The sequence below is a fragment of the Xenopus laevis genome, chromosome 1S (assembly GCF_017654675.1).
Source record: "Xenopus laevis strain J_2021 chromosome 1S, Xenopus_laevis_v10.1, whole genome shotgun sequence".
NCBI classification, from domain to species: domain Eukaryota; kingdom Metazoa; phylum Chordata; class Amphibia; order Anura; family Pipidae; genus Xenopus; species Xenopus laevis.
The window spans coordinates 51374954-51663311 of record NC_054372.1 but is presented as its reverse complement, the minus strand read 5'-3'; the positions used below and the strand labels follow the sequence as shown (position 1 = coordinate 51663311).

The following is a 288358-nucleotide window of genomic DNA, read 5'->3' as shown; positions in this document are numbered from 1 at the left end:
TGTTATGAAATGAAAAAAAAAATGTAAATTAAAGAATTTTGTGCGTTTTTTGCTTTACTTGCTTCTGCTTCTTATTTGGACAAGGGAGGGACAAAAATATCTGTAAACTTTCATTCCATTTTGTTAATAATATATTCTTTATTCATTTTATAATGTAATTATTGATATTCTCTCTTAGCTGTTTAATACCTCTCCTTCAACATTTTGTTTCAGTGATCAGTATCAATCCATTTGGCATACGTGGAAAATGACATTTCTCCCCTGTCATCCCCATCTGATGTATTCATTGACCTTATCAAATATCTGCTAGCAAAAATGTGCTACTGTGGTTCTTATGTCCATTTGCGATCTGTGCTAATGTCAAAAGGATCAAACTACCCAAACCTTTGTTCCTCTAAATCCTGTTGTTGCCAATTTGTGCAATACAGCATGTGCCACAGAGGCCACTGGACAAACAAGCAAGTGGTGTATGCTGCAGACAAAGGGAATCTGAAATGTGCATGATATTGAACTGCTGTATGTTTTATTTTTACTGTAATTAAAACAATTATTATTTACTGACTTGTAAATGTTAATGAAAATGGTATTTCCTGTTATTGCTCTAATATCCACATTGATCAGATGATATAAGATACAGTATTTAATAGTAGCAATTTGTTAGACAGTGTATTTAATACAGTATTTAATTTGTTAGACAGTGACACTGCACACTATAGGTGCTAATTTGCACTACTTTTTACTTTTTTCTCCCCTTTATTTGCTTTCTTTTTTTCTCATTTTGTTCCTATTTTGAGACATTTATTGGCCAAATAGCATAGGAATTAGAAGCATGGCAAGCTGAATACGCAAAAAAAGATGTTATGTCATGCGCATGCAGAGAACCTCTCTCGAAGCCACCAAAACTGCAACGCACATAATGTGTAGGGGAGCTGTTGTCATTCTGTTCTGTGCAAGGAGAGGGGGGAGTCCCCACCCCTGTGCAATGACATCTGTGAGCTGAAAAAGTGCTGGGAGAGGGAAGCAGCAGCATGAAAGCAAGGTGCTGCAAGGCCCCACATATTACTGTGTGTGTGAAAAGTTATTAGGGGACCCCAGTGGCAGAAAGACTTACTAGGGTGCGAAAGGAAAGTGGGCCCTTGTTAGGGTAGAGCACAGAAAGCCAAAGGGAGCCCCTCCACAGAAGCTCATGGATAAAACCTTCTGAAATATTATGTAAAGCTGCTCTTGGCTGGCAAGCTGTATGTTTTACATTGATTTAAATGTTCATTGTCAGTGTCCTGCAAATAAACCCACCAACCTTTCCTCTGTGTGTGTGATTGTGGTTTAGGGAAGTTCCCAGCGTGGTGTATTACAGCCCAAACTGTTCCGACCCTGGGTGGAGCATTCCAAATCATATTGTAACTGCTTCCCTGTAGATGAGACACGGGACACTTGTAGCACCAAAAAGAAAGGAAATCAGTGCCAGATTTTATGCATTAGCAAGACAGGACCAGTGACGGATTTGAAGAAGTGGCCCCCAAAGCCACGTGTCCCAGGGCCGGATGCTTTGTGCACCCTCCCCACTTTGGCTACTCAAGGGCTTTGAGTCCCCAGTGCTCCTTAGGATGCAGCTGGGCAGCATACCACTAAAATGTTGCCACCTTAGGCAAGGCCTTTAATAATAATGTACTATATATGTACTTCCGGATGCTTAGACACTGATTATTCATATCTGCTGGCTATTGGTTCTCTCCCCTGTCCATATTGTGCCTATCTCTTCCATTGGTTGCCTTGACCTTAAATAGCCTCTTCCTTCCCTCGTACCTTGCCCAAGCTGGCGTCTGTTTATTCATTAACTGCCTAAGCCTTGTGAGTGTTGGTTGTTCTGGTTTTGACTCCTGACTGCCTTCTGACTCCGATCCTTGCTGTCTGTCCAGAAACTAGCCTGGCCTTGAATTCGATTCTGCTTCCTCCTCATCTGTAGTGATGGGCGAATTTATTTGCCAGGTGCAAATTCACAGCGAATTCCCACGATTCACCACCAGTGAATAAATTCGTGAAACCGCCGAAAAAATTTCCAGAGAAAATTTGCCGGCGTCAAAAACGAGACGCCGTTTCGCTAATTTTTCTCCCCCATATTCGCCCATCACTACTCATCTGTACTGCGAGTATCCTAGATGTGTTCAGGTTCCCTGTCTATTCTACAGCAGAAAGCCCGGGGGCCCCGAAAGGGCGTCAGTGAAGACCTGGGTTATCAGGGGTTCCTTGTTAACTAGCATTACAGCCTATTTGCAGCTGTTATTACGCTAAAATTGTGGGCAAAACAGCTGCATTGTAGGAAAAAAACATGCAACTTGTAACTGAGCCCTAGTGAAAACAATGACTATATATTCTCATATATTAAAACAGGGGGTTCATTATTTTTTTTTTTTAAACACCCGTGTTTCAGTGAGTCATGTACTAATTATAACTGATATCACAAAGCACCTTTAAAATCATATATTATACAGGATATTCTTGTCTCTCATGTATTTTATTATACAAATATAAATAAAGAGCATCAAAGTAGCTGGCAATACATAGAGGAAAGTATAGGAGTAATGGCAGGATATTGGTCTATATGAACTTGTGAACTTAGCATTGGCAACACAGATTTAATTTAATGGCGATATAAACAGCAGGACTAATCTCATTTAAAAATCACAACAGCGTTCACCACACAAATCTTATTTGTTGAAAATCTTCATTGTGATTCCTCTCTAACAAAAAAAGAAATACCTGCGTGTGAGTGTATATATATATATATATATATATATATATATATATATATATATATATATATATATATATATATACACATTATCGTTTAATTAATTTGTAAACAAACGTTCCATCTCCTGTACAGCTGGATGTCAGAGATATTCCATTAGAATACCTCACAAATCAACATTGCATTTGCTTTGTATCTCTGGCTTTTATTAAGTGCAGCATTAATGAGTCGTAGACAAAAGTTTTAGCAAGTCTTAATTATTTTTAAATAGCTTTTTTATTGCTTTTTCATAATATATCCATTCATTTTAGCTGTATTCAAAACTTTAGGGGGGCTGCCTCTAAGTATTGATTGAGGCACATTGTAACTGTAACAAATGTTAATGTTTAAGAAAATCAATTCTAAAAAGAAAAAATATATATACAAATATATATATATGTATGTATAAGCCCTAACATTGTCTTCTATTTAATGGAACTGGAAGAAAATAAAAGAACACAGAAGATTCTGACAAAAACGTATTCTTTTAACAAGGCCATGCAACAAGCATAAAGAGTTGGTTAAAATGTTCTACTCTCCTGCTGTGAGGCTCATTACTTTTTCACTGTTGTACATTTATTTTTTGCAGACTTTTGCTAAATAACAAAAAAAAACCATTCATGTTGGTGTTTTTTTGTGTCAAAAGTACATTTAGGATAAATGGTCTGTTTGATTTTTCTTTTGCGCATGCTGGAGCACAGGGAAAAAATATCCAAATAAGGAATTAAATGTGTTTAAAATTGGAATTTAAAATAATGCACCTGAAAAAAAAAAAAAGATCAGAAAAGCATAACCTGTTAATCATTAAATAATATGAAAAAGAAAAGTCAGCTTTCACAGTGCTTTAAAAACAGAGCTTTAAAAAGTATTTCATTCTTTTGGGGTCAAAACTCACAATTTTGAATTTAAAACCAGCAACTCAAATGTAAATTCAAATGTGAGATTTATGACACCTCGACCCTGGAAACAGTTCTAATTAGATACTTTGCCACCTAAAACCTGCCGAGTTCATGTAGAAGTCAATGGCAGAGGTCCGCTGAACCATCTGAAGATGTTAATAGCCTTCCTGACATTCGATGCTTCTATGTTCTAAGCTTGGAAGAAGGACATCACTGTATTTTAAAGGAGAAATAAAGTCGTTTCACACTTGGGGGTGCCAAATGTTGGGCATCCCCAAGTGAATGCATTTACTTACCTGAAACCCTGGGCCGGAGCTCCTATCAGCAGAAAACTGCATCGGCCCGGGGTTATTCCAGCGAGCACCACGGAGCATTTCTCTTCCGGCTTCTTCTTTCTTGAAATTTCCCAGGGCAGACGCATGTGCAGTAGAATGAAATAGATGGTTTTTAGTTAAAGTTTGGCTTTTCACTCTAATGCGGATGCGCAGCTGCGAGAAGAAAGAAGAAGCCGGAAGAGGATTTCTCTGTGGTGCTCACTGGAATAACTCAGAGCCGGTGCAGCTGATAGGAGCACCGGCCCGTAAGGTAAATAAATACATTTACTTGGGGTGCCTAACATTTGCATTTGGCAAGTGTGAAATGACTTTCCTTCTCCATTAAAACCCAAAATTGACAAAATTGAATTGTACAAAGTTTCACTGTATATTGAGACCACAATATTGGTTCATTAAAAATAACTATAATTTTCCTTTATTAAATTGTGTTGTTTGCTTGTTTTGTTTGACTAACGCTGTCCTTGTGAATTCCTATGCCCAAGTAATATGACAAACCACAAAAGCAGGTCTGTACTGAGAGTCAAAATAGGCCCTGGTATTTCAGGTACACAGAGGCCCAAGCAGCCCCACCGGCCCACTAAATAGTGACTTTCTATGGCACCTTATAGCAGCCCCTCTGGCATTTGCCAGAACCCACAGATTGCCAATCCGGGCTTGCACAAAAGATTCTATTTTTTTTATCTATTACATTTGTTGTATGCAGTGATGGTCAAATCTGTCCCGTTTTGCTTTGCCTACAGACTTGCGAAACCCCAGAAAAATTCTCGAAACGCATTGAGGTCAATGGGTGTCAATGGGAGGCGCAACAATTTTGACAGAGCAACAATTTTTATATGTGCAACTATTTTTCCCAAATGCATTAACTCAATGGGCGTCCGAATAATTTTGACACGTAACAATTTTTTTTGTCTCGCCAAATTTTTCACTGCAGTTTCGTAAAAACTTTTGCGCCCAGCAAAATGCAGAAATTCACCGCAAATCCATGCCTGGTGAATAAATTCACCCATCACTAGTTATATGTAAAGGAAACTAGACTGTCTGGAGACTCTGTTAATGGGGTTAGGGGGCATTGTGCTATGATAAAATATGCTTTCCTGTTCCCAAGCTATTGTTTACAGTTTATTGAAACTGGAGTCTGCAAGAGCAGGGGAGGATCCAGATTGTAAAAGCACTCTTAACTAGTGATGGGCGAATCCCTCCCGTTTCGTTGAAATATTCACGAATTTCCCGCAAAATGCGCGAAACGGCGAAAAATTGTGAAATCTGAAAATTCGGACGTTTTCAAGAAAAAATCTTGAAATTCGGATGATTTTAAGAAAAACTAGAGCAATTTGAACGTTTTCAGTAAATAACCGAGCAATTCGAACCTATTCACGAAAAAATCGAGCAATTCGAACGTTTTCATGAAAAAATTGTGAAAATCAGAAGTTGACGCCGGTGACTTTTCACAGGTGATTAGCAAATTTATTTGCCAGTGGCGAAACGCGGGAGTTCGCCGCAAATTTGTGCCAGAATTTATTCGCCCATCACTAGGGATGTAGCGAACTGTTCGCCGGCGAACTTGTTCGCGCGAACTTCGACCGTTCGCGTCCGCCGAATGTTCGCGAACGTCGCGCGACGTTCGCATTTTGAGTTTGCGTTCGATTCGAATACAAATCGTTCGACCATTCGACCATTCGAATTCCTTCGACCGCTAAAAATCGAACGATTTCCATTTGTTCGAACGATTGTAAGCATTCGATCAAATGAAAAGCATTCGATCGAATGCTTCGATCGTTCGATTCGAATGAAAATCGAATTAAAATCGATTAAAATCCTTCGATCGTTCGAATCGAACGATTTTAGCGGGTGTTCGAAGTTCGCGAACGTTCGCATTTTTTGCCGGTGTTCGCGAACGGCGTTCGCGAACACCAAATCGGCAGTTCGCTACATCCCTACCCATCACTACTCTTAACCCTCCCAGATCTGTTATTGGTGACAGGAGGAGGCAATGGCAATTGTAAATGTTAGCACTCATGCTAGTAAGTATAAATGAGCCATGATTGTTGTTGAGGATTGTTGATTAAACCACAACATTGATCCGTATCTGGAATGGAAGTTGAAGTCTGCATAAACCTTTGTTATCTTTTGCCTGAATTGCATATTTCTACTACCAGTCTGTTTTTATTTCCAGCCTTCTATCAATGCTCACGTTGCTAGTCTTTCCCCTTCTGCCTGATATCAGTGTCAACCATGCTTGTTACGTCAGTTTTTAGCAACAGCCCTTTTAAATAATCATTTATTATGTTCTTTTCATGTTTATTGCTATGCAGCACTGCCTTCATTAGAGGGAGCACTTCTGGAACAATCCAAAAAGTATCCTAGGCACAATCGTTTGAGACAGCCATGTGGATCAGAGTTTGAGATCTACAGCAAAAAAGACTTCTATGTGTGTGTCAAGAATTTATAGTTACTAGTATCATCTTCGCCTGTCTTGTCTGTTCTGCCTGTACTGAATACCATTCTTGCCCTTCTGTCTGTGCTCCAGTTCCTACTTAATCCTAATCCCTTACTTACCTATCCTAAAGACCTTTGATTCTTTCTGTATAAACTTTCTCTAAATTTAAAATATTATTTATTGCTAAAATAGGAACATGAAGACTAAATCATTTCTATTTTATGGTCTAAAAAGGTGTTGCCTCAAAGTGTTATAGATTTATCAGACAATGACATGAAGAAAATCTATTTTATGGCAAGAGGCCTTTGTGTATAGACATCTGTTTGCTGAAAACTCAAAAGAAAGTTTCTTTTTTGCCTTATTTCTTCTTTTAAAAGTATCATTTTTATGCACAGTAGATGAAACAATTCAGTACAGAAAAGTTAGTGTGTTGAAATTGGAGAGGAAAAAAGTCAATGAATGACCTCTGTGACTGCACAAGTGTATTATATGTTGGGTTGATGTTCCTAATCCCAGACTTGTCAATGTAGATGAGAGAATCAGTCATGAATTGAATGGCAAATTGATGCAAATAAAAAAGCCTCCAAAAGATTAGTTTGAGAATCCTGAAAATCAATTCAGCTCAATTGGATAATAACGCCAATGATTGTTCTCACTAATTAGAATTATTAGATAGCAATGTTAATCATGGGGCACACATTTCCAAAATGGATCCTAAATGGCAACACATTCTTGCTACTATTTGAAATATGAATATTATTCAGTTCTGTCATTTATAATTACAAATTAGATAAGTACTTGCTAGAGATGATCAGCTCCAAAAATTCAGGCAACATAAATGCAGGCAGGTTAAACTGGAGATTATAGACCTCGGCCATTTTGATGTACAGGTAAATTAAATCTTAAACCCTTGAACATGTTCTTAAACTTGTTTTAGATTACTTTATGTTATTCATCCATTAAGTCAACATTTGCTGGTTTCTTTATAATTATAAGTAGGGAAAGGGTCTTACTTCTTCTTTTTTGATCTCTGTGGGTCCCCCTTAAAAGTACTGCAGCCCCCAATAAGTTTTGCAAATACAGTTCAATATTATGTAGTTCAGATTTAATATGCTTGACTTAAAGCTTGATTTACCCTCATTTGTCCTACTTTACCCCTATTTTGGAGCTCAGTGTGGAATATGAAGCCAATTGACAAATCTATTCAGACACTTGAAAATTCAGATCATTTTAATCGTTTTTTTCGATATACCGGTACATTGTTTGTTAATCAATACAGACTAGAAGTCTCCAAAGAAATGGAAAGGTGCTCCTGGAAGTCATTTGATTCATCTTTGTGCAGCATTTCAGTATACTGGATACAATCTGTTATTTGATAAGATGTCAATTTATTTTACATTCCGTGAGTTTCTGCTGTAGTTATGCTCATTACAATAAATAGAAAAAAGATCATTAAAACAAGTTCCTATAACCATGTGTCTATGTTTCAGAAATGACATTGTTATTCTAAATAAACCCAGAAATTCTTGCCAAATGAAATCATCACCATACTTGCATTTAATAATGTTTTTCATAGATTCAACCCATTCATAACCACAAGGATGCTCAATATATTGAGACAAATAATAAATGAGCCATCCAAAAATACTCCCACCATTAATTAAATACGATACTGCAGTGTGTCTGTGGTTATCTGGGGTTGCACTGTATAAATATGCACACAATGTTCCCAAAATGGCATAACGTGAAATGTGTGCATGAGCATGATCATAAACAGCTGTATACTTTACCCAAATAGCTCCCCTTAAATCATCCAATTGCAATAAGATTATCTTATTTACCTATCTCATCTATCTATCTACCTATCATCTAACAATGAAAAATATAATTTAGGCCTATGTACATGACACACAATAGCTTATGACATCACTGATTATATTCTACACGTACTGACACATTGAGCCCTCCCTCACTTTTTTTTTTAGGGTTGTTCCTAAACCACTGTCCATTGAATACAATTCACATTGACAGGTTTTAATATTGTATTATTTCTGTGTATCTATAATGAGTGAATGACACTCATCAATCAGCTGCATCATCTGTTAGGCCAGGGGTGCCCAAGACATTGATTGAAGTCTACCAGCCGTTCACTCCTGGTAGACCGTGGAGAAAATTGTTGTGTTAAAAATAAATTGTCATGCAGAAAAAAAAATGTGTTAAAAATAAATTGTTGCACGTAAAAGTCGTCCATAGACTTCAATGTGTTTCAGCGACTTGGGGTATTGGGGGTATTTATACATAGAATTGCCTCTGTGCCATCCTGCTATAAGTTGTTAAGGTAGATCTCATGATGGCGTCAGGTGGCAAGAATAGATTGCAAGATGACAAAGTCTGGGCACCCCTGCGTTAGGCCATTACTTCCAGGATATGATCACTACGTTGCTATGTTTTTGCTTATTTCTGTAAAAACAAAAGAAAAAAATATACAACACTTGTCCTGTCTTTGCTGCTAAAATGTACTTTTCTTGGATGCCTTTCTACAAAATGTTGAAAGATTGTTTCATATGGAATTGGTTGGGCACTGATATAGGGAACTTGAGTCTGGCAACTGCACAGGCTCCACTGTCAGTTTTATATTAATTGAAATTATACATACATACAATAATGCAAAGTTCCATTCAGCAGTTATTCAGTTAGTGAGTATATATGATATTCGAGATAGGGACGTGCGTCTTGAAACGTCACAATTTTGCGTATTTACGTAGTTCTGGTGACTTTTGTTTTCTATGTGGGGTATACAGTATATATAAATATATATTCAGTATAAATTAAGGCTAATTCAAATAAATATAAGGGTAAATATTAGTTGTACCTAAAGAAAATTAAAGTCATACAAGCTGAAGAGAAAATGTGTAATTATCAGTTTGTCCATCTTTTCTTTTATCGTTCAGTGTAATTGTTGTAAACTGTCAACCTTTATCTCCATGCAGTGTATATTAAGATGACCAACTGCCTCAAAGTCAATCCTCATCTGTCAAGTCTGTACACTTATTTCTATTGATTGATGCAAGTCAAACACAATTATTGCTATACTTTTCATTAAGAGGCTGAGATTTATTGCATCACTCACAGACACACACTAACCATAGCAAAACATTCTTTCCTATCTGGTCTCTCTTCCTCACATATATACTGCTACTGTTTAGTTTACTACCATTGTAGCCAAACCAAAGAGAATAAAGCTGGCCATACACGGAGAGATCGCCAAAGAGCGGATCTCCCTTCAATATGCCCACCTTGAGGTGGGCAATATCGGGCTGATCTGATCGTGGGCCCTGGAGCCCAACGATCGGATCCTATGAATGGGAACGGGCGGTCGGATCGTGGGACCGCATCAACGGACAGATGCGGCCGCGATCCAACGGGATTTTTAGTCCCATCTGATCAAGATCTGGCCGACTTTCGGCCAGATCTCGATCAGGGAAGCACCTTGGGGGGCCCCATACACCTTGAGGTGGGCAATATCGGGCTGATCCGATCGTGGGCCCTGGGGCCCAACGATCGGATCCTACGAATGGGAACGGGCGGTCGGATCGCGGGACTGCATCAACGAACAGATGCGGCAGCAATCCGACGGGATTTTTAGTCCCATCCCATCAAGATCTGGCCCAACAATCCCTCTTGTAGTTTCCTACAAGAAACTAAACTGGCAAGGGCAGGGAGGGCTATTGGAGCACAGGAAGCTCTTATTAGGTGGCCATCTTAAAACAAGAGAAGAGAGAATGAGATGGATAAGACAATAGAGGAGAGAGTGAAGGCAAAACAAAAGAGAATGGAATAGGAGAAATAATATGAAGAAAAAGCATGGCAGAGGAAGGCATGGAAGAAAAGAATAAAAAAAGAGAGAAGAGCAAGAGATTAAATAGAATAGAGTGGGAGATGGTTAAAATCAAATTACGAAAGGGAAGAAATAGAAAGATGTCTTTCTGCACCTTTATCTTATACTATTAACTACTTTAAGCCTAACTACTTTCGCCTCGCACCCCAGACAAAAATGCATGAGCACTAAGTCGTGCCAGAGCATGCCCCTTAGTTTTCATGCAGGGGGCACATAGGTCCATGGTCTGGCTGTGCTCTGAACCTCATGCAGGATAAAAAAATTCAAGCATGGGGGCAGAGAAAAATTTTGTTGGGTGCAGGCCAGTCCTGTCCTTATCACTTGCCACAGTGCAGATGAGTGCAATATAAAGGAAGCAGACCCTGAGGGACAGATGGAAAGAACAGGGCATTGCAGCACCTTACATCTGCAGTTACTCCTTAACTTGTATGTCCAAATGATATACAAATAAGGGTACTGGAGTGAGGATGTCTATGTGCCTCTTCCACCCTCCCCTCATGGTTACAGATCTGCTGAAGGCAGGCAGCTGCATATTCATGGGAGTCGCTGCCAGACTCTGTTGTGCAATTTATCTCGGCTGGAGGCCAGGGTACAAAGTGTGAAAAATGTCAGAGGGCTACAGTTTTTTTTGCACCCTGCCTTCTAGATCATAAATTAACTTTATATACTGTGTGTGGTATATCTGTTGCTAGTAATGCAGGGAGATAAATCTATAAATCACAGTTTTTATTAACCTAAAAGAAAGAAATTTGGTTCTTCAAATAAAGACACTGTGTAATTCGAACTGAAAGGAGACAAGTCCATGCTGGGAAGAGTTGTTTTAACAGAAAAGTTAGTGGAAGTGTAGAAATCAGAGTTCCTGCTGGGAACCTTTTGTTAAAGGCCAAAGCTCTATATAATATATGCAGAACAAGGCCACTAATGCGTTCACATAATCAATATAATCAGTACCCATGCTGTGTGCAATAAGTAGAGTACAAGAAAACACTAAGCAGATTCTTACAACCCACTGCAAACATTAATGTACAGTTTATTAAAAATTCAATACATCTGAAGTTTTCAGCAGGCATTTTCCACATGTTCTTTTATTTTATTTATAGTTTTCATATTCTTATTGCTGAAATGAGGATATATATATATATATATATATATATATATATATATATATATATATATATATATATATATATATAGTCAAATACATATATATATCTATATATATATATATATATACATATATATATATATATATATATATATATATATATATATATATATATATATATATATATATATATATATATATTTCCTTTGGTTGGAAATAACTTTGAATATAACTAGGTAGAGCTTAGAAAGGCATGAGAAAATGGTAAATGAAATAGAAGATACTTGAAGTGGAGTGGAAGTATCAATTGCCTTTTAATATTGTTGAGGGCCCCACAAGTTTCACTGACAAAATGACAAAGTTTGTACACATTTTGCACATGAAGGCAAACAGCACATGATTTCCCAACATGGGTTCTTATTTGTACCTAAATTAGTAAATCAAATAACTTTTGATTATTTGTACAAATGTAAAATGATTGGCAGCTAATGAAATATTGAAAGCATAACCCTACAACAAATATTTTGGGAGTCATTGACTGCATTGATCTAAGATATTAATATTTATGAACATTAAGCATTATATGTATATATAAATATATATATATATATATATATATATATATATATATATATATATATACTGTATATATATATATATCTCTTTGGAAGGCACACCAGGATTTTTTAACCATTAAAAATTAATAACTTTATTTAATACATTTAAAAGATAGTTCAAGCCTGCATTAAAACACTAATCAAAAAACATTGCCTATAAATGCAGGGATTTGCTCTGTTAGCCAATTGGCCTTGCAAAAATGCTTTTATATTACAGGCACTACATAATCATAATGATAACAACCATAATAGCAAAGGTAGTGCCTGTTGGGCAATCATGGAACATGGGACATTTGTTTATATTTGTGTTTTGCTCCATCCTCCCCTACGTCAAAAAATGATGTGTCTTTTTGCCTTATATCAAGCACCTGGTTCCCCCAGAAATCACCCACAATAGAATTATAAAAAAATGATGCTCCCCCAGGTGCAGGGTGTGACCAGGAGACATGATGCATTTGATGCATTTGGTGAGCTAGGGCTCAGCAGTTGAGCACAAAAACTAGGCACTGGCAACCCCACAAATCATTATCTGTCATGAACAAATGCCCCTTTGCCTATTACACAAGGCCACTGGTGTATATAGAAATGTCTAGTGGATTCCTTTGTATTTCGGAAGGTAAGACTGAAACTGCTATGTTATTTAATGTGTCTGCATAGAGAGATGCTTACATGAAATAGTGCTAAAGATGTTGCGTAACAGTGCAGAACTTCCTCTCTCAAACAACTTTTCCCCAATGTGTGTTTTTCTCACTATGGGCAAATTCACTAAAGCGCAAAGCGGCTAACGCTAGCACAAATTCGCCAGTGGGACGTCATTCCGTTACTTCGCAGATTTACTGACGGGCGCTGGCGTGAATTCACTAGCGAAGTGGACCTACTCTAGCGCTACTTCACACCCTTACGCCAGGCGAAGTTGCGCTATGGCGAAGGGACGTAACTACGCTAATTCACAAACTTGCGCACTTTACTGAATGTTACCTCTTGCGCCAGACTTGCCTTAGTCACCTCAGACCAGGCGAAGTGCAATAGAGTAGATATGGCTTGCTTCAAAAAAAAGTCCCAAAAAACACTGGGGTCTTTTACTTTTTTAAGGGTGATAGGCTGAAAAAGATCGTAAATTTTTTTGGGGGTACCCTCCTTCCCCCTACATTTGCTAACATATGGCACCTAAAGTATACGCTGGGCACATGTATAGGGCAAAATAACAACTCTATTTTATTTTATGAAGGTTTACCAGGCTTGTGTAGTGTAATATATTTGCTGCTACATATACGTCCATTGTACTTTAACTTGCAAATTAGGCATCGCTAGCGTAACTTCGCTTTGCTTGACGAAGTAACACTAGCACAACTTCCCTACCTTTCGCCTCCCTGAGCGCAACTTCAGATTTTAGTGAATTAGCGGCGCCCTGGCAAAGTGCGGCGAAGTGCGGCGAAGTGCGGCGAAGTGCGGCGAAGTGCGGCGAAGTGTGGCGAAGGCGTCGCTAGCATATTTTCGTTGCTTAGTGAATTTGCCCCTATGATGGTACAGTGCACAACACAAGTACAATATTTTCCGTGCGACCAAATATCTGTGTAAATCTGCTAAGAGAAACAGTATAATATAATCGGTCTCACGTTGTTGAGCAGCGTGTACTCGGCTTTGTGGGCGTAATTAGTTACAGTACATAGAGAGGGATACATATCTGCTCAATAAATCCAGCCCAAGTAGTTTATTTTGTTCTAAGAAGTGCTTGTACCTGAGCTGCTTTTGGTCTTTTGTATAATCTACTACTAAAATACTTCATAAAGTATTTGGGGTGGCTGAATACCTTTCTTTTTATAGGCAGCAGGGAGCTGTACTGATAAGAGAAGGCCTAAACACACACAGAAATGTGATATGACAGCAGACTAAATTTATAACTCAACACAAATGTCTTTCATTTAGCTGTACTACTGTATAGCAACACTGTATCACTTCACACTATGCATCTTCAAATCTATCAATGTTTCTAACCCACATGGCTGTAATATTCTTGCAGTCGAAACCCCACCTAGGTGCCATATTCCTCCAGTGTATCCCCGACATATGCCATATTCCTCCAGTTTGGCCCATTTTTTTTCTATTCATCTTAAATGTTTTCCCTTGTTTCTACTCTCTCACATACATGTATGGGACCTGTTATCCAGAATGCAGGACCTGAAGAAAAAACAGGACTTTGTACTGAAGATAAAAAGGCTTGATGCAACTTTAAACAGTTAAGGGATTTTCCCGTAATTTGGATCACCATACCTTAAGTCTGCTAAAATATAACTTAAACTTTAATACATCCAATAGTAATAGTTATATCTTAGTTGGGATAAAGTACAAAATACTGCTTTTTTATTACAGAAAAAAAAAACACAAATGTGAATTATTTGATTGGACTTCTCATAATTTGAAGCTTTCTGGATAATGGATTTCCAGATAATGGATCCCATACCTGTACCTTCCTTCTCATTCAGTTCATCTGGAGTAGGGCTCACGCATGCTGTGCTGCCCAGAGATAGTGGTATGTGGTGCAAATTGAGGCCCCACTACAAGAGAAACCTGAAAAGAAATACAGGTATGGGACCTGCTATACAGAGTACTTGTGACCTTGGGTTTTTCAGATCAGGGATCTTTCTGCAGTTATTTAAACATGAATTAAACCCTTAAGATGGGGCTGCCTCCAATAAGGATTCAATTATATCTTAGTTGGGATAAAACACAAGGTACTGTTTTATAGTGATGGGCGAATCTATTCTCCAGGCGTGAATTTGCAAAACTGTTTTTTGGATGCTGGTGCATTTTTGCTGGCGTCAAAAAAAAAAAACCCCAAATTCGCCCATCACTACTGTTTTATTATTACAGAAATTTTTTTTAATTATTTGATTAAAACTGAGTTGATGGGAGATGGCCTACCCATACTTTGGAGGTTTTTGGACAACGGATCCCATACCTTTATATTAATTATCTTACTTAATATGTATTTTATATTATAGTATATATATATATATATATATATATATATATATATATATATATATATATATATATATATATATATATATATATATATATATATATATATAGAAAGATAACAGGTATAGCACGCACTCCAAGTAGAATAAGTATTTATTGATTAGAAAGTATCATTATAAAAGCAATGCTTTTATATTGATACTTTTTAATCAATAAATACTTATTCTACTTGGAGTGCGTGCTATACCTGTTATCTTTCTACATTTCCAAAATGAGCACAGCACCCAGCTTGAGACAATTGTAATTTAAGACTGAAAGTGTGTGCAGATTCATTCGGTGGTGTGTATATATATATATATATATATATATATATATATATATATATATATATATATATACATATATATATATATATATATATATATATATATATATATATATATATATATATATATATATATACATATATATATATATATATATATATATATATATATATATAATGATTGTTTTAGGCCTTTGCATTCCTCCTTCTATACTGCACTACCCCTGTTGATCAAAGGCAAAAAAAATACTAGTTGCGCAAATATTAATTAAAAATTTTGTATAAAGTCAGGTTAAAGACAGTGTCGGACTGGCCCACCAGGATACCAGGAAAACTCCCAGTGGGCCCAGGTATCAGTAGGCCATCCTGCTTCTAAGCATTTGTAACAATTTCATGTTTCCTTTTTCTGTATGGAAACAAAGGGCCCAAATAGATGGTAAAACCAGAGCATATCATATAATGTAAAAGTACTAAGAAAATAAAATGGTCTAAGGTTTTCTGGTGGTCCCCTGGCACCCCAGGTTGACACTGGTTAAAGATATTTGTTTGTCTATTTCTAGCTGCAAGTCTTGTGTTTGACCACATCTGTTTAAATGATGAAAAGGTTTTTGTGTATTCTTTTCTATTCAATCTTTCCCTTTTTATTTATACAAAACCATTCTATTTGCTTGCAAGAGGATCTAGACAAAAGGTGTTAAAACGTGTTCAATTATCGTTAAGGCACCTATCAACTCCCTTGGATCCCACCTGCTCCATCTGTTAGCACCTCCCTGTGAACATCCTTCCTTGTCAGCACTTGTCAGACTTTAACAGGAACCTTGGCTTTTTATTCATTTTCTTTCGCAAGATTGTCTTTCTTCTGATTCACTTCTGCGAGAATCCAATCTTTCTTATAAAAGTATTTGATGGGGGCTGAGTTTATCTATTCATTATTGCCTGGGCTCTTTGAACAAAACATTTTTCACTGGCTACACATGATGTTTAAAGTTGTCATCAAACCTTTTTATCTCCAGTATACAAAAACCAAAGGGAGAAGATCAAAATACTTTTCTACCTTCCTGCTCTGAAAATACAGGCCATTATATTTTATCTTCCATAATTCAGTTTCTCTTGAATTTGCAAGAAATGATTGCATTTATCGTATGCTACAGAAGCAATGATACACTGGCAATCTATAAATGTTGAGCGTACCATTTCACATATAGTTTATGCTATAATCATTTTATACCATTCTGAAGTTGTACTGCCTATGCTCAGTTCCAGATAAAATACATATTTTGTTATAGTGAAGATGGCTGCAGAAATGTAAAGAGAAGCTAATGCTTTTACATAGAGAATTACTGAGGCTTAATAGACATTGCCTGTACCTAAGTGAAAATTGAAATTGAAATGATACAGTTGGTTAATTGTGCTCTTCTGTGGGGCATATGCAGGTTTTTGTATTTGTGTTTTACCTTAGGAAAAAGCTAAAAATCGGTGCTAACTTTTTCCAATGATAACCAAAGGGAATCAGGTGGCAAATGGCACACGTATTATAAAAAGAGATCTCTATCCCCTTTGGGGTGCACAAGTTAACAATTAATTTACAAGCTATTGTACTGTAAACAGTAAAGAAGGCAATAATCCTGAAGTCAAGATACAGATAAGGATTCTCAGGAAACAGCAAGGACTAGGAGCATAAGCTCAATGCTCAGGGAAGGAAGTGTGCAAGGGAAATGCATTTTTTAGGGAGACATACGTATATTTAATACATACCTCCCAACATTTTGGAAATAAAAAGAGGGACACAAAAGTTGTCGCACGTAGCTTGTAACATTTTTTGATCATGCACATTTTTGTGGCCACACTTCATTTTACAAAATTTGTCAGGTTATGAAAGTTTGAACATATTTCTGTGTTTTTTTTTTCAGTTATTACAATTTTGCTAATCAAGGTGAATTGCTCTTTAAGCTGTGAGTCTAACGTTTCCCCAAGGGACCTGTTATCTTATATTATTACAGTTACTTATTTGCTTATCTCGAAATTGTTACAAAAGCATAATCTGCGGCTGTGGCTGTTCTGGGCTCTCTGCCAAAATCCAATTAAGTTAGAAACATTGTTTCTTTTTCTGGCTGTTCAGTGGAGAGAAAAACAGGATTTTCCAGTACAAATGAGGGACTGCAGGTTGAGCTGTCCAAAGAGGGACTGTCCCTTTGAAAACGGGACAGTTGGGAGGTATGTTAAATAGTCAGTAAGGCTGCTGGGATTTGTGACATGAAACAGGGAAAGCAGGTAATAAGCACTCCATACAGGGGGAAAAATATTTTTTTGTACTACTGAGTGCTTCAATCTCCACACCGGGAACCCACTTACATTGCTAGAAGCCATGCCACACACATACGTACAATGAACAAGTGTCCCACCTTGCTCTATATTTGCAAGCACATGGCATTGGAATCAGTTCACATGCATATTAACCAGGACATTTGACATTTGATGCAATTTTAACTCTGCAGCATTAGGAATGTGTTTGGCATCCAGCACTGAATAAGGATCAGCATCAGATGTGGGAATACAGGCCTAACCAGGAGGGAAAGGGGTGTGTGACTCTACCTAGGTCTGTCCCCCCATGGGGCCCACTGGACACAGTTACATTTGGCAGGTTAGAATGTGAACGCAGTATATATGCAGGTGGTGGGCAGGCCAGAGGGATAGGGTGTCTGGGTGCAATATTGGTCTTTTATTTTTGCTATTCCATGGGCAGCCAGTATGAGAACAGGTTCAGAAATTGCACCTAGTTTTAGCAATTTACACACTGCCTTTGCCTCTTGTCGAATTGCGCTATTTATTTCAGAGCACAGAAACTTGTGACCTCCCTGAAGAATATAGTGATGACTGGGGGTCGGCGTCCAATTCTGGAGCACCAGCGTTCAATTTGGCGACCCAGTTGAAGACTGTCCACGGCCCAGCAGTTCCGGACCCCTGCTGTAAATACTTTCAGTTTCGCCTTCCTAATATTATACAATGAAAAATCATTAATACCACATTTTGCATTCATGTACCAAGTATTGTGCTGGTAATAGACAAGAAGGTTAATATATTTTTATTCTGCATGACACAGACCAAACCAACTGGGCATTGCTTTTGCCATAAGCAATTAACACAAAAGTGTTAATGATCTGTTAATTAAGTGTTGGCACAAACATACATATTTTAGCATTAAGGCAACATGTTAAACATTTGGTCTCCTGAGTATTTTCTAGCTAAATCAGGATTTTCTAAACAATGCATTCATTTTATTGTAAGAATTATGCATTTCAAAAAGATCTTTTTTTTTCAGTTATGAAAAACAAACCAACTTGTACTGAGGGAATTAGCACTAAAAATAAAGGGGAATGTAATACAGTATTTTCACACAAAATGGCAGTGCTGCCAGTGAGAAAAATAATAAAAATCTAAAGTGTGAAAAGGGACAGAACTGTATGCAGGATGAATCAGTTAAGTTGCCAGAAGAGAAGCATCCATTAAACAGGTAATTGTGCATATATTAATCAAGTGTAAAGTGTTTTACAGTAGCATAGAGTCAACATTTTTGTCCCAAATTTACCTTTATGACATCATAGTCTACTTTAAACAATGGTGTGACATTGCTTGGAGAGTATTGACTGTGAACTAGAGAGCTCATATACTTCCCTGAACTTTCTACACGTATCACATTGTGACATTGCTGCCAAAGGTGACAAGTATGTTTTTATGCAGAAGAAAGGATTTTAGTGCTCTACATTTCAATTAGTTACAGTAACAAATACTAATTCAGTTATTTATCCTTATCTTGAATAGATGTACCTGATCTATCTCCCCTAATATTATTACCATAGATTGAGGATCAGGTCCCACATTTTTCAATACGATAAAAAAAAAGTAACCGAAAGCATAACAACATAATAAATCAGTGTGCTTTATACTGTCCAAACATTTCAGTCCCTTTTTTCTTATTTTGCATGTTGGGGTGATTCCTATTCAAAAAAAAAATTCAAAGCTTACTATGATAATAACCTTGCAGAGAATGATAAAATGTACCTATATTGTATCAGTCAGGGCCGCCATGAGAAATTGCAGGGCCCCATACGACAAAATTTCCTGGGCCCACTGGGCTGCACCCACCGCAAGCCCCACCTACAGGTTCGCCCTCCACAGCCCCACAGGTCCGCCCCCTACCACATAGTAAATAAACTAAAAAAATATTGGTGGCTAGGGTTCCCACATGTTAATAAAAAATAAAAAGATATTGGTGGACAGGGCCCCCCCCCCAAAAAAAACATTTGTCCAGGGCCCCCCCATTTAAAAATATTGGTGGCTAGGACCCCACATGAGAAAAAAATAATTGGTGGCCAAAATTGGTAGCCAGGGCCCCCCACCACATTATGAGAAAATTGGTGGCCAGGGCCCCTTAAACGTTCATGCCTTCCCGAAGTCAGCAGCTCTCAGAAAGATGGGGCCCGGCTAATCAAGTAAGTGTGGCGTGACCAGGCCCCCCTTACCCTTGGGGCCCCCTACAACTCCCCCACTGATGGCTGCCCTGGTATCAGTGGATGGATGGAATTGCCCAAATACATCTTGGCATGTCTATTAGACAAGTTAACATTTCTTACAGTGCATATCTCTTTTTCTATTTTTATTGTTTTATTTGTTAGTTACATAATTTCAAAGTCATAAGGTAAGTAAAAAGTAAAAAGCCAGTGAATAGATTTTCACAGCTGTACAATAGATGGGGAGGTCTGTGATGATTGGATTCTTGTAGCACTATTTAATAGAGACTTAAGTGAAAATGTATCAGTCACCTAGTAGCCTGGGATATGATAAAGGGAAGGACTGTTTTAATTGTCTCTTATAGAATAATTGAGAACATTTCACAATTTTACCATCAACAGAACAATTTGCAAGCACACAGCTGATGGTGAAACACATTAAAAGGTGCCACAACATAATGCAGGGACTCAGAATAGGGCCTCAGATATCAATACTTTTATCTTTCATCTTTCATCGTTTTTTAACTAAATGTTACTGGGCAAATAAGTACAAAGTTAACTCAGCAAAATGTATTGTGGAATAGGGCACAGAAACTATGCAAAAGGTGGTAGCACAAGACAAAGCAAGGGGATATTCTGCTCTATTTTCCTTCCTCATACTGAAATATTGATTATTAGCACTAATAAATAGGTGCCTAAAAAAATGTACAACCTTTTCCTAAGGTTATGAATGTAAATCATCTGTGCAAAATATCTTATCAATATATTTTTGCAGCTGCTTTCTAAAATGGCCAACCATGGATCGGCAAGGTTTAAAAGGGTTGCATCAGTGCACGGTGTGGTCCTAAATCGAAGGGGAACCATAGGCTCTTCATGATACAATCATTACCTGGAAGGCCATATTATTGGAACATCATGAATTGTCCCACTGGATCTTACCATATATGCTCAGCTTAACACTTAGGGGCAAATTCATCAAGGGTCGAATATCGAGGGTTAATTAACCCTCGATATTCGCCTGGGGAATGAAAATCCTTCGACTTCGAATATCGAAGTCGAAGGATTTTGCGCAAAAAGTTTGATCGAACGATCAAAGGAATAATCCTTTGCTCGAACAATTAAAGATTCGAAGGATTTTAATCCAACGATCGAAGGATTATCCTTCGACCAAAAAAACTTAGCCAAGCCTATGGGGACCTTCCCCATAGGCTAACATTGGGTTCGGTAGCTTTTAGGTGGCGAACTAGGGAGTTGAAGTTAATTTACCCTCGATATTCGACCCTTGATGAATTTGCCCCTTAGTGTGAAGAATGATCGCACATAGGAAAAGATATTTGCACAGGTTGCACTCTCAATCTAGGGGCCCTGCCGGCGTGTTTATCCCCCTCGTGGCTCTTCCTGTTTTTCCTGTGTACGTCACACAGGAAAAACATGAAGAGCCACGAGGGGGATATGTGCAATCATTCTTCACACAAAATGTGAGTGCAAATTTGTTTTAAACTTTTTTTATACTTTTTAATAAATGGTGTTACACTATCCTGGCTTTATATCTCTCTATGGGAACATGAGGACCTGACAGGAGAATGAGGGAGAGTGCGAATTTTATGTGAAATTGGCAGAAACACCCAAAATGTTTGGATTATCATACGAAACCCAGCGCAGACAATAATATCTTCAAATTGCCAATAGGACCTCTGCCATTGACTTCCAAAGGACCTTGACAGGTTGAAGATGTATATGAGTAGTTTCAGATTCTGACTTTTTGCAGCCTCGGGGTATAATAAATCTTGAAAAATGTGAGTATAAAATTTTTAATTTTATAGCAGAAAACCACAAATTGATCTAGTTTATAGCATTCAATTTATTTCAATGTATTATTTTAATAAATAACCCCCTTACTGTATATCTGTATAGTTTTATCTTACCCTGAAAACACAAAAAAAGAATTAAAAATAAAAAAGTAGAAACATATCCATCTTAATATGTTTTACTTTTTATTTAAATACATTTTATTTCTCTATTTTGGCTAGGTATTATACCTTGTAATTTACTGTTGAAAAATGTTCCTCTGTGGAGCTAAGCTTCTTTGACATTTTTGTATTTGAAAAATTTCTTAAATTAATGAGAACATGTAAAAGAAATACCGTATATTATCATTTGCGGTCCATATTTATTAACCCAGGCTGCAAGCAAGCTGAGAAAAATATAAATACAGCTAGTTCTCTAGTTAATGGAAGTGCCAAATATTTTTAGGCTTATTCTGAATATTTACAAAATGCATATTAATGTGAAGGTATAAGAAAAATGTCTATGTAGCATAAAAAGCCGCTCAGGAATGCAGCATTGTCTCGGGGAAACTATAGATATTTTATTATACAAGACTTGAACTTCAGCATTTGCATTATTGTATGGAGACTTACCACACATCATTGGCAAGTTATTTAATATTTTTTGTATGTTTTTTCTCCATTTTATTTTTTCTTCAGTTTATTTTTGCATAGAACCAAGATAAATAAAGAACAAAAACAATCTATATATATATATCTATATCTATCTATCTATCTATCTATCTATCTATCTATCTATCTATCTATCTATCTATATATATATATATATATATATATATATATATATATGCGCACTTGCACATTTCTCAAAATGAAAGAGAAAAATTGCCAGCGCATGATTTGCCTTTAAAAATAATTATTACAAAAAACTAGGGGGCACATTTATCAAGGGTCGAATATTGAGGCTTAATTAACCTTCAAATTCGACCCTCGAATTTAAATCCTTTGAATTTGAATATCGAATTCGAAGGATTTAGCGCAAATCCTTCGATCGATCGAAGTAAAAATTGCTTGTTCGAACGATAAAATCCTTCAAATCGAACTAATGATTTTACTTCTATCAAAAAAAGGTTAATAAAGTGCTGGGGAAGGTCCCCATAGGCTAACATTATACCTCTGTAGGTTTAAACTGCCAAAGTATGTATCGAATGGTCGAATAGTCGAACGATTTTTAGTTCGAATCGTTCAAATCGAAGTCAAAGTCGAAGTCAAAGGTCGTAGTAGCCTATTCGATGGTCGAAGTACCCAAAAAAAATACATCGAAATTCGAAGTTTTTTTCATTCGAATCCTTCACTCGAGCTTAGTAAATGTACCCCAAGGTGTTAGTACCTCACTTTGGCCAAAATATGTAAGCTCAGGTGCTAGTCAAGACCCCTCATTGTACGCGAGTCCTACACTATCCATTAGCATTCTACGTACAATAAGGAGTCTTGACATGGCACGTGAGCTTACATATTTTGGCCAACGTGGAGTACTAACACCTAATTTTTTGTAATAATTACTTTTAAAGGCAAACCATGTGCTGGCAATTTTTCTCTTTCTTTTTGAGCCCAGTAAGTTTGTTTGGATGAATTGCGTGCAGTTTGCACATTGATATTGCTGTGGCGATTGCTCCAGGGTACCCACAGTAGTCTGTGTAAATATACACTTCATACTTGTGTCTAAAGAATCATGAGCAGATGCCATTCTGACAGCAAGCACTAGAAATAGAGGGATCAAAACTTGCAGTGCAATTGCATTCCACTGATGTCAACTGCAAACTGCATGCAGTAAAAGTAATTGCACCTGCGGTCGTAAATGAGTAGTGATGGGCAAATTTGTCCCATTTTTTATTATATATATGTAGGGATGTGAAAATCTTAGACACCCTTACACTTTACAGACAGGCACATCCCTAGTAATATGGACACCTCAGTGGGTCCTTATGGGGACCCTGTGCTTATGTAACCCCTGCAGTTCACACAGTGTACACTAGTGGCACTGTGCCAGAGTATAAAAGGTTTAGGAACCATGTGCTCTGGGTCCATTGCTTTAGCCCAACCAAGCAGGCTGGAAGGGAATGGGTGATGCTGACCCTAGGCGCTTTGGCCCTAGTAATTATATAGCTATACTCGTTTTATAGATCGCTCTAGGAGTGATAGAGAGGTTAAATAGTTGAGCAGCTCAAGGGGCTCCGCCGAGGAGATTAGAGGGATTAAGATCCCAGGGTATTACTGACCCAGAGTAAGGAACCAAGTGTTGAGATAGGGATGTCAGGAGTTCCCTTAGTCTGCCACTGGAAGATATCCTGAAAACTGGGCAATACCCATCACATGCTGTCAACTTACTCTCTGCTGTATATTCCCTAGCCTGTGGGGATTCAGCCTATACGTGCTGTGAGTATATGCTTCCTTTATGCTGCTGTGTATGTTCTATACTCCATTGTGGATCAATGTGCTAAATGATCTCTGTGCTATTGTTCAATAAATATTGTTCTTGGTTCAACTGTTAAAGAACTACTGGCGCCTATCAGGTTACAGTTAAACTACACCCTTGCCTCCACCCCGCTGTGAGGGCTTACCCCTGAGAAAGAGAGCTCATCGGTGGTCTCAGCCCACCAAGGAAAGTAGAGTAAACGGCCCTAGCACAAGTCAGTTTACTATAGCGCTACATATATATATATATATATATATATATATATATATATATATATATATATATATATATATATATATATGTATATATATTTATATATATGTATATATATATTTATATATATATATGTGCTAATATTAATTTCTGGTTTCTGGTTGGTATTTTTGGATTTTGAATTTTCCTGCCTACAATGAATAGAAATATGTAATAGATAGAAGCCACAAATAACATGTAAAATATATCATTTTATACCAAGCATAGCAATGTTTTCCCGCGAAATTCGCCAAAAAGGGGCGAAAAATTTGCTGAACGCAAATTTTTGGTGACATTTGACGCAAATTAAAGTCAATGGGCGTGCGTTAATTGACGGTGGAGTCGGAATTGTCAAAAAACTTTGACGCCGGCAAATTTTCGCTGCAATTTCGGGAATTTATTCGCGGGCGGCAAAACGCGCAAATTTGTGCCTAAATTCTCCCATCACTATAAATGAGCCATTTTGTTTTGATTACAGACTTTCCTTGGTTGGCTGAATTGTTTACAGGAAACTAATTTGGCATACTTTTCTGAAAGAAGATATAACAGTCCCTATCTTTTATTGGCAGCTATGTAAAAACGTATATTTTGGTCATTAGTGGCTTTTGACACATATATTGATTTTGATAGGTAAGTAAACATTTACAAATAAAATCTCTAATTTGGACTACTTTTATACAGTAGAACATTTGTTGAATTATGCCTTTGAGATCATAAAATAGCACCATACTTTCAATATAAAAGATTTTCATGGGATTCCTAACTAAAAAACACATCTGCTCTAAACCTCCAAGCATCTGTAAGTGCCATGTTTTTTTGGGAACAGTTCAACCCTTTAACATCCAATGATACCAGATGGGACATCTCTACAGAGTACAGGTGTAGTGCTTGTGTTATCTCTCTGGGTATTTGATAATGAGAAGGCACAGCTGTTGATTGTATATCAATATGGGTAAATTTTCTATTATTTATTAGAACACATGGCAAGTCAAGATAGGGAGTTTAAAAGTGAACTATTGTTTTATTTAAAAAACAGAAAAAAATAGTACCTATGCATGATTATGTACGTGGCTTGACTGTAACATGAACACCAGTCTTATTTGTCTTCTCTTACAAATAATCTTCTATACGTTCCATGGCTGTGAAGATACAATTTATTACTGTAAAGTAATGATTTACTGCACAGAATAAAAATAGCAACCCATTATAACAAATACAACCCATTATACTTCTTTGGCCTTTCTCCAGATAAAGTGCTCTCTCCACTGACCCTATGAGAAGAATTAAAACATACAGAATCTGGGCATCAATGGCAGGGTTTCTTTATAGTATTTCTGAAGGCTATTACTGTATATGTGTAGTATGACAACATATATAAATGATGGCCCAAATAGATTAACATATCCAAATGTAGAATGACATAAGCGAATCAGTGGTTTCGTTCACAATCTCTAAGCAACAGCTTTAGATGGGACAGGGACAGAGAATGTCCCTGTCCCAGGCTTGAAGCTTTGTCAGCAACTACTTTTTATTTATTATCTTTTATGGATATAACATTGAGACATTTACACAGCACAATACAGAAATTATCCATCATTCGCATCAGTCCCTGCCCAAATGGAGCTCCCTCAGTTGTTCCACCACTGCCTGGACAAATTTATTAAAGATTTAATAAAGGGCGAATTGTCGCCAGAGACCACTTCCCACACATCGCACCACTTTGCCAGACGCAAATTCGCTACCACTACGCTAATTCACTAACATACGCTGGCCACTTTTCAGTAGCTTTACTTTGGCAGTGCAAGCATTTCATAGCAAAGATGTGCTAGTGTTCATTTGTGCCTAGTGAAAATTCGCTAGTGATCTTGCGCTTAGGTCAATTTGTATACGGCGGGTAATATAAAGTTGTATGGAGGTCTTTAATATAAATGCTGCAAAGGCTTGAAGTTACCACGTTTGCTTACAATTGTCCAGGGAACCTTAATAAAGACAAGAGAGTTAATATAATGCCCTACACAGGAGCCCACTGTAAAATGAATGTCCCATATGTTATGAAAAGTCTGCAGAAAACTGGTTACCCAAAAAAAATTTGTCAGGACTTTTGTAGGCAATTCTGTTTCAGAAAAGGAAAAGTCGCCAGTGGTTTTGGAATTTAATGCATTTTTGACACACAGAATATGATGTAAGTAACATAAGATTGAGAAAGATCTAGTTTCTTTTTAGCACTTTGCCTGGTCTGAGGTGGCGAAGTCAACTCTGGTGAAAGAGGTAACGTTTCAGTAAAATCCGCACTTTAGTGAATTTGCAGAGTGGCGCCCGTTCGACAAAGTGAAAATATGCCTTGCAATAGGTTCTGAAACTGCGCTAACAATGGTATGGTTCACTAGCGAATTGGCGCTTGCACCTGTTAGTGAATTGGCGATGTCCCTGCTGGTGGCAACGCTAGCGAATTGTCGCTAGTCTTAGCCACTTTGCTCTTTGGTAAATCTGCCCCTTAGTGCGAGCCAGGGTGCAAAAAATATGTAATTATGGGCTCATTTCTTCCTTTGTACTTTGCCCTGCACTTGTTTTGCAAAAATGGACTACTGCTTGAAGAAAAAATAGACATGTATCCAAATAGACCAAGATCTGCCTACATGTATTTGGCCAAGCCTTTGTGATGCCCATGATGCCGAAACCCTTACTAAAATACACGCGTAAGTTGGAAAAAGCTGCACATATGAATCAGACATATGGCCCATCTTATGCCCAGGCCAAATTATCTGAAATCAGTTTCAGTAGACAGAGGGAATTTTCTTGGATAGAAGTTTTTTTCATGTCTGCATACACTTTCTTTCATATTTGTTTCAGAATTGTCCTTTGGCTTTGGCACATTTCCAGCGCCTTCACAATCGTTCCAACTCTTCACATCAGATGAAAAATGTATTAGCGTTACTGCATCTTAGTTGTGGGATTTATTTCTAATTTCCATCCTTAGAAGAGTTTTCTTTTTCTATTGAACCCTCTCTAGGACACAGAGCCTTTTATATGCAGATTGATATAATTATGCTTTGAAATAGCTTTGAATTCCCAGTGGCTTAAACTGAGAACATGAAAGGGCAAATGTTATATCGAGCTAAAGGATATAAAAGTGCCATGTACATCAATCCAAAATGAGATATAGAAATGAGCACTTCTTTACCATTGATGTCAGTTTTTGACAGGTTATTGAAGGATCTATACAACCGCTATGGCTGCCTTAGATTGGATAAAAAAATATGCCTGGGGATATTCTTATCAGTTTGTATTTTTCTTTTTAATACCAAAAGGTGAGTTGATGTTAAGTGAAACAAGAGGAATAGACCCTGACAAAAGTTTTAACACTCTTACCTAAAGAATGACACCTGGCCCCAATGGTAACCCGGAATACAATCTCTTGATGTAATCACCTACACAACCTGTCAAGCAAAGAATGGCAGCCAGCACTTGGGCACTCCATTTGGGAAAAGATATACAATCTCCAGGCACCATGATTTCTGTCCACTGAGAGATTCATGACAGACAACTGGTTGAGCAGCACAGGGGGCAAACTGACAGTTTCACCAGACAGATTCTTTGAATGCTTGAATAAAGCATTAAACCTTTCTCTTTATCCTGAAAGAGAATGAATACACCATCTCTTTGTTAATACGGAGCATTGTGAATCTTTCAGATAAGAAAAGAAATTCCAGTGAATGTGTTTAATTTATAGGCATGTACATTGAGTAATACATTGCTGTATGGTTATGGAGAAATGTTTCATTACTGATCATAGCAGATTTTTATCAGGTTCTAAAATAAAACTTTATGACTACATATGCCTTTTTTCGTTTTATTGTTCACTAGCTTGATGGAATTTAACACAAAATGTGCACAATCTCAGCAAAATTTCGTTACATTATTTTTATATAAAAACCATAAGAACCAGGTCTGCTCCATCCTCGCTTTCATTTGTTGACTTTTACATGTACATACACTGGAAGGTTAATGTATAGTGCTACATAACTGTTGGCATTATAAAAGCATCATAAATATTATTGCTATGTCATTGTTTTGATTTTTATGCTGGATTGGCAGCATTTTATAGCCCATAATTTCCACATTAGTAGGGGAAAAGCAAGCAATGCCGTTCACACAAAGTAAATTATAATGTCAGTGGGCTCTGCTCATAAGACCAGCATAGCATAGGCGTAAGGGGTATGTCAGGCGTATGTATGTCCAAAAAAGGTTGTGTTGGTTTCTTAGAGCTAGCCCCTGCTTTTAGACACATAGTGGAATGCCAGCAGAGACCTCCCAGTAACAAAAGCCCCTCTTAACTGCCTGCCATTTCCCCCTCTCTCTCCCCGCACTGTAAATTTGTCAGAAAAAAGCCCATGAAAAAAAAACTCTGACCCTAAAATGCAGAGCAGTGGAGTTCCCGGTAGTGATGGGCAAATTTCTCCCATTTAGCAGAAAAATTTGCGAATTTGAAGCGAAATTCGCGAAACGGAGCAAAACTGTAAAAAAAACATGATACTCGAAAATTGTCGCCTGCGTCAAAAATTTTTGGACGCATGTCAGAAAAGTCACTCGTGTCAATTTCAACGCAGACGTTAAAGTCAATGGGCGTCCAAAATTTTTTGACGCATGCGAATTTTCGCGGCAGTATCACTGATTTATTCGCCGCCAGCAAAAAACGGAAATTCGCCACAAATTTGTGTTAGGCGAATTTATTCGCCCATCACTAGTTCCAGCACCACCTCCTGTTTCCTGCCTTTCAGTCAGATGTTATTATGTTAAGGTTACATAGGAAGTAGTTGTTTGTTAAATATAGCAATATATATTTTCTCATAAATATTATATAATATATAAAATAAAAGCCTGACGCGTTTCGTGTCCCCACAGGACACTTAATCGTAGGCTGATTATCATTAAGTGTCCTGTGGGGACACAAAACGCGTCAGGCTTTTATTTTTTATACAAGATGTAATAAAGCTTTTTTGTACTACTTTACAAATATTTTGAGACTCCTGGACTCAATTTGATCATATTTTTGGGGTGTCGGAGTAGTGGCAGCTCTATTTTTCAGGTTTTGTATGCATTTTCTCCCCCTGCTGAGGGCTTGGAGCTTGAGCACCCGGACCCCATATGGAAAGCGGTAAGCTTCCTTATATACCCTTTTAAAGGAGAAGGAAACCCCCTGAGCACAAAACCCCTCCCCCTCCCCTGTGTTGCCCCCCTCCCTCCTCCCCCCTGGCCTACCTGTTCCCCCGGGCAAATGCCCATAACTTGTTACTCACCCCTCTGCGCAGGTCCTGTCCACGGAGTTCACAGGCGCCATCTTCTCCCACGCGGTCTTCTTCCTGCTTTGGCGCATGCGCATTAGGAGCATTTTCAGGTAGGGATCTACTGCGCATGCGCCGAATGTCACAAAGTTTTCCGATTTACACTTGACATTCGGCGCATGCGCAGTAGATCCCTACCTGAAAATGCTCCTACTGCGCATGCGCCAGAAGACGCCGGTCAAAGCAGGAAGAAGACCGCGTGGGAGAAGATTGCGACTGTGAACTCCGTGGAAAGGACCTGCGCAGAGGGGTGAGTAACAAGTTAGGGGCATTTGCCCGGGGGGACAGGTAGGCCAGGGGGGAGGAGGGGCAACACAGGGGAGGTGGGAGGGGTTTCCTTCTCCTTAATGTCCATGCTTTTTATTACCTTGTCCTTTATATAGTCTTTCGAATTGATGTTTTAGCCTATGGGGGATGTCAATTGGTTTTGAAAAAACTTTGAATTGAATTCGATCAAATACGATGTTACTTCGATTCGAACGATTACGGCCTATTCACCTGCTGAAAAAACGTTGAATTTTTAAATAAATTGCGGTTGGTCTATTTGTTATTCGAATTTCGAAGTTATGGGAGTTCAAAAAAACTCCTGTCACTTCAAAATTTGACCCTTAATAAATATGCCCTGTAATGTGCAAAGTCTAACTTTTGACTTTGTTTAAGCAATAATTATGATCTTAACACAGTGTTGAAACAAGTTACTACACCTAAGCTTCTAGTGCTGCACCTAAGAACATGTTCAATGTTGTTCCCCAAAGCCAATCTGTTATGTAGCTATTATGCTGCTATTGCAACATTATGTCAAACTTACATTTTATTTTCTGATAATGAGATTCACTCATTCTGACTATATGGGTAAATATGTCCATGCTAATTGTCTATCCTCTTTGAAGTAAGTCCTCTTCCTTATAGATCTCTTCTACTGGAAGAAAAACACCATACCCTACCCTATATTTAATGGATCAGGCAAGTAATACTCACTGTAGAGAGGAATAACTGAGTGCCTTAAATCCATCACTAATATAGGAGATGGACACAAGCAAAGATATTTACAATAAAACTAGAGGAGTCAAAAGACAGACTTAGCATTAATAAGAAACTAGTGCTGGAAAACTTCTTAGGCCTAAATTTTCAAACCTCTTCCGCCCGTCTTCTTGTTCCTTCATTCCTCTACCCCATTAGCCATTTAAATATAGATGAAAAACAGTTGCTAATATGCAGTAATATACTGCAGAACACCTTTATTGATGAACACTATAAAGGTGTTCTGCAGGTTGATTAACATGCATTGTCAACAGTTTTTCATCTATTATATTTGAATACGAAAACATACTGATGGGTTGCAAGGAAAACTGTGACAAACAAGACACTTCGTATGTTCCCCATTACACATTTCAAATTAAATGATATCTATGATATTATAATAATGTCACAAAATAATACAATAAAATTAAATACCTTACCCATATAAAGGATCCGCACTCTCAGGACTTATAAAATAAAATAATCATTTATTAACAGAACTTAATAATCAGATTGAAGTTCTGTTAATAAATGATTATTTTATTTTATAAGTCCTGAGAGTGCGGATCCTTCGTGAAGTATGATGCATACAAATAGATTTTGTCGAGAGTGGTTGTACAAACTTTGTAACTAAAAGTGTCTTTTTTTAAGAAAGTTACAGTTCAGAATATTTTTTCTGGGGATTATATATTGTGAGTGCTGGGGCTAACTTGTTTAGTATGTAAAGTAAACCTTGCCCACGTGCACCCAATAAGAAAGGTGAGGAGTGGCATTTCAGCTTGTTTAGTTTTTAAAAAACTATATTATATTTTGGGGAGGTGGCTCTCTCCTTAAATGCTCGCTCTCCCAACCCCCGCCTAATGGTGTCTTTGGAAGAGATCATGCTAAATAAAGAGAAAAGCAAGTATGGTCTGTCTTCCCCCAAATGGAACACTTTATTTTTTTCACTTAGGATAGGACTGACACATGCTTTGTACAAACTTTGTAATTAAAAGTGTCTTTTTTAAGAAAGTGACAGTTCAGTTGTGCAAGAATATTTTTTCAGAGGGTTATATATTGAGAGTGCTGGGGCTAACTTGTTTAGTATATATATATATATATATATATATATATATATATATATATATATATATATATATATATATATATATATATATATATATATACTTTATATATATAATACACAAAATTCATGAATATCCTGTAAATTATATCCTTATAAACGGTGAGTTCTGATGTCATCAGTTATAAACGGTGAGTTCTGATGTTATTTCTGTCACGACTCACTCAAACTTGTGTATTATAATAAATAAAGAACCCCAGATGCAAAATATGGGGATATTAGAAGTTACCTTGGAGTTCCATGACTTGTATAAAAACACTCAGCCTTTGACCTCATGTTTTTATATGGTCATGAAACTCCTCAGTAACTTATAATATCCTTATATTTTACAAGAGGGGGTACTTTATTCACTATATATATATATATATATATATATATATATATATATATATATATATATATATATATATATATATATATACTGTATATATATATATATATATGTGTGTGTGTGATATGCACAATAAAAATGAACTAAACACAGAAGTGGTGTGCGGGTCTTTGAACTAATATATATATATAGAGAGAGAGAGAAAGAGAGAGAGAGCGAGTGATAGAAAGAGAAAGAGAGAGAGAGTAATTCTATCCTTATTTGCTGCAGTAAAATACTAACTGAAATGTCCAAATGTCTTAAAATATATGTTTTTTTTAGTTCTACTGCCTTGTGCTATTCACGCCCATTTGTAAGATACTCTGCTTGACATCCTTGTGGAAATGCTAACGGACCTTTTCTAAAAACAGTAAAAGGTTGAGCAAAGATTGTAAATCATTGAGATTAGAGTGGAGCCCTTACAAAGAAACATGTTGTCCAGAAAGCTCCAAATAACAGGAAGGCCATTTTAAGCAAACAATTCAAATTCTAAAATAGTACCTTGTACTGGATTCTAAATAAGTTGCATGAAAACACATAGGTGGCAAAACAATTTAATAGGTTTATTTAATGATTAAAGAATTTTTAGCAGATGGGGGGGTCAAATTATATATATAGAAATATTCCTTATCTTAAAAACCCCAGGTTCCAAGCATTCAGGTTAATAAATCCTTTACTTATGTTATATTATAATTGTTTGTTTTTTAATTATTCCTTGAACAGTGACTCTGTTGAAGAGTAAGAGGGTAGAAAATATCATACAACAAATTCTATACACTGATTTCCATTCATTTATTATCTACATAAAGCTTTACTGCACAGGTTTATGGTGCATCTGTTATTTTCTGTAGCAAATGGAGCCCTTTTGCAAGTTTGAGAATTGTGCTATATTATATTATTACATAGCGTTTAATAGTCTTTCCCTACAAATAAACAATGTGACACATAACACACACACATCTCTGTGTTTATATTATCAAGGATGAATATGATTTATACATTTCCATGCAAATCTTATCCAATCTGTTAAAGGATCGGGTTAAAAACAAATAGTTTCCCAAAGAAACTGCAGTCTTGTTCTCTTATAAACTGATCCCAGTATAAATTATTAAAATCATTTATAAAATACATTTTGATGAGTGAGTGCAATGCAGCCAGCCTCTCCATCATGTCTATTTATTGAATCTGCTGTTAGCAGAACAACTTCTGCACTGACAGGTAAATCATGGCGCCACTTGTCTTCTGTCTCAGACCTCCGCTCTGAAGTTACGAGTGCTCTAAAATCCTCCCAACATCATAGCTTAGGTTTCTGCTGTCATTTTGAAATGAGATAATTGATATTTTGTAATCAGTCAGAGCCTCACTAATGATAAGTAAACAATTAGTGCATGCAAACACATTTTATAAGAAGGAATGCAACTAGGTAACCCCCCAATATTGTTGTTTTAGGGAATAAACACAATAACAACAGATACTGTAGGTGCCAGTAGGTTAGATATACTAAAAAAGTGAGCAACTCTCATATAATAATAGTTCATAATATCCCTGCCTTCCATCTGTCCTTGAAAATAATCCCCCTCCTCCCCACCATGGATTGTGTGACCATATATGTAATGGCATTTTCCTTGTTTATAGTGTATTCAGGCTGTGACATAAATATATATATATATATCATATTCTACAGTTGCAGCTCGATTATTATTTAAGAACAATAGGCCATGCAGCAACAATAACAATACCTACTATCCACCAGGGACTGCTTTCTGAGCTGAATGGGATGTATTGAAATACACACCCATCTTGAATTAAAAAAGTTATTAATAAAGTCATGTAATTTACAATTTACTCCATATATAATATCAATATTTATATCAAAGACTTTGCTTCCCCAATAAGGAAATACTGTATATCTGTGCACGGATGAGATGTGACACAAAACCAAAATTCACACATTCACTGAAACTTGTAAAACTTGTAATTTGAAAATTTAGTCTCTTTACACCTAATTCAAATGCACATATAGTGAACATCTTCCTGGTATTTTGCAAAATAACATACATAGGTACTTGCTGTGTAGACAAATGGAATCCATTGATTCATTTATGTACCAGAAGTCTATTTGACGGCAACCTCTCTGCTCTACAAAATCACTCACTTAAAATGACCACATGGCCAATGATTGTTGGAGACACACTCACAATGAACCATATATAGATTTAGATTTATAAAGAATTAAATGGAATTAATTTTACTCACATAAACATATCCTTGGATTGATTATACCGAAGACAGGTTTTATTTGTATTTAAGAGGATTTATTCATGTTTAGCAGTTTCTGTTTTCAGTTGATATTCAAGAGAGTCCTTTATTGATCTAAATCTGAATATTAAAAGGTCATTCATTTGTAAACCTTGCGCTCATTTTTTTCTTGTCTTCACTAGACTTTTATTAATGAAACATAGCAGAGACATGACAAAACTGGTCCTATTTTTAGAGAAAGGGTAAGACTTCTGAATCAAAATCTCCTCTACAGCATTTTTCAGAACTACAAACAAGCTTTGTAAGCAGGAGCATAGGACCAGAACTAGGAAATATTATTAACTCTAGAGATGCCTACAGTACATTAACCAGATCTGTGCATTGCAGAAAGATGGATGATTCAATTAAAAAAAAAGACAAACTATGCAATATTTAATATAGATATAATAGATAGATATGATAGATAGATAGATAGATAGATAGATAGATAGATAGATAGATAGATAGATAGATAGATAGATAGAATATTATACGTCAAGCAAGGAACAAGACGTTCATGATCATATAAAGGCACAGGGCCAAGTTATTTTTTCAGGTCATGTAGCTCCAAGGTGACTTTTAATATCCTCATATTTTATAACAAGGAGGGGCTTGGATGATTGCAGCTTATGTTAGTATATGGAGGGGTGTGTGTGGGTGTAAGTATGTTTGTATGTAGGTATGTGTGCTGGGGTTCATTTGGAGGGGTTGAAGTTAATGAATTTTTTTCTTTTTTCAATCTGATTTAACTATGTAACTATGTTTCAGTTAGTCATGTGATAGAAATTACATTACAAAACATCAATTATAACAGATCATTGAGCACCAGTTATAAGGAAATAATTTATATATATATATATATATATATATATATATATATATATATATATATACAGTCATTTGAAAAAGTTTGGAAACCCCTCTTAATTCATTGGAGTTTTGTTTATCATTGGTTGAGCTTTCAAAGTAGCAACTTCCCTTTAATATATAACATGCCCTTATGAAACAGTAGTATTTCAGCAGTGACATAAAGTTAATTGGATTAACAGAAAATATGCATCATAACAGAATTAGACAGGTGCATATATTTGGGCACCCCTACAGAGATATTACAGTAGATCAATGCTTAGTTGAGCCTCCTTTTGCAACCGTAACAGCCTCTAGACTTCTCCTATAGCCTTTGATGAGTGTCTGGATTCTGGATGGTAGTATTTTGACCATTCGTCCATACAAAATCTCTCAAGTTCCGTTAAATTTGATGGCTGCCGAGCATGGACAGCCTGCTTCAAATCATCCCATAGCTTTTTGATGATATTGCAAGGCGGGGGACTGGCCATTCCAGAATATTGTACTTCACCTTCTGCATAAATGCCTTTGTAGATTTTGAAGTGTGTTTAGGGTCATTGTCTTGTTGGAATATCCAACCGCTGCGTAACTTCAACTTTGTAACTGATGCTTGAACATTATCCTGAAGAATTTGTTGATATTGGGTTGAATTCATCCCACCCTCGACTTTAACAAGGGCCCTAGTCCCTGAACGTGTTTTTCTTCATGCAAAGTGCTTCTTGTTATGACCAAATAACTCAATTTATGTCTCATCAGTCCAAAGCACTTTGTTCCAAAATGACTGTGGCTTGTCTAAATGAGCTTTTGCATACAACAAGCGACTCTGTTTGTGGCGTGAGTGCAGAAAGGGCTTCTTTCTCATCATTGTAGAACCATGTACAGATACACCATCTTCAGCAAGATGTTTTTGCAGGTCTTTGGAGGTGATCTTTGGGTTGTCTGTAACCAGTCTCACAATCCTCCGCATATGTCGCTCCTGTATTTTTCTTGGCCTGCCAGACCTGGGTTTTACAGCAACTGTGCCTGGGGCATTCCATTTCCTGATTACATTCCTTACAGTTGAAAATGACAGTTTAAACTTCTGAGATAGCTTTTTGTAGCCTTCCCCTAAACCATGATACTGAACAATCTTTGTTTTCAGATCTTATGAGAGAGTTGCTTTGAGGATCCCATACTGTCACTCTTCAGAGGAGAGTCAAACAGAAGCACAACTTGCAATTAGCCATCTTAAATACCTTTTCTTATGATTCGACACACCTGCCTATGAAGTTCAAGGCTAATCCAACCACTTTGGTGCTGCAAGTAATCCGTATTGAACAGTTATATGCATTAAAATGAGCAAAAAGCTACCCACATTTTTGCACAGCCAGTTATTCACATTTGATTTAATACTGTTTCACTAAAAATCTACGGTGGGATTTTACTAATCTGTAAAAATAATTTTATAGCTTCTGTTCAGACACTGAATATGAAATTAATCTAATCTTCCCGTACGACACTAATACATTTCTGCAATGGAAATCTGTACCTAGCTCCAAAATCATTAGAACCTATATATTAACAATGTGAATATATAACTAAGTATTTGCATATTTAGTTGCTTGCAAGTGTAAAGTGAAATTCTAATGATTATGTTAATTTTAACCATTCAGCACAAAGAAATTAGACACAGCTGTAGCTATTCAGGCACAGTGAGCACCTACTTCAAATAGCTAAAACCTTCAGTTTCTATGCCTGAAATATGGGGAAATTAAAAGACCCAGAAACTGGACTCTAGGCATACACTAGTCCTTGGTTTTAGAGCAGTGTCACCCTCTGACAAAAGCACTACAGATACACAAACTCACACTAACAAATACTAATAATATAGAGAACCTGGAAATCAGCTTCATGTCATTCTTACAATAAATGAACCCACAGAGTAATTTGCTGAGCTTGCACAGTTCCAAAAAATGTCATCTCAAAGTACAGATCTAAATATATTCAATTTACTGCATAAGACTGCACCTGGCTGGACCTGACACATTTCAGCAATAATCCATTATAAAATATTCACTTAAAGCCATAAAGAGCTCTCACTGAATGCTATACCTTTGCCAAGAGTTATTGCACTCTGTACACATTTGTACTTATTATAACTGACACGGTGACCCCAAATATCAACAGATTACTGTCTTGAGTTAGTAAATAGTAGAATTACAAACAGCATACTTATCAAGGTAGGTCAATAGAAAAAGCGGGACACTACACTACCATTTTATCCAGCTATCCAAATTTGAACACATATAAATTCCTATTCAGTTTAAACCTTTTTCTGGTGTCTGTAAAACTCTGCCCTTTGCTAGCTGGTTAATTGATTAATTAGTCAATTAGGCTCTGGTTTTCCCAATTAGCTACATATAAATTCAGACCCAGTATTGCGGATGGCACTCGTGCCTGGGGCATGGCACAAGTGCTAACATTTGCTAAGTGCTAATATTTCACAAGTGCTTAAACGGCAGTTATACAAGGCAGTTGGACAAGGCATTGACAAGGCAAAAGGAACCGGATTATCTTCTATCTTTGAACCAGCTGGGATAAGAAGAACACAGATTTGTTTGTACCTGCCAGTTTGTTACTTATTACTCCAAACATGCTTTATCCTGTATTTCTCCTCCTTTTACTCTCATGCTTCATAAAACATTTTTCACTACCTCCCCCATGAAGTCCCAGTTCTATACAAATCTCAGCCTCTCTAATCTCTTCTCCTTACATGTAGTTTATAAAGCACTCTGTTTAGCTATTCCACGAAACTCCTCTTTTTCATACAAACTAAGAACTTACAAATCCCGCTCTCACTTAGTCTATCTTTCCTTTCTATTGCTGGCATGCGGGGACTTTTCCCCAAACCCTGGCCCTTACCCCATCCCAGTTATATCACGGCCACAAGCTCCTTCTCTCCGGTGCAAATTCAAACACTACAGAACTCTTACTCCTATACCCAAAAACCCAGTTAATCTTTCCTGTGCTCTCTGGAATGCCAGATCTGTCTGCAACAAACTCACCGCTATACACGACCAATTCATTGCAAATTCCTTTAACCTACTTGCGCTTACTGAAACCTGGCTCTCTCCTACTGACACTGCCTCACCTGCTGCCCTGTCCTATGGGGGCCTACACCTTACTCATACTCCCAGACCTGGTAACAGACCTGGAGGTGGGGTAGGTTTGCTTCTCTCTCCCCGCTGTACTTTTAAAGTTCTTCCACCTGTTCCTTCCCTATCCTTCTCCTCATTTGAGGCTCACTGCAATAGGCTCTTTTCTCCTGTTTCACTCTGCATTGCTGTCATATATCGACCACCAGGACCAAATGCACAATTTCTGGACAACTTTGCTGCCTGGCTTCTTTACTTTCTCTCATATAACATCCCATCCATCATATTAGGTGACTTTAATATACCCGTTAACAACATTAACTTCTGTCTCTAGACTTCTTTCACTAACCTCCTCCCTAGGCTTATCTTTGTGCTCAGACTCCCCTTCTCACTCCAGTGGTAATGCTCTGGATCTCATATTTACCACTTGAGCACTTAAGCGTCGCTGGCGCAAATCCCGCTCAGAATCAGACTTTTGGAGCTACAAATCTGCCCTGCGCTCCTATAACATCAGCCTCTTCCAAGCCAAACAAACATACTTTACTTCACTCATTAACTTCCTTTCTAAAAAAAACAGCACAACTTTTCTCCACCTTTAACACTCTCCTTTCCCCCTTCTCCACCAGCTCCGTGCACATCTGTCTCTGCTCAAGATATTGCTGAGCACTTCAAAAACAAAATTGACACTATCAGAAGGGACATTACACTACTCAACCCCCCTAGACTTCCACCACCCTCCCTCCACACTCCCCAGTCTCTCCTGTGCTCCTTCACCCCTGTCACTGATGAGGAAGTCTCAAAGCTTTTGGCCTCTTCTCACCTTACCACCTGCCCGCTTGATCCAATTCCCTCAAAACTTCTCCGCAATACCAATCCTTGTCTAATCAAAGCCTTAACTCACCTATTTAATCTTTCACTCTCAACTGGACTGTTTCCTTCTCAACTAAAACATGCTCTTGTCAATACCATTCTGAAAAATCCCTCTCTTGATCCCTCCAATCTTGACAACCTATCTCTCTGCTACTTTTCATCTCTAAACAACTTGAGCGCCTATTCTTCAACTGACTAACCTCATTCCTCTCTGACAATAACCTGCTGGACCCCCTACAATCTGGTTTTAAGCCACAACACTCCACTGAAACTGCCCTCACCCGACTAACTAATGACCTTTTAACCACTAAAGCCAACAATCATTTCTCACTACTAATACTGCTTGATCGCTCAGCTGCATTTGACACTGTAGATCACCCTCTCCTCCTCCAGTCCCTCCATTCGCTTGGCCTTCGTGACACAGCCCTGTCCTGGTTCTCTTCTTACATCACCAATCGTTCCTTCAGTGTCTCCTACAAAGGAGTGACATCTTCTCCTCCTATCTTTTCAAGATGCTGCCAAAATTCTTCTTCACTCTCAGGTCAAATCACGTCTAGACTTCTGTAACTCTCTTTTAATTGGCTTTCCCCTCCAGAGACTGTCACCTCTCCAGTCCATAATGAACACTGCTGCAAGGCTCATACACCTCAGCAACCTCTCCTCCTCTGCCTCGCCATTCTGCCAATCCCTGCACTGGCTTCCGCTACCTTTCAGAAACAAATTCAAATGAATGACCCTGACATTCAAAGCACTTCATAAATCTGCCCCACCCTACATCTCTGTACTCATCTCTATATACTCACCCAACTGCTTACTACGCTCCTCTACTGACCTGCTACTCAACTCTTCTCTCATTACCTCCTCACATGCTCGCATTCAAGACTTTGCAAGGGCTGAACCTATTCTCTGGAACTCTCTCCCACGGTCTGTCCGACTTTCTCCCAACCTTTCTGCTTTCAAGAAATCTCTGAAAACGCACTTCTTTTGAGAAGCCTACCATCACTCTGCTTAACTACCAAATGCAACACCACATACAGTACCACATTTCTCACCCACTTAATTTGATCTTGCCCACACCTTGTGTATTACTCCCTTCCCTTTAGAGTGTAAGCTCTTTCTGCATAGGGCCTTCCTCACCTTTTGTACCGGTATTGATTGTGATGTATGTAATTCCATATGTTCTATGTATAGAATTCATGTGATTTAGTTGTGTAATCATATTTACTTTACAGTGCTACGCAATATGTTGCCACTATATAAATACATGTTATTAATAATAATAATAATAATAATAATAATCCTTTTGCAGATACTCCATTAAAGTAAATTAAGCATTGCAGCTCTTTCAGGCAGAGGACATAAAATAAAAAAAACTATATTAAATATATTAATATTTTATTGAAAATATTACTGTAAAATGTGTTTTTCACCAAAAATTTGTACAAAAAAAATTACAAATTCTTGTCACTCCTGGATAATTTATTGAATTCAGGGATACCACACATGATTATAAAAAGAGTGTGCTGAATTGTTGCTTTATTTACCAAATACTGTAAAAGACCATCAAAATAGTAGCACTGCATAGAATAGGAGTTGCTGATTAAGCTAGAAAGGAAAGGAGTGATGTTTGCATCAAAGGAAGGATTATTTAGAAACGCACCATTGGCCAGAAGTCCTTCAACTCCGATGTTTCACTGCTGGGAAACATTCCTCCCACCCGGCCAGAGGAATTTCATAGTATGAATGGTTAGGTTACTGTTCTCTGCAATACAGGTATATTTAGGTGGTGGCAAATCAGTCCATTAGACCCAGATGGTTGTATTGGGTGGTACTTGTAAGGACTCTCACACCATTATTTTTGTTTAAATAGGACCAGGGGAGTTAGTTGGGTAAGTACAGTGGGATGTTGATTTTCCCTGCCTAGACCTAGTCAGTTGTGTTATTGTACATTAAGATTAATCCAAGATAAACTTTGGAATAAATTGTGCAAGCAATTCCCTTTAAAGAAAACATCTATGACCTCTCCACTGTCTATTCCTAAACACAAAAGATTAGACTTTGGCAAAAAAAAGGCCTTGTCCTGTGTCTCTTACTGTATGCCCTAATTCAAACCCTCAATGTCTGCCTCTCCAAATAACCCTTGTGATTGATAATTCTTTTCTGCTTATTTTTTCCCCTGGGAGAAAGCTGCAGACAGTTTGGCTACACTGATTGTTTAAATACTATACAATAAATGGCAAAAAGGGAAAAAGACTCTAAACTGGTTATATAGCCACAGAAAAAAAGCCTCAAATTGGATTAAAATATATGTATGATTGATGCTTTTCAATATGCATTAAAGCATAATGAGCCCTTAAAATTGTCCAGGTTTGGAACATCTATTCTTAAGTGATAGTTTAATTTACTGTCATCTTTAATATATTGACATTGCAAGCTTTTCTAATATGGTCCTGCTGACTCTTTTGTAGATGCCTTTTTTTTTGTTAAAAGTATATGAAATTACAGAATTAGCCTTTTTTAGAAATAATAGGAAAAGCATTTTAAAACAAATGCTTGTTTTTCAAATTGGTCTGCCAGGAAACTCTGATATAAAGTGACAAATCCTATAATCACTACTTGATCCCATTTATTATAACAGAGCTTCCTACCCCAAAATATATTTATTCTCATTTGAATAGCAGAATCATTGATATGCTGAAACCAGCACTCTGCCTACTTATTGCTTGAGAATAATTTAGATGCTGAAATTGACCCACTCTCTCCTATAATGCATTTGTTTCTTTTCAAATGCATTTTTCTCAATCTGTCTGTACTGATTATTCATTAAGCTGACCTATATTTTTCTATTGTGATTAAGCAATATATTTTTTATATGATTGCCGCCATATTTTTGAAAAACTCAGATAGGAAATACTGTTTGCTTTAATTTGCAGAATAAAACTGTTTCAATAAAAATTGCATTGCTCCCTTCATTTTGAATGTTGAAATTACACCTACTATTGACATTCATAGAAGCTTCATGTTTTAACTTCCAAATTCTTTCATTACATTTTTTTTGATTTTTTTTTTGTCTTTTAAATCTTGAAAAATTTGATTTTTAAAGAATTTGAGATCTGCAATTTCCTCAATTCCAGTAAAAACTTAGGGGGTTATTTATTAAGGGGAAAATACCATTTTTTTGGAGGAAAAAAATAGATTTTTCCAGATGTCCAATGGTGTTAAGGGTTAGCTTCTGATGAAGTGACATATTGGTCACGAAACGCGTCATGCTACTCTTCCTGCCCGCTTGTACACATGGTTTTAATTTGGATCAATAAAGACGAATTTTTACCCTATATTTGGTTCCACTCTGGAAGAATTGTTTCCCGGTTGCCACCCGTTCGTTCGTACCCCATGAGATGCGGTGTTAAGGGTTAGGCCGCACTGGGCGTTTTGGGGAGATTTGGTCGCCTGGTGACTAATTGCCTCGTCTTTGCGACAACCAATCTCCCCAAATGCCTTCCCTGAAAAAAAACGACGGCGCTAATCACATGCGGTGATTCGTTTTCCAAAGTCACCAGAAGTTGCCTCACGAGGAAACTTCGGGTGACTTCGGAAAACGAATATCTGCGTGTGATTAGCGACGGCGTTTATTCATTTTAGCCGGTGCAGAGTCAGAGAAGGCGATGGGTCACTGCAAAGACAAGGCGATTAGTCGCCAGGTGACCAAATCTCCCCAAAACGCCCAGTGTGGCCAAACACTAAAAGTCAGATGAAAAAAGTACTTCAATTCATTTTAAAATGGCAGACGTCCCATAAACAATTGCAAGATTTTCTGATTTGTGCTGGCTTTCTGAATAAATTGTAGCTTTTAGGTGATTTATGAAAAAATCGTAGGGTTTGGATTTTTTTTATGATATATCGTGACTTTTCCCGCACAAGATAAATTGGTGACATTTTATTAATAAATAGAGGGGGGGGGAGTCGGTGTGGATTTGTTTGGAGTGATTTTCATAAAAAAGAAAATTTTGGAGTTTGGTAAATAACCCCCTTAATCTTAAAGCTGAATAAAAAGGCCCTTTGCGGTGCATCCTCTAACATATTTCTGTTGGATTTCAACCGCACTGGGGGGTTTGTAGATCATTTTTGCTGTACCTTACAAAAAGAGCTCTGCAGGCTCAAGTAAACAAACAACGTGAGGGGGGAAGGTTAAGTGAAAGTGGTGAAGCAAGAGATGGAAGAGTTAAGCATTTCTATTTCATTGTTTGCAAAGCCACAAATGGCATAACCAGTTCTCTGTCCCAAATAAAGAACAAATAGGCTAAAATGTGTAACTGACATTTTCACAATAGGAGTACAAAACAGTTTCAGTGCTGTGAATTTCTGCCACTAAAACATTTTCATGTGTAAAAAAAAGAAGTTGTTGAAATCTTTCCTACTGACAATTGTTACATGTCTTCAGACTTCAATAAATAAACTTAACCCTGGATGCCCTTTGCTTTAAAAGCTACAGAACAGTAAAACGGGGACAGTGAGGCGGGAAGCTGAGGAGAGGGATAGGTTTTCATGAGGGTTGTTCCTACTGAACTCTCTGGCCAGTCATTTATTTGTGTGTCCGTAAAAAATGTATGTATATTAAAACCTGTAATAACTAGCAGCAGAGAATATATTAAATTTGCCTCTCTTTTTAATCATGTGTCAAAATGTATTTTTAAAATTATACCTGAAGTCAAGATAGAAACAGTCTAGCATCCTTTTTTTCATCTGGAAATGAATGCAAGCATTGCTCTGCAGTGATCTATTGTACCTGACACCTGTTCTCCAAAAAATGTAGGTTTCAGTAAGTCTTTTAATTTCAATTGTTAATCATAGTATTACATAGCAAGTTAGGTCCAAAAAAGACACACCTCCATCAAGTTCAGCCTTTTAACTCTTTTTCTTAACCTGCCTAACTGCCAGTTGATACAGAGGAAGGCAAAAAACCCACCTGAAGCCTCTCCAATTTGCCTCAGAGGGGGAAAACTTCCTTCCTGACTCCAAAATGGAAAGCTTGAAAGATCTACTGGTAAATAAAGCATTAGAGAGAGTATTATATTATGACCTTATATATTTATACATAGTTATCTTATCACCCCTTAAGCACCTCTTCTCCAGCGTGAAAAAATCCTTTTAAACATTTTACCAGCTTAGTTGCCCTTCTCTGTACCTTCTCTAATACAATAACGTCCTGTTGAGCACTGGGGACCAAAACTGTATGGCACATTCTAGATGGGGCCTTAGCAGTGCTCTATACAGTGGAAGAATGACCCCTTCCCTTTTAATACAGCTCAAGACCTTATTTGCCCTTGATGCTGCTGAATGGCATTGCTTGCTGCAGCCAAGTTTATCATCTACAAGGACTCCAAGGTCCTTTTCCATAATGGATTTGCCCAGTGCAGTCCCATTAAGGTTATAAGTGGCTTGAATATTTTTACATCCAGGGGCATTACTTTACATTTATCAACATTGAATCTCATTTGCCACTTAGCTGCCCAGTTTGCCCGTCTATCAAGATCCCGCTGCAAGGATGCCACATCTTGGACGGAACCAATTGGGCTGGATAGTTTTGTGTTATCTGCAAATACTGATACATTACTTACAATACCCTCCCCTAAGTCATTCATGAACAAGTTAACTAAAAAATCATAGCACGTCTCTACATTATCTTCAATTCCTTACTAAAGGACAAGCCTTCCATATTTTTTTTGCGTTCACTCTAAAATCTTTTCCCATTTTCAACTAAAGTATAGACATGATTTGTCAAGTCTGTAATTTTACCAGTTTCTCCAAGCGCCCCAACAGAGTAATATATCAATCTTGATATAATCTGTGACAGTCCTTATTTTCTGTCTTCATTAAAAATTCTATTCCTATATTGTAACGAAAAAATTTCACTTTGTAATTTCCACCGCTAATAGCAATTTTCTGTTTCTCTAATTTGAACAGTTCCAACTAGCTCTGCTTTGGAGTCATTTATCAGGACTTAAGATAATGTAAGACAGGCCTAAGAGTCATTTTCTGTTCTCCCGTTAAACCACTCCACATTTACAGCAGAGTTTAGACTATTTCAGATTGTAATTTCAACATTTATTACTTGCACAAACCACTCTACAGTCATATATCAAAACTTCATATTATATAGGACAGGCCTAATTTTTTTAAATTCTAGATCTATTTTCTGTTAAAGTATAAATGAACATATTTAAGATAAAAATCAAGTGTGCCTGTTCATTTATATATCTTATTGAAGAGCATCATTTTTGGTGGCTACTTGAATTCCCAAGGGTCATTTTTTTCAGATTTCTAATGAGAACATTTTGTCCATTTTATAATCTAAAGTTTTGGTTTAACAGAGAAGAGGACTAATGGAAGTACAACTCCTATTTACACAAGAAAATTTTGTACAGTCTGTCATTTCAACAGGTTGTCCAAGAGCGTAGTTTTATTACAAGGATTAATTACAACAGATCCAATTAAATATTACTCATATTTTTCACAGATAATGTATGATATTTATAACACTCTAATTCCTGAATGCCTACCTTTACATAGTAAGGTTAATTATTATACAGAAGACATCTAATTTCTGTGTGCAGTGAAAATTATAGAAACTGGATATAAAGTATAGGGAGCATCCATCAGCCAGTTCTGCACTGAAATACATTTACCTTCAGAGGTTTTAAATACACCGAGGGTTTTTTTTCAGCATAGGTTTTTATGGTAGATTCCATGGTAATGATGTGATTGGTATTTCTGCTAAGATAGCCTAAATTGCTCTCCCACTCAGTTGCCTGCTCTCGCTTACCCATTCATTATTTCAGAAATGCCAAGCTATAGGAGAGGGTGAATAAGAGAGTGGGCTCAGCACAGCACGAGGAGAGAAGAGGAAATCATTTAAAAAAAATCCTCTGTTTGTGACCTAGGCACATGCTTCTCCCTACCTCTAGTTCTGGCTCTGCTAAATAGCAGAATTGGCATTACAAAATGATGAAGTAGGAAGCATTCAAATAATTTACATGCAGAGTTTTTTTTCTTTAAAGCTATTAAAAACATAAAAGTATGTGTCAGTGGAACAATTCTCCAACCTTATAGAGGTTAGTCTTTGGCCACCTATTGTAAAAAGAGCATCTGTAAGCCTTCCTGCTTTGTGTCCTGCTCATAGAGACCATCATGACCTAATTATAAGTAAATACCTTTCTACTGGACAGCCTTACAATGAAAAGTGAGCTCCAATATGTAATCTGGACTAATGCAAACTAAGCGATGGGCTAGGTTAGAGATGGGCAAAATCACATGTAGCTGTGTTTAGGTGAGAAGGAATGAGTTAAAGCAGGAGATGGCCAGGCCCAGGGAGCACAAGAGGGATGTGATGTCAGGGGAAGAAGCAGTTCACTTCCTTATCTTCTGAGCAGGTAGAAACATCCCACCCACCCTCCCCCATTTTGCATATTTTATGAAATGTCAGGAGTTTTCTTCTTTATGTTCTCATATTATCTATTAATAACTGAATTTGGATATTTTCCTGAAAGTTTTCCTGAAAGCGCTGTTGTATTGGGGTTTCTGTATCTTTCTCTCATTCAAACTACTGCCTGGCTGTTAGGATAAATACGATAGCTGCTAAACACAAAAAAGTTAAAAAAAATAATGCAAACTGTCTCAGAATATCAATGTTTACATCATATTAAAAGTTAATTTAAAAATGAAATATTCCCTTAATGCCTGCTGAGCTTATAGCCACTTATATTTTATAGCCACAATTCAGCAGATTTTCATCACAAATCTTAACCCAGTAAACCTTCAAGCTGTTTTTTTCTGATCTCACTTTAATTAGCCTTCAGGTTTCACACTCTTTAGAAACCACTCCACTAAAATTTAGAATTTTGTGTTTTCCCCATAATTTTATTCTTTTTCTAGACCTTCCCATTTTCTATGTCTGTCTGTGTTTTTAAGAGCCCTATATGTAACAATAGAGCACTAGAATAGTGACACCTGGCATGATTAATACTGCTTTTAAAATATTGCTTTTTGACTTTTTGAATAATGTTTAAAAGAGGAAACTGTAAGAACTGGCTGATCTTTCATTTTTATCACCTTGATTATCTTTTTTTTCATAAAAAGTTAAGAACATTCACTAAATGTCAACTGACTTTATCAAGACAGATCACATAGCATAGAGGGCATCACAAGATATTTTATTGGCATAGAGGTCATATAGTCATAACATAACATAATGGATGCTAATTATGGAATATTTGCTATTTTTCCTATTGTATTGAAGTTGTTGCTTTTTTTTCTATTGCAACCCCTACTTGTAGGTTTTCTGTTATGTAGTCATGTATTACATTATTACTTACTACATATACATATATAAAATAAGGAGGTTCGTTTATAAACTTCTCACAGTATGGTTGTTCTGTGTAAACATAGGGGTTCATTTAAAAACAGAGGGTAGCGCAAAATGATTCATGCAGTGAACATATTTGCTCTGGGCATGTTTGTATTTTTAAAACTGGACACGATTGTGGGATTTATTGTGCAAACAGAATAGCAAGTTTTTATTTGCACTACATTTGCCCATACATGCGTTTTAAAAATGGCTGTTCAAATAATAATTTGCAACTATGTTTGAGCATTAAATACAGCAAGCTTGCCCACGCAGATCTAATTTGTTATCTGTATGACTAATTTAGGGCTTTGCTACATTTATAAAAGACCCTCAAGGCGTTTTACATAATTACTGTCAGGCTCCACTGGGTTTTGATCCTAGAGCCTCCTGGTTATTAGCTGCTCTCCCTAACCACCAGGCCAGGAGAGCAATAAGCAAGCACTCATTTGCTTTTCACCTGGGTTCCTGATTTAACTATCTTCTCCCACCATCCTTATTTGTGAGTTTGGGTCAGCCAATCAGGGCTGACCCTGCCCTATATAATTCCAGCCCTCAAATGCGGATTTGGAGTATTGGCCTTACTTGAGCACCAAGGTACTGTCCCTGCCGATCTTTCCCTGCTCCTTGCCTTGTCTAGTTCCTATTATGATCCCCATTCTTCTGGTTCCTGCACCAAGTCCTGTACTTGTCCTGTTCCTGGTTTCAGCCCTGTCTGTCCTGCTCCAGTCCTCCTGCTCACAAATCACCTGGACCTGTTCTATGCTTGCGCCATCCTATCCTGTCCCAGAGTCTTGTCCTCTCTTTCCCTTGCTGTCCTTTCACATTTTTTCGCCTACTCTGTCTCGCTTCGGTTTTGTTCCAGATTCTGCCACTAAGCGCTCACTGTCACACTACAGTCCTCCACCTGCGCTGTTCCTATCTAGTTCTCGTTGCCCACTCCATTCTTACTCAGCCTGATTGACTCTACCTGATCCTGTCGATCTCTTTGTGTGTCCTGTGTGCAAAAACAGCTCTTGCTATAAACTGCACTTACCAATCTCTATACTAATTGTAGATTTTAGTATCAAAATAGGCCGTGATATTATGCTTGTCGAAGAAGTCATCCACGCCACTCTTAAAGGCATTACCAGAATCAGCCATCACAGCAACATCCAGCAGTGCATTCTGAACAAATGGACTTCAGTAGGCATTTTAATGTGCTATTTTTTATTTGGCTAACCTTCTTCAGCCTTTGATGAAGTGCCGAGGTGCGTGAAAAGCTTAATGCTCTGCTTATTATTTGCCTAATAACGTCTGCAGTTCTTTTACTTTGCCTGTCCATGGGATCTGTGAGTGCCTGCTTTTCTTTCCTATCGAACCTTCATTTTGCACCTGAATTTGAAACTTGACTTAATGTTTGCATAAAATTATTAGACATTTTTATAGTGATATAAGAACATTGTGAAATATAATGAAACACTATTAATTATTTATTCCATGTTTCAGTTGCTATTTTGCTTTGATTTTTCTCTTGAGCTGTGCAACTTTTGTAAGCTTTTTAGCTGTAATTGTTAATATATATATTGTAATTACAATATTTTGATTAATTAAAGAATATGCAAATGTAAAGTCTGATTCTTTGTACCTTCTTGTAAAGTATTCCAACAGTTGGTTTTGGCATGGGGATGCACTCAACATTGATGAATAGATATAGAAGATTATTTATTAATGTAACAGATAAATACAACACTACCATAATACAACAAATTTCCTGAACTATTATGTTTATTAGTAATGACATTGCTACATAGGCATGAAAGTATGTGGAAACGTAGCTGTTAAAAAGTGTTTGACTGATTCTACCTGCAACTAACATTACCTTAAAGTAAGTGACTTCAGGGACCACTGAATTAAAGATATTTGGCCATTTTACATGCATGATACATTATTTAAAATTACCAATGCACTTATAGATTCCTTTATCGCCATTAATATATTAATAAAAAGGTGGTGTTGTACCTTAACATTATGTTTAATCATAATGCACATTAAACAAACACATTTCAAATCATTAACATTTCAATATTGTGTAGACCTATCATACAATCTTCAACAATAGTTTATAAAAGCTTTATATATTGCATTTATGAACCTTTTTGGTTATAAATGTTTTTCTCCAGGTTTTGCTATGAAAAAAGTCAGCCATAGACTCCAATGGGTGAAAATTTTTTTTTACCAGAGTGAAATGGGACAGATTCATCCATCACTAGTCATAAATGATGTAGATTACCCACATTCTGGCTTCCCTTTGCACATAGTCCTTGAATTAGTATTTTTGCACTCCTCTGAAATCTGGAGGGTCATGTCACACAGGCATACTTTCTGTGCATAGTTTTCACCTAGAGACAGAAAATTTACCCCACAATAAGGTGTGCGACATTACCCTGGCATTCTAGAACCTATGCTGCCCCTATATCGTACACATATAATCAATACACAAGAATGGAATTATTATAGTCTGAAGTTCTTTGCTCATTTTGATCAAGGAAAGAAATGTGGAAGTGTTGGTGGAAATCATATAAAAGCCCAGTATTTGAAAAGGAATATAACTATGCTTAAAAATTATATATCTAAAGTTATGCCATTGTTAGTTGGTGAAGTTACTGAAGTGTGTCAAAGTAATTAAAATATAATGTATTACTGCACTGATAAAAGTTGTTTGTTTGCTTCAGAAAGACTACTATAGTTTATATAAACAAGCTGCTGTGTAGCCATGGGGGCAGCCATTCAAGCTGGGAAAAAGCCATTTTATTCTACAGAGCTTATCTGTTATGTAACCTGAGCCTTTACTCCTTTTTCCAGCTTGAATGGCTGCCCCCATGGCTACATACTAGTTTGTTAATATAAACTCTAATATAATTCTAAAGCAAATAGGTCAGTTTTACTATTGCAGGGAATAGTATATTATGTTAGTAATATTACTTTAAAACACTTTAATTTTTCGGTGTTACTGTTCCTTTAAAGGTGTGTTGAGGGATAACAATTAAGAATATTATTTGAAAAATATTAGTATAAATCAACACTATTCAGTCTAATGCACTAGATTAAACTTTATGGGGGTTATTTATTAAAGTCTGAATACTAAAAACTCAAACATTTCATTTTTTTACTATAAAATTAAATTGTTAGTGGAAAAAAACTAAAATTTTTGGAGATTTATTATACCCGACGTTGCAAAAATTCTCAATCTAAAAATACTCCATCTTCAACCTGTTGAGGTCCTGTAGAAGTCAGTCGTAGAGGTCCTATTTGCAATTTGAAGATATTATTGTCTGCACTGTGTTTCGTACAATAATCCAAACATTTCTGGCTTTTCAGATAATTTCATGAAAAATTTGGATTTTCCGAAAAAAGTCGCAGTTTTTCCAATCCAATTTTTTTTGTGTTTTTTTTTATCGATAAATAAGGCTTAATTTCTAGTTTGAATGGACTTTTTTTTATTTAAAAAAAACAGAAAAATATCGGATTTTTAAAAATAATCCCCTATGTGTTGGGGTCAATTTGAATAGTATCTTTCAATGTTGTGATAGCAATCATATTTTTAGATTTTTCCACTGTGTCAGTTTGTGTAGGACAATCTCAATGGTCTTTCATAATAAACATCTTTTTATTTTTCCTTTAGGTTCGTGGGCTGTTCTGAACTGAAGAAAATGGCCCTAAAACTGTATATCCAGCACATGGAACCTGGTTTGCAACAAAAAAGAAAATAATTTGTTTAAAAATGTAAGGATACCCAATGGCACATGCTTCCAATATTTTCCCAAATATTGGAGCCAACCTTTCAAAAAGTGCAGTTCAGCAGAAGGGCAGCAAAATGCTTCCACCATGGGTGTGTAGGAAGAAAGAGTGTGTTACAAAGGCAGTGGCAAACTGGCAAATTGAGTTTTTTTGAGCAATAACCATGGGCCATAACCTCCTCATAACTTGTTTTAGTAGTCTACACATTTATTTGCTACAGTACTATGAATGGATGGTCTAAACATTCTATTCACCATAAACAGCAATGTGTAAACATTGTATTTCAACTGAACAGTCATACATTTTAAATCAGTGCCGGAAACTTTATAGCATGACTGCCTTAATGCCTTAGAGAATATGATGTGTATGAAAAATCACATTAACTTATGAATGTATGGTGATTTAATAATTCATTTGAATAGTTTATTTAAAATTAACAATGTGTTACTGCTGAAGAAAGCTTTCATTTAATTTAGCATTACAAAACATAAGTGTAAGGAATAATCAATTTATTATAAAATGCAATTACATACTGTTCAATAATTTTAATGTGAGCATCCTTCAGAACAGCTGTAGCATTTCACATTTAGTGTAAACTGTATGTAATGCTGTAAAATGTTTTCTTTCTTTCTTTTTTCTTTAATTTAAATCTTTAAAAGCTCTTAATAACTGGGTTCTGGGCAGAGTAAATACAAGTGGAATTTTCAAACATGGGACTGAGCAATGGAACGTCAGAACTGCTAGAGGGTAATATATATGTTCTTAATGATATTACGTGAGGCCGATTCAGTGCACTAGAGCCTTGGAATAATATAATTTAATTGCTTTTTTTTTTTTTATATAAATTTAGTACTGTTTCAAAAAAGCATTACTTTTACAAGTATATATAGAATCAAGGCATCATGGCATTTGATCTTTGAAGGGCAAAAAAAAAGAAATCCCTCAAGCAAAGTATTATTTCATTTATTCTTCTATTTTGGAGAAAATTTGGTTTATCTATTTATCTATCTATCATTTATCTTTCTTTCTTTCTTTGCATTTAATAAAACAGTGAACGAACATGGCTTTGTATTATTATAGTCTGCAAATGCAGCCTGGGATTTCTTCAATGTTGAACCATGAAGGCAAACTTTAGAAGGCTTAGACTCATGGAACATGTACCACCTGTAGACTATAATGTATATCTGCCTAATACAATAGGTACAGGAAGATTTAAAAACAACAATGATCATATATGGATTTTCAGGACAAATTCTGTCTGTAAAATGGTGTTCGATGAATCTCCATTGGAGTGAAAGATAGGTGGCATGAATGACTGCCGAGAAACTGATAGCTCTGCCATGAACCTTTGGTTGCTTTATAAAGTCCATTTACAAGCAAATATATCTGCTTCTAAGATTTGCATAAACTCCCTTACAATGATCCCTTGTCCTCTCCTGCTGTGACATAATGTGCTTTAAAGAGTGGCAGATGTGTATATAATGTGTAGTAAGTATTTCTGTGCTATGTATACATTGCAAAGAAAGTGAACTCCTCTGCAGAATAGCTTATGCTAATATGTTTATAAAACATTTGCAGATACAAATACACCCTTTATTTGAAAACAAGTCACAATGTAGTTTGAGAGTCTCTCTTGGCTATGCAGTTATAGTCTTTATTTTTGTCATACCTAGGCACTATTTGCTACTGGGCTTCTCTCATATTAAATTAAAATGTATCCATTTGGATACTTTTCAACTGAACAATCACTTTGCCCGTGTATAGTTTCAATGATTTATTTTTACTATACTGGGGCATTAGACCAAGGCCCCAATCCCCTCCAAGCACTGGCATCTTCAGGCCATTGTGGCATTGTCCATGTAAGTTTGGAACAGTTGACAAGGATGGCCTTGAACAGATTGATAGATGACAGACTCCAAAAATGCATGATTTATGAAGTTATGTCCTCAAGATTATACACAGGGCAACTAAATATGTACAGTAAAAAAACAACGTTGAACCTCATTATATCAATCACTTTATTTTGAGTAAGTAGTTAAAGTCTGGAGAACGAGGTGCCAATATCTCTTGGGTTAATGTAAAAAGAGCAAATGATGCCAGGGAGCCTGAGGCTTAACACCTCTCTGAGGTTCCACTGGGAGTTCATAGTAAGTGAGTTAGTTGAGCAGTTGAGGCAGCTGAGGGGTGAGGAAGGGACCAGTGCTCTGACAGTAAATCCCCCTGCCAGGCACCTATAGAAAGAGGGAATTAGGTTAAGTAAGTTCTATTACCACAAGACTGACTCCTGCGCCTAGAATCTGTACAGTGCAGAGCTCTTGGAGTGAGGAGGCAGAACTGGAGGCAAGGCATCAAGTGGGCCCAATGGCTTCTGAATCTTGGTTTTGTTTTAAAGCGATACTGACACTTCCTATAAAAATCATAGGAACGTGTCAGTATAAAGTAAATGCTGCACAAGGATTATTTCCCCTCAAAGCCCCCCCCCCTACAAAGCCGCCCGATCCTTACATAGGCTAATTACAAATCAAAACAGGACTTCAGTCTATAGAAGGCTCGCTCCGCCCCCAGCCCAGCGTCACTGATGCAACCCAGAAGATCAGTTAGCTGTGAGAGCGAGTCGCCAGCAAACAGGTTCACGGGGCTGGGGCGGCTTTGCAGGGGGCTTTGCGGTGGGGGGCCTTTGTAGGGGAACTTTTCCATACAGCATTTACTTCATACTGACACATGTTAGTATTGCTTTAATGATTATACCAATGGAAATTGTACAGTAAATACTCTTGGAAAAGATATACTGGCTACTTTTAAAGTTGTTCCTGTGTTCATCTGCAAGACCATGTGTACCTCCAGTGCAACTACAAGAGGTCTTCCAAGGTAAACTCCAAGGGATTCTCCTCTGCCATGAGTCTACCTCTACCACTCAAGCTTATTCAGTTGCAGATCGTACTTGGGTGCCATTGAAAAAAATAAAAAGAAGAAAATGAGTGGGTTCAGCAGTATACAAAAAACATACGAAAAGACATATGAAATACATACATATGTATATATAAGCATGCCTGTCGGTGGTTACATATGAGGTACAAAAGGGTAGCCAACATAACGGGTAGATGGACCAAAATGAAGAAGCAGACCAGTTAAGAAAATGTACAGAACAGGGCTGGGGACAGGGCTGGTCCTATCAAATGTGGGGCCCAATTGGGACCATGTTGGCGGGGCCCCTAGACAAAGTTTTGCTGGCTCCCGACACACCAAGTATTTAGGAAAATAAGGGCATACAGGCACAAAATAGAAAGGAAAGGAGCAGACAAGGTAAGAGAGTGAGAGGAGTTGGGGGCAGGCCAGGCAGCATCATGTGCTGGGGGAAATATTACCTGTGCTGCCCTCTGGTGCAGGGCCCCCAGAGGCGCGGGGCCCAATTGGGCCCAATTGGTCCAATAGGCCTAAGGCCGGCCCTGGCTGGGGATATAGACCAGGACTCCCTCGCCTGGTTTGGTTTTCAGTAAGGAACAATTGACCCTACAACTAATTTACATTCCGCAGGTCCCATAGAGACCATATTTCGAAGGTCTCTTTTAAATATCATTAATATTTTTCCTTTTAATTTGCAAGAATGTGTAACACCTATTTGGGCCACTCGGGGTTAATTCACCAGCTAGAACACTAGAGCATGGCAGGGCCTTCGCTAAGTGGAAGTGTTCCCTCTATGGTGTAGTGCAACTACATCCCCCCCAGGCTACTCTGTACACAAAAACAACTTGGGCGCCAGGAGGTTCTTAACAATCAGGAACGGTTTATTATGCCAAAAAGGGCAAATGACCACAGGTTTCAGTACTCACGCAGGAGTTTGAGGAAAACAGCATATTGAGAGTTCACACAGATCAAAGGCAGGCTCAGACAGAGAGTACACAGGCAAATGCAGTACAACCTTTCCCTCCTGGAAGTTGTCAGGAAAGCAGCTTCTTCCCTCTTCACTGAGGTCCCTGACTGAAGGCAACACACAGAGCCTCTGGGAAGCTACTCCCTTACTGCAAATCCTTGTTGGAGCTTCAGCTGCTCTTTCTCTCTATCCTATCTGCCTTTCTCTCCTAGAGAGACTATGACAAGTCTGCCCTAGTATATCTGTTCCTCATTCACGGGGTTTCCTGGTCCCCGACTTGGACACATGACTTCTTCTGGGCCTATTGCACTCAGTCCCCCTGAGCACATCCAGCTGGAATCACATCCAGAGGCAAAAGAGGAAGAGGCCACTCCCTACACACACTATATAGGAGTGTGTCAGAGCAGTGTCATCAAATCTATCAGCCTATCACTGTAAAGGTTATTTTGTAACAGGGATTCTACCCAATAACCCAATGAAATGGTGAAAAGATTAACTCTATAGGGCCTGTATCCCTATAGGGCCCTACAAATGTTAGCAAAAATCATCACAAGATATCTGCAGAAGGCAACTTGTCTGCAGATGTCTGCAGATATAATTTAACTCATGATTTCTAGATAAAACAATGTGCTTTACCTTTTTTCAGATGCACACTTGTTAGGTTGATCTTACACATATATCATCTCATTAGGAGTAGCTTAAGGGAACCTTAGTGGTTCATTTGTATTAATTTGTTGTTTGGGCTTTGTGTATGTGATGAATTGATTGAAGCATACATTGGTATCAATATAATCAGTCATGTTAGTCAGCAGTGTGGTTGTTTTTTTTAATGAACTAAAGCATGAGCACAGATAATGAAATCACATTTTTCACTGTCATAGAATTTAGAGCTGTTTATTTATAGGAGAGTTGGAAATTAATCTGACTGTTGGGACAAAATCTAAGAGAAAAGTAATACCTAAATATAATGAAAAGGAAATGTAGGCAACATCAAACACATCATATTTTCTAGTAAGAAAGGAAAAATACCTCTATCCTTGAGCCAAAATGGACTAATGGGCAGGTTTAATAACTACCATACAGGGGAATGCAGATCTACATTTTCAGCAGTTATTTATTGTTAGTCAGGAAAGTAGTTAATCAAACATATTTTGCTATATGGAGTGTTAGAGCTCAGCAATAACATTCATCTCTAACACGTGTCTGAATCAGTAATCCCTTTTGCTAAATGAAAATGGAGATTCCTGATTCATCACATGGCATCATATATGCAAAATACAGTCATATGAAAAAGTTCAGGAACCCCTCTTAATTCTTTGGAGTCTTGTTTATCAACATTTGTCATATCCTTTTTAATATATAACATGACTAATGGAAATCATAGTAATAATTTCATCAGTGACATAAAGTTTATTGGAGTAACAGAAAATATGCAATATGCTGCAATAACAAAATTAGACAGGTGCTTATTGCATCAGTTGAGCCTGCTTTTGCAAATGTAACAGCCTCTAGACACCTTCTATAGCCTTTGATGAGTGTATTCTGGATGGCAGTATTTTTGACCATTCATCCATACAAAATCTTTCCAATTCAGTTAAATTTGATGGCTGCTGAGCATGGACAGCCTGCTTCAAATCATCCCATAGATATTCGATGATATTCAATTCGGGGGACTGTAATGGCCATTCCAGAATATTATACTTCTCCTATAAATGCCTTTATAGATTTCGAAGTGTGTTTAGGGTCATTGTCTTTTTGGAATATCCAACCCCTGCGTAACTTCAACTAAATTATCTCAAAATATCACTCCCTACATTGTACTAAAAGTTTATTTAAAGGTGAATAAACACTTTAAGCTCATAGCCTGAAAGATTGGAAAAGCTAGAATTGAAGAGGAGTTATGGCTCTTTTTGAATTTCTCATCTGCCAATAAACTGGCAAAAACAGTGCATTCATTGATTACATTTTCAAACCTGCCCGGCCAAAAAAAAAAAAAGCAATATTCATTGCACATAGATATTGGTCTGAATTTTTGGTCACCATACACATACCAAGAATTGTCTCCTACGGTTTTATTAGTATGTGTATGGACAACTTTAGAAATTGACTCATTCAATCAATAATTTTCAGAAGCTTATAGGAGGAATTGAATCTGGTGGCATGAAGTAGAATTAAATAGGAATCAAAGAAAGGAAACAAGTTTTCATTTTTGTTGGTTGAGTTTAAGGATATAAGATGAAGAACAGAAAGAGCTGGGCTGCTGGGTGCTTGGGAAAATGACAGATAAAGAAAAGTCAGGATCCAGCATGTAAACAGAAAATGTATATGGAAATATAGAAGTATGGAAAATCTTCCTTGTCAAACAGGGGAGGCCAATTTATCAAAGGTGGAATTTTAGTGGTTTTAGAGGCTTTTAAACTTATTTCCTCAAATGTCAATCATTTATCAAAAAATCCAAACTTAAAAAGCACGAACAGGAAAAAGTTGCAAAAACCACAACTTTTTCGACTTGTTGCATGATAACTACATTTTTTTTGTATTGTCGTACAAAAGCCAGCATCAAAACCTCAAAAACCATAAAGGAAAGAAAGATTTTCCAGTTCTAAAAGGGACATCTGTCATTGACTTCAACATGATTTTGACAGGTATTAGCTGGAGTATTTTCAGATTCGGTATTGTCGCAGTTTGTCACATAATAACTACCAGCAGGCAAAGCTCTAAATTTAGCAATGCCCTACATATTCTGTGATTAATATATATCCATAAAAAAGAATGAACTCAGGAGTGTAAATACTTTATTAAATGGCTTTATTTGAGTGCACACAAATAAAGACAGACAAAACTGGATGGTGGGCCAGACTAATCTCAACATGTTGACTGACGTTTAGATACAGATTTATTCTTAGTATTCTCATTTTCAGCAACAAAAGTGCAGAAAAGGAACACATTTTTAAATGTACTTAACTGTTTTAATTTCTGTTTAGCTTCATTTTAGTGAAAACCAATACAAATCCCATTCTAAAGAACATTATTTAGCTCTGGATTATACTCAGTAGTTTGCTTTTTAATAGCAAAATAACATTTTAAAAGCTAACCCAGAACCACTAAAGTATGGTTTCTGGGGCAGTGTTGTTTGGTTCTAAAATATTATTTACGAGATCTTAGTATAACAAAAAACATAATGGAAAGGAAAAGGTAAGGCAATGAAATGTAAACTTTTAAAACTGCTTCACTAACCATGAGTGAGTCTGGGACATATTAATTTTCTTTTATGTGATTGTGATTGCAGGTGACCTAAATATAAGCCTAGGGTCTTGTTCTGCCATTTTCTTGCAACCAATCATATCTATATTCAGGATACATTTTATTACACTGATGATCTCAATGTCAGAGGTTTCTGTTATACAGTACTTATATTAAACTAAGAAAAAGTAATATTGAGATGGACAGTTATTTATCTAAAAGGTTGTTCAGGAGGAGGAATTTTAGAGCAGAAATAAAAGATCTAATTTAATACTCTTGGGTAACGACATACATTTTACTCTTATGTCTTGTTTTCCTATGCTGATTTCAAAGTAAATTTAATCATAGTGCATGAGATTTAGACAACTATTTATACATTGTGTAAAAGAGTAAGAATTATTATGAAATTGTTCTCTAAAAAAATTCTGCTCAGATGTGATTAAATTAGTTGTCAAAGTAATAATGGAAATGTCTTAGAAATTATATCTTATTATTTCAGTAGCATGTCAGTGATATTGAAAGGTAGAGATATATAGATGATATATTCTCACATTTTAACAAAATAAATATTTTCATCCACCTAGAATGTAGTGCTTAGAGAGGTGCTAACATGTTGAGATATCATTCTAGCGAGTAAATGATATGTATTTTGAAACAATCAGGGAGCTATTAAATTGCCATTTATGTTCAGCAAGGATTCCTTCTCTTGAGTAGACAAAATATAGGATACAGACATTATAACAACCATTATGGGGCAACTTTATCAAAAAAGTTTTTTTTCCCTCAACCTCAAAATTTGTAAATTGGCCTCTATACATTATACTGCAAGGATTTCATTCCTTATTTAGCAATTTGCAAATAGTAAAAGTAAATGTGTAAAAGTCCTTTCACTTTCTCCAAGCAAGTTTTTTTTTGGAAAACAATCATCCGTTATTTTTATATATCTATTAGTAGGTAGCAATACTTATGTATTTGTGCTAACAAATACTGAAAGTGTGCTGTAATGTGGTTTGAGCAACATGCCAAGGAGTAACAGATTGAACTACATTACTTCTGGGTCACGGCCTATTGTCATATAAAACATTAAACCATTTGTGCTATTGGATCTAGCTTGGACAATTGGGTTTCTCAACACTCCTGAAATTATTTTATGATAAAGACCAATGCATATGATTAGTCTTTGAATAACAACTGCTGTAGGTAGCAACCAACTCAGTCATAGTATTTATAAATGTAATGGTAACAAATACCATACACCTCTTTACCACTATGTCTTGGTTTTGTCTGAATACAACAGACTGTGCTGCATAGACTGAACGTATAATATATAGTGAATAAAGTACCCCCTCTTGTAAAATATAAGGATATTATAAGTTACCGAGGAGTTTCATGACCATATAAAAACACGAGGCCGAAGGCCGAGTGTTTTTATACAGGTCATGGAACTCCGAGGTAACTTCTAGTATCCTCATATTTTACAACTGGGGGTACTTTATTTATTATAATACACAAATTTCAGTAAGTCATGTTACAGAAATGACATCAGAACCCACCGTTTATAACTGATGACATCAGAACTCACCGTTTATAAGGATATAATTTACAGGATATTCATAGCTTTTGTGTATTATACTGGTATAAATTGGTATGATTCATGTGTTATTTTAATTGTGAAACTCTCTTGACAGAAACTACGGTCTAAAATGAAGCTGTTATTATTAACTTTTCCTTTCCTTCACCTCCGCATCACCTTGTGTCATGAATCCAAAGACATTGTGATTGCTTCTCACATTAACCAGATCCAAAATATTTATTCATGATCGGTTCTCCAAGTATGTGCAGATAAAACAAATATAATAAAACCACCACCTGACACTTGTTCAGATTAGCAGGCTGAGTTTACCAAACGAGGTCTAAATATTAACATATAAAAATCCCAACTGTTTCCATTTATTTCACCTGCTAGACATTTTAGGGGCTTGTAAAATGCCACTAAAAAATTGTTCTACAATGCTGTTAGTGTTGATTAGTACTTTATCTTGTATTACTGTAATTAAATAAAATCCCAACGCCTCAAAGCTAACTTCAGCTTCTTTTATTATTTTAAAAGATTTATTGGATCCCAGTATTATGTACTGTTCAAATGGAATATCTCAGCATTTTCCACAGAATTATTAATACTTGTATAAACCATAAAACAAATACATTATTGTAAGGGTAAAGGGAAGTAATACACAAATCAATGCTGATTTTATCCCTTAAGCCTTTTTTTTAAATGCTTAGATGGTAAAAAACAATGGAAACAAAACACTGGGCTTGAACACAGTTTTAACTGCCACACTTAAAGGATTTCTATCCTTAATAAAGCATATGGCTCATTAGGCCTCATTTATTAATATGTGTTGAATAAAAAAGTACTAATAATCTAATTTAACATTTTTCAGTAATGCAGCAGTTGTTCCCAGAATTATGGAGTAATATTGCTGCAAAATTCTGCACACACTATTGGAAACAAGTTATGCTAGAACAATAATTGTTGTCTGCATGGGCATTGTGCAAATGTCCACAGGTATTCGCCAAACATACAAATAAAAAGAGGAGATTGCAAATTAAGTAAGTTTATGATAATTAAATTTCAGAGCCACCATATGGCGTTCCTAACTATTTAAATCTGGCCAATTGTTCCAAATTTTCATTGCTTGGATGTATTTCTTTGGTAAAACGTCTTCTTCAGAACAAAGCATTGGTTTCACAATCTGTAGCTTTTATAGACATATATTACCTCTATTTGTTTGTTTGGAATAACTTTATAGTAAGATGCATTATACTTTACTTTACTTAAAGTGTTCCTCCCACAACTCTCTCTCTTTATTTTGGTACTTAGGAATTCCCCTAATACCCTTCAATTTCCATGAATCCAGGATGATAAAAATGAGCCTCTCCAGGCACAGAGATAAAAGGACTCCTAGACTAGACAAGTTAATTGCAAGTATGTGTTATTATGTGGGCACTGTTAAGGAAAGCTTTGTGTCATGCAAAATTTTGTTTGTATGTCAGAATGGGGTCCATGATGACAATGCCCATGCACAGGCTACACAATTACATGGTGAGGAGGAGGAAAGAAGGGGGAATGTGAAGAGTACAGTGACATCTTGAAATTGACCTAAGAGCAGTGGTCTCTCTAATGTACTGTTTTGTTTTCTTCTACTTAAGTTACTCAATGGAAAAGATACTATCTAATTTACTTTCTAGGTTATAGATTTTGCTTGAGATAACCCTAACTGTTAAATAACTAAAAAAAGCAAAAAGCTACAATACAGTATAGGCCCAAATATTATAGGCTTATTTACAGCATTAAAGGTCTGATTTTTAGTGGTTTGAGAGGTCTTTGAATCCATCACTTAACTCACAAACTATAAAACTCTATTTAAAAATGTAATATAATAAGTACGAAGGAAAAAAGCTCTGAATGATGTGATAAAAAATACAAATACCTAGAAAACCTCGACAAATTATTTGGGCAGTTTCTAGTGGACAAAAAAATCCAAAAACCTCTACTTGATTTAATTGATTTAGTCCAAATTGATTTAAAGTGGTCCAATAGGATCAGTGCAGCTCCCATTAACTTTTATAGCACCTCAACATTTTTTACTTGGTTTTTGTGTTTTTTTTTCACTTAATAAATCTTAAATTTTTGTTTTTTAGAAAAAAATTGAACTTGCATTCCTTGCACTTTCTAGGAAAAACATCTCTGGCTGTGTTTGTCGATGATCTACAGTGTCTCCATTCCTTCACCTGCCTGGCCCCTAACATACTGTACAAGTTATGGAATACCAACAAGCAAGCTTTGGGTCCCTTTACTAAAGTGCAATAAATTTGACTTTAAGTTTCCGCATGTTATCGCTGAGAATATTTTTCCACCAGAATATTCGCAGCAACTAAGTTTACTAAACAGCAATGCGCTCAGAAGTCATTGTTAACTACATTAACCAACCAGCTTACGTTAGCGGTAATTTTAGCGAGATGCGAATTTTCTGGTGACAAATTACGTTTTTGCGAATGTTTATGCTATAAAATAGTCTTGTTTTATGGAGGTTATTATGGCAATTTTTACTGTGACATTTATGACCAGAAATGCATCTTCAAAACTCATAAACTTTATTGACTGATGATAATACCATCCAACAACATTACCAGAGTAACTCCAACCAAACATGTATAAATCATATAAACCCTTCTACCAATAGAATCATATGAACAAGAAATCATACCAGTCAATCTTTTTGCTTCATAGAAATGCACAGTTTAATGTAGCCAATCACAATGAAACCAAAAAAGCATAGAGGTTGACGAATCCTTGGACTGTGATGCCCGCTGCCAATAAAACGCTTCTGAGCTGAAACTGCTGCTGTTGCAACAGATAGAAGCAGAAGCCAAAACATCCTGTCTATAGCTAAAGATCTCTCTCCTGTCAGCAAAGAATGATGGGTAAAAAAAAAAGTATTATGGGATATTTCCTGCCCCTTGAGTATTTTCTGGCGAAAAAATACTTTTACGTCACTACATAGGTGGGGATACAATTTTGTGAATATTCTTGCGTAAATTTTGTCTTTTGCACATTTTGCTGTTTAGTAAACCAGGCATTAATGTGTACGTAGCGTTATTTTCAGCAAATGCGATAACTGGCGAAAATGTATTTTTGCGCAAAAAATTTGCAAATTTATATTTACTGCAGGTAAGTAAACTGGCAAAAGCATATTTGGCGACAAATTTGTCTATATTTTGTGCGCATATTTTTACAGCGCTTTAGTAAACGGACCCCTTTGTCTTTAATGACTGCTCTGTGGCAGGTGGTAAGGACAAAATTGACTTGTGCCCACTGGCCCTGCATTTTGAATCCAGCTCAAGGTGCAGAGTACAGCAAGGCCATTGGCGCAAGTGTTTTTTTAATGACCCCTTGTTTGCACAGACGTGGTTAGTTTGAGTAAGTGCAAAATTTAGGTCAGACATTTAGGATACAAAATGATGATAGCATTACTGCAAAGATGCAGAAGGGCATCACTTCTCAAACAGTCTTTTTCACTTCGTTATGCAGACAGCAGAATTGACTCCAGCTAAACCAAGTAAATTCAAAACGTCTAGAGAAATATTTTTACAAATATAAATTATTCATATTGATCTTTACTGTCAAAAAGGTTAGAGTTTGGATACCGGAAAAAAAAGTCCTGAAGTAAATGGAATTATGAAATTCAGAAGAGAACAGTGTTTACTCATCTCTTAATTGAAAAGTTGTGAAATTTTTATGCACCAAAAAAAAAACACAGAGGTTGCCTGTAGACTTTTAATCTGTGTGTGAAAGCAAACAGGAATTAAATATGCATGCAGACAATATTAAATCATCTAGGTCAGTGATCCCCAACCAGTAGCTCGTGAGCAACATGTTGCTCTCCAACCCCTTGGATGTTACTCTCAGTGGCCTCAAAGCAGGGGCTTATTTTTGAATTCCAGGCTTGAAGGCAAATTTTGGCTGTATAAAAACCAGGTGTACTGACAGAGCCTGGATGTAGATTGACAATCCACATAGGGGCTACCAAATGGCCAATCACAGCACTTATTTGGCACCCCAAGAACATTTTTCAAGTCTGTGTTGCTCCCCAACTCCTTTTTCTTCTGAATGTTGCTCACGAGTTCATAAGGTTGGGGATCCCTGATCTAGGTGATCCAGTCTGTAAATATTTCAGTATAGTACCTAGATGCTTTATTTCATAGTATTGGGGCATAACTGTAGATTTTGTTAATTGCTACTTAATCTATTTTAAAGCCCTTGAGGCCCAGAGTTGGACAGCTCTGATGTAGCATAAAATGCTATGTGTCAGTCCTCTGGTGCTGATGTTTGCCCTCGCGAGAGGTCGCGTCATTTTCGCGCATCGGCGCGTCCGCGTCGAGTTGGACGCGCGCGCGGGCGAAGGTTCGCGGGCGCGCGCCCGTTTTTGACGCATGCGCACAGCGCGTAAAAGGATGCCGAGGCCTGCAAATCACTGCGAAGTGATCTTGCCCTGACACTAAGCGTTCCTGAACTTTTGACTGTCTGATCTATTGGTTTCCTGAATATTTTGGCCTGTTTATCGACTCTTCTTTCGGATTCTCCCTCGGTACCGCAGATCCTGTTTCCTGACCTTGCCTGGCTTGACTACGTTTTCGTTTTACCCTATTCGGCTACTTCGACTCGGTTTCTACACAAGTGCTGCTGAACATCTATTACCGGCACCTCTGTTACTCTCTACCTGGACTTATTCCTGTCTCCATTCGGGCTCTAAGTTCCAGTAAGAGGCATAGGGGAGGCTATTAATTCGTCAGACCTACCACAGCGCCTGATACTATGGCAGTATAAGTAATCCCAAATAAACATGTAAATAAATGAGCTCATGTACCTCACCTAAAATAGGAGATTGCTTTGAAAGAGAAATTGATAATTGCTTAAAAAAAGGAGGGTTATATGAAAGGCTCTAAATTGATTTATCTTGTATAAATGGTCTTATATGAGCCAGAAGTGCTAGAAATAAAATTTGGCCAATTCTGAATTTGACAGCCCATTTATATAAACTAAAACCAAATGGACAGTTGTGTCTGGATAAGGATACACAGCTGATAAAAATCTTCCGCAATTTAAGACTTGCTGTTCTCCATATGTCACTGTGTTCACCTATCAGCATAACCACACTCTGTTTGACTCACTTCCATTTAGTTACACTGATTTTCAGGCTTTATTGAAGTATCTGGCACTCTCAGCATTACCTACAGTATAAGTGAAATGAATGGGGTAAGATGTGTGCCAGATGTGTGTTCATATCTGCTTCATTTGTATACTTATGGGGATAATAAATATAAAGGTTTCGTTTTTGAGATTCCCAGTAATATGCAATGTCCTCATCACTGTTCACAAATGTGAACTTAAAATATACTTCCAACCATTTTGTATTTGTTTCGCAGATACGTGGAGTCCAAGTGGTACTTGTCTCGCTAAAGTTCATTTTTAGATTTCCGGGGCCGATTCACCAAGGGTCGAATATCGAGGGTTAATTAACCCTCGATGTTCGACTGGGAAATAAAATCCTTCGACTTCGAATATCGAAGTCGAAGGATTTTAGTGCAAATAGTGCGATCGAACGATCGAAAGATTATTCCTTCGATCGAACGAAAAAATCCTTTGAATCGAACGATTCAAAGGATTTACATCCAACGATCAAAGGAATATCCTTCGATCAAAAAATCTTAGGAAAGCCTATGGGGACCTTCCCCATAGGCTAACATTAAGTTTGGTAGCTTTTTAAAGAGACAGTTCTTCGACTATCGAATAGTCGAATAGTCGAACGATTTTTAGTTCGAATCTTTCAATTCGAAGTCGTAGTCGTAGTCGAAGGTCATAGTAGCCCATTCGATGGTCGATGTAGCCCAAAAAAACACTTCAAATTCGAAGTTTTTTTACTTCGAATCCTTCACTCGAAGTTAGTGAATCGGCCCCTTCATGTATCCTATGCACATTCTGTGAGTTGCTAGTTTTGAATATCCCAAAGGCTATGCTGCCACTTACATGTTAAAACAGGGAGAAACTCTTCATTATCATTAAAATCCCGAATTTTCTCCCTGAAAACCACTCCAACCAAATCCGCATTGACTTTCCCCCTAATTATCAATACATTTCCACAAAAAAATACGCAAAAAGACTCAACACTGCTGAAAACATTTCGGATTTGATGCCCGAAACCATAAGACCTTCGGATTATTGAACGAAACCAATTGCAGATCAGGATATCTTCGAAATATCAACAAGACATTTGCCATTGACTTTTACATGAACGCAGTAGGTCTAAGTTGGAGTACTTTTTTATTCAGACTTTTAACACTCAGGGTTTAATATTTTTTTTATCTTTAAAAGTCCTAACAGAAAAAAACGGACTTTAATAAATAACCCCATAATGTTGTATGTGAAATTCCAACAGTTCATATCCATGCTCAGTAGCATAATGATCTGTCTTTATTAAGTTATTTTGTGATTTGTAACTGCTCTTTTCAATAAGAATATAGGTATGGGATCTGTTATAAAAAAACATTATGCAGAAAACTCTGAATTACAGAAAGGCCATCTCCCTTAGACATTGTATACAAATAAGTTACATTTGTAAAACATATTTCCTTTTTCTCTGTACCTTGTATTTGATTCAACAAAGATATAATTAATACTTAGTGAAAGCAGAACCAGCCTATTGGGTCTATACAATGTATATTATATAATGAAGAGTTGGGGAAAAACAAAGTCATGAAAAATGTTTCTGGGGGTGCAAAAATTAGGGCTGTGATTAGCTATTTGGCAGCCCCTATGTGCCAGCCTATAGGAGGCTCTGTTTGGCAGTACACCAGTTTTTATGCAACCAAACCTCCAAACCAGGAATTTATGAATAAGCTCCTGTTTTAAGGCCCCTGGGAGCAACATTTAGGGTCGGACTGGGCCGACCGGACACTGGAAAAAAACCTGGTGAGCCCAGATAAACTCCCCAAGGATGCTGTGGATGATTCCCCACCCATTCATAGCTGCAAAAGGGAAGAGGTAAAAAGTATGTGGTGCAGTTTGGGCATGGGGGTGGGGGAGACAGAAGCTGGGAGGGCGGTCCTTAAGGTTGCCATGGGAGCCCATGATATTGCAGTCCCAAGGGCGCCCTGGATATACCAGTCTGACGCTGGCAACATCCAAGGAGTTGGTGAGCCACTGGTTGGGGATCACTGCTAAAGTATAGTCCATTGCTAATATCTGGACCTTAATACTTATTTGCATTTGAAGCCATCAGTTTGTGTATTTCTTATTTACTCTTAGTAGAAGCAATGCACTGAGAGGATGCAAGGCACACTAATCTCAACGCATTCACATTGTGAATTTGCAGTCACATTGTTCTTTGTATTCTGGAAAGTATCTGAAAGAGTAACTATTAGCATTGACTAAACTCATGTGTTTATAGAAATTATGATACATGTTTGCCCATTGTGATATTTAAAAGCTTATCAAACAAAAGTTTAGACTAAACCGAATGATGTACATTGTAAAATTAATCTGCAAAAATGTTTACTAGAAACGTTATATGAACTCTCAGTGATGTGCATCACTTAATCTGTTCTATGGTGTAAAAAGATTTGCCAGAAGTGCTCCACTTCCAATAAACTACTACTAAAACACAGAGTTGTTTATACAATTTAGTCTAAATGCAAGTTATGCGTTGGCACTTCATATAAACACACTCTGCCATCCTCATAATTAAAGCCTTTTTAGGAGAAGCAAAGAGGATTGTATCTCAAATGTATACTTTTTGTGTCATGACAGGGAAATTCCTTGCTGGCTGTTGAAATCTAATATTTAGACTGTGGTTATTTAAATGATTGTAATGTTATTCATGACATTGACAATGTATACAGACATTCGAAAGCACCATGGCAGGATGTAACAGAAGGTGAAGTTAAAAAAAATGCTGTTATATTTTGCAAACTGGGTGGCCTATATATATATGAATGCCCTAAAATGATCTACAATGAAATCGCTACTCAGCAATATAAAGTAATGGCTTGTGGTTATATAAGTGTTTTCTTTTTGTAGACTTTGCATAAAAGTGAAGCAAATTGGCATTTTGCAGAATGTCTAAGCTCATTAAGGAATTGTGAGCACAGATTGCTAATGTAATGTATTGTTATTATTATCATTATTATTATTATTTTGCTCTGAAAAAAGCATCTAAAGCCCAATGATACACCAATATAGCACTAGTTAATCATGTTCAAGATAAGAACACAGAGTACAAATGGTCGAGGTGACTTACAGAATCTTTAAAAATTTAATTTGCATGTTTTGCTCACACTATATTTTTATTATCATCACCATTATACCATACTGTGAAATGAGCTGCATTTCCTAACCACTGATTAATTCCGATGTATATATGCTTTTCTCTCACTCATAGATTAGCTATATCTCCAGCGCCTGGTGCTTTTAATGTTTCAGGCTTTTAAAAAGAAATTTTTAATAAAACTAAGTGGAAGATTAAATCCTAACTGTGTTATATTGAAGTTGCAATTTGATTAAAACAACTATTTGTTTTTATTTATTCATTGATTATATTCATAGGAGGGTAAATGTTTTTGCTTACTTTTACTTCAGGCAATCCAAATATGGGTTAAGCCAGGTAAATAATAGTTGGGAGGGGGAACTGTTCCCTATTCAGGTCTAAGCATTTCCCAGATAGTTCTGTAGTTTGTCAGGGGTGTTAGGTTTCCACAGTCTTTGAAAAAGGAAGTCAACATGTAATCAGTGTCTCTTTTGAACCCACTAGTTGGAGGGGGTGGTTGGTGCCAGAGGAAGTGAGGCTGAACGGCCTCAGTCAAAATCTTCAACGGACCTCAGCATGCACTCATCAGCTGCTGCAAGTATCAGCCCCCCTGCCGTCCCCCCCACACTCAATTGATCATGGCAATAAGTGAATTTTTCTTTACTTCTGAGCAGAACCACCATACAGTCAACCTCGTGGCACAGGCTCCTGAAGACTACACACACCCTGCGGCCTCAGGGTCTGCTGGATCTCTGGGTCAACCAGCTTTGAACTTTATATCTGATACCCATACCAGAATAGATGCACTATACACACCCATGCTTGTGCCATGATGTAACTTGCTTTTGCCTTCTGCTATACTAGCAGTGCATCTGATCAACTGAAGCAGGTATTTTTCCCAATCCATCCTTAAAATAGGATGTATTTGATCTTTTTAAATGCATTAGTTAAAATGACTCATATATAGAATGTAGTGTCATAAAAAAACTGCAATTTCCTACATACATTTATTTCTACAGCCCTCTATCCTCTAGTTTGGAGCAGAGAGCTACAGTCACCCAATGACTACAGCATTGCTGTCTATCCACCACTAAACAGGTGGGTGATGCCTATGGTACTAACTTTTTCTCCTCTCCTAGGTGGAGCCTCTGGTTTCTCTACTAGATACCCTAGTCTATCTTTCACTTGAAGAGTGAAGCTATTACAGGAGATAGTCCTCATAAGCTAGTTGTACCTTACAAATCTTCTTCTTCTACTGAGGCCTCCTGCCCCAGGTCCTTCATAACTATTATTATTTCCAGAAAGTAGAGTCCACCTATAGGCCTATACTCTAGCCAATGCACTAAATACGTTCTCAGTAGTTTCTGACATCTACTGTCTGCCTATGTATGAGACATTTTAGTAAATTAACCCTTTTTTATATTCTGTTAAGCAGGTTGAAACTAATTGCATTTAAACATTGCACCTGTAATTTGAAAACTGAAAATTTGAATATTGAATATTTAGCACCCCAATCTCTATTAATCGTCATCTGAGAACTGAGTGCCTTTTTATCAAAGGAAGCAAATGCAGTTATGTAGTTATTAAATATAATATTAAAGATTGATATATTATTGCCAGTATTTTAGTAAAAAAAATATTGTTTTTTTCCCAGTCTCTGAATTGTAATGAATGTAATGACATTGTAATGTACCTTAAAGAAAAAACAACTGCTTTAAATCTGTCTCTCATAGTGAATGTTCTATTCTTCACTCTTCCTCTCACTAGCCGCCTCTTAGTCTTAAAGCTATTATCCCATTTTTTAAATCAGATTCCACATGACAGTAATTTACAGTAATGCTTTCTAAGGACATGACTGAAGAATCTGTAAATTACAGTAGTAATTATGTATGGTAAGATTTTTTTAAGGAATTTAGAACTATTTTTATTGTGTTTAAAAACACATTTGTAATTTATGGTGGTATCTAGAACTGAATCTAGCAAGATAGAAAAAAATATTTCTCAAGTGATTGAATCTGGCCCATTATATATAAGCTGCTGCATCAAGGTACATCAATTTCACCTGTCTTTATAATATTAAAAAATGAACTATAGAGAAATAGGTATAATAGGTATAATAGGAGAAATACAGTATGCTATCTGGCCTATTGCATCTATCCAGAGATATGTTGTGTCAGTGGTCTGCCACAGCAGCTGTTTAACATTTATCACTCAGAGAATCATTCAGTCTTGATAGGTTGTAAAGTCTTCTTTATACATGTCATCATAAATTACCCTTGGATTTATGTTCCATATCGCTACCTGACACCTATGAATGAACATGTGTCATTTTCAATTATGTTTCTTGATTATATTGGTTTTCTGCATTTGCTGCTCGGTCCCACATCTATCTGCCACTGTGTCCTTCTTTGCTAATGTCTTTGACCTAATCTGTTCTTCTTCATAAGGAAATTATTGACGGTATTAAAAGAGGGGGCTCGAGGGAGTTAAAATTGTATAATGTTTATGTATGTATGTGTGTGTATATATATTGTATTGTATATATTGTATGGGGCACCAATCTAGGTGAATTTTCGATTGGAATTAATTCGAATTTCAAGCTATTTTTTGTGTACTTCGACTAGGGAATAGTCCAAATTCGATTTGAATTTGAAAAAAATTAGAAAATTAGAATATCGAAATTTATTGTGTACTGTGTCTTTAAAAATTTGACTTCGACCATTGGCCATCTAAAACCTGTGAATTGCTGTTTTTGCCTATAGGGGGAATCCTAGAACCTATTTGGAGTCAATTGGTGGAAAAATGGAAGGGTTTTTTTTTGGAAAAACTTTGAATTGAACTCGATCGAATGCGCTATTACTTTGATTCATACAATTCAAATTCAGAAGAATACAGACCTATTCGATCAAAAACGGACCTATTTGATCAAAAAAACTGTCGACTTAACTTCGGTCGGTCTTTGAATTCGAATTTCGAAGTTTTTTCAATTCGACCCTTGATAAATACGCCCATATACACACACACACACACACACACACACACACACACACACACACACACACACACACACACACACACACACACACACAATGATTTCCTTTTTCTCTGTCTATTCAATACTGCAGTATAGATTATAAAACTCATATGACAAACATACAGTATATGTATATATTCATACATACAAATATATATATACGTATATATATCATCAGGATAAAATATTTCCTTTTTTAATGGACAAGCAAGGCTCCCATTGAGCCTAACAGTATTATAGTGTAATGGTCATGGCATAATCTTTACATCCCTCTAGCCAATGCTTGGGCTAGTGGACTTTGGAGCAGTGGAAACAGGTGATTCACACTTTACAGTCTGCCAGTCTGGCAGATGATTCAGGGTTTGGCACATATCTTGCTCTAATGTGTAAAGTTTAGTCTAAAGTTTGTTGAAAGAAGAATATTAGTCTAGGGCTATAGTTTATGGTTTAGGGTAGGACCCCTGGCTTCACTGAAACTTCCTGTAATGCTACAGGGTAAAATTACATTTAAAAAAATCCAAGGTTCCTAATTTGTTGCAACATTTAAAGGAAAACTATACCCCCAAAATGAACACTTAAGCAACAGGTAGTTCATATCATATTAAGTGGCATATTAAAGAATCTTACCACACTGGAATATATATTTAAGTAAATATTGCCCTTTTACATCTCTTGTCTTGAACCACCATTTTGTGATGGTCTGTGTGCTGTCTCAGAGATCACCTGACCAGAAATACTACAACCCTAACTGTAACAGGAAGAAGTGTGGAAGCAGAAGACACAACTCTGTCTGTTAATTGGCTCATGTGACCTAACATGTATGGTTTGTTGGTATGTTTGTGAGTACAGTGAATCGTACGATCCCAGGGGGCCCTTATTTTTTAAAATGACAATTTTCTATTTATGATTACCCAATGGCACATACTACTAGAAAAGTATATTATTATGAAAATGGTTTATTTACATGAAGCAGGATTTTACATATGAGGTGTTTTATGCAATATCTTTTTATAGAGACCTACATTGTTTGGGGGGTATAGTTTTCCTTTAAGTGAAGACCATTTAATGAGAGAGGTCCATACAGAATTGATTTAATCAGATGAAAGTAATAACATAATACAGGTAGATAGAAACCTATAATCAATTTTCACCCACGAGTGAAAGTAATGCACACTTGAACTGAGGTTGTCAGTAGATCATATAATTTTATTCAACAAGAATAACAAGTTGTGGCTTGCCAGCCTATCCAATGAAAACATTTCATTAAATGTTATAAAAATAAGTATATACAATTAATCAAAATGGAAAATGCATGCTGCTCAATAAAGAAAAACCCTTAACAAATATGGCGATATATAGTTAAAAATTTCCAGGGAGAGAAAGTACTTGGAGCTGTGTACAGTCTAGTTCCTCACAGGGGCAGTGCTGCAATGAGGCGAGTTGAAAAAATCTCCTCAGGCAGCAGCAGCCCGCAGGTTACCGGGGGCGGCTAAAAAGCTGCTGCTGGCAACTTAAAGAATTTAGAATTGTGGCTCTTCTAGTGCAGAAAGCACAATTGCACTCTCTGTACTAGTGCTATGGCCCCCTGCTCCGGCGCATGGAAAGGTAAGCACTTGGTGCGAGAAGGGGCAGCAACCGAAAGGCCGCCTCAGACTGCAAAGACCCAAGAAGCCCCCCTAGTTCCTCACCAACTTACTTAACAAAGAATTAGCAATTGTATTAGAGGGGGGATCGAAGTAAAAATGGATGAAGGACGGCAGGAGGAAAGACATTACTTGGTACTTGTCCTGCTGTTACCATTTGTGGGCCAGGATTACCACCCACATGGTGGGTTATTAATTACAGTGTCAGCATCTCCTAATATGCTCGCTATATCAGCAACTTAAATAAGAAAAGTCCCCCGCCAGTTTGTTCTCATCACCGTTAAAGGTTCTCCTCCTCCTCAGCTCTGTATTCCTACTTGTCCTCTATCGATATCCGCTCCCCCAATCCTTTACTTGATGTTTCTTCCAGACATTCATTAGATTCTTCAATCAAAGATGGCAACCTAACCTTGCAGATTTCAAAGAGCAGCACACAATACTAAGATAATGAGAATTACTGCACAAAATAATGGTTTTCTGCTACAAGTTTCAGGCTACCTTAGGCAGGATTAACAATGTTGTCTAATAAAGTATGGTAACTGCACATGAAATTGCAAAATTTATTGGCGGTGTAGAAGCTTCATAGACACCTTTCAAGTCATTAGTTGCAGCAATGAAGACCTACAGAGGAGCCACACACAACTTGCAGTTCAAATAGTACTTTACCCATTTATTTGTTTTCATATGCTTTGGCCAAATAAGTAGGCAAATGCAATTTTAACTGAAATCTGTGGCTCCTCTGTTGGTTATTACTAATAATAGGCAGATACAGATATTTTAGAGGATATACAGTATAAGTGTAGAAGATATTATAGTTGCAATGGTAGGACCGACTTGATATTATTACCCTTTTACTGCATGATTTGTTGGACACACAAGTTTCTCAATACTTTTGTAAATATGTACATAAGCGTATCTTACAGTAATATACAGTAACACACATACAGTATATTTCCATAGAATCAGACTTTACAAAATTCCTCTCAATGATTTATGTTATACAGTACAGAATATTCAATTATTTTTCCTAATGCGTCAATTAACTGCAGCTTTTATCGATTATGCTCAATTATGCATGTGATAAGTGCAATGATGACTAACAAATTCCTCTTAAAAATTAAATGGAGTGAGTTGTGAATGGTGACAGGGTTTCATGATTGGCATCTCTGTCACTGAATAATTGCTTTAAAGTGATACTGACAATTTCCTCGAGAAAATAGAAAAGTGTCATAATCACTTTAATTTTGCAACTGACAACACTAATGAATATAATGATACGGATCATATTGAATTACTGTATGCAGAGCAGTCATAATTTATCACATTGCCTGTGGCCAATGGCAACTAGAATTTCCTGCCATTGATTTATACAGTAGAAAGCTTAACATTCACCAATTGAGCATTATCATAATTGATAGTTTGTGGCCAATTTGTACTAAACACTGTAATCAATAAAAAAAAAAATCATTATTAAAAAAAAAAATTAAAGTGTGTGTGTTTTTTTAACCTCTCCTTAGAGACAGATAAGCACAGAGTATACATAGAAAATACAGGTATATATATATATATATATATATATATATATATATATATATATATATATATATATATAGTAATGCGAAATCGATTGAATGTGTTTATTTAATCAAAAGCCATCCCATATCTGTTATTATGCAAATCTTTCCACACTGTGCCTCTGTATTAAAAGGACATTGCCTAGTAGTTGATATCTTACCAACTCTAGGCAATGCAGTTAAATTTTTTTTTTTTTTTTTGCAATGCTTTTTAGGAGATTTAAGACATAGGGGCAAATTCAATAAGATCCGTAGTTGCGCCAGGCATAACTTCGCCGCACTTCGCCGCACTTCGCCACACTTCGCCAGACGTAGTTTCGCCAGCGCTTCGCAAATTCACTAAAATCCGAAGTTGCGCTCAGGGGTAGCGTAAGGTTGCGAAGTTGCGCTAGAATTGATTCGCTAAGTAAAGCGAAGTTACGCTAGCAAAGGCTAATTTTCATACGGCGCGAAATTCAAATTTCAATGGAGGAATACGTATCAGCACTACAAATTGCTAGAAAAGCTTCAAATCATCAAATAAAAATTTTATTTTGCCCTACACATGTGCCCACTGTCTAGGTAAGTTGCCATGAGTCAGGAAATGTAGGGGGGAAGGAGGGGAGCCCCAAAAAAATTTTAGATCTTTTTCAGCCTATCACCCATAATGTAGAAAACACGTCAGCGTTTTTTGGGACTTAGAAAAATTTTTGACTTTTTTTGAGACAATCCCTATCTACTCTATTGCGCTTCGCCAGGTCTGAGGTGGCGAAGGAAGTCTAGCGTAAAAGGTAGCGTTCAGTACACTGCGTGCGTTAGTGAATTTGCGTAGTTACGTCGCTAGCGAAACTTCGCCAGGCGTAAGGGTGCGAAGTAACACTAGCGAAACTACGCCAGCGTTCGTTAGTGAATTTGCGCAGTAACGAAATTGACAAACGCTAGCGAAGTAACGCTAGCGTTCGGCGCTTCGGTGCTTAGTGAATTTGCCCCATAGTTCTTCAAATAGTGGCAAGTCCTCTTGACCTGAAAACCTAATTTCTAAATCATAATATTAACAACAAACAATTGTGGCCAGTGGCGATCAAGTTGCCTCTTGTTCACCATAACTTTTTTTTTTGGGCAATACAGGAATGCATCCTGGTGGAGGAGACCAAAATCAGCTACACCCTATAAAATATGCAGTCAGAAACCAAAACCAATACACCAGTTGAGCTTCAGATATTTTCATTATTACCCTATATTACCCTATATTTAGGGCAGATTTATCAAGGGTTGAATTTTGAGTTTATGGGAGTTTTTAAAAACTCGGAAAAAAACGACCAATCGAAACTTAAAAATAATTTTTTACATTCGGATGAATAGGATCGGCAAAAAAAATTGATTTTTAAAAGTCCACCGAACTACTCCAAATTGAGTGTAGAAGGCCCCTCATAGGCGAAAACACTTCAGCAGGGTTTTGATGGTGAATATTTTAATTCTTAAAGGGACAGTACATCATAAATTTCAGTCTTTTTTTTTACTCAAATTGAATTTGGACTATTCCCTAGTAGAATTTCTCTAAAATAAACTGGAAATTCGAATTCAAAAATTCTAATTTTTAATCTGATCCTTGATAAATCTGCCCTTTAAAGCTACCTATATGTTATGTTACATAATAATACATACGTACCATGAATATCCTGAAAATTACAATTGTGCTTAGTAATTTTCTTTTCAGTTATAATTAGTGCTTAGTAATGTAATTTCTGTCACATGACTCACTGAAACTTGTGTATTCTAATAAATAATGTACCCCTTGCTATGAAAAATTAAGTCACAAAGGAGTTCCATGGCCTGTGCATAAGCACATGTGGCCTTACAAATATACTTTGCTCTTACAACAGGTTGTACATTATTTACTATATTTTATTCTGACCTTTTTCACTGTGCTTTGCAGAGATTATACATCATTCTTTGACCCAGTACATTTTACAATCTAAGGTCCCTACCACTTTCACACACACTATGGTCAATTTGATCAGGAAGTTCTAGTGATGAGCAAAATTTTTCCCAAGTTTCACCTCAAAAATGACATGCATAGACTCTAATGGGTGAAAAAATTGTTACGCGCAAATAAAAAAAAAAATGTTGGGCCTTGTTGCCCATAGACTGCAATGCATGTTTGCGAATTTTTGCAGTTTTGCAAATTTTCAACCAAGTAAAACACGTCAGATTTGCTCCTCACTATCGGGAATCAATAAACCTGCTTGTACACTCACAATCACACAAACTCCTTAAAATAGTACCCGGGCTAAAATTAAACATTTGGCCACACCAATGCATGGCAGCAATTTTTCTGTTTTAACTACATTTCCAAGACAAAACTTTTGTGTCCTCATCACTTGTTGTGTTGATGGAAAAATAAATATATCACTTTTTTATTTTTCCTACCATATTAAAGCTATTGATTTTTCAAAATCATGCTATATCACCATCTTTTCTCATAACTGGGAGAGAACCCAACCCATTTTCCTATAAAATCCCCTCATATGCATTAAGAACTGAGGATAAAAATTGCATATAAGTACAGTGCAACCTCAATTTTAAGTTCCCTGATTTTAAGTTTACCCACATTTTATATTTTTTATTTGTGGTGCCATCAATTTATAATGCATTACAATAGGTGCATTTCCCTGATTTTAAATCATATTTTTTCCGGATTTACATAAAAATGTTGTCCTGATGTTCCCAAAAATTGCTGTTCGTCTTCTGTGAATATTATCATTAGTCAAATAAAGAGGTATAATATAAGAACCTGATGTATATTTTGCCATAGATCTACCTATAAATATTATATTCCAATTAATCTGCCCATTATACTGGAGACCTGCAGTGGGTCGGGTACCCGCTGGTTCGGGTCGCTGGCTGCGGGTTATGGGTTGGGCCTGGCTCTTAGAAATTGGTTCCATGCATGACTCTACCTTATACAGTCATGTCTCAATCACCTAGTGCATTAGGTTGGGCATGTGATGGGCAGAGAGGCACATGCCCCCCATAATGGAAAATGAATGCTGCAAAGCAGTAAATATTGTTTTTCAAAGTAAAACTGACTCTTGTGCTTATATCCTTTCAGTACTTGAAGAAAAAGTTGCTGTAATAAAATTTCCTAGATTTTCAATTTTCACAGATTTTACATAATTTTTTCCTGGTCCCCTGAAAAATGGAAAACACACTACAAAAATATAATAAATATATCAATATATACTTTTTTTCAGTTCAGTTAGTTTCAGATCACCAGAAATAAAGAATTTTCCCAATTGCTTTCTATTTTCTATTTGTGACCGTCTTTTTAATATTGAAGTGTAGTGTTTAACTTTTCACCTTCTAAAGCAGCTCTCGGAGGGGGGGTTACTCTCTGTTTTAAATTGATAAATTAAGGAGTCGAGGTAGATTTTCAAATTAAAAAAATTCGAATTTCAAAGCTATTTTTTGTGCACTTTGACTAGGGAATAGTCCAAATTCGATTCAAAATAGAAATTAAAAAATTTGAATATCGAAATCTATCATATACTGTCTTTTTAAAAAATCGACTTCGACCATTCAGTATCTAAAACCTGCCAAATTGCTGTTTTAGCCTATGGGGACCTCCTATGACCTATTTGGAGTCAATCGGTGTCCTTCAAAAATTTGGGAAAAACTTCGAATCAAATTCGATCGTATGTGCTATTCCTTCAATTCATACTACATTTAGCAAATTATAACAGTTCAGATGCTCCTGGATCACTGAGCTGTCAGACTGAAAAACTAGAGGAACATTAATCTTACATTTTTTGAAAACGGCAAAAAATTAAAACATGCAAAGCAATTGAAAAAAAGTCTTTGTTGTGAACAATCTGAAAACAACTGTTTGGAAGGTGAACAACCCTTTAAATATCTTTTTTGAACTTTTTTTATACAGTCATGAGACATGTTGTCCCTTTGATACAATGTCATGGGATATCTTTAACTGAAAACTACTCCGACCAAATCTGCACTGATTTTTTCCCCAACAATAATTTTTTTCCAAAATTTTCTTGTGTGGGAAAAAAATTGAAAAATATTTATATAAAAAAACCCAGCGCAGATCAGGATATCAACGGGACATCTGCCATTGACTTCTACATGAACTTGGCATGTCTGAGTTGGTGTACTTATTTATTCGGACTTTTAACACCATCGGGGTTTAATAAATCATGAAACATTTTGTTTTTTTTCTATGAAAAAAAGTCAGACCAGAAAAAAATTGACTTTGATAAATAACTCCCTAAGCTGAGATTTCAACAACATCATCAGGTTAAAGTAGTGTTTCTGGTATAATAATTCTACATGTTGATTCGAAAACTGAGACATGAATTATTTATCTGTTATAGGAACAGAATACATATATACTATTCTACATTTTCAGTCTTTCATACAAAAACATATATTTTCTGGATTTTAAACACCTGGGCTGCAACATTAATCAGAGTGTAAATTAGGACATGCATCTGAATCATGGTTCAATAGAATCCCTCCTGGGCCATCTGCCTGTTCCATTGACATAAACATGACAAATCATCTAATACTAATGGGAAAAATGTGATTTTGATATACAACTACAACGGAACCTTTTTTTTTTTATTGTGACAAATGCAAGAACATGCAAACCTTTGAACTTATAAAATATAGAATTTCCCTTGAGACAACGCCACCTAGATAAAAAATTACAACTTACTGTATAAATATCATTAGGCTCATCATTCCATCATTAAAAGGGGAGTTCACTTTTGAATTAAATTTTGTAGACAGTGATGTTCTTAGACAATTTATAATTAGTCTTAATTTTTCTTTTTTTTTTGGAATGTAAACATTAGATTATTTTATGTATTAAAATGTAAAGTTGATAAACTTGTTTACTTTCCACCCTGGGCTGTGTTCCTATATACAAAACCAGGGGTCTTTATATCAAAGCTTCATGCCACCACTTCTGTCATTTAACCAGGGATTCAATGCTCTGTGCATGCACACTATAGTAAAACATGCATTATACTGTGCATATGCCCATCTTGGGTGGCACAGGGGATCCCTAGGTGAATGACAGAAAATGGCATGGAGCTCTGACCGTAGATGGAGCTTGATTTTATACATAAGGGGAGCACAGACCAGAAAGCTACATTGGGGCAGACAAATTGGCTGCTCCTGAAAACTGAGAATTATTTTGAAGCTGCAATCTTTTCTAAAGGACTTTTCCAGGTTCTATTTAATTCAGTATTACTGGTCAGGCAAAAGGTTAAATTGTGGAAAACGTGTTTTTTTTCCTACTAGAATTTTAGCATCATTAATTCTTTACATGAATCCATCCATGTGTGAATAACAGCATAAAATGAAGCAAATGTTACATATGTAGCACTTTTCCTTTGGATTATGTTGAATGGCCTGATGAAGGGGGGCAAAAAAATGTCACAGCACTTTATGATGAGCTGTGAACAAAGTGACATTCTGGTTACCCTTGAGTAGCAACCTATGACAGCCACGGTAATTTATTACATATGCAGAAAGATTGGATTTAAAGGCCAGATCATGTGAAATTCTATAAAGGTGAGCACAATAATGCTATAAGTGTTTGACTATGGTTGCCCTTAACAGCTATAGCCTGACCTGCAAATTTGTCATTTAAATTTTCACAATCAGAAATAATCATAAAAATGACTCATGAATATATTGGCTTTTACTAGCTTGGGAGAATGGAAGCAATGTTCTTCATTTGTACTGTAAATGATCATATTGAGTAAAGCAGAGATCCTCTTAGAAGAAAAATGTATTACTTACCTTTGTTATGATGATCACAACACAAAAACAACACAGGGAGTTTATTGCTGCAATGATTCCTTTGATTTGTCATAATTTCTGGACTTGTACTAATATGAATTTATATGCCAAATCAAACATAATCATGTCTTTACAATAAACCATTTCATATGACTATAGTTGTGCTGTGTCTTTAAGGGGCATATCTATCAAGGGTCGAATTTCGAATTGAAAAACCGAAATTAAGTTGAAGGTTTTTTTGGGTCGAATAGCTTTAATTTTGATCGAATAGGTCCGTATTCACCCGAATAGGTCCATATTCACCCGAATTAGAATCATTCAAATTGAATTAAAAACGCAATTGATCGAATTCGATCCGAAGTTTTTCCCAAAAAAAGCTATTGACCTATTGACACCAAATAGGTTCTAGGAGGTCCTCCATAGGCTAAAACAGCAATTAGGCAGGTTTTAGATGGGGAATGGTCGAAGTCGAATTTTTAAAGAGACGGTACATTATAAATTTCGATATTCAAGTACTCTTGCCACCTCAGAAATACTAACACATTATAAGAGGCCCATTTACTAACAATCACATTACAATTTTTTTTTCCACAATCATAAAGAATTTGTGGTTTCCCTTTTGTTCTAAAAAGCTCTAAAAATTTAAGATTTATCAAGTGAAAAAAACACAAAAGCCTTTCATGCCAAACGTCTTCAAGTAAAAGTTGTCAGGGTGCTGTAGAAGTCAGTGGGAGGAGCGCTTATCTGATTGGATCATTTTTATACCAATCAGAATGAGGTTTTCGTACATTTTTTTTGTGGCATTTGCATTTTTTTCAGATCATTCAGCTTTTTCTTGTTAGAATTTTTAATATTTGGATCATGTAATAAATTCAACAACAATCGCAGTTTTGAAGTTTGTGAGTTTAGTCGTGGTCATGGTTTCAAAAACCTTTCAAACCACTAAAATCCGACCTTTAATAAATAAGCCTCCAAGTGTAATACTGACTTGCAACCATAGCTCTCTGGTTTTCCTACTGTAAGTGGTTTCAACTCAAGTACATTCATGTCCCTGATGGTAGAGCATCTTTCATTCTTGGGTTTTGTCTACCCTGTTGTGATAATTCTCATTGGTCTGGGCAATATAATACTAAAATGCTCATGTTTATTTAATATATTGGAGGTGCCTAACATTTGGCAACCCCAAGTGTACAAAGCATTTCCTTCTCCTTTAACTAGCTTTAATGTATGCTTCAATGTATATTTGCACCATTATGTTTTATTGGATCTTTACAATTATTTGCCTATTGAGCCCCAGCGATACTTACTGTATATCATTATTCTAATTGATTTTTTCCTGGGGTTAAATTTCAGTGTTTATATAGACGTGATATGCATTTATATATAACTGTTGTGGGTATAGCATTTAAACTGGACCCTAGGCTACATTTACTATTAAGAGGTGTGATTCTTGTTGCACCCTATCACTAGCTTTTACTATCAGTATTTCCTATGGCTCATAGTTCAGGGCAAATAGATCGACACACAGACAGCCAGCCAGCCAGAAAGACAGACAGACAGACAAATGGATAGACACAAAGATAGAAATAGAGGCACAATGGGTAGTAGTGTTTTTTTGGGGGGGGGTGATGTTAAGAAATACATTCAAGTTTTTAACTTAAAGAACAGTTGTCTTTTCAATCCAAATTAGCTGCCTGTATAACGATGATAAATTACATCATTCAAAATACATATTATGGTTGAATGCAATAAGTCTTCCCTTTTGAAGTTTTATTGATAGCTTAGTTTTGCAATTATTTCTTTTGATATCTTTTTTAATAATCCAAACATTTCCGTGTGAATATTCTCTAGTTGAAGGTGAGACGTAGACTTCTTTAGACTCTCGCTTCTTGTATAAGTATACATCTAAAATATTTTGCTGAAACAAGTAATTATTAAATACAAAATACTAATTAGTGGAAAAAACAAGTTTAAGAAATCAGGTTGTTTGAAGAAACATGTTTGCTCTCAATGCATTGTTTATTTTAAGGAAAGGCCCAAGCACAAGGCAAAGCTTTAAAACTGGATATTTCATTTTATATTTAATATCTGTATGTCTTTAATATTTCTCTTATATCTGCTCACATCACAGGGGCAACATAAGTAGTATACAATATATAAGTTCAAACAAACACCAACTCTAACTCTCACAATCATAAACACTCCTAAGGGGTTATTTAATAAAACTTGACTTTTTCTGACTTCTCGACCAAACTCCCAAACCCGAATCCCCTTAATTTACCAATAAAACTTCTCGAAAAAATTGATGTGACAAAAAGTCCAATGCCAAAATTATGATGCAGTTTTATTAACATATTTGCTGCTGCTGAAATACAGAGTTTTGCCACAAAATTATACCTGTTGATGAATTTTAGCTCATCACTACTCGTCAATCAATCTATAACAGAATAGTCAATAAAAGAAAAGCATCTAGGTGCTGGAATAGCCAAAACCCAGCAATTTATCAATGTACTCAGCATTGGAAATAAATCCTACATGATTTAAATGGGAACATGAAAGTATAACTGATTATAGTGTAAAGTAACTGTGTGTTGAGTAACACTATAGTTCAATGATTTGAGTTAACAGAAATCACATAATTAAATTTGTAGAGTAACATTAACAGACACAGTTGCCAGAATGAGCTGATGGGTGGAAAATATTGCATACTCATGGAATGTTAATGCATAGGGGCAAATTTACTTACCTTTGAAGTTGCGCCAGCGTAGGCTTCGCCACACTTCACCGTACTTCGCAGGGTGCCGCTAATTCACTAAAATCCAAAGTTGCGCTCGGGGAAGGGGAAGGTAGCATTGCGCTAGTGTTAGTTTGTCAAGCAAAGCGAAGTTACGCTAGCGATGCCTAATTTGCATATGGCGCCAAGTTAAAGTACAATGGACGTATATGTAGCAGCAAATACATTACACTACACAAGGCTGGGAAAGCTTCATAAAATAAAATAGAGTTGTTATTTTGCCCTATACATGTGCCCACTGTATAGTTTAGGTGCCATATGTTAGGAAATGTAGGGGGAAAGGAGGGTACCCCAAAAAAATGTACGATCTTTTTCAGCCTATCACCCTTAAAAAAGTAAAAGTTGGGACTTACAAAAAATGTCAACTTTTTTTTGAAGCAGCCCTATCTACTCTATTGCACTTCGCCTGGTTTGAGGTGGCAAAGGCAAGTCTGGCGCAAGAGGTAACGTTCAGTAAAATGTGCAAGTTAGTGAATTATCGTAGTTACGTCCCTTCTCCATAGCGCAACTTCGTCTGGCATAAGGGTGCAAAGTAGCGCTAGAATACTGTAGGTCCACTTCACTATCGAATTTACGCCAGTGCGCGTAAATTAGCGAAGTAACGAAATGACGTCACGCTGGCGAATTTTCACTAGCGTTAGCCACTTCGCCCTTTAGTAAATTTGCACCATAGACTGGAATAAGGGATGTAACAAATGCTATTCTTCTAACATGCCTATATATGAAACAAAGTGCATACATTTGAATTTGTAAATATCTGTAACATTGCTTGTTTGCTTGAATTTATCTTAACCACACCAGGAAATTCAATCTGAGTAAATTGAAAATAATGGTCTGACTAAAATGTAACTGAACTCTCTAAGGACTTTAGTAAAGGCCATCTGGCCCATGGGTTTTGTGAACATTTTTCTTGTCTGTTTTGATGAGGAACACCTGTTTGTGGTACACCATCTGTACTGCTGTCATGCAAATTCTCAGTTACTGATTTATCTGCTGAAATTATTGGGGTTAAAGTGCATTTTTGTTCTCACTATCCCTTAAAACCAACATATCCCATTTTGTATTGAATACAAACTCCCCAGGATGCTATTTTCCTTATTTTACTGTATATGCTCTCAGTAAAATACTTTTTGACAATCAGTTTGTGATTTTTTGTTTTACCTAACCTTGTAAGTATTCAAGCTTTTTAACAGTCTAAGTTCAGCTCTTCTGGTTAATTCATGCCGGGGCCTTGGTAATGTGTGAATAACATGATGGAACTGAAAGTTGGAAGTTTACAATAGCAATAGTATAAAAGGTATTCAATGAATACTTATTCATTTAATGAACAAACCTGTCCTCCTCCTAAACCATTAATATATTCTATAAATATTCAAAATGGATGTGAAATAGGACAAAATAAAGGTCAGGGGTTTATTACTTTCAGAAGTCAGAATGATGTAAAGAGTAAGTGGCATAATGCTTCTGATTCTGAGCATTTTACAGTTATTGCCAGACATTAAGGGGCACATTTACTAAGCTCAAGTGAAGGATTCGAAGTTGAAAAACTTCGAATTTCGAAGTATTTTTTTGGGTACTTTGACCATAGAATAGGCTACTACGACCTTCGACTACGACTTCGACTTCGATTAGAACGATTCAAACTAAAAATCGTTCGACTATTCGATAGTCTAAGTACTGTCTCTTTAAAAAAAAACTTCGACTACATACTTCGGCAGTTTAAACCTACAGAGGTACAATGTTAGCCTATGGGGACCTTCCCCATAACTTTTCTAAGGTTTTTTTGATCAAAGGTAAATCCTTCGATCGATCGATTAAAATCCTTCGAATCGTTGATTCAAAGGATTTCATCGCTCGATCTAACGATTTTTCCTTTGATCGTTCAATAGTAGGATTTGCAGTAAATCCTTCTAATTCGATATTCGAATTCATAGGATTTTACTTCGAGGGTCGAATTCGAGGGTTTATTAACCCGCGATATTCGACCCTTAGTAAATGTGCCCCTAAGACAGACATGACAGACATTAAGGACATAAAGCAGATTATTAATAATGCAATGTGACAGGTTTATTTTTCAGGGGAGGTATCCATTCAGATATTTTTCAATGTATTTTTGTATAAACATGACGAAAAGCTTCAAGTCACATAAGTGGTTAAGTGGTTGCATGCATTCCTTTTAATGTAATATACAGGCATGGGATCAATTACCTAGAATGCTTGGGACCTGGGGTGTTTTATTATGTAAATCTGGCCATCATAACTCAAGTCTACTATAAAAATGTACACAATAAAGATACCTAGTAGGACTGTTTTGTCCCCAATGGTTTTATGTATCTTAATTAGCATTCAATACAAGGTACTGTTTTATTATAATCTATTTATAATGTTTTACTATAATCTAAAAAATTTGAAATATATGGTCTCTAAGGGACATGGTCCTCCTGTAATTTTGGGCTTTCTGGATATTGGGTTTCCAGATAGGATATCCCATACCTGTATAAAAATGGAAGAACTTGTTTTTAAACCAGTGTTTTCTAAAAGTATGATAATTGTTGTAACAATTAACTAAACATTAACCTCTAGCTCCCTCCTGTCATATGCACCAATAAAGATAAATAGAAAACAACACTCCCAAATGGTCTGTGTGCTCCCCCATAGTTCATATGACCAGAAATAATGCAGCTCTAACTGTGACAGGAAGAATTTTGGAAGCAAAAGACAGAATTTTGTCTATATACCGGTTCATGTGACCTAATATGTATGGTTTGTTTGCTTTGTTTGTGTGCACAGTGAATTCTAGGGAATAGCCCTTATTTCTTAAAATGGCAATTTTCTTTTTAGGATTACCAATGAAAATGGTTTATCTACATGGAGAAGGCTTTTACACATGAGCTGTTTTATGCAATATATTTTTATAGACACCTACATTGCTCAGGAATATTGTAAATTCCTTTAAGCCTTTTCCATCATGATTTATGTTTTCACAATTATACTATTGAAATATCATTATGATTTGAGGCTCCTTTTGTAGATGAACATCAGCTCCAAAGCATGTATCTCTCTTTAAAATGCAATATTGATGTGAAGCTTACATGAATGCATTCTGGCTGCATAATGTACATTTTATATATTGATTTACTAAGTTAGAGCTGCTAACACTCAAAAATCAAAAATCCTCATCCTTCCATTTTTAACAAATCAACGATAGGGCACATTAAGACTTGCATCCTAAATGAAACACATTCATACTATAACATACTTAATAATCTATTCATTGATTCTCATTATCTACATTTAATCTGCCATATACTGGAAGAAGAATTTCCCAGCACAGGTCTGAAAATGTTAATATATACAGGAATTAACACTATTAACTCTACCATAATGATTTCTATTATTCAAAGCAGCAAAGCCATCCACTTGATTTCCAAACAATCTATATAGAAACAACTTTTACAATATACTAATGAGAACTGAAGACTACACAGTACTTTGCAACTATGTTCAAGCATGATATTCAGAGTAAAGTTGTTTTAACTGTAGAGCTACTGATGGTCCATCATAAATAATTATGCAGGTTTTTCTTGGCTGATTCAATATCTGGTATTGGTGCTGATTTGACATAGAACCACCATAGCCTGTTTACCACGTTGATGATCATTACTGAAAAATATAAAATAGGCAAAAAAGAGGATGTTGGATTGGTTGACACAAGCAGTTGTGTCTTGAGAACCATTTTGTGAATGTAAATACTGTATAGCCCAAGGAATATTTATATACACTACAGTACTGTAGAGATAGTGTGGAATATACTTAATGACATGTTTAGTGTTCAGTTTTAAAACTGGTCTCTCTTTCTCCACGTATTATATATACAGTCACCATATTAATTCATCAATGTCACAACCTATAATATAATAGGCGCCCTATTTTATCTTAAAAAATTCAAACTTTAACATGAATATTTATGTCTCCTAATATCCAAATACATTCCTCTTGTTCCCTTTGTTCAGTTCTGTTTATAACTCACAAATTTGCCCCCTTTCAATGCATAATTTTCTAAATGTATTCCTGTCTTTTGAATTACCTCCCTCAGTACATCAAAATCCCCCCCCTAAATCTATTTCCTCATGACCCAGCTGTTTAAGATTGACACCCTTCCCTGCATTCTTAAAAGAAAATAAACAATACCAGATAATTACAATATTTCTACAATAACCTTATGGTTAGCAAAGACATTCTACCACTCCATTACTCTGTATTAATAACGTGCTTTTATGTTTAGTTCATAACATACTTTTCCAGAAAAAGGGACACTGAAAAGAAGAGTAGCAGCTAACAGAAACATTATGGGCCTCAATTTTCAATATTTTTTTTTTAAAGAACTCTAGAATTGCAAAGAACTTATCAAATTAATACAGTTTGGTAGTGATGATGGGCGATTTACTATGAAAAGAACAGTAAACCGAGCAGTTAAATGAGATGGTAGAGGTGGTATTGAGGATGTTCCTTCCTTCATAAGACCTTCACACTAGTTAAATTTTTTCACACTTGTGAAAACGTATTCATGAATTATCTACATAATTAAAAAAAAAATAATCTTGTACCAATACCAAATACCAGCCCTACTCATCCTTTTTCTTTTTCTGAAAAGTGTTCCTCAGCTTGAAGCATTCAAAACTCATTTTATACTATGGGCTCAATCAGTTGATTGAAGTGGAAACTTTTCCACACTTCGGGGGTTATTTATCAAAGTCCGAATTTTTCTCAATATTTTCTGCTACAAACTCCGATCAAATACGCTCGACTTTTTTACATTCTCCCGAAAATTTGCTTTGCGGGAAAAAATCCGATTTTCACAACATTCGGAGTTTAGCAAATAACCCCCTTCAAGTCTATGAAAAGTCTTGTGATTGTATTTTATGCACATCTTTTACAGAGGTAAACAATATTATTAAAATGTATAAACACTGGAACAATTCAAATTTTATTCACAAGTTTCTAAATGAAGGAAAATATCCCTTAAAACATATGCAATCAAATTAATTCATTGTTAATGGTAAACAACATAGTAGTTACTCCAATTTATTTGATAATGTTCTCCTAATTGTTTTCTGCAATTGCCAATCATCCTACTTTGGAGCAAAACTACACTAAAATCAAAGTATTACGCCTTTAAACTGTTATGACAAAGAAAATTGACCCAGACCAAGTGAACTTCACACTGGGTAGGGGTGCACCGAATGGAACTAGGAGATGAATAAATATTTTGCACCACTTGCATATCTCTGTTCCTCTTTTTAAATGCAAAGAACACATTTGGCCAAGTCAGTAGGACTTATTCCTCTAGGCTTATGTCTAGATTCAATCTGCCCTCTGAAATCAACTCTGCCCCTTCCTAAACTTTACACCTTATTGGCACTAATACACAAATGTCCTTTTGCAAACGCAAAAAAACAAAAACCCCGGCCATAGGTAAAAATCTACCTAAGGAAGTGGTTACACAGCTCGCAAAAAAAATTAAATTAGAAATTTCAATGGACAGATAACTATATAAAAGTATTTGGGCATTGCCAGTGCCATATTCCTGAATCAGCTTTATAGGAGTAAATTTCCTAAACTGTACAAAGAGTTGTACTAAGACATTTTCTTGGAACCATCATCACTAAGTTCTCATAGCAACACAGGCTACATGCACTTAAGAAGCACATGCTGTTATGCACCAATATACTGTCTGGTAAAACAAGGTAGTTTACAATAATTTGTCGACCTCCAAAAACACATCTCCAAAACTGTGTTCTATCAGTATCTGCAGATTAGATATCTTGTGACCATTACCAATTTCCTGCCTCTAAGGAAACCAATTCCACTTGAAAAATGACTAATTGAACCCATGTCCACTTAAGGGTGAGATTTGCATATGGTATAAATCACAACTTTCCACCCTAACAGTAAACAGCTTACAACTGTATACAGATGGGGAAAAAAAAAACTTGGCGGCACATTTATTATGATGTGTAAAACTAAATTTGCAGAATTCGTGGTATAAACTATCATATGGTGTGTGTAATTTTACACCATGAGAACACCGGATTTGCCGCCATTATTTAACATTGTTGAAAATCTCAATAAAATTGCGAAATAAAAAGCATATTATTTTGCAATGGTGCATTTTTAGTGCGTTTTTAATTGTTCATATTTAGCCATGATTATTTAGTAGATGATGAAGGATTACATAAGAATTACAACAATTTCTGGAAAGGTGTTCATGGTGCTCCTCCATTGAAATATAATAGCATTTCATTTGTTTGTGCTGTGTTTTTAAAAATGTTTAAGTTCATTCATTAATGTAAAATGTTCTGATTCCTTTGTCATTTCTTAAACTGAATTATTAGTGTGTGGTCCAGACTAATACATGTCAAGTAATGTCTTGAGGCAGTACCTAGAATATTTTCAAGGTTTCTGGAAAGGAAGAACCTGCATTATAATATAAGCTTTAAATACACAGGAAGAGCAGGGCTTTATTTACAAGAAATTTAGGGGCAGATTTATCAAGGGTCGAAGTGAATTAGAGGGAATTTTCGAAGTAAAAAAATTCTAAATTTGAAGTAATTTTTTGGATACTTCGACCATCGAATATGATACTATGACTTCGAATTTACTTCGACTTCGATTAGAAGTAACATCGTTTGAATATTTGACCATTAGATAATCCAAGTACTGTCTCTTTAAACAAATTTGGACTTCAATAGTTCGCCAAATTAAACCTGCTCTGTTAGCCTATGGGGACCTTCTAATGCATTTTTCTGAGTTTTTGTAGTCAAAGTAAAATCGTTTGATCGATTGATGAAAATGTTCGTTCGTTCGATCGATGAAATCGTTCGTTCGATCGATCTATGAAAACGTGCGAATCGATTGTTGAAATCGTTCGAATCGATAGATCAACCATTCGAACGATTTAATCGTCTGATTTAATCGTTTGATCAAACTAATTTACTTTGACGGCAAAACGGTCACATTCGGTAAAAAAAACTTTGACTTCGATATAGCCATTCGATGGTCGAATTTTGAAGTATATTCTTTGATAAATCTGACCCTTAGTATCTCAAGCCATTGAGCCAGAGGTAATATAACTCAAGATCACTTCTTATATGAAAATTCTGCAAATAATATCAGTCAGTGAAGTCCACAACCACCTTAACTGTTCTTCACTCTACCTTTTCTTGTATTTTGTGAATTCATACTTTTTTTTAAGGCAGTAATACTGCACTCGTGTTCCATAAAAGTTAGTTACAGTTGATCTCATTTCTAATGAAATGGCTTTAACTTACTTTTAACTCTCAAGAAAATAAAAAGATAATTGCATTGTATCGCAATTATTTTAGACCTTTTGATCTAAATGTAATATTGAGCATCTTCATTTTTTTGGCAAAGAATATGAGCATGAAGGCCTTTTAAATAATTGGTAATCCACTGGATTAGGGAAAATATACACTAGGGTTGGGCGAATTTGACCCATTTCGCTTCGCCAAAAATTCAGATTCAGCAAAATGTCGGCGAAGCCCATTAAAGTCTATGGGTGTCCATTTTTTTTTTGACGCACAATGTCATACAAGTCTATGGGCGTCATTTTCACGGCAAAACAAGGTGAAAAAATTCACCTATACCTAATGCACACATGCACAAACACTAGAACATAAGGGAAATACGTTTTCAGGTATTATGTTATTTCAATAACCTGCAGCCTTTTTTTAAAAAAAAATTATCAGCCATCCAATAAAATCTATTATTAAATAGCAAAACCCCAGTATGCTAAATAATTTAGAATTTAATGAAACCACATGTCAAAGTATTTGTGAAAGATCTCAATTTGTGCATTTCCACTAGGAGGAACATGTATCCAGTAATGAGATTTACGGACAGCAAGCATTAAAAAATCATGCAAATGTATGGCTTAAGCTTCTTATTAAATTACAATATATACATTAATATGTAAGTGCATTTTAGATAACATCATTTGCTTTTACTTCTTTTATTTCAGATACATACTTTGCAGGCTGCACATCCTCATTTAGAATTAGTGTTTATAGTTAGTAAGAGGTGGGCTTAACAGAGAAGAAATGTGAAGATAAATAAATGTATACTGACTAATAAAGGATTTTAATTTTTTTTTTACTTTTTAACTATTGACAATAAGGGAATGTTAAAATACATAGCCATAAAAAGGTGATCTTGAACATACATTACCGATTACATATAAATAGAAATAATTAATAAAGTAAAACATCAAAATCAAACCATAACTTGAAGCAGCTTCAAGCAAAATAACCAGTGTCTTCCATTATCATATTCAGAAGCACTTTAGAAATATTATATATATATATACAACAGTCGCATCAGTTTCTGTCCAAATACAAATAAAAATGTAAAGCTCCTATTTTATTTACCCACATTATAGTCAGTTTTCATCCAGTCTGCCAGTTAAGTGTTTGTGAGAAATCAGAAATAACGAAAGGTAACCCACACAAAAACAGGAGGAACAACTTTTTGCTGTGCACTGGCTGAGATTGAACCTAGGACCCCAATGCTACAAGGCAGCAGTGCTTTCCATTGCAACATTCTGCCCTGTTCTCTCCTGTTCACTTAAGTGCAAAGCGTGAAAGCATACGTTGTAGAACCTTCTCTGCAAATTATCTAAAAGGAAAAGGAAAGTCATTTTAACTTAGAGGTGCCAAAAGTTAGGCACCCCCAAGTGGTTGTATTAACTTACCTGGGCCGGTGCTCCTATCAGCAGAAAATTGCACTAACTCATGGTTCTGCACCACTGATCGATCATCTTCTTAATTTCTTTGTTCTTCAAATTTCCAGGAACTGAACTCCTTTTTTATCTGTTACTATAAACATTATACAATGTATGATAATTCTTATAAAATAAAATCTATTTCTACCTTTAGATCACATTTTCAGTATAGTAAAATCCAGGAGAAGGCCAATATCACTGTTACACATTAAAGGTTATTTTAAAGGTAAACTACCCCTTTAAGGCTTCAGAAAACATCTGTAATTAATTTTTCCCTAAATGCGTATTTCTGCTAGTTGAGATAACATCAAATATGAGGTTCTACTTTTTTCTTATGGGGAAAAAGAAGAATTGAAATTTTTAAATTGTTTAAACAATTGAAATTATTTGGATTATACAGTAGATACTATACCTTTACTAAAGAGCCTCCCACTGCTGCATGCATTCTTGCGTCACAAGCCACGTTAAATCTACTGGAAAAATTGTACTGTTGAGAATTTTGTTTTCTGGGCCAGATACTGCTATAGAATCAGATTTGAATCCCAGTGGTAACAACATCTTCTGACCCTGGGCAAATCACTCGAGCCTGTATGATCAGGGCCATATTTATATATCAGCCCCCGAGGGCCTGTGCCGAGGGCAGCGCGGTTTTCAGCGTGCCAATTTTTTCAGTTTTATTTTAAAACCCTCCCCGCCCTCTGCCACGGATTTCAATAGGAAATCCGGTGATGGAGCTAATGGGGTGAGGGGTAGGGGGGGCCGTGGAAGAATGCCGAAGTGATGTCACAAGCACAGGGAGCTGAATACATTGCATGACGCCAGTGCACACGATGCGTGATGTCAGCACGCATGCAGTAGGGGCGTGTTTAGGTCTGATGCCTAGGGCAGCATCGGACCTAAATATAGATCTGCATATGATGATCACTTTAACTGCTGTAAAGCACATTGAAATAAAAAATAAATGTGTAGGGGGGACTGGCTAGAGAATATCAACCTTTTTGGTTTATCATTTGTATTTCCTTTTGAAATTTTGATATCTGACTGAAATGTTCCACTTGCCATAGACAAATGAGTATTAAGCTAGTATTTAGAGAAAACAGGCTTTCAAGGATTTCCCACGTCCCAGACTTCTGCTTTGCATTCAGCTGACACTAGCTCTAATCATTCTTACAATATAGAAGAAAAACATTGCTTTAGATTTCAGACCATCATGAATCAATAAGATATAGTGCATATACTTTTGCTGTAATTTAAAATACACTACTAAAGAAAATAAATGCCTGCATTATGTTGTGCTTTTGAGAATTGTGCAGTGAAACACTTGCAGAATCTATGGTAAACAAAGAGGAAAGTCGTTTCTCAAGAAGAATCCCTCACACTTTAAAAAGTTTGAGTCCAATTATTTTCAGAGCTATTCCTAAATGTACACTGCTGTACTGGCTCATATTGAACACAAATTGCATTTTATTTTGACAGTTGTACCAGCTATTTTTACTACTCTAAGAGTTTCTGAAATACTATAAGAAGAAATTGTTCTTTCTAATTTGAATTTTACTGTATTGTACATGTTTAGAAGCTGAAAAAATTTATGTGTAATAATGCCTTCTTACATATACTTATGAAATATTCATAACAGTTTTTATTTTTAAAAATAATTCATGAATGGGTCTTTCATCTACAGTATGGATTTGTACTAAAATGTTCATTTTATTTATCATGTACTGTCCCTTTAATAATTCAAATTTGACTATTCACCATCTAAAATCTGCCAAATTGGTGTTTTAGCCTATGGAGGATGTTCTACAATAAATTTGCAGTGGTTTGGTGGACTTTTGTAAATCTAATTTCTTTGGAGAAAACCTGAAGCTGAATGTTTTATTCTTACTAGCAATGGAAGTTGCGGCTCTACTGTAAGTGAATTTAAATTTATATTCTATGACTTTTGGTTATTTAGGCAATTATTGGTATCAATAAAAAAAAATTGCATAACTTAAGTGAAATTAGAAAAAGCCAGGTCCCACTTTAACACATTCTTGAGTAGGAGAAACAACAGCCTGCCAGAAAGCAGTTCCATCATAAAGTGCTGGCTCATTCTTAAAACACATGACCAGGCAAAATGACCTGAGATGGCTGCCTACTAATGTTACAACTTAAAAAATACACTTGATGGTTCAGGAATTCCATTTTATATTGTAGAGTGAATTATTAACAGTGTCATGTTAACAGTGTAATTTAGAAATAAAAACTACACCATAAAAATCATAACAGAATCCCTTAAAGCATCCAACATCCCCTTAAGACAACATGATAGGAGAACATATTAATAGAATTGTGATTTTGTGAACAGTGATCAATAGTTTGTTCAAACTTAGATTAATACAATAGGATAATCAGCTTTGAAAAAATATATTAATCACTTTGGGGCAGATTTATCATGGGTCTAATTTCGAATTTGAGAAACTTCGAAATTCGAATTCAAAAAGACCAACTGAAATTAAATTGAAGGGTTTTTTGGCCAAATTGGTCCATTTTCAATTGCATAGGTCAGTTTTTTTTCGAATAATACAAATCAAAGTAATTGCGCATTTGTCGAATGTGATTCAAAGTTTTTCCAAAAAAACCTTTGATTTTTCAAAGTCCTCCAATTGACTCCAGATAGGTTCTAGGAGGTCCCCCATAGGCTAAAACAGCAATTTGGCAGGTTTTAGATGGCAAATGGTTGAATTTTTAAAAAGACAGTACATCATATATTTCAAAATTCGAAGTTTCACATTTTTTCAAATTAAAATCAAATTTGGACTATTCCTTAGTCAAAGTACACAAAAATTAGCTTGAAATTAAAAAATTTTAAATTCGAATTTTTCACTTCGACCTTTGATAAATGTGCCCTTAATGTATTTTTGTAAATTATATTGCAAGTAGCAGTCAACTATAAAAGGTCACAAGGAAAAGGACCCTGACATGGGAAGACATGCTCAATGTAGAGATATGATGGTGATCGCAAAGGGCTGCTGGGAGTTGATATAATGGTTGAAAGGGAGAGAAGGGGGAGATCTGTATAAAAAAAATGCTGCAGATTGTGGAAGTTAGGTTGGTGATAAAAAAGATTGGTACATACCCCACTTTACAAGCCACAATTAAAGCTTGGCAATTTGCAACTTCACTTCCCACACAAAATTCCCCAACTTCTCCACTACAATTCCCACTCCTCAGCATTCCATTTCTAGTAGACAACATAAATAAGTGCCAGCAGAATTTCCCATTTTGGTTACGCGAAATGCCAGCCGTTTTTAAGCATTTTGTACTTGTTCAGTTTAACAAGGTTTTATTGTAGAAAAACCTCCATGAAACTAGGAAAATTATATATTGTTTTTTTTCGTTTTAAAATGGGCTTTGACGTGCAAGCGGAATTTTGCTACTTTTCTGGGGATTTAATGTGAATTTTGGGTGAAATATGTAAAAAAAAAATAAAATTGTTAAAAAATTATGTATATCTTGAGTTTTTTTTCCACAGAAAAGTTAATTTTACATGAATTTTTTTTGTGTTTGTAAAAGCCCTAATCCTGCCAAGTCCAACGATACCCAATATGTATCAGTAACCCACTTTTTTTGTCCAGGAGTAACCCCCAAACTAAAACAGCATTTTGTAGAATTTTACACCAGAACAAATTGGATAAGCACACGTGACAGTTGATGCAGCATAACTTATATGTAAATCTAAATTATCCCTTCAAGTTTGGTATTTTTAGAAACTACAGACCTTCAGGTTTCTAGGGGTGCTGTAGTTTTCACTCAAAATTCAAATACATTTTACCAGTGCGTTGTGATATTTAGAGCTTTTTTGTTGCATTTTTAGTTTTTTTCTAAAATGCTAACTTAGACGCAGGAATAAATGTAAATCTGACAAAATAACACCGTTATAAATGCTATAATTACAGACAATTTGAAAGACAAACTTCTCCTGAACAAAATGATACCCCATATGTATGGATACACATAGAGACGCAGCCACCAAACACCCCAAAACAGGAGCAACGCATAAGGCCAATTGCAGTTGAAAATCTGGGGGCTGCGCTCTATGTGTACTACTTGCAGTTTTTCAGCCTAAACACCCCCCAAACTGTGAAATAACCCCCACAAACCTTATATGTCCGAAAAGTACACTTCTTCAGCTATTCAAAGATGCCATTCTTGCTTTTCTACACGGAGAATTGTGGCCGCAGTCATTCTTAGAAGTAAGCGATTTGGTCTAAAATAAAGGAAAAAAGAGTTCCAAAGTTAGATTTCTCCCACAGTTTCCATGGCAACTAACAAAAACCTGCTCAACAACAATCTGCAAGTTCCCCTGAATAGAATAATACCCCATATGTATGGATACACATAGAGACGCAGCCACCAAACACCCCAAAACAGGAGCAACGCATAAGGCCAATTGCAGTTGAAAATCTGGGGGCTGCGCTCTATGTGTACTACTTGCAGTTTTTCAGTCTAAACACCCCCCAAACTGTGAAATAACCCCCACAAACCTTATATGTCCGAAAAGTACACTTCTTCAGGTATTCAAAGATGCCATTCTGGCTTTTCTACACGAGAATGTGGCCGAGTCATTCTTAGAAGTCAGCAATTTGGTCTAAAAAGGAAAAAGAGTTCCAAAGTAGATTTCTCCAAAGTTTCCATGGCAACTAACAAAAACCTGCTCAACAACAATCTGCAAGTTCCCTGAATAGAACAATACCCATATGTATGGATACACATAGAGACGCAGCACCAACACCCAAAACAGAGCAACGCATAAGGCAATTGCAGTTGAAATCTGGGGCTGCCTCTATGTGACTACTTGCAGTTTCAGTCTAAACACCCCAAACTGTGAATAACCCCCAAACCTATATGCCCGAAAAGTACTTCTTCAGCTATTCAAGTCCATTCTTGCTTTTCTACACGGAGAATTGTGGCCGCAGTCATTCTTAGAAGTCAGCAATTTGGTCTAAAAAAAAGGAAAAAAGAGTTCCAAAGTTAGATTTCTCCCAAAGTTTCCATGGCAACTAACAAAAACCTGCTCAACAACAATCTGCAAGTTCCCCTGAATAGAACAATACCCCATATGTATGGATACACATAGAGAACACAGCCCCCAAACACCCCAAAACAGGCACAATGCGTAATATTGGGCTGCAAATTTATGTACAGTTCTCAAGTTTTTTCATCATAAAACTGCCCCTTACCTGTAAAATAACCCCCATAAACCATATATATCCGAAAAGTACACTTCTTCAGCTATTCAAAGATGCCATTCTCGCTTTTCTACACAGAGAATTGTGGCTGCAATCATTCATAGAAGTCAGCAATTTGGTCTGAAATAAAGGAAAAAAGATATAAAAAGTTATATTTTTCTCTAAGTTTCCATGGCAACTGAGAAAAACCTGCTCAATAACAATCTGCACGTTCCCCTGAATAAAATGATACCCCATATGTATAAATAGACATAGATACGCAGCCACCAAACACCCCAAAACAGGCACAATGTCTAATATTGGTTCTGTGAATTTATGTGCAAGTATCCATATTTCGCTTTTCTACACAGAGAATTGTGGCTGCAATCATTCATAGAAGTCAGCAATTTGGTCTGAAATAAAGGAAAAAAGATATAAAAAGTTATATTTTTCTCTAAGTTTCCATGGCAACTGAGAAAAACCTGCTCAATAACAATCTGCACGTTCCCCTGAATAAAATGATACCCCATATGTATAAATAGACATAGATACGCAGCCACCAAACACCCCAAAACAGGCACAATGTCTAATATTGGTTCTGTGAATTTATGTGCAAGTATCCATATTTCATCCTAAACTGTCCCTTACCAATGAAATAACCCCCAAAAACTATAGATTTCTTGAAAATAAACACCTTCAACTATTCAGAGATGCCATTCTTGCTTTACTATGTGGAGAATTGTGGTTGCATTCCATTGTAAAACTCTGTGCTTTGGTCTGAAATAAAGGAAAATACAATGTACAAAGTTAGATTTATCCCCAAGAATTCTCCTAGAGAATTTTGGGGCTACTCTGTGGATCTGTATATGGTTGCTACTACCCCATATTAACCCCAAAACATATTTCACTCACCATTTTGGATTCAGTGGAGCGTCTTTGAGTTTCATCTGTCCTGTGGTGTTACAATACCAATTTGTTTGCTTCTTCCTACACTATTTCAGCAATGACAAAATCTGTACCACATTTGCAGATATATTTACCAACAAAATCCATAGTAAATTTGGCCCATAAATTATGCAAGTGTCCTAAGAAGTTTAGGAATTTAGGTGGCAACAATAAGGATTGGGGCATTAGCAGCGGAGATAAAATTATGCCCAGCAGCAGAAGTTTGTAGAAAGCTGGTGCCCCACTGGTAACAGGTATGGCAAAGTGCTATTAGGGCTGGGACACACTGGGCGATTTGGGAGATTTAGTCGCCTGGCGACTAATCGCCGCGACTTTTCTCCCGAATGCCTCCCTTCGCTATGCGCCTGTCTAAAATGAAAAATCGCCTGCGCTAATCACACGCGGCGATTCATTTTCCGAAGTCGCCCGAAGTTGCCTCAGGAAACTTCGGGCGACTTCGGAAAACGAATCGCCACGTGTGATTAGCGCAGGCGATTTTTCATTTTAGCCAGGCGCAGAGCGAGGGAGGCATTCGGGAGAAAAGTCGCGGAGATTAGTCGCCAGGCGACTAAATCTCCCCAAATCGCCCAGTGTGTCCCAGCCCTTAGTATTCAGAGAGCACTGCAACTTAGTCTAACCTAAACACTGCTTATATATTCACTTTGTGCTATAAGTACAAAAAAAATGGATTATTCCAACCACAACTTATCAGGAAAAATATGCTGAATGCATACACTAAGAACAAATCTAAACGATAGACCATAGTGTTTCGGTCACCCTGTGCTCAAAAACCTTTGCTATTCAAGAAAACTGAAGACATACTACCCACAAATCCAGAGATGCCTAAATCTACAAAAACAAATGCAAATGTTGCCCAGAAATACAGACAAAACTATAGATAACTGCGCTGATAGATGAGCTTTTGAGGTGCCAGTAAAAAAAAAGACTTGTGGCATCAGCATTAGAGATGCACATCATCCCACGTATTCATCACGCACCACAAGTTCTATCGTGCGCCCTCTCGACCAACCAGCACCTCAGTTCGCTATGGCACCAGCGCAATACAAATGCTATCCATAACACTACAACTGGCCTAAAGGCACCGTAGCTCAACACAAAAGCTGAATGCATAGACTAATAACAAACCTATATACACACACAACTGTTTTTACTGCTACACAGCACAAAAAAATTGCACACCCTGTGCCAAATCCTACACCATAAATCAAAGATCATTACTATACAGAAAAAAAACTGCCAACTTTTATTTTGTCAAACTTTTTTTTTCATTACCAATATCTATAACCTATTTATAAATGAAGAAGGGACCTGCCAAAATGATCTCAATTGGGGGCTTGAATCTAAAAAACCACTGCACAAAAAACGCTTCACTTTGACAGCACAAAAAAGCTTCACTTTGACAGCACACCTAACCAATTACTGCTAGTGTGTGCACAAAAACCTAGAGCGTGAAATGTTAGATCTCAATGGGGGGGCTTGAATCTGAAAAAAACACTGCACAAAACACAAAAAAAAACAGTGCATGAATCTGGAAAAACCACTGCACAAAACAGCAAAAAAAAAGTGCATGAATCTGAAAAACCACTGCACAAAACACAAAAAAAAGTGCATGAATCTGAAAAACCACTGCACAAACACAAAAAAAGTGCATGAATCTGAAAAACCACTGCACAAAACACAAAAAAAGTGCATGAATCTGAAAAACCACTGCACAAAACACAAAAAAAAGTGCATGAATCTGAAAAACCACTGCACAAAACACAAAAAAAAGTGCATCACTTTTGCCAGCACACCTAACCACCTAAACAGAGAATGCCAAGCTTACTATACAGATTTACTAAATCCTTTTACCACCAACAAACCCAGAGAGCCCTAACCTACAAACACAACACAGAATTCAAGCCCTCTCGTAGTGTACCACAGTGTGGTACACCTCAAAACAGGGTTCGAAACACAAAGCAGGCTTGCTAGGACACTTGGGACAAAAAATACCGCACATCTTTTCTAACACCCCTGGAACGACAAACCTTACAAGCTCTCTGGGCATATCTTTTATTAGGTGTTGGTGGAATTTGGGCAATGAAATGCTTACCCACCATTCGGGCAACATTGTCATTGCCAGGCACATCTGGAACCTCCTGTACATCTCCAAACAAAAGGGCAGGGAGCAGTTGCAGCAGAAAATTGTAATAAGACAATTTGGGGCCTGGTACTGCCGCCTTGTAAACGACATAAGAATTATAGAGGGCCATGTTGAATCATGTAAATTGCTGCTTTTTTGTACCAGGCCCTGGTTTTTCTGGTGGCGTCATAGTAAGTTTGAATTTGGTCTGTTTTATCGACGCCACCCATATGCTTACTATAATCTTTACAACAGAGTGGCTTTGATTTTGCGGGCCTGCCACGTCTGTGTTGGACTACACTCTCATTGTGGATAGTAAGTAAGCATAAAAACATTTTTTGTGTCTGCAAATTTTAGGGCCAGGAGCTCATCAGTTCTTAGAGCATGTACTTCTCCACGTTTCAATTTCTTGTCCACCAGTTCCTTAGGCAGTCCTTTGCGGGTTTTGCCTAACGGTGCCACAGGCAAGGGTGTCCAAGCAATAAAGGGTCCTAAATAAGAGGATGCTCGTGTAAAAGTTATCCACGTATAAGTGGTAACCTCGGCCCAACAGTGGAGTTATGAGCTCCCAGACAATTTTACCACTGGCAGTCAAATCAAGGGGACAACCGGGGGGGTCCAAATTAGAGTCCTTTCCTTCATAGAACATGAAAAAACTAGTATAGCCCGTTGCTGCTTTCGCAGAGTTTGTAAAATTTCATCCCATAGCGAGCCCGCTTACTAGGGATGTATTGGCGAAATCTAAGGCGCCCTTTGAAGAGCAAAAGGACTCGTCCACACAAATATTTTGGAGGGGGTGTAGACCTCTGCGAAGCGCTGAGACAGGCTATCTATAAGGGGCCTCAATTTGTAAAGCCTGTCGTGACCGGGCTCATTAGGGGGAACAGCCGCTCGTTGTCGTTAAAGTGAAGAAACCGCAGTAAAATTTGGTAACGGTTTCTTGGCATAACGGCTGAAAAAAGAGGGATGGAAAGGACTGTAGTGGTATCCCAGTATGAGGCTAAGGTGTTACGTTCTACGAGTCCCATTGCCAATGTGAGTGCCAGGAATCTTTTGATTTCACCGACATTAGTGGATACCACGCATGGGCTCTTGAATACCCTGGTAAAGGGTGGCTGGCAAGATACTGCTCAGCGTATAAATTTGTAAAATGGACCATGTCCTGTAGGATGCCTCTGTAATAAATTGATTGAAGAAATCTATGATTTGAAAGTTAGTGGTGTCCACCTTGACGCCCGCGACTGCAGTGAATGGGGGAATTTCTGGGGCATAATTACAGGGAGGCCCCCACACAGGCGCTCCAACTGCTGCATCACCACTACCCTCACCCTCTTCAACCTCCATGGGTGCATCTGGCACACTGCCACCAGCCTCTGACTCGTCAGCAGTAAGTGTGCCGCCACTACTAGCCTCTGCGCTAATAGTGCTGCTATCACCTACCTCTGATTCCTCAGTAGAGGCATCAGATGGACATACTCAGAATCTGAATCGCTGAATTCCTCTGAGCTGGAGTCCATGCAAAACCTAGCCGCTTCCTCAGCGGTATAAAACCGTTTGGCCATTGTGCCAGAAATATACAGACAATTGCAAAACTATGAATCAATAGGCAGTCAAACAAATGAGAAAGCAAGACAGCTCCTACTTGAAATATGAGAATAATAAAAAGCCAGCAAAATATGACCAAGCACTGCTAATACAAACAAACAGAACAAAAAAAAAAAAAACACAAGCTAGCAAGATGACCAAAAGTTAACCCCTCCCAATATAAACAACCAGAACAAAAAAAAAAAAAACCAAGCCAGCAAGATGACCAAGAATTAACCCCTGCTAATATAAACAACCAGAATAAAAAAAAAACCAAGCCAGCAAGATGACCAAGAATTAACCCCTGCTAATATAAACAACCAGAATAAAAAAAAAAAACCAAGCCAGCAAGATGACCAAGAATTAACCCCTGCTAATATAAACCACCAGAACAAAACAAAAAAACACAAGCAGCAAATTTCTGGGACAATCAGCTGAATCAAGCAGAATAAGACCACTAAAACTAAGTCACAGCAAAGGGAACGTTTTTTAGGGGCACTAAACAAGCAATAAAGAACAGTGCAAAGAAAACTCTTGAATACAATCACTAAAATGCAATAACACTACCCAAAGCAATAAAACAACAACGATTGCACTGAAATCAGTGGTCAAGGGTCCTAGATGCACTAGTGTCCCTGCAAAGAAAACCTTTTTTGGGGAGCTAAGCAAGTAGTAAAAAATGCAAGGGAAAAACTGAATATAATCAACAAGATGCAGCAAAATTACTGTTATTGGAGTGAAACTGGTGGTCAGAACTATAGATCCACCAGCGTCACTGCAAAGGGAAACTTTTCTAGGGAACTAAATCAGCAGTAAAGGACAATGCAAAGAATAAACTAAAAAAATCACCAAAAGCAATGAAAATTGCTGTTATTGGAGTGAAATCAGTGGTCTGGACTATAGATCCACCAGCGTCACTGCAAAGGGAAACTTTTCTAGGGAACTAAATCAGCAGTAAAGGACAATGCAAAGGGGAAACCAGCAGTAAAGACCAATGCAAAGAATAAACTAAAAAAATCACCAAAAGCAATGAAAATGAACAGTTATTGGAGTGAAATCAGTGGTCTGGACTATAGATCCACCAGCGTCACTGCAAAGGGAAACTTTTCTAGGGAACTAAATCAGCAGTAAAGGACAATGCAAAGGGGAAACCAGTAGTAAAGACCAATGCAAAGAATAAACTAAAAAAATCACCAAAAGCAATGAAAATGAACAGTTATTGGAGTGAAATCAGTGGTCTGGACTATAGATCCACCAGCGTCACTGCAAAGGGAAACTTTTCTAGGGAACTAAATCAGCAGTAAAGGACAATGCAAAGGGGAAACCAGCAGTAAAGAACAATGCAAAGAATAAACTAATAAAATCACCAAAAGCAATAAAAATTAAGTTTTTGGGGTGAAATCGGTAGTCTGAACTATAGATCCACCAGTATTACGGCAAAGGGAAACCAGTAGTAAAGAACAATGCAAAGGGGAACTAAACCAGCAGTAAAGAACAATGCAAAGGGGAAATAAACCAATAAGAGCAATAAAAAACACAAACCAATGATAAAATGGCAAAAAAACAGTAAAAAGCAATCAAATAATTGTAATACAAGATCAGAAATATAGTTTGAACAACAAATAAAGAAAAACTACTAAAGAAAGCAAAGAAAAAAAAGTAAAGAAAAAAAGTATAGAGAAAAAAGTAAGAGTAAGTGTGAGTGTGAGTGTGAGTGTGAGTGTGTGCTTGGCAAAGTTGCCTGTAAGTGTGTTTTAGTGCAAAAGTGTACTAAGGCCAAAGAGAGAAGAAAAAAAAAAAAAAAGAAAAAAAATTTTTTTTAGACAGTTATAAACAGAAATAACAGAAATAAAGGGTGTAGAGAGGTGTAGTTGAGCTCACTCAGTCGAATCCAGGCAATCAAAGCGACCAACTCGGCAGGAAACCAGCAGAATGGCAGCAGGGGGGCTCCAACTGTAGCAGATGAGCAGCAGGAGTGGAAGGGGCGGCGCTTTCCGGGTGTAATTTATGGGGGGAGCAGTGGAGACGTCATCACTGTGCTCCTTGCGTCTCCACTGCTCCTATTGGCTGCCCAAAACCGATCGCTTACCGGATCGGTAAGTATAACCTTATTTGCTCGTTGCCTAGGGGGTTCTGAGCGTAACAGAAGCGGTGCGCAGCTTTTAAATGCGCACCGCTTTCTGCAGGGAGGGAAATGCTGCAGAACGTAGAATCTACGTTCTGTGGCATTTCAAGTACCTTTGCCACAGAACGTAGATTCTACGATCTGTGGCATTTAAAAGTCCTGGCAGGTATACTAAATATCCAACAATTGTGTTCGCCTACAGGTGTTCTCAGTTTTCAACAGATCAAAGATATTTTCAACATTCCTAACTCTGAATTTCACACCTATCTTCAATTGAGGCACTTTATCAGCAGCTCCCCCTCCCCAAAGATCTCCTGGCCTGAATCTTTGCTCTCCCTCTTCGAAAAAGGTCGCCTAACAAACAAAGGAATCTCAACTTGTTATAGTCACCTCACACAACACTACCACCCAAACTTACTCAAACATATAGAATCTTGGGCAGTAGCATTAAACTACAAACTAACTATGGTAAAGTGGCAGAAGGCCACGGAGCATATTTCCAAATGTTCCTCACATTGGGAAACACTCCATAAGATTTTTCTACATTGGTATTACACCCCAGATAAATTATATAAATATCATAAAGGAAATTCAGTATACTGTTGGAGGCACTGTGGAGAAGTAGGAACTTTACTTCACATAATGTGGCAATGCCCACTAATCAAACCAGTTTGGGCACAGTTGTTTTCAGAAATATCAAAGTACATAGGTTGGACAATCCACCCCTCCCCCCAACTAGCTTTACTCCATATCGACCTACATCTAATCCCACACATCCACAGACTATATGTTACCCACATACTGTGTGCCGCAAGGCATTCTATAGTTTCCAATTGGAAAGACTGTTCGCCACCTAACACAGAACACATCCTATTTCAAGCCTCTCTCACTTTAGATATGGAAAAAAGATTGAGAGGCATAAATATCTGATTACCCTGGGGTTTCTACTTAGCTATTTATACAATATTTGTTGTTCGGTTGTAACATATCTCAATGTAGCGTCCAGATTTTCGTCCATTCTCTTCACGATTTTGCCTTTTCTCCGAATAGGAGCATGTGTCTCCATATTTTGGGAGGATTTGGGAGCCTTGTTATTCCAAGTAGTTGTTATTCTATTCTGTTACTCTGAGCTCTTGTTTGAAGTTCAAAGTATGTGTTAATATGGAACTGGCAAACCACCGAACTTTCTGTAACTGCTTAAAAATGTAATGATACCATAATTACTTCTGAAACACTGTATTCTTATCGAAGGTTTGCATTTCTTGCTTTTATGAAAATCTTCAATAAAACTTGTTAAGTTAAAAAAAAAAAAAATAAGTATACTACATGTCAAAAAAAAAAAAAGATTGGTACAATTAAAAAGCCAGAGATGAGAAAAATAACTACATTTCTGAAAGTAGCTGCACACTAGTTGGGTGACAGAAAAATAATGGAGAAAGATCACACAGGTCAAGCTTTTGAATAAAGAGAGTCTAAAGTACTAAAAATGAATAGTCCTATTGATATATGTTTATACAATAATGTGGGGCATTTGAGGTGAATTCCTTAGTGTTTCATACCTTATAGTACAAAATGTTATATGCTTTTATATTTACTCTAGTTCAATACACATTATGGGAGGTGGGTTTTATTGTGTACAGTAGACATATGCGACATGCAAAAAGCATAATTATGTTTCAAGGTAAATAAGGAAGGGTTGTTTTGTTGTTCTACACTGAATTTGTTAAATGGCAGATGGCACAGACTGAAATAATAAAATCATTATTCTTCAGAGAGGGGCAATGTTGCTAACTAAAAGATAATATAATGTACAGTATATCAGCCTTTGTTGTTAGGAAAAAGGTAACTTATTGTTTCCGTAGGAGAGTACGAATCATAGAAATGAATAAATGTGTTATTTAAAACCAGACCATATAGAGAGGAATTTACACAAAGCTTTGTTATTAATAATGTTTTACTCATTTTAACATAAATATATGTTCTCAGAGCAAAGCTACAGAAATAGAAGAAATAGATAAAGTATGTTCTTGCTATATTTCTGCAAATGCTTTCTAGTCTGTGCATTTATATTGTAACTATTGAGTACAAATGGACAGAGAAGCAGACTGAATAAACCATACAAAATGTGTTACTCCAAACAAACTGTTTTTCCTGACACTAGTGATACCTCTGTTGGGACCCACAGGGTTAATGTGCCCCTGGGCTTTAATCCCCTTTACTTCCTGATCTCCCTAGTTGCTGGGGGGAGGCTCCTGTAGCTAGAGATAATTTGCACAGATATGCTATTGGCCAGGAGGTGCTGTGACCACGTCCTGTCACACTCTGGTATAGTGAGAGAGATGGGGTGGATGGGGTGGACCTTCCTCCTCTTTGGCCTTTGGATGATCCAGCTGGGTGTGCAGTAAGTGGCAGGAATATAATGTTATAGACTCTTTAGGAGAGTAAGACAGTTAGGGAAGATATAAAGAGCAGCTTTGTGCTCCAACATGGAGGGGTAACAGGGAGTAGCTTCCCAGGCTGTAAGCAGGTCCGGACTGAGAATTAAAATAGGCCCTGGCATTTCAGGTGCACAGAGGCCCAATCAGCCCCCACCAGCCCACTAAATACTGACTTTCTATGGGTCCTTGTAGCAGCCCCTCTGGCATTTGCCAGAACCCACAGATTGCCAGTCCGGGCCTGGCTGTAAGATTTGCCTACAGTGAAGGGACACAGTGGATAGGGTGTCAGGCTTTAGGTTCTCCTCCTTCTATGAGCTCTTTGTGAGCCTGCCAGTTCTGTGTGAACTGTGTAGTGTGTGTAGTGTGTGTGACTATATGCTGCCAAATGCCTCTGTCCCCCTGACCTGTGGGTCATTTGTCTCTGACAAATAAAAGTTATTTTGTTATACTTCAAGAACCTCCTGGCGCCCATTCTTATTATTGTTATTGCACATTAGCCTGAGAGTTGTAGTTAAACTACATCATTCCTGAAATCTTCCATTTAGTGATGGCTCTAGCCTGGGGTGTTTGAGTCACATGTAACCCATGCTCTAAAACTAGCTGGACATTAACCCCTTTTTGGTATGTTTAGTCAAGTTAGCGTTACACCTCGATGTAAAGAAGAGACTCCTTTACTAAACACCTATAATTTACTAGAAAATGGTCATATTAAAAAACCCAAATGTCAGTTTTGAAACAAAATGGACACACACACACACACTTTTTAAGAAAATAAAACAGGGTTTTCAATGGAATAAATGCAGCAGATATGTGTGGTATTTGTTTTGCTTAGTTTATAAAATACTGTATATAAGGCTCCATCTGGCTTCCAAGAGCAATCTGTGTGCCCCTGTCCTTTTTTTGTGCTTTAATGGAAGTATTATTTTACAAAATATTTCATTTTTGCACTTATATTGCATCACACCAATATGTATAAGAGTGTGCCACTCTGTGCATCATCATTGGACAGAGCAGAACATGTTATGGAGCACAGGGGAGTGGGCTGACAATACAGTATATTGCTATGGATACGATGTCATAAAATGCTAGGGATATTGTGTAATATATTGCTAAGGAAACTGTTCCAGGTGATGTCGGAGAGCTGTCTCATGCGGGGTGTCACAATACTGTCCTATGTTTGGCGTTTCAGGGAATCACAGTGCCCTTTAATACTAAATGGGTCCCTGTGGCCTTTCTGTTTCTGTATTTTACATAATTGTGTAACAGCCAGGAGAAAACATGTATGAATGGTGGTATCATATCTGGGTGTGACTAAAACAGTTGGGAATGGCCTATTTGAGTTGAGCTTTGTGAGCTTCAAAGTATCTCTCCAATTCTTAAGAGCCTCTTGCATTATTGCCCAAATTTCGATGCAGTGCAGTATTATTCCTTCTTGCTAGTGATTTATACCAATAGATCAATGATCCCCAACAGGTGGATCGCAAGCTACATTCCAACCCCCTCAATGTTGCTCCCAGTGGCCCCAAAGCAGGTGCTTATTTATAAATTCCTGGCTTAATGACAAGTTTTAGTTGCAGAAAAAAACAAATGTAATGCCAAGCAGAACTTCTAGACACAGCCCATGTTTAGCACCCCCTTGAATTTTTTGTATATTTATGTTGCTCTCCAATCTTTTTTTTTTCTACATTTGAATGCGACACATGAGGAAAAAGAGATTGGGAACCCTTGCAATAAATCATATACAGGATGTGATAAGGAAAATTATTCTTTTACCAAGTAGCAGTTTAGCTATAATTAAAATGATCTTTTGCTCATATTTTGATACACATGTTTTTTGTAATGAAGAATGTAAGAACAATTTCATTATAGAAGCAGGAAAACAAGACCTTGGACAAAACGTTGACCTTTTATTCCACTGCCCTATAGCTAAAGGATAGTAACAGAATACATTTTGTAACAGTCATGAGCTGCAAATGACAAGCATTTTTTTAGAGTAATTGTGTTCTCTCTGTGAATTTGTAGTGTACTCCTTGTTTTTCCAAACAAAATTATTTCACTTAGTAGCTCAGTTATTTTGATTAATCTTGCAATATGAAACTATAGATAATTAACAGTGCACTCCTGTAATCCCAATCAAACCGTGTATTTAAGCATTTTAAAGTTCCCATAACATAATTTACTACATCTTGGAACAATTCTAGGAGCAAAATGGGGACAGAACTGCTTTAATAATAATAATAATATGAAGAAGAATAAAAAGGAGAGTCAGATCGCAGTCTCTAAAATCAACTTAGTTGCTTATTCATAAAAACACCTATATACACATATACACATCAATTTGGGCTCCAGGAATAGGTGGAGTACATGCCCCAGACTTTCAACTTAGAATTAACATCATACAGACCATAGCAGGATGGTACATAAGGGGTCATCATGGCTTAGAAGATGCAGTTAAAAATATTTTATTGAAAAAAAATCATCCTAAAAATACAGGCCTTACAATTGTTTCTTGCCTTGGGGGGGAATTAATTATAAGCTAAAGTGGCATAGAATACCACACAGTATTTGAATCTTAAATAACCCCCATTTTATGTTTTTCAGGGTAACAGAAAAAAATGGTGTAAAATTCAGGAAAATGTATTATACATAATATATAGGTGGGACCACAAAACAAAAATGTAAAATGAGGGAAAACTTAAAATCAGGGGATGTAAAATTGAGGATCTACTGTATTATAAATATATTGTTGCACTAAAATATACTAATAGTTATACTTATTGAACTTAAAGTCTTTTGTTACACAGTATATTTACCCAGGAAACATTTATTCAAAATTATTCCATTTGGTTCGCCTAGTCCCTAGGTAAAAATCAATTTAAAGGAAAACTTTACCTCCCAAACAATGTAGGTCTCTATAAAAATATATGGCATAAAACAGCTCATGTGTAAAACATTGCTTCATGTAAATAAACCATTTTTTATAATAATATTCTTTTCTAGTAGTAAGTGCCATTGGGTAATCATAAATAGAAAATTGCCATTTTAAAAAATAAGTTGATTCATGAATATGTATGATTCACCGTGCACACAAAGAAACCAAACAAACCATACATGTTAGGTCACATGAGCCAATTAACAGACAGAGTTGTGTCTTTTGCTTCAACAAGTCTTCCTGTTACAGTTAGAGTTGAAGTATTTCAGGTGAGGTGATCTCTGAGGCAGCACACAGACCATCAGGAAATGGTGGTTCAAGGCAAGAGATGTAAAAGGGCAATATTTAATTAAATATATATACCAGTATATACCAGTTTGGTAAGAGTCTTTAATATGTCACTTAATATGATATAAACTATTCGTTGCATAAATATTCATTTTATAGGGGGGTATAGTTTTCCTTTAACCTCCTTTCTTAGTAAGTTAGTTATAACATTACCTTCTCTCAAATTCTGAATGATCCTTCCAATACCAATTACTGATAGAAAATCTAGGGACACGCCCTGGTACTCTGGTTACTTCTCCCAAAGCACATTACTCATATGCATGGTATAAAAGGAAATTTAGCACCAGTTTTATAATTTGATTTTTTTCTCATTGAAATCCAGCACTCCACTGTCCCCACTAATTTTCTGTGATCTGTTATTTTTGCCAACTGACTTAATGATGTTTGCTCAGTTTTTATTAGCTGCATGCTGGTGAAGGATTAGTTTGCACACAACAACAGTGCAAAAATATCAAAAGCGGACGAAACAGGTGTGGGATCCATTATTCAGATCCTCATCATCCAGAAAGCTCCAAATTACAGGAAGGTCATCTCCCATAGACTCCATTTTAATCAAATTATATATTTTTTTAAATGTTTTCATTTTTTTCTCTTTTATTATAAAACAGTATCTTGTACAGGTATGGGATCCATTATCCAGAAACCAGTTATCCAGAAAACTCTAAATTACAGAAAGGCTGTCTCCCATAGATTCCATTATAATCAAATAATCCAGATTTTTAAATTTGTTTTCCTTTTTCTCTGTAATAATAAAATAGTACAGGTATGGGATCCGTTATCCGGAAACCCGTTATCCAGAAATTTCTGAATTATGGAAAGGCCGTCTCCCATAGACTCCATTATAATCAAATAATCCAAAATTTTTAAAATGATTTCCTTTTTCTCTGTAGTAAGAAAACAGTAGCTTGTACTTGATCCCAACCAAGATATAATTAATCGTTATTGGAAGTAAAACCAGCCTATTCGGTTTATTTAATGTTTACATGATTTTCTAGTAGTCTCAAGGTGTGAAGATCCAAATTAAAGAAAGACCCATTATCCGGAAGGCCCCAGGTCCCGATGATTCCGGATAATAGGTCCAATACCTGTACTTTGTACTTGATCCAAATTAAGATATCATTAATTAATGTTTACATGATTTTCTGGTAGACTTCAGGTATAAAGATCCAAATTACAGAAAGATCCATTATCTGGAAAAAAAACCCGGTCCCAAGCATTCTGGATAACAGGATACTTGATCCCAACGACAATATAATTTTTATTGAAGGCATAAAAATTATTTGGCGTTTAAATCTTTTATTTTTTTTTTGTGGTATGGAGATCCATTTGGAAAAATCCCTTCTCTGGAAAATCCCAGGTCCCAAGCATTCTGAATAACAGGCCCAATACCTGTATAAAACTGCTTAACGTAACAATATACATGTAACTGCTACATTTACCCTTTAATATTATACAGTATCTAAATATGTATAGATTTCTGTAGCATATTTAATTTCAACATTTTCTCAGCACCTTATATAATATGTAGTTATTCACACCAATCACTGCCCCAGTGGAGCTTATGGACTCGTTTTCTATACCATGAATCTAAATAAGAAGCCAATTAATATATCACCAAATGTATGGACTGGGTGGAAACTAGAGCACACAGAGAAACCCACACAAACACACTAGTATAACTTATCCGCATCACACTTCAGTCTTGAGGAAGGACGGACATAACCCATAAATAATAATGGGTAAATTAACAGATGATAACCAAATATTGCATTACCCAGAAATTTCTACTGTACTATTTTAGCTGTTTTGCATGCTCCACAAATTGTTGCAGGCAGCTTTCAAATCAATCAATTTTTTATTGTCTGTGCATATTTTTTCCTAATTATACTGCTACCATAGATTGAATAAATGTGAATAAATGATGCCGTGATGTGTTTTTTGCTTAGAAATGGAGCACCGCAAATCTTATTTAGTCTAGGGCAAGGTCAGAAAGCATAGCACAGGTAGATTCACTGTTAAATTAGAAGACTGAATTAAATGACAGAACAAATATAAAACAAGAGAACAACACTGATTGGGTATAACATAGAAAAATGAGAAAATAATGAAAGTTGATCATTTCTGTTCCTCTGTGTTGCTTATGCTAATGCATCTGCGGGTCTTTTTAAGCTCTTGTGAATTTAATTTTATTTTTATGCTATGCTGCTGAGCAGGGATGTATCAATATCAATTAACTGTTAGTGTTTTCTCTGAGTCTGTTTTTAGATTCATCTTTCTGCTTCCCAATTGTGTTCAGGAAACAAAACAAAAAAATTAAAACATGTTTCTTTCCAGAGACATCATCTACAAATGGAACAAATGAAGCTATAGCCAACCTACTTCCAAATAATGAAATCCATTTTGTTTTATCCTCAGATTATGCTAAACCTCAATTAATTTTGCAGTTGCCTCAAACCTTCCAATCCCATAGAAAAGTGAATCAAGAAATACAAATATGCCATCAATTTCAAACAGGTTATGACACAATAATGCAGTAAAGTAATGTTCACCTTGTCAACTTTTATCTCGAATAACTGATGGACTTAAATTATAAGCTTCAACATTTTTTGTTCCCAATAGCAATCAAATAGTATCATTTGTTGAAAACAACAGAACATTACAGATTTTTATTTTTTCAATGATTTTGTTTAATTTTCTAAATGAAAAAAAAAACAATAAATGAGAACAAAAACTGGTGGAGGGTTTTCTTTTTCTCTTAAAAAGTTTATTCTTGTGAAACTGTTTTTTGCTGTGGTTAATGACTTTTCTTCACAACTTTGTCTGATAAAAGCTGTGAATTGGTTGGGAGATACAGGAAAGAAGACACCAAGAGACTACACTAATGGGGTATTCAAAAGATAAGGGGTGATCTGAATATTCCTCAAATATTTTACTGTTACCTTTGTAAATTAAGCAACACCTGACATTATGAAACAGTGAAATGCATGTACATGAAGAAGAGAGCAACATATGCCATACATTTTGTTACACACAAAGGGTCTCTTTCTTGATTTCTTTCTTTTTTTATTACTTCTCTACAAGACATACATCTTGCTAAATGGGCAGTTGCACATATGAACTATGCCTTGATGTTCAGTATTATACTCTTATATGAAGTATATATTTATTTTAATCACAACCAGTAGGTGGCTGTATTCATTACTTAACAGCAAACTATATACATTTGGCAAGGTTGACCACCATTTTGGCAGATATAAGTAATAAATCAAATTTCTCATGGCAACAGCCATGGATTCAGCATATGTGGTCGATCCATGGCAACAAATCAAAACATAGGGACAACACATGTAGAAATAGCGATGTTATCATACAGTTGCATCTAGATATGTAGATTAGTAGCTCATAATCCCTGATTGATTCAATTCCTATGCAGGAGAGTGATGCTGGTGGTAAGTTATTCACGTAACCCTGTGCAGAGCATTAGAAGCTTGATACCGTAATTTAAAGCACATGAAACAGAAAAGTTATAAACTATGGTGGAGAGTAACATGGAGGTTAAATGGAACAACATTGACTCCAAAAATCTTAAAACTATAGTCATTTGAACCCAATTTGCTTGCTACCGTTAATTATGTGTATTGTAAGTCTGATTTTGCTCTGTAACCTAATACAATCTTGCAAGTACATAATAGCCTTTTATTCTCCTTTTCTCTGTGTCCCACTGGACATGGCTAGAATGCAGTGGGTTTAGCGTATATGGTTCATTAATGATCATAGGACTTGAGAAAAAATTATTACCTCATCCATGATTTCCTACTTCTTTGAGCATATATTTAAATGTTCTTACTCTTAATAAGACACACTATAGTAACCCAACAAGTCTAACCAGTAATATATATTTAACATATAATGCTAAAGTTCAGATTTTTATTAATTAAATATACTTACATATTTTAACAATAATTTTTTTTATTTTTGTGTTTATTTTAAAATAAATTAAATTGACAAAATCTATTCAAAAACACTCAGTGTTCTTGGAAGTAATAAAGAATCCATATTTGTTTCTATTCATTAAGACACTTTGCTTTAAAAATAAGTCTTTAATTTATATAAAATCCTCAAGAGCTACAGCTGCTTGGGTCTAACATTTAAAAATGATATTTTTCTGACCTTCTAAACTAACTTGACTTCCATCTAGGGGGCTATAGAATAAATGTTAAGCATGGGTTTATGCTAATATGCACATAATTTTGCAAGCTAAATGCTACGGCAATAGCTCAATTCAAATACAGAAAAAAAAGAGTCATCAGCTTGGAACCAGGAAAAGAAGGAACATGATTAAATAACTTTACTAATATAATATCATAAAGACACAGCGAATCTGAAATAGTCAAATAATAAAATGAGAAAAAAAATAACATTTAAAATTATGTCATGCAAATTAATGATTCATAATTATACATTTTATAAGATATAAATCTTAGTTTTTTTTATTTACAGACAGCTGAATTTGATTCTGTACCATCTCATAGAATACCATTGAACTAACTGCTATTCTTGAACCTGTGTATTTTATGTGTATTGTTGACATAAAAATCACAATTTGTAAAAACTCAACCCCTTTTTAACAAATTTATATCCTTAAAGACTCACTAGAGGTTACTTTGAGGTTTAGTTAGACTTAATTTAATTAAAACTTGCAGTTTACTGCCAAATTGAACTAATGTATTTGCTCGAACGTGGCATGTTTTAAGCATTGTCATTAACTTCTTGTTACGAAAACTTACCCTGGTGGTCTAGTGGGGGGACGGCAGGGACGGTATTTTAGGGAGCCACAGGCGCTCTGACATATGACATCAGCGCGCAATGGCGCGAAATTTAAAGTACTTAAAGGTACTTTTTACTTTTTCAATGCCCGTTTCTGAGCTTTTTCTACACCTGTTTTGAAACTGTTTGATTCCTGTTGTGACCCCTGCCTGGCTTTTGACTATTCTGACCTCTGGATCCTGACCCTTGCCTGAATACCGACTACCTCTTCTGCTTAACCCTTCTGATTGACTTCCTGGTTTGACCCTTGCCTGCCTGACTACGTTTATTCTCCGCCTGCCTCGACCCGATCTGATTACTCTATTGCCTAACGTCTTGTAAAGCGACCTTCGGCCTAAAAGACTCTATCTAACAGTCGTGCCCCTCTGCCTATCCAGAACCTTTAGCCTTGTACCTCTCGTTTAAGTCTGGTGGCATCCAAGTAGCTGAGGGCTCCTCGCGAGGCCAAAGGCGGTCACACTACAGGTGAAGCACGAGCCGAGACCACGGTGCTTGGCATTTGTTCTGGTGTTGGGTGCCGACTGTGACACTTCTTTTTTAATGCTCATTTCAGGATCCAAAATCCTGAAATAGGGCGGGTTTTGGTGCTAGGGCCACCACAACAGCCAGGCCAGATTCACTTATGATACATATTAAGTCCTTCTCCCATGCAAGAAGGCACTAATTCAGCTTCCTTATCTCTGTAAGTTTTCCCAAAAGTTTACCCACAAACATCAACTGTTTCTTGGCAAAGTATCTTGCCAAGAATATCTGGTCCCATATGTCTGTTTCTAAGTGATGGATATATTGATCCCAGTGTAGTACATTGAAATAGCCACAAACATTTAATCCAGGTAAAAATAGGACCCTTAATTGCTAGGTTCTGCATGAAAGTCCATGTCCATTCCCAATCAATGAACTTCAATTTATGCGTGTATAAAAATTGTCGCCCGTGTCAAAATTGACGTGCGTCAAAATTATTTTGATAATAATAATTGACTTCAATGCGTTTCAAAAATTTTCGCCCTTTTTGCAAATTTTTTCAGAGGTTCACAAATTTCCCAGCGAAACGGGAGAGATTCACCCATCACTAGTAATACCAACCGAGTAAACATATATGATTTCTTTGATGATTATATTGAATTTTATTGAATAATACATCCGATATATCTATGTTTATTGTTTAACAAATCTGCAGAACAATATTTTTGAATATTTCTAAAAGATTGTGTTTTCTGGAATAAAAGGCTCTAAAGGTCATTCAAATCTTTTTTTTCCCTCAGCTTTTTTCACTTTTATTTTGCTGAGGGTTTAAAGGTTAGCGGCTCTCGCAATAGCTGTACTTTACTGTGACAGATATGCCTATTCCCACAGCATAGTTTCACAACATATCATTGCAAGTGGAATGTGTACTGCTTGAAGACCTGTCCTTTGATTGACTTCACACATTACAGTAAGGTCAGGGTTCTCCACTCTGAAGATCAATAGTACTTTGGAGGAAAGTAGAAGGCAGTTATCACTTACTGTAACTGTCAAAGCAGCCAATGTGGTAATCACAAATACAATCTTACAGCAGCAGTGGATTTTCAAATCCAATTTTACCCAAGCATGTTGTTTAATTTGTGTATTTAAATGAGTTAAGGTTCTGCAGTGTTCCACATTATCTCCCTACACAAGTGATTTATTACAATATTAACACTATGATTTTTTTCTTATTATTCTTCTGCATATGTTTAACTTGTGCAGGATTTTCATATGCAAGTATCGCACCAAACAAGAATAGAAATTAGTACTTTATGGTTTCCACTGGGTTCACATGGATAAGAAAACAATATAAAGTTTTACTACAACGGATTATAGTGCAGTTTTTATTTTGTATCTTTTAAAGAATTTCCCGGTTCAAATTCCTGAATCAGATCCAGGCAAGATACAGAGAAGCTAAAAATGGATGCATTATGTTCTTTAAAAATCAGCTGCATATGTACATTTTGTTGTCCCTAACAGCTGCTACTGTATGCCAGCAAGTAAAATATAATGCATTGTGACCAGCTAGCTGCCAGAATCGTTTGTTTGGATGATTAGGATGCATGCAATGGGATTCTGCAAAAAAATAATAATAAATGAAAATAAAGTCTGAGCGACATGAAAATGTACCCTGATACTGTAACCTGAAACGCACTCGGACCTGCATATTATTGCAAATAACTTAAAGAGATTTAAGAACAAGCGTAAAGTTTTTTTGATTTAACTTCCATTGATAGAATGACGTCGCTTCGTATTTCAGCTATAGAAATCGAATTAAACTACAGTATACAGCAATAGCATCTTGCATATTTGTTGAGATACAATGATCTTTTTTTACTTATGGGGCAGTTTGGGGCTGAATTGAGAATTCGAATTTTAATTTTCAAATGTTGTCAAAACTGTCAAATTCGACTAGGGAATTATCCAAACTTGATTAGAGTTTTTTTTTTAAAAAAATTTGATTTTCGGGATTTATCATACTCTGGCCCTTTAAGAATTCAAATTCGACTATTCACCACTTAAAACTTGCCAAATTGCTGTATAAGTCAATGGGAGAGGTCCAGTGAGATGTTTGCAGCCTTCCTGACATTCGAGTTTTTTTCTGAGAAAAAACTCGAATCGTGTTTGATCTAATTAGATTAGAGTGTTTAACTGGGTAAAATGAGTCAGAGTTTAAGATATTACATTTTTAGAATAAATATTCAAATATTAGAATTTCGAGTAAAATCAAATTCATTAAAAAAAACTCACATGAATTTGAAATTTGAATATTAATAAATGTGCTTCATAATGACTACAAGATGTATACAGCAATAGCATCTTGCATATTTGTAGAGATACAATGACCTTTTTTCCCTTATGGGGCAGATTTATTAAGGGTTGAATTGAGAATTAAAGTTTTCGAATTTTATTATGGTCAAAACTGTCAAATTATACTAGGGAATCATCAAAACTTGATTCGAGTTTTTAAAAAAATGTAATTTGATTTTCGAGATTAATCATACTCTGGCCCTTTAAGAATTCAAATTTGACTATTTGCCAACTTGTCTATACAACTATGTAACTAGTATATGCAGTGTAATAAATACATAGAATGAGATTAGCACTATACAAGGTAGGCCCTAGTGCACACGCCCCAGACCTTCAGCAAGGAGAGCAGACACTGGGAAACATCAAAGGAGGCTGGCGCAAACCTGGTCCCACAAAGTAGTAGAGCTGGAGTCAGATTGTCAAAGGTTAGCCTATGACCAGTGCCTGGTAGACACGAAACGAATCAGGCACTGGTTCTTAATTATGGAGAATAAAATGTAAGCTTTTTAACCTTTTACAATCTGACTCTGGCTCTACTACTTTGTGGGACCAGGTTTGTGCCAGCCTCCTTTGATGTTTCCCAGTATTTGCCACCTAAAACCTGCCAAATTGCTGTATAAATCAATGAGAGAGGTCCAGTGAGCAATTGGAGATGTTTGCAGCCTTCCTGACATCCTAATTTGATTGAATTCGATTCAAGTTTTTGACTCTGTAAAATTAGTCAGAGTTTAAGATATTAGATTTTTATAATAAATAATCGAATGTTTTCAGAGTGATAGCCTGCAAAAGTACTTAAAATTTTGGGTAATCGAGTTCCCCCATACATTTTCTAACATATGGAACATTAAGGGGCCGATTCACTATGGGTCGAATATCGAGGGTTAATTAACCCTCGATATTCGACTAGGAATTAAAATCCTTCGACTTCGAATATCGAAGTCGAAGGATTTAGCTCAGATAGTTCGATTCCTTCGATCGAACGATAAAATCCTTTGAATCGAACGATTCGAAGGATTTTAATCCAACGATCGAAGGAATATCCTTCCCCATAGGCTAACATTGACTTCGGTAGCTTTTAGATGGCGAACTAGGGGGTCGAAGTTTTTTTTAAAGAGACAGTACTTCGACTATCGAATGGTCGAATAGTCGAACAATTTTAAGTTTGAATCCTTCGATTCAAAGTCGTAGTCGAAGTAGCCCATTCGATGGTCGAAGTAGCCCAAAAAAAACTTTGAAATTCAAAGTTTTTTACCTTCGAATCCTTCATTCGAAGTTATTGAATCAGCCCCTAACTATACAGTGGGCTCATGTGTAGTGGATTAGGTGCATCACTAGCCTAAATACATACATAATGAAAAACAGCTTGCAATTTGAAAATATAATTTCCATTGACTACTACATGAAGTTGTCAGCTCTTAAATGGCAAGTATTTTTACTTAATATTGAAAACTTGTATTTGCAAATTTTGAAAAAAAACTTGATTTGTGGTAGAAACTCAAATGTATATTTGATGAATCTGGCCCTTACACTTTTCTAAAGTTCCTTGTTTTAATAAATAACACTGTCACTAATGAATCATACCAATCTGTCTTGATTAAAATAAGCAATATGGCTCAGATTCCACATAGAAAATATCTAGAAAAGTGACATATTCTGTTCAGAATAAACTATTATCTTGCATGTAATTGACTAGGGAAAATACAGTAAATTTCAAATCCACATGCTTTTAAACAGAACACAGTTTCTTTTTTTATGTTTACACTGCATTATTTGATGTTATATACCATGTTGTTAAAAATGTATTCTGTTTTAGAGAAAAAAAGCACAGTGTTCATTTCCTGTAGATAAGTGATTTACCAAATTATATTAGTAATGTGTTCCTGAAGGACTTAGCGTTATTAAATGTAGATTAAAAGTCTTTAATCACTTTTGGAAGACACTAGAGCATTATTCTTCAAGCAAACAAGGCAATAAGCACCTGGGAATCAATATGCATAATTAAAACAGGTGCATTTTCTATGTGATTGTCATTAAAATGAAATGATGACAATGGAAGCTTTAAAGTCAATAGTTAAAAATGAATGTGTTTGTTTCAAGTGACCATGAATATTAATAGTAATGGACAAGACAGAAACAAAACCAATAAAAAGCAAAATAATAGAATTGTTGTACATGGCAAGGGAATGTAGTATTTATTTTTCCATTATAAAAACCTCATTGCAAATGAGCAAAAGACAAATGTACAATAGTTGATTTCATTACAGATTGCAGCACAGAAGCTCAGTAATGCGGACAACAAAACAGATATCCCTCACCCCCCACCCACAAGAAAATAATATATAATTCCTATGTGACCATTATTGATGGATTTTAAATGGGTGTATATTTATTTTGATTTCCATTTTTGTAATGTAATCAACTGCATAAAGTGCTTTTACAAAATAGTTTGAAGATTTTTTTTAGTATTTTATATTAGCTATTTATGAACAATAATAATAATATTATCAACTGTAAGCACTGGTAAGAAATAAAGGATTAAAGATTAGAAAAGAAAGTAACTGCAAAGTCACCATAATCAATCATGAAATATCACTGCCTCTCGAAATGTATGTTGTGACATATGGAACATGTCGAATGGTGACTAAAAACCCACAAGTTTTTGATTGCAGTAAGGTTAAGTTCATCACTGCCTATGACTAATAAATGAATTTAAATTGCCAATATATATGAAATCAATATTGTGGTTCTATTCATTTTCTATAGACTAAAACGATCTACAGTATACATATAGGCTTTGATCTAATGGTTATCATTATAAAACTTACTGGTCTGAGAGTATGAAAATAATGATTTGATATATAAAGTATATCATGTGTAAAGAAAAGTACATTAAAGTATAAAATGTGTTACAAAAATGAAGTTCAGTGATAATTCATTAGAACGCAAGATACTGTTTTAGAAAGAGAGGCTAAAAAAAAAGATGTGTGGTTGTTCGTCTTTATATGAAGCTTTATTTCTAAGCCTGATAATACGGTAAAGACTAATTGGGTGGATAGATCAAAGGTTAAAATGAAATGCTAATAAAAATATGTTACTGCATATGTTCTAAGCCACAAATCTCATTTCTGAAATCAATGAAAGGTGATTGCTAGAGCAAAGCATTGCTAATCGAGACAAGGTCATTTAAGACAAGGTCATTTCAACTTCAACTTCATCGGCTGGGCATTGGAAACACATCTAACAAATAAGGAAAATGTACAGTATGTTTAATTTGCATAAAAATGAATTAATATCCTAAATGTTGAATAGACTACAGGATATGAGTCTGGACCAAATTCTAACTACTGCAATCACTGAGTACCTAGAAAAGAGTGGCCTCTTTGAAGTTTCAGAAAATATATTTAGTTATACCTTATCAACGCAGGACAAAGAGTAAATGGTAATTTTATCAAAAGAGAGATATCCTTGTGATATTTCTTGTGCTCCACGTAACATTATAGCTTTATAGAACCTTCTAAAAATGTCCATAACAGCAGATAACCAGGAACAGGACTGGGGTAGGTTTCAGTAACACTTACAGTTTTTTTTCTAAGAAATTAATTTTCTGTTATCTATTTGGCAACTAAAATGCAAGTTTGTTCAATAATCCTTAGATCCTGATATGTTTCAAGAAACGCACAGGCTTCTCTTTTATCCCTTGCTTCTAAATGAGTATTGCTCTCCCATTGAAAAAACACACATTGCCTTGTTAGACTTATGTAGGCAAAAATGCTCACAAAAATGATTTTAGCAATTGACTACTGCCATTGTAAGCAGCTATTCTTATACACTTACTTTTATACTCACTGTATATACGTATATACTTATATGGAAACATATAGATGTGCACCTCTCCATGTATACTTTTTAATATACTATTGATTTTAGATTCTTCTAAATTTAAATGTTACATTTCTAAGTTTCAAGCTTTATGTACACAAATGCAGCTGTTAGCGTTACTGAAGGATAGGAAAGCATCAATTTATCATTATGGAAATATACTGTGGCACATTTTAAACAGATACATTCTTAATTGAATATCTATCAAGATAATAGATTACAGAGCAGATACATTAACTGTATTTTAATCTTCTATTTAACTTAACTGCTGGCATCTCAATGAGATACTGTTGGAAAGGGCATAAAGCAAGTTTTAAAAAAAGTAATTCTAAGGGGCCGATTCACTAAGGGTCGAATATCGAGGGTTAATTAACCCTCGATATTCGACTGGGAATTGAAATCCTTCGACTTCGAATATCGAAGTCAAAGGATTTAGCGCAGATAGTTCGATCGAAGGATAATTCCTTCGATCGAACGATTAAATCCTTCGAATCGAACGATTCGAAGGATTTAAATCCAACGTTCGAAGGAATATCCTTTGATCAAAAAAAGTTAGCCAAGCCTATGGGCTAACATTGACTTCGGTAGCTTTTAGATGGCGAACTAGGGGTCGGAGTTTTTTTTAAAGAGACAGTACTTCGACTATCGAATGGTCGAATAGTCAAACGATTTTTAGTTCGAATCCTTCGATTCGAAGTCGTAGTCGAAGGTCGAAGTAGCCCATTCGATGGTCGAAGTAGCCCAAAAAAAGTTTTTTAACTTCGAATCCTTCACTCGAAGTTAGTGAATCGGCCCCTTATAGTTTTTATTAATGTTAACAGTTGATTTGTATACCAAACAGAATGGCTGAGACATTGTCAAGGTTGTAAAACATCACTTTTTCAACTTTTTCACAGGCTCAGGAAAAGGCCACTCATCTGACAACCTAACTGAAACATGAAAAGGTATTGGTAGTACTGTATATTCATCCTTGCTATAATAAATAATAAATTTCTTGGTGTTTTTGTAGTTCCTTCTACAAAAGGCATGTTCTGACATTTCTATATGTATAAGTTAAAGTTCAGAAATTTAAAAGAAAAAAGGATTGCTGCAATCATATGTATCGCAAGTTGAAGCCTTTTTTTGTAGGCATTGATAAATATATGTTACGACTGTTACGAAGTGTATAAAAAGCAAGTTCTGAAGTAACAAAGGCGTTTGTTCTATTTGTAATATCTATGGCTTGATCTTATAACAAATTCCTTTTTTACATGGGTAATAGTTGTTATTAAAAATATATAGTAGATTTAGCAAACTGCAAAAACTGGAATTCTAGCCCCCACTCAAGACAGAATAGAATTATAAACAAATATTTATTACTGTTACATTAATTGTGCTTTATAGTTCTTACAAACCTGGGGGTACTGCCATGTTATGTTAGAAACTAGTTCTTAAAGGATAACTAAACCCGAAAAAATGAATATGGCTAAAAATGCTATATTTTACATTTTGAACGTAGTGTACCAGCCTAAAGTTTCAGCTTCTCAATAGCAGCAATGATCCAGGATTTCAAACTTGTCACAGGGGGTCACCATCTTGGAAAGTGTCTGCGACACTCACATGTTATTTTTTCCTTAGACAGAATACTTAGAAGGAGCAGGTGGCCTGAACCATATAAAAAAACAGGGAAAGCTGTCTGCACCAAGGCCAAAGCAGTGAGTGTGAATGCAAATACATTAAAGGACTGTGCTAGTTAGTTAGTCAGAGGATTTTATCTGCAAGTGAAGCTGATAGTTCCCCATTACCAACATTGAGTGATTAAATGTATTAGATGCCTCTAGTCTATTTTTATTATTGTTGCAAATCTCTGTGTATTTTATTTACTAGTGAGACCCTTGAGGTGTACCCTCAGCGCTTACTAGGTGGAGGCACTAGGCTGTTATATCCCAGTTGTCCAGACTCCAGTTGTCCATGAAGTTTTCAGGGTTTTCCAGATTACCAGAAAGTGAACTCACCATGTCTAAGAGAGCATGATACTGTTATAAGTGAGTGTTCCGAGAAAGGATTACAATTAGTAACCCAGCAAATTTTGTAACTGAGTAGATAGATAATACTGCACTTACCCTTAACTCAGGAGTTCTAGCAGGGTCGGACTGGGATGCCCGGGGCCCACCAAGGCTGCTGTACAGGGAACCCCTCTGGGTCCCCAGGCTGCGTCGCCTCCCCACCGCGGGTTTGTGCGCAGATGCACACTATGTTTTTCAGGCAGTTGAGGCAGGAAGGAGCCAGCAAATCGAAGGATCTGGGTGTGGATCTGGGCCACCAGGTTTTTTCCCTGAGTTCTAGTAACAAAGGCACGGAGCTTTTAAGCTCTAACTAATAAAAATAGGTGTTCTATAGGTTAAATGGCAGCAAAAAGCAATAAATAGATAAATATATAGAATATGTCTCATTACTCCAAACTACATATTATTATCCAGAAGTATTCTTTGATATTTTTTCTTCAAACATTTAACTATTTTAGTTCCTTTAAGTAAACTTATAAAGAGGATGTAAATGAAGGTTTGCATAATAGGTTTCATAAAATCTTATGCAAAAAACAAGAGAGTTTGCTTTTCTATTTCACAATGAAAATTCGAATTCTTTCACATATTTAATATGTAAAACGAGGTCCAATACCCCCTCCACAAGCAGACGTTCAAAATTGCTATGCTTCAAAAAACAAAGTGGATGACACTGAAAAATGTCCTAATGGGGTATATGAATAATACATGGGTCCAGAATTAAAAACACACAAAAAAAAAAAAAAACTGCAAAATCAGCTAAAATGTATACAAGATAAAAAAAATCTATAACTAGCTAATTAAAAGAAATAAGCTTAAAACTGATTATCAGATTTGCCCAAGGCAAGGAAGACACTACAGTGTGAACTACTAGCAATTATAATACAGTCAAATGATGGGTAAGAATATTGTATGAATTTGATAATAAAAGAAGTTGTAATTATAGCAATTATAGTTATTATTAGCAAAGGCCCTTGCAGACACAAGGAAGTGAATACACATACGTATAAAGATATAGCCACCAAGTTTCATAAGCATTATGATAACCTAGAAATACCCAAAGAGGAAATGACTGGCCACATATCAAAGATGAACCCGTTGGTTTTCATAGGTGAAATAATACCTGTACAAACCTTGGAAAAGCCAATTTCTTCATAAAGAATTCAGCAGAACAATTGGTGAAGAGCCTGGGCTTAAAATGCATTTAATAATATCCCACAGGCCGCCCAGATCCTTAGAGGTTTCCTTATTGCCCAAATCCAATTTTTTTCTAAGCAGGTCAAAACTCTACCACTCTAGTTAATTTTGTTTTGCTGTTAAATATTGGCACTAAATTATATTCCAAAATACTTGCAGAATGAATTAAGCATTGCTTACTTTGCATCATTCTCTACATTACAGACAGAGCTCAAGGTCCACAGAACTCAAACGTTCTGTATAATATATTCCATACCTATAAAAAAAAACAGCAAAGTATATTTAATAAATAGAAAAGCTACAAATAGAAACCCAATGCTACTATCAGCAGGTGCTGAATAGGTCTATGACAGGAGATGGTGTTTTGTCAAGGAGACAAGTAATGAGCAAAACTGCCTTCTCTCACAAAGTGGTAAAATTTCGCCAACATTTTGTAAATTGCATTAGAATGAGTATTTTTGCCAATGCATCCATATTCTATGATACTATCATCTTTATTATTATTAATAATAAGAAAACTTTGCTCAAAACATATATTCACGATAACTGAATTATGATAACTGTTTTCCTTATGAAGCATAGAAGTCAAAAACTGCCAGGGCAGAGCCAAACTATTAGCGCCACCCCACTGTTTATATGCTAAAATGGGATAATTGGGAAAATTTGCCCAGGTTGAAGAAAAATTGTGCTGGCCTAGAGTACAAGTTGAGTATTTTTGACTTTAATTTGAAATCTTGGGGCCCCGCATGACAATTTTCTGAGCCCCCTGGGCCCCTTCCACAATGGGCCCTGCCCCGGCCCCCGTACCACATTAAAAAAATCCACACAGACTTAGGAACTAAAACACGAGTTCTAAAAAGCCATTGGTGGCCCCCCCCATAAAGTTAAATAAAAGCTTCATTGGTTGCCAGGCCCCCCACAAGTTAAAGAGAATCCACTGGTGGATATCCCCCCTTACAAGTTAAAACAATTGGTGGTCAGGAGCCCCCATAAAAGTTGAAATGCCCCCCATAAGTTAAAAAACCCATTGGTGGCCAGGGTCCCTCATACAAGGTAAAAAATACCTATTGGCTACTCCTTACAATTTAAAAAAAAATATTGTTGGCCAGGGGCCCATAGAGGACTGAGAAAAACATTGGTCAGCAGGGGTTCAATAAAAAAAGCCCAATGGTGCTCAGTTGAACTTACCTTAAGTTTGTGTGCAATCTTCTTCCTTCTCCTTAGTGATTGCAGCTTCTTCGGCTCCTTTTGCTGACTTTGGCTCTTTGCTGGCTTCGCTCTTCAGCTGTTCAATGGCTTTGGGCTCTTTAGTGGCTCCTGCTCTTCAGATCTTCGGTGTCCTGCACTCCTTCAAGTGGGGCCTGGCTAATCTGTAAAGTGCAGCACAGCTGGGACCCTTTAACCTTAAAGTCTACCAGGCCCAGGACAATTGTCCCCCCTGTGCCCCCCTGATGGCGACCCACACCCTACTATCACAGAACATATTAGACTTGTAGTTACTAACTAGAGGACAATATGGTCTTGCAAATAAACACAAGAACAACTTTATTCCAAATCACCAGTAGCACTTATCCACTAATAGCTGTTATACAAATCCCACAGTTATCATCATTAAAACTGAACAATGATTCCTAGGCCACTGTGACTGTTGCATCCATATGGGGCAGAAACCCATGAACAGGAGGTTCTTAGTTCTAGACTGGGCAGATCCTAACAATGGGACCCTAACTAGTGATGTACTGTTGTGGCTCTGACCCCTTTCTTAGTCCCCTTTGAAGTCTCAGCTACTCAATTAACTGGCCTATCACTGTCTCTGACTACCTGCAGTAAGTTTGTTGAGTTTGACCTTTGTCACACCAGCCAAAGAGAAGTTGGCGCACTGCTCTGCCTTATAGTCCCTCAAGGAAAATCCCCTCTAACTGCCACAGAGAAGAACCTACTCTAAAACATCCTTAAAGGATAAGGAAAGGCTAAAATTATGTTAGCTTTATCAGAAAGGTCTATATAAATACACCAGTAAACCATCAAAGTAATGCTGCTCTGAGTCCTCTTTCAAAAGAAACACTGCATTTCTTTCCTTCGATTGTGTACACATGGGCTTCTATATCAGACGTCCTGTTTTTCTCCACGGCTAGGGCTTGAGCATACTCAGTTTGCTGCCTCAACCTGGCCTGTTCTGATGACGATTCTGGTTTCCTGTTTTGGTACTGTGCCCCTCGGCCTAAAGACTCTTGCTAACAGTTGTGCCCCTTTGTCTATCCAGAACCTCTAGCCTTGCACCTCTTGTTTAAGTCCTGGTGGCATCCAAGTAGCTGAGGGCTCCTCCCGAAAGCCAACGGCGGTCACACTACAGGTGAAGCATGAGCCGAGACCAGGGTGCTTGGCATTTGTTCTGGTGTTGGGTGCCGACCGTGACATATATATGGTGAGTGCAGTCACCAGTCTTTTACAACACAAATCTTTGTGTGTCCTGAAACAAAGTAAGTCTATGCACAGATTTTTCTTGTGTGTTCTGAAGCGCTATAGTGATTTTTACAGTGCACTGCAGCTTTGTTTACTTTGTAAAAATCACTATAGCACTATAGAACACACAAGAAAAATATGTGCACACACTGGTGACTGCGCTGAATGTTAACAGTATTGTGTAGGTTCTGTTTTTTGCTAATTTTCCATGTGGCGTTGATCTATAATTTTATCTTGATTTTGTGATCCAGTGGAGGAACTGGGGAAAAAACTGGGAAAGCAAAATATTCTGAGGGTTTACTTTCCCTTCAATCATAACCCATACCCAATGATTCTGGTGCCCTTCTATGGCCATAGCCAAATTATGGGAAAAATTACCTAAATATAATATAGCTACTGTAATTAGGATTGCAAAGGCTGCCTGGTTTTCCTGGTTTGACATAGCGATTGGCCAATCACAGATTACCACATCATAGCCCGCCCCTGACATCATAGCCACTCCCATCTACATCATTGCCTGCCCACTGATGCCACACCCCCCCCCCTGCCCGGTCTCAGCTGCACGGAAAGGTGGCAACCCTATAGCTAATTCTCAAAAAAAAGTGTCATTTGCAGTAAATGAATTATGGTAACCTCACTACATGTAACTTTCAGAGAAAGAAAAGCCCTGATACCTCTGTATTATACAGAAATCCAGCCTGTGACACTGAGCTGCTGCTACTGCATATATATATATATATATATATATATATATATATATATATATATATATATATATATATATATATATATGAATTTATAGCATACAGCACCAACACACAATAGGTCTTGCAGTGCAGCCTATGTTTGGCTTGGGGGCCTATGGCCAGGGTTGATATGGCCAAGTAGCCGACTGGTATCCAGACAAACTTTTGATGGGCAGTTTCCCCACAGGTATGGTGACAAATTGGCTGTCTTCTTGCACTTGCCCAGTCGACCCCTAGCAGTTGCGTGGCCAGCATGTCAGGGAGGCAATGGTGGTTGATTATTGCCAAGCATTCTCTCTGGCAAAAGGGTTTCTTTTCTTCATGCTTTAAGATAAAAAAAAAATTCCACAGTACCTACGTACACCTAGCACAATGTTGCTTGCAGTTTCACAGCACTCAGCTTGCATATCAATTGGGGGTATATACAATTTCACCATATCTTTGCAAGTATATAGAATTTGCAGCCCCCAAGATTATATCAAATGGGCCTGCTTATTGTGCTTTTCTTGTGTGCCAGGCATAGATATAGGTTTTACTATATGTATATATTTAAGCTGATCTAACTTAGCTCCCACACACACACACAATGCTAGCCTTCATTTTCATAAAGCTTAGTTTTGATTTTCGGACAATGTTCCTCATTGTCAATATAAAATTTGATGGTCACCTGTGGGGGGCATCAGGGCTGGATTTACATAGTGGGCACCCCTTGGCTCACTGCCATTCGTCACCCCTCCCCTTCAACATGCACAAATTTTCATTATCAGGTAGGGAGCATTAGGAATTGGCACCTCTCTCATGTGGCAGTTACTGCTGATAGCAGATTTGGGGGCCATCCTCTCTGTAGGTAGAGGCAGCCTAATACTCAGTGGTGGATATAATGACATAGTGCTGAGGAACTGAGGAAAAGCAGAAAAGCAGAGCATAGTAGCGATCTCTTATGGAAGTCTGGCTTTAGAATATTGCCTTGGGCTGAGGCTGACAGAGTCCTTTTTATTTGATAAAATGTGAATAAATGCTGTGGCCATTTTACCCCATTTCTGGCTCCTGGTGTTTCATTAAGCTATATAACAATGGGGTTCAGTGGGATGCTTAAAAGCAAAGGGTCAATTGAGGAGTCCCCTTTCAAGGGTCATCATGATCCTAATTGGTCTGCAGATTTTAGCTGCATGATAGTGTATAGTCACTCAATTTATTTGCCCATATTTTACAAAACAGTTATTCTCTTATAAAGACATAAATGCAGCTAGACAAGATTGAGGATGAAAGATTGAGTTTTCAGTTTTAGTACAGGGAGAAGTTCCGATCTCTTTTAAAGTGTTTGAAAGTTATAATACCTTGATCAGAAAAAAAAACGTCAAGTGGGAAATATGGAGTAGAGATGTAAATCTCAAGCGTGGCTGGTATTTTGTTATCTAAGAAATGCTGATCCCGGCTGACTTCAAACTCGCTTTGCTGTAAAAAAAAATTCTTTAAATGTTTCCTCTTTACATGGTTTAACTGTATTTGTTCAAACTTATCATCATAGAAAATAGTTACAGGTATTAAGACCCATGATGTTTAATATGTCATATAACTGGAGATGAACACAAGATTTAAATCCTTAACTTGAAAAGAGTTAAGAAATCGAGATGATTTAAACTAAAGAAAGATTTTATAAGGAGAAAATTAGATAATACACACTTTTACATCGATAGTTGCAAAACAGGAAACAAAGGCTATTTATGGGATTCAGTATCTATTTAAGTGATTTAAACCAGCTCTGAACAGAAAATGTTTACGCTGCATTATTTGTAAGCAAATGAAAAAAATTATATATAATTTAGTGTTATTGTTTTTGTGTACAGTGACTTTGGCCTAAATAAACTAGAATGTGACCTGAATTTAATACTTATCAAGGTTAAAGTAAGTTATACATACTAATTGACACTTCTTTTTTTAATTTTGCATTTAATTTTTTTCAGATTTCCTGTGATGCATCTAAATCCATTATTTATTGTGCTACAAAACTGTCACTGAAACATTGTTCAGTGAGCAAATTCTTAAACAATAATAGAGGCAGCAGGATTTCTTATGAAACACATTTCAATGAGCACAGTTGAACCGATGTTGAAGAATTCAGCTCTACTTCAGCCAACTCAAGAGGAAAAAAGAAGCACTTGTGTGTCCCCCTCCCACCATCACTCCATCCCCTAATCTACTGTATGCATCATTCAGGCACTAAGAGGAAAGAACATAGCAACTTACAAATAGATCATAAGTAGTGATGGGCGAATTTATTCACCAGGCGCGAATTCGCGGAAAATTTGTGCGATTCGCGTCCAGCGAATAAATTCGCGAAACGCCCGCGAAAATTCACCGAAAAAATTCGCCGGCGTCAAAAAACGGGCAAATTTTTTGCCGAAACGAAACGGCGCAAATTCGCCCATCACTAATCATAAGGCATTATAGATATTTTTCTTAATACTGAAATGAAGTACAAGAGGCAAACTATTTAAACAGAGGTCAGGCTATTTTCAGACAAAATGAGGCCAAATATTTTTCACAATGAGGTAGGAGAGCCTGTGGAAAGGGAAACCCACTACAGCAAAAATTATGACGGGGCGGGACAAACCTGCCAGGCAGGGGTCAGTAGTTGGGATTAGTTACGTAGGGATTATTTATCAAAATCTGAATTTATCTCAATATTTTCTGCTACAAACTCCGATCAAATCTGCTCGGGTTTTTTACAATTATTTATTATTAAATTTTCCCGAAAATATGCTTTGTGGGGAAAAAAAAAATCAGATTTTCACTATTTTTTTTATCCCCTGACATTTCTTATCTGTAGGAAGAGAAAAAACGGAAACAAAAATATTATTTTCTATCCCCTGATAGTTCTTATCTGCAAGGCATCAGAGACAAAAGGGAAACAAAACAGGGGGCCAGAATCATAATCAATTTTAAAACATTAGTGCATATTACTAATGTTTCATTGAGGGCTTTTGAAATTTCAGGGGATAGAAAATAATATTAACAGCAACAAAGGTAGTGAATAACAATGTCTTATATTTTGTATACAATTAATTATGCCAAAAGCAATTTGTTACCTTTGTGAAGCTTTTTTGACATGGATATGGTATTTTGTATTTTACACCTATTGGGACATAGGTTTTTTAAGAAAACTGGACTTTTACGCTTTTTATTCACTATTTATTCACTATTTATGTGGGACTTTGTATTTTAGGAATAGAATTTTTGATTCAAAATGTGTTACACTAAGAAAGGCTTAATTAAAACATAGGATACACATGATTTTGTGATCAAGCGGAAAGAGGAGGGGTTATGCCTATAAAGGTGTTTGTCACATTTGTAATTACATCCTGATGAAGGGAGGTTGTACCCCATGAAATGTTGATGTTGGTGTGAATGGAAATTAATAAAGAGGGGGTACTTTCCCCACTGCAGAAATGTGTGTGTGTGCGAATCCGTGAACACAAAGTTGCTATAAGTAGGTATGGACTCATTTAGTGAAACAACATAACATTACATAAATATAGCCAAAGGTCTGGAGTTTTGTGAAAATAAGTGACCATTAGAAGTGATAATATGTAGAATAAAACCATAAAAATAGTAAGATATTTGTTAATGGCATTCATCCCTATCACACAATAGGGAGAGCAGGAATATTTCCACCATACTGGTACATAATCAGTGATCATATGTCTGAATTATGTGGTAATGTGTGTTTGGCTCAAATTGAAACACACATTGCCCCAATTCAGACATGTGATCATTGATCATGTACTAGCTCCACAGAGAGGGGGAAACAGAAATTTGGTGCTTATAAAAAAAGAATCAATGTGGATTTTCAAATTGGATACACTTGCACCCAAGGGTCTGAATGAAACGCTCCCCATGTCCCCTTTTTTCTAAGAAAGTACACACATCGAATAGGTTTAGTACGATAATCAAAGTCAAAGGTTTTTCCCTTAAAATTTAAATTGTTCCATTGCACGATGAAATCCTTCGAATCATTCTATTCGTACGATTTTACAAAAAAACCTTCGACTTCTCAAAACTTAGCCAATGGCTCATATAGGTTATAGGTGGTTCCCCCATAGGCTAAACAGCAATTTGGCAGGTTTAAGGTGGCAAAGTGTCAGAGTCGAAGTTTTTTAAAGAGACAGTACTTCAATTTTCGAATGGTTAAATTTGTGAAGTTTTTTCAATTCAAATCAAATTTTTGCCTATTCGATGGTCAAAGTACCCAAAAATTACTTCGAAATTCGACGTTTTTGAGTTTGAAAATTCACTTCGAACCTTAGTAAATGGGTCCCTTACTCTTATTTGAAGTCTACTGCTGTTGTGACAGGTGCCTGCGGAGGCTACAATATGTTCTGACCGTGGGTGCACCCCATGCTGGGTTACTGGCAGATCCATTGGTACGATACCTGCCTGAAGGGTTACAAGGGCGCATATATTTATATATATATAAATATAAACTCAAGAATTGAACTTGATATACACTTGCTATTTTTCATATCTGTACAGACAACACTATAGGGAAATATAAAAAAAATTCATTAACAGGAAAAAAGATCAAAGAAATTTTACATTTCACAATGAAATACTCTTCATTTAAGAAGCACTACATGGCAACTTGCTTTTGCTTGTTGCACATACTTAATGGCCTGCTTCATAAGAAGCTTTATTTCATACACTTTGCACAATTATCTTTTACTGCTGCATGGGGTTACTAAATACTGCCCGGGTTTGCAAAAGCTATATTAAAATTGTGTAAAAGTAAAATTGTTCATGCAAAGGAACAATGTTTACATGCATTTTTTCTGCTAATGACTTGTATTGCATTACCCCTGACAAAAATTGTTCTTCGTACAGGGGAATTCTTATTCCGATAACATTTAAAAGAATGTTACCAAACTGGAATATATATTTAAGTAAATAATGCCCTTTTACATCTTGAGACACTATTTTTTGATGGTCAGTGTGGTCCCTCAGAGATCACCTGACCAGAAGTAATGTAGCTCTAATTGTAACAGGAAGAAGTGTGGAAGCAAACATAGAACTTTGTCCGTTAATTGGCTCATGTGACCTGCATGGTTTGTTTGGTTTGTTTTTGTGCACCGTGAGTCATAGAATCCCGAGGTTGGCCCTTAGTTCTTAAAATGGAAATTTTCTATTTAGGATTACCCAATGGCACTACTTAAAAAGTATATTATTATGAGTATTACAGTACACAAAGCAGGGTTTTACATATGAGCTATTTTATGCAATATCTTTTTATAGAGAGCCACATTGTTGGGGGGGGGATTTAGTTTTACTTTAATTACAAATATTATTAAAGGACAAGGAAAGTCTAAAATAGAATGAGGATAGAAATGCTGTATTTTGTATACTAAACATAAACATGAACTTACTGCACCGCAAAGCCTAATCAAACAAATTATTTATGCTTTCAAAGTTGGCTACAGGGGGCTGTCATCTTGTAACTTTGTTAAACATCTTTGCCTGACCCTGACCCTGCACATGCTCAGTTTGGTCTGGGCTGCTTAGGGATCGTCATAAACAAAGCTGCGTGAATTCTGCATTGCTGGTAAGTAAGGTGGGGGCTCCCCCTGCTGTTCATAAGTATGATTGTTTCCCTGCTCAGCAATTAGGGACCATCTGACAATTGCTATCCACAGCAGTAAATGAAGGTAGAATTTCACTGCATACAGTCAGGTTTCTTATAAAAACGGTACACATTTTTTAATTAAAGTATATTGGAGATAAGTTTCTTTTTCATTAAAGAAAGTAAATATGGGATTTTATTTTTTTGCCTTTACATGCCCTTTAATGTAATTATGTTTAATCTATTAAGATTAAAAAAATGGTTCAAGTAAAAAAAATTACTGTACTTGTACACCATTAATGTATGTTAATTCAAATGAAATTTTGGTCTTACTGATCTTTTACTTCATCCAAAATCAAGCAAGAATGTTATTAGCATGATTTCTATGGTGTGTTCAAGATCTTTTATGGTCTATATTGTTCTGCTTACATTCATTTTATAGTATGCAAGCCTTACAGAGAAAAAATAGGAAAACAAACAGAAGCAAAACAATATGGTTGTGAAAAAATGTGAAAGACCTAAACAACAGACATGACTGAATGTGAACACAGAGAGATGACATTGGCCTGACAATACATAAAACAAGAGCAGGTACTTCTCAGCCTATAACAATACACAGCAAATGAATTGAGGCAATGCTGAAAATCTTATTAAAGAGCACAAAGAATCCAAGGACTCTAAGGAAAGTAGAAAGTCTCATGTTTCCTTTGTTAATGAAGACATTTCATTAAAATTAAATGCCCTTTGACCAGAGAAACATTTTTAACTCGATAATATGTCTGTTTTGAGCCTTATTAGTAGTGATGGGTGAATTTATTCGGCAGGCGCAAATTTGCGGCGAATTTGCGCGATTCTCGGAATGGCCGGCATCAAAAAAAAAATGGACCCTGGCGTTAAAAACGGTCGTCTGTATCAAAAAATGGACACCGGCGCAGTTGTTCGTCGTTTCGCAAATTTGCGGCGAAACGGCGCAAATTCGCCGATCACTACTTATTAGTATTTTAACTCAGATTTACTAAGATTTATTCAAAAATTAAAAAAGTCTACTTTTTTTAAAAAAAGAAGGTAAATATGTTGTCTTAATCTGCAATTCAATTTGGCTAGCATGCTTGCTATACAGCATAATATTTATCAGTGAATGATTGCCTTATTCCCTTAGCATAGGGAGAAGACAGGAAACCCTGCATAATGTATGTGCTTTAGTTACCAATTGTCTGCTGATAGTGGTTTAACTATGAATATGTTATAAAAAATTACAGGATTAATTTCTGAATTGGATGCAAGATGGAAAGTACATACACACCGGCACATTTACTTAGCTCAAGTGAAGGATTAGAATACTTCGAATTTTGAAGGTTTTTTTTTGGCTACTTCGACCATCGAATTGGCTACTTCGACCTTCAACTATGACTTCGAATCAAACGATTCGAACTAAAAATCGTTTGACTATTCGACCATTCGATAGTTGAAGTACTGTCTCTTTAAAAAAAACTTCGACTACCTACTTCGCCACTTAAAACCTACCGAGCACCAATGTTAGCCTATGGGGACCTAGAAGATTTTACTTCTAGTGTTGAATATCGAGGGTTAATTAACCCTTGATATTCGACCAATAGTAAATGTGTCCCACCATATTTTTTTCCCCACATCTTGCCCTTGATCAACTTTGCAAAATGCCACCAGGCCAGATTTTTAAACAGGACTGTGAATAGCAGCCTTGTGAGAGGCACGTGAGTAGGATATGAGTGGTGTTTTGGAGTCCCCTTACCAGTGGACCTTTCTGCAAGTTGGGAAGGACTGCAGGGGCACCCACAGGTGCTAAATACTGAAGTCCCCATGAATACAGTGGTTAACACCAAATTTTCCTATAAAGCAGAACAATGTAAAGTGCAGAATGCCCTTTGCACTGTGCTTCAGATAAGCAAGTGCTGGGTTAAAAGTACAATATGCCACTCAGCAATCCAGTATGTGCTCTAATATGCACAATACAATTACCCATTGTCATTAGTTGCAGTAAATAAAGCAAATGAAACACAGGTAGAAATAACAAAGAGATAAAACCATGAACCATTACTTGAAATAAAAACATTGCAGGATTCTGTAGTCTGCATTAGAAAAGCCATGGAAACCAAAGAATATGCAAACCTGCAGACAAATCTGTGGTTCTTTGAGGAATTTGTTATTATGTTCATCAGCGATGAATTTGGAAATAATTTATATGTTCAAAATTGTTTTTTTTCTCAGCTTTGTATATACGAGAGAAGAAACTACAGTGTGAGGTGGGCTAAAATGAGCACATTTTCCTTCGCTCTATAGCCAAAGGTAAAGTTATTTTCACACCTCATACCATACTATATTACTATAGACAAAGGGGCAGATTTATCAAGGGTCGAAGTGAATTTGAGGGAATTTTCGAAGTAAATAAATTCGAAATTCAAAGTAATTTTTTGGATACTTTGAATAGGATACTACGACTTCGAATTCGATTCAAAGTAAAATTGTTCGAATATGCGACCATTCGGTAATCTAAGTACTGTCTCTTTAAAAAAACTTTGACTTCAATACGTCGCCAAATTAAACCTGGCAAAGTGCTATGTTAGCCTATGGGGACCTTCTAGAGCAGTTTTCTAAGTTTTTTGAAGTTGAAGAAAAATCGTTCGATCGATGGATGAAATACTTTGAATCTTTCGATCGAACGATTTTACTTTGACCGCAAAACATTCGGTGAAAAAAACTTCGACTTCGATATTCCATTTGATGGTTGAATTTCTAAGTATTTATCACTTTGAAATTCAACCCTTGATAAATCTGCCCCATAGTATGCTATAGGCATTTTATAGACACAAGTATTAGCGCAAAACCATATATGAGACAGCAAACCTTAAATGTGAGTATAGACACGGAAATTGCTCCATATTCTTCCATTTGGCCTATTACGTATTTATAAATCCTGATTTCAAATAAGTACAATAAATTCATTTATTCTGTTTTTTTAGACAGTCTACCTCCAATGGATCAGATCACATAAGAGTAAAGTATCAGAATACTTAACCTGCCAGCACTATCCTATAACCTCTTTCTTGACCAAATCTCTCAACTACTAGTTGCCTGGTCTCTTTTTAGACTTCCCTCCATTACCTCTGCTCTTAATGTGACTGGCTTGATGAACTTTCTTTAGCAGTCTCTGTTAGTCATATGCTCACTGTTACTACAAATCAAAGTCAGAAGAACTGAAAAGACATTTTAAAAACCTGCTTCTGCGGGGACTTTTTGTTTCCATTGTGTCCGGTGCTAATTGGCAAAAGTGCTCTACAGTTTAAAATGATCATTTCTTGCCTCAAAATTTGAATTGTATAAGTCCTAGAATTTTTTCTCATTTTCTACATCATTAATCCTTCTTCATCTTTCTCAGATCTGCTCTTCTAACAGACATATCCTCGATTTTACCTTTTAAGAAACTAGCTTTTGTTTAAAAAATAGTTTTAAAGACATTACTATTTTAAAATGGTTATTTACATTGGAAAGTCATGTATTTTACAGTGCTTGTATAATAAATTAGTGAGAGTAACAATAGTACTTAATGGAAACAAAATGCGTTGTTTTTACATGAGGCAATATTTTTTTTATCACCTTTTCCGTTCAAATTCTTTGCACCGACAGGCAATTATATTTAAGTTTAATTTACAAGCCAAAGGCTTTATAGCATTGGTAGATCTAGTGACCTAGATATGTATTTTATTCTGAATAATAATCATTCCAGAATGCCTAAAAATGTGATAAAAGAAGAATAGAACAGTTAACATTTTCTTTACGTTATTTAGTTTTTATGCATGGTTTTATTAAAATACACATTTATTAAAGCACATAAAATTGTATATATTGATATTAACAGTATATTTGGAAGATGGTACAGAATTATTAACTGTATTGCTCAGTTTAAAATAGATAAACTATGAAGTCATATGTCCTCCCTTTCTCAAGTCTTAAGCAATACTGATGAGCTAAAAGTATATGTGAATTTTAATAAATGCAAGTTCAGAATTTTAAGAAGACAAACCTGTTAAGGAAAAAAGGTATCAAATAAGAAACATGTACTATTAAAAAATATATAGCAAAGATCGGAGTTTAAAATGAAATATATCTTTAATAATTCAATTTGTGTACAGCATGTATGCATATTAATTTCATATGTAACTATATATAAACATAAATACTGTATATAATACAGTATACAATGTAACCCCCATTTTACATTTTTCTGGGGACCTGAAAAAAAATTGTATGAAATCAGGGAAATGCATTATACAGTATATTGGCAGGACCACAAAAAAAGGTGTACAATTATGGAAAACTTAAACTTACAGTAATATTAAAACTCACAATGGTTCCAGTTAAGGTGCAAGCCTGTGGAAGGTGGTCAAATACATTTGCCTTCCCAAAATCTGCAAAATCCTGTGCGTTTTGGTAGAGGAAACTACACATTCCCAGGCAATAAGGTTAAAAAGTCCCTGGCAGTGAGTTTGTGGGTGAAGCAGGAAAGTATAACTTTATTTATAAAGCACTACATGGCTAAGTAGCACTGTACAATTTTACACAGTAGAAAAGTACACACGGGGTGGACAAGTATTATAACAAATAAGTAACAAGCAATACCCAGCGATTAAAGTAAGCAAACCATGCTATGTTACATTTATTTCCACTGTTATTATTTATAGCAATATAAAGAGAAGAGTGGAAACAAGAAAGGAACGGACTGATGTAGATGCAACATCTGTGAGTCAATTGTTTCATTGTTCGATTCTTTGAAAATGCAAATGAAGAATTAATCAATCACTTGCAAATATTTGTAAGGTTATTAGGAGGCACCTCAGCCTGTGTCCTTGGGCTTTTTCTATAAGTTCTGAATTCCTTATCAACATCATTATTTTTTTAATAAGAATTTACCTGTTTTCCTATATAAACAGTGTGTTGAAAGCACAGTTAAGGTTCAATGAAAACCTAGAATCAAAGGAAAATGTAAATACCCCCTTCCCAAAGGGTACTCTGATAACATGTAAAATAAACAGGAAAATAAACAGAAAGGTACAGGTGTAATAGGTTGATAATGAATAATTGCATGCAGTGATTACAAAAAAGTTATATGACTGCAGGGGAAACAAAAGTGAGTATAAAACACATTTTAATGGGTTTTCTGTTATACTACAAATTTGAATTGTTTGAAACTATGCTAATACTAATATTATACTACCCCTGAATTCAGATATTAGCATATGTGCATGGAAGCTGAAAAATAAAGAATTTCTGAGACCATGAGTAGAAACATCCAGAAAAACAGGTTTTCAAGAAAGTCTAGAGACAAAATAAATCAGTAGTAAGCTAAATCACTTAGGATGTTGTCATTGTAGAACTGGGGCCCAACCCAGTATCTGCATCTTCTTGCTTCTGTGCACACTTCTGGTTCCAAGACATTGAGGGGGTTATTTACTAAAGGGGGAAAAACACAATTTATTCATAGGAATTTTTTAATTTTTCTTTCTTGATTTATTAAACCCTGAGGCTGCTAAAAGTAAAAAAGGACTCCATCTCAAACCTGCTGAGGTCATGTAAAAGTCAATGGCAGATGTCCTGTTTACAATTGGAAGATATCATGATCTGCTCTGGGTTTAGTACAATAATCAAAAAAATCTGAGTTTTCTGAAACAATCGTACTTTTCGGATTGTTTCACAATTTTATCAAGTCTTTTCTCTTTCCACAGATTGAGCCTCCGTACTATTATACCACCTTATCTTACATAGAATTTTGGCTGATGCAAGTACCAACCTAGGGACAAACACGTTTCATTAGGTGTCATGAGTTTGATTTGTCCAAAACAGTATTTCTATATGAAAAAGGAGAGAAGCAACTAACTAATAATAAGTTGTGTAAGTAGGCTCAAAAATTCAGGGCCTATAATCACTACCCTAAATGTTTTTTTAGAGTCCCCTAGATGGTGTACAAAGCCATGCACTTTTATTTTTATAGATACATTTAATGCATCTAAAATGAGTGCAACTGATATGGGTAATGTCATTTCTGGGGAGTAGATTCTCTATACTATAAAATACCTATAGACTGGGACACACCTGGTCTGGATGGGTTCTTATACGCAGATTATAAAACATTTCAGAATCTATTCCTCCACTTGATTTTGAACTCACTTTATAACTTATGTTTGAAATAACTTCCTCAAAGGAAGACAAGCAGAAAAGGCTTTTGGCTACCTAAACTGGCCCTATCTCTTTAATCTCCTAGTGCATCTTAGATTTAAGGGGCCTATTCTTGCAGCAATTATATAAGACTTATATTAAACTGCAAAAAGCTAATCAATAGCAAGACATTATGACACAAAGCAAGGCTGCCCCCTGCCATTAATTCTTAATTTTTTATACACAGAAACCATGGCAATATACATTAAAAATCATAAATATTTTAAAAGGATAGAAGTAAACACTGAAATGCTGAATATAAGATAAGTGCAAACAATGTATTACTCTACTTGACATTACACTTGTCTCATGCTACGTTTGCCACACTTGATCTATAGACACCACAGAAGCCCTTCCTCTTTGTATATTTAACATCTAGAGGCTCATTTACTAAGGGTCAAATATCGAGGGTTAATTAACCCTTGATATTCGACCATCAAAGTAAAATCCTTCGACTTCGAATATCGAAGTCGAAGGATTTACCGCAAATGCTTCAAACGAAGGAGAAATCGTTCGATCGAACGATTAAATCCTTCAAATAAAACGATTCGAAGGATTTTAATCCATCGATCGAAGGATTTTTTTAGGCTTAGACCTTCCCCATAGGCTAACATTGGTGCTTGGTAGGTTTTAGGTGGCAAAGTCTAAGTCGAAGGTCGAAGTAGCCAATTCGATGGTCGAAGTAGCCAAAAAAAGCCTTCAAAATTCGAAGTTTTTTTCATTCGAATCCTTCACTCGAGCTTAGTAAATGTGCCCCCTAATGTGGAAGCATGGAATACTAAGTTTAATTAAAAATTAAACGCAAACTACACCACCTTATTAATAGATTTTACTCACACATATTCTAGTTTTTCCACTGAATGGTCAAGCTACTCTCGACAAATGGACAGCCATCTTTCCACATCAAAAAAAGCTCCAAAGTATCCAAGATGTCTGTGCTCATTGGCAAACGTGGTTTGGTACAAAAATTAAATAAACAAACAGAGACCAGAGACCAGGGTTCAATGCCCGAATAAATACTATTGAGTGTTCCTGGGTGCGCTATAATTCTTTATTGATTGATTTCTGAATCCTGACCTATTTTGCTTTGACTCATGACTTCCATTTGAATACTGTATACAGCTTCCTTCTTGGTACCAACTCCAACCTTACAAGAGCTGCTAGACCTTGACACCCAACCAAACAATGGATACAAAACAATATCATAATACATAAATAAGACAATCTTGGTGACTTTTCAATAATATCACAAAAAGCTCCTCTAAGTTCTTATCTTATACTCAGGGACTCTTGTTCGTATTAGGATTAGTCCTGTTTTTATTAACAGTAGGGATATAATGGCATGTTAAGGGTCTATGTCACTCCAGTCACACTATAGTCTTTGCTCTATGAAGATAAAATACAATGTGTAAATCCAAAAAAATAAATAAATAGCATAATTGACATGTTCTTTTCGCCTCAGCAATAATTTAGGTGCAGTTGACTCTCTTCTGTGAGGATGTGCAGAAAAGGCCTGTTTGTAGCTTGTAGAGATATACAAAAACATCTAATATTTGTCTTGCTGGAAATGCCTCTGGAAATGCCTCTCTAAGATTAAGGTATAGTAGATCAATATTAACCGCTGCTCAAATAGCAATAGCAGCAAAATGGAGACTTTCTCAAAAACCAACACAACTTAGTTGAAGTTCATAGAAAACTAGGAAGTAATATGTCCTTTAAAGACACAACATCACATATTCAAGACAAAGTATCCATGTACATGGAATATTTAGGCCCCTAAAAAGCTCCTGGGAATCATTCCTGCTACCTTTCTCCCTCTTGACCCAAGTTTCATATTGTTGCTAAATAGTGTCACCAAATATGACTGAATCTCCTATAGCAAAATAAAGCTAAAATATTCTCAATGCTTTTGCTGGAATGCTCACACTGTTATGTAATTGTATGTTTAGATTATTGTTCTAGTTATAATTTTTCAGTCTTTGCATACCTCTGTACATACAGGCAAAGGACCTGTTATCTGGAATCTGGTCTCTTTGTAAATTTTAATGTGTAAATCATTTAAACATTAATTAAACCTAATAGGATTGTTTTGCCTCCAATAAGAATTACATTTTAGTTAGGATTAAGTACACGGTACGGTTTGTTTTATTATTACAGAAAAAAACAAAATCATTTTTGATTTTTTTTTTAATAAAAGGGGAGTCTATGGGAGATGGCCATCCTGTAATTTGGAGCTTTCTGTATAATGGGTTGCCAGATAACAGATCCCATACCTGTACATATATGTTTTAAATATACTTAACACACGGTGCCTCACAAAAAATTACTTATCTACATAGAACATGGGAATTCTCTACAAAGCTTCCCATGCAAGCCTAAGTAATACAAATGGTTATCTATGGTTATGCTGTTAAAAAATGTACTTCTGCTGCATAATTGGCCATATCTATAAATTTAGTAATACATAGAGTATTTTACACCTTGTGACACTATATATCTAAGTTTATGAGCTTTACTTTGTATCAAATGACCTAAAAATCTATAGAAAATTTAAATCTAATTTACTACCATGTCTGGTGAAGCCAGAGTATTTCATAATGTAACATTAATATAATCATACTATAATAAATCAAACTTTAATTGAATCTCATAGATTCTTAATTAAATAACAAAAGAAAAATATTTTTTTTCTTGCCATGTAAAATTTGCATTTGGCAATGTAATATTCTTCCTTAAACTGTTATTTTATTGCAAATTTTAATTACACGTTGCAAATTTTAATTGTGCATTGCCCACTTTTAAGAAGTGCAAAGGAAAATTTATTTGCTTAAGTTTTCGTATTGAGAATATTTTTTTTGTATTTATTACATTCCCCCATAAGTCTTTCTATCGGTATTTATTCCACTGTCATTGCATGTTGCATTATTTACCCTATCTTCAGTTTTAAGTATTTAAGTGTCCTTCCTTATGTTTTAAAATAGCCTTTCTAAAATATGCAATTTTTGTTTTCACAAGGTAAAGGAATAGAACAAGTAGGTTCAGTAGCACAAACAAGACCACCTGGGCCTCCATCTGTACCTGGTCAGTTTTGTGGAACACTTTTGGGACTTAAAATTTAATTAATTAATTTTCTCTCTGTTTTAATCTGTTGGTAGCCTCCCTTAAACCTCTGAAAAAATAAATTGCAAAACTGAACTAAATTTGAATGTAACATCTGTGACTTGAAGGACAAGTCAATACAATTCATTAAGGATGCAAATTAACATAGTTACAGAGTTAATATGGATTTGAAAAAAGTCCAAAAGAAACCCAGTGCACATACATACATACATTCACACCACTCCCTCCATACACTTACAAACTAAATATACCAATATCTATATTAATTGTAGATTTTAGTATCACTACAACCTTGGATATTATGCTTCCCAAAAAATCATCCAAACCCCCAAACTCCTCTCAAAGGCATAAATAGAATCTGCCATCACAACATCATCTGGCAGGGCATTCCACAACCTCACTGTCCTTGCTGTGAAGGACCATCTACATTGCTTCAATTGAAAGTTCTTTTCCTCTAAAGGCATGGCCTCTGATGTGATCCAATTTATGGAAAAAAGATCTCCCGCTATCTGTCTATGATGCTTTCTACTCTCATAATATATGTGGACATTAATGTACGGTTCTTAGTGGGGTGCTGCAGGGTCCTGTAGCTGAACTTGTATACTAGGAGGACTGTTTCAACGTTAAGGGGGTTATTTATTTAACTCTGAATACAACAATCATGAAAAATTCATGATTTTTTTAATATAAAATCAGACTTTTAAAAAAAATCACAAATTTTTCAGAATTGAATACACCCCCAGAGGATGGAAAAGTCTGAATCAGAAAATCTGGCATTTTAGAACTGTCAAGGTCAATGGGAGAACATTTATGGGTGAACATTATGAAAAGATTGTGAAAATCGTGAAAATCAGATGAAAAAGTCAGAAAAATTTGTGAAAATCTTGTTTTTTTCCGGCAAAGCAAATTTTCTGGAAAATTTAATAATAAATAAGTGTAAAAAAACAGAGCATATTTGATTGGAGTTTGTATCAGATAATACTGAGATAAATTCGGACTTTGATAAATAACCCCCTAAGCTTTGGAGAAACATGGAGAATATACAGTATAATATGGAGAATATCTAATTAAATTAAATTACCATAAGTAAGTTTCTATGCACATAATAAAGATGGCCACATGGTCAATGTATTCATTGTTTTAACAATGATGATTCTTTATTGTTTTAAAAGCAGATTTGCATCTTAACAGTGTGGTCTTTTGAGAAAATAAGCCATTTATAAAAGTTAAAATAATAACAATAAAGTCTTGGTTTATTGATCCTTCCTGAAATGCCTCTTCAATAAACTGTACCTCATTTAGCAGGTTAAAGAAGTGTCTATTGTCATTAACCATTAAATGTATTCTCTAAATGAAAGACTGAAAGACATGTTAGTGTATGGGGCCAGATGTTATCAAATCTATGTAGCTCAAACTGTACCCCTTTAAGATAATTTTTCTTTTCAATATTTTGCAATGACATTACCAAAAACATACAGTATTAGCTAGATATAATAAACAGAATACATTTTAAATATTGGATGATATTAAGTTACTGTATATAGACTACAAAGAGTGGTGGTAAATGGAACACTGGACCAGTGTTGTTAGTGGAGTACCGCAGGGCTCTGTACTAGGTCCGTTGCTTTTCATCTTGTTTATAATGACCTGGAGGTGGGAATTGAAAGTACTATTTCTATTTTTGCAGATGATACTAAATTGTGCAGAACTATAGGTTCCATGCAGGATGCTGCCACTTTGCAGAGTGATTTGCCTAAGTTGGAAAACTGGGCAGCAAACTGGAAAATGAGGTTCAATGTTGATAAATGCAAGGTTATTCACTTTGGCAAAAAAAATATAAATGCAAGTTATACACTACATGGCAATGTGTTGGGAGTTTTAGCGACGGGCGAATTTATTCACCAGGCATGAATTCGCAGCGAATTCCCGCGATTCTCCGCTGGCGAATAAATTAGCGAAACCACAGCGAAAATGCGTAAAAAAAAAACACCGGTGTCAAACATGAGACACCGGCGCAGATTCGCAAATTTTGCAGGAAATTCACACATTTTTTGGCCCCAAATTCGCCCATTACTAGTTTCTTTAAGTATGATTTCAAATTGCATAGTTATTCCTGATGGTTGGATCCATGGTATGGAATTTAAAATGACTGTTTGACTTTATTTAGTGGGGGTTGACATTACCATGTGAATATGTCTATTGAAAAAATAATTTAAAAACTTTACAACTGACTAGGCTAAGTAGTGGCCATGATTTATATGTGTTTCCTTAAGTATCATTTCAATTTGTACATGATATTTGTATGATATTTGTTTGAATTTAGCTGTCCCCCAAGATAATGCAATTAACTAATATGTCTGTGTGACTTGGTCCATAGGATATAATGCTACAGAATTCAAAACTTTATTTAGTTGGGTTTACCATATGATTATGTCATGTGGTTTCTTTGTTGTTTAAATGTTTTATATGTTTATAAGTCAGTGTGGCTAGCTAATAAACATTAATATTGCCAATGTGAATTTTAACAATTTTGCTAAATATTGTAAAGAGAGAGAGTCCCCAGAAAACATATTGCATCCTTTTGGATATATGAATGCTTTATATGGTAACTCAGTTATGTGATCTAATAATAAATGTCACTTAATTTAGCAAAAATACTCTAATAACTATATTTGCACAATAGCTAGAAAGTGACAAAATAATCCAATTATAAAACTTAATCAAAATGAACTACTGTAAATACTGTGATAAAAAAAACACACATGCAGAGTTCAGTAGTGAACTACTAGGTGAATGCAAACAAAGCAGGTTAGTGGACAATCAAAAAAGTTCTATTTTGCAATATTAAGGGGCATATTTATTATGCTGTGTAAAAAAAACAGCAGGATAATACGAGGGGGATACACACGCCGGCAGGGCCCCTAGATCGAGAATGCAACCTGTGCAAATATCTTTTCCTATGTGCGATCATTCTTCCTAATGTGAGTGCAAAAAAGTTTTAAACTTTTTTATACTTTTTAATAAATGGTGTTACACTATCCTGGCTTTATATCTCTCTATGGGAACATGAGGAGCTGACAGAAGAAGGAGGGAGAGACCTGCTAAACACTACGAGCCATGTACTTAGAAGCTTCCTTGTTTCCACTGGATGTGGGGTTTCTCCCTTCACTTTTTGTTATCTTTATGGTCAGTTCCTGTACCCCGTCCTCGGTACTGGCAATCAATTCAAAGTCTATTAGTGGAACAGACCAGTTAAACGCAGAACTCTGCTGCAAAAATCCTTTTTATTGACACTACATGTTTTGAGCAAAAATGCCCTTTGTCAAGTGCCATATACTATATACCATATACTATACCTACAGTTTGTAAGTAGGCAATCCAGCCAAACGGTGGTGGAAAAATTGGAAAAACTTTGCATGTCACCAATAACAGTGGTATTTTAAAGGGGAAATACACCTCGAAAAAAACCTGGACACTAGGGGGCACGTTTACTTAGCTCGAGTGAAGGAATAGAAGAAAAAATATTCCAATTTCAAACGTTTTTTTGGGTTACTTCGACCATCGAATTGGCTACTTCGACCTTCAACTACGACTTCGACTTCGAATCGAACAGTTCGAACTAAAAATCGTTCAACTATTCGACCATTCGATAGTCGAAGTACTGTCTCTTTAAAAAAATCTTTGACCCCCTAGTTCGCCACCTAAAACCTACCAAACCTCAATGTTAGCTTATGGGGAAGGTCCCCATAGGCTTTCTAAGCTTTTTTTGATCAAAGGAATTTCGTTCGATCGATAGATTAAAATCCTTCAAATCTTTCGATTCGAAGGATTTAATTGAACGAATTGTGCTAAATCCTTCGACTTCGATATTCGAATGATTTAACTTCGAGGTTTAATTAACCCTCGATATTAGACCCTAAGTAAATCTGCCCCTGGGTGTTGGTGTGATATTGAAACATATTGCACTATTTTTTTCTGTTTGTTTTTCTGTTGCCGTAGGCGCTGATCTGCATATAAATTTTTGGATAATACACCACAAATCGCCAGACTTCTCTGTGTAAAAAACAGTGTAATTTTTTTACGCATTTTTTTTCTTAGGGTGAATTCCGCCAGAAGCAATGTAAAATAACAGCATCAAATCTAAATGGTGTAAAATTACACAAACCATGATACATTTGCCATATATTTTACACAGGTTTTTTTCTGTGAATTTGGCTACTCAGACAAAAGGGTCTATTTATTAAGCCTCTAATTTTTTTTATGGTCGAGGTTTTAAGGGGAGAAACTTGAATTTTAAGAGTGGGGAAAAAGCACACATTTTTTATATTCCAAAGCTGCTAAAAATTTGTATCCAAAAATACTACAGCTAAAACCCATCAAAGTCATGTAAAAGTCAATGGCAGATGTTCCTTTTACTATTGATTACAAAGGTGGTTTTTGACTTCATGATCTTCGGGCAACAATTCAAAAAAGAATGCACGATTTTGTCAAGACTTTTCCCACAGGTACAATTTTAGTTCTGACTTTTTAGTAAATTAAGCCAATTAGTGGTTGTGAATTAGGTCAAATTCTTCTTTTTAAAATAATGAGAAACATTTTAGTTTTAATTAGTGATGGGCGAATTTGCGCCGTTTCACTTTGCCTAAAAATTCGCGAAACGGCGAAAAACTAGCGAAACGGCGCCGGCGTCTCGTTTTTGACGCCGGCGCCCGTTTTTTGACGCCGGTGCCCGTTTTTGACGCTGTCCGTTTTTCGAAAAAAAAAAATTTTGACGCCGGCGAATTTTTTCCGCGAATTTTCGCGGGCGTTTTGCGAATTTATTCGCTGGACGCGAATCGCGCAAATTCGCCGCAAATTCGCACCTGGCGAATAAATTCGCCCATCACTAGTTTTAATAAATACCCTCCTAGATATATTCTAAATATTTTTATAAACATTTCATATGCATCATGCTTATATGCTGTACATGCATATACTGTAAGCATGATGGATATCATATAGCATGTAAGATGCCATTGAATATATGGCTAAAATGTTGGACATTGCTGTCAAAGGCCCAAACTTCCCCAATCCATGATTATAGGATAAGCAGTGGATTGTAAGCAGTAAATATACTGATTATATATTTATAGCATTATATAGGAATTTAATTATATTAAATAAAGAAGAAAATATATGTTAGAAAATATATGTTAAAACCAAATGTTGAAAACTGAACTTTGTAAATAACTTTATGCGATTGAGTAAAAACAATATATTGTGTTATGTTATTGTAGAAATTAGTGTTGACCTTAACATCACCTAAGGTCACAGTGTTGTCTAAAAGCCATGCATCAAATACTCCCAATAGAGTGCTCCAAGGAAAATTTCATTATCATTCAGTTCTGTCCTATTTGAACTGAAAGTAAAATATGGGACTGACAGATTTTCCATTGTGTTGGAACCTTATTGATGATGGAAATGGCTAGTTCAATCGTTAATCCTGAAGAACTACCTGCCACTGACAATATATATATATAGGTGCAATCTAAAACTGTCTCTTACTGTTGCATTTGGAGCTAGATTAACAATGCAATGTCGTATAATGAAGATATTTGTTTGGTGCGGCAGCAATTTTCCACTGCTGACATGCAATGTCAACAGTTCTGCTAAAGCTATAAGGACAACTTTTGAAACAATCTGCATCTGCCTGGGAATGTTGCCAGCCTATTATTACTCACCTAAAATGCCTTTTATCTTGGACTGGACTGGAAAAACAAGAGTTCTTTATAAAGTTTTACAAAATCTTCCAGTTTGAGTTACACATACTGCTTTCACTACTAATAATTTGAAAACAATACTTTCAGTTTAGTACCTTTATGCTCACTGGCATCATAATTACACCATTATTATTATAGGCCAGTAACTTTGACATCTGTGGTGGGCAAATTATTTGAAGGCTTGTTAAGGGATCACATTAAAAATTTTGTCAAAGTGAATGGCATTATGAGCAGCAATCCGCATGGCTTTATGAAGGATAGGTCATGTCAGACTAATTTGATTGCTTTTTATGGTGAGGTGAGTAAGATGCTATACAGTGGGGGGGCAGTAGATGTGATCTATTTGGATTTTGCCAAAGCGTTTGATACTGTGCCCCACAAACGACTGCTTTCTAAACTAAGGTCTATTGGGCTTAATGAAGTCATTTGCACATGGATAGGAAACTGGCTACAGGATCGGGTACAGAGGGTGGTTGTTAAAGGGGCTTGATAAAGGGCTGGAATAGCCCGTAACATCGCTTTGCTAGTGGCACAAATAAATATGTGATTCACCTATTGGAGTGCTGCTGGATTTATTGTTATATTGAGGGTGGTTGTTAATGGTACATTCTCTACTTGGAATAAGGTTCTTATTGGGGTCCCTCAGGGCTCGGTATTGGGTCCGCTTTTCTTTAACTTGTCTATTAATGACTTAGGGGAGGGTATTGTAAGTAATGTATTAGGGGCAGATTTATCAAGGGTCGAATTGAATTCGAGGGAATTTTCGAAGTAAAAAAATAGTAATTTCTTGGATACTTTGACCATCGAATAGGATACTACGACTTCGAATTTACTTCGAATTCCATTCTAAGTAAAATAGTTAGAATATTCGATAATCGAAGTACTGTCTCTTTAAAAATTTTTTGACTTCAATAGTTCGCCAAATTAAACCTGCCGAAGTGCTATGTTAGCCTATGGGGACCTTCTAATGCAGTTTTCGAAGTTTTTTGTAGTCAAAGTAAAATCATTCAATCGATCGCTGAAATCGTTCGAAGTGTCCTATTCGAACGATGTAATCGTTCAATCGAACAATTTTACTTTGACCGCAAAACGGTCAAATTCAGTAAAAAAAACTTCGACTTCGATATTCGAAGTTGAAGTATAGCCATTTGATGGTCGAATTTCGAAGTATATTTCACTTCGAAATTCAACCTTTGATAACTCTGCCCCATAGTGTTTGCAGGCCAAATTGGGGATGTAAACACTGGAGAAGAGGTGTTTAAGGGGTGATATGATAACTATATATAAATATATAAGTTGATAATATAATAATCTCTCTAATGCTTTATTTACCAGTAGGTCTTTCCAGCTGACACAAGGTCACCCATTCCGTTTAGAAGAAAAGAGGTTCTGCCTAAATATTTGAAAGGGGTTTTTTGCAACGAGAGCTGTGAAGATGTGGAATTCTCTCCCTGAATCAGTTGTACTGGCTGATACATTAGATAGCTTTAAGAAGAGGTTGAATGGCTTTTTAGCAAGTGAGGGAATACAGGGTTATGGAAGATAGCTCATAGTACAAGTTGATCCAGAGAATAACTATATCTTTTTTATATTGTTGCACAAAGGCAGCATCAAAAATACCAGAAAACCTCTAAAATAAAAAAAAATATCTTCCAGGGATACCTGCCATTGAATTCTAAACTATTTCTACAGGTTTTAGCTGGGAAAAGTTGGATGTTGATTTTCTGAATGTCATCCCATTATTGTTAATCTATCAAGTTTCAGTTCTTGAGTGCTACAATCTGTTCTGGATGTTCTGGATGATAGATCTCTTAACTGTATAATTCCAACATATTGCTAAAGCAGACTTTCATGCAGCTGGCCATTTGCACTAAAATCTAAAAAAGTGCTATATTTCTGGAATCTGTGGAAGGTAAATTTAGATTTAACCCAACCCATCTTTCTTCATAAAAATGCTTGTTAAAATTTGCTTACTCTGGAAAATTTATTTATCCAACATTTATAAAATATTCAACATATCTAAAGAAAAAAATATATATACATAAATAAATATATATATATATATATATATATATATAATTGCAAGAAAGGTGGCAATTTTCTTTTATGTAGAGCAGCTGATTGTTGTGTTTTTGCATTGATTGATAAGAAGTTTTTATAATGATTTGCATAAGTGGTTTTCATTTATCATTAATATTTGACTAGATATGGTAATACTGTATTCTTGGTGCTTCTGCTGAATCAAACGTGTATTCTTGCTAAAATTACTGTATTACTGTTTAAATGTTGGTTTTCTTTGTATATTTATTTAAAATCCAAATGAAAATAAAATAAAAAAGACAGGAAGACCAAGGGGCAGATTTAACTAGGGTCGAATATCGAGGGTTAATTAACCCTCCATATTCGACAGCCAAATTGAAATTCTTCAACTTCGATATTCAAAGTCGAAGGATTTAGCCCTATTCCTATAATCGAACGATCGAAGGAATAATCGTTTGATCGAATGATTAAATCCTTCAAATCGAATGATACGAAGGATTTTAATCCATCGATCGAAGGATATTCCTTCGATCAGAAAATTGTTAGGAAGCCTATGGGGACCTTACCCATAGGCTAACATTGGCCTCGGTAGATTTTAGGTCGCAAACTAGGGTGTCGAAGAATTTTTTAAAGAGATAGTTCTTCGACTATCGAATGGTCGAATAGTCAAACGATTTTTAGTTCAAATCGTTCGATTCAAAGTCGTAGTAGTAGTCGAAGGTCGAAGTAACCAATTCGATGGTCAAAGTAGCCATATTCGACCATTCGAAATTTGAAGTATTTTTTCTTCTATTCCTTCACTCGAGCTAAGTAAATGGGCCCCCCAGTGATTAACTTATAAAACCACTTTTCATTTTAAATGAAAAGTGAATTGAAATTTGAGGCCCAGCTACCAACAGTGTCATTTTAGTGGTTTAGAGTTTTTTTTAAAACAATGATTAAGCTAATTTTCTCTAAAACCAGGAATGCCATGTAATTTATTAAGAGATCCAAATATAATAAGTACATATGAAAAAAACACATGCTAAACAATACAAAACCTCTAAAATTACTAGAGAAAAAAATCAGATAACCTGAAAAGGCTTTAAAATAAGGGTCCAATGGGATCAGCATAGCTACCATTGACCTCTATGAATCTTGAATACTTTTACTTGGTGGAGTATTGTATTAGAGGTTGTTTTTTTACACTTTTTACATATGAATTTCAAAATTCTTGAGTTTTAGAGAAATAAACATAAACTTTTTTGAGTTTTAAGAGAAACAATTTTTTTAGAAAACAAATATGATTTGTGAAAAAATAGAAATTGGAATGCAAATTGACCCCATATTGGTAATGGTCTTAAATTGAATGTATTTATTTGTTTATGTTTTTTGTTTAGCAATTTTACTTTTTAAATTAAACACAGTTTCCAATCATTCCAGCTTACCTGCACCATGACATTCAGCATCCCTCCTTTAATTACTATAGGTAGGAAAATGTAACATGCTCAAGTTGCAGAATTCTATTCAGTATAATGTTATCTGTATTTTCTCCTGGAATCCCATTAAAGTATTCAGAGAGATGTAATGCTATAATGTGTGGAAGCAGAGATTTTAGCACACCTTGCAAATTTGTATTCATATTTGTAGTACAAATTTAAAGAGGAATTTTGGAGAATTTGTCATTAACTGCAATTCATATTATGAGTTAATAATGTGCGGCCAAATTGTGTCAAGAAGGCCTTAGTGACCTGGGTATAATGTTAGCTATCTCCTAATATTTTTAAAGATACTGGGGGTCATTTATAAACTTCGCGCAAGGCAGATTGGTTCGCAAAGTGAATATATTTGCCCTGTGCATGGTTATATTTATAAAGCTGAATAAGTGTGGTGCAAACAGAATTGCAATTTTTTTTTTCACAATGGGAATGTCTATAAGAGCTTTTTAAATATGTAAAAAATTTGCTTATTGCGAATATTCATGCACACACTCTGCGACTGAATTATGCCACAACTTTGGTGGCGAGAAAATATTCGCAGTTTTGCAAAGTGCGAAATTAAGTTACAGTCAATGCTATTTTCGTGCACAACAACCTCGCGCATTGGGTGCGCTTGCGCAAACTCAGCGCCCCATTTGCGAAAATGAATTCACAATGCGAAACAGGAAAGACGGGCACAGCAGTGCAATTTTTTAGTGTTCAGGAAAAAACATGGGCAATACAACCATTTGCAAAAAAATATGCTCTGCACTAACTTTATAAATGACGCCCACTGTGTGTATGGCAAGATGAGTAAATGTCCATTTTTTTCTGCATGGGTTATTACATCAAGTTGGCCACAGGGGGTCATCATCTTGTAGCTATGTTAAACCATCTTTGCAAGACCATGCACATGCTCAGAGTGGTCTGGGCTGCTGTTGGGAGGCATTGTCATAAATTATCAAAACAGCACACGTCAAATAATTTCTGCCACAGAAGCCAATATAGCAAGACTGACTAATATTCAGAATATGCAGACTGTACTGGGCCTGTGGATACGAATTGCTACAAAATCGCCGGCTGCTCTACAGAGAAACAAACCAAGCTGCTTGAGTTCTGGGAAGTAAGGTGGGGGGCTCCCCCCGCCTTTTGAAAGTATGATTGTTTCCCTGCAGAGCAGCTAGGGACCTATTCAAAGCAGTCAGAGCAACTAAAATGAAGGGGGAATTTCACTGCATACAGCCAGGTTCATATTTTTTTAATTAAAAAGTTTTATTTTTCATTAAAGAAAGTAAAATGGGATTTTGTTTTATTTTTTTGCCTTTACATCCCCTTTAAATATTGTATAATTCGTTAACTAACTATATAAATGAATACATTAGAAACAATTATTTTATCCCTGTGGGCAACTCAGATGCCATTGCTCTTTTATAAAGCTCCTGCCCACACTCCAGAACAATTAGAGAAATTGCAGCAGAAAAACAAACAATGAACCCTTTCACATAAGCCTACGGACCCCTGCAAGTTTTTTTCCTGGCTTTTCTTTATATGAGAAAAATAGGTGCAAATAAAGTCCAGAATATCAAACTATTAACAATCAATGGCACTTGTCATCATGCATTATTATTTGACAGCATGGTTTCACTGTAAAGCAAAAGTTTTACATGAGCATAGGTTAATAAATTGCTCCTTAATGCAAAATATTTATTGTTACTTTTAGAAAGCGCTGTTCCACCAGTGATATTTACGTTTCTTCATAAAATGTGATAATTACCTTGAAAGAAATCCACCACAACCGTAAACTTATATCACATTATACCACAATTTCATAGGATATTGGCTTTTACATATGTCAAAACATTTACTTAATTTGCAGCTGTTTAGCTTTTTCTCTCTGGCTGAAATCAGTTGGATTTATTACGCTGAGATGACAATGAGTTAATTGAGGTCAAGATTTTAAATGCTTCTTTAAAAAAAAAAAGAAGAGGACTGGGATTTATACATGGATAGAGCTGTTAAGATAAATAGTAGTAGTTAAAGACCGAAGGTTAAAATAACTGAAATAATGTTGATTCGTTTGAAAGATATAAATAAAAACTAGAATGTTTATGGTTCATAGCACAAACAATGGTTTTGCAAGGCCAATAAAAAAGTACTCTGAAGAGCTGTTTATTGAGTTTATAGTTTTTATTTCATATTTTGATATCTACGTCCTTCAACTTTAAGTATTATTGTAAATGTTCTGACAATATTTTAAGAAATTTTATAAAACACAACAGTAAATGATTTGCTGAGCTGCTTTCCAGGTCTACTTGACAATATGGAACCCACTGTACCTAGAGAGTGGGTCATGAATGCTATGATTTGGTAGTGTAAGATCATAGTAAATTTAGCAGCCCCACTGCTTAAAATAGCTGTACCCTCAAATTGTGCTCTGGATGAGACTTAGGGGCAGATTTACTAAGGGTCGAATATCGAGGGTTAATTAACCCTCGATATTCGACCAGGAACTAAAATCATTCGACTTCGAATATCGAAGTCGAACGATTTAGCGCTAATCCTGCGATCAAACGATTCGAAGGATATTAATCCAACGATCGAAGGAATATCCTTCGATCAAAAAAACGCAGGCAAGCCTATGGGGACCTTCCCCATAGGCTAACATTGAGTTCGGTAGCTTTTAGCTGCCGAACTAGGGGGTCGAAGTTTATCTTAAAGAGACAGTACTTCGATTATCGAATGGTCGAATAGTCGAACGATTTTTAGTTCGAATCGTTCGAATCGTAGTCGAAGTCGTAGTCGAAGGTCGAAGTAGCCCATTTGATGGTCGAAGTAGCCAAAAAAACACTTCGAAATTCGAAGTTTTTTTAATTCGAATCCTTCACTCGAGCTTTGTAAATGTGCCCCTTATATTCCTCAGGGGTGAGTCCTCATAAAGGAGTGAAGGCAGGGTGCACTACAACTGTAACCAGAAAAGAATGGATGTAGATATATTTAAATATACATCGTATGGTCAACACATACTCACAAGGTAGACCCTTTTCAAAGGGGGAATATCCGTCTACCCAGAGATTCTCCTATTTCCTCTGGGGACACTTCTTAGGGGATGCCTAAGCTTGGCTCTCGGGTTGAAACCTGTCTGGATTTGACCCGGACAGCCCAGTTTTCAGAAGGGCTGCCGGGTCAAGACAGTCTGCCCAGTTTTCCTTTTTTGGAAAACACTGAGAGTGTCTGGGCTAGGTAAATTCATAAAGCTCAACAACTATATAGAAAGATGTGTATCAGCCCCGAACAAGGGCAGATAAGCAGATAAGCATTAAGCTTCATTCATACTTTACTTTTTAAGTACAGTACCTTTATTTAATGAAGACCGATTGTTACCTTAAAAAGACTTGCTTGTGTCATATCTTTATTATATACAATAATGGTATATTGTATGTATATGTTGTGTAGTGTATTAAGAATATTACATAATCATCTTAGATGGTATCAGGACACAACAGAGACAAACTTCAAACACATCCTATTTAGCACACAGTTACTATGTCCCCTCCCCTTTGACCAAGAGTAGCTGAGAATCCAGTCCTTCCTGTCTCCAAACTGCCTTTTCCACCGTCCATTGTCCTGATTTTTGAATGGACTGTTTCAGGAAACCATGCCCTACTCCCCAAGACTAACTTATTGGTCACTGACCAATCAGAACCTGACACATGTACCTATGGTGAGTCTAAATTATTGAGAAAGTTCTGGGAGTTCCTGCAGTGAGGACAAAGATTCCAGACCAAATGAAAGGATGAGTATCAAGGAGGCAGTGGATTAAGATCCAACATATCCATATTTGTAATTGTCTTTGCAAATATTTGTTACATTTTCTATGTAGTGTAAAACGTTTTATGTGTATTATTTCTGTAGATAAGTGTCAAAAGCTTTTGAAAATAAAATATATATATTTTGATTGAACTGTCTCTTTCGTTAAAGAACCCTTATAACCAGGAATACTTATGTACTTGTGTATATGAAAATAAATGGACATATTTACATAAATATATCCTTGGTTAACACCGATTGCTTAATATTGCTTAAATATCAATTACGGTTGCACATTCGCCAAAAACGTACAGGCAGGTTAGTCATGGAACAACTAATTTACCAATCTAACTCTTTTTAAACTATTAATATGTGATTGCTACAAGGGATACATGATTGACTGATAATGGTTTAGAGGCATTTGAGCTCCTGAAGAAATATCCTAAAACTGTTTACAGCATTGAAAACATCACAGTCATTGCAGTTTCCTCCAAAACTAACCTCCAGCTTGTAGCATGAAAAAAGGAGCATTGTTTAATCTCTTGTTATTATCCTTTATTTATATAGCACTGATATGTTTAGCCAGAGCTTTACACAGACTTTTCAACATTCACATTAGTCCCTGCCCCAGTGTAGCTTACAATGTAATTTCCATAGAGCATTCACACAATACACACACTAGGGTCAATTTCATCAGCAGCCAATTAACCTGCCTGTACGTTTTGGAGTGTGGGAGGAAACCAGAATACCCAGAGGAAAAGCAGACAGACACAGGGAAAACATACAAACTCCTTGCCCTTGTTGCAACTAAAGACCCCAGTGCTGCAAGACAGCTTGCTATAGCTACTGTGCTATAAAACAAAGTTCATTACTTATTATAATGCCACAGACTTTAAAATGGTCCTACAGAAATAATTGGACAGTCATCATTGAAAGATTTGACAAGGTTTGCTCTGAGTTATAATTCAGCAACAACTCAGTAGCTGAATTTTAAATATCTCTGATGTAGACCCATTGTATGGTTTATTATCTGTTCACTGAAGCAGGTTAATGAACTAATATATGGAGGGAATTCCTAGCTATAGCTAAATTTTTGCACAATTCTACATATTCTGAAAAAATGACATTATTTATATACAGGTATGGGATCCGTTATCGGGAAACTCATTATACAGAAAGTTCTGAATTACAGAAAGGCTTTCTCCCATGATTTCCTTTTCCTCTGTAGTATGAAAACAGTTGGTTGTACTTGATCCCAACTAAGATACAATTAATCCTTATTGGAAGTAAAACCAGCCTGTTGGGTTTATTTAATGTTTACATGATTTTCTAGTAGTCTTAAGGTGTGAAGATCCAAATTACGGAAAGACCTGTATCCGGAATGGCCCAGGTCCCGATGATTCCGGATAATAGGTCCAATACCTGTACCTGTAAAGTAGAACTGTCCAAACTATGGCCTATTCTCTTTCCGTGTATGGTACACAAAGATGAACATGTATTAATAGTATAATTTTATTGGTTTTAGAATACAAAACTAATTTTCTCTAAAACCAAGTAATTTATTTAAACAGCACAAAAAAATAAAAATGAGGAACTAATGCAGATACTACTAGAAAACCTCAATATCCTATCATTTTTTGTTCAAATACAAACGGGAAAAAAAAGCTCTAAAAGCAGGAATTAAGGAGATTTTACAATTAGAAAAAGACAATTCCTATTGACTTCTACATGACAGGACCTTGACATCTTTTAGATGGCAAAGTTTTTTATTCGTGTTTTTTGTGGTGTTTGTATAAATTAAGTTATTTTTCGTGGTACAGTGTCCTCAGTATAAACTATAAACTTTTTATAACTAAAAAATATGTTTTGTGAAAATGAAGACAAAATACAAATATTAGTAAATCAGCCCCTTATACATAAACCTATCTTAATTTTATATTCAGCGTATACATCTCCAGGACACCTCTCTAATCATAAGAAAACATATCCAAGAGATAAGTGCATGTGGTCAGTTCTTCAATAGCAGCCATATTTTATTGAATTCTTGGGTTTTCTTTTAGATATTAAGTACATTAAGGAGGAACTTAGGTAGAGGACACATGATAAAAGGCTCCAAGATATTCCAGAAAGTTCAATAAGCCAAATGCAAATATTCAGGAGAACTTAAAAGTGTGTTCCATTCAGATACCATTCCTATACCATCATTAAAGTTCACCAATAGTTCTAATAAACCAAACTGTACCTGTATTTTGTAAGCCATAACAATAAAGCAAAGTGCTTTAAGTATTCAGCTAAGTGAAAGAGGCACTTAGATCTGATGATGACCTCTCCCGTGGGATGCTCAAATGTCATTCTTATATATCTAATGCACCATTATAAACAGTTAAGAGGGAAAACTATTTAGAGTGTGAAATCACAAATGATAAATGGGGGAATCCATAGAGAAACATTACCCAAGACTTATTCTGTTCATCTGTTGCTATGATGAGTTACATTTTGGTCTATGGTAATGCTTAGGTTTATAGTAATCTCAGTTACATAGTATTTGCTATTATTTCTAATTCTTACTAATTATTTATTATTAATACTGTCTTATGTCCTTTATATTATTTGTGCACACAGTCCTTTGTTCATCATTCAGAAGAATGACTGTAATAGCACGATATTGGAACACGCTCTGCATGTGCCAACAAGGCCCTGGATTTGTTCCACTTTGGAACCATGAATGAATCCTATAGAGCCATAAAATTTAAACTCACTTCTTATTGATGTTCAAGCTGAGCTAATGTGGATGTATTATTCACCTCATGATGTATAACATGAATACAGTAAATGTTATTGATTGCTTACACAATAATTGCCTTCAATTCCAAGCAGACCTGGTCTGAGTCTGATAAGCTCTTTCAATCAAAAAGCAATGTATAATCTGTTCTTCTCATTGTTGTTTCAATGCTTAAACCTATTGATTGTGATACCATTCAATATTTGATGTATTGCAAAATAGATGCAATAACTATATAAGATGTAATTAAAAAAATAGAAGCAAAGTGTGAACATTTTCAAACTGAAGTCACCTGCTTGTGCTTGCATCTAAACAGTATTGTCGGCATGAGGACATCCAGCTGTTTACACCCCTATTAAAAGCTGGACAGTAGCTCTAAGACCGATAACCTTTCTTACTAGCTAAAATGTTATCTCCATTCTTTCATAATACGTTGTTGTGTGTTACCTTAAGGTGATTCCTTCCCCACTGAAAACTTAATGTTATACAGCAACTGAAAAGATCACCTAAAGGTATCCTAGCAACTACACAGAATCCTTCTGAAGTAAGTCAGTTAAACTAGGCTCGAAGCACGTGCCATGTGTTTAAATCAGATAGCTACAGATTTACAGATGCCCACTATATAGTACAATAAAAGCTGTAATAGAAGATGAATGGCTTGAGAAGATCAGATCAGAACCATGACAGCTATATCATTATTTAAATGATCCATCTTAAATTCTATCGTATAGTCAGAGAGTCAGAGAGTAAAAATGATGATTTTGTAAAATGATATTGGCTATTGCCATTGCTACAATTATATATTTTTCTTACTCGAGGCGTATTACAATTATTTGCTTTTATATAATAGTCCTAGTTTCATATTTCTCTCCATATATATTCCAAGTGCTTTGGCTTGGGGATATTATGTTATAAACCTACTATGGAGAAGCTTGACACATTATTTTAATCTATTCTGAATGTGCTTTTATGAGCAATTACAGGCAATTCAAATAAACACAAGTAGATGAATAGCACATGCTAATAAAATCCACACAGTATATGCATTTATTATATCTTACCAAAAAATTATAATCAGGATAATTTGTCACTATATTTAGATGCTTAATCAACCAGGAGGGGTGGACATTTTAGCAACAACCTGCAACTTTATTAAGAGTCTGTCAGAGCGATAGATTTCAGTTTTGTCAATTTAATGTAACGCTAACCTTTTAGTCTTTTTAGAATGGAAAATCTTCAAACAAGGTCACAAGAAAAACAGCTGTAACTTTAGGCAGTTAAAATATTTAACATAAATGTAGAGCTTGTAAAATGAATGAAAATTGCTCTTCTAAGCACCTTTTACAGTTTACTTCATTTATTTGTGTTTTCAATCTTTTAAGCTGGTTATAAACTCTTAGAGGCAGATTTATCAAGGATCAAAGTGAAAATTAAAATTTTTAAATTCAATTTTCAAATTTTACATTTTGAGTATTTTTAAGTGGAATTTGACTAGGGAATAGTTAAAATTCTATTTCAGTTTTATGTACTTATGTACTTTAATGTACTGGCCCTTTAAGAATTCAAATTCAACTATTTGCCATCTTAAACCTGCCAAATTGATGTTTAAGTCTATGGGGGACATCCTGTGATCAATTTGGAGTTGTTTGCAGCCTTCCTGAAAATTTAGTTTTTTTCAGAGAAAAAACATGAATTGAAATTGATTCAAATTTGATAAGAATTTGATTCGAGTTTGCTGGTCGATCCCATTCACCCAAGTTTGAACAATTAAAATTTTCCGATAAATTTTGATTGGTCATTTTTTCGAATTTCGAGTTCATCGGATTATACAGTTAGGGGGAATCATCTGACATATTTTCTAAATTGTGCAACATCATATACGTTACATAGTAACATAGTAAGTTAGGTTGAAAAAAGACACACGTCCATCAAGTTCAACCTTTTAAGTCTACATATAACCTGCATAACTAGCTAGTAATAGTTGATCCAGAGGAATGCAAAATAAACCCCATTTAAATCCACTCCAATATGCCTCAGACTCTAAAATGGCAATCAGACTATTCCCTGGATTAACTTGTACTAACCCTTTCTTCAAGCTATCTAATGTGCCTGGCATTAGAAAAGGAAATTTGGAATCTATCCTTTTGAAGAAGAAGGCTTTTTGGATATTTATCTTGGGTACTATTTCACCAAAGGGCTTAAATAGGGAATGGGAACTACATTTTTTGTTGAACGAAGTATCTACAGTATATTAATTTCCCATTCCTAGCCTCCAAGTATTTTCTATATATTCATATACACTTAGGTGCCGATTCATCAAGGGTCGAATATCGAGGGTTAATTAACCCTCGATATTCGACTAGGAACTAAAATCCTTCGACTTCGAATATCGAAGTCGAAGGATTTAGCGCAAATGCTACGATCGAACGATCGAAGGATTATTCCTTCGATCGAACGATTAAATCCTTCGAACTGAACGATTCGAAGGATTTAAATCCAACGATCGAAGGAATATCCTTCGATCAAAAAAACTTAGGCAAGCCTATGGGGACCTTCCCCATAGGCTAACATTGACTTCGGTAGCTTTTAGCTGCCGAAGTAGGGGGTCGAAGTTTTTTTTAAAGAGGCAGTACTTCGACTATCGAATGGTCGAATAGTCGAACGATTTTTAGTTCGAATCCTTCGATTCGAAGTCGTTGTCGTAGTCGAAGGTCGAAGTAGCCCAAAAAACACTTCGAAATTCGAAGTTTTTTTACTTCGAATCCTTCACTCGAGCTTGATGAATCGGCCCCTTAATATGCTGCATGTGGTACGATTTTGCATATATATTTATCAATTCATCTATTTATGCATAAATTTATTTGTTTGATTGATAATTCTTTATATGATGTTGTATAACATATTTTTTTTTATTCATGAACTACCTATTGGTTACGTGACTTTTAACTTTTAATTATATGTAACTATGGACTTAATTGATTTTATGCCTATAAAAAAGGGGTGCCAATAGGGGGCATTTAAGCTTCCGAGGAAGTGACTCACATTTGTCACGAAATATGTAAAACAGAGCTTCATGTAGTGCTCTCTCCCTGCCTTTATCCCATGTATGTGATTTTTACATGTTATGGAATTTTAACCTTCGAACCAAGTGATCCATTTTACCATGCAGAGGATCATCTGTGTGCTTTTTGGATGACTATTACATTTTCCCAGCTAGTCAGAAGGGGATTAAACGGTCCATCAATGAGGTGAGTCTCTCTGTTCTCTCTGTTGAGATGCCTGTGGAATGTCTACCTTCATTATCTATGTACGATTATTTAGCCGGAACCTCTTTTCTTCTAATCAGAATGGGTGACCTTGTGTCAGCTGGAAATACCTACTGGTAAATAAAGCATTAGAGAGATTATTATATGATCCCCTTATATATTTATACATAGTTATCATATCCCCCCCTTAAGCACCTCTTCTCCAGCATGAAGAATGCCAACTTGGCCAGTCTTTCCTCATAGCTCAGATTTTCCATACCTTTTACCAGCTTATTTGCCCTTCTTTGCACCTCTTCTAATTCAGCAATGCTGTTTGAGCAAAACAGAGCACCCAGGAACTTTAACAAGAAAGACTTATATTTGGGCATTGAACTCGGGTCTATGGTGTCCTCTTATTTAAAATTTTCAGTGGGATGATATCCAGTGTCACAGCAATGCAACTCAATGGCTTCAGTGTGTGACCATGGGCGCCATCATCTTGCATATGAATCAGAGAACCCCATGGAATGCTCTTGACAGTAAATGGTAAACAGTAATTTCAAGTAAAATCTTCCCATAACACTTTAATGGAGTTTATTACATATGCTGGCACCGGTTACACAGGTCCGGGCCAAGGTAGTTTGGCACCCTAGGCAAGAGCTTCAATTAGTGCCCCCCCCCCATTGAGCATTGTCATTTCTCACCTTACTATGACAATATTTAAATAAAGAAAGCAAGAAAGTGTACAATGCATTAATGAATGAAACTTATCATTTAAATAAATATGTACAAAAATGTCAGAAAACAAAACAGTAGGATAATTTGATCCTGTCAAACAAAGTGCAAATGAAGGGTTCATTTAACACCAATACTGGAATGTCCACAACATTTTACTTTTAGCACAACTCCTATGAGAATAGTGCAATAAGCTAAAACCTCCTCAGCGATGAGGTAGCCCTTCCACTGCCAGCCCTCCCATTTTTGAGGTAGCTTAATATGTAGCTGCAGAGTTTTCAGCCAATCTTTCTGCCACATCCATCATACTGCCCCCTGTACCTGTACCAGCACCCATCCATCATACTGCCCCCTGTACCTGTGCCAGTAGCCAACCATCATACTGCCCCTCTGTACCTGTGCCAGCAGCCATCCATTATACTGTCCCCTGTGCTAGCAGCCATCCATCATACTGCCCCCTGTACCTGTGCCAGCAGCCACCAATGTCCCCAAGGCCCCAAGCCCCCCATCTGTACGTGTGCCCAGCAAGCGACTTCAAAGTAAGGATTAGGAAAGTACTAGTAGTAGGGAGCTGCCCAAAAAGCCCAGTTACTGCTCCGTCTAGTGCGCACAGCAGCAGGTCCTCTCTCTAGAAGGCACCAAGTCACGCTCCAGGGTGGGGGAGCACTTTCAAATTTATACTAGGATTAAACAAGCCACACAGGGAGTTTAGACATGCAATTTTTATAAGTATAATGATTTTACTAAAGGCCATGGGAAATGAATTGCAAAAATTAAAAAAATAAATAAATAGTGCCCCCCCCAGTGATTGGGCCCTAGGCAATTGCCTACCCTGCCTACCCTTGTTCCGGCCCTGTGGTTACACAAAATATTTTCTATAGCAGTTTGCAGTATAACCTCAGATTTATCACTCCCATTAATGTGTACAGATGTATATGATGTAACTGAAGCCAAAATGAATCAAAGAAACAAGCCAAAGGAAAAATATGGGTACAGACAGACAGCATACTTGCTCCTTCTGAGTGTAATGTGGAAGCTCATTTATTTAAAGGTCAGATTTTAGTGGTTTTAGAGGTTTTTGAAACCATGACTAAACTCGCAAACTCTAAAACCACTATTGCCATAGAATTTGTTAAAAGATCAGAATATAAAAAGTGCAAATGGAAAAAAGCACTGGACAATGTGGTAAAAAAAATCTGAAAAACTGTATAATTGTAGTTTTTGAAAATTCCTAGCAAAGAAAAAAATCGAAAACCTCTAAAAGTCTGAATTGATCCAAAGTGCTCCAATAAGATCAGCACAGCTCCCACTGACTTCTATAGCACCTCAACAACCTTTACCTAGCAAAGTTTTGTCATAGAGGTTTCTGTGGTTTTTACAATTTTGAGCAGATTTATCAAAGTTCGAATTTCTTATTGATGTGAATTTTTTTTTTCTTCAATAAATTCGAATCTACTCACCATTTGAATGGAAGGTTATTTATGAAAATTAGTGATGTGCAAATTTGTCCCATTTCGCTTCACCATGAATTTCCCGCAAAAATTTAATGAATGGGATTGATCTGAAAATTCGAATAGAATACGAACAAAACTCGAATCAAATTTTTCTCCTAAAAAACCTCAAATGTCAGAAGGCTATTGCCATATTTATATAAATCGATGGACCTCTGCCATTGACTTGTAAATTAATTAGTCAGGTTTTAGATGGCGAATATTTAAATTAGAACTGTTTCTAATAAAACTCACATTCAAATTTACATTCGAATTGGGGGATTAAAATTCAAATGTGTGTATTTTGAAACCAAAAGAAATTCAAAAGTTCGAAGTTGAATTTATTATTCAAACCATGATAAATCTGCCTGTTAATAAATCTTGAATTTTTAGAGCTTTTTAGAAACCACACATTTTTAGAGATTTGTGGGAAAAAACAAATTTTGATTGGGTGCCAAAGTCTTTTACTTTCATGTAGCTTTTGGTTGACTTTTGAAGACTTAGGGGCTGATTTGCTTTTTTTTCCAAAACCAGAAAAAATGCAGCAAAAATCACAAATCGCATATACGCAAGAATATTTGTCATTATAGAAAAAAAGTACAAAAAATAACTCGGCAAGTAAAGGCTGGTTACGTTCTATAGTCAATAGGATTATTCTTAAGCAACTTTATTTATATTCTCAAGCAACTTTTCCATATAGAAATTTGCACAGGTTTTAAAGTGAAATGTAAAATGTCTTTGCTATGACAACTAACTATAGTTCTGACAACTGAAATAATATGACAGAAGAGAGAAGATTATTTTTAATTCGATTTTTAAGAATTTAAATTTTCCTTCATGTTTAAAAAAATGGTTCTTCTAAATTGTGCCATTTTAAAAGATTGTATACAGATCTGTGAAAATCTGGTCACAGAATCATTTAAGTTGATTTATTGGTGTTCATGCATTTCTTATTTACATCAAGCGAGTATGATTAAAAGTGACTGCAATCTCAGGTACTGCCCGCTGACTTGAGTATAAGCCGAGTTTTTCAGCATCCAAAATGTGCTGAAAAAGTCTACCTCGGCTTATACTCGAGTCAGCGGGCAGTAGCTGAGATTGCAGTCACTTTTAATCATTCATATACCAACAGTTTGCTTGGGGAGAGACTGCAATATCACACAGCACCCTCTGTTGGTTATATGAAAGAATAACAGTGCGCCCTCTGTTGGTTATATGAAAGAATAACAGTGACTGCAATATCACACAGCACCCTCTGTTGGGAGACAGGGCTGTAGTTGTGTCTAGGCTTATACTTGAGTCAATAAGTTTTCCCAGTTTTCGTAGGTAAAATTAGGTACCTCGGCTTATACTCGGGTCGGCTTATACTCGAGTATATACGGTAATGTTTTTTTCCCATGGCTATAGCAGCAAGTGTCAGGAATTAATATATTTATGAAGGAATAGAAGAAAAAAAACATTGAATTTTGAACGTTTTTTTTGGCTGCTTCGACCATCGAATTGGCTACTTCGCCCTTCAACTACGACTTCAAATCGAATGATTCGAACTAAAAATTGTTCAACTATTCGACCATTTGATAGTCGAAGTACTGTCTCTTTAAAAAAAACTTTGATCCCCTACTTCGCCAACTAAAACCTACCGAGGTACAATGTTAGCCTATGGGGAAGGTCCCCATAGGCTTTCTAGCAAATTTCTGATCGGAGGAATTTCGTTCAATCGATGGATTAAAATCCTTTGAATCAAAGGATTTAATTGTTCGATCGAATGATTATTCGTTCGATCGTTCGATCGAACGAATATCGGTAAATCGAAGGATTTAACTTCGATAGTCGATTATCGAGGGTTAATTAACCCTCGATATTCGACCATTAGTAAATGTGCCCCTTACTGTATATATAATATAGCCCCGATTTGTCAATGAGACTCAGAAGTCATTATTCTCTGTGGGAGCAACCTGACTTCTGCTGCTCAGTGAAGATCCTGGCTGCTTTTTTTGGGCTGCTCCAATCTACATTAGTATTGCTTTAACAAGTTAATTTGTGAGAAAAATGGATCTGGGCTGCTGTTTTTCTACTTTTAAGAAAAAAAAATGTTTTCTTTATAATAACTGTTCTCTTTAATTATAGTTTTGCAAATTGTAAGAAAAAAGCAATTACTTTAAAAGTATTTTAAGGTAAAACAATCATTTTTATGTGTTACTGCAGTGCCGTCAAATCTGTTATATAATAAAATCATTCAGGTGTTACCAGAGGCAGCTATAATACATCCAAAAACACCTCTAATTTGTGCTAAATTCATGCATCCAGTTTGGGTTGGAAGATTTTAAATTACATATAAGAAATATATTTGTGCTTTATTTCACTACCCATCTACTATATTAACTGGTTTTAATATCCAGAAAACTGATCTTTCTTTAAACATTACATCTAGTCAGAAACTTTACTTATGCTTTATACCAACTAACATGTTTTATAAAGATACAGACATGACAGCCTCAACTTAAAACATAAAGATATCTCAGTTATATTCAGATAATGCTGTTATGCATTAATCTTCTTTTCTTCTTTTCCTAAGTTAAAGGACCAGTTTCAGCAAGCGACAGAATGCATTATTTTATCCAGACTAGAACTTCAGACAACCAGGTTCACAGAGCTGGAAGACAAAGAAGAAGTTATTAACTTAAATTTGACTCATACAATCCATAACTAGAGATACCATGAACTAGAAAAATTACCTTCAGAACCCATAAGTTAAAGACATCAAGCTTGATTATATCTTTCCTTATCCTCACTTTCTAACATGCAGTTTTAACCTTGCTTAAGAGGGCATTGTCTTTCAGACTGGTTTTCTTATAATCCACATAGTCCTCCTAATATTCTGTAATTCTCTTGTTCTGTAATTCTCTTGAATGGAGGATAAAGATTGTGTAGCCTATAGGGACAGGGATGTAGGCATGGTCAGCTGAACATTATCATAAATTATAGGCTTTATCATAGCCTGCATATAGAGTCCATAAATTAATGCCACATCATGTATTATTCTGTTCAAAGTTCAATTCTGCAGAATACTATGTTGCTATATATGTTCTGTAAGGGATAGGGCTATCAAATATTGCTTTAATAAAGTACCCAATTGATTCAAAGTGGCTATAGAAAAACATTTTGGTGGCTGAAGCTACATGATTAGTCCTCACACATATCCTGCCAATTAAAGGCATATAAAACCGGAACAAGGGTTTATGGCTTAAAGTCTTCAATAAAAATTAGTTTTTAATAAAAAGCACAGAATAAGAGCAGTCTTAAATTGGTTTAACCTCCCATTGAAATAAACTGTTAAATGATAGTCACAATGCAAACCCCCTTTTCTTATCAAACTTTTTGTAAATTTTAAGAGTAGGCTGTTATTTTTTTGTCAGATTGAAAGATTCAGATTTTATGTATATAGTTTATATGTTCTATCTCTATGTTGAATGTGTCGCAGGTATTACAAACAGTGATGAATTTCTCCCATTCTGCTTCGCAGGAAAATTCGAAACATTGATAAATTTGCAGAACGCAATTCTAGCATGCATTAAAGTCAATGGGCGCCTATTAATTGTCGGCGGCGGCTGAATTGTCGCAGCAAATTTGCAAATTTATTCGCCGGTGCCGAGACACAGAAATCTGACGCAAATTCGCACCTACCGAATAAATTCACCCATCATTAATTACAAACAGCTTTGTAGTACCTGTTAGTGAGTCTTTAACACATAAATGCAATTGGCTTTGCTTTTGTTTTTGGGCCAATCGATGTTATCCATAGTTTTATTCGTTTTTAAGTTTGAGAAGAATAATTGTGACCACAGAAGAAAATATTGTGACAAACCCCACCATTTTTTTCTTTGATTCTTTGATTTATTTTCAAACACGAGCATATTTTAGGAAACTCATACACAATAATCACAATCATATTTTAAGAAACTCAAAAACACCCTAAAACACCACATCAGATGTCTCCACTTACTTTTTACTTTTTTTTATGAATTTTTAGGTTTTTCATAATGTTTGTTAAGCAAGGATATATTTATGTAAATATGCACATTTATTCTCATATACACATGTACATAAGTATTCCTGGTTATTTAATAAGGGGTTTTTAACGAAAGAGATCAGTTCAATCAAAATTTATATTTATTTGTTAAAAGCTATTGCCACATATCTACAGAAATAATACACATAAAACAAGTTACACTACATAGAATGTATAACAAATATTTACAAAGACAATTACAAATATGGATATGTTGGATCTAAATCCACTGCCTCCCTGATACTCATCCTTCCATTTGGTCTGGCATCTTTGTCCTCACTGCAGGAACTCCCAGAACTCTCTCACTAACTCAGCCAATTGTATTAACCTAAAGACTGACCATAGGTACATGTGTCAGTGTAATAAAGAGTACTTGCCCTGGTGGTCTAGTGGGGGGACGGCAGGGACGCCCGCCACGAGCTCCTTCTTGTGCGGCGTCCTCTTCCGCATTGAGTAACTAGGGCGCGTGCGGAGCGCTTCTGTGTAACTTACAGGCGCATTCACGCTGGCGTCATTACGTCAGCGCGCATTGGCGCGCAATAAAAAATCATTTAAAGTCATAGTTAGTGATGGGCGAATTTGCGGCGTTTCGCTTCGCCGAAAAATTCGTGAATTTTGACACTGGCGCCCGTTTTTTCGATGCCGGCGCCCGTTTTTTGCGCCGGCGCCCGTTTTTTCGGAAAAAATTTTTTTGACGCCGGCGAATTTTTGCCGCAAATTTTCGCGGGCGTTTCGCGAATTTATTCGCTGGCGGCGAATCGCGCAAATTCGCAGCGAATTCGCGCCTGGCAAATAAATTCGCCCATCACTAGTCATAGTACACTACCCTCATTGCCCGTTATAGGAATTGTTCCTGGTGCTTTCTGAGCCTTGTGCTAATTTGATATTCTGATTCTGATTCCTGTTTTGACCCCTGCTTGGCTATATGATGATCCTGTGTTCTGAATCCTGACCCTTGCCTGATTACCAACTTCAATTCTGCTTAAACCCCTCTGATTGACTTCCTGGTTTGACCCATGCCTGCCTGACTACGTTTACTCTCTGCCTGCCTCGACCCGGCCTGATCTGACTACTCTCTTGCCTAACGCCTTGTACTACGACATTCTGTCCAAAAGACTTTGCTCTACAGTCGTGCCCCTCTGCCTATCCAGAACTCTCATCTTGCACCTCTCGTTTAAGTCCAGGTGGCATCCAAGTAAGCTGAGGGCTCCTCCAGAGGCCCAAAGGCGGTCACACTACTGGTGAAGCACGAGCCGAGACCAGGGTGCCTGGTATTTGTTCTGGTGTTGGGTGCCGACTGTTACAGTCAGGCTTTGATCGGTCAGTGACCAATAAGTTAGTCTTGGGGAGTAGGAAATGGATTCCTGAGGCAGCCAATTTAAGAATCAGGACAATGGAAGGTGGAAAAGGCAGAATGAAAACAGAAAGGAATGGATTCTTAGCTCCTCTTGGTCAAAGGAGAGGGGACATATTGTTTGAATTTTGATACCATCTAAGATGTAAAGTAAATCACTTAACATTCTTAAATACACCACAATAAATACAGCATACATAAGATATAACCTTATTGTATATAATAAAGACATGACCCTAGCAAGTCTTCTTAAGGTATCAATGTTAAATAACAAATAATCATGAAAAAAATAGTCACAAGAATAATCTCAAGAACAGCCACAATCACTTTTCTTTTTTGCTCAGAAATTGTAGTCTCTGCCATTGATCAATAATGTTCTGAGTGAATTCATGGTTTTCTATAAAGACATTTAATGTAGAACTGCTAGGCAATTTTTAATTGAAAACAGTTAGATAAATGGAATTTAAAATATTAAAAGTGCAAGTATAAACAAAAAAGCAATTGTATTAATCCTTTTGAGCCAAACATTATAAATATTTGATTCTCTTTCTGTTTAGGGTCATTTGTGTTATTCCACTGCTGCTACAACATACTGTATGTACGTGCTTTAACAACAAATGTAATATATTTTTGCCATTTTAAAACACATCTCGTTAACTGTCAAGTATATGACCTTGTATATATCTTACCCCGAATGCCGGCCACTGTGTGCAGTGGGCATGTGGTGTCGCCTTTTATACCAGGCCGAATACAGGCAAAGGATCAATAATAATACACTGTGACAAGAACTCTTAAAGATAAACATACGTTCATTTAAATGTACACCATCAGACCTCATCCTCTTTTTTTTTTTTTGGAAAACATAATAACACATAAACATCGAATACTTTTATTACTGGGTGGGTGGGCGGGAGGTTGTGCCTGTAGCTGCTATGGGCCTCGTTTAAAGGGGAACTCCCGTTCCCAGTCAGTAGCGCTTTCGCTACTCGCTTTAGCGCTGCCCAAGTATGCTAATAAACAATGTAGAAATGCATTACACAATACAATTAGGGGCCTTGACACAGCACACAAGTTTACATATTTTGGCCAAAGTGTGGTACTAACACCTCATTTTTTTCTAACAATTATTTTTGAAGGTAAACCAAGTGCTGGCAATCTTTCTTTTTGACCACAAGAAGTATGTCTTGAGCAAATGGACTTGCTGAGTAATCATCGAAGACTACACATTTGAACAGCTTCTTCAGTTCATCTGAAATTTTTGGCATATAAACTCCTCCAATAATCCAATCACAATAATGCAATGTAACTATTCAGAAGGTAACAATTACCCTGGCGCTTTCACAACACTTCACACCTCTGTTCAAACACCTCTCACAAGTAAGACCTGTCTCTCTGAGTTGACATTTTGGTAATTCTATTACAGTAACCTCACAGCATTCACAATCTGTGTGAGTTTCAATTGTCACCTCTCTGAATAGTTACATTGCACCATTGTGCAGTTATTCGACTATTCTGATTTCTGAAACCTGAACCTTGCCTGTTATCTGACTCTGAGCCTGCTAAATCTTTTCTGATTGATCACCCAGTTTTGACCCTTGTCTGCCTAACTTCCTTTGTACTCTGCCTGCCCCGACCCAGACTGATCTGACTACGATTCTGTCTAACGCCTTGTACCGCGACCTTCTGCCCAAAGACTTTTGCTTTACAGTTTTGCCCCTTTGTTTGTCCAGAACCCTTCACCTTGCATCTCTCGTTATAAGACCTGGGTAGCTGAGTAGCTGAGGGCTCCTCCCGAGGCCAAAGGCGGCTGCTACAGGCAGAAGTACGAGCCAAGACCAGGGTGCTTGGCATCGGCTCTGGATTCAGGGTGCCAACCGTTACAACATTGTAAGGCAAAACATATGACATTCCCAAATATTTAGCCACATCTTAGATATTTATGGTTAAACATCTTCCTGGCAAAATGGGAGAGATTTACTCATCATTAATGTTTACTCCTTTGTCATAGATTAAAGACTCCCTAGGGATGACTAGAGAAGTGAGAAGGAAAATTGTCCATCATCATCAAGTTATTTCCTCTAGGCAGTAGTGATGGGCGAATTTGCGCCGTTTCGCTTCGCCGAAAAATTCGCGAATTTCGCGCGAAATTCGAGAAACGGCGAAAAAATCGCGAAACGGCGCCGGCGTCTCGTTTTTGACGCCGACGCCCGTTTTTGACGCCGGCGCCCGTTTTTCCGACGCCGAAATTTTTCGCCGGCGAATTTTTTCCGCGAATTTTCGCGGCAGTTTCGCGAATTTATTCGCTGGCGGCGAATCGCGCAAATTCGCCGTGAATTCGCGCCTGGCGAATATATTCGCTCATCACTACTAGGCAGTCTAGGTGACTTATGTTTTATGTGTGTTTTAGTGATGTGCGGGCCGGCCCGATACCCGCGGGCCACTTTGCACTGCCGGCTTCCAACTTCCAGCATCCATTTTTATAGACGCGCATCTATTCGCCCCACCCCTTATGTGACATCATCGGTGGGGCGGGCGAGGGTCTATAACAAAAACCCAGAAGTTGGGCACAGGTGGGCGCGAGCTGAGGGAGAGCGGGTTAGTGTCGGGTGCAGGTTGGATTTTTTGAAATAATGGGATTTTGGGAAAAAGATGTTAGAAATGAAGAAAATACACATTTTGTTTTTCCAAGATTCTTTTCAAGCAGAGGCTGAGAAAAAGAATAAATAAGAAATAAAACAAAATACTGTACTGTGGTGATATATACTTTTGTTCATTTAGCTTTTACAGTATGCTCAATAAATAGTTCCTATGCAGTTCTTACTTTTATTTCTGTGTTGCTGAGCAGTTTATTGATAGCATGCTGTGGCAGAACTTTGTCCACAGGGGATATTACTGAGCGGGTAAGTAAGGCACAGATCATTTTCTTCTGAAGGCATGGTAATGCACTGTAATAGCAGCTTTTATCATTACTTAAATTGTGATTTTATTAAAATTACAAGTTCACATTTCAAAGCTTTTTAAATTTTGAACACTGAGTTTGTTTAACTTTGCATCAAGTCAAATAATTTTTACAAATGTCCACTCCAGATTTGGAAAGAATCTGAATAATAATAAAAATACAACATTTAACATTTTTGTTCTTGTCTAAAGAAACAATGTGCATTGATCTACTATAATAATTATCACTATGCTATCTCTACCTGCAGCTATTAGCTAAGTACAAAGATCTTTTAAGTTCTGTCTGGTTTTTCAGGGTTAAATGTAATTTCAGCCATTAACCATCACTGATCTCTTTAGCAACCACAATCCTCTAGTGCTGGAAATTGTTCAAGTTGTGAAAGAGCTCAAATTGTCATTTATTACATAGCCTAAAGTAATATTATCACATATCTTTTCCATTTTAAAAAGCTAAATACCTGTTAAAACTGCTTTAATTTATATAGTCTTATATTTATAGGCAGATTTTGGGGAGAGAAATGTTTTGCCAAGTTTTCCCCCCGAAAATTCGAATAAAATTTACATAGTTTTGAGATGTTGTGCATTATTTTCAATCCATTAAAAAGCTCTCAAAAGAATGCAAAAAAACTCAAATTGAAAATAAAAATTGCTCAATTTTAACAAGGCTTTTAGCATTTAGATTTTTTTGTGATTAATAAATATCAAACATTTGAGTTTTGATAATCTTAATTTAGATGTATTTTATTGCAAAAAAATTATGGAAGTCATTTGAATTCAAAATGTATTCTGCATTTTACTTCAGTCAGTCACAGTGACAAATGAAACCAGTGATTGGAGATTTTCATATTTCATGGCTTATCACTTGCATTCTAGTTACATCCTAGTGAAGGGGTTGGTTTAAAATGATGAGCTAAATTTGCCATATCCTCTCCACTGAATTTGTATTGGTTACAAATACTGTAATTTCAAATAATTAAATGAGACTTTAAAGGGGTGGTTCACATTTGAAGTAACTTATATCATGGTGCAACTTTTCAATTGGCCTTCATTTTTTTATTTTTTTTTATCTTTTATAGGGTTATTTACTAAACTCCGAATGCAAAAATTACGAAAAATTCGTGATTTTTTAAAAGGCAGATTTTATTTAAAAAAATCACGAAAGATTTGTGATTTTTGCATTCAGAGTTTGGTAAAATTTATTAAACCCTGAGGATGGAAAAGTCCAAATCTGAAAATCCAGCATCCCAGACCTGTCGAGGTTGTATATAAGTAAATGGGAGATGTCCCAATGATTTTTTGATGTGCAGCGGGCAGTACCCTAAAGTTTTCGGGTGAAAATTATGAAAAAATCGTGAAAATTAGATATAAAAGTCCGAAAATTTTTTGAAAATCTAATTTTTACCCTCAAAGCAAATTTTCGGGAAAATGTGATAATAAATAAGCGTAAAAAAACCCGAGCAGATTTGATCGGAGTTTGTAGCAGAAAATATTGGTAAATATTGATAAATAACCCCCTTAAAGTCAGCTGCTGTTGATTGTCCTTTGCTACTGTATTCACACAGTTAATTCTTTTTTGGAATTTGCCATAACTATATACAAGATTGACAGGTTGGTTTTAATAGTAATGCAACTAAAATATATGTAGCTCCAAAGCTTGAAAACAAAGATGTATATTCCAATAACATTTGAATATATTCTTCTCTCTTCTTAAATACCAGCTCAGAGTGAGTTATACCTATAATATATATTTGAATTCTGATGATGAGGTCCTGAAGCATCTCGGTAAGCCTTAAAACATGTTCAGTTCATTAGTCAATCAATGAGAAAAGTCACCGCTGTGTATGTAATAGGGTCTCATGTTAAAAGTGGAGCTCTTAATGATCAGAAGTAGAAACCTAACAATTCAAGCAGTGAGATCCTATTATACACCACTTAAACTTCTGAGATTAAGTTCAAACCAAATGTTTTGAACTTTTACTGTAACAGCCCAATTAGTTTTATTGAATCCCCTGCTCAATAAATAAACATAATGGAGATAAAATGTTAATATATGTGAAGTTTGTGCACTTTAAAAAGAGGAAAAGAAAGGATTACACAAATAGTATAAAGGACACAGGTTTTTACTGCAATATATCATATTCTAGAAAGGTTGCTAAAGCACATTTTTTTCTCAGTTCCATATTATTCAAAATAGCAATCATCATATTATTTCTCAAAGATACTTTTTCTTGTACTTATTAAAAAATATCAAGAATAAAACGTATTAATTGCACTTCTCTAAAATAAGAGCTCTATTTCACTGTTTTTTTTAATATTGTGCTTGAATATAGGATGTGTTATCTAATATAAGTAATTCTAAAACAACTGGACTTGCTGAGTGATCATTGAAGACATTTCACTACTCATCCGAGCAGCTTTTTCAGTTCAACTTCAGTTGTTTTTAGAATTACTTATATTAGATATACCATGACCTGGATGAATGAAAATCGTCATAGCCATAGAGTGTGTTATATTGCTGTGTAATGTAAATTAAATTCCTATAAACATATGATACATTTAAGATCTAGTAAAAAAAAGAAAAAAAAAAAAAAAAATCATCTTTACTCTAAATAAAAAAAGCATACATTTACCAAAAACCAAAGGTGCTCTGAGTTCTCCTTGTTGGCCATGACTTTCTATTGAAGACAATAAAGCTCATTTGTTATTAAGCAGGGTTACAACCCTTTTCATTGAAGCACTTTTAGGATACTTTTTGAAGCTCTCTGTATGTGACTTACAGTATTAAAGTTTGTTCTGAAACTGCTCAAGATCTCCACTCTATTACATAAGCCTATGCTATTCTTACCATTCACTTTACTGGACTGAATAGCAGGGAGTTATCAGAGATGTAATCCGGCTCTTCAATTTCTTTTGCAAGTCTAAAAAAAGCATACATTTTAATTATATATATATTTTAATTTGATAGTATTTTTAGATATCATTTTATTTATTTTTTCCCCTTACAGCTTCTCTATATTTCTCTCAAAGTCTTTTAGGGGTCTCACAGTCATTGAGACTGTAAAATTGCATTGCTCAGTAGCTGTGAGGTTGAGAATTTATATTGATAATGTAAAAAATTACAACAATTATCTACTTGGTGCAAGTATGGGATCTATTATCTGATAACCCATTATCCAGAAAGCTCAGAATTGTGGGAAGGACCTCTCCCTTAGATGCCATTTTGAACAAGTAATTCAATTTTTTTAAAAAATATTCCCATTTTTTCTGTAATAATTAAACAATAGATTGTACTTAATCCCAACTAAGATATAATTAATCCTTACTGGAGGCAAAATTGGGTTAATCGATGTTGAAATGATTTTTTAGTAAACCGATGGTATGGAGAACAATATTATGGAAATACACATGACTTTCAAAAGTCTGGAGAGGAGAGACTTCGGGGAGGGGGGTGGGACCTTCTACTTTCCGATCACTCACCAGGCTGCGACCCCTGCTCCATGCATACTTACCTATGACCTCCGTGTAGCCCCAAAACATGGGAGGGTAGGGTGGGCTTGTTTCTCCCATGTGTGCCCAGGTAGGAAAAGGAAGTACCCTCTCCCGCACTTTCTATTTACCACCCCCAGCCCCCCCCCACCTGAACTTCCTTTACCCACTTTCTAGCCATATTTCCTGCCCAACTATCTCCCCCTTTACCTTGCAGTCATGCCCTCCTTCTGCCCATAAAGACTCCATCGTATCTTGACTGTCAAAGGTCTGGAGAGGAGACACTTCGGGGAGGGGAGGAGACAAACCTTATATTTAGCGATCACTCACCAGGCTGCGACCTTGCCCACAGAACCTTCCATTTCAAATAAGACAACACCCATTTTCTGTTGGATTATAATGGCCACAGCTTCTTTATTAATTCTTCTGCTCAAACATTCAAACATCAATAATCCATACTAAATATTATTCAAATTCAACAGATATGTAATATTTTAACATCCATAACATTACATATTATTTTGTAACCCTAACTATTTTACACTGTCCTGATTGCCTTGGGCAGATGGTCCTGGGATAACTGTCCTGTGCATTGTACCTCCGTACCACTGCACCCCTCATGAATTTTGTTTACCCATGAGCCGCAGTCCACCGACTCGATGGGATTTGTAATTTTTTGCCACAGGAGACCCCATGCCCGAGCTGGCCAATTATCCAGTATTCCTACTTTTTTCCGGAACGCATAATAATACATTCTTTAACTCTCTGTTTTTACCAGGACCACCACCACGACAAATGATACTGACACCTTAGTATCCTTTGTTCCCCCACACTGCCAGGGCCTTTTCCAAGCCATCCTGCAAGAAAATGTTAAAAATGTCCAAACCAATTTTATTCAAATGTGCTTCATTCCTTTCTATACACTGAAATCTCCTTTTCCTCCAATTCCACATGTCTTAAAGCCAATCCACCGGTCTGCACTGCAAACTTTCCCACCACCCTGTTGTACTTTTACTCTGGCCTTGCTGACTGCATCATTGGATCATGCACTCTATCCACTATGTCAGGTCAGACAAGTAATGTACCTGGGAAGAGCTGGATTAACCGCCACTAATCACACTTAATGTCCTGGATCAGTAACCTCATGGGGACTGAGAACAAATCATTCCCCCCAGCATGTAAATCTAAAATTTGTGGGGGCCACAACTCTGGCTGTGAAATGGGATAATAGAGGCAACAACCTACCCCTCAACTATGCCTTGGAGTGATGAATTCCCAATTGCCTCCTGTGTACTGGGGTAGCAGCTCGCCGAGTAGCCCAATGTATATAGGAGTGACCTGCAATCCATATCGACACCAGACCTGGTGGGAGCGAAAAAACATTACCAAACATTAATGCTTGGGGCGAACATATAGCTTGTACCTGCCTGATCTCCAACGCCCTATTCCCATGATGGTTCGGCTGGCAACCCCAAATCAGCTCCCTCTGTTGCAGCCCCTATTCTGAACGAATGTGATTTGAAACTGTCGCCCTCCCATCCTAGACTCAGGACACTTTTTTTTTTAAAGTTGCCTGGAATTGGAACCTAGTTGTATGTCCCATCCTGGTGCACCAAGAGTGGTCCCAATATATTCCCCATAGAAGGCCAGAACAAACGCAACTCAAAATAACCTTAACTCATATTCTTCAATGCCTTAACCACCTGTCTAATGAACCCATCCTTTGTCCAATCCCTCCAGGAAACCCCGGCTAATTTTTCTGCTGCTGCCGCTACCGAGCACCCTTGTTCGCATAACTGTTCCACCCATGCTAACGATGAATGGGTAACTCCCTCCACCTCAGCACGTAAACCATGCTGCTCCTGAAAAGTCACCCATTCCTCCCACACAGTGCAATATTTTGACCACGTACCTGGGGCCACTGTCTCACCAACCATGCCATGTTCCTGAACCCAGTGTCCACAAGTAAGTTGGACAAATGTCTCCTGTTGGGTTCGCCTCCGGCGCCAGCTGTCTGAACTGCTCCCACTGTAAACGAGAGAGAACATCTGCTATGACATTTCTAACACCTGGCACATGTTTCACCCTAATCCACATGTTCAGCTTTAGGCAACCCAGCACTAGAAACCTGAGTAATCTTAAGACCGGTTCCGAAGAAGCGGTTAGGTTGTTGATTGCCTGAACCACTGACATATTGTCCAACCAAAATATGACATGCCTATCCACCAACATGGCCCCCAACAACACCATCGCCACCACAAGGCTAAATTCTTTGTCATCTCTTCCTGTCTCCAACTGTTTGACCAGGACCCTACACTCCAACGTCCTCCAAAATATGCCCTCTAACAGCTCTAACTGACCATTGCTCGCCGCCTCTTTCAGCCAGCATGACCTACCATTATACGTGCACAAAAAGGAATCCCACACCTCGAGGTCATCCCTGACTGCCTTGTTCATGTGAACAAAATGATGGGGATATTTGACTCCTGTCTTGCCATTGCCAATCGCCTGGAAAAAACCCTCCCCATGGGCATAATTCTACAAGCAAAATTGAGCTTGCCTATCAGGGATTGTACCTGTTGCAGCCACAACTTTTTTTGGGACCGTGTCGTTCCTATCTCCTGGTGTGAATCTTCCAATTTGTCCTGGGGTAAGTGGCAAACCATCTCTACTGTGTCTATTTTTATGCCTAGAAATTTAATAATGGGCTGTGGGCTTTCAGTTTTGTTGGGTGCTAAGGGGACACCAAACCTCTTGGCTATAGTATCTATCGTGTGCAACAAGAAGCACTGAGGGGATTCCTGTGGGCCTATGAATAGAAAGTCGTCCATTAATGGATAACCACCTGAGATCTAGCTTCTTCAGTTACCACCCACTTTAAGAACATGCTGAATACTTCAAAGTAGGAGCAGGAAATTTAACAACTCATGGGTAGGCATTTGTCGACATACACGTGTCCTTCCCAATAGGTGAAATGATTTGGGGTGAACTGGTAACAGGCGAAAAGCAGACTCGATATCCGTCTTTGCCATAGGCACCCCCTGTCTGGCCTCTCTCACTAACTCAATCTCCCTATCAAAAGAAGTATGAGTGACCAAACACAGATCATTGTCGATCTCGTCACTCACTGAATCCTTTTGGGTGCAGCAAGAGATGGATCATTCGTAATTTGCCCTTATCCTTTTTTGGGACCATTCCAAACGGGGAAATTCTCAAATGGTGGATCCTCAAAAGGACCCGCCATTCTTTCCAGCTCAACCTCTTTTGCAAGTTTTTCTCTCACCACTTGGGGGTATGCATATGCGGATTTTAAGTTGCGCATAGTAAAAGTTGGTTTACCCGCTTTAAATGGGAATGCGAAAACCCTCCGAAAAACCCCACTCTAAAAGTTCAGCTGCCCATCTGTCCTTATAACCCCTTAGGAAAGGTTGCATCGTAACCACGTTCATCGGCAATGTTCCCTTTTCCCGCAGGTTCTGCTGTCTTCTGCTGTTGTTCCTCTTCGCTTTTTGAAACATTTAGAGGCTGGGTGTTGGCCTCCACAACCTGAACATTTGTGTCTGAACCTACAGGTTGCTGCCCACCTGCAATTGCCCTCATTAAAGTGGAAACAACACCCTTTTTGTCTATACTTCCTGCCCTAATCTCTCCCACCTTTACCTTGCAGTCATGCCCTCCTTCTACCCATACAGGCTCCATCATATCTTTATCTGGAAACCCCCTGGTCCCAAGCATTCTTGATAATAGATCCCATCCCTGTAAGGGTAAAATGTCCAATTGGGGGTAGTTTAATAGTAAACCACTACTTCCCATTCCTTCAGGTATGTCGCAATATTAGCAAGGGAATATTCCCTACAAAATGTTTAGAAAAGTGGTATGCAGGGTTTTATCACACAGTCTTACATTCTAATATATATTTATTCCCCTATTAGACTAATTGCAAATATACATTAGTGTGTGTTGGATAAAAGGCTGCTTGGGGCAAAATGGTTTATAGGAATGTGATAAAACACAGGTTTGCGGTGATGGTGAAATAAATAAAACCTGATAAGGGGAGCAAGATGGAAAATGCACTTAGTGTGCTCTTATTTATTTAATTAAAACACTTTTAAAAAGTTGTCTTTTTCCATTTTTTTATTGTGATGTAAGGCAGAGTTTATATATTATGATAGAGCTGCATTATTGTATTTATGCTCTTGTTATGCTTTGTTTATAACATTGGACATGAAGAATTTAGTTCAGTTTTTGTGATTTCTTACAAAGAGAAATACTAACAAGCGATATTTCATGGGGTACAGAATGAGTTTAAAGAAAAGCAAACCCACAAAATGTTGCTTCAATTTAAAAACAATAGTAAAATTGTTCAGCTAAACTAGATGTTAAATAAATACATATACAAACATAATGTATAATTACTTTCCTGTCAATTTAACAGTAATTTCAGCTTAAAAACTCCCATTGAGTAAAATAATTAATACCTACAAAATAATAAGTGGCAGTTCAAACAAAATTTAGCATTTATGCAACTGGAAATCATAAGAGACCATCAGAAAGATAAACAAAATGTTGAATATCTGAAAAAACTAACATTTTCAGAATGGATATTGCATCACTTTCAGAATGCAGCATTAAATCAGCATTTGCAAGAAATTCTTTTGACATAAGCTTATTGACGCAGCCTGCTGTGGGAACCCTTAAATTACCACCATGGGTGGGGGCAGCTCATGGGTGTGCCTGCACTTTCAGCTGTCTTCATAAATAATTATTTGACCATTTTAAAATGTTAAAGGAAAATACTGCACTACACAAAAAAAACCCAAAATAAAACAAAGAAATCTCAATGCTTCTTTCACAGTAAGAACGTTCTTTTCAGCACACTGCATGATTCTCTCAAGTTCATTTACTTACATGTCTTAACACCATATCCCACAGCTAACCCCACAGTTTGTGATAGTTACAATGTATTTTTTCTATGCTGGACATACTTAACTGTAAGTTCTGATATTTCAAGCAATTTTTTTCTGCAATATCAACATTGTCATCACTGCACTGGCTACACAAAAAAAGAAATTCCTGAATCCCACTCATTGATGCAATTAGATTGTACAATAATCAACGGAGCTGAATTAGTAAATGCTTCTATATCCAATTCTAAAAAGCATGGATTAGCAGGGTAAAGGATTTTGGTCAAAATGGATCTTATCAGCAGTGTCAGCCAATTGTTGTGATGCCTTGGTGTTACCCACTTTAAAGAGGGGTTGCACTTGGTCATTGCATTTCCAAATTTCAGAACATGATGGTGATCTGCCCCATACCAGTGGGACAGAATCTTTGAAGGCGTTCATTTTCTTTAGACGTTAGACCATTTTAATACTGGAAATTATATATATATTTTCTGTGTATCAGCACTCACCACTCGTGTTAACAAAGGCCGGGTGTTCACCAATAAAATTCTATTCCGGTACCAGAAAGCACTCATGCCACAAAAGCAAAAAGCGCCGAACGCTAGCATCAATTCGCTAGCGTTGGGCATTTTCGTTACTTCGCAAATTCACTAACGAATGCTGGCGTAGATTCGCTAGTGTTACTTCGCACCCTTATGCCTGGCGAATTTTCGCTACGGACGTAACTACGCAAATTCACTAACGCGCGCAGTGTACTGAACGCTACCTTTTACGCTAGACTTCCTTCGCCACCTCAGACCAGGCGAAGCGCAATAGAGTAGATAGGGATTGCTTCCAAAAAAGTTCAAATTTTTTCTAAGTCCCAAAAAACGCTGGCGTGTTTTCTATATTATGGGTGATAGGCTGAAAAAGATCGAGAATTTTTTTGGGGCTCCCCTCCTTCCCCCCTACATTTCCTAACTCATGGCAACTTAACTATACAGTGGGCACATGTGTAGGGCAAAAAAAAAAATTTATTTGATGTTTTGAAGGTTTCCCAGGCATTTGTAGTGATTCTACGTATTCCTCCATTGAAATTTGAATTTGGCGCCATATGCAAATTAACCTTCGCTAGCATAACTTCGCTTCACTTAGCGAATCAACGCTAGCGCAACTTCGCAACCTTACGCTACCCGTGTGGTCAACTCCGGATTTTAGTGAATTTGCGGATCGCTGGCGAAACTACGCCTAGCGAAGTGCGGCGAAGCGCGGCGAAGTGCGGCAAAGTTGCGCCTGGCGCAACTACGAATCTTAGTAAATTTGCCCCTTTATTCCTCCAACCACATATCTACATGTTTGGATGCACAAGGGACCGTCATCAGGACATCATCCTTGTGGATAGAAATGCATAGATATGTAGTTGGAGGAATAAAGACTTTTTGCCTTTTTATAAACATTTGTAACATACGACTTCCCTGAAATATTAACGTTAAAATTTTTAACACTTATAATTTCAGTCATCTTTGAATTTACTGTATAAACATAAATGAATAGTAGTGTTGAGAGGTTGTCGCTAATTGTAGTATCAGTGTTGTTTACTTGAGAAGTCAAGACAATGGGTAAATGATAGACCTATATACATGTTGCCATAGTTAGATTATATTAATTTAGGGCTGCCATATTAACGTTCTCAAATAATTCAGCCTCTAACATTTCTTCCAAGATATGGGTAATACAGAGGAGTAGTACTGTATGTAACCCATTACTTAATTTTAATCACATTTATCTTATTTTGAAGACATTTTCATATTCGTTTTTGTAAGTTCCCAAAGGCACCAGGAGTGCAGAATAACCCATATATTCAATTCCCGGGTCTGCAACAAAATGATGAATGGATTGATTTGTGGTGTTAGGTTCCTGTTTTACATTAATGCAGTCAATGTATTAATAAATAAGTGTACTTTTGGTAGTCTCATTTAAAATATAGCTTGCTTCACCAAATATCTTTGCTTGCAAAAGGTAAGGTTGAAGCATTCACTGAAGAAATGTAATATGTTGCTTCACTGAACAAGTGACAGTAAATCATCAAATGCTCTATAACAAGATCATAGATGCACACTCTCCCACAGCATACAAGCAAAGGACATTGCTGAAAGTTTCAAGACACCAAATATTTCATTAATTTACAATTTTATAAAGTCTCTTGCTTAATAATTCAAATAAAATTCAGGAAATCTAAATATTTGAAAATGTGTAGAGCAATACCGTAGGTAAATTAAAGGGGGTTTTGTTTTCAGTACTTGGCATTATAGTAGATCATAACACCAATGTTGACAAACCTCCAGATTATTTAGGCCAGCTTGTCATTGGAAAATCCCTGAAACCATTAATTACAGGGAAGTAACAAAGCTAATTCACTATATTTAGTAAAGAAAGACATAACTCCTAAACTGTTGTAAATAGTATTTGCTGTCAATAATAAGAACCATGTACTATGACTATCCTTGCTACTCAAATCAGGGCCATGTGTTGAGGATTGATGGAGGTAGAATTGTAGGGAAATCCAATACAGCACACTACAAAATCCAATAGCACACTCATAAAGTGCTGATATAATATATATGTATATATATATATATATATATATATATATATATATATATATATATATATATATATATATATATATATATATATATATATATATATATACAGGGCCGCCATCAGGGGGGCACAGGGGGTACAAGTGTACCAGTAGGGGTCCCGGTAGTGCTGAACTTTTGAAAGAGCCGGGCCCTCCTTGACAGCCACAAACCCGTGCCGTCTCCTTCCAAAGTCCTGAATGCGGAAGTGCCAAAAAGCAGAACAGCCAAAGTCCCGAAGCGGCGAATAGACCTGAAGCCATGAAAATAGCCGAAGTCGCGAAGCGGCAAAAAGACCCAAAGCCACAAAAACAGCCAAAGTCACAAAGCAGTGAAAAGACCCGAAATCACGAAAACAGCCGAAATTGAAGTCCCGAAGCGACAAAAAGACCCAAAGTCACAAATGGAGGCGAAGTTGAATTCCTAGGGGCAAATTCACTAAGCGCCGAAGCGCCAAACGCTAGCGTTACTTCGCTAGCGTTTGTCATTTTCGTTACTGCGCAAATTCACTAACGAACGCTGGCGTAGTTTCACTAGTGTTACTTTTTGCTAGCGACGTAACTACGCAAATTAACTAACTTGCGCAGTGTACTGAACGCTACCTTTTACGCTAGACTTCCTTCGCCACCTCAGACCTGGCGAAGCACAATAGAGTAGATAGGGATTGTTTCAAAAAAAGTCAAAAATTTTTCTAAGTCCCAAAAAACGCTGGCGTGTTTTCTACATTATGGGTTGTAGACTGAAAAAGATCTAAATTTTTTTTGGGGCTCCCCTCCTTCCCCCCTACATTTCCTGACTCATGGCAACTTACCTAGACAGTGGGCACATGTGTAGGGCAAAATAAAATTTTTATTTGATGATTTGAAGGTTTTCTAGCTATTTGTAGTGCTGATACGTATTCATCCATTGAAATTTGAATTTGGCGCCGTATGCAAATTAGCCTTCGCTAGCGTAACTTCGCTTTACATAGCGAATCAACGCTAGCGCAACTTCGCAACCTTACGCTACCCCTGAGCGCAACTTCGGATGTTAGTGAATTTGCAGAGCACTGGCGAAACAACGCCTGGCGCAGTGCGGCGAAGTGCGGCGAAGTTGCGCCTGGCGCAACTTCGAATCTTAGTGAATTTGCCCCCTAAAGTCACAAGTTCAATTCCTCTGAACACCAATGGGTTTGTTTATTTATTTATTTTTTTAAATCCCCTGACCACGAATGCCTTATTTTAATACTCTATAGGCCCTTACCAACAATGTTTTTTAAAAAATATTCTTTGGGGCCCCAGTTTTTTTTTTAACTTGTAAGGGGGGCCCGGGCGCCAATAGCTTTTTATAACTTGTATGTGTGGGGGATTATCTGATTTTATAGTAGACTTTAGGTATGAATATCCAAATTATATAAAGATCCGCTATCCGGAAAACCCAAGGCCTGGATTCTGGATAACAGGTCCCATACCTGTATATATATATATGTATATATATATATATATATATATATATATATATATATATATATATATATATATATATATATATATATATATACATATATCTTACATTTGTCAAGCCCCACTGTGCCCTTTAGCAAGCCTAGTGTAGCCAGATCAGAAGCCAAAGAATACAGTGAGGGTGCGGTGGGTGGAATTATAACATACCATGCCTACCTATACCATCTGTATGATGGCATCACTTGTTCAGCATGCGCAAAAAAACTTTTAATTATGTCTAAATAAAGCTCATAGACAAAAGCAATACAGTATAGTCCATTAATCCAGAACTTTGTGATGCTTCTAAAAACATATCCACACAGTGTTGTTGTGCTGTGCTTCTTTTCAAGTGTCAGGAACTAAAGAGTCCAAAGGCCCACCTGCCCAGGGCCAGTTCTATTATCAAAGAGTCCAAACTTGCTGTAGCACCAACATTGTTAGTGCAAAAAGTGTTTTATTCGCTCAAAGGTAGACTTACTGTAAATTCTGACAACGTTTTGGACCCTTTTCAAGGCTTGATAAAGGGCCCAGTGTGGTCTGAAACTTTGCCAAAATTCATGTCTTTTGAGTCAATAAAACACTTTTTGCACTAATAATTCTAGATCCGTGAGCTACAGTAAGTATGGATGCTTTTAAACAGATAGTGACCAACTCCATGTGTAAATAAAAGGATAAACAATATATGAAATTAAATTTGCAGCTGAGAATGGATCTAACATACCTAAGACATATTATTGACTTACTCTGTTTATTGCAATCTGCACGTTCCTCAGACCATATGCAGGAGTAATGGTCAAAACTCAGGGTGTCCAATATTGATCACGTTAGCAACCTTACAGACATCATGCTCACTGACTATATATATATATATATGTCTTACATACATTGGGAGAGCTTTCTAATCGGTGTATATGGGTCTTTTCCCTTTTCCAATTTTGCATAATTTTTGAGACAACATCTGGTTGTTTTTTACGTGTTTTAGGATATTTTACTTCAACGCCTAATAATTAAAAAATCCAAAAGTATGACGTTGAACTTTTATGTACATATGAAATACTTTTGTGTACATCAAGCAAAAAGTAATCAACACAGTAAATTGCAAATGTTGCAGTTAGTGCACTGGATCTCTAAGTCTGTTACTGAAATGATTATTTACATCAATGCTATTCTTTATGCTTTTATTCTCCTTTGAATCAATGTAACAGTCAAGTTAACAAAGCAGTTAATTAATGCATTTATTAATCAATGTTATCGTATTTTTTTATGAGATTCTTGCATTTTATACTGTCTTTTCAATGCATCTCCTCAAAACACCGATGATTTACATCATATCAATCTGCATTAAGGAGACATTAGTTCCCCTGATAGTCATAGATTCCATAAAAACACAATGTTAATCAACACAGATCCTCATCCAGAAGCTTTCAGAATTATGTTAAATCAATACAAAGATACAAGGAACATTTAACTTGTAGATTCTTGTTCCTTGTCAATATTTTATGTGTAAAATGTAAGTTTCTTGACATACCTTTAGCCCTCAAAATCATAATTAGCATTCCCTATTTGAGATATTTATTACATTCTGACATGATGTAGATAGAATGTTAGAGATTGAAGTGTCTCATAAAAAAATCTGTTCTAGTGTTTTATTTAATGTGCACCAATTAGATGAACTCATTAGGACAAACTACACGTATGTCTTACGCAATATTTAATATATTGAGAACTTTTCAGCACATATTTCTGCATTAATATTTATTAGCTACATATAAAACTGCCCGTCCAATACACAAATTCTCTTGGAAGTTACTTATTTGAATATGTTCAACCAGTGCACATGGGGTTCGGTAAAAATATAATAATGTAATATTAGAAAAAAATCTGAGAAATGTAACGTTTTAGAATCATTAGAAAAATCCAGTTAAATGTGTTGAGATAAACATATTTGTTTCATTTTGTCCTGTGCAGCTGGTGTTACAAATTGAAGCCATGATTTGTACTTTTTACTAACCAATATTTGTATAAAATTAATAGAAAGAACAAAACTAACACGGCCAATATGGGAGACAACAAAAATAAAAAACTACTAAGCTACTAAGGCTGAGTTGCCTGTAAATCAAGAGGTTTACTGACCAATTCAGACATGTTTTTCCAGTCTGGCTCCTTTGTCTAATTAATAAAAGGGTAAACCTTTTGGACCTGACTTATGCAAAAACTTTCCCTGAAAGTACATAATGCTATTAAACAGTGTATTGTTTGTAACCTCAAATGTTCTCAATCCCACTACCACTACCACCACCAAAAATTAGTACATCTGATTGCAAACCAGGTATAAAGAACAGCTTATGTGTGCATGAAGATGCATGCACTAAAGTTTGACGGTACAGATGATGCTCAAGCAGTAGCGAAACGGAGTCCGTTTTTTTGGTACAAAAATGCAGTGGCATCCAAAAAACGTTTCGCGAATTTATTAGCCGGCGGCTAAATTCGCACATCACTATCAACCAGCTGATTTTTCCCTTCCTTTCTTTTCCATCTCCCTCATGCTGGGAAGAGTAAAGTGAAAAATTATTCAGATGCCCATTGACTTTAATGCATTTGGACAAAATTGCCGAGGTATAAAAATTGTCTCTCGTGTCAAAATTGATGTGTGTCAAAATTTTTAGGTGAAGCGGGACCTAATATAAACATGTTAACATTACAAATAGTTTTATAAGCTTAATTAATAAGTGTTAGTAATTACACTCCAAATCGCAATGAATATTCTCCTTTGTGACTAAAGGTGACTAAACAAATTTTCGTATGATATTCGATACGTGTATGGTGGAGCTGACCTACGTAAAATGTTAGAAGACTTGGATATTGGTCGGCTCGTTGATCGTGCTGGACTGAAAATTTGGATCGGGTGCCTTGGAAGGAAACAAACATCGCCCATTGTTAGTGCTGAATTGTCAGGTACAGGTAGAATTCTATTGTTTCTACCTGTATATCTGATTCAGCTCTACACGTATGTATTGAAACAAACAATCTATCTTGGAAAGATCTTTTCAGAAAAAGATCATAATTGTTACATCTATGGCCACCTTTACTCACTGTTACATGTTCCCCAGAAGGTACAGTAGGTGCTCTGCATGTATAAGAAGGCATTCATTGAGTTCCCCTTTAATGTCTATGTGCTGATTGTAACTATTATTTAAATTGCTCCATTCCATGCATTTTATAGGGCCATGACGGGTGTGATTTACACCCCTGTGTAAATGGGAATTTGAGAAAATGACTAAATTTGTTTCATCACCTCCTCATCCCAGAAAGAAATGTGGCCATCATAAGTCAGAATTCTCTTTCACTTTAGTGTATTTACCACCAACAAATCAAATGCTCAAAGAAGGATCGCCTGATTAAACAAGCAGCCATTCAATTCAGTAGAATAGGTATGATGAGTACTCTTTAAAGGAACAGTAATGTCAAAAAATAGAAGTTTTTAAAGTAATGAAAATATAATGCAGTGTTGCCCTGCACTGGTAAAACTGCTGTGTTTGCTTAAAGGGATACTGTCATGGGAATAAAAAAATTTTTTCAAAATGAATCAGCTAATAGTGCTGCTCCAGCAGAATTCTGCACTGAAATCCATTTCTCAAAAGAGCAAACAGATTTTTTTATATTCAATTTTGAAATCTGGCATGGGGCTAGACATTTTGTCAATTTCCCAGCTGCCCCAAGTCATGTGACATGTGCTCTGATAAACTTCAATTACTCTTTACTGCTGTACTGCAAGTTGGAGTGATATCACCCCCTCCCTTTTCTACCCCAGCAGCCAAACAAAAGAACAATGGGAAGGTAACCAGTTAGCAGCTCCCTAACACAAGATAACAGCTGCCTGGTAGATCTAAGAACAACACTCAATAGTAAAAACCCACGTCCCACTGAGACACATTCAGTTACATTGAGAAGGAAAAACAGCAGCCTGCCAGAAAGCATTTCTCTCCTGTGCAGGCACAAGTCACATGACAAGGGGCAGCTGGAAATTGACAAAATGTCTAGATCCATGTCAGATTTCACAATTAAATATAAAAAAATCTGTTTGCTCTTTTGAGAAATGGATTTCAGTGCAGAATTCTGCTGGAGTAGCACTATTAACTGATGCATTTTGAAAAAAACACGTTTTCTGATGACAGGATCCCTTTAAGAAACAATACTATTGTTTATATAAATAAGCTGCTGTGTAGCAATGGGGGCAGCCCATTGAAAAAAGCTCAAGTTACACAGCAGATAGCAGATAAGCTCTGCCTGTCTAATGTTGTTATCTGTTATCCATTAGTTAACCTGTGCCATATAGCCGTATTTGAATTTCCACCATTGCTCCACAGCAGCTTGTTTATATGAACTATAGTAGTGTTTCTGAAGCAAACAGATCAGTTTTACCAGTGCAGGGCAACACTACATAATATTTTCATTACTTTAAAACACTTACATTTTTTGGTGTTACTGTTCCTTTAATTACATACAGTAAATCCAGCATGGGCCTATCGGGGATGGTAAGAACAAAGCACAAGTAGTAATTAAGTAGGGAGCCTGATGGATCCTGCACAAATCGTTTGATCCTGCAGAACATGGAATTATAGTATTGATAATATCCAATTAAGCCACAATTCTCACTTTCAGCTATGGCCCTATCAGTACATTTTACATTCATCCACCATCCACAAAACTTCACTGAACAGAATCTCACCTGGATGAAAGCTATTTTGGCAACTCCAACATACTCCTTTCATGAATTATCTTCCTATGGCATGCATGGCAAATTCTAGGCTTTTTACTCACCATTAAACTTAAATTCACACAAAATATAGGGCTAGAGCCCAATTTAGTACAGACCTGCTATATCAATGAGGTGATATGATCTCCCTGTGAGATAACATCTATGCTTTCAAGATAACATTTTTACCTAAATGCTTTAGGGGCAGATTTACTAAGCTCGAGTGAATTTTTGACTTTAAAAAAGTTCGAATTTCAAAGTAATTTTTTGGGTACTTCGACCATCGAATAGGCTACTACGACCTTCCCCTTCGATCCGAACGATTCGAAGTAAAAATCGTTCGGCTATTCCACCATTCAATAATCGAAGTACTGTCTCTTTAAAAAAAACTTCGACTTCATACTTCGCCAAATTAAAGCTACCAAAGTGCAATGTTAACCTATGGGGACCTTCCACAGCACTTTTCGAAGTTTTTTTTTGATCTAATAGAAATCCTTCGATCACTCGCTAAAAATTAAACGTTCGATTGTACGATTTCTATTCGATCGCGCTAAAAATCCTTCGACTTCGATATTCAAAGTCGAAGAATTTCAATTCGAGGGTCGATTTTGAAGTTAAAAAAACTTCGAAATTCGACCCTTAGTAAATCTGCCCCTTAGTGTTATGATGGGCTCTAGTTATCTAATGCATACTCATTAAGCAATACAAAACTTCCAACACTACAGATTGAGGTGTAAAGGATAAGAAAGCTAGGTGGTTATTGTGCAGTTATCTGGGGGGGGAGTGTAACTCCGTAACTGTGTCCTGTATTCTGATGTGGTGCATGACGTCATTGCTCACGGCAAAAAATTCAAATATTTAAAAGTGCCTCACTCTCTTTTCACTACCCAACGTAGGTTCTTTTTTGCAAGTTGTAATAATGTATCTCATGTCTGACCTCTGCCTGATCCTGACTTTGATGATTGCTGCCTGTCCTGACCATGTTGACTGTTCTTGACTATGTTTTTGGATTCCTATTTGGTTCCTCTCAGTTTTTTCCTTGGTCTGTCCTCTGACTAAGCTTTGATTCATTCCTGTTCCTGCTGTGTACCCTCTGGTTCCCAACCTGTGCCTGGTTCTTTCACCTTAAGACCTGTTGGCGAGTAGAAGAGGGCTCCTTCAAAAGCAAAAGACAGCAGTTAAAGGCAGAAGCATGAGCCTTGACTGGAACCTTGGCCCTTGTTCTGAGTTTTTGGAAACCAAGTTTGATAGTTACAGTATGTAACAAAAACACATCTTTATGCATTTTTAAGCAGTGAAGCAATTTTATTGCAAGTCTTTACACATGTCTGTAGTAAAGTTATTAGAAGAAAATTTAAAAGGAAAATACTTTGTTGTCATTGCAATATTTCAGTTGCTCTGGAAGCAAATGGAGAAGTCAAAACCTAGTACCATAAGTTAGTGAATCTCCCTTTTTCTGACATGGAGAAATCAAATCTCAGTAATTTAAAACCTTATACGCTAACATTTGTGCAGTAGTACGGATGAGATGAATCCTAACAGTACACAGTATATAGCTTCCTGCATCACAGTTATGGAACCATTTCCCTACCGTAAATTGGTCTGCCATTGAGGCAAACCTTGATGTTTCATGTTTCTTCTCTATTTTATTTGTTTCTCAAATGTGTAAACAGCAATAAAAAAAGCTGTAAAACAATATTGTGAAAACATTGTGCCTACAGCTTTTCCAAAATAAATTGGCTTGAGAGGAATAAAAAGAAAACATTGATAAATGCTCAGGTTCCCATATGTTCGTTCAGGTTTTATTTTTCAAATGTTTCTTTTTGTTTGTCTTTAAAGTTATGTCTTAATAAAGGAGTGTGACATTTTAGTGGCTTTAAATTGTATTAAAATAATTCCACATTTGTTGTAGCTGTAATGCCAAAATATATAATTTTTTCCCAATACTCAGGGGCAGATTTACTTTGGCGTCGATATTCGACTGTCAAAGTTATATCCTTCGACTTAGAATATCGAAGTCGAAGGATTTAGCGCTATTCGTTCGAAAAAAGAAGCAGTTTGAAAATAAATCTGATACTTAGGGGCACATTTACTTAGCTCAAGTGAAGGAATAGAAGAAAAATACTTCGAATTTCGAACGTTTTTTAGGCTACTTCAACCATCGAATTGGCTACTTCGACTACGACTTCGACTTTGAATCGAACGATTCGAACTAAAAATCGTTTGACTATTCGACCATTCGATAGTCGAAGTACTGTCTCTTTAAAAAAAAACTTTGACCCCCTACTTCGCCAAGTAAAACTTACCGAACCTCAATGTTAGCCTATGCGGAAGGTCCCCATAGGCTTTCTAAGCTTTTTTTGATCAATTTCGTTCGATCAATTGATTTAATCGTTCGATCGAATGATTATTCCTTTGAACGTTAGATCGAACGAATAGCGCTAAATCCTTTGACTTCGATATTCGAAGTCGAAGGATTTAACTTCGACAGTCGAATATCAAGGGTTAATTAACCCTCGATATTCTACCCTAAGGGGCCCATTCACTAAGTTCGAGTGAAGGAACAGAAGGAAAAAAGCTCAAATTTCGAGTAGTTTTTTTGTGTGCTCCTCGACTATCGAATTGGCCTAAATTCGCCTGAGTAGAATGATTCGAATAGATCGAGCGCAAAAACGCTGCGACTATTCGCCCATTCGATAGTCGAAGTACTGTCTCTTTTAAAAATACTTCGACTGCCTACTTCGCCACCTAAAACCTACCGAATTGTTTTAAAAGCCTATGGGAAAGTCCCATAGGCTTGTTTTCCAAGTTTTTGATCGAATAAAAAGGCATTCGATTGATCATTCGGTCGAATGAAAATTCGCCCGAATTGCCTATTCGATTCTATTCCCCAGTCGAATTTCGAGGGATTTATCCCCTCGAAATTTGACCCTTGATACATCTGCCCCTAAGTAAATCTGCCCCTGACAATAGGTATACCTTTACATGGGCTCCATAATCCGTAAATCGTTATCCAGAAAGCTCAGAATTATGACTATAGACTCCTTTTTATCCAAATAATCCAAATTTAATTTTTCTCTATAGTTATAAAACAGTGCCTTGTTCTCCATCCCAAATAAAAATATAATTAATCCTTTTGAAGACAATACAATCCTATTGGGTTTAATTCATGTTTAAATCTTATATTAGTAGACTTAAGGTATTAAGATCCAAATTACGTTAAGATCCATTATCTGGAGAACCTCAGGTACCGAGCATTCTGAATAACAAGTCCCATTCCTGTATGTAAACAAACAGTATGTGATTGCTTTTTCGTGACACTCAAAAAACAGCACCGCACACAAAAGCAAACTGTAAATGCCTCTTTGTTCTGGTGTAAAAGACCATAAAGATTTCGAAAAATGCTGCCAATTGTCGTTCTACAATTTCCTATCCATTGGATAAATAGTACAGGTATGGGGAGTGTTATGCAAAATGCTTGGGACCTGGGGTTTTCTGGATAAGGGATCTTCAATAATTTGTATCTCCATACTTATATCTACTATAATATTAAATATTAAATAAACCCAATGATGTTTAATTGTATCTTAGCTGGAATAAAATACAAACTAGTGTTTTATTATTATACATCATTTTAAACATTTGTATTATTTCTTTAAAATAGAGTCTATGGGAGGTAGCGTTCCCATAATTCATTATTGATAAAATAATAAATAGGAATGAGCAAAATTGACCCACTGTACCAAAAATCATGTAAATGACCCTTTTTTTGCTGCATTTTTAACCACTCTAGATGCATTAGAGATAATGGCCATTTTTTTGGCACTAAATACATTAGAATCAATGGTGTGTGTTCTTGTACCAAATGCTCTGTAGTCAGTAGGAGTGTTTCCCCATGCCAATGGGTGCTTTTTTTTCAACATAAAATACATTTTTCTGGAGAAACAAAACACATCACAATTCTAGCATAGATTTGTTATTGATTGTTATTGATTTTTCTGACCTAATCAAACAATAAAGCCACTTCTTTGACATATATATAATGGGCTACACTCCAATTTTTATGTTTTTCTCTGCAATTATATTAATTCAAAACCACAGTAGAATATTATCATTTAGGCCTGAAATCTGTAATATAATTCCTGCAACACTTAATTTATTTTGAATGGCCTTTTAAAATATGTTGTAAGAAACATACATCAATGAGTGCATGCAGTAGGGTGCAAAGTCTAGGGATAAAAGGGGAATAAAAGAGAAAGGCCACAACATAATGATCAAACTTTATAACATAATAAAAGATATTATGAATTCATTTATATACAGCAGTGATGCATATGATTCAATGATGGCGCCATACATTTATTCAATGAAATGCGCAATTAAGAAGTTAACTGGAACTTTATGTTCCATTACTTGGCTTGACATATTGTACAGTATGTTTAACTATAAATACCACAGGCATTTTACGCCCATTTAACTCTCATTTATTCACTTGTCACTAGTCACTGTTTTTCATTTTGTGGGCACACATGACTAGTTTTTTTTGTTTCTACTGCCTTATACTGTACTTACATTAATATTTTGACAACACCTTTTTCAGCAGTAACAGATTCCGATACATGATGAGTTATTTAAATACATCAAGTTTTTGCCTTACAGCATTTTATGAAATGTACACCTCATGATATTTGCTAGTTTTCACTTACTAAAATATTAAAGAGATCTCCTGTTCTGTGTGATATGAAAGAGCAATATGAACATGAACAATCCATTTAGCATGAATTTACACAAAACTTTGATTAATTAGCTGTGGATCTACCATTTGTATCTGATAAAATATGCAATAGAATATATTAATTGAGTGGCTAATAGATAAAAGTATATATTGTTCTGTGGGAGCATTCTCTGGCCGCACAGAACAGGTGGAAAACCATGGGGCCGCCCCAACCCACTAATGATATCACAAAAGGGGCGGGGCACACATCTATAAAAGTTCAATCCAGAAGTCGGAAGAGCTCAGCATGCCTGCAACCAGGAAAGGGGGGTCCGAGGTCGGCCCAAACCCACCCCATTACACTGTAAAACCATGATTGTAATAACATTTATTAAAAGATCCAAATATAAAAAGTGGGAATGAAAAAAAGTGCTGAACTATGCGCCAATAAATACGAATACCTTGAAAACCTCTAAAAAAGTCCAAATTGATTTAAAGGGGTCCAATAAACAGCATAGCTCCCATTGACTTTAATAGGACCTTGATAGCTTTTACTTGGCACAGTTTGCATTAAAGGTTTTCTGTTTTTTTTCACTTAGTAAATTAAAAAATTTTAAGAGTTTTTAAAAAATATAGGAAAACCACAAATGTTTTGAGATTCATGGTAAAAAAAATTTGATTATTAGTAAATGGGCCTCTTATTGTCAGTGGGGGCTGTACATATTAAAATGTTGCACCAACTATTAAGTTATCAGTATCAGTGCCGAAGGTCACCAATGGTATCAACACCTTAGATGCAGATGAATTGATGTCATGGCCAACACCATTCTGTGAAAATTGGTTCACAACCAGAGCAACCTGTTTCTTATCAACCCCATGGGTATTGCTCCAAGTGACCTTAAAGCAGGTGCTCATTTCTAATTCCTGGCTTGGAGGCAAGTTTTAGTTTTAAAAAAAAAACAAGCGTACCTATTCCGTAGGGTGGCACACCGCTTTAACTGTTTAGTACCCAGGTGCCGATCCTCCATATTCTCTCTGACTCTCTCTCTCTCTCTCTCTCTCTCTCTCTCTCTCTCTCTCTCTCTCTCTCTCTCTCTCTCTCTCTCTCTCTCTCTCTCTCTCTCTCTCTCTCTCTCTCTCTATATATATATATTTATATATACACACATTAGATTAACAGTTGTTTGCTTTTTATAGTCATTATGTCCTACACTTTGGAATATACCGTATATACTCGAGTATAAGCCGTCCTGAATATAAGCCGAAGTACCTAATTTTACCTCCAAAAACTGGGAAAGCTTATTGACTCGAGTATAAGCCGAGGGTGAGAAATGCAGCAGCTTCTGGTAAGTTTCAATCAAAAAAATGAGGGTTTCTGCTCCCATTGGAGGTGCCGGCGTCTCGTTTTTGGATGCTCTCGACCATTCTTGGACGCTGGCCAATATTCTTGGAGACTATTCTTGGATGCCGGCGACTATTCTTGGACGCCGGCGACTATTCTTGGACGCCGGCGACCGTTTTTGCGCTTGACCCGAGTATAAGCCGAGGTAGAGTTTTCCAGCATATTTGGGGGCTGAAAAACTCGGCTTATACTCGAGTATACACGGTAACAAAATTGCTGTTGCTTAAAAACCTCTCTTTTTTGCCCTTAACCACTCATCCATCTAAATATTAATCTTTGGGATAATTTTGTCTATATATAATTTTTTTTATACATAGTATTTTTATGAAATGAATTAGGGTTCAGCCTCTTGTAGCAGAATATTTGATTCTTCCTTATTGCCATATAAAATAAAAACTGTTTCTCTTGCACTTTGAAAAATACCTGTGAAGTTAAATACACCTGGCAGTGAGTGTGGATAGCAGATGTTTAATGTACATCCATATTCTATATTGGTGGCTTCCTGGCAGCACCTGTGTCCCATTAATTCCCAGACATCTGTCTCACATTAATTCATTGACTTCGATAGCATTGCCAACATTACTTGCTACATTGGGACACATGAATCTTATTTATAATTCATGGGGCACAGATGCTTATAGACAGCAGAATCTTAAGTAACCTGATTGTCAATCCAGTTATATTTTGCATTGATGGGAAATAAATAAACAGGTTCTCGTCCATCTTAGGATGCTTAGCAATTCAGAACTCAGTTATCTGGTCAGTTACACCTCTGGATAAAATCTAGTTTAAATTAATCTAAAATGAATAAAATAGCTTTAAATGAGTTCATTATACCGTAGAAAGAAGTTGATGTATATATAACATCTTGTTTAAAGTGACAATAGTAATATAACTTTTGTACTGGTATATTTAGATACCTGTAAGAGGTACAGTATATTACAATCTTGAGTTGGGAGTCTCAAAACACATTTATTTGGGTGATATGTCCCTGGTATGGTTATGAATCACTCAAAATAACCATTTATCTTGTTTTGACTGCAAATGTGACTGTAATGTCAACAGCTGCAGTAGCTGAAGTTGTTATAGCCATAAAGTTGTTATAACTTAGCATAAATTACATAACCGTGAAACCATCCGTATAAGCAAAAATACACATTTTATTGAGAATTCATTTGCACCAACTGTAGTCAGGTCGGCATATGATGGAAACTCCTGTTCACAAAATGTTATTGATTCCTGTTTTAAAGTCTGATTACAGTTTTCCTGCATATCTCTATGTATTTAAGCAATATTTTACTATCTACATTGATGGGCAGATTCTTCAAATTCGACCATCGAATTGGATTACTTCGACTTCGAATTTGGCCAAATTTGGTCGAGGGAAAATTTCATCAATCGATCAAACGATTTTCCTTTGACTTCTAAACACTTCTAAAAGGTCCCCATAGGCTAACATTGCAATTTGTTTAAAGGGATACTGTCATGGGAAAAAAAATTTTTTTCAAAATGAATCAGTTAATAGTGCTGCTCCAACAGAATTCTGCACTGAAATCCATTTCTCAAAAGAGCAAACAGATTTTTTTATATTCAATTTTGAAATCTGACATGGGGCTAGACATATTGTCAATTTCCCAGCTGCCCCAAGTCATGTGACTTGTGCTCTGATAAACTTCAATCATTCTTTACTGCTGTACTGCAAGTTGGAGTGATATCACCCCCTCCCTTTTCCCCCCCCAGCAGCCAAACAAAAGAACAATGGGAAGGTAACCAGATAGCATCTCCCTAACACAAGATAACAGCTGCCTGGTAGATCTAAGAACAGCACTCAATAGTAAAAACCCATGTCCCACTGAGACACATTCAGTTACATTGAGAAGGAAAAACAGCAGCCTGCCAGAAAGCATTTCTCTCCTGAAGTGCAGGCACACGTCACATGACTTGGGGCAGCTGGGAAATTGACAAAATGTCTAGCCCCATGTCAGATTTTAAAATGAAATATAAAAAAATCTGTTTGCTCTTTTGAGAAATGGATTTCAGCGCAGAATTCTGCTGGAACAGCACTATTAACTGATTAATTTTGAAAAAAAATGTTTTCCCATGACAGTATCCCTTTAAGGTGTCGAAGTCAAACTTTTTTAAAGAGACAATTTTCACAATCAAACGTTTTACTTCGAATCGAAGTCTAAGTCGAATTTGGCCTATTCGACGGTTGAAGAACCCAAAAAATAGTTTGAAATTCGAAGTTTTTAACTTCGTAAATTCACTTCGACCCTTAGTAAATCTGCCCCTGATTGTAAAAACCACGATCAAAAGTTATTTTCCTTGATATTTGTTGGCAGTACATTATCTTTCCCTTTAACACTGCAGAATATTGGCAGAACTTTCATAACGTAGATAGTGTCAGTACCACTGAACGTTTCCTATCAATGAATTGTCAAAGGGAAAGGAAAATGCGATCTCTCTAACAGAAAAACTGCTTTTGTCTATACTTTTTACAATGAAAAAATCATTAATTTATCCCTGTGTTTGCAGAACAGAGTGCCAAAAACGGATCATCTCTCAATTGGAGTTCAGACATTTTGCAGATATTAGAGTGCCTAACATGGCCACAATTTGATCTGTGACTGCAGCAGACAAAATTACACTGTCATTATGCTTTTATTGGCTATGCTTTGCATGCAACATGATCACTAAAAAGGCACTAAAGATATGATAAGTGAGATTTTACATCTAAGAGTAGATAACATTACCCCTTCTCACTAAATCTGTGGCTTAAGGAAAAAACCTAAGCAGTTAGGCAATACCTCAATATAGTTGCTATTGTCTGGCATATTGATACTGTAGTTACTTTCCAGCTCAGTAAAATAGCCATAGAAATATGTTGTACATGTATACTTTACTATGCATTTATGTTCAGCTTTATAAGATGTGCTGAAACTAGATACTGCTTCATCTCTTACTGTTAATTATACACAGTTGCAGTTTTGTATAAAAAGAACGAAAAACAACCCATGACACAGATATTCTTAATGGATTAAAAACAAAAACAGCTGCAGGAATATAAGAATATGTTCAACCTTGAAGTATACCTTTACAAACAAATATAACCACATCCTAAATAGAAAAAGAGAGTTTTTTGATAAAGCCTAGCAAAGGTCAGGAAATCCAGAGAAACATAGCCAGGGCAAGGCTTATACTGGCAGAAGCTCTGTAAGTAATATAATTATTTGCCCTTTTTGCTCAAAAGAAAGAGAGCAATAAACAATTACGAAACAAGCCCAGATAATTAGGATGAGGCACAAATTATGTTTTTTTATCCCCTGCCCCTCTGTCACGTACGCCACCACAGACTCAAGAGACAAAGCACATGACTGTAAAGCCCTACACAGTTCCTTGCTAACCTGTGCAGAACTCACACAATCAGACGCAAACAGCCCCAACATGCCAAAAATTAAAAGCTGCCACCATAGCGTTTAAGGGCCACAGGCACCTGATTCTTGACACTCTGATGCTTACTAGAGGCTAATCCCACTAAGCACTATGACATTCTCTCCAGCAAACAGGTCAAGTCGATCAACAGACAACACAAAATTCCCCCACCAGCAGGCAAAGGATCCAACAAATACTTGAGAAAAAAAGGGCTCATGACACAAGGGTTACGATCAGACGTTTCGGCACAATGTCTGCCCTTCTTCAAGTGATCAGGATCAAACAAACATGCCTTTCCTTCTAACTAGCAAAAGGGGTTAAAATACATTAACCTACACACTTCACTTCAGGTAAAATGGTTGTTTAGAGCAGCAAAGACAAACTTATTACATTTTAGATTTAATAGTCCAATGTGGACAGTGCATAAAATATAAAAAGATGCAATTACAAATAACATACAAGGCAGCAAACAGTTACAAAATAAAAAGGGATGCAAATACAGAAACCTACATACATCACCTACAGAAGGATCTTATATGAGTCCTGTTCCGGGGGAACAGAAGAAATAACGACATACACCAAGCATGTGGAGAAGGATGAAATGTATAATTAGAAAAATCTTCCCACTTAAATTCACTCCATCTCACGTGAATGGGAAGAGATGAAAAAAGGAAGTTGTGAAATTATCCCTTCAGTCCAGAGATGATATGTTTTATTGTGTCTGACTCTGATGGATGTCAAATAACACTTCATAACATAACTTCAAAAGTTCATGGGCAAAAAAGTATATCTTACGAAAAAAATGTCAAGGGCTGCAGATTTATCAATTTTGTTCAAGCAAAGAAAAATTGTAAATGTTTATACTTTTTGACACACTTAAAAAAAATCTTTAGTGCTACTTTATTTCAAGGGATTCTGTCGTGATTTTACATTGAAAATAATTCACTCTATCATTTAATATTTTATTCTTGAACCAAGAAATGTATTTTTTAGCTGTAATATTGGTGTGGAGGCAATCATCTCAGTGCATTGTGCCAGATTCTGGGCTTTTAGAAACAGCCCTCTCTTCAGGATTGACAGCTATTTTTTCTTTCCTTCTCATTGTACTTCAATATGACCTAAGCTGTTCTCCCTAGCCCCACCTAGTAAAAGCCATGAGAATAGCACCCAAGCAGGAAAAAGTGAGTGCTATGGTGCTATGGAGCACTTTTAGCAATTCCAACGAATCCTTTAGCAGAGGTATCAGGTATCTGCTATCTGGTTAGCGGCCCATTGTTCTGTTGATAGGCTGCTGATAGGCTGCTGGGGGAAGGGAGGGGGTGATAGCAGGGTAGCAGTAACTGAAGTTTATCAGAGCACAAATCACAGGGTTTGGGGCACCCAGGAAATGGACATCATGTCTAGCTCCATGCCAAATTTCAAAATAAAAAAAGGTTTTCTCTTTTAAACATATTTCACACAGAATTCTGCTGAAGCAGCATGCGGTTAGGTTATAAGGCAAGAATACAGCATGGATCACTATATCAAATGACAGCCCACCATAATCATGTAGAAACCATTACATGTATGTTTCTCTCTTACACTAGAACTACTAGCACACTCACTAGCTGTCTGCAATCCTATAAAGTAAAACCACAACAATCAAAATACTGTTGTCCACTTGCAACTTCCCATCTATGCATCTATCTATCTATCTATCTATCTATCTATCTATCTATCTATCTATCTATCTATCTATCTAATCATCTATCATCTATCTATCTATCTATCTATCTATCTATCTATCTATCTATCTATCTATCTATCTATCTATCTATCTATATATCATCTATCTACTGTATCTATCTATCTATCTATCTATCTATCTATCTATCTATCTATCTATCATCTATCTATCTATCTATCTATCTATCTATCTATCTATCTATCTATCTATCTATCATCTGTGTCTATTATACAATGGCAGTTCATACTGAATTTTCCTTATGATATGTAAAACTAGTTTTTGTATTTGGTTTAAAAATACTGTTTACGTTTATCTCGTTCAACTATATTTTAACTTGAAGTATGTTAATTTGTAATTCCTTGGGAATGCTTGATAATTATGGGGGAAAGCATATGCCGTTAATCACACTTCAACTCACTAGAAATGTTTGAACATTGGCAGCAAACACTAATGTTTCTTCAAATATGTTCATCTGCCTTTGTAAATTCTCTGAGGATATTGATCACTAGGTTTGTTCAATTAAAAAAAAAAAAAGAAACAGACTCCAAATTAAGTATGGATTTTTACCATCTGTGAACTATTCTTCTGAACATGTCCCTAAAGATGAAATATGTCAACTTTATATCAATATGACCTGCTAAATATTGTTTCCCTATGTATCTGTTCAGTTGCATAAGCATAGTACATTTAACAGCATACTATGAAGACATAAACTTGTGTAGAAACAGAAATTCAATAAAAAAAAGGGTTATCGCAGCATAATTAAATATGCAGTAGTTAAAGTCAGTAGAAAAGATTTGACGAGCACTCCATTCACCGGTTCGATTAAAAGAAGTAAATATTTATTTCAGCATATTAAAAATATCCATTCCCTGACGCGTTTCGTATCATCCGATACGTAGTCATAAAAAAACATTAAAAAAATTAAAAAATACTTTGAGTGCTGCTAATCTTACCAGTGGGTCATAATTGGAATCACTATATGTGTCTTACATTGATATTTTTTAATGGTCTTTTATTTTCATTATTATTACATGAAACTATTTAGAAGTTATCTAGGCCAGTGCTGACCAATGTCTGTGGTACGGAGGGCTGGAATGCTTTAATAAAATATAGAAATTGGATTTCATGTTTAATTTGAAAAGGACTTTTATCATACAGATTTTTTTGTCTGGGTGACTTTAACTTCAATTATCATCCACAATAATAAGAGCCTGCACTTCCCTCGCTATAGGAAACATCATAAAAGGCTGGTAGGGATGTAGCGAACGTCGGAAAAAAAGTTCGCGAACATATTCGCGAACTTGCGCAAAAATGCGAGCGGTTCGCGAACGGTTCGCGAACCCCATAGACTTCAATGGGAAGGCGAACTTTAACATCTAGAAAATACATTTCTGGCCAGAAAAATGATTTTAAAGTTGTTTAAAGGGTGCAACGACCTGGACAGTGGCATGCCAGAGGGGGATCAAGGGCAAAAATGTATCTGAAAAATCTGCCTGTGTGTGCTTGGAAGAGATAGTGTAGGGGGAGAGCTGTTAGTGATTTCAGGGACAGATGATAGTAAGTTTGCTGGCTAGTAATCTGCTTGATACTGCTCTGTATTGGAGGGACAGAAGTCTGCAGGGATTTGAGGGACATTTTAGCTTAGGTAGCTTTGCTGGCTAGTAATCTACTGTTCTCTTTAAACAACTGCCATACGTTGACCTTGTAGGCATTGTTTGGTGTTTTTTCTGGAGACGGTAATATTATGGATATTTAGACAGAATGTGAACAAGGTCACACAGCTAGATGGCAGTTGGTTGAATAACACACTGGGCAAAAAATGCCTACAGGGCAAATAATGCCTAAAAGGTCAACTTATACACTACTACAGCGGTAGTAAAATAAAAAAAAGTAAAATAAAAAAAAAATGAATATATAAAAAAAAAAATTAAAGTTGGTGCTGCTGAACTACTAGGAGCAGCAGATTAGCACACCAGTCCCACTCCCCAACACTGCTAGACTAATAGCACTGGGCTCTTATAGTAGTAGTAGTAGTAGTAGTAAAACAACAAAAAAATAAATAAAAGCAGTCCTTACAAGGACTACTGTTATTGCAGCAGTCAGCAGATGAGATCAGAAGCAGGACAGCTGCCCACTGCAGCTACATACAGAGCACTGCAGTAGAAGGTAGATTACTAGCCAGCAAAGCTACCTAAGCTTAAATGTCCCTCAAACCCCTGCAGACTTCTGTCCCTCCAATAACAGAGCAGTATCAAAACGATTACTAGCCAGCAAACTTTCAACTGTCCCTGAAATCACTAACAGGCAGCAGCTCTCTCCCTACACTATCTCTTCAGCACACACAGGCAGAGTGAAAAAACGCTGCAGGGCTTCGGTTTTTATAGGGAAGGGGAGTGGTCCAGGGGAGAGCTTCCTGATTGGCTGCCATGTACCTGCTGGTCTGGGGTGAGAGGGCAAAAAAAAGCGCCAACAATGGCGAACCCAAAATGGCGAATGTCGCGCGACGTTCGCGAACTTCCGGCGAGCGCGAACACCCGATGTTCGCGCGAACAAGTTCGCCGGCGAACAGTTCGCGACATCTCTAAAGGCTGGCAAAAGCCAAACCACACCAGGAAGAAAAGCAGTAGCCAGATGATAAAAGTTAAAAATTTGCATTTTATTTTCCATAATTAAAAGCAAAGGCCTGATGCTTTTCATGTCTACTAGGGTCACTTTAGTCTTAGTAACCATAGTAGACACGAAACACGTCAGACCTTTGCTTTTAATTATGGAACAAAATAATTAAATTTCTAACTTTTATCTTCTGGCTCCTGCTTTTCTACCTGGTGTGGTTTGGCTTGTGTCAGCCTTTTTTGATGTTTCATGGTGTTTTCTCCCTCTGCTGAAGGTCTGGGGAGTGTGCACCCGGGCCCACAGTACACAGTGGTAAGCTATCATAATATAATGTATACACTGGTTTTCTTTTAGTATTTTTCTTTCCCTCACTATAGCATATGAATCTCGAAAGATGTGACCCCTGATTTATCTGTTTATCATCTCTTTCTCAATTAAGCAAATAAATCAGCTTCTACTATACCACCCCTAGTACATAAGTTTCATCACTTTCCCCACAACATATATCAGTTGCCATAGCTCTCTTCTAACATATATTAGATATGCTTCTCTAATGAAAATACATAGTGAGATAAGATCCATATTTCCCTAACGATTAAATAGTTTGGCTCCTGCATCCTGGACAGCAATGAGTGCTGCATTCCAGTATTCCATAGATGTTCTCCCCTTCATTTTACTGTTGTATTAATCATGTACAGTATGTGTAGAAAGCAATACAGTCAAGCCCAAAAGATCTGCAAGTCGGGCTAAAAATTCAACCCCTGTTGAAATGAGTGTTCATATTAAAAATCTAATTAAGGCAGATCTCATTAAGGAGAATAAACATGGAAAAGGTGCAAGGATCAAAATTCTGAAAAAACTGTTTGCTCGTCCCTATTAAGTACCCTAATTCATGTTATATCATAACTCCCTCTGGAGTAACATGCAATCAATACTTTCAGTTGGATGCCTAATACAGGAATTTCCATTTACTGTAATGATATTCTAAATAGTCTTTAGCCACCCTACTTACCAATAATTGATGTTCTTAATGTGTTCATCCACTTATTCTTTCACCTAGACTTCACAGCAAGCTGTTTTATGATGTGTGGTTAATAACACTAAATATATGATAATAACTGTCAGTAATGGCTCTTAACTTAGTGTTATGTGCTTTCATATCTAATATCTTTTTACATCTATTAAGATAAAGAATCCCAAGATCTTCTGATCACATAATTATGTCACATAATTTACTTTAAACATAATCATAATGGTCTGGGGCCATTTCCCCCATTAAAAGTGTTTTACATTCTCTACACAATACACAAGTGCGTGACTAAGAGCATTGCTGGTGGGATGGTTATGTAGCTCATGATTATGCACTATGGCTTAATAGCAGGTCTCAGTATAAAGGGAACATGGATACAGTAAATGTTAAGACATATCCAGTTATTCCCAACATATTGGTCACATTTTATGTGGTCTGTTTTAAGTGGTTTTATTATTTCACTGTTAATGTAAATATTTAAATATACAAAATAAAGTTACATTTTAGGAGTACTAAAATGCATTTTTTTCAATTTTCCTGATTGATTAAGGTAATGTCCTGTTCATATTATATGTACTATAGAATGATAACACCTAACACCAGCTCCAGCACCAGTGCCAGTGTAGACATCCAAATGTAGGACTAACTACTATTTAATATTAGTTAAGCTAGCATAAATCACCTTATATGCACTGTTTTAAAAAAATATCACTGAAGAGCCCAAACAAGTGAATATATATTCATTCTTTAACAGGTGAAATAGTACAACATGTTTTGTACCCTCGGGTGTAATTTTACAGATATGTTTAGGGTTGCCATCTGTCCAATTTTTACCCAGACAGCCTGTTTTTCACCAGTAGATGCTTTTAGTGGACATAAGGGTTTATATGTTTAGTAGAAGAAATAAGGTCCCATCAATACACAAATAGGGTCACAGTTAGAACTGCAAAGCTGTCAAATTCTCTGCCTGATGCAATTGCATAAGCATATTCATTAGATTATTATTACATATGAGGCTACTGAAATTAGCTATCACCACAAAATTCATTAAGGGACTGGTATTATTGCCCATTCCGACTTTCCCCCCAAAGCAAACTGCAGATGGCTTTAGGGTTTTTTTCTTCTTCTGGACCAGTTAGCAGTTACACAGGTTGTAAAATATAAAGATATTAATAGTTACAGAGGTGTTTTATTACCATATTAAGGCACCTAAGGCTTCAGGTCATGGAACTCTAAAGCTGCCCATAGATGTTGAGATTTTTAAAAGATCAGATCCTCATCATGAGACCACGATTTTCTCGGAACGATCGTACGATCGTACAAATTGACCATCAAATAAAAAGAAAAATTTGCCAGGAAAACAAAGGGGAGCTGTCTGCTTGGCCCTGCAAACATAGATAGATTGCACTGGGACCGACAAAGATTTTTTAACCTGGCCGATAAATTTCCGGACAGATGTCAGCCGAAAAATCATTAGATGTACGATCGTTCGAATCCCACTAACCGCACGATAATTTAGAAGGATTGGTCAGACTTCGCTAAAATCGGTCGTTTGGCAAGAAGACTCGTCGCATCTATCCTCATATTTTACAACCAGGTGCTTGATCATCAGTTGTAACTGCCACTTAGCAATATATACACATGATTCACTAAAACTTGTCTATTAGTTAAAAAAGTGCAAAAATGAGTCGGTGAAAGAAGAAGGCTAATTTGGAATGAAACAAATACAATGCAGAGTGAAGCACCGAGGTAGCGAGAAGTGTGGAAGAAGGGGAAGATCAGAAGATAACCATTAGAACAATGTTAAAGGGAAGTGTGATGCAATAAAACAGAAGAAAGAATGATACATCTAGGGGGGTTATTTACTAAAGTCTGATTTTTTTTGTGGTCTGAGTTTTAAAGGGGAAAATGTTTTTTCATGGAAAAAAAACCTTTTCAAGATTTATTATACCCCCAGGCTTTTAAAAAATACTCCATCTCAAACCTGCCAAGGTCACGTAGAAGTTAAAGGCACATGTCCCTTTTATAATTGGAGGATATCATGATCTGCACTGGGCTTCATATAATAATCTGAAATGTTTGTGTTTTTTGGGCGATAATCCCAAAAAGTTGGAGTTTTTAAACATCAAATCCGCAAAAATAGTATTATGTGAATATTTTTATCATTTTATCAAGAGTTTATTGAGTCTTTTCCCACACTGAATTTTTCGAATTATTTTATTGATAGATAAGGTAAAATTGTGGATGGGAGTTTGGTCAAAGTAGTTTTAATAAAATAATGATATAACCCCCATAATGTATGCAAGGATGGTGCAGAAAGGTATGTTGTAACATGAGTCTTTTGTGTGCATTGAGCTTGGGAAATCTTGCATTTTCTTTACTTTATAAAAAAATAAACTTGCTTTCAAAACACAAGTGGAGTTTTATTCATGACTGTCAGTTTTAGTATTCTGAGCTTGACTTATTAGTGTGTGTATATGCCATAACTAACCCACTTCAAAGGCAAAATTATTATTTGTAACTGGTACTGTATATAAAGAGCTAACATATTATAAAGCACAGTACAATAGAATGCATTTTTATTTTCCTTTTTAATGGCATTATTTCCTTATAGAATAAAAAAAATGAACTTTATTTATCATTTTTGTACATCAACTTCAAATTTAATTCATTAACTTTTACCAACCTCAGATTAGAGTGTTAGTGTAATTAGTGTATTATTGTGTACGTATAACTGGATCTGTCCTGACACAGAAGGTGATGCTGCAGCATTTAATAATGTAAAATAAAGAAAGAAAATAATGGACTGATAAAAATTAAATAAGGTGAGGGAGCATTGCACAATAATAGTATTTTTTTTTTTAAATGTTTTTATAAATGACTATTTTTTATAAATGACTTTATTTGTTTAAAGTGATTCTATCATATTTATTTTTTCCCTAGTACTCACTGCAGTGAGCATGGCATTTTTAACTACATTTCAGCTGCCAGTAATAATTCAAGGTTGTGTTTCTGATGATAGAATAGGGCATTTTGCATAACTGAATCTCCTGTTCTCCTTGAAAATGTTCAGAAATCACAGTCATTTTTTTTGTATTGTCAAGGCAAGGTTCATCATGAGAGACTATTCATCTTTACTAAAGGTCGAACAGTGGAAAAGAAAAAAACTGTGCTTTTGATGGAGTTTAGTTTCTGATATTGTAGATTTCAGATTTATCAAAGTGCTAAATATTATAAACTTAGATATTCATGAGAATTATTTTTTACATGTAATACTGATGAACATTTCCTGAACTGCAATACACACAAACACCATATTTTTATGATAAATAAAACCACTGATTTGTATGATGATGATTTTGCCATTTCACAAGCAAAGCAAAACAGGACAGGTTTGTATCATCACTACTTAGGTCACTTTCCAATTTTCCTCAGCACATTGGCTGGTTATACCTTGCTTTTACCAAGCCTGACCAATTGCTTCTCAATGCCCAGTGGTACACTTTGTGGCTTTCTTTCTTGGATGGTCTTTTACTTGGGTAATGGAGGAATGGTTTGCACATTAACTTCTCACAGACACATCCTGGTGTCTGATCTCTCAGACACAGCAATGGGAATCCCAGCAGTTTCATATTTATTCATGGTAGAAAAAAACCTCTAAAAGTACGCAAATATAAATTCTGATAAATTGCCGACTATATATTCTACTTGGACTCAAGTTACTTTTTTAAATCTAATGAAAGTTGACAGTGAGGACTTTAACTAGTACTAGTACTAATTACAAAGGCTAAGCTCTCTATCAAATACTGTGGCTTTCTGATATATATTATAACAACGTTGTCCCCCAATGTTTGTTAAACTGAATAGTTTTTTTATTCTATCTTCTTTTTAATGTAAAAACTGCAACTTGTCAATTGATAGAATACCTGTATTTAATGTCTCAGTTTTGATCTATTGGATAGTAGTGCTCAGTGGTGACTCTGAAATCTTTAATAACTTGGGTACTAGTGATTCTGGCCACTTAAATGATTTATTGCTGAAACTTTTGGACAATGGGTTCACTCAATAGATTTTTCTACGCCAGCTTCAGCCCTATATTGGAGGGGGTGAAGCCTTGAGTACTAAGCCATTATGCTCTCCTCAGGTGAAACCTCTGGCTAATTTGGTAAATTTTTTCACCAGGCATGGATTCACATCTGCGATTTTTTTCAAGAAGCTGCAAAAAGACAAAAAGGTCGCCAAGACAGAAATGTCACCAAGACCAAAAAGTCTCCATATGGAAAAACACCCATTGACTTTAATGCATTTGGAGTGAGAAAAAAATTGAGAAAAATATCGAGAAAAAAAGCACATTGATTTGAATGCATTTTGTCAAAAAGTCTCAGAGACAAAAAAGTCGCTGATAGAAAAAACAGCCATTGGCTTAATCTATTTGGAGTGAGAAAAAGAAGTTGCAAGTGTAAAATACTGTTGTGCATAAAAAAAATTGTTGTGCATTGACATACATTTTTCACTGTTTTGTGAATTTCCAAACAGTTTCACACAGATTGGGACAGATTTGCTCATCCCTACCAACTAGGAATGTGAAGTAGAGCAAAGAGTAGTGATTAGCGAAAATTTTCACCAGGTTTTCGCCGCAAAAAAAGACACCTGTAGACTCAAATAGTTGAGAAAAAAATTGTCACCCATAGACTTCATTGCATTTGGTAAACTTAACACCATTTCACACATTTTTTTTGTCCAAATCCATTAAAGTCAATGGGCATTTTTTCTTATGGTGTTTTGCCTCTGCAACTTTTTTGTCGCAGAATTTTTTTCTGCAGCAAATTTTTGCCCCAGTTTTACGAAAAAATTAATGCGGAATTTCACTGCAAAAACCTGGCAGGTGGGCACTGGAGGTACATTTTTTTTATCCCTCTGTGGTGGGGTTTCTCTCTGGCCTACAAACATAGTCCTGTTGATTCTAATTTGGGATAGTGTTAAACACAGCCTGAGGCTATTTGCTTTTAGTTCTAGAGATTGTTTTTGTTTGCTTAATTTGCCAATCACCCTAAATTTTACTCACACTCCCAGGAGGGCTATTGGATGTAGAAGTCAATGGCAGATATCCCTTTAACAATTGGAAGATATCATGATCGGAGCTGGGTTTCGTACAATAATCCTAATAATTAGTGTTTTTTGAGAGATAATCTTTCACACACCAGATTTGTCAGTGGTTTTAATAAAATAATAAGAAATATTCAGATTTTAGCATATAACCCGCTTAGTCAATAGTAATTTATTCGTCAGGCACGAATTTGTGGTGAATTTCCACGTTTCATGCAGGGGAATAAATTAGCAAATTTGCCGTGAAATTGACAAAATTCGTGGCAAAGCGAAACGGGACAAATTTGCCCATCACTAGTCAATAGCTATAAAGCAGGTTTTGGTTACTATGGGGATTTAGAGTTTGTGGAACTCCTGTTTTTCCAGTTTGATTATTAGATGAAATAGGGTAATTTTTATATTTTACAAGTGCACAATATTATTAACAAAAAGTTATACATTTAGAGGCTTATTTATCAACATTCACATTTCAGTGGTTTTAGAGGTTTTTGAAACCATGACTAAATTCACAGTCTCTAAAACCACAAACAAATACTTATAAATATTCATTAATTGCAGTTTAATATGAGTGCAGCTCTCAATCACTTCTATAGGACCTCGACAACTTTTACTTGCCAAATTTTTGCATCAGAGGTTTTTGTGTTTTTTACACTTAATAAATATCAAATTATTAGAGCTTTTAATAAATATAAACTTTTTTTTTCATATCGTGGAAAAAATAGAAATTTGATTCTTAGTAAATGAGTCCCCTACAGTGAGTGTCTGATCTAATGTAATCATTGCCTTCATTACTGTCCTTTCACAAATATATTTTAATATCCTTCCTTGTGAACTGATGTATTTATAATGCTATAATACAGTAGGATTCTTTTCATCATTGCAGTCATTAATATTCCTAAGGGAAAGATGAAACTTAAAAGGATTTGTAATAAACCAGACGAATTACTGTTGCGGATATCATTTGTGGTATTCAGATTCAAAGAAATGTGATACTGTATGCTTTGGTTACCAAGCACACTAAGCTATAGATTAAAAACACTGACAATCCTTAAATTATATTTCTAATAAATTTAATGCTTGTTACAAATTAATAAGAAGAAGGCCTTTTGTGAGTTTTTGTATTGTGAATAGTGATGGGTGAATTTGCGAAACGGCAAAAAATTTGTGAAACGGTGCTGGTGTCTCGTTTTTTGGACGTCGGCGTCATTTTTTTTTTTTAAGCCCGGCGAATTTTCACCAGCGAATTTTTGCGGCCATTTCACGAATTTATTCGCCTGCAGCGAATTGCGCAAATTTGCCGCGAATTCATGCCTGGCGAATAAATTCACCTATCACTAATTGTGAAAATGGACTTAAAGGAAAACTATACCCCCAAAATGAATACTTAAGCAACATATCGTTTATATCAAATAAAGTGGCATATAAAAGAATCTTACCAAACTGGTAAATATATTAAAGTAGATATTGCCCTTTTACATCTCTTATTTGAATCATCATTTCGTGATGGTCTGTGTTGCCTCAGAGATCACTTGACCAGAACTTTGTTTGCTAATTGGCTTGTTACCTGCCACTTATGGTTTGTTTGGTTTGTTTGTGTGCACCATGAATCCTAGGATCCCAGGGGCAGCCAATGGCACATACAGGTATGAGATCCGTTATCCTCAAACTTGTTATCCAGAAATCTCCATTTTCTATAGACTCCATTTTATCCAAATAATCAAAATTTTAAAAAATGATTTTCCTCTATAATAATAAAACAGTACCTTGTACTTGAACCCAACTAAGATATAATTAATCCTTATTGGAAGCAAAACCAGTCTATTGGGTTGTCCGGAAAAACCCAGGTCCAGAGTATTCTGGATAACAGGTCCCATACCTGTACTACTAAAATAGTACATTATTATAAAAATGGTTTATTTACAAGTTTTCTTCCATATTACTAGTATGTGACCTATTATGCAGAATACTTAGGACCTGGGTTTTTCCAAATAATGGATCATTCCATAATTTGGATCTTCATACTTCAAGTCTGCTAGAAAATCATGTAAACATTAAATAAACCTAATAGGCAGGTTATGTATCCAAAAAAGATTAATCAAATCTTAGTTTGGATCAAGTACAAGCTACTATTTTATTATTATTATAGAAGAAGGAAATAATTTTTAAAACTTTCGATTATTTAATCATAATGGAGTATATGGGAGACAGCCTTTCAGTAATTTGGAGATTTGTGGATAACAGGTTTCCGGATAATGGATCCCATACCTGTATTATGTAACCTGTAATATATTGACCAGCTGTAAGCTTTGCATCATGATGTGACATAAATATTGTGATCTTTGGCTAAAACGTTGTGTGTGCATGAGAATGATTGAGCTAAATCCCTAAGCAGAAGGAGAGAACCTTGTTAAGAGATAAGGAGCTTCATATAATATCAGAAGTGGGTGGAGCTGATGCATGTGTTAGTATGCAAGATATTGAGCAATACCTCAAAGGATAGTATCTAGGTGGAAGAATGCACTAGAAATCATCTAGGGATGCACAGACAGTGGTGAGGATCATAGGCAAATATATGATGAGGTACATTGTCTACAAAACAGTACTATACCCCAAAAAGTAGATGCTAAAGAAGTTCTCTTAGGTAGTAAGTCTGCCCAAAGCAATGAGAACTGTAGATGTTTGATGCCAGAGTTGCAAAAACAGTAAGAGAGATGCCAAACAGAAGCTACAGAATAATGGCAGAATAATTTGCCCGACATCGCCAGGCATCGCCATGTAAAAAACGGTGTAAAAATGGTGTAATTGTTTAACATGCTTTTTCTTTGACCAACTTCTGCCAGGAACTTACTTACAAAGGTCTGAAGCAGTGTAAAATAATGGCAGCAAATCTGGCATTAGCATGGCGTAAAATAAAACGTATTATTTTTACAGTTTTTTTACACTGTTTTCAACAAATTTCTTTTTACACAGCAGAATAAATAGGCCCCTTAATGTTTTGGTCTAATTGTGGATTCCAGTTCTACTTCTTTGCAGATCTGTCTATGAGAATAGCCAAGTATTATTTCATGATTATGTTGTCATGCTCAGCGTGGGGTCTTTTCCTCAAGACAGGAAGCAGACCCAGTGTTAGAAGCTGCTAATAATAACAGTGGCTGAAACTCAAACAGAGTCTTGTTTGACAAACGAAACATCTTGACAATAGGTTGAAGACAGTCAAAGTGATAATCATATCTGGCCATGGTCAGTGCAGGAGAACAGAGTCAGGAATGGTAACAGACTTCTGCAGGGTCAGGTCTATTCAAAGACCATAGCTTGTTAGGTGGGGGTATATAAGTGATAAAGTATCTCTTTAAAGCCATGCAGAAAAAAGTCAGTGCTATCTAAATAGAGCATATTAATACACCTTCATTCATTTTCCACCTACTGTTTGCATAGATCAATGCAAATATTTCAATATGTTAACAACTTGTGACAAGATACAGTATTACAGAATGATGTCTAAGAAATGCATCAGCCCTCCAGTTTCTAGGATTTCTTAGACAGATCACACACTAGCTTTATTAAAACAAGTTAATAGAAACATAACAGGATAGAATAATACACAAAGGTATGAAAAAGAAAATCCTTTTCTTTAGCCTTGCAAAATCATTACACTGAGCAGTTCACAGTGGAATTTGTATTGCATGTAAATTAGAAATAACTGTTTCTTCTGTTCGTGTTGGTGGGTCAGTTATTTGCATAAACATTAGGTAGTGTGAGTTTTTGTGTACGATAACTCTCCAAGCGATGAAATCTGTTATTCAGAAGACTTGGGAACTAGAGATTTCTGGATAAATGGTATTTCCATAATATAAAAAAAAACATACACAACAGAATTGTATTACCATCAGTATGGGTGTATGCATCTTACTTAAAATTACAGGTAGGGGACCTATTATCCAGAATGCTCGGGACCTGGGGTTTTCCGGAGGTTTTCTGGATCTTTCTGTAATTTGGATCTTTATACCTTAAATCTATTAGAACATCATTTAAATATCAAATAAACCCAATAGGCTAGTTTTGCTTCCAAAAAGGATTAATTATATCTCAGTTGGATCAAGTACAAGGTACAGTTTTATTATAATACAGAAAAAGGAAATCAATTTTCAAAATTTGGATTATTTGGATAAAATGGAGACAGCCTTTCTTTAATTAGGAGCTTTCTGGATAATGTTTTCTGGATATTGGACCCCATACCTGTACAATATTTCTAAACCTTTTAGTGTTTTATATCAGCTTTGGTGGAATATGGATAATACATTTTGTTTTAGAGAGGTTGTGCAATATAGTATATTAATGTTGCTATGACTTATATTTTTTACATCAAATATCATAGTTTGAGAGGTCTTTTAACTCATTTCTATACTGTATAGAGACTTTGTGAAGTCTATGGTTTATTTCTCTGCAGGGATATCTACCCTGTTTTTGAGTTCACTTACTTTGATTGACTGATTGTCTATACTCCTTAATAGGGATGGGCCATTTTTTTTGCCTTGTTTCACCACGGAAATGATGCCCATAGCCTTGTATGGAGGCATGCGTCAAAAAAAAAGACGCGCATCAAAAATTTTTGCTGTGCATCAAAAATATTGATGCCCATAGACTTTAATGGGCGTCTGCAACATTTTGATGTCTGCAAATTTTTGGCCAAACTAAACAGCTCAAATTCACCCATCCCTACTCCTTAAACTATGATCAAATCTCCAAAATTCAGTTTGATAGAACATTCGTTTCAGCAGCCAGTTCTCCTGCCGCGACAGGAGATTTACCACTTAAATCCGGCGGTGCAGCTGGGGGGAGGAGGGTAATGGGTACAGGGCACAGGGCCCATTGCAGTGAGCAGGAGCAGCACAATTATGCCAAACATGCTGCACCCTTGCAACTGCAATGACCCTGGAAATCTGGGGGAAAACATGCAGTGTGGGGAAAAAAAATCACAAGGCTGGTGCTTGAAGTTACACTTTACTCACTGCATGTGCCCTTTTATGCATGTAAGAGAAAGGCTTTTCTCAAGCTGAAGTTAAAAAAGCATGAAATTTGAGAAGTACATACAAAACACCTTCAAAGGTGCTTTGTTAGCAACTGAATAGCTATTGTGCAGTGAATTATCTTAGTTGTAATTGCTGACACAGTCACTTTGTACCAAAAGATGACATTTTGTCGACAGTGAAACAAAAACCTAATTGGTAGAAGTGACTTTTTGTTTTCCAAAGTGATGTTTTACGTTTAATAAATCTACACCTAAAAGATGTCATACTGTGAAAATGTTAGCATAATGAGAAACATTTGAGATAACAGAGATAACTGAATGTTCAGATGCTGATTTAAAAAGCCACTACTTATAAAAGGTCACAAAAACAGAAGATGTGGAAAATAGTTTATCAGAGACACTGCAACAAGTGTTAATAAAACAACTGCATGTGTTGTATTGCTACATTTTGTGCACAATGTACTGTAAATAGTGAATAAGAAAATGCTTTCCATGAAGGTCTGCTGAAAATTAGAGAAAGTGGCTGAATTTCAGTGAGAGCTGTTGCAATTTCTCAATAATGGTGGCTTTGAAAATATAAAATTCCATTTTACCAGGGGTTGACTAACCTCTTCTTCTACAATGCTTCTTCAATGCCAACATTAGTAGTAATCACAAAACACTGATCACTACCAAGGCCGGTCCTTTCATTTTGGTAATATTTCTTTGCATATTTATCCTTCTGGCTGCTAATTGCCTACTGAATTGTCCCAGTGTGGTCTATCTGACTGAACTCCCCTATGAGCTCTATGCAACAGTGTTACAGAAAGGACTCCTATTATTATCTTTAGTAATAAGTCAAATCAACTGAACTTGCTTCATTTTATTTTTAATACATTTCACTAGTTATTCTCAGTTCAGAATGAGAGAAAGCCAAATGGATGACTAGCGAAATAAAATGAAAAAAAAAAAAAAAACAGTTGATTTGACTTATTACTATAGATATACCATGACCTGGATGAAGAGAACCTTCATAAACAGACTCATTTTGTTATACATAACCATACCTTTACAGGAACCTTGTTTAGTTGCTTCTTAAAACCCATCCACCTGAGGGGCAAATTTACTAAAGGGCGAAGTGACTGGAGAAAATTTGCCAGCGTGACGTCATTTCGGTACATCGCGGGCGCAGAAGTAACTTCGCTAGGGAAGGAGATAGACACTAGTGCAACTTGCACTCTAATGCCAGGCGAATTTTCGCTTTGACGGATGTAACTGCGTAAATTCACTAAGATGCAGATTTTACTGAACATTAGCTATTCCGCCAGACTTGCCTTCACCATCTCAGACCAGGTGAAGTGCAATGGAGTGTATAGGACTTCCTCAATTTTTTTGTTGAAATTTTTTTCTAAGTCTCAAAAAATGCCGGCGTCTTTTCACTTTTTCAGGGTGATAGGCTGCAAAAGTCCGTAAAATTTTTTTTGGGTACCTGGGTTCCCCCCTACATTTCCTGACATATGACAAATAAACTATACACTGGGCTCATGTGTAGGGCATTATAACAACTTTATTTTTTTAAGGTTCCCTGAGCTTGTGTAATGTTATGTATTTGCTGCAACATATACGTCCATTCAACTTTCACTTTCCGCCGTATGCAAATTAGCCAACGCTAGCGCAACTTCGATTTGCTTGCCGAAGTAACGCTAGCACAACTTCACCAGCGTTCGTCGCCCTGGATGTAACTTTGCATGTTAGTGAATTAGCGTTGTCTGGGCGAAACTACGTTTGTCGAAGTGCTGTGATGTGAGCAGAGCGGGCAGTAAACATGGAGGCCTATTTATTAATTTTCAAGGTCATTTTTGAGAAAAAATGAAGTGAGTGTCAAATAAAATGGTGACAAAATATATGCACCCTCTGCTTGAATGCTAGCTAATTTAAGAAAAAAAACTGTGTCCGAATATGTCAGCGAGAATCACATTCTTCCATTCATTTTCAATGAGGCTAAAAAACTTAAAGGTGTTAATTAACAGGGAAAATAAATATATAAATGAAGCTGTTAGAAACAATTCCCATTGACTCCTATTGAATCACATCACCGTACTTGATGAGTGTTTTCTGGTGACTTTTCATATATTATATTATTCAAGGTTCCAAAGAATATTCTTGAGTGTTATTCACAGTTGTGTTTTTTCACAATGTTTTTTTCTTGAATCGTGGCAAAATGCTAATTTTGATAAATCAGCCCTTTAGTTTTGGTGCCACATTACTGGCTTCTCCTATGAGGAAATACAAAAAGGGGGTTGTGGGAGCACTTCAATGCTAAGTAGAATATATATAAATACAAGTGGAAGTGTGACTTCCCTGCACAGTTGCATTTCTTGGGATAGGTGTCTCCTGACCTAGGCAGAGGGCTTGGTCTTTCCCGATCATTAGCTTTTAAAGGATAAAAATTGCCAAGACCACATTTGTTCCTAAGGCTTGCAGTCTTAAAAGGCCTAGGGCAGGAGGCACATATCCAAAGAAATGCTACTATGTGGAGAGGTGGTCATCTATGGTCAAAAACATCCTTAAGGTGGCCATAGATGCAAAGATCCACTCGTTTTGCGATGTTGCCAAACGAGCGTATCTTTCCCCGATATGCCATAACAGGCATGGCTATATCGGGGGTAATCTGATTGTTCAGCCGTATGGCCGAACGATCGGATTACGATGTGCCATAAGCACCGGCGGGATCGGTCGGGTCAAAATCAAACCTGACCGATCGACCAAACGACCGATCTCCGCCGGGCGAAAGATGTCGGCACACGCCACACACGATCGGATGTGTGTGTCTATGGCCACCTTTAGTCCCTTGAAATAGCCTCAAATTTAAAGTACACTGTATGGGTGTACATTATTATATATGTAATCCAGTAATTATGTTGCTGTGATTTACTTACTTTTTCATTTTTATTTTTACTCATTCCATTTAATGACAAAAAGATACATTTGTAATAAAACAAACAAAAAATGCTCATTATTTTATTGTCTGTGTTTTCCATCACAAGAACCTTATGTTCATTGTTTGCTAACTTAATGATACAGCCCATCAATAACAATTAGCATTAATACTTGTGGAGGCTGATGCTTCTTAGGTTGGGAATCCGTGTGTAAAGGGAGCTGGGGAATTTCTAATATAAATTGATGATGCTTTTACAGTGTATCTCATTAAGTCATAAAGATACCTAGAATTTATGTCAAGGGTAAATAAAACATCACTGTCTGGACATCTCATTAAATTCTGGAGGTGAAAGACTATACGTGGAAAGCTATTTCAGATAATTGTACTAAATGTTTTCTATTGGATTTTTTAAGTAATTATGATTTAAGTAAAGTTGATTCCAAACTATTTTTGTCCTTCATTATGATCTTTATTGTTATGCACTCATGAAACCATAAGTCATTCTAAACCTTGGAAGAAAATAATGATCTGATTGAATCTCTTCAGAAAAAAAAGGAAAATAAAAAGATATCATGTTAAGATATAATAAAAGTATATAACCAGTAACAAGTTTAGACTGAATGTTCTGTAAATGTTTCTCAGAATATTTTACTGTTATGTAAAATGTACAACATGTAATATTAAACATGTAAAAACATGTAATATTTCTATTTAAGACTTTTGCAATTGTATTTCTTATAATTGAACTTTTTCAAGAAACTTTATAGATGCCATAAGGCTTTTTCATGGGAAAGAGACATTTGGAAATAATATATTTTTAAAAAAGGGTACAATGTATTTATAACTTTATCCTGGCCCACTTTTGTAATATCACTCTGCATAGGTTATGAAAAGGGCTAGGTATTAGCTTCTGATGTAAGCCCTTTATTGCTGGGTGTGTGTGTGTGTGTATATATATATATATATATATATATATATATATATATATATATATATATATATATATATATATATATATATATATATATATATATATATATATATATATATAGTCCAATAGTAGAAAGCCCTTTCCCTGACGAAGGCTTCTGTGCGTAGCTGAAACGTCGGATCACCAATAAATCTCCACTTTCATTTGAATTATTGACTTGATGTATTTCCTTGGAGTGCTGTCAATCCCTACATTTTGTCTACATACTTCTCAGACTAGCACCCAGGTTTCTGCATACTAATGGTTGTGCATTCCATTCTGTTTGATTTTATATATATATATATATATATATATATATATATATATATATATATATATATATATATATATATATATATATATATATATATATATATATATATATATATATATATAATGTATAAAAATAGGGGTGTGGAAGCACTCTAAAGGCTAAGTAATAGTATATTTAAGTATAAAGGAAGTGCTAGTTTTAATGCACATTCCCTGGGCCCCTGTCTCAAAAGTAAGTTTACAAAACAGGGGTTTTTAGTTACAAAGTTATGATCATAAAGTTGAAAAGCCACCATACCACGTCAAGGTAAACCCCACATGGCGGTCCCTAACTTGTTTGCCTTTCGGCCATAGTATAAAAAGTCTTACTGCATAGTAGCATTCAGTGTAATCAGTGTCTGATGAACCTTGGTTTCAGTGAAAAGGATCTATCCTCCCCCGCCAGTATGCGGCTTTTAAGGGAGAGGAATTGTCCAACCAACGCCCATTTTTAAAAGTATAGGGCCCCATTAGTTTAAGGGGGGTATGGGGTGCTATTAAAAACCACATGAAGCTCAGCCACAGCTTCTGGCAACAATACAATGTATAAAAATAGGGGTGTGGAAGCACTCTAAAGGCTAAGTAATAGTATATTTAAGTATAAAGGAAGTGCTAGTTTTAATGCACATTCCCTGGGCCCCTGTCTCAAAAGTAAGTTTACAAAACAGGGGTTTTTAGTTACAAAGTTATGATCATAAAGTTGAAAAGCCACCATACCACGTCAAGGTAAACCCCCCTGTTTTGATATTGTATATTTAGCCGGAAGCTGTGGCATAGCTTCAGTGGTTGTAGCACCCCATACCCCCCCTTTAAACTAGTGGTGTTCCTATGCTTTTAAAATTGGGCGTTTGTTTTGGGAATATCTCTCCTTTAAAAGCCTGATTGCTGGCTGGGGAGGATTTAGCCCTCAGTGAAAAAACAGCGTTCAATGGACATTGATTACAGGTAACGCTAAAATGCACATAAAAATAAAACAAGTTAGGGACCGCCATTCGGGGTTTACCTTGACGTGGTATGGTGGCTTATCAATTTTATGATCATAACTTTGTAACAAAATAACCCCTATTTGGGTACATATGCAATAGCATTTATTATACTTATATATATATATACTTTAAAGCCTTTAGAGTGCTCCCACAACCCCCCTGTTTTGATATTATATATATATATATATATATATATATATATATATATATATATATATATATATATATATATATATATATATATATATATATATATATATATATATATACATATATATATACATATATATATATATATATATATATATATATATATATATATATATATATATATATATATATATATATATATACATACATATATATATATATATATATATATATATACATGTATAAACATGTATGTGTATATACAGCCTCTTCCTCTGTTAAAAGGCATACATATAGCATGAGATATCAGAATCCTTAGAGGACCTGGCAAACCATAATCCTGTGTCACACCTGGAGCATAAACTGCACTCCCCCATTCTTGAATCACCTGCTGGCCCAAGGTTTCAGGTTCCAGGGGCAGTGTGTGAGTGTGTGAAGGCCTCAGATATCCATAGTTAACTTGCTACCTCCAGTTCTTTCTTTGCCACCTCTCTGTTTCCCTGCAATTATCCCTTCCCATCTTTGCTCCCCTCCACTTCCATTCTTTCCCCTTTCAATTCCATCCTTTCATCCAGCCTGTTTTGCCCACCCATCCTATATGCATTCCCCTCCACCTCCTTTCTCTCCCATCCCCTGTTCTGCTCCATTTTGGTCCTGTATTGGTCCCATTTCTTTTTCCATCTACTTAATTCCAGATGCTCTTCTTTCCTTAATTGTTCCCATGTGTTATGAGTTGCTCTACAGTCTGCACTCTAGAGGTGAGAGGCAGCAAGCAGTGGGACATTCTTGATGGAGACAACAAGGGTGTAGGCAGATGCACCATTTAGGCCACTGAATTTATAGAAAAGTCAGCATGTTGTCTGGATGGCCTAGCAGCAGTTAGTGAGTGAGCTGATGGCTGAAGAGGCAGTCAGTGAGAAGGTGGTTGGTGTGGTAGTCAGTTATTGGGAAGTCCAGCAGTCAGAAGGTAGATGGTTGGCTGCTGCTGCTGGCAAGTAAGACAGAAGTAGTGTGGGTTGAGTTGACTCACTGTGTCATTCTGACATCAGTACATGCCATAAATTTAGGGAATTTTTAAATGTTCTCACCAAAATATACAGTATTTATGCAATTTGAAAGGAATTGCACATGTACTTTAATGTCAGTGTGAACTTCTTTATGTAGAACAGACTTTTAAAACAATACAATCCAGACTGAATGACTGTGAGTAAGATAAAAGGCTCCAGGAAAAAGAATATAAAAAAACAAAACGAAAGAAAAAAATATATAACAAAGCATCATTCCTAATGATACATTTTTTCACAACTGAATAAGACATATGAATATAAAGGTGGAAACAGTAAATTAAAATAAAAATGAATCCAGCTGCATGAGAAGGATACCTTGATTTGGCAATCGAGCATATTACAATTAAATGGTTAATACAGGAAATATAACTTAGAGTGATTCATTCTTTATATAACATAATAAAGAACATTCATGCAGCTTTATTGCTCTTGTTCTAGACATTATTAGTACTACATTATTTTATTTCTTACATTGTCATTGATTTAATGACTCAAATAAAACACAGGTTAAGACAAAAACCCAAAAGTTCATATTTAGAAATTATTTTTCATGTTAAAACCTATTTACCGAACACAATAGGTGCAGTTGTGGTCCCCATAATTTCTCTGAAGTCAATTGTGTATAAATACCCTTTTATTAAAGTTACTTTTATCAAAATGCCCTCCTTGCACTTCTGTGTAGTTGAGCACAGCAGCACTCTGCCTTCCACTCAGGATTGAGCACTGCTGTGCCTATTGACACAGGTAACCCTGGACTTCCTTCACTTCCTGACTAGGTGGTATGTCTAAGGTTCCATTTTGACCCAGCTACACACAAGTGCTTAAAGAATTGGTGCAGATGTTGTTCACATGCAAAACACCAGATATTACACCTTATTCTTCAGTGCAATTGTGTTCAGTTTGCAATGCAATTTCCAAGCATATCACCCCCTTGCAACCCCATTGACACTGGAAATCTGGGAAAAATATTGTATTGTGGGAAGAAAAAAGCAAATTGCACTTTACTGACTGTACTCACAGAACTACATGTGCCCTAATAGTTTTGAAGACACACTGTACGGTTTATAAATTGTAACTACTTGACCACAATGTTAATGAAGCTTACACTGTCAATATTGCCAACCAAACAAAAATATTGTATATAAAAGAAAAAAAGGGGTGACATATAGAGGGTTGAAGATTCAGAAAAAAGAATAGAAAACATGCAGAGCATAAAATAAGTGTTGGGAAAAGAATTGAATAGACAGCAGAGAATGTCCCCAGGAAGAAATAAATATTAGATGCATTGTTCTCATAATTTTATAAAGGCTTCATTATGTTATATTGCATTCAACGTGGCTATCAGAAGTCACCTAAAAATTCCAGGCCTTTGTTCTTGTGCCTTTATACAGTCAAGGAAGTCCTTGGTGGCATAATATATCATTCAACAGACGTATATTATTCCCTATATTCACTGATAACTGCATAGTTGATGAAAATGCTAAATTCTTTGTCTGCAACTTTCGAGCTGTATGACTTGATGATACATATTGAATCCTAATGGTGCATGAAAAACTTTAGATTTCTCTGCAAAAAACTTTTCAAGTGGATGAAAAAAGAGTTCAGTGGTTAAATTCATTTCAATGTAAGAGGTTTGATCTTTGTCGGAGGTTCGGTATTACCAGCATTTCAGATACTGCCTTGCTTTGTACTACACAGACATCATCCTATTGAAAACGCATTTGATCAAATGGTAAAAAAGATAATAGACTGGCCTAGTGCAAGAAGCTATAAATCTGTCTTCTTGGTGGTGGCATTTAAATGAATGAAATCCGGCAGCAATTGGAATGCCTTTCCCTTTTCAATTTTGTTACATCTGCTGAACTCCATCTTAAAAATGGTAAACATTTTATTGGGTAGCTCCTATCCTTTTAAACTGTTCTATATATATATATATATAATTTTATTTTTCACATTGAATCTACGTCTAAATACTGACAGATTATTGTGAAGGGAATGAGGTAAAATATGCAATTTAAATCATTCAATAGATATGTCTCTGGTAAAGATTGCTCTCTTTTTTTTCCTTCGAGAGAGGAATATATAGTTTATATGAAATACTGAGAGGAAGGCATGCTGTGGTTGCCAGGCTACTTTGTGGAAGGTTTTTGGGTAGAATTGCCCCAAACCATTGAGATGTTTCTGCACTACCACTTTATCAGTCAGTGGAATACTGGGAACTGTACAGTAGTTCAAAACACATCAGGAAGGCAGCAAGCCCCTTCTTTATAGGATTTGATTTGAATTCTTTCAGTCCACTTATAATGTTAACTGTATTGATAAAGGTGAACCACATTGCTTCTGAATACTGAGACAAAAATATTATGTTTTGAAGCTGAGGCTTAAAGTTTTTTTAGGTCATTTTGTAAATCATTCGAAATAAAATAGAGTTCATGGTGCACTTCATTATAATATAACAGAAAAAAAAGCCTAGCTCTTTAAAATCTCAGATATTATTTTTTTTCAATATGCTGCATAAATGCTGAAGATTGCATTTCTGATTGAGAAATACCATTCAATAAAGGTCATAATGAAATTCAATCATACTAATCTTCTTCCACTTTAATTCTAAAAATGTCTGCATATTTTAAAATGTTAAGAGCCTGATTGTCTGTGGTTAAGGGTCATACACAGCTTAAGGATATTGCTACAGTAACAGTGTAACCAGCCAAAACTAGGAAAGGCTGAAATATTTCTAAATGCATAGAATTCAAAATAGAACAATACAATGCAAACACCATTGCTTTCCTTGACAAATATTCAGTTGGGTCACCATGATCCCATAATTTGGCATGTATTCTACATGCAATAGATGAAAAAGAGTTTAAACCATTGGTAGAAAGTAGGTTCATTATACTTGGTTTGGCAAAAATGGGTGGGTGATATTATAACATGCTCCCCAGTCCATCAGTTCTGTTCTGGTGCATATGCTATACAAGTTAAACATCATACATTTCTTTCCCATAAAATAGCTTGTTCTAGTTATTTTGAGCCTAGTTACTGTAATAATTGGAATTTCAATTTCTTGGAAAGGCATTGTCATCTGAAATATGTGATTTGACAAGTCCAAATTTATATTGGACTTGTATATAAAAATTTTGATTATTTACTTTTTTTATTTATACAATATCTTTTAGTTTCAGTGGTCTCTTTTAATAAGCTTAGATATTTCAGCCTCCACTCTGCAGATGATCCAATCCTACAAGAATGCTGTGAAAAGTAATAAACTGCTACAAAGTAAAATTTGTAAAAAATATGTCCCTGATTGTTGGTTTGGTGTATAAACACACAGGGGCAGATTTACATAGGGTCGAATATCGAGGGTTAATTAACTCTCGATATTCGACTGTCAAAGTTAAATCCTTCGAACTTCGAATATCGAAGTCGAAGGATTTACCGCAATTTGTTCGAGTTCGATTCCTTCGTGTTTGATTAGAAGGATTTTCATCCATCGATCAAACGATTTTTCTTCGACCAAAAAAAGATTGCAAAGCCTTTGGTAGATTTTAGGTGGCGAAGTAGGGGGTCGAAGTTTTTTTTAAAGAGACAGTACTTCGACTATTGAATGGTCGAATAGTTGAACGATTTATGGTTTGAATCCTTCGATTCGAAGTCGAAGGTCGAAGTAGCCAATTCGATGGTCGAAGTAGCCAAAAAAAAAAACATTCGAAATTCAAAGTTTTTTTTATTCTATTCCTTCACTCGAACTGAGTTAATGGGCCCCCCAATGTATCATAAAAGCAAGAAGCATGAAATTGTGATTTTGAGATGGGACACTTGGAGGCCTATTTATCTGCATCTCATTTTACTTGTCTTAGAGGTTTTTAAAATTACAACTAAACTCACTTTCTCTAAAAGCACAAATGTCATGGAATTTATTTAAAAAAAAATGACTTTTTTTTACTTGTTGCACAATAACTACAACTTGTGTGTACTGTTGCACAAAAGCCAGCATCAAAAACACTGGAAAACCCCTAAAACCACAAATCAAAGAAAGATTTTCCAGTTGTTAAAGGGATATCTCCCCTTGACTTTTACATGATTTCAACAGGTTTTATATGGAGTATTTTCTTATTTGGAATTGTTAGATTTTTGTTGCATAATAAATTCTGAAAAAGTTGAGCTTTTTTATTATATACTTTGCTTATGTGCTTGTAATTTTATGGTTATATGGAGACAACCAGGTATCTTTAACAATGCTATAAAGGAGAAGAAAATAATTATGATTTCTTAATAATACTACAGATCTGTTATCTGGAAACCCAGAAATTTCCAAATTATGGGAATGCCATCTCTCATAGACCCCATTTCAATTAATTATTATTTTAATTTGTAATAATAAATTAGTACCTTGTACTTGATGTCAACTAAGATAACAGTAATACAATCCTATTGGGATTATTTAAGGTTTAAATGCATTTACAAATTATGAAGAGATTCCTTAAAAGAAAAACTGCAGGTCCCAAGCAATCTGAATAATAACAATAGGCCTTGTACCTGTACAATTTAAATTCACAATTTTGCTAGATTCCATAAGCAACCTTAGCCATATACTGTATATATGGATTTATTTTAATTAAACAAAGTAAATACATTTGTAGTCAAAAATGTTTGAAGTGGGACTAGACACTAAAATATATATATAATCTTTCCATCAAATATTTCTGTTAGCAGTATATTATGTGATTCGTTGCAGTTAGACTCGCTCTAACTCTGTAAAATACAGAGCAGTGAAGTAGCCACAAATGAATTATACATACTGTACTGATTGAATCTATGAAATGTAAATGCTTTCAAGTGCATGTGATAAACACAGTCGTTCGCAGAAGTACCACTTCAGATTAATTAGAAACCTTCTCTAACCTTTGTTGACCTTGTGTACCATTTTAATCAGCAAAGTTAATTATCAGAGCTATTTTGGCAGATATGTGCATACATTGACATTAAGGTGAACTTTATTTGAATCATTTATACAATTATTACAATACAGCCATGCCCATGCGATAAAATGCCAAAATATTTATGATTTTCTTAGATGTTGCTAATTTGTTCAGTGGGATATAATTTAACCTCATGTGTTCTTACAAAACATTTTTCTTTACTTTGAGGATAGCCCAAATAATCAACCTGTTTCAATAGGGTCTATTAAACACATCACTGTTCTGAATGAAAAATAGACCATAACACCAAATCAATAATACATTCAATAATACATTCAATAATAAAAATCAATAATACATTGTTGCAGCTCTGCAGTATAAAACGTGGCCTGAGACTTTTTTTTAGGTATTCATTGCACACATTTAGAACTCATAAGTTACACTGCCTCTTACTTGAGCATTCTTAAAAGAACAGTAACACCCCCAAAATGAAATAAAATTTAAAATAAAACTGTTGCCCTGCACTGGTAAAAATTATCTGTTTGCTTTAGAAATGTTACCATAGTTTATATAAACAATCTGCTGTATAGAAATTGAGGCAATTGAAATAAGGCTAAATTGCACAGGTTAAATAGTGGATAATGGATGAGCTATGTTATATTCTATAAAGCATATTTGCTGTTAACGTATGTTATTTACTGTTAAGTATGTAAGCTGAGCCATCTGTCCTTTGAATGGCTATGAATGCAGCTATACAGCAGCTAATTTATATAGATTAGAGTAATTTTTCTGAAACAAACATACCCATTTACCAGTGCAGGGCAAAAAAACAATATAAATTGTCTCACTTTAAATCACACATATAATAGTATATTAAATTTCATCTTACCTGTAGCTAGCAACTTAAAACTGGTTTGACAAAACCTTTTTACATACCTAGTTAAATTTATTTAAGACTTCTTCCCTTATTAATGTGTTTGATAATGTTTCTTATGGGCTTATTTATCAAAAATCAAATTTATGAAGGTTTTTTTCTATTTCTATTTCTATTTTTTTCTATTTCAAATATACTCTATAATTTAACAAATGGCTTGCATTTTGTCTAGGACAGTGATCCCCAACCAGTTGCTTGTGAGCAACATGTTGCTCTCCAACCCCTTGGATGTTGCTCTCCAACCCCTTGGATGTTGCTCCCAGTGTCCTCAAAGCAGGTGATTATTTTTGCATTCCAGACTTGGAGGCAAGTTTTGGCTGTACAAAAACCAGATGTATTGTACTGCCAAACAGAGCCTCAATGTAGGTTGACAATCCACATAGGGGCTACTAAATGGCCAATCACAGCCATTATTTGGCACCCCGGGAACATTTTTCATGCTAGCGTTGCTCCCGAACTCCTTTTACTTCTGAATGTTGCTCACAGGTTCTAAAGGTTGGGGATCCCTGGTCTAGGACAACTGCCATAGACTTCAATTTTAACCCGCCAGACAGATTTTTTTTATTTTTTATTTTTTGAGTTATTGCTTGCTTAATAAATACCAGACATTCGAGTGTTTGAAAATACAATTCAAATTTGTTAGTTTTTGTTCAAAAAAATTTGAATCGTGGCAAAATTCTAATTCAAACCATGATAAATTAGTTAGATAACCTTAGAAACAATGTCCATTGTTCTACTCTGAGAGAAAGTAAATGGCTATCCTCACTTAAATCTTTCCATCCTTAAGAAATTGCATTCAATATAGGATGGTGGCATACGCACCCCACCCTTGCATAGCCTGGCATCCAGTATCCACTGTAGGATTTTCACAATTTTGTACAAAGCTTAATCATAATATCCTAAAGTATGAGAAATCTGGGTGCATAATATATTTCACCTTTATAGTGATTACTTTACCCTATGTAAATTTTTGTTTCTTTGATAAAATGTTTTGTTATATCCTTGATATTTAGTAAAAAATTCCTAGTGATACACCAGGTAGCAGACTATTGATTATACAAATGTGAGCTGAGATGGGCAGGTGCCCCAGCAAGTACTTGTTTTATACAGTACATACATAGCAGGCATGTTAAACTTTAATATGAAGCAAGAACCGAGAACACGCTGCATGGGAACGCATCACATGAAGGAGAGGCAGACAGACACATGACCCAATCCACTCTGCTCACTTGGTCAAGCATAGAATGTCATTAAGAAGTGCACTTGCAGGTCACCAGAGTATATGTAGGACTAGGTATTGTGAGTGTTTCAATAAAATAGGTCCTGGTTATCAAACTGCTTATCACTGCTGATTTATTGTTTACCTATTGTCCTTCATGGATTTTACCTAAAAAGTTATTTAGAAGATACTTAAAAGTTTCATTGATTGTGTATAACTACTATATTCCAACCAATGATTTTATATATGTGGCTAAATAATTATGTTGTCTGCTGGTGGCGTGCTGGCTTCTGAGGAAGTGACTAGCACAGTCACGAAACGCGTTAAGCCGCGCTCTCCTCTGCCCGTATCAATTGTTTTTATATATTGCACAAATGTTTTTATTCTTGATCTTTAAATGCATTTTGATTTTATTGATACACTAGCAAAAACAAGTCCTGCATATACTCCAGTGACCTGTAAGTGCGCTTCTTAATGACTTTCTATGTTGAACTTGAATGACATGGGGGACCAAACATAGTGAAGGCAAAGGAAAATCAGTGTGAGAAATCACATCTGCATGGACATCACCAATTTAGACGTAGAGGACAATTTACTAGCAAACAAGACCGTTGATATTGTTTGCTCGCACTCTATCGCTAGGCAACTTTTTGATCTTTGGTGAATAGTCGCAACTCGGCAAATTCAGTAAAGTGAGAATTTTACTGAATATTACAACTTTCACCAGCGTTTACTTCGCCACCTAAGACCAGGCAAACTGATAGAACAAAGCTACATCTTCCTCAATCTCATGTCAGTGACATCATATCCTGTATTCCGGAAGTTGTAAAAAAACACTGGTGACTTTTCTTTTTTTTAAAGTGGGATTGCCTTCAAAAGTCCAAACTAATGACTTGCAACATTTGTTCAAGGGTGGGCTCATGACTAGGGCATTGGAGAATCTCTTCTGTCTTTATTATGGCTCATTGGACATTTGTTTTAAAAAAAATTGGCCATTTCCTGTTAGTGAATTTGCCCCAATGGCTTTCTAAAAGTATTCCACATAAACAAAGGAGAATCATATTTTATTGCCACAAGAAAGCATTGTCACAATTGATAACGTTATAAAACAAATATTCCAGAAAACAAATGAAACAAAACAATGGTGTCACATGAATGTGAGAAAACAGTTGGGGGGCAGCAAAATAGGAGAGAGTGAGCTGTATGCATAAGTTTTATTTCATATAACGGATAATTTAATTTGCACAGATATTAGAAGAAACCATGACCATAAAAATTATTTTTCAAGCTTGTGGAACTTTATAATTTCCACAAGTAAGGGGTACATTAGTAGTGGGTACATTATCAATTATAATCTACAATTGTGAGGATGTTAAAAACAACTGTCACAGCTGCAGTGTATAACATTGTCACACCTTCTGTCAGCATGACTTTCTGCTGTGTTTTTGTGACAGGAAAGACAGCCATAACAGAAAAATACTTTTTTTATTTTCAGGGATATTGAATTCCACATGATTCTGATATTTGTGTTGGAGCAATTGGCCATGATATTTTATTCCATTTGGAAGGGTTCTGCGAGGTACTTTGTTCTGTAGGGACCCATAGGGTTAATTCCCCTCTGGTCTGAGCCACATGGCTGGAAACCCCCTGCTTAGACTTAGCTACAGGGTTTCCTAGAGGCTTGGCAGGGGCCAGAGCCCTTGTGCTGGTGCAGCATGGCTGATACCAAAGTAAGTCACTAGGTGTCGCTGTTGCACCACTTTACTATAAAAAGAAGAGCCATGTGCTCAGACAGCAGATTAGCTGGATACTACTTCATGGAGGAGATAGTGATTTCAGCCACCAGGATGTAGGGGCAGGAGGCCTCTAAGGCTGGGGTGTGGCAACCCCATGCCTGGGAGCTAAACCAGGTTAGGAGCTCCTGATTCCAGAATCTGGACTTGGAATGCTCATGCTATATACAGTGCTGGGAGCTACAGTTCAGAAAGTGCTTGGATAAAGGATATCATCGCTGTGGATGCCTGCTCCAGCTCTGTGTGAGCCTGCCAGCTCTGTGTGAGCCCCAGGTTAGTCTGCCTGGGGAGGGTAGAAGGAATGAAAGGATCCAGGATGTCTTCCATTTGTGACCCAGGTTTGTGGGAACAATGTACTCTTTGGGGAAAGGGAATTAAGACTCTTGTCTACCAAAGGAGTTACGGGACTTTGCCTGGCATGGAGGGCTAGGATCTTTGACTGCATATATGCCCAGGGAAATAGGTAATGGAATGTGTTTTACTTTGCCTTTAATGTTACATAAAGTTATTTGCTGCACAGCAATTTTTGTATTTGAATGGTTTCCTAATGGGCCCATCCACAGGTGTATTCCCGGATCCCATTAGGTGGAGGCACTGCCAGAGAGGAGTTGCCAGTACCTTTCACTTAGCAATGGGGACTCAGGGCCTGCTTCGGTAAGGAATATGTGATGTACAACCTTGGCACCGGGGGGGGGGGGTGGTGGACAAAAAGGAGTTACAGGTCCATACAGGTTCCTTTGCAACTTTCAGGGAGCACTTATATGCCCACACAACCTGCTCTGATGAATTATATGAAAGTGCATGCATTAATGAAATGGAAGTCTATAACTACTATCAGTGTTGTGTGTCAGCATGCAACTAAAATTGATTTATGCCAGTAAACTGTAAGCCATTATTAATGCTACAATGTAAATTATGCCATTCCATTCAGGGGCAGATTTACTAAAGGGAATTGTTGCCAGTGATCGTATTGCACCCATCGCAACACTTTGCCAGGCGCAAATGCGCTCAGACTACTCCAATTCAGTAAAATGTTGTTTGGTCGAGGGTGCTGAACACTGGCGACTTTTCACTAGCATTACTTCGGCAATGCGAGCATTTGATAGTGAAGATGCGCTTGTGTTCATTTCTGCCTAGCGAAGCTTTGCTAGGGATCTTGCGTTCAGGTCAATTTGCATAGGGTGGGAAATTTAAAGTTGTATGGACGTCGTTATGTTAAATGTTGGTGCATATACTTACAAATTACACTTTTTAAAACACATGTCCAGGGAACCTTAATAAAGACAAGATAGTTATTCTAATGCCCCTTACATGTGCCCACTGTAAAATTAAAGTTCCATATGTTTGCAAATGTATGGGGAAAACCAGTTACCCAAAAAAATTTAAGTTAGGTCTTTTGCAGGCAATCAGGCTGAAAAAAGGAAAAGACGCCAGCGTTTTTTTTCAACTTTGATGCATTTTCGGCTCACAGAATATAATGTAAGTGACAGAAGATTGAGGAAGATCTAGCCACTTTAATACACATCACCTGGTCTGAGGTAGCGATGGCAACTATAGCGAAAGAGGTAACGTTCAATAAGAGTCGCACTTTAGTGAATTTGGGGAATAACGACCATTCGCCAGAGCCAAAAGTCATCTGGCAATAGAGTGCGAGTGATGGCTAGCACCAGTCTCTTTTGCTAGCAAATTGAAGCCTGCACCTATTAGTAAAGTGGCGATGTCCCTGAGGGTGGTAACGCTAGTTAATTGTCGCTATCGTTAGCCACTTTACCCTTTAATAAATCTGCCCCTCAGAGTCTTGGAAAACAGCATGGCCACAATTTGCGCATGATTTTCTAAAATGGAGAATTGCACTTTATGCATCATGCAGCATTAACAAATGAGTTCATACATTTTAAAGTTATTAATGGAAAATTCTGACATCACCACACCCGTTTATAAGTGCATTATATGCTGACTTATAGGAATTGTCCTTACTTGTAGATAGGAATAATGTACATCTATGATATAATACACAGACACAAAGCTGCAGCTGAATGCTTGAGTGTTTTTGTACAAATCATGGAACTCAAAGCTTACTTCTAATATCTATTATAACACCTTTTAGTGAGTCTCAAATGCACCAATATCAGTAAGCAATCGGTATATAATGAGCACTTTTTCAGGATACATTTCACAAGTTTATGTTTCATACCTGTTTTTCTCTTTACTTGGCATGACCTCTTCCAAAGAAACCATTCCATTTTTTGGGCTTTTAAACACCTTCTTAACCGCAGGAATATCCTTAAAGGGGTGGAGGTTGGGAGAGCAAGCATTAAGGAGAATACATAAGAATATATACAAACTCAGGTCCTGTAAAAAATGTCTAGTGATCATCCTGCTGCTACATATCATTGTTCCAGATGCTCATTCTGACAATATTTAACGTAATCATATTCAATGTTTTCTTTGTCTTTTTATTGGTTTTGTGCAGAGGCTACCAGCATAAAGAGAGACTATATGCAGGAATGGGTTATCAACAAGAGTACTAAGCTAAAGCGAAGGAGTAACGCTAATGGCATTTGAACTGCAGGCACATTTATCAGGATGGATCACAACAAAGGTAGCAGGTGGACAGGGAGATTACACTGTTTTATTGTGCATCTCAGGTAATGATTGAATGGGGTCAAGGGAAATTTAAGACCAATAGTTCATGGACAAGGGACCATTTACTTTGTATGAGTGGTATGGCAAAAAACCCTTTTTTACCTTAGCAAATCTATATAATGTTATTGCAAACAACATGCTTTATTAGGTACAAATAATAACTTTTTATAAGCACACTGAAAGCAAGTTTATAAAGGTTTACATACATACTAGAGTAGAATACAACCCAGCACAAGGCAAAAATCAGTGCCATGGCTCAGTTATTACTTGTTTTTAGGTGTGGGTTATTATTTATTTAGTTTTTGGATAGTTTCATGTTTCATGTTATGTTAAGCTTTGTTTATTTTTATTCTTGAGCACATTGAATCACTCACATGAGGACACAGACACATCTTTTATGGTTAAGCACCAATAATATCATAACCAGATAGTTCATTAGCATGCTCTGCACATGCTTAAGAGACTCTACAAATCACATATGGCTTTTGTTTTTTTATTTTGCTATTTCTAAAATCATTATTGTTTTAAACAAATGGCTATAGACTGGATTGAAGGCATCTGGGGTTCATGGAAAATTAAATACCATTGTGCACCCAGTAGGCAATGAAAAGCACCTGCCATACAACTGAGTAGTATAAAAGTTTCAATATTGGAGCATTCTTGCTTTCAAACTGCAGAACTTCCTTTTCTTGTCCAGCTGAATAAGTGTTGAGTGGGGCCTAAAGAAGAAGATCACACAGGGATGTCATTCACAGTGCAAGTATTCAGTTATTGAGAATGGCAAAGGTATATTGTTCACAAAATCTTAGGCACCAGTAAAAAAAAAAGACTTATCAATATGACCTATTATAATGTTTATTTCTTTTCCTGTACATAAAAAGACATATTTTCAATAAAGTATTGTTTTTTTATTGCATGTTTATTCTCAGCTATGCTCTTGTTCACCAAAGCCCAACCTTGAAAATTGATCTTTCATTTTATTTTCACCCAAAAAGCCCTACCAGATAATGTGCATGTGCTTTGAAATAAAAAGGTTGGTTTTATGCAAAGCAAATACAGGTATGGGATCCATTATCCAGTAACCAGTTATCCAGAAAGCTCCCAATTAAAGGAAGAACATGTCTCACAGACTCCATTCTTAACTAATAATAAGTATTTCCCTTTTCTCTGTAATAATAAAACAGTCCCTTGCACTTGATCCCAAGAAGGATATCATTAATCCTGATTGGATGCAAAACAATCCTACTGGGTTTATTTCATGTTTAAATTATTTTTTTAGCAGTTAAAAGTATGCTGACCTAAATTTAGGAAAGACTCCTGTAAAAGCCCAGGCCCCAAGAATTCTGGATAACAAATCCAATACTTGTAATATAATTGTGAATAAATAACATTTACTTAATAGTTAAATATGTACAATTCCTCCAACACTCTCAGGAAAAGGCTTATTAAGATTTGAGGTTTTTGGGGATTCAAGAAAAAAACAATAAATATAAATATACTCAAAAATACTTTTTGAATAGTCACAATTTATTCAGCAAAAAAGCTATACATGTTTATGAAAAAACTCAACAATGTCTGCCGAATTTCTGTAGAAGCCAATGGGAATTGTCTATGAAAATTTCAAAAGTGATTTTCATTTGTGAGTGACTTTTTTCCAACAACAAAATGCGACTGGGACTATTATAAGATATTCTAACAAGCTCTTGAGCAATGCACATTCTGCAAGTTAATCGGTTAAAATGGTTGGATAATTGTCTCAATTAGAGTTGAGTCTGACAACCCACAAATAGTTTCTAAAGAGTGGGATATCACTGAATGCAAAATCTCCCCTATCTTCACTGCAGTTCTAGCTGAGGCAGGCATCTTGGATTTCACTGCCTCCTCCTACCTATATCTTCACAGCCAACTGCAGCTCTTGACCATGATCATGCTGACCATGAGAGAGGTTCAGCAGCCCTGCCCTGAATCAGTGTGTCGATGATAGGAAATCCAAGCAGGATGTCACCTAGCACAAGCAGTAGTAGCGTCTATATCAATCAACACACTGTGCAGTCACAGGAGATAACCTCCTTTCTCTCTCTTATAAATTTACCTGTGCAGTACTTTGGCAAGGTCCTACTGTTGCTGTGACAAATAAAAACGTAAAATACATTATCTTATATGCACTGTTTTGATCCAGAGGAAGGCAAAAAACCCAACCTGAAGCCACTGCCAATTATGCCTCAAGAGGGAAAAAATTCCTTCCTGACCCCAAAGGCGATTGGAAACATTCCCTGGATCAAGCATTTGAAATTCATTTAACATGAATAAGGGAAAATTGTTTCATACTTACCGTAATTTTCCTTTCCTTGTCCTCTCCATGTCAATACTTACGGGAATGGCCCCTCCCTCTCCAATGTAGAACCCACCCACCAAATTAATAAATTCTAGGTACCTACCCCTCTTCCGGCGTCTAGTACCAAGTTCTTACCCTTAACACTGAAGTCATAGGGCGGGAACGATCTTGACATGGAGAGGACAAGGAAAGGAAAATTACGGTAAGTATGAAACAATTTTCCCTTTTCCCTAATCCTCTCCATGTCAATACTTACGGGACGTAGCAAGTTAACCGTCCCAGGGTGGGAATGACTGTAACCAAGAATATTTTATGCAAAAAAAACTTTAATGTGCAGAGGAAGCGGATCTCAATATTTTAGAACCGAAAAGGGAGCGCTCTGCAGTATTCAAGTCCAGTTTATAATGAGAAATAAACGTGCAGGGAGTAGACCAAGCTGCTGCCCGACAGATTACTTCCAACGGAACCCCTGCTTCAGCCGCCCATGAGGCTGCTTGCCCTCTGGTTGAGTGTGCTTTGATACCTGCTGGTTCTGGTAACTCTGAAGAAGAATATGCTCTCTTGATAACACCTTTTATCCACCTAGAGATTGTTTGAGTTGAAGCCGCTTCACCTTTTCTGGGGCCTGAGGGAAGGACAAATATTCTGTCCGATTTCCTGATTGAGTTAGACATCTCACAGTATGTTTTCAAATTCTCTGCCAGGTCGAGGGAGCGTAACTCTGGAGAATCAATTTCATCAGGAAAGGCTGGCAAAACTAACTCATCCTTGAGGTGAAAGGATGAGACCACTTTCGGTTTGAATGATGAGCAGAATCTTAGAACTACTCTATCCTTGAAGAAGACTGGACTGTCTGGAGAAAACTTGAGAGCCTGCAACTCTCCCACTCTCTTAGCCGATGTTATGGCTACTAAAAAGACCACTTTAAGAGTAAACAGCCATAAGGAAAGAGATACTGTCTCTTTGAATGGAGGAGAGGACAACATTTTGAGTACCTTTGGTAAATCCCAAGTTGGACATGAAGACCTTCTGACTGGCAAGATCCTGACTGCCGCCTTGAAGAACCGAACAACTAGGGGTTGTTGAGACCATCTAACTCCTGAAAAGGCTGAGATGGCTGAGACATGAGTTCTAAGAGTATTAACACTAAGTCCCTTTTCCAGACCTGATTGCAAAAATTCCAAGACTTCCACAACTTCCACTGGAAGAGCAGTAGAAGGACCTCGACTCTTAGCGAAAACGTCCCAGACCTTTGAGTATCTTGTGTTTGTTGAGGTCTTTCTTGATCTCAGTAGAGTCTGAATTACTTTCTGTGAGAGGCCCTGAGCCTCTAAGTTCTGCCGCTCAGTCTCCATGCCGTGAGTGCCAGCTGACCCGGATCCGGGTGTACAAATGGGCCCTGGACTAGGAGATCCTCTGTCACTGGAAGTTTCCATGGTTGTCTCGTTGAGAGCTGGACCAAGTCCGTGAACCACGGTCTTCGGGGCCAAGCTGGAGCTATGCAAATTACCTCTGCCCGATCCTGTTTGATTTTCTGAATCACTCTCTGAATCAGAGGCAGAGGAGGAAAGACATAACTCAAAGGATGCGTCCACCTCTGAGATAGGGCATCCACCCCTAAGGCTGCCGGATCCTGTTCTCTCGAGAAGAACAGGGAACATTTGGTATTGTTGGATGATGCCATAAAGGTCTATCCCCGGTTGACCCCACTGTTGGACCAGAATCCTGAAGATCCTTTGGTTTAGGCTCCAGTTGTGGTTCCCTACTGCATATCTGCTGAGAAAATCTGCAGCCTTGTTCATTTTCCCTGGCAGATATACTGCTGTAAAGTCCTGCAGGGCTATTTCTGCCCAACGGAAAATCGGTTCCACCTCGGACAAGAGACAAGCACTTTTTGTTCCTCCTTGTCTTCTTATGTATGAGACTGCTGTAATGTTGTCGCATCTTATCTTCAGTCTTGTGCCTTTGAGCTGATCCTGAAAGAACATACAAGCCTGGAGGATAGCCCTTAGTTCTAATACGTTTGATGGCGCGTCTGACCAGGGACCTGGCCATGAGCCTTGAGCCACTTGAGAACCTAGCTGTGCTCCCCAACCTATTCCTGAGGCGTCTGTAGACATTATCAGCCAATCGCTCGGAAAAAGATCGGAACCTCGAGAGAGATTTAGAGGCATCAGCCACCATTGCAGATCTGGAATCAGTGAGGGGGGAAGTTTGATCAATTGATTTTTGTCTTCGCCGTCCCATTGTTGAAGGAACGCAACCTGTAGTTGCCTCATCCTCCAATGTGCCCAAGAGACTAGCCCGATGGTGGATGACATCATTCCTAATATCTTTAGGCACAAGCTTGCTGGAATATTGAGAGAGGGAAGCAAAGACCTGATTGATTCCCTGAGGGTCTTCTGTCTTGCTGTTGACAGAGAAATTATTCCCTTTTTTGAGTCTAAAACTGCCCCTAAGTACTGTATAGTCTGGGTTGGTGTCATTTGACTCTTCTGAAGATTCAGAGTCCAGCCATGGGACTCCAGGAATTCCATTACTCGATTCCTGTGTTTGATTGCTTGATCTTGAAATGATGCCAGGATTATCAGGTCGTCCAAATAGTGGAAAATTCGAATTCCTTTCCAACGAAGATAGGCAACCAGGGTCACCAGTACTTTCGAGAAGACCCTTGGTGCTGTGGATAGACCGAAGGGCAGACACCTGAACTGAAAGTGATGGTTGTCCACCTTGAATCGCAGGAATCTTTGATCTTCTTTGAAGACTGGCACATGGTGGTATGCATCCTTGATGTCCAAGGAACACATCCAATCCCCTGGAGCAACAGCTGCCTTGACTGACTCTAGGGATTCCATTCTGAAACGCTGGACTCTCAAGGCCCGATTGACCGCTGTTAAGTCTAGGATTGGACGCCAGGCCTTTGATGCCTTCTGTACTATAAAGAATATTGAATAATTCCCTTGACCTCTCTCGTTCCTTGGAACCTGAGTAATTACTTTCTGAGTCAACATTACAGCTAGGCATGACTGAAGAGCCAGCCTCTTTACTGGACATGATGGAAGGGGAGATGGGCAGAAGGAAGGATTTGGATGATATTTGAACTCCAGTCTGTAGCCTTCCCTTATGATACTTAGGATCCACTTGTCGTCTATTGATTTTTCCCAGGCGGTTCGAAACAGTTTCAGTCTTGCTCCCACTGCTTGCCCCTGGGGAGCACCACCTTCAGAACTGCTTCCTGGTGTTATTGGAAGACTTCCCTCTGGCCACACGGAAGAAGCCCGACTGTCCCCCTCTCCAGTTGCTAGATCTTGCCGTTTCCGTTTTGGGATGAAAAGGACGCTGATCATACGAAGAGGATCTAGAATTGAATGCACTATTTCCTTTAGGAGACTGCTTGTTTGGATATCTACGTTTCCTCTTTTGTGGTAATAACTGACTTTTGCCTCCGGAAGCTTTAGATATAAGCTCTTCCAATTTTTTCCCAAACAAGACTTGCCCTTGGAAGGGTAGCGAACATAAGGCAAACTTGGATGCTGCGTCCGCCTCCCAAGACCTAAGCCATAGTGCCCTCCTTGCAGAAACGGATAAGGAGAGAGATCTAGATGCCAGTCGAATTTGATCTACTAAGGCATTCATAAGGAAAGCTGAACCAAGCTTCAGCTCCTTTAGACCATTAATAATTTCAGATCTATCTCGGCCTTCCTTCAATGCGGAATCCACATTTGAAAGCCAGACCTCGAAGGCCTTAACCACTGAGAGACTCGCAATTGCTGGTCTGAGAGATTCTCCCGCAACCAAAAATGCTCTTTTGAGATCAGTGTCCAAGCGTTTATCCATTGGTTCCTTCAATGTTGCCTGGTCCTCGATTGGCAGCACCGTATTCTTGGATAGGTTGAGGACTGGGGCATCAACTTTGGGAAGCGTCGATACATCTTTCATATCCTCCTCTTTGAATGGATATAGCTTACTAAACCTAACATGGTTAGAGCTGCGTTTGGACAATGTTTCCCACTCCATCCTAATCAGGTCCCCCACTTCCTGATGTAGTGGAAAGGATTGTAATTTCCCCTTGGATTTAGGCAAGAAAGTTGATGAAGTGGAAGGCTCCTCCTGCTGCAGGGTCAAGGAGGCTCTTACTGCTTTTATTAAAGGCTGAACTAGGGTGAAGTCAAAAGAGGAATGTTGAGCGTCCTCCTCTTCCGAGTCTGAAGACTGTAGAACCGAGGTTGCTAATGATTCGTGTTCATCCTCTGGCTCCATAGATATTACTGGAGGAAGCCTCCTTTCACCCGAAACAGCCTGAACTTCCTTAGCTACTGTCTCCTTAATCCATGCTATGATGTCAGCACTGGGACTAGTGGATTGACCAGCAGCAGCATTTAGGCATGACTGACAGAGCTTCTTCTCCGGAAGAGGCGCTTCAGAGCAACCCAAGCAACGAGGTTCCGTGACCTGAACATTCTCTTCCCTTGACACAGAGTGTTCCTTAGATCTCTCTCTTGATCTGGACGGTTTCATAACACTGTCGGAAACAAAGGAAACCTCATTAGAAGTCCTTGGGAATAGCCAACATCCCACCATAGACTTAGCCTTCTAGCCCTCTGAACCTTTTTTTTTTTTTTTTTTTTTTTTTTTACCTCAACCAGGGGTGTAGACTTTTTGGGGATGGCGGCTGGGACAACCCAGGGACTGGTAAGATCTGCCAAAAAAAAGGATGCACCAATAAGGTTCCCATGAGCAGAATCTCAATTGCAGTCTCCTTCAATAAGTCCCTCTACCTACCAGGAGCACAAGCACCAGAGGGCCGAGGCAGCGTGCAGCTAGAAGATCAATGGAGGAATCGAGCCCCCTCACTTCTGCTTTAATAGTCTTGATACTCCCGCCCTCGACGGGAGCCAATCACAGACTCCTGTTTGTGCTATGCCCTGCCCCCGGGAAGAGTTAGCGCGCAGGCACGGAATGATGCGGCCCCGGCGTCCTAGACCACGTGGCCGAACCCGGAAGTAGGAGCTCCGTCGTGCCTGCACTAACCGAAGCGGCGACTCCGCTACTAGCTTCCGCCATCCCCGCCTGCTCTCAAAATTATATCAGGCGAAGGAGACCCACGCCGCCGGACACTCACATGGGCCGGGTAAGGCTGGAGAGCAGGGAGACCACAGCAAAACACCTCCGTTCGTTACCTGCATATCGAGGATAGCTGTAGGAGAAAAAGGCTATTATTTTGCCAAAAAAACTCCGTCTCTGGGACGCTGTCAGCAGCCCCTGCTACACCCTGGAAAAAGAAATGACATGCTCCTCAAGAGCTGTGAATGGAGAGAAAAGAACCCAAAAAAAGACGCCGGAAGAGGGGTAGGTACCTAGAATTTATTAATTTGGTGGGTGGGTTCTACATTGGAGAGGGAGGGGCCATTCCCGTAAGTATTGACATGGAGAGGATTAGGGAAAATAACAATGCAAACACTCATGTTTATACTGTATAAACCACAATATAACAGTACATGCAGTAATACCTCCACATTTGCTTATTAATTGATAATATGGGAACATAAAGGGAAACTCCTGACATTTCACAAAATATGCAAAAAAAAAAAAGGTGGGGTTGGGATGTTTCTACATGCTCAGAAGATAAGGAAGTGAACAGCTTCTTCCCCTGACACCACATCCCTCTTTTTCTCCACCCCCAGCCCAGCTTTCCCCTGCCTTAACTCATTCCTTCTCACCCACTCACAGCTACATCTGATTCTGCCAATCTTTAAATATAAACCAGTGTAATCTGGTCATTCGGATCCCTTGTCATGCAGCCCCTGCTGCTTTCCTTACTAAAGATAAGGTGCTAGTTCCAATGTACTGGTTATCATTTTTGTACTGTATGTTAGTTTTTTCACAGTCCAAAATGTAACGGAAATATTTGTATGAAGGCACCTTGCTGCAAACTTGATCTAAACCACTCAACCTAAGAATGATTAGTAATGTTACATTTTTTTTCTTGTTTCATCGTTAATTAAGATTATTATCTCTTTTATGAATCTAAACATGAATAATGCTTAATGACATGTTTTAAACTCAAATTCAAGATAATAATACAATAATTACTAAATTTGACATATTAAAAAATAAAACTCTTGCATATTAAAAAAAATCCAAATATATCCTGCATTTATATTGTATTCTTATTCAAATTTATTTGAATTTTGGCATTTTGATTTTAAACAGAAAAAGAATTCTTCAAATGAAAGTTCAAATGCTTAGAACAAATGTCAATAATACAATATATGATCACAATATAAGTTCAGTAATATCCAACATCATTTCTGTGTACCAATTAACACTGAGAGATACTCAATCTACACTGTGAATTCTATAATTCATTATAATCATTGACATCGAAAAGTAAAAGAAATATAGCAACTGTACAGTATGTCATACCATACAAAAAGTATCAGGACATCAGTGCTGAAAACCAACAATTAGAAATGGCATCAAAAGTGTGCTAAATAATGTAATTGTCTTGACAACATCATTATGCATTATTAATGAATTTTAGATGTTACTACAGTATGAGAACAACAGATGATATTAACTCCATCAAGCAGGATATAAAGTTTTTACCCAAAAAACTGTATTTATTATTTTACCTTACTTGTATGGCTTTTTCAGCATGTCAGCTGTAGCAGAAATTAAGACGCTAGAAAACCCCCCAACCATCCTCCCATCAGAAAGAACACCCCACCCAAATCTTTAAAAGGCCCACCCTTTTTCTTTTTAACCGTGGGAAACAATTTGTCAGTAAGGTGTCACCAGTTCTGAGTTTTTTGGTCCATGAGACCTTTTTTCTCTACATTACCCATATCCCTTGTGCTTCAACTTCTGGATCAGGTGGGTCATTCTTGTGCTATTGCTGGTATAACTTCCGATTATTGTTCTGGCTGCATCTCTGCCTACTAACAATGTATTGGCTGGCAAGTTCTGTTTGCCTCATCCATGTGGCCTATGTTCATTGTTCCTGTAACAATAAATTACCCTGGTGGTCTAGTGGCTTACCCTCTGGCCGGCGGGGACGCCTGCCGCTTGCGTCTGTCCCCATCAGTGTCAGTGTCTCCTATGGTGCATGCGGCGCGCACTACCGGGTTTTACTCGCTAGCATGATGATGTCAGGGCGCTTGGGGCGAAATTCAAAAAGTTATTTAAGGAATTTTTCGTGTGCAGCATAGTGCCCGTTGTTAGGTCTACTTAGTTAGTTCCTGGGTGTATATTCTTTGTGAATCCTGCTGTTACATTGGTTTTGACCCTTGCCTGTTTGCCTGATTATTCTGAACGCTGTATCCTGACCATTGCCTGTTTACCGATTATTCTAAACTCTCTAATCTGACCCTTGCCTGTCTGCTGACTATTCTACGCTCTCCAATCCTGAACCTGGCCTGTCTGACCATTCCTTGTATTCTGCCTGCATCGACCCGGCCTGTCTGACTATTCTTGTACTCTGCTTGTGCTGGCCCAGTCTGCCTGCTTCCATACTGTGTTGTCTTCCATGCTCCTTTGCTTGTCCCAAAACCTTTTTCTTTGCTCCTCTCTTAGTAAGACCTGGCAGCATCCAATTAGCTGAGGGCTCCTCCCGAGGTGAAAGGCGGCTATTAAAGGCAGAAGCAAGAGCCGAGACCAGGGAGCCTAGCATTGGTTTTAGATTTAGGGTGCCGAACATGACAGTTCCTTTTACATAGAGCAAATTCAGTTGCAATATACATTTGTGTCTGACTTTTAAAAGAGCACATACCTCATTTGTACTAGATACTTTGGACAACCCATGCACTTTGCAAGCTACATGTGGGTCTCTTATCTATAATTAATGTTTTCTTACAGGTGCCTTATCACAATTATTGGTGAAAAAATACAGATTTTTTCATGAGTGAGAAAAAATACAAAAAAGTACTACATTGTGTAGTCATTAGACAAAACTGAACTGACATACTCGACTTCTAATAACTCTAAAATTCTTTATTAACTCTAGAAACAGGATAATTATTCAATGTAAAACTTTTCCATTCACTGTTTAATGTTATGTGCTATTATATGAAGCTCTACTAATATAATGGCTCTAAAATGAATTGCTGGCTGTTTATGTAGCAAAGCAAGGACACCTGTAGACAGTACAGTAAAGAAAAAACAAAAACAAACCTAAAGACCATTATACATTTGTTATTTTCTCTTTGCATTTCTCTTTTCCCTTTTCTCTTTTTACCCTTTTCAAAATAATATGAAGAGACAATTTAATGGAATTATTTAATCTTTCCATTCCACACCATTCCGCACTTATGTTCATCCTGAAATGATTGGGCTTTTAATCTGTTAGATCCATAGCAAAAGGCATATAGTGGCATACATTTTGGCTTCATATGTGTGTAAAAGACACAGGCCAATTAATTTAGAGGGAAAAAACATTATCCAGTGACACTAGCCCACGTGTCACAATGTAACATAACTACTATATTTTATAAGCACAATATGCATTCAATAAGTATGTGCAAGATGAAGAGAGAAGGATGAGTAACACTCCCAGCAGTTCTTAGACCTAAACAGTAACCCTGAAGATATGACTGACATTTGTTCATACGGTTATTAAAATCTTCCCTACAAAAAATGAAGGCAACTTCTCTTTCTTTTATTATTATTATAAAGTTCTGTCAGTATATTTAATAATCTATAGACACACCCTTGTCATTATACTGTTCTGTAATAGTGTTCAAACTTGGTGTGTTAAGCAATGAAATAATATAGAAAATTACTATTATTGGTAAATCTTAAAGGGTGAGCAAAGTTAGTAGCTGAAGATAGGAATAAAGATTTGTGGCAAAATTGTATGCCTTGTATTGCTAGAAAAATGCATTTTTTCATGCAGGAAAAAGCACAACAAAAATGCCCATTGACTCCAGTGCATTTGCCATTTTGTGAAGTCTCCTGAATTTTTCGACATATTTTCACTAGCTGAAGTTTAATCATCAATTATATCATGTGAGCTCTGCCATTTACCAGATAGTTGTACTTTATTTACAAGGTATAGAATGGGTAAAGTTGTTGCTCATTTGTGTACATCATTTGTATACAAAAAGGTTATCACCCATCAGCAACAATTTGTAGATCACCGTATCACATAGACTATTAAGCCACTAAGTATAGTAGGTCTCCTTGAAATCCAAACAATAATATTAATATATTTTGGTATAATTAATGCTTAATGGGAAGGGAGAGAGAAAATATTAAAGAAGGTTGTAGTATTACAAATGCACAATGGACTGCTACATTGGGGACGTAAGGAACTAGAGACACATAAATTAAAGTTATACAAGATGGACTCCACACAAAATTATGGTCTTCACCAAGTTTCTATAGAAGCTCTGAGAAACAGTGCCCATTCTATTTCAGCTGGTCACTTTGGTCAGATATCTTACTATAAAGTAAATCAGGCAAAAATGAAATTCTTAAATATAGAGTAGGGCATAGTAATCAAGTCATATTGGGACTTAATCCACATATGCATTGGACTGGAAAACACAGCATTAAGCATTTGGGCATTCATTTCACTGCAAATAATTACTAACTATATCATCTTACTTTTCCTAACTCTAGCAGATATAAAGGAGAATTTTACAAATGGGAAACATTCTTTATCACATTGAACAGAAGAATAAATGCTGTCATAATTAATTTTAATTATGATGTTTTACAACTTGACAACATTTCCTATTCCATTTCTTCAAACAACTCTTCAAAGTTTTTCAAAAGAATGCAATTTCTAAATTTATTTGACAAAAAAGCAAGCTAAGCCTTATAAAAATTTACCTTATAAAAATCTACCTATGCATATAGATGGACTCATTATAATCATGGCACATTATTGTATCAGTTAGATATTTAACCCCGGGACTTAAACATTGAGTTGACTTAAAATTATGACACTGATGCTCAACTGACCATTACAACACATTACATTGAAAGTGTGGTGAAAAAGACAGATGTGAGTCTAAGATAACTCCTAGGCAGCGTGCTGAATGAAAGGTGGTGTTGTTTACTGTGAGTGATAACTGAGGGGCAGGGGAAAATCTTGGAGGAAATATAATAAGTTCTGTTTTTGAAAGGTTCAGTTTCAGGTGGCTCTGTGGCATCCAGGAAGAGACAATCTGTAACTTGGGAAAGGACAGAATTAGAAAGATCAGGAGTAGACAAGTAAGGTCAGGAGTAGACAAGTAGAGTTAAGTGTCATTAGCATAAAGGTGATACTGAAGTCCAAACGACTGAATTGCAAAGTTGCAAATATCCACCTCATTTGCGAGCAATTTGGGAACAATAACAGTGCAATATTTCAGCATTCAGGAAAAAACATGGGTAGTACAACCATTTGCGAATAACAAACCCCCTCAGTTGGGGAAACTGATCTGCCAGTCAAGAAAATTCATACTATGCAGATTAAGCATTTATCTTTGTATGTAATACATTTTGCAAGATAAATTTGTAAAATGAAAACCTCCAGTTTGGAGTAAAAAGATGTTCATCGCTGGAATATGGGTTTCAGGGGTCTGCATAATCTTAGGGGGAATGGCAAATAAAATCAAATAAAAAGCATGCAGTGGGATGCATTTTTCAGCAGCTAAAATGTTAACCATGTGTTAGAAACATAATGAGATCTTTGTACCTAGGAGCAAGTGTTTGTAGTGCTAAAGTATACAAATAGCTAGCATGTAGTTAGCAGGTGTTGAGCTGAAAGGGTTAAGTTCCCACAGTGACTGCAGAGTGTAGACTAGCTGCCTTAATGAATCAGACAAACACTTCCAATGCTTAATCACACAGAACACAACTCATTCTGATATAACTTGATTTTGGTACATTAATGAGATGCTTTATTGAAGACACTAATTTTAGGAAAGCTTTGTGGTTTGGTAGTTTTGAGTAGCTAGACATATTTACCCATTTTGGATTCTGGAGAATGTGTACTTCCAGAAATATGGCTTTATGGGTTCAACTTATTTATGCCTTTACCTCACATGAAATGTATTGATTTTGCAGTGATATCACAGAAATGATAGATCATATTGGGTATTTTTATTTTGGGCCCATTCTTTTCACATACTTAGGTAAACAGTAAACCTATGTACAATGGGCATTTTGGGTCCCTGGACTAGGGGTAGGGAGACAGAAGAAGTATGTACCTGGCACGCCTAGTGTTGCATTTCAGCCTTTGGGTATTCCATATGGGGTATTTTTATTTTGGAGCTCCTACATTCCAGATATACTTTAGTAAACCTTTGCACAATGGTCATTAAACCTTTCCTCCCAACATTTGAAAAATTCAAAGATGGACAAAATTATCTGCTGCACATAATGTGTTGAAATGTTTGACCATGCCCGTTTTGTGGCCAAACCCTCTAAATACCACATTCAAAATTTTACAAAATTAGTCAGGGTAATGGAATGTTGTAACATATTCCTGGGGGTTTAGGGCCATATTTTATTTTATTTATTGCTAATGAAGGTGAACTTGCCCTTTAAACTTCTAAATTTAGTTTCCTCAAGAGACTTGCTTATCTCATAAGATGAAAAATAAATGCAGGACTGAGCTGTCAAATCTAGACTGTCCCCCTCAAACCAATAGTAGAAAGACTAATTTAACTATATTGGATTCAAGGAAAAGTGTACTTTCCAAAAAATATTTGACTTTTTGAGATTAACTTACCTTTGTATGGCTTTTACCCCACATATAATGCATTAAATGTGTTCAATTTGCAGTAGCTGAAATGACAGAAATGATCGACCATATAGGGGTATTTTTTTGGGGGGGGGCTTTATCCAACATACTTCAGTAAACCTATGCACAATGGACATGATACTGTTAAGTAGACCTCTGGCTTACATATTAAGAATGCTGATTCCTAATGACCTTTTAACTGGAAGTTCAAATTCTTGGTTTTAAATAGTTTCAGTGTAGTTATGGCTGTTATATTACACACAACTTCATTTTATATACCATTAGTCTGATTTGTGTGTGCACACAGATTTTTTATATGGGTTTTGTCCAACAGTGGGGTTTTTTTTGCTACTCTTTCCCTAAAGCCCTACTTTGTGGATTGTCACTGTTATAGTTATTTATAATTTTAAAAATTAAGTAGAAAACAAATAAAATGGTGGTATACACATTTAAACATAAAGCTTTGTTATAGAACATATATCATTCCATTGCTTTAGAGATAGTAACATGATTTATATAAATAAGCACCTTTGTAACAGAACAGATAGCCATGTAGGATTAGGCTATTTTACTCTGTCTATATTTTCTCAGGTACACACTATTAAAGATATTTTATCTACTTGCAATCCTTAGTTGTTGATATTAGGCTAGTGCTCTGAGAGGTAGTTTCCAAGAGATTATTTTTAAGAGATTAAGAGGAGATTCTTTATGGAGAGTTTTAGGGATGGTATACTACAGGTGGGGGCTAATAAAAATCACAGTATAAGAGTAACTCTACATAATGCTGTAAATCTGACTCACTCGTAATCTTGTTTAGGTCACTTTAATCTCCATAATAAATTTACATCTTAAAATTTTAAATAAAGTATTATAAATGTATCTATATAACAAAAGGTTTTCCTGATATCTAATATATTAGACATTTCTAGACTGGTATTTATGTTAAGAGACTTAATTGATCATGCTAGTAAAAAGGTGCTGTTCATTCTGTAAAAGTTATTTTAATTCATATTGACGTGTTTCAAATTAACCTTAATCAGCTGCTGCGCTGACTGTTATTTCATTACTGGCTATGTTGCAATTAAACCTACCCTGTCTTTAGATGCCCAATATCCTAACATCAGTGTTTTTTTTCATATTAAATACTGATTTACACCTCAGATCTGATTAGTGTAATTGGTTTTATGAGTAACATTTGTGTAGTCTCATATTCTGGTTCTGTTTATCCTGAAAAGGTCAAGTAATACCAACTGATGTAATCTATGTCAAACCCCAGCAAATAAAAGCTTGCTAACAACATCATGGTCCTAATGTAAATGAAAAGCAGCAAATTTTGAATACATCATTATATAAATTGAATATTTGAATGTTCTTAAAAAAAAAAAAAACATTTTTAGAGCCTGTGTTTTGATTTTTTTTAAAAAAAATAAGAAATTAAAAATCTTAAAGAAATGCATGCCAAAGACTCAGATATTAGGCTAGTGCTCTGAGAGGTAGTTTCCAAGAGATTATTTTTAAGAGATTAAGAGGAGATTCTTTATGGAGAGTTTTAGGGATGGTATACTACAGGTGGGGAGCAACAAAGGAGGAAATAGCTGTGGTGGTGAGTGGTGCAACCAGGAACTGGCCAGAAATGTATGGAGTAAGGAGCTGGCCAGTACTTTCAGTTTAAAGCAGATCCAAGGCCAATATCACAGATATATGTGATAAAAATAAGGCTAAACACACTATACTGTACATACTACATAGGGGTTAATTAAATTAAAACTACTTGTTATAGCACTTGTAAAAAGGATTGTTTATCCTTTAGATATAGTGGTACAATGTTTTCTCCAGTGTGTTGACCTGCAGAATTTTTGTAGCCCTTTTTAAATTTATAATTATCTAAATAATATCATTTATATTTTGACCCACCATCTTAACAGACTTTCAGATACCTGCCCTATGGTGTAATATATGTATGTAATATGAAGTGCAAGCTTGCTACACCAATCAGCATGTAGCATTGCCTCAAGAAGCAAACATCTTATGGGTTACTGCATCTGGAGAAACTGTGTGTTGATACTGGCTGAAGGTAGATATGAATCCAGAACACTGATGCTAGGTCTGCATGCTGTAAATGCACCCATTCCTGTTCTACATTAAGTTAAGCTCTATGATGGTTTCTATTTTGCACCTTATCAAATTTGAAAAAAACAAACAAATTGAAAGCAGAACTGTCACGACCGGCACCCAATACCAGAACAAGTGCCAAGCACCCTGGTCTCGGCTCAGCTTAACCAGTAGTGTGACCACCGTTGGGCTTCGGGAGGAGCCCTCAGCTTACTTGGGTGCCACCTGGACTTAATGAGGGGTACAAGGCGAGATGTTCTGGCTGGCAAAGGGGCACGGCTGTTAGCAAAGTCTTTTGGGCCGAAGGTCACGGTACAAAAGGATTAGGCAGAAGGATTGTCAGACAAGCTGGGTTGAGGCAGGCGGATAACAGAATCGTCAGGCAGGCAAGGGTCAAACCGGGTTGTCAATCAAGGGGTTAAGCAGGAAGAGTTGTCATAGGCAGGCAAGGGTCAGGATACAGAATGCAGAGTAGTCAAGAACAGGCTGGGTCAAACACGGGTTACCAAACAGACAGGATACAGATCAGATGCACAAGGCTCAGGAAACCACTAGAAAACAAGTTCTATCACGGGCATCTGTCTGCAGTCAGAATGGGCCTTTTATAGGGGAAAGAATTCACGCCAAAAACATGCACATTCGTGCCAAAATGTGCTGGCGCTAACACACCATCGTGTTTGTGACTATAAACAACACGCAGACGTGCCGCGCGCACCCTAAGAAAGACGAGATGGCGCAGGAAGAGGACCACGCGGCGGGCGTCCCCGCCACCCCACTAGACCACCAGGGCAGGTAGGTTTTATTACAAGAACAAGGTGCCAACAAAAAAAGAGCATATTGTAGCTTGCAACGTAAATGATGGGTGACAAAAAAAAAATTTCCATGACAAATTATTCATGACAAAGCCAAAAAAACTAAAAATTTGTGAAATGGTGAAATATTTGCCAATTGCATTGAAGTCTATCAAAAAAAAAAAAAGAATTTGGCTCATAACTACTCAACAACTGTTGAGAAAATCTGTAAAAATAATAAAGCATCTGAACCATCAAAAAGAAAATGGGGTAAAATGATGAAAAAGACAACTGAAACTGTTCATTTTAAGTAGCGTGAGAGGACTGCAAGAACAGAAGAGGAAAGATAAAGGAGAGATGAAGAGCATGTTAAAGACAGTTAAAGACAGTTCTATTTCTAATCTCATAAAGTAACTGCAGGCAATAAATTATGCTGCCAAATATTTTCTAACTTTTAAATATTGATATATTCATTATAGCATGAAAAGAATATGATTATATATTACCATTGAATAAAAAAAAAACAATATTATTTTCAAGAAGATTACTGTTACCGCCAGCCACAAATGCCTATCATTTATTGCTAAAATGTAATACATTTATGGAATTCAAAGCCTTGAAACACAGTTCTTTTTAATAAGTTTGTGCCTTCATTTATAAAAAAATCCATTTGCCTTTACCTTCAACAACCAAAGCCTGAAACCAATCAGAAATATTACTGCTTATTAATTTTAATGCAATCTCTTTGATGAAAAATGCAACTGTCTTTCCTATTTTAATACAGTACATATGAAGAGCAATATTAAATCCTTTGAGTGAAAAGTAAACCTCCTTTTAATATTAAGCAAATTTATTGAACTTCTTGCAGATTTAGCATACATTTCATTTTATTATACTGTCTCTAAATAGATTATTTGAATACTTATTTAAGCACTAATTTTGTTTCAGGCAAACTGTTTATGGCAGAAAGTCTAAAAAAATGACTTTCTATTGCTGTGACTGTAATAATAAATATATGGCAACAAAATAAACTTGAGATATATAGTACCGAAGTAGATTTTAATGTCCTTTTTAGATGATATAAAACAATTATCAGAGTATGGTGTACAGTATATAAAGTATGACAATCATATGATATCAAACAATGCATTATTTTTAATGATGAACACATTTTATTTGCAAAAATGGATTTGGAAAAAACTTCCACATTTCACCATCATTAAATTTTCACTAGAAATTTAAAAAATTAAAAAATTAGAGACATTTACTTAGAATGTCTAAGTACCCAAATGCCCATAGAATTTGGAGTGTGAAAATAATTTATTAGCCTTGGCACTGCCCTTCTCAAGGCACAAAACTAGATTTACATCCTTATATGTTTGTTTCAGCTAACAATTAGTTACCCCTGCTTGTTTTCTTTTGCCTGTCTATGCCTATCTGCAGTCATTGAATAGAACACATTTCAAGATTTGAACTGCCTGAGCAAAACCAAAATATTAATAGATACATCCTCCTAGTGATGAGCAAAGTTTTCCACCAGGTATGAGTTTGGGAACAAATTCATCATTTTGTCATGAGCAAATTGTTTTGCAAAACTGCAGCAAAAATTTACTGCAAAAAGAAAAATTTCCAGAGACAAAATTGTCCCACAAGAAACTTTTGTGTATTGACTTTTGACATTTTATGCATTTAACATTTAACATTTAAAATTGACTTTTATGCATTTAAACAAAAAAGTCACTGAGAAAAAAAAAAGACAAAAAAATGATTTTTTACCAGTGAATTTTTCAGTAGTTTCATGAATTTTTTAATGAACTGAAACAGGATAGATTAGCTCATAACTATTCTTCAAAAATACACATATACACATTGTTATATTAACAGAATATTACATACATTGATTAAGTTTTCCATAGTTAATATTTTGTAATATATATATTATATATTGTGTGGGACCGAAACGTTAGACGAATAATCCTTCTCTTCTTTAATACTTTTTGTCTGTTGTATAAATCCTGTGAGTGCCATCACTTCATACTGTACATTACCAGCACTCTCATTCACAATGCCTGGGTGCAAAAAAATAAAATAAATGTAGCATAGAAGGAAGGTTCACACTCATCAGGGATGTTCCAGATAGGAACTGAAACGTTGGATTCTAATAAACCTGCTCTTTCTTTCTTCATCTTTGAACTTTGTTTAAAATCCTTGGAGTGCTGCTGTTTTTGCCTATATATCCTCATTTTGGTTCAAGCAGGTTTTGTTTCTGGCTCATGGCGTGCACTCCATTTGTAATATATATATATATTTGAACAGTGTTCCATACAGCATGAGCTAAGCACAGTAAAAATGATTAAATTGCCATTATATTTGGTCACAATTAAGTGTTTTTCCCCAGAATTCAAGCAAGTGAACTATTGAAATCTCAATTAGTATTAAAGAGACTATATATCCCTTTATTAAAGAGCAGTTCAAGTCTGCGCCAGACATACTTTTTGCCTATTGTTGTAATCAGCAAAGTGTGTTTGTTGTTTCTTAAACTAAACTGAAGCTACTTCTTGTTTGGTATTTGTGCAGTAGATAAGTAGATTAGGGTATACAGCCATCTCCATCCCTTGTTGTAATTGTTTTGTTAGCAGGAGTCCTTTATGCTGGGGGATTATTCGTGCAATGTGTTCTTCTTCATAACTGGTAAATCCTAAGTAAATGTCACATAAGGTGATATCTTTTATATTGCAGTCAAAACATTAATGGAGATATGATAAGGAGATTATTTCCATCACAAAGTTCTTTAAATTGTGAATTAAATATTCTAACATAGCATATTCTGCTCAGAGAGGTTAAACTATTTTAATTCTATCAGGTAAAAATATCTTTTGTACATAAGCAGCGCTTTTATCAATATAATTTGAATAACTTATTTCGAAACATTGTTTTAACATCATTTTCTTCAAATTACAGTATATACAGTACAATAGGCATGGCTGTGTGAGTTATACACTGCTGATATTCCGTCCCTTCCCCCCTAATTTCTCACAAAAATATAAATATGTTGGATATTCTTCTCAATTATCTATAAATTATAGAAGATTAAAATCTAAGGAATCTATCTTGATGTTGGAGGTGCATATATTGTCCTGCTATGAGAAAAGGTTGATTTATGTCTAAAAATACAGAATATAAAGATTTAAAATGATCAAGCGTTATGTGTTAACAGTAATCTGCTGATTTGAGCAATTTATGGGAAGTTACAGAGATAAAACTTAACCTTTATACTTTAAATTTATATAACAGCAAAAAAAAAAAAAAAAAAAAAAAGATGCACTCCTACTGTATGGCCAACAATATGCCAGAACCCATTAAATCTATTCTTCTTGTCACTGATCTGTCCACAGTGATGATCAAGCAATATTCATCATCAACAGGATTTTTGATCAGTTTTGAACGTAGCTGCTAGAGAGATCACTTCACCCACAACCCACTATTGATAAAACCCTTGAAAGTAAAATTGTAGGCTTTTTTGAAAAGATCCAAGATAATACAAAAAGTAAGGGAGACATTGCTTACAAGGATCCCACTTATATTTATTCCCACTTATATTAATTTACACTCACAAATAGAATCCAAAATCCACCCCACGTTTCTTAACCTTTGTCCAAAGAAAGGTATCAGTAAAAATAATAAGTCAATAATATTTTGAACTTTGACCTCAGTGAGCTGTGATACATTGCTTTGAAAGATTCATTTATTATCTGTAAATTTGACAATGATCTATACATAATGTAATATGAGTGCTCCATAGATTCCGTATTAACACTAACAATCAACATCACAGGTGCAAGCAGAGCTTTATTGTGGTTCAATCTCCCAGTGAATTCTAAAATCTGAATCAGCACGTGAACCCCAAAATTAGAGATACCCAAACCCAATACTCTTCTCAAACCTTCTGGGGGGAGTAAATAAGATTTCACTTTTTCATTAGTGTTTGAGAGGTATCAAAATTGAGATCTGAGTTACAGCAATGAGGCCCTTAATAACATAGCACATTTTTTAACCAGCATAATTATACCTACAGTATGATAACTACACATGTGTACTATCCAAAAATGCAGGATGAGCTTAGGAACAACTGCACCTATCTTACTGAGGTCATCAACAACGTGTGAAACCAAGCCCATGCATCCTATTATATAAACAAGTTATAGTTTTTAAACTGACCTTCTCTGAGCCATCTCAATGGGAGCATGTTTAGTCATGTTGGGACAAAATCCCAAAAGCTGCTCATCACAAACTATCTTTCCAATGTGGAACGGCAGTAAAAGCCTGACTAGTAACAGATGAAGGAGCCATGGGAACAGAATACCCACAATCCACAGGGGGACTTGCCCACTTCCTAGTCATTATTGAAGGATTCTTTTTGGCTCTCTTTAATGTTTATGCGCTGTAAGCTCAGTATTGAGTGTAGTCAATGCTCTTTAAGCTATTGGGAAAACCTACAATGCAGCATAAACTAAATACATTAGTAAACTACTAGAGGATGGAAGAAAAATGATTCTCTTTGAGTGCAGCAGTACCACAACCTCAATTAGTAACCTGCAACATTTTGCTCATGCTAATTCCATTCCAAGTTCAAAACTTCAAGCTTGCACATCCCAAACAATATAACCATATGATCCTCCTAAAGAAAGAAGGACTGCCTGCTTCTAACCTGTGCATCTAGTTCTTATTCCTATAAAAAAAAATAGTCCAGGGTATATGTATTTGAAAGAATTGAAAAAAGAAAACAATTTTACTTGAAAAAAAATCCCAAATCAGTAAAAACAGAAACAATTGGTAAAAAGTCCCCACCTGTCCAAGTCTTGCTGAGTCTTCATGACTCAGTGTGCCATAATGTTTCACTGTTCTCTTGTGGCACAAACAATGCACCCTGTAAAGGAAAGAATTAAAGAACACAGTAGCACAATGTAGGGAATCAGAGAATCCTTCCCCTGTTCTGCATGTGACACCATCAAGGCTGGTTACAGGCAGGGGAGTAACACGATTGGCTGAGAGCCTCAGAGGACATTTAGAAAAAGAGTAGGACCCAGGAAGAGCCTGGGTTTGAAGCCAAATTCATGGGGTGAGCTGACAGAGGTTATAAAGGAGCCCTTGCTGCGGCATGCAGCCAGAATCAGTGTGGAGCTTGGCCAGGAGGACAGGTCTGGAGCACCAGAAATATAGGCAGTAGAGAGGGTGAAAGCACTACTTAGTAAGATTGACCAGGAAGAGTTTGGAGAGGGCTGTGAGGTGCTCTGCTTGGCATCAGTATTAAGCTCCAGCCATAAAGAGTGTGAGTACTGTTTCTGCTCTTTTATGTATTGATATTTTGCCACTGTGTGAGTCCTCTTTGTGAAGACTGGTGTTTATCATCAGCCAACTATATGGGAGCAACTGCCTTGTCCAAAGAAATGGTACATTGGTGTAGGTAGAGCTACCTGGGGTATATTAAGATCTCTGTAAGGCGCCTCAGCTTGCAGTCGCCTCCCCCTCAGCCTATTTAAGTTGTGCACAGGTGCAATAACAATGCGCAGTTAGACTTACCCTAACCTGGAAGTACGTTCAGCGTCTCTCTGCTCCAGATCTTCGTGTCAAGATTTCAGCATTTTCTTGCAGCTCCTGGTGCTGGTTTCCCTTCAGTGCTTCCCAGCTTGGAATCAGCTTCCTGAGTCTGTCCAAGCACGTTCCTGCCTACAGTGAATTTCCACTCAGTCAAGCTCCGTTACTAGGAAGTTCCATAGCAACAGCTTCCAATTACAGCTACCAGCTCTTCAAGCCACAGCAACAGCTCCAGACAACAACCAGTCCTTCAAGCCACAGCAACAGCTTCCAGCCATAGCAACCAGCTCTTCAGTCATAGCATTAGCTTCCAGTCACAGCAACCACCTTTCCAGCCACAGCAACAGCTTCCTGCCACAACGGTTCTACATTCTTTCTTCTACCAATGAGTGAGTGATTTAGTATTACCTAATCTTGTACAATCATTGCCGGGACTAAATATTGCTCCAAAGAATTATTCAACAGCCTTGATTAACTTGTTTAAGACTTGCTGCCAATTATAGGTATTATTTCTCACCAAAGACTGTACTGTAACCTAGCTTGCCTATATGGCGTGGCTCATTATGCTAAGACTGTGCTATTAACCCTTGCCTCTCTACCTGCTTGGCTCATTAACCTGAGACTGTGCTATTAACCCTTGCCTCTCTACCTGCTTGGCTCATTACGTGAAGACTGTGCTGTTAATCCATACCTCTCTACCTGCCTGACTTATTATGCTAAGACTGCTTATTTATCCTTGCTTCTCATTTGCCTGATCCAACTGAGGAAACACAGCCTTGTTTGCATATATTTCTTGTTGCCTGTTTAAATATTTGCTAAATATTCAAGGAAGAATGGGTACAGACTGTTGCTCCCTAATTCTGGAAGTTAATGCTCATTTATGCTACCATGTTCCAGTATTACTTACCTTGAGGAATTGATCCTTTCCTGCTCAGCTGTACAGTTCACACCATTCCTTTCCTAAGAAGGATTCATCCGATGCCGGATTCGTCCCTCTGAGTTCTTGTAAAAAGAAATTATCATTAAAGACTATTTACTCTTGAAGAACTTTATCCCAATACAGCTATACTTTCCTGGAAGTTCCTGTTAATTTCTAGAATTTATGTGGGATAGCCTTCCTGGGAAAAGTGTGTACTTTTCTTCTGCTGCACAATACAGGATTCACTTCATAAAACTGCATTAAATTCCTTACAAGCTCTTGGGGAAGGTACACATTGCTAAGGACTGAACTGTTCAATTGCAATTGTCCACCCAGAGTGGAGTGTGGGACTGTGTCCTATGAAAGACTATGCCAGGAGTTGGGAAAAACAACATGGGTTTTAGATTGCTACTGCATTTTGCCTTTCTTCAATTTATATAAAGTTATAGAAAGTTTATCTTTGTTTGCTGCAACTTGTATGTATTACCACATAAAGGATATTATTGTTGGGAGATTATGGATTAAAAGATTGAATGGTCTAGAACCCCTGGGTTAAATGACAGTTAAAGTGTGTCATGTTCTCATAAAATGGTATTGATAGAGATTACAATTGAAACAGTGCGTTACACTATGCTAAAGCAACTAAGTAGTAAGTTTAAAATGGACATACTGTATATGGACTTACCTTGGAACATTGTGGTGGATAATTGGACATATTCTTTAGGTTCAGATGAAAAAATCCCCCCTCCTAGCAATGACCTGTTTTAACTCAAATAATGATGGAAATATATGATCAAATGATGAGGCAATAAATATATCAACATACAAATTGTTGACATACTGTACCTAAAAAGGGTGTGACCTTAAACATGATTTATAGCACAGTTTACTTTGCTGAAAAAACAGAGATCACCTATAGTCATCATTCCTACCTGGAAAACTAAGGATATTATTGAAGTGAACCAAACACCTAGCAGTATGCTCAAATAGATGAGCGGTAAGGCAGCTGCATAGTAAACAGTGGGTTTCTGGTTCAAATCCAGGCAGGATGTTACATGTGCATACTACTACACAGGTTTACAGAGGACCCACAGGACCTATTTGAATAGTGATTAATAGTTGAGCTATTCAAACAAGCTGTGTACATTTGCAGGAACCCCAATAGGCATTTTCTTCAATTTAACGTAGAGAAAGCTTCAAATCAGGTTTAAACTATAAGAATGGTTGCTTTGGACAATTTTTTTTTCTTTTTGCTTAAAAACTTATTGCCACCTTTTATGTTTACCTTTTATGTTTACATTAAAGAATTAATAGGTTTTTAACCTATTTCCTTTCTGCTTTGTGGTAAGGATTCTTGATAAAAAGAAAAGCCAGTATCACACTGTAGAAAGTAAAGTGTATTTTATCTAAAAGACTTATGACCAGTTTTCTTTTCTGTGGTGCTTTTCATAAAAAGTGACAACAAACTTTTAATAGTGTCTCAGTTTCCTTTTCCAAAAAAAAAAAAGTGTTGTGCTGCTATAGGGCCTTACAATCCATTGGAGATTCACTTTGCTGAAGGGCACTAAAAGCAAGGTTTAGTAAATACAGGGAAACCATTTACAGTAATTGGGAAAAGCAGATAACTATTTCCAGAGTACTAAGAAAATATATTGACATTACACTCAGTCAGAAATGCCTGGGGAGCCATACTAATCGCACAGCAGCAAATTTAAACACAAGCAAACAATAAACATGTAAAAAAAAAAAATCCCTAGAAAAGAGGATTTACGGAAATGAACCAATAAATGTAAATTTTCAAGTAGATATTATGTAGAATGGCATCCTGGTTGTTGCTATTTTAATGTGTTTATTTCTCATTAAAATAAGTGCTAAGTCACTGAAAGAAAAAAAATAAACCTTTGGGCAATGAGTAATAGTAATACACAAAACTTTTTTAACAGTATCTTGGCAGCTTATACAGAGGGCTAGGTTTTATCAAGGTTCTGAGTGTGTTTACAGTAAAACAAAATTTACAATATGTCCTGGAATTCACAAAATTCCAGGACATATTAATTATTAATTAATAATAAAAATAATAATTATTAATATCCCAAGAACTCTATTTTGTTTTATTTATATACAGTTGAATTTGCTCTTTGAATTTGTATTTCAGTTTTTTAAGTGTTATTTTATCTATAAAAGCAATTTAGAGAAAAATAAAATGTCACCGTACCTGGTTTATTTATGTAACCTAAAATGATTTGCATTTTAACACAGGTGAACACTTTGCTTTTCACAATTCTCTCTGAGCACTCATAATGCAAGCACAGGGTGGCAGAAATTACTGTGAAAAAAAACTATTATATGACCCAAACAATAATGAAAATCAAGTACAATATTACTAAACTTAAACTTAAAAATACAAAGCTACAAAACAAGCAAACCATGGTATTTTGATAGCGGGCTGATCCTCCCTGGGGACTGTGTCCTTCTATTTGCCCGGAGGTCATTTATAACATTAATGATGCCTCCCTATGTTGTGCAGTCAGAATATGATTTTATATTAAGTTATACCATTCTGACAATCCTTGACAACATATGTATTTATATAAAAAAACATGAAGTATACTGTATATGTAGATGAAGTAATTGTTGAGAAATTCAAACTGATGTTATTTAGAGCAATGATATATTTTAAAAACTGTTCTGTTGGATCTCTTTACAAAGATTGATGAGTTGAGCTGCCAGAAAAGAAAAATGTTGTGCAAACAACTATCCTGATGTTGTAATGTTGTAATGATGTATATTGAATTAAACAGGCAATTTGTAGGCTATTAGTAAATAGCAAAAATATTTATGTGCTCCCATCTCTGATAATATTTTCAGCCTCCTAGATATTGAATGGTACAGTATATTGAGGTTTATTACAATGACCCTTGACCAATTGGCTTATTTTAATAATAGCAAACCCTACCTTTTAATTTCAGTCTGATATACTTTTATTTCATATCACAGTAATTCACAATTCCTATTTTTTAAATGATATTGCCTTCTGTAAAAATAAAAATACAAAAAATAAAATTTGAACAGAAGAATGAGTGGTCTGAATCTGGAAGACAATGATAGAATGAAAAGATGCAATCTGTAATAAAAAACACTCACCCTGGTGGTCCAGTGGTTCAGCGGGGACGCCTGCCGCACCATCGGCACGGACGCCCACCACGCCGCTCCTCTTCAGCAGCCATCTTGATTTCTCAGCGCGCGACCGCGTCTCGTTGTTTATATTGACGCAGACGTGCTGGCGTAATGACTTAGGTGCGAAATGTTGTGAAAATGGAACACTATAAAAGACCCATTTGGGCTTTCAGACCTTGCCCGGTATAGGTTTATCCTGGTGGTGTTACGCTTTTAGCTATTTGATTCTGATCTGATCTGAATCCTGTTTTGACTCCTGCCTGGCTTTTGACAATTCTACCTTCTGTATCCTGACCCTTGCCTGATTACCGACTACCTCTTCATCCTAATCCTTCTGATTGACTTCCTGGTTTGACCCTTGCCTGCCTGACTTCGTTTGTACTCTGCCTGCCCCGACCCAGCCTGATCTGACTATGATTCTGTCTCAACGCCTTGTACCACAACCTTCTGCCCAAAGACTTTGCTTGATAGTTGTGCCCCTCTGCTTGTCTAGAACCCCTCGCCTTGCACCTCTCGTTTTAAGACCTGGCGTCATCTGAGTAGCTGATGGCTCCTCCCGAGGCCAAAGGCGGCTGCTACAGGCAGAAGCACGAGCCGAGACCAGGGTGCTTGGCAACGGTTCTAGATTTAGGGTGCCAACTGTTACACAATCATTTTATTAAGTGAAGGATACATCCCTTGACCTCTGTTGAGTTATTATAAGCAAAAGTTATGGATAGGGTGTCTGCTAATACTTGATTATGAAGTTACACTAGGTAAAGAAGATTGTCCATTGAGTTGGTCTGGGATTTTAAGTTTAAGATTTTTGTGATCTGTGAAGAAGGTAATTGGTAAATGACACAACTCCCCTAGAGATGAATTAATGTCCAATAAATGTATTTTGCCAATATCATAGTTTTGCTCAGATGTGAGAATTTATTCCACAAGTAAGCTCAAAGGTTTAGTTTTCTATCATATTCTTGTCTGAGGCTGAGAATAGCACCTGCAAAAAAATACCATGGATTTTTAGGGAAATAGGGTACTAAGTTACCAGGTGTCTTGGAATAGGGGGCTGAAGGGGTGGTCTCTTTCAGGGATGCACATGCCTCCAAGGCTTGAGGGGGGCCATGAACTAGGATTGCCTCCCTTGCAAATCATTATAAGATAGGTGAAACGTGCAAAGAAACCTGCCTTGTGAACTATAATATTTGTGGCTTTAACACAGGGTGGGAGTGGCATAAATTATAAAACTGAAGTCTGAAATTATGTAACCTTGGAAAATAACCCACAAAACTTCAAACATGCATTTCTTCAACTTTACATACAGAGAGTTTTTTAGAAAGGAAAAAGGCAATTCTATAATAAGTCAAATTAACTGGACATGCTGTATGTTTGGTGATGGTCCACTAGTCATCTGACTGGCTTTCTCAGTTCAGAATTGAGATTTCTGAATATCAAAATCTAGTTGGATGACTTACGGAACCTCTTCAAGAGAAAAAAAAATACTGTACAGCAAGTCAAGTTGATTTGACTTACTACTGTAAATATACCATGACCTGGAGAACATTCACAGACAGGAAAAAGACTATTAAGATATCTTGCTTAGACTAAGATGTCATCTAGGTAGACGAGTACAAAATGGCCCAACAAGTCTCTGAATATAGTAACACATTTCTGGAGGATAGCTGAGGCATTTAAGAGCCAAAATGCTACCATCAGGTGTTTATAATGCCCATCCTGTGGTAAACAAAAAAAAGTGCTTGACTTTATTGGATGAGTCCCCAAAATCTCATCTAGGTACTGCTATTTCCATGAATTAGTAAGTAGTTAGGAAAGTGATAACCCAACACAATGTCTGCAATGTGTTTTCTTCCAATATGCACATGTTCTTTAGAATGAGTAGAAAGGGATGAAAAATAGGTTTTGAAATAATGGGGCTAATACAGGTTAACACCTACTATGTTCTATCTAAGTGTAATTTTACAGAGATGAGTGTCAAGTTTAATTCTGAGAGCAATCAGGTTCTTCAATCAATTGATCAGGGAAGCCTCCTCCTTTAAAAAAAAAAAAGAAAAATCCTCTGACTGACCGATGCCTATTTGAGTTTGTCTGGGGGAGGGACAGAGGGGTGCTGCTGACTTGTGTCTTTAGAAATAATTTCCCATACCACATGGTATGATATGGAAACTCTCAAAAATCACCCTTTGATCATGGAGTCATCCCAATATCTAGCAGCGCTACAACAAGAGTCATTACAACCCAATACTGCACCTCCCAGAAGTCACCAAACTAACAGATTATTGACTTCTTATCTAAACTAATCATTATAGGATCTACCCCCCCCCATGCTATTCGCCATAACTGAGCTGACTGTTTAAATTGTGATTGTTATGTTTACATTTATTGCCATAATCACTATACTATCTGCTTCATGGAATTCTGTAACAGTATGTCTTGTGATTTTGCTTTATCACTTCGAATAAAAACAAGTTATAAAAAAAATAATAATAATTTCCAACCTGGTGACTTCAGTGATGTCATCACGAGTTTTTGGGATGAAAATCTTCTGAAATTTCAGATGGGAAAGCTTAAGAACTGCGTGTCAAGCATAGTTAGGGTGTAGTGTGACTGAGCTTTACCTGGGATGGTTGTTTGTGCTGGTCAGGGCCAAGAGACAAAGCAGCTGTTAATCCTTCACCTGCTTGTCTGGTATGTGAGGATTGTTTAATACTTACATTACATCAGAACTCATCCTGGATAGGTGGTTTCGGAATGAGTTATTGGCACAAAACATAAATAACATTGTCAATGGTAGTATCATTAAACTGTTCAGGTAGGTGTTAGCTGAAACTTAAAAAAAAAGCTGTGATGCAATCGTTATGGTACCTTGGTGACTAGATTATACTTTCAGACCTCTGTGAGTTTCAGCTAACACCTATCTGAATAGTTCAATGGAACCATTTTGATTGGATATTGGGTAATTTGGACCCTAGCAACCAAATTATGGATACTGCAAACTGTGCAGTTCAAAGAAAATAATTTTTCGGAAAAAAGTCACTCCTTTAGGTTTACTCTCTCCTGCCGATCTTCCCACAGTCTCTCAGCTGTTTCCAAAGTATCCAAAAAATTATATGTAGATCAGCGCCTATGGAAATGGAGAAAGCAGAAACCCAAAATAGTTTAGATATTACGAAAGCACCCGGTGTTGATGTGAGAATTTATTCCACAAGTAAGCTCAAAGGTTTAGTTTTCTATCATATTCTTGTCTGAGGCTGAGAATAGCACCTGCAAAAAAATACCATGGATTTTTAGGGAAATAGGGTACTAAGTTACCAGGTGTCTTGGAATAGGGGGCTGAAGGGGTGGTCTCTTTCAGGGATGCACATGCCTCCAAGGCTTGAGGGGGGCCATGAACTAGGATTGCCTCCCTTGCAAATCATTATAAGATAGGTGAAACGTGCAAAGAAACCTGCCTTGTGAACTATAATATTTGTGGCTTTAACACAGGGTGGGAGTGGCATAAATTATAAAACTGAAGTCTGAAATTATGTAACCTTGGAAAATAACCCACAAAACTTCAAACATGCATTTCTTCAACTTTACATACAGAGAGTTTTTTAGAAAGGAAAAAGGCAATTCTATAATAAGTCAAATTAACTGGACATGCTGTATGTTTGGTGATGGTCCACTAGTCATCTGACTGGCTTTCTCAGTTCAGAATTGAGATTTCTGAATATCAAAATCTAGTTGGATGACTTACGGAACCTCTTCAAGAGAAAAAAAAATACTGTACAGCAAGTCAAGTTGATTTGACTTACTACTGTAAATATACCATGACCTGGAGAACATTCACAGACAGGAAAAAGACTATTAAGATATCTTGCTTAGACTAAGATGTCATCTAGGTAGACGAGTACAAAATGGCCCAACAAGTCTCTGAATATAGTAACACATTTCTGGAGGATAGCTGAGGCATTTAAGAGCCAAAATGCTACCATCAGGTGTTTATAATGCCCATCCTGTGGTAAACAAAAAAAAGTGCTTGACTTTATTGGATGAGTCCCCAAAATCTCATCTAGGTACTGCTATTTCCATGAATTAGTAAGTAGTTAGGAAAGTGATAACCCAACACAATGTCTGCAATGTGTTTTCTTCCAATATGCACATGTTCTTTAGAATGAGTAGAAAGGGATGAAAAATAGGTTTTGAAATAATGGGGCTAATACAGGTTAACACCTACTATGTTCTATCTAAGTGTAATTTTACAGAGATGAGTGTCAAGTTTAATTCTGAGAGCAATCAGGTTCTTCAATCAATTGATCAGGGAAGCCTCCTCCTTTAAAAAAAAAAAAGAAAAATCCTCTGACTGACCGATGCCTATTTGAGTTTGTCTGGGGGAGGGACAGAGGGGTGCTGCTGACTTGTGTCTTTAGAAATAATTTCCCATACCACATGGTATGATATGGAAACTCTCAAAAATCACCCTTTGATCATGGAGTCATCCCAATATCTAGCAGCGCTACAACAAGAGTCATTACAACCCAATACTGCACCTCCCAGAAGTCACCAAACTAACAGATTATTGACTTCTTATCTAAACTAATCATTATAGGATCTACCCCCCCCCATGCTATTCGCCATAACTGAGCTGACTGTTTAAATTGTGATTGTTATGTTTACATTTATTGCCATAATCACTATACTATCTGCTTCATGGAATTCTGTAACAGTATGTCTTGTGATTTTGCTTTATCACTTCGAATAAAAACAAGTTATAAAAAAAATAATAATAATTTCCAACCTGGTGACTTCAGTGATGTCATCACGAGTTTTTGGGATGAAAATCTTCTGAAATTTCAGATGGGAAAGCTTAAGAACTGCGTGTCAAGCATAGTTAGGGTGTAGTGTGACTGAGCTTTACCTGGGATGGTTGTTTGTGCTGGTCAGGGCCAAGAGACAAAGCAGCTGTTAATCCTTCACCTGCTTGTCTGGTATGTGAGGATTGTTTAATACTTACATTACATCAGAACTCATCCTGGATAGGTGGTTTCGGAATGAGTTATTGGCACAAAACATAAATAACATTGTCAATGGTAGTATCATTAAACTGTTCAGGTAGGTGTTAGCTGAAACTTAAAAAAAAAGCTGTGATGCAATCGTTATGGTACCTTGGTGACTAGATTATACTTTCAGACCTCTGTGAGTTTCAGCTAACACCTATCTGAATAGTTCAATGGAACCATTTTGATTGGATATTGGGTAATTTGGACCCTAGCAACCAAATTATGGATACTGCAAACTGTGCAGTTCAAAGAAAATAATTTTTCGGAAAAAAGTCACTCCTTTAGGTTTACTCTCTCCTGCCGATCTTCCCACAGTCTCTCAGCTGTTTCCAAAGTATCCAAAAAATTATATGTAGATCAGCGCCTATGGAAATGGAGAAAGCAGAAACCCAAAATAGTTTAGATATTACGAAAGCACCCGGTGTTGAAATGTTCTTTTAGGTGTTCTTCCCTTTTTACGTTCTGTTTATAGTAGTGATATAATATGCAGTTGGTTCTTTACATCCAATCAGTTACCACCACAATATGGCTAAATTTCCTACTCACAAGACGAATATTTGATATACTTCCCATAGTATTAACACATCTCACTTTTCTTCTAGGCCTGTTTTCTTGCACTCCAATATAGAGAGATACAAATCCAAAATAGTGTAACACCTTTTATTAAGTTAAAAACACTTTAAAACATATTTGCACTTATATTTAGTTGTTTTAAGTCAATCGCACATATATATAGAAGTATAACAGGTTATTTGCTCTTATGAATGGACCCTGCTGGCGTGTTTGTTCCGCTCCGTGGCTTCCCCTGCGATCGGGTGTCACGTCACTTCCTGCCTGTCGCGTTTCGCCTACCAAACGGCTTCCTCAGAGGCATACTAATCTGCTTACGTGTTCTCTTTTTAAGGGCCTTTCACAAGTGCTTGTCATGGTAACCCCAGCTCTCAAACGCTCTGCGTTCTAGGACTGTGTTCCAAAGGTCGTTTGTTAGCCCCTGTCACTTCCGGGTTTTCGTTACAGGTGTTTCTTCTTTATGGCGGGCATGTTAATGTGGAAGAGACTATTGATTACAAGGAGATAAAAAAACTGAAAAAATATAAATAAAAGCAATGACTTGTTTGGGAAGTAAAGAGTGAACTATAACTCTCTGAATATGGTTATAGTTATACACAGAGAAAGGAAAAGTGAAATCAGAAAATTGGCACAATTAATCAGAGAAAATGAATATTACCTCTAAATAAATTCATGAACAGGTATGAATAGAATTTGGAATTTTATATGATAATTAATTGCTAAGCATTTTAAATAGTGATGGGCGAATTCGCAAAACGGCGCCGGCGTCTCGTTTTTGACGCCGGCTCCCGTTTTTTCGACGCCGGCGCCCGTTTTTGACGCCAATTTTCACGGGCGTTTCGCGAATTTATTCGCTGGCGGCGAATTCGCCACGAATTCGCGCCTGGCGAATAAATTCGCCCATCACTAATTTTAAAAACGTTAATTGGATATTAATTAATTTATTATACACTGTCATGAGCATTTTTAATCCATTCAATGAATTGTTTAATTTGATTCGGTTTCCTATAGGGAGAAGTAGACATTTATGGAGATAGAGATGCTGGTTATAAGTGGGCCAATATAAATTAATCGATTATATAAAATCAGGGAAAAGGAATACAAATCCAGTAGTGACCAATTGAGAATTAATCTAAAATGTTTTTAAATCAAAGAAGAGAATGAATGAGTCAAGAAAGCAGAGCAATGCATGGTTGCCATGGAAACCCACCGTATAGAAGAAAACCCTGTCATGAAAACGAGATATGACAGGGGCTAATAAACGAGCTTTAGAACACAGCCCTGGAACCTCTGTATATATGTGCGATTGACTTCAAACAACTAAATGTGAGTGTGAATATGTTTTAAAATATTTTTAACGTAATAATGGTGTTACACTATTTTGGATTTGTATCTCTCTATTGGAGTGCAAGAAGCGGACCTAGAGGAAAAGTGAGATCTGCTAATAGTATGGACAATATATCAAATGTTCGTCTTGTGAGTAGGAACTTTAGCCATATGGTGGTGGTAACTGGATGTAAAGAACCAACTGCATGTATCACTATTATAAATGGAAACTTTAAAAGGGAAGTAAGTACACCTAAAAGAACATTTCCAACACCGGAAGCTTTCGCAATATCTAAACATGCTGCACTATTTTGGGTTTCTGCTTTCTCCATTGCCATATGCGCTGATCTACATATAATTTTTTGGAAACTGTAGAGTTGCTGACTAAAAAGCTAAATAACTCAAAGACCACAAATAATAAAAAATGAAAAGCAATTGCAAATTGTCTCAGAATATCACTCGCTACATCATAATAAAAGTTAATTTAAAGGTAAACAACCTCTTTAATTTGAATCACAGCTTAGACTGGACCATATGCCTTAATGTATTTTCACTTACCTCTAAAGCTGGCCATACAGGCAAAGATTTGATCGTATGAATCTCCGCTTCAAACGATTTTCAGGCCTTGTGTGGAGAGTCCCAGCATTTTTCGTGAAATGGCGATAGCTTAGAAAATTTCTGTTGGCTACTGATAATATCTCTGCATGTATTGCCAATCTGATGAAATCAGTCACATAACTTTCATACGATTGTCTTTTACTACTTTATCTGATCTGAATGATTAGTGGCAGGTCAGGAGATGGTACCGAACAATCGTTCGTCCGATATGAAGGTAAATCTGCACATCTATGTCCACCTTAAGTCAGCTAGCAGATCTGGTGAAGAAACTGTTGATGTAACATTACACTTAGCCTACTCAAACAAAAAAAAATCATCCTCCTCCTATTCCAGCAGCTCCAAACACTATCATCTGTCTTATTCTTGCTCTCAGATGCGTATTTCTTGCAGAAGGAAAAAATATGGATAGTTATTTTCCATGCTCATTTGAATTGTTTGAGCATATTACAAGGGCACAATTTACTGACACTTGAAAAACCTGTCCCTACTTTTTTTCTACTTCTTGCAGCATTGCAATGATTTCTAAATAGCAGGATGTTGTATTATAAGCATTTCGGGGTAAGGAAATAAAAATTGAAATCTCTGTGAAGAAAGTGTAGCCTAATTAACTATAAACACAATACAGATAACCCATAGTTTTGAAGGGGCACCAGGTCTGTAGGAATCATCACAGAGGCTCATTTCCCCTGCTCTCATTAAGATTCTCTAATCATAACCAATATGCAAACATAGTATTTTCATTTCTAATGTGCCAACACATTCTGTAGACAATACTGTAATCGACAGAGGCACCAATTATTTTTAAGCTGAATTCAGAACATACTTCTTGTTAAATGTTTATCATTTTGACATTCAACCCTCTCCCCAAACATGAATAGAATAGAATACTATTTGATTCCTGCTTCTTTCTAATGATGTCAAGAAGCAGCAACTTAGTACAATGAATATTCATTAGGAACAGGATGTGGCATTTTAGTCAGTTACTGTTTGTTTCTAATTTATTGAATTTAAATGCATACAGTAAACAAAAAAGTTCAATTGTAACTGCATTGAATAAGGAAGGGGAATTTCAAAGCAATAATTTATAAAAATATATAAGCAGATAGCAGGTAAGAGATATTCAGGCACAGCATTTACATTGTTAACTTGAAATGTAGACTCAAGATGGTTAAGTGACAATGGGACCTAGGCAAAGCTACCCATTTGCACCCGAAATGCATAGCAGGCCTCTATAAGACAATCAAAGGCAAGTCTTTCTTTTTCTGGGAATTATGACAAGTGAAGTGTGGAAAAATTGGTGGTGTTCACAACCCATGTACGCTCGTATGCAAAATAATTATAAAACATTGTCTCTTTATGTAGGCCCTGCTATAAGTTGTAATTGAACTTGAATATCACTAGAACATGTACCATATAGCCTCTACACAACCACCTTATCTACATTTAAACAGGCTGGCTGTGATAAACACATTACTTAAATATTTACAACCCCTAGTCTAAGCCTTGCTATTATTTTTGTCCATCTGGCTATTTACTCCTTGTCCAAAGTAGAGATAATTTGATGCCACAAACCGTGTGTCTCGTTGGTAACTCAATCAAACAGTGGTCTGGTTTTGTCAAGTCCAGAAAAGAAGTATCATGTAGACAACAAAATTTCACTGGAGAGCTGATATGTTGAAGTAGTTAATGAGTTTATTCAAGATGCATTAGCATTATGTTTCGGACCACTAGGGTCCTTCTTCTGGTGCAGTTAACTATTTAATCCTTGCCTGTGCTTTTCTTTCCACCTGCCTTACAATTTCTTGCCTGACTTCAACCAGAATTTTGTCTGATCCTTCTCTGTACTATGTTTCATGATCTATCTCTGTAACCCTGGTTCAGAAAATTCCTGGCGTCTGCAGGCCCGGATATGTGGTGAGGCCACAAAGGCCCGGGCCTAGAGCATCACAATTTTAGGGGCGGCATCCCTAAGGAGCACTGAGGACTCAGAGCTCCCCAGTGCTCCTCTGCTCAAGAGCGCACGTGCGAGGGGAGGGTGCGTGCGCTATGGAGCTGGCACTAGGACCATGCATCCTTGGGAGGACGAATGGTGAAGCCACCTTGATATGTGAATGGTTAAAGACAATCTGGACAAATTGTGTTGTCGAAAGTTATCTTTGCTCATTAAACATATATAACGTTTTTAAACGCATGCAGTGCCACAAAGACCACCAAGAACACCAAGGCTAGTTCCTGAAAAGCAAATCTGCTGCTACATATCATCCACTCATGTCAAACCATCCTGATTGGAAGAAAATAAACATAGACAGAGGTGCCTATCTTGTAGGTAATCAACAGAGGTAGGATAGCATGGTACAGTATTTAGTTACCTACTGGGTTAATAGAAATGGGTCTATGTATTTATCCTCAAAGATACTATGGTTATTATGTGCTATGTAACTGCACGTATACTGGGGGACTGTGCAATGCAAGTACAGTTACAGGGGTGGAGGATGACAACTAGGCTGTTTGTGTTGGTGGTAAAATGAATGCTATGAAATACAAAGTATGGTGGTGAAAATTCATTAGTGCTATGTCTCACAAGTTAGGGCATGAAAGAATGAAACAGAAGGACAGCTTACAAAATACTGGCTAAGCAATTGAATAACAATATTCCAGAGTGTTTATCATATCTAGTAATGACAGGAGGTGATTCATGTCACTAGTGTTTAACCAGATGTCCCTTATTGAGCAAAAGCATTTAAGCAAAAGCATTAGAAAGAAAAGTTAAACATTTTTTTTTATTGCCCTAGAACATTTTAGAAAGTAACAGCCTCTAATTTAAACAATAATTGTTAAGGCCTATTTACAAAGAGCTAGACATGTGATCACTATTCTGTGCGCTTTAAAGCTTTTAAAGTTGTGAAATAATAAGCCATTGTGCCTAACCCTGCTAAAATTGCTTCTGCAATCTACACCTTCCAGTGACAAATACTGTCAAGTACAGTCATAAGCAAGAGGTAACTACAGGGTGTTATAAAACAGCTTATTTTATAGCATTATGCTTAAATGTATATTAATATCCCTCTGCCACATTGTTCCAACATTTTCTGTGTAACTGATAACTTTTGCCCTATCTATTTAATGCTAAGCATAGCCAGCCACCATTCTTTGGTATCTGACCCCCACTGTGAGGGCAAACAAGTCCAGGACCCTCTATAACACAAAGCATCCCAAGAGTTGTGCACTGTCTGGATTCTATATGTAGAATAAAATTCCATTGATCAAGCAGTCTTAGCTGTAATTGGCGTTATCACAATTCAGGGCTGGATTAGTACCTATAAAGGCCCACCCAGAATGAAATGTAATTGGCCCCTCTGGAAGCTGCCTCTCTGGTTGGCAGAAAAAATTAAACCCTGTTCTGCATTTACAATGGGGCTGTTCCCTTTATGGCTTACAAATCTGGCTAACAAGAATTGAAAATTGTTAGTCTTTTATACAAATGATCAGGCTTGGGCGAATTTGACCCATTTTGGCAGAAATTTGCCACCGGCAAAATGTCGCCAACGCCTATTAAAGTCTATGAGCAAAAAAATGTGCCCATGCTTACAAATGATAGATCACAGAGACTGTCCAGCTGTGCACAATCACAGCTGTACCCACATGTTCCAGTGAACGGTAGTAGCAGTGCCCAACCCTGGCATTATTCACAGGCAGAACCACTAAGTGTAGGCTGGCTACCATCTAGAGAAACTTGTAAAAATGGATCCACAATAAAGAGCCTCAGTCCCTAATGGAGTTGTGTGTGCAAAGCACATTGTAGTCTATGGGAGATTTTTTGCACAACATTTTTTGAAATTGTGCAACACATTTTTTGGTATACAAAGTCTTTAGGCTTTTTTGTGGCAAAACATATAACACAAATTACTTGTTTTTAAAGGATAAAAAAATTACATGCATACATACATGCATTTTTACAATTCTTATGTAGGAATGATTTTAAACAATCACACTTTCTAAGACTTCTGCAAGGCATAACTACTGCAGTTAATTTTCATTGTCCTAACCTAGACAATGATTCATTATTTATGATCAAAGCTATCAATTCAATTGAGAAGACATACACAGTACAGAAAGACTTGAACAATAAACGTGTATCCTTTATTGGTTCATACAGCAGTCTGAGTATTAATATCCCTTGATAGCTGGATACACAGTATTGATATAAAAATGCCTCCCTCTAAGATCTTGTTCATTTGACAAAAAAATGACATTTCTTCTGGAGTGCAAAGAAAAAACAATTTAATTTTCCTGTCAGCTTTTTACATAATGTGCTGTTGGGAACTGGGGGTCTTTAGCCCTTCCAAATACACATGTAGAGAGTCTCTAACAGATGGCCATTCCCTGACAGCCTGCTGCCTTGATGGCAGCTTGATTTGGCTTTGTACTTTCAAGAAAATTATAAATAATTCAGAAAATAACAATATTTCAGATCAACTCAATGCTCATCAGAATACAAATTATGCATACATGTTTATTTCTTTCTGCTATAAATATGTCCCTAGCCTACATTCAATTTAAAGTGGAATCTATTGCTACAATAAAGTGTGAAAAGTAATGCAATCGTAGAATATATTAATTAGTCACAGGTTTATGTAATACAATTTGCCGTTTGCTACAGGTTTAATGACCTATCAGTATGCATGCAGCATTTGCTGATGTTAAAAAGCAAACATATGATTGGTTGCTATGGGTAACTGTACCTGGGCAAACTTTGGTCTTTTTATTACATAACGGAGAAGTATTCTTAAAAACATTCTTTAAAACCTATCAATACACTTCAGTTATACTGTATGGGGGTTATTTTGTTGTTTAATATTATTATTTATTACCAATCCCAAATCCCCTAAATTTACCAATGAAACTTCTCGAAATAAATTATTGTGACAAAAAGTCAAGACAACATTGAGCATCAATTTGAACTTTTTTGAATTGTTGCTCCGAAAACAGGACTTTATGGAATTGTAACCTTGAAAAACTCTAAATTATCGAATGAAAAACAGCAAGAAACTTTGAGAATCTTGAAGGGAAAGGGGCCATCTGTCATTGACTTCTATCTGATTTTGAGAGGTTTTTGCTGGAGTATTTGTAATTTTAGCAGCTTCAGAACTTAAAAAAACTCAAAAATGTAAATCTTTTATTTTCAACTTTCTATTTTTTTCCCTTTAAAAACTCGAACAAAAAAATTCTAGTTTCAGTAAATAGGTACCACAATTTTAGTCTGTATGAATTCTCACTAAATTACCCCAAGTTTTGTTCTAGACTTCATCATTTGTTAGATATATTTGTATAATTATTCCTTGCACTTTTGAATAGTTGCACTATGCCCCATTGTATCCACTAGGGGATCACCTTGGACATGATGGTAGCTTCCGTGTTCTCACAGCAGGCTGCACCAATATGTGCTCCACTCTTGCACACCACATGCCAGAAATAATGTAATCGTACTTATTCTGAAAAGGTTGGTAAAATGGTTGTAACATTTCAGCCCATTATTGATATTTTTTTTGTTTTGGTTCCCTAGAACTGTCCAGATCATGCTAACATCATTTACCTACACTTCCCTATCCATAAAAGGAAGTGCATTCACATTTTGTTATTAGAGTTGTGATGGCAATACCTGATATCCCAGTATATGAATACATCAAGCACTGTGTAGATGATTAAGACATAAAAAAAACCCATCAACATTAACAGGGATTCACATATACTGAAAATTTGTCCTTAGCTGAAATTTTCCTTTTCTTTAGTCCGTAAGGCAGCACACAATTGGTTAAGGTCCAATCCAACCCTGGTAGGACAGAAGCATAATGACCAATAAACAGAGGCTATATTAGCCCCGGTACACCCTCTGGCAGTGTTAATTGACAAGCTAACTTTGAGGAAGAATAAAAACACAGAATCAATGCTAAATACTTTATTGGGAGGGCCACAACAAATTTGTGCTGCCTTACAGACTAAAGAAAAGGAAAACTTCAGGTAAGGACAAATTTTCAGTTTTCGCGGTGTCCTACAGGCAGCACACAATGGGACTTAGCAAGCTAACAAGGAGGGATTGTAAGAAAAAAAAAAAAAAAAGAAGACTCCATTAAACCGCATGAAGGGCTGCTTCAAGAATTCTGCTGCCAAAAGCTGCATCTTGAGAGGCTGCTAAATCCAACTTAGAATGCTTGCAAATGTATGCACATTACTCCATGAGGCCACTCTACAGATTTCTGTAATATCCACTGCTGATCTTTCTGCCTAGGAAGTAGCCATTGCTCTAATTGAATGAGCTTGCAGAGGAAAAGGTGGCTCTATATATAGCTCTATATATAGTAAGACTGGATAATAGCACTCTTCACCCAGGAGGCAATTGTTGCTTTAGAGGCTTTCTCTCCCGTTCTTTTGCCAGCAAAGAGAATGAACAAAGAGCAAAGACCTAAATTGATTTGATCTTTTATTATACATTGACAGACATCTGTGAAGTTCCAGAAATTGTAACTTTTCCTCCACCGAATTAGTGGGTTGCTGGCAGAATGCAGGCAAAACTATGTGCGAGTTAACAATTGCTGCTGACGGCACTTTAGGCATGAAATACGGCAAGGTCACCTTATTTGGATAAAACAGAGTATAAGGAGGTACTGCCGCCAAGGCTTAGAATTCCCCAATTCTCCTTGCAGATGTTATAGCCACCAGAAAGCTGCTTTTCATGAAAGATGTCTCAGACTGATTTCCTGTAGAGGCTCAAAGGGGGAAGAACACAATGCTGTCAGGACAGTATTTAAATCACAAGGAGGAACAATGGAATGGAGTCTTGGCCTGATTCTTGACACCACTTTAACGAACCTCCTCACTAGAACTGACCTCTGGCAAGGGACATACATCCTGAGAAATATTCTTTACTCAGCACCAGGAACAAAAGACCTTCCATACCCTGGCATACAACTTGGATGTTGACTGTTTTCTGGCCAGCAACAAGGTACCTACCACCTCATGTGGGAGACCTTGAAGAACTAGTAATTGCCTCTCAGCCTCCAAGCCATTAGACTCCATCTGGCAGGATTCGGGTGCTTCAGGCATTTCTGAATGAGAAGATCTTCCCTGGTTGAAAGAACCCAATACTCCCCTAAAGGGGGAAAGATGTATGCCATCCTTTGGAACTGACATTGTGTCCACAAATGTCGGATTGTCCTCTTTCGACAGAGAGCAGAAAAGGGACAGCTGTCGGCATCAGGTCTATCTCAGGACACCCCCACCTGAGAGTGAGGTGATGAAAAACCTGAGTATTGAGTTCCCACACCCCCTGATTCAAGGCCAATCTGCTCAGGGAATCCGCCACACAATTTTCCACACCTCTTATGTGAACTGCCTTGATAAATTGAAGATTGTTCTCCACCCAAGACATTATCCTGTAGCACTGTAAGAAATTGCCATCTTGATTTTGTTATTTAATATGAAAGCGGTTGTTCAGGGAACTAACATGAAGCCCTGATTATCACAACAAAGGTTTTCCTGTGACTACTAAGGTCTATGTCTGCTGTGGGGACCATAAAACTGATTGTGTATGTGAGAAAATTTGCTCAACAGGATGTAGGCAAGTTGGGGGTTTATCACAGCATCTTGGCAGTTGGGAGGGTTTCTGTGGGGGCAGGTGAGAACCCAGGATAAAAGAACGCTGGACAAACGAGAAGGGAGCTGGGCAGCTGAGAGAAGGCAGCTAGAAAGTGGGAGAAGCCAGAGGAGCCTGGGACAAGACATGTGAGGAATGAAGACCAGAGGGAAAGGCAGAGATGAAGCCAAACTCTATTCCCCTGACTTTTTGGTAACAACTATGTAGACTTGTGTAATGTGTAACTGTAAATATTGTAATTTTTGTTTAGTCTAAGTGTAATCATTTATGTAGAACAATCAATTGATTTATTTTACAATACATCACTTTACTATACGCTCATTGGTGTGGATTCATTGTCTGCTTGCTCAAAAGAACCAGAAACCCTAGTAAGTGGGTTGAGGTATAGGGTTGAGGTATATTATTAATAATGATATAATATATATAGAAACTTATAGCACTCTTCTATCAAACGAGGTACCCTGGTCCCTCCTTTCTTTTTTAGGAAGGCCACTGTTACCATGTTGTTGGAGTGAACCAGAACTTGTCATTCTTCTCCAGCCTCCTGAACTTTATCAGAGCCAGTCTGACTGCTCTCAACTCTCTGAAATTTGAGGACTGAGCTGCCTCCCATGACAACCACCTTTTTGGGCCATAGGTGAGCTCCCCAACCTAATGCAGATGCAACTGTCATCAGTGAAATAAACTCTGGCACTTTGAAGGATATTGACACTTGCTCCACCAGATCAGATCTTTCTTGAGACTGGCTGAAACACAGAACTTCCTGTCTAGAGAGTTTCGTGACCGATCCCACTCTTGCAAGATTTGACAATGGAGTGAAGGATATGTGCTTCTGCCCAAGAAATTGCCTCCAAGGAAGCCGTCATAAACCCCAAAACTTTTATGGCATACCGCAGCAGAACAAGATGGGAGTGTTTCAGAACACTCACTGCAGACTGTAGAGCTAATATTTTGTACTGAGGAAGAAAGACTTTCATCTCCCTTGTGTCTATCTGGAGCCCCAGAAACCTGATGGATGTCATCGGATCCAAATTCGACTTCTCCCTGTTTATGATCAATCCATGGTTTTCCAACATTTCCATCACCAAATCCCTTTGACAAAGCAACTCATGGAAGAAAGAGCCTTCATGAACCAGTCGTCTAGATATGGTATCACATATATCCCCTGCCTCCGCAGGGCTGCTGCTAAGACCACAATCCCTTTCGTAAAGACCCTTGGGGCCGATGTAATCCCAATTGGCAAGGCCTTGAACTGGAGGTGGTGAAGAACAGAATCCAGAACCACCGCTATCTGAAGAAACTTTCAGCTGTTCTGATGAATTGGAATATGCAAGTATGCATCTTTCAAGTCTATCATTATTGTAAAGATCTCCTTTTTGAAGAATGCCTAATGCCGACTTGATCGTTTCCATCCAGAACTTTTCTTTCTTTATAAATTGATTTAGAAACTTTAAGTCTATAACCAGTCTGAATCTGCCCCTTGTTTTGGAACTAGAAAAACATGAGAATAAATTGTAATGGAAATCGGTGATTCTTCCCAAGATGGCGTCCAAGATGGCGACCGTCTGGATCCTGCTGGGCACAACATTATGACGTCAGCGTCTTCCCGCTCCCGGATTGGTCGCCGGCGTCGGAACGGACGCCGGCGTCAGAATGTGCGCCGGCGTCAGGACGTCGGCGTCAGTGCGTCGGCGTCCGCGTCATGACGTCAGGGCGTCCAAATTTGGCGCCAAACCCAGGTCTATTTAAAGCAACTTCAGACTGTCCTCAATGCCCAATTATAGGTTTTCACTTGCTGATTCCTGGGTGTGCTTCCTGTTGAATATCTTGTGTACCGACCTTGCTTGAACCCTCGTATTTGAACCTCGTCTGCCTGAACTGATTCTACTGCCTGTTTACCACTATTCTATTGCCTACTCCCTTTGTACTGCGAACTCGGACTTTTGCTACCTCCTCCTTGGTCCTTACTACCTCAGGGCCCTCGGGCCTTACATTATAATTGGGCCATGGACCCTTCTGAGGAGCCTCAAGTTCCTACGGATGTCGGCAGAGCCGTTTGTGGTTTGGCTTCCCGAATGCAGACCTACGAAGCCCAACGAACCCACTTCGGCCAGGCACTAGAAGCAATCCTGGAAAAATTGTCTGCCTTGTCTCCAGCGGTTTCGGCTCGTCCACCTGTTCCAGCTACCCCGCTCCAGATTTCCGAACCTCGCATCCCTGCACCTCCTCTGTACAGTGGTGATCCGGAATCATGCCGTGGTTTCATTAATCAGTGTGAGATCCAGTTCACCCTGCTTCCTGGTCAGTTTGTCTCGGAGCGAGCAAAGGTGGGCTATATCATCACCTGCCTGCAAGGTAAAGCTCTGGAGTGGGCTTCTCCTCTCTGGGAGAAGGAGGATCCGGTCATTGACGATGCCAAGGCCTTCATCCGTGATCTTCGCACGGTGTTCCACTTCTGCTTCTGCTCGCTTGTTCCAGTTACAGCAGGCACTCCAGTTATAGCAAGGCACTCGTACAGTCCCTGAGTATGCTATTGAATTTCGTACCCTGGTGGCTGAAACTTCGTGGAACAACGATAGCTATCATGCTGCCTTCTATAATGGTCTGGCAATGCGCATAAAGGACGATCTGGTGTCCCGTGAAATGCCTCCACGCTGGGAAGACCTTGTTGCCCTGGCAGTGAAAGTGGATACCCGGCAAAGGGAGCATCAAGTTGATCGTGAACGGGCAAGGAAATTCCAGAGATTTCAACCAGTACTGGCTCCCCGCTTCCAGAGACCATTTCTTCCCAGTTTGGCTTCGCATCCTACTCCTCAGGGTCGGACTGGGAGGCCCGGGGCCCACCGGGACTGCTGTCCAGGGGCCCCCCACCGACCCCCGCCCCCTACTAAAACCTGTCGGCCCAGCCGTTCGGCGCGCATGCACAACAGCGCCGTTCGACGCGCATGCGCAACAACAAAGCCGCGATTGGAAATATCGGGAGAAGGGTTCTGGCCCGGCGGGGGCCCACAAGGGTCGGGGCCCACCGGGTTTTTTCCCGGTATCCCGCCGGGCCAGTCCGACACTGCTACTCCTCCTTCTTCTCCTGCGGCTCCTGCAAGTTCTTCTTCTCCGGCTGAAGAGCCGATGCAGATAGGACGGGCTCGCCTTTCCGAACAGGAGAAGCTTCGGAGAAGGGCTGCTGGTCTTTGCCTTTATTGTGGGGGCAAGGCCCACTTCGCCTATGAATGCCCTGTGAAGCCGGGAAACGCCAACACCTAGGTAGGTTTGGGGAGACCTACCTGGGTGGAATTGGTCCTTCTCCCCATTCTTCTACACTACGTTTTCTTCTTCCTGTACAGATCCAGTTTGGAACCCAAAAGATTTCCTCTCAAGCTTTTCTCGATTCTGGCGCAGCAGGGAATTTTATGGACAGAGAGTTTGCTGGAAGACATTCCATCCCTCTTCAACCCTTGGCTGTTCCCCTTCGAGTCCTAGCCATAGATGATCGTCCATTATCCTCTGCTGTTATTTCACAGTCAACCCTGGAACTTTCTTTCACTGTGGGAACGATGCATCTTGAAAGACTGTCCTTCCTCTTAATTGACTGCCCTTCAACTCCCATTGTGCTTGGTCTACCCTGGTTGAGTGTTCACAATCCAGTCATTGATTGGTCCTCAGCTCAGATCTCCCGATGGAGTTCTTTTTGCCAACAGAACTGTCTGCCTGTCAAATCTATTATCAAAGTTTCTTCTGTAACCCTGAATTCTTCTTTACCTCCAGTTTACCAAGCCTTCTCTGACGTTTTCAATAAAAAGTCTGCTGAAACCTTACCCCCTCATCGTCCCTATGATTGTCCTGTTGAACTGCTTCCTGGGTCCATGCCTCCTAAGGGCCGCACCTACCCGCTTTCGCCTTCCGAAACCTCTGCTATGAAGGAATACATCCAGGAGAATCTTCAAAGGGGTTTTATTCGTCCTTCCTCCTCTCCGGCCGGGGCTGGATTCTTCTTTGTGGAAAAGAAGGACGGCGGTTTGCGGCCCTGCATTGACTACAGGGGTCTGAACAAAATCACGGTGAAAAACCGTTACCCTGTTCCTCTCATCTCTGAATTGTTTGACCAGCTCAAGGGTGCAAGTCTCTTCACCAAATTAGACCTGCGTGGGGCCTACAATCTTATCCGGATCAGAGAAGGAGACGAATGGAAGACCGCATTCAATACTCGTGACGGGCATTATGAGTATTTGGTTATGCCCTTCGGCCTTTGCAATGCTCCTGCGGTCTTTCAAGAATTCATTAATGATATCTTCCGGGATCTGCTGGGGCGATTTGTAGTCGTTTATTTGGACGATATTCTTATTTTTTCCAAAAACCTCCAAGAACATCGTCTTCAGGTTCTAGAAGTCCTTTCTCGGCTACGAAACAACAATCTGTTTGCCAAGTTGGAGAAATGTTCCTTTGAAGTATCATCCATTTCCTTCCTTGGATACATCATTTCCCAACAAGGCTTTAAGATGGATCCAACCAAGGTTTCGGCAATTCAAGACTGGCCTCTTCCCACCAGTGTCAAGGCTATTCAAAGATTCATCGGCTTTGCGAACTATTATAGACAGTTCATTAAAGGTTTTTCTTCCAAGATTGCTCCAATTCTTGCTCTCATACGTAAAGGGGGTAAACCTCAACATTGGTCTCCCCTAGCCTTAGAAGCCTTCAAGACTCTTAAGGAATCCTTTTCGTCTGCCCCAATCCTTAGGCACCCCGAACATCTCCAACCTTTCTTCATCGAAGTAGATGCCTCGGATATCGGAGCAGGAGCAATATTATCCCAAAGATCCTCTTCTGATGGGAAACTTCATCCGTGTGCCTTCTTTTCCAAAAAGTTTTCCTCCTCTGAAAGAAATTATGACGTAGGGAACCGTGAGTTACTGGCTGTCAAACTTGCTCTAGAAGAGTGGAGACATTTACTTGAAGGGTCATCGGTCCCTGTAACTATCTTCACCGACCACAAAAACCTAGAGTATATCCAGACCCTTAAGCGCCTCAATCCCCGACAAGCCAGATGGGCACTGTTCTTCTCACGTTTTAACTTCATCTTAACTTTTCGCCCTGGTTCAAGGAACAAGAAAGCGGATGCCCTTTCCAGAAGTTTTTTACCTGAAGATCCCATCTCTGAAGACTCTGAACCCATTGTGCCTCCCACAAAGATCATTGCCGCCCTGTTTCCTTCCATTGCTTCTCATCTTTTGTCTAGTCAATCTTCTGCTCCTGTGGAAACTCCTGTAGGCGTAGCCTTTGTTCCTCCTGAGTAGAGATGGGCGAATTTTTTCGCCTCGTTTCGCCGAAAAAATGACGCCCATAGACTTGTATGGAGACGTGCGTCAAAAAAAAGACGCGCGATAAAATAATTTCGGCGCGCGACAAAATTTTTTTGACGCCCATAGACTTTAATGGTCGTCTGCGACATTTCGCCGGCGGTGAATTTTTGGCGAAGCGAAACGGGTCAAATTCGCCCATCCCTGCTCCTGAGCTTCGTCAATCCATTCTGGTCCAATCCCACAATTCAAAGCAGGCCGGTCATCCTGGAGTAAAGAAAACAATTGAACTTTTATCTCGTCTTGTCTGGTGGCCTTCGTTAAGAAAAGATGTTAAAGACTTTGTTTCTTCTTGCTCCACTTGTGCTGTATCCAAGTCTGGACATTCTCCTCCTAAAGGCCTACTTTTACCTTTGCCTGTTCCCTCCCGCCCTTGGACCCATTTGGCAATGGATTTCATTGTGGATCTTCCTCCTTCCTCTGGCTACACTGTCATATGGGTGGTGATTGACAGATTTAGTAAGATGGCACACTTCATCCCTCTTCGGAAACTTCCTTCAGCTCCAGAACTTTCTTCATTATTTATTAAACATATTTTTCGTCTTCATGGTTTTCCTGCTGAGATTGTCTCTGACCGTGGATCCCAATTTGTTTAGAAGTTTTGGAGGTCCCTTTGTAAAGCCCTTAATATCTCTCTTCAGTTTTCTTCTTCTTACCATCCCCAGTCTAATGGAGCAGCAGAAAGAGTTAACCAGGCCCTTGAACAATTCCTCCGGTGTCATGTATCCCTGTCTCAGGATGATTGGGCTGACCTTCTTCCTTGGGCCGAGTTTGCACATAATAATGCCCTGCACTCTTCTTCTGAAAAGTCTCCTTTTTTTTGTGTTTATGGTCTTAATCCCTTGGCTTTTCCGCAGGATCTTCTACTCACTAATGTTCCTGCCGCCAACGATCAAGCTGCCCACATGTTGGCCATCTGGCAGGCTACTGCTGTCAACTTAGAGAAGAGTTCCCTTACACAGAAGAGGTTTGCTGACAAGAGAAGAGTTTCTTCCCCTCTGTATGTTCCCGGTGACAAGGTCTGGCTGTCCACTCGCAATATTCGCCTCAAAGTTCCTTCACCTAAACTTGGTCCTAAGTTTATTGGTCCCTTCCCTATCACCGAGATCATCAATCCTGTGGCGGTGCGGTTGCAACTTCCTCCTGAGATGCGGATCCCTAATGCCTTTCATGTTTCTTTGCTCAAACCTGCAGTTTCTTCTTCTTCTTCTTCCCCAGCTCCTGTCATCGTGGATGGGCATCGTGAGTTTGAAGTAAAAAAGATTTTGGACTCTCGGATTTATAGAGGCAACCTGCAGTACCTCATTGAATGGAAGGGATTCGGTCCTGAAGAGTGCTCATGGGTAAAAGGTTCCGATGTCCATGCTCCTCGCTTGGTCCAAAAATTCCATCGACTATTCCCTTCCAACCCAGGTGGTCCTGAGGCCCCCCCTAAGGAGGGGGGTACTGTAATGGAAATCGGTGATTCTTCCCAAGATGGCGTCCAAGATGGCGACCGCCTGGATCCTGCTGGGCACAACATTATGACGTCAGCGTCTTCCCGCTCCCGGATTGGTCGCCGGCGTCGGAACGGACGCCGGCATCAGAATGTGCGCCGGCGTCAGGTCGTCGGCGTCAGTGCGTCGGCGTCCGCGTCATGACGTCAGGGCGTCCAAATTTGGTGCCAAACCCAGGTCTATTTAAAGCAACTTCAGACTGTCCTCAATGCCCAATTATAGGTTTTCACTTGCTGATTCCTGGGTGTGCTTCCTGTTGAATATCTTGTGTACCGACCTTGCTTGAACCCTCGTATTTGAACCTCGTCTGCCTGAACTGATTCTACTGCCTGTTTACGACTATTCTATTGCCTACTCCCTTTGTACTGCGAACTCGGACTTTTGCTACCTCCTCCTTGGTCCTTACTACCTCAGGGCCCTCGGGCCTTACATAAATGCCTTTCTTTCACTCTTCTGGGGGAACAGGCTCTAATACCTTCATGTCTATAAAATCTGTTATTGACTCCTCTATTGTCTTTCGCAATACACTTTTATACCATTGACACAGAACCTTAGCTTGGGGGTAGAGAGTACATTTATGAAGTACCCAGGAATCCAAAGTCGTCAACTCCCAAGCCCTGAGGAAGAAGGACATTTGACCTCTTGCTTCCTCCTGTACTCTGGTGTCAGAAAGACCCTCCCTTTCCTTGTTTGGGTTCCTTCTTCTGTTGGGCTTCTTATCAGCCCATCTTGATTTTAAATTTCTCTGCCTGGTTCTGAATCCTGCAGACCTGTCAAACTTCCTATCTTTTCTCCTTGCCGAGTTTGATAAGGAACGAAAAGGGCCTGTTCCCAGAAAACTACTGTCTGTCCTGTGGCAGGGTTTTCCCCTTTCCAGAGACCAGACTGTCCAGAAACTTGTCTAATGGGCTACCGAACAACTTCCCAGGCTCAAAGGAAATCAATATCAGGCTATTCTTTGATGCCATATTTGCTGACCAGGCTTTAAGCCAGAGAGCTCTTCTCCCTGCTGTTGACAACGCCATTGTCCTTGCTCCCAACTTAAAATTTTCAATAGACACATTACATAAATAATCCGATGCCAACTTGATTGTGTCCATCATGTCCAACAAGCTGTCTCTTGAGGTTCCTGCATCAATCTCCTCCTCTAAGGAGTTGATCCAAGACTTTAGCACCCTAGACACTGACACAGCAGCAAGCCCTGGTTTGCATGCTCCTCTCCTCCACATGGTGCCCGCACAAAAAACACAGCTAACGGGGGGTCTAATATAGCCTCTGTTTATTGGTCATCATGCTTCTGTCCTACCAGGGTTGAATCGGACCTTAACCCATTGTGTGCTGCCCATAGAATGCCAAAAAAATAATAATATTCTTCTGGTTTAATGCATACAAGTTTGATTGCATGAATTAACATCGCCAGTTTCACATCACCGTGTGCACAAATATGAGATAATCCTTAGGCAAAGGAACATATGGTTATTTTGGGTGCTTTTCCCACTTCAGTTTTTAGCAGCCCGTACAGTATTATTATATTTATAGTCTAAACTTTTATAAAAAATATTTCTTGCAAATTTTTAAATTTGCATCGAATTACCACGTATCACTGCAAGCTATTTCATTCAAAATTACACATCAAAAAAAATTGTTGCGCGTAAAAATTATTCAGTCGCCCATTGACTTTGATGCATTTAGACCAAATAGTCACACGTATAAAAATTGTTGCTTGTGTCAAAATTGACGTGCGTCAAAATTATTTTGATGCCCATTGACTTCAGTACATTTGTGAATTTTTCGGCATAGATTCGCCCCTTTACTATAAAGCTATTGTGGATTTTGGCTTCAACACACTAATATGTATGTTTACATTATTCTGTCAAAATTACTTTCTATTTTTATTTTTCTGTTCTAATGAATTTGAAAGTTGAATACAAGGCATTATATTTTGTGGCATTCTGGGTGTTTCATTGTTAGGATTTTATAGGCTGTATAAATGTGTTTGTTGGCAGGTAAAGATTTTCATTCTTTTTTTAAATAAAAGCCACACAAACAAATGAAATCATGTATTGTATTGTAATAAGCAGCTCTCGTATATTCCTGAAACCAAATATCTAACTATAGAGTTTGGCACATATATATAATAGTAACTCCATTGACTACAGTTGAAATGTATAATCAAATTCCATTACAAGCCCAACTCATGATGTTATTGATGTGAAAAATATAACATTAGAACAGATCATTCTGAATCTATATAATTCAGAATTTATGTCATTCAGATCTCATAGGAAAAACATGTCTGTAGCAGTCTGGAGGTTGAATACTGAAAAAATGTGGGCAAAAATAAATAATTATATTGATCAAAACTGCTTATTTATCTAATGAATTGAAAATTCTGGAAAAGATCAAATGTCAAAAACTCCATCAGGAAACTTGTGGCAGATCTTTTCAATCTGCCCTTTATGAAATGTATGTATATATATATATATATATATGTATATATATATATAAAAGTTAAACACAATCTGTACTTTTACTTTAGGACCATAACAAGCAAAATGTGATTAAAGACTGACTAACACAAATGTACCTCAAATCACTGATTCCTTTAAAATGGAAATCTACCAGTACCACCAATGTAGCAAAATGATTCTTTAATGCTGATTATCTTGGAAAAATAAAAGTCATACCAACAATGAAAAAATATATCACCAAAAGAGAGAGAAACTTTGTAAATTAAATTTAGGTTTGGGGTTCCATAATATGATCTAATTTATCAAATATACATTGAACTTTTATCCTTTAATTCACCTACAAGAAAAAAACAAGTTAGACCGGAAGCTCAGAATAAGCAGACTTTTAAAACAGTTGTTTGCTCAGTGTCATGTCAACTATATATAACCAAGGTATCCAGGAACAAATAAACATACAATAGCCCATAGGGTCTTAAGTCTCTTGGTTCAGTTCATGCTTATATAAGGCCAGAATCCAGCGATTGAGAACTACCTTATACCTGGGTGGATTAGAAGGGCAAACTTTAAATGGAGAACCACTATATGCCCAAGACAGCATCCTAGGAACCTTGGCAGGAGAAGCCACCAGGAGATGCCTATCTCTAGATGTCCCAAGAGAGAGGAAACAGCTCATGAGCCCAGGTCTGGATCCCTGATGTCTCGGGGGAAAGACCCCACCTCTTTGTTACCACCAGAAAATGCCCCTCTCTGGAAGTCAACAAATGGAGGGACCAGCTACCGGAGCACAATGCAATTTCCCAGGTGCCTCAGGAAGTAAAACTGTTGTCCTCTCAGTTCCCACCAGAAAATGCACCTCTCTGGAAGTCAACAGGAGGAGCAACCAGCCATGGGAGCCAAGGGCAGAATTCCATGATTGCCAGTAGGAGATATCTCTCTTCGAAAATCCCAAAAGGGAGGAACTGGCTGTGAGAGCCAAGGGCAGGGTCCCATGTGCTTTGGGGAGAGAAACACATCAACCTGGCCTGTTAGTCCCTGCCACCTTTCTGGAAATCAACAGAGGGAGGAACCAGATGCAGGAGTCCAGGGCAGGGTCCCTAGAAGGGGAACCACCATACTCCTGGGTAGGCTGGAAGAGCAAAGTCAAAGAAAAGTAAACAGTTTTTATGAGGACCCACCATATGCCAGGGTACATTTCCATACATTTTGGGGGGAGAAGATTGGACCCAACCATTTAGTTGCCACCAAGAGATGCCATCCTTCAGTAATCTCCAGAAACAAGAACCAGCCATGGAGTCCAGGGAAGGGTCCCAAGTGCTTTGGTGAACTTCTCAGTTCCCATTAGGAAATACCCCTCTCCTACAGTCACCAGTGGGAGGAACCAGCCATGGCTGCATGAAGACTCTTAGGAGCCTTGGGGAGAGAAGCTTGGCCTGTTGGTTGTTGCTAAAAGATGAACCTCTCCAAAAACAATTGATTTGCAAAGCCAGCCCCAGTTGCAGTTCCTGGCAGGAGATATCCATCTCTGGAAGTCACCATGGGGAGGAACCAGTCTTGGGAGTGAAGGTCATGGTTCCAGTTGCCTTGTGAAGAGAAGCCCAGCCTCTCAGTTGCTACTAAAAGATGCCCCGCTCCAGATGCCCTAATGGGAACTGATTTGCATATCCAGCCACAGTTGTAGTTTCCTCCAGGAGATGCTCCTCAACAGGGGGAGGAACCAGCAACAGAAGCCCAGGGTAAAGTCCCAGGTGCCTTGAGGGAGAAACTGTCAACACAGCCTTGGGTAGAAGAGAATCCATTAGCTTGCCTTCTAGGATCATGTTAGGAGATGCCCTCTCTGGAAGTCAACAGGGGGAGGAACCAGTCACAGGTGTCTTTGGGAGAGAGGCCATCTGCCCAGCCTCTCAGTTGCCTCCAGGAAATGCCTGTCTCAAGTAAATCCTAGAGGAAGAAACTGGACACAGGTCTCTGGTACCTTGTAGAGAGAAAAAGGAGTAGGAACCAGCCACGGCAGCCAAGGGTAAAGTCTCAGGAGGCTTGGGGTAAGAAGCCAGCAACTGGCTTATCAATTGCTGCCAGTATGCCTCTGTCCGGGAATCCCCAGAGGGAGGAACCAGTAGCAAAAGCCTAGAGCAGGGTCCGAGGTGCCTTGGGGAGAATCCATCACCCCTGTCTCTTCTCCCAAGACATGGTGCCAGGTGCCTTTGGGAGAGAAACCGTTAGCACAGCCTCTCGGATCCCTCCAGGAGATGCCCCTCTGTAACAAAATAGGAGTGCAAGGCAGGTTTTTATGAGCGTTGATGAGAGAAGCTTGGGCTCAGAGGGAGGATCTAGCCGCGGGAGCCTAGGGCAGAGTACCAAGAGGATGCTCTTCTCCAGATGTCCCCATGGAGAGGAACCAGCTGCAGGAGCCCAGTGCAGAACCTTAATGGCTTCGGGAAATAATTTGCCAGCTTGGCCAGTTGTCGCTAGAAGATGTCCCTTTTTGGAGGGAGAGGAACCATCCGCAGAAGGCCAGGGCAGGATTCCTAGATGGGGAACCCATATACCTGGGTGGGTTGGAAGGGCAAAGTAAAGGCGAAGTAAAGCCAAAGTAAGGGCAAAGTCTTTATGGGGAAACACTATATGCCCAGGGCATGGCCCCAAAAGTCTTGGGGAGAGAAACTGGAAGCCTGGCTTCTCAGTTACAACTTGGAGATGCCCCATCTGAGAGTCTTCAGAAGGAGCAACCAACCACAGGAGCCCAGGGTAGAATCTCAAGGGCCTGGTGTCGTGGGGAGAGAAGCCATCAGCCCAGCCTCTCAGTTCCCATGAGGAGATGCACCTCTCTAGAAGTCAACAGGGGAGGAACCAGTCGCTGGAGCCTAGGGCAGAATTCCAGAAGCCTTGGGCAGAGTAGCTGCCCTGGCATCTTAGCTAACACAAGGAGATAACACTCTCTGAAATTCTCTGAGGCAGGAATCAGCCACAGGAGTCTGAAGCAGAGTCCCCGAAGCTGGAAACACCATATACCTGGGTGGGTTGGAAGGGCAGAGTATGGGCAAAATAAATTAAAATGTAAGAGGAAGTTAAGGGCAAGATCTTTATGAGAAACTCATATGCCTGGCCTCTCAGGTCCTGCTAGAAAATACCCTGTCTGTTAATTGGCTCATGTGATCTAACATGTAAGATTTGTTTCTGTGCACAGTGAATCCTAGGATTCCAGGGGGTGGCCCTTATTTTTTAAAATGGCAATTTTCTATTTAGGATTTCCCCAATAGGAAAAAAATTCTTGTTTAGCATTTAAATACTGTCACTAACTACAAGATTAGTGCTGTGTGCTCATGGTATTGGCCCTGCAAGCAAATTTAAGTATTAGGCAGTGGGCACTGGCACCACTAGTATATTATATACAGATACATGTATATATATATATATATATAGTCCGCTAGTAGTGAGTGCACACTGGGAACCATTCAATAGGTTTGTTTAAAACTTCATATATATATATATATATATATATATATATATATATATATATATATATATATATATATATATATATATATATATATATATATATATTATATAATCTGGCAAACAAAGTAAATTATCTGCAGCTTTAGGCAGTGGATACTAGTGCCTCAAGCACATTATACAGAGAGTGACAGTTGGTTTTGTCACCTAAACTACCTAATATAGGAAAAAAGGTTATGTGCATCCCAAGCACATTTTATATTGAAAGGTAATGGGATGTCTAAAAGTACATAATATAACGTTTTAACTGCTGACAACCCAAGCTCTGCCTGAATACCTTACCCTACCAAGGAGCAAGGCATTTGAAGTTGTATGCCATAAGTACTATGTTATCCTATTGGAGGCAAAACCTACCTGGTAATTCTTAATGTGGCAAATTTAAATATCTATTGCTGCAGAATTTTTTTGCTGCTGTTTATACAATGATGGTGGATTATAACAGTACAGGTCTACAACCTCTCCAATGCTGAACCACCGATCATTAAAGATCCCACTGCACCAGAAACTCTGGTAATACAAGGTACTGAAAAGAGTTGGGGCACGCAATTATATCACTCATCATACATGTATATATTGAGCTCACCTTTGCGTTGAAGTTTTTTATGTAGTTGGGGCTTGATGTACGTTTATAAAATTTACAAAGGGACTAAGTTTTACCTGCAACTTACTAGCTGCTTTCAAAGTAAAACTCCCAAACTTGGCTGCCCTTTTATTAGACACCAGTGGGATCACCTAACTATAGCTGGGAAGGGTAGCCAAGTTTGGGAGTTTTACTTTGAAAACAGCTAGTAAGTTGCAGGTAAAACTTAGTCCCTTTGTAAAATGTATAATGAAGCAATAGAATTC

General features: G+C 37.0%; 1 long non-coding RNA gene across 1 annotated transcript; it reads right to left on the bottom strand.

Moving 5' to 3' along the window:
• Positions 1–251613: 251613 nt before the first annotated feature.
• LOC121399295 lies at positions 251614–256389 on the bottom strand. Its single transcript, XR_005964886.1, has 3 exons — positions 256286–256389; positions 255364–255510; positions 251614–251852 (listed from the first exon to the last, which is right to left on the bottom strand). It is a non-coding gene; the product is annotated as an uncharacterized LOC121399295 (long non-coding RNA).
• Between the last annotated feature and the right edge of the window lie 31969 nt (positions 256390–288358).